The sequence below is a fragment of the Pinus tabuliformis genome, chromosome 3_1 (genome assembly GCF_031772625.1).
Source record: "Pinus tabuliformis cultivar Carrire ecotype Pingquan chromosome 3_1, CPIR1, whole genome shotgun sequence".
NCBI classification, from domain to species: Eukaryota; Viridiplantae; Streptophyta; class Pinopsida; order Pinales; family Pinaceae; genus Pinus; species Pinus tabuliformis.
This window is the reverse complement of record NC_142301.1, coordinates 185208252-185496609: the sequence shown is the minus strand read 5'-3', so window position 1 is coordinate 185496609 and position 288358 is coordinate 185208252. Positions and strand designations below refer to the sequence as shown.

The following is a 288358-nucleotide window of genomic DNA, read 5'->3' as shown; positions in this document are numbered from 1 at the left end:
GTGAAGTAACTCTGTAACTTTACTGACTATCTCTTCATCCCAATAATCTCCTATTGTTTTAAACTTGGGATCCTTCTCTGATCCTATGTTCACCTTCTTGGTCTTCAATGGCTTTGTTATATCTGGTATCTCTAACTCAGGCCCATTTACTTCACGGTATCCTTCTGATTTTTCTATGTCAATGTTGCAAGGATCTTCTTCTTCTTCTGCAGTAATATTATAGCATTCTAGTGTGTTTTCTATCTGCATACCCCAATTAGGTTGTTGCCACGTCAATGGGGTTACATTCTCAAATAGTTTCTTCTTAACTGTCTAAAGAACCAAATCTATGTACGGACAATCATTCTCAAAGCTACATGTCAATATAAAACCATCAACCATGTTTGTCCAATCCATAATACAATGTCGAAGCTTTGTTTCTAAGTACCAGTTCTTAGGGTTTGTCTCTAATGTATGAATGAATGTGTGTACCCATTCTTGTTGTGGAATCTCCTTCCATGTTATAATGCATAGCTGGATATGCTTCCTAGGGTTAGTTTCACCATCATATTTTATCTCTATTTCTATATTGATCTATCCAAACCTTATCCACATAAATTTTCGAAATTCCTACCAGCCTTATATATTCTTGTTGTGTGCACCCCACCATCTAGCAGGAGTATATTGCAAGGCTATATCCAAGGCTAACAATCTTTGACTTTCTGGAACGTGTTCCTCATATTCATCAAGAAAAATATTCACATTTCCTAAGCCATCATAAGAAGGTAGGTTACATACCTCAAATGTCATGTAACGAACTGATTTGGAAATTCTTGCACAACGCCTTGTAGATACTTCATGTAGCCCGTTATGCCAGTTCTCAAATTATTATTTTGAATCTGAGGTACAAGAACTATGATGCTCCCAACTCAATTTGTCTTCTGCAGTAGGGTTAACAAAATCTTGTTCCTGCGTTTTCATTTGATAGATATTATCTATATCAGCTACGCAGTACTCTTCTTTGACTGGTTCTATGTATCTTACTCCTTCTGATGGATCCAAGCGAACAATTATTCTCATATTGCTTCCTTCAAATATCATATGTCTTTTCTTCAGATTAATTATGGCCATATTATCAAATTCTCAGTCAAGTCCAAGCAATTGAGGATAAGGGTTACTATCATCAACAATCTCTATTTACTTAAAATTCAACAGTAGTGTGAACTCCTTCAATATTCACTGTTACACCTGGTAGTCTTCCTAAAGGGAAGATTATTTTGGTTATTTTCCATCCTTAACTGGATAGGTTACCACTGTAGCTTCAACTTACCCATTAATTCCTATGTCTCCTTTGTCAAAACATTAACATCAAATCCCAGATCTAGAATAACTTGATCCATCTCACATTCTCCTATCTACACACTAAGCCTCATTTCTCTCACAGTTCTCTTATGGCAATGCAAATTATTCACTGCACACATCTCACCTTGCGGTGTTTATTTTGATGCACAAGCATCTATCAACTCTAGAAGCCCTTCTACAACCTTTTGACGTCTTAATAATTTCATAAACGTTTGCAGAAAAGACTTTAAAGTACCTCCTTGATTTGTTGACCCCTGGTCCAGTGTCGAAGCTTGATCCCGTTCTGAAGTTTGATTCTGCGTCGAAACTTGATTCTGTGTCGAAGCTAATGACACGTCATAGCTAGTTTTTTTGTTTGGTTGCGCACTGGAGGTCGAAGCTCCAACACCCATAAAGCTTCGTTTTTCTTCCATAAACACTTATTTTTCCTTCTGAATATAAAAAAAAAAAGAGCTTTCTGAATAGTTTTTCTAACCCATGTACTTTCATATTCTTTCTTTCCATCCACTTTATCACTACCAACCGCAGCTCCACTTCTAGTAACAATATTAATTTGTAGCTCGTCTTTCCTATTAGCGTTCATCATTTGAATATTCTGTGTCAGTTGTTGATTCCTTTTTCTTGCATTTTTTCTATAAGTATATCACATTCTTCAATTACATGGTCAAAGTCTTTACAATACTTACATGTCATAGTAGGGTTCTAACAATCTCTCGAAAAATGACCTGCCTTGCCGTAGTTATAGAAAATAATATGTCCACGTCCTCGACCAACTCCAGCACCTTGACCTCTTCCTTGGTAGCCTCCTCGACCACCACGTTGTCCATTTCATTCATGTCCATATTGTTCTGCTTGCATTCTGTAAGTGTTAGCATTGTGTTCCATCATTAGTTCATAAGCTCAAAAATTGTTCTCATCATGTCTTATTGATTTACAAAATTTGCAATATAGGTTCCTTGGAGTCTGCACATATGTCTTTAACATGTAACAATCTTCTGAGCAATTTTTATCTTTTGTTTTACATATCTCGCACCACAGGCTGGATCCTGCATTTAAGGGATTTGGTGCCCCACTAGCCATGTAATCCCTAAAGATAGGACATTGTTCTTTAGAATGGCCCTCCGATCTACACTTTGTACACCATACTTCTTCTCTGAATTCTTTTCTTTTCTTGATATCTTATATCTGTAGGGTTAGGTTCACCAACTGACTCTGAATTTGTTGCATACCTGCATTAGTATCTCTTATAGGTGAAGCTTCCAACTTCATCGCAATATGCAGAGATTCAACTTGACTTGTTATCTTTTGTTGCATCAATGGTAATCTGATATGCAGTAACATCGCAACTATAAACCATTCTTGATGTTTTTGCGGAGCTATTTCGAACCTCACTTGATCTAACAATTCCTTAAATCTCTCATCACATTCCCAAATAGACTCGGTAGGTTTTTGTTTAATTTCTTTTAACACAATGATGCACTGCGACTCAGACTTCATCTTAAATTCTCTAATCAGCGCTTCTTTGATATATGCAAATGTTCTGATCTAGTTACTTGAATACTTCATATACCATTTCAGAGCTCTATCTCATAGTGTCGTAATGACCTGCGTTTTCTTTATATTTTCATCGTTGGTCTGCTTTGCGATCCATACAGCTTCACATAGAAATCAAAACTGCTTTGTATCTTCTAATCCAATTCCTTTGAAAATAGGAAACTTAATATCATTAGCCATATTTCTTCTCGGAAGGGGAGGGTGGGGGGAGGGGGAGAAGTAAGGGTAGGGGGATGGGGGGTAGGAGGGGTAGAAGGAGGGTAGGGGAGCGAGAGGGCGGGGGGGAGAGTAAAAAATACCCTGGATCTTGTTGGATTCTAGATTTTGCGAACTCTCAGGCTTGGAAGGTGAATACTATGAAGTTACCTTAGGGTTATCAAGGTGGCTATCTTTCCTTTCACATTCAAACTCACTCAAAAGAGGAATATATTCAGTCTCTACAAATGTCTTCAGATCTTGTCCATGAGCTCTCTTTGAGGTATCTATTCTATATCTTTTTCCACTTCGTGTTGTTCCAATCTCTTGCTCAAATTTATTTTCTTTTCTCCCAAACATAAGTAAACTGAAAATTTGACTACATCCATAAAACTCCTTTTTCACATAGAATCATCTTAATCCAGAGTTTCAAAGATTTCAAATACTTACCTTGCAATACTTTGAAGAATCGTCATTCTACTTCACTATAGGACACGGTCTAGTCTACTATGAACTCAGTAATAAATCCTCCCAATATGTTATTAATCCAGAAATCGGTATCCCTTGAAATCCTGTTGTCAGTGCTCTTGAGTGGCTATATCAATTTAGGAGTCCACGTCGTAGGTTCCCCACCTTTAAAACAGGTCTTTCTTTCAGACAACCTTGACATCCTATTGTACAGTTAAACAAGAAAAGATGCGAAGAAAATTTTGTATTTATCAGTGAAAAATATATCTTTGTAACCAAACGTCAGACATCAGACGAGGGTTTCTATTCTCTTGATTTGCAAATTCTCATTCATTTGATTCTACCTAATTTGGAATATCCTTCTTCGACGAATGCCACATAAACATGAATCTCCCGACAACGGAACCATTTTTTTCTTATGATTGGGCTGACATAGGTTCAACCTATATTACGCACCAACAAAACCCTTAATCACTGGCCCTTTCGGCAATTACCTGCAAGCAAATCAAAGTCTCACCCGAAGTGACTATGGGAGGATGTAGAACCAGGTTTCCTCATCCTTGAGGGATGATGCGACATGGTATTTTTATGTTCTTTTTATCTTTAACATGAATAGATTACTTCGTCGCATTCATTTAATCACATAAACATGTCCCTCAAATAGATCCTAGTCCCGACAATGGAACCATTTGTTGGTTATGATTGGGCTGACCCGGGTTCAACCTATACTGTGCACCAACAAAACCCTTAATCACTAGCCCTCTCGGTGATGACCTACAAGCAGATCGCAGTCTCACACGAAGTGACTATGGAAGGATGCAGAACCAGGTTTCTGTAGCCTTGAGAATGATGAAATGTGATATTTTTATGTTTTTTTTATCTTTAACATACATAGATTACTTCGCCGCATTCATTTAATCACATAAACATATCATATAAACCCATAATCATCATTGCGCTGTAATAAATGCTATGCTACAACAAATAATAAATAAATATACACATACACACGAAGACATAGATTTTACCATGGTTCATCTCAATGTGGGACTATGTCCACAAGAACTATCTTTTATAATAATAATTCTTATACAACAAACATTTCTTGACCTACACACTAAGTTGCAAGTCGTCTGCACACTTAGCTACAGACTCAAGCTTTTGTGCACTCAACTGAAGATCCTTTCCTTCACCACAAACTACAGATCACAATAATTCAACCATAAACACAAATCTGGACCATAAATATTATTCTCTTATTTATTATTGGTCCCTAAATATACTATTAAATCAAGGGATATATTTTCAAAATACCATGGTCCACATACCATGGACTCCCCTAGTACAAGCATATATGGTCGAAAAACCATTGATCTTTTACAACATTCCATTCTTTTACAAAAAGGAGGGACTTTCACCCACCCTGAATACCATATATCGCGCGGTATATCCACTACGTGGCCCACTTGGCGCTCCGCTACTCCACTTCCCGATCCACTTCAGTCTCTGCTGCATTCTTTACTTCGCACTCTGCTCCACAAAATGCAGAGTTTCAACAAAATCTAAGCCAAGTTGGGATGCGCCCAACATGCCCACTAACATAAGGGCCAACCTATTGTTCAACTGCCAGTGTAGGAGGAGGAGAAGGAGAAGGTTTAGCAGCACTCATAAGAGAAACGCCAGATGGAATTCCCGAATTTCTAGACATGGGGGATGTACATAAACTGGAAGATGCACCAAAGAAGGTACCATATAAGGATTGATAACCTGGTGGGATGGATGGGCCACCATACATATGGTGTCAAAAACATAGATGTGGAAGTTACATTTGGTGTCTCAACCATAGTGGTAGATGCAGGCAGGGAATCCATATCAGTTCAAGTCATGGTCAATAATCCCAATGTAGATTTCTGTGTGAAATTCGCGAATGAGTCAAAGAACCAGATAAATGAGTTTGTAGAGGAGGTGGAGGAGGAAGAAGAGGATGGGTTGGATAAAGGAAAAGTCCCTCCAAATGAGTAGAAGGATGAGCCTCTTCTTTTGGGATCTCCTCGATACTCACAAGTCCAAGTGTAAGCGGTTCACCATCGGGGTCGAGATATATGATAGGCGGATCTGTTTGAGACAAAGGAAGAGAAGATGAAATACCTGAAGTAACAGGTAAATATGACTGAGGCTCCTCAAGTTCGACGACCTCATGAAATAAAGTTTCTGACTCAGGAACATTAGATTGTATAACCTTAGGTAAAAAAGTTTTAGCTAATTCACTATCGATTGTGTCAGCTTCATCTACAAGAGTAGATGTGACCTTAGGTTCGGTACTCAAGGGGATAGATGATTATGGTTTATCAGATTCAAGAGGAGGACCAGAAGTAGCTCTCAAGTTTCCCAATTTGGTATTTTGTGTTCTTTTATGATTCTGACGATGGACAAGAGTAGCCTCTGGTGGAAGAGAAGGCATTTTTTTCATTCTACATGAATGACGGAGTGGGGGATCTTTTTGTTCTACGTTGGATAGTAAATTTTGTTACCACAAAAATAAATAAATAAAAAAGAGAGTAATCTAGGCATAAAGGGTTATCAAGCAACCATGAACTGCAATATACACCTTGGAAAATCAAGGACTTAACGTACGACAGCCAATCTCCCTGAATGTTGTGTTCAGTGTATCGTGGTATACAAGGTAGCAGACTCGATTACCTATGGATGGATAAACCTATTGGGGAATCCCAAAATATACTCAATGGTACATGGGAGTGAAGCCTATAGTAGTGTTGTCTAATGCATAACCATTCGATGAGAGTATTCCCATATACTTTATGTGCATGGAGTGCCACCAATATACCCAAAGGCACGTGGAATATGATCCTATAAACTCACATACTTGAAACATGATTTCACCCTCGGGATGCAACGTTGGCAAACAACGACAACTACATTTAACGACGCCGGAAAAAATCTCTAGCCTATACCTCTATGTGTTTGTGTTAATGTTACAAATGCTCCTTAGGTTGATTCAGTAAATTTTAAGTTGATATTGAATTAAGTTTCACTTTTATGGCTCACCACGAATTCACCAAAATTCCTTAAAATGAAAATCTTGCTGTGAGGAAATGGTATCTTTCTCTTCAATGAAAATCTAGTTAAGGAAGGGAAGAGACAAACAATATGCATCATAGAAAATGCAGCAAAGAAGATGCTCAATGAAATTCCATTTTCATGCAAGTCTTAATAAATCAATATAGATGCAAAAATCCTAAATTCCAATGCAAGATTTTTTCTTTTCACCAAGCTTAATTTTCGAAAATGAGGAAAACTAAGATGTAAATTTTAATCACTGTTTCAAATGCACTTTCATAAAGAGGACTAGAACAACAATTCATCCAAGCAATCAATGATCAAACAAAACAAGTTTGCAAGCGACCTAATGATAAGAACAAAGAAAAGGCGAAATCAATTCTTACCAAAGGAAATCAAACACAAATGCAAACCAAATGGAGGCTTCAGAGAGACCAGAAAACACTCAAGACTCGTGGAAGGTCAGTTGGAAGTAGATTGATCAAGGAGACATTGATAAAACAAGGAAAATTTTGTGCAAAAATAGAGATCAATGTAGGCGCGGAAGAGGCACTAGTGCTTTGCAGTGTAGGCACAGAGAGGGCCCAGGTGGGGTGCAACGCTCTGTCAGCAGACCAAAGGGTGTGTTGGTCCTGGGAAAGAGGATTCTAACACAAAAATTACAAACAAGACTCAATAAAATCACTTCCTATTTCTTTTCTTGGCTGATTAAAGCAGAAAAGTTATATGAAAGAGGTAAATCAAGCCAAATCGATAAAGAAACCACCAAGAGAATACACCAATCCCCAGCGGGATCGTCAATTTGTTATGCAGGATTTATGACTGCGAAAAGAAATATCTCCCCTCAGTCTAGTGGCTAACCTAGAAAAATAGAATGACAAAAAGCCCAATGTTTTCCTTAAAGTAAGTAAATGAGGGAATGAAACCTACTTGGAATCTATCATATGTTTCGCTCCTTCTTTGGCTTGAATGCTCCAATCCTAGCTCTAGCTGCCAAATTTATAACCTGCACAACCAGACAACACAAGCCAAGAAACTATGAAATCTATGTAGCATCATCTATCTACTTCATTCAACAGATAAACATGGTATTGAAATATATGAAATAACGACATCACATATAGGAAAACAAAGAACTCTTTGTATTGATATAAATGGAGTGAGTTACAACCATAAATAGGTGTTGATCTTGTAGAAAATCTCCTCAACTTATCCTTCCTTTGTCACAAAGTGCACCTCCAATCACCCTAAATGCATAAAAGGATAACTCTCACAACAATAGCATAAGGGTATAATCACTTTCCAAAAGCCAACCCCTTGCATATGGAAGGTTGTAAATATATAGAGGATTGAGGTAAGTTGGGAGTTATTATCCTTTTATTAATCTTGGGATTGAGATCCATTCTTGATGGGAGTATGAGATCTAAGGATATTGGATGTAAACTCCAAGCTAGGATAGGATAGGATTTGAAAGTTTTATCTTAGGTAAATGGTTACAACAGATCTTGGAAGCTTCTAGAAATGGAGGCTTTGAGATTCTCTCTCTTTTTCCCGAATTTATAGAACCAACGCAGGTGCAAAGGGGAGCAACTTGTAGGTGATAAACACATACCACAGTGGAGCAACCTATAGGTGAGCGTTTTCCAGCAAGATGCAAGGGTGTGTTGGTCCTAAAACTGTCTCAAATGATGCAGTTTAGGGCAGAAACTCTGGGGAATGAGAGAGTCATGCATAGGGCTTTGTGCAATGATGATGTAAAGGGGGAATAGGATGTGAATGATCCCATTAGGAGACTAATTGACCATATGTGATAGAATAACCTATAAAACCTTTGAATGAAGACCCTACAAGAATTAAGCTGCATTCCATGCATATGAAGACACTTTTGTATTAAGATAACCACAGTTTGGAGTTTACAATGATGGAGTTTTGGAGTATATATAGATATATATAATGAATTACATCAAGTATGAAATTTTCTTTGGAAAGCACAATAATTAACTCAAAATTTCAAAACGGGGCATTTTCCCATGAACTTCCCAAATACATCATCATTCCAATATTAATAGATATTCGAAACTCAAAAACCAATGGATGGTAGTTACATTTGAAAAAATGACGCTTCACAAATGTCTAGCAAGCGTGGAAATCACATACACTTAACTCCAAATTTAAACCTACGAATGAAATGTGATTCTATGCAGAACCGATTAGTCGAAGTGCAGAGCTTGTCTTATGCTTTTACTTTTGTCACTTCCGTCGTCAACATTTGATGTAGATAAATTTCAATTTTTTTTTTTTAAATGGGTACGAGGAAAACTATATCATGGTCTACATAGAACTTTTGAATTTGAAAACCCAACAAGGTAGGAGTGTCAATTTTGAAAATAAAATGAAAATTCAAATTTCCAGATAAGCATTGTGTTTATAAGGCTTTAATTGCATTCGGAAAGGAGTTGGTTAGAAGGTCCTTCGAAAAGTTTGAGAACGAAGGAGAAGGTACAGATACAGGCGGTGAAGTATAGTGAAAAGACACAAGGCGAAAAGAAGCTCCGGATTGATTTTCCAAGTTTGGAAGTGGGATGGATTTATATTTTTATGTAGACATGCGTCGACAAAGACGAAGAGGGGCACGTTGGCCACGTCGACAAGCCCAACAAATTTGCATTTGAAAAAAGCTCGAAGCCTTGAGACTGTAAAAGAGACAAAAGGACACTGGGAAACTAAATAGATGGAAAGACATGAGAAGTGGTTGCTATTTTAATATACTATTTCTTCTGCGACCGAACAGACCTGGGACTTTCACATACTTACAGGCTAAAGTACTATCAGTTGTTATACATATTGCATGAATATCAGTTATGTCAGACCTCACACACAACTGGCTTAACAATGAGAGTGTCTGCAAAAATATTTTTCTCTTCTGACGTTTTCGAGGAGCATCTTGAGAGTCAAAAAGAAAATTTTATTGTAGGCTTGTGCAATCGACAAAAATTATTCGAAACAACTTTGTTCCATCGAACATTTTCCCAACAGTCTATGTGTCATTATCTTCCTCAACTTCAACAATCCTGAGAATTGTGCGATAGCGACATGTTTTCAATATTTTCTAGGGGGGAAGGTCTGAAGTAGACAGTCTATGATGAAGTGGCTTATACTTCTTCTTTTTTGTATGTTTCCCGTGGTCTACAACTGCAATAAATGTTGAAGGCAATGCATCGATTGCACTCAAAATGGTGCGTTGTTTCAAATTCATATATGCAATGTCTCCATTCAAGCATTTGAAATCTGCATATGAGTTGAGCAATTTATGTTGATGTTCTCTTTGTTGCTTGCAATTCCGGTCGTTCTATTTAAATATATATTGTGGTGAATTGATGATGCGTTGAACTCCCAGAGGTCAGTTCCTATGCTTTGTATTATTTGCATGAGTTACATGGCTCAAACGCTGGTCAAAGGAATATAAAATTTGAACGGTGAATTTGAATGCGTTAATTCTTTGTGTGTTCATCAAAATCTGTCATATGCATGTGTTCATCAAATATGTCATATGCGTTGAGATTACATATATGTTGTTCATTCATTTTATTAAGAACCAGTCATTGTTGCTCGTTTGGTGTGTACGTTGGTTGGAGCATTGAGTTTGTGCCTTATATGTAGCGTTAAAGAATTTACATTTTTGTCATATGTTTTGGTTATTATACGTTGGTCTGACCTCAATGTTGGTTATTGAATTTGAAATCTATCAATATAATCAGTTATATGTTTATAGGACGAGGGTTGTTGTAAGAGAGTCCAAGATGAAAATTATCTCTTAATAGCCGGATTTTGTTATTAAATTTTGATGGTTTAGTGGTTCAGGCAGAAGAATTTGCTAAATATGGAAGGATCTATTTTTGGGTTTCTTGAATTCCCGATGTCATGTTTTTTGCTTGCAGTGCATTTTAGAAATAATTTGCTAAATGTGGATGAATTGTAGCCTTTATTAAAGACTCGGTGAACTTGGTTGTCACAAGTGTCTCTAGGATCTCCTTCCTTGGGCATCATTCCAGAACCATTTTTTAATATTTAAAAAGGCCCTTAAAAACATGTAATTAAAGAGTTAGCAACCATTCTTTGGAGGGTTGGCAAGCACATTAGTTATTTTTCAATGTTGATTATTGGTGCACATTATTTACTAGTTTGAGTACAATTTGTTTACCTCATATAAACAATTATATTATTGCATCTATTTAGTAGTGGAGGTGTTTATCATTTTATGTGTTTATAAGTGTATTTGTTGTGAAATGGATCATATGGATGATGTATTGGATTTGTTGAATACTCTAATACATTTCACTTTTGATAGGATTGTAAACATCAGTAAGGACACTTTCTCCGACATTAGCATTTGTCTGCAAAATGCACATGGAAAGATTGATTTTTTGTAACCAAAATCTCAGTTCCAACAAGATGAACTTTAGCAGAAGAGTTTTCGTTCTAAACTGGTTTTGTTCAGACAATCATTTCTTCGAGTTTGAAATAGACTCCCATCAGTACGCAAAAACTAATTAAATCAGTGAAGTCACGAGGGGAATTTTGAGGTCTAAAATGGGCCTCTTAAGAAAAATGTACAACCAAAATAAACGTTATAAGAACCAATAGGATTCAAGATGATGATGTCAACCATGGGGTTATTCAACATTTTTGAAGTAAAAAAGTAAAAAGATTAAAAAATAATAAAATTAATTTTTCAACTCGTATTTTCAACTTATCTCCCTAAGTTTTTACTCAAATTTCAAGTGGGAGTACTCGTTTGATGCAAAATTTGATTCCTCAACCAAGGGGTACCCATGTCACTTTCTATGGACCTTGCTGCATGAAAAATTAGAAATGCATGAAAAAATGTTATTGCAGTCACATTTTTCATGTATTTCTCATTTTTCATGTAGCAAGGTCCATCGAAAGTATGCAACATGGGTACTCCTTAGATGAGGAATCAAATTCTGCATCCAACGAGTGTTTCCGCTCGAAATTTGAGTAAACCCATAGGGAGATAAATTGAAAATATGAGTTGAAAAAAAAATTCCCTTTAAAATTTGATGATGTAATCTAATATTATTTTATTATTTCCACTATTAGTTTATTATTTCCTTAGGAGACCCATTTTAGACCTTAAAACTCCCCTAATGTAAGGTTGATTTAGTGCCCAGATCAAGAGCAAATTTGCATGCAGATGCAGAAGTTCATTCTGCACTTTCCAAATCCATCATTGGGGCTTGGGAAGAGCTTGTCAGCAATAAGCAAAAATTTGGTATTGGATATGATAAGGATGTGACCTTTCGTATTCCAAACTACTCCAAGTCCATTCAATTTTAGAGTGTTAGTAATTAATGTGACCTCTACTTGTCTATATTATTGATGGTTGGTAAGGTGGGACTTTATAACCTAGAGTTAGAGTCGACCATACCTAGATTTATATTTGTAGCCAGAGACAGAGAATCCAATGAGCATGCCTTTGGTTGGTGGCCTTCCTTAAACCACTGCAGGTTGATACCTTCCTTTTCAGGTTGAGGTTCTCCCTTTTTCTGTAGGTTGAGACCTCCCTTTTTCCAGGTTTACGATCTCCCTTTTCAGAACAATAGGGACACTTCCTCTAGCAGAAGACTAACAACTTCTTGCCATATTTGGAACTATTCTGGGAACTACACTAAGCATTCCAGGTTAAGACCTCAATGGTCTCCCTCTTCAAAGCATTAGGGACACTCCTCTAGTAGAAGACTAACAACTTCTTGCCAGATTTCTAAGGTTTCTAAGAACTACGCTAAGTGTTCCAGTGTTGGTCATCATTCTTAAACCACCGTCGATTGAGACCTCGAGTTCTCCCAACTATACCCTCATTTCAGAGAGAACATTCAGCGATTTGTTGCCATGCTTTTTTGTAGTTTTGTATTACAACTCTTTTTTTGGATTCATATATACCCTTTCGGATTAAGGGGAGGAATGTTGGACACCTAATCCGCTAAGGGTTGGTGTAGTGGAATGTGAATAGTCACTGGAGTCCAAGAGAGCTTAGAATATGAAACCAACAACCATAAGGATGTATTATATGTATTATCTTTGTGAACAAAAATGCACTAAATGATTTATCTTATCTTGTGTTCTTCATTCCATTTGTGCATTTAAAATAAGAAATAAGAAATCACAACCTTGCTTAAAATTGTATTGCATAATCTAATTTTTTTTTGTTGGAATTGGATAATACAATTTTGAGAAAAATTGTAATTTCTTATTATAAAGTTGATATGGAATGCGTGAGTGTTTTATCGCCATATTGATATCATGTGCACCTTCTAACTTATTTAGGTAAATAAGTCATTATAGTAGTTGCATGTGTAAAGGCATTTAGGTGAAAGGACACCATATGTGACATCTCCTCTTTTATCATATATCTACTTGCACGTGTTAAAGGTGGTCATATCCAAAATTATTTTTAAGTAGGGATGCTTGTCACTATTTTGTCATGAGAGATTATGAGAAATGAACAAGTAGTTAAAGAGATAAAGTTATAATGTTTCCTAATGTTGTATTGTATGTAGGATTAGAATATTAATATTATTATATTATTTGAGTAATACAAAGGTTACTTTGTCCTAAATTTCTTTTGTCTTACATTATTTGTCTATGTTCATATATGATTGTAATTTTTTCATTAGACGACATAAAATATGTGATCCTAGACTCTATTTTGATCATAACGCTTTCACTAGGGGGCACTGAACATATGATCCTACACTTCATTTTGAAAGATATATCAAATGCTAATTGTGTATGCGGAACTTATCAAATCTCTTCTTAAAAGTCTAAAATCCAATCACTGCTTCTCCTTAGATCCATGTTTGATGGTTCATACTAATTGTCTACACCTTGTTATTCTCGGGGGAAAAAAAGTTGTAGTGTTCCTAATTAGTCATTTCACTATATAAGGAAGATAAAGTTGCTATATAAACAATTGTTGAATTTATCTCCTCCCGGAGAGACTAATGAAAAAAAAAAAATCCATTGAATTTATCTAAGCATTCATTGTGATTCCTACAATGATCCTTGGTACCACCCATGCAAAGGATATCATGCTATATAAAACTTTGTCCATCTTGCAAGGTTATATGAATCTTAATTTGTTCACTCGTTCATATTATCGAGAATCTAAAAACATTTGTGTTATATACAATAGTTTATATATTTCATTGTTAGAACCATATCAGTTATTCTAATTTTAATTGATGCAATTTGTACATGTAGAAAAAGGATGTAAAGGATCTTTTCCATAGTAATGTGAAGAGTATATTTTTTAGCACAAAAACCTTGATATAACTAAGTAAATTATTTTGGGTATGTAATTATGTAGGCCAAGGAAATTTTAATAATTAAAATATTAAAGATAATAGAAGAAAGAAGGAAAATCCAGTGGTAGCCCATCCAGATATGTTGGCACATGTCCTCCAAAAAAATAGTAGCATACAAAAAATTACTTTTTTTTCCATTACAAATGGAAAATTTCATGCACTTTTCAACACAATTTTTGTGTGATTAGTTTCCTCCTCAATCTTTCACATTTCATTTAGATATGTCTTGTATCTTACAGTTTTTGTTATTTCATGCATTTTCTAGCATGTTTCAAGTTGTTTTAGCATTCACACCCTCTTTATGTATCATATCATGCCCCCTTATAATAAGTTAATACTTGATGTTGCCTTGCATATGTTATAGGTTAAGTAGCATAGTAATTTGTTATGCAAATAACTCACAAAATAGAAGAAAAGATAGATCAACGACTTCAAAATCAGCCTCTTCGAGGGGGCAACTTCCTTTACATTACATAAATGAACAATTCTTGGATGATACAAATGACAATACCTCCTTTCTATATCTAAGAGTCTAAGGGGTCACAATATAATCAGAGCCAACATAACAATAATAATGTAAGGGCACAATAATAACAATAGTGGGCTTCTATGGGGCACAATAATAACAATATGGGGACAACATGAGTACAACAATAACAATAAGGGGCGATAATGACAATAATAATAAGGGAATACACTAATATTATAGGGACCTAACATAATTGCCGACATAAACAAGTAATATTTTAGGAGCAATGATAATATTAGGAAAATATTGACATGAAAAAATAATCAGAGTTCTCATTCTATATTTCAAATCTATCATTTATCAATAGAGATGGAAAATTTCGTTTTCCCAAACTAGTGAAAATTGAAGTAGATAGATTTCTTCTAACTCACACATGTCTATATTGTGGACTAGGGAGTAACATGAACTTCAAATAATAAACATTTAAAGAAACAACATACACATCACATATATGGTAAATATAGATACTCATTTATGTTCCTTCAAAAATATTATCACTACTTATTTATTCTTAAGTATAATTAGCTGAATGTTGGATATCAATACCATCACGTACCCAAGGGCAGTTGAACAGTCGAGGTCTTCATTACTTGTCACGGCTGTCGCAAGCGTGACGTCTACATAAATCTCGTCCATATAACTACACGTTTTAGTGTCTAAATACATTATACATTATTGTTTGTATAACTGCACAAAACTTTTAAATCTTTCCAACGTAACACTATATTGACAAACATGTTATTACGAGGAATGCATAAGGTTGAATGAAAGGTCGAATCATGAAAGTTTGATTGTCGAGATTCATTAGGATTTGTTAAGGTTTTTACTCTAAGTCCCTCAACATACTATAATTTATTAATGATGTTATTTATTTTTAAATAAGTTCTACTAAATAGTGTTAATTAGAGTGCATATGTGAAAAATCATATTTATTAATAAAATCCCAATTATTTGTTATATTTGAATTTTATATATAAAATTTATAAAAATAATTAATTCATTATTAATAGTTAGTATTATTCAGCTATTAATGGTTGAATAGTTAATATTAATAAAAATTATTCATTAATAATTATTAATTTAAGATTAATTCTAAAACTTAAGGTATTTATTAATTTAAGATTAATTCTAAAACTTAAGGTATTGGAAATTTAAGGGAATAATATTAAACTCAAGTGATTAATATTATAAACTTAAGGTATATAAATCTTAAGATAAATGTTATAAATCCAAGGGAATAATAAACCTAATGGATCATTACTAAAAACCCAAGGGATAAATATTATAAACCCAAGATATATAAACCTTAAGATAAATATTATAAAACCTATAATAAACATGATTGACCATGGTTGATTTTTATATTGTTGTAATCTTTGTCACAATACGACGTTGGACTTTGGTTAACCATGATTGATTTTAATATTGAGACAACCTTTGGCACACTGCGACGTTGGAAAATGGGTGGCCATGGTTGATTTAGACAATCTTTGTCACAATGCAATGTTGGATCATGGTTGACCATGGTTGTCATAATGTGACATTGGACCAAGGGATTGATAAACCCAAGCGATATGAACCCTTAGATTGATAAACCCAAGGGTTTGATATTATAAACCGAAGGGATTAATTCTAAAACCCCAAAGTATTATAAACACAACGGAATAATATTAACCCTAGGAAAGACAACCCTTAGATTAATAAAACCAACATATTAATACTATAAAACTAAGGGAATAATAAACCCAAGGGAGTAATATTATACCTAAGGGATAAACCCAATGGATTAATATTATAAACCCTAGGTATATAAACCCTAAGATAAATAATATAAACACTAAAATAAACATGGTTGACTGTGTTCTACCATGGTTGATTTTCATGTTGAGACAATCTTTGTCACAATGCAACATTTGACCATGGTTGATTTTCATATCGAGACAATTTTTGTCACAATGTGACATTGAACCATGGTTGCACACAATTGACCATGATTATAAACCAAAGGAATTTATATTAAACCCTATGATTAATATTATAAACCTTATGAATAATATTCTACACTAAGAATATGAACTCTTAGATTCATAAACCCAAGAGATTGATATTATAAACCCAACGAAATAATATTAAACCCAAGGGATTAATATTATAAATCTAAGATACAGAAACCCTAAGATACATATTATAAACCCAAAGGAATAATAAACCCAAGGGATTATAAACCTAAGGGATGAAATCAACCATGGTCAACCATGGTCACATTGTGACAAAGGTTGTCTCTTGGTCGAACGTCACATTGTGACAACCATGGTCAACCATGTTCTAATGTCGCATTGTGACAAATATTGTCTCAATATGAAAATCAACCATGGTCCAACGTCATGTTGTGATAAATATTGTCTCAATATGAAAATCAACCATAGTCAACCATGGTCAATCATTGTCCAACGTCGCATTGTGAGAAAGATTGTCTCAATATGAAAATCAATCATGGCCAACCATAGTCCTATGTCGCATTGTGACAAAGATTTTGTCAATATGAAAATCGACCATGGTCAACCATTGTTAACCATGTTTATTTTAGGATTTATAATATTTATCTTAGGGTTTATATACCTTTGACTTATAATATGTAACCCTTGGGTTTATAATCCCTTGGGGTTTTAGTATTAATTCCTTAGGTTTATTATTCTCTCGGATTTATAATATTAATATTACTACTATTATTAATTAATATTATTGTTATTGTAAATTTTATTAATATTCATTAAGTAATTAATTAATTAATAATAATAAGTAACTAATTATTATTATTATTTATTAATAATAATTAGTATTAATTATTTTTTATTTATTAATAATTATTAACCCAAGGGATTAATTCTAAAACCCCAAGGTATTATAAAGCCAAGGGAATAATATTAAACCCAAGGAATTAATATTATAAACCCAAGGTATATAAACCCTAAGACAAAAATTATAAACCCAAAGGAATAATAAACCCAACGGACTAATACTAAAAACTCAAGGGATTATAAACCCCAAGGAGTAATATTAAACCCAATGATTGCCTCAATATGAAAATCAACCATAGTCAACCATCGTCAACCATTATCCAACATCGCATTGTGAGAAAGGTTGTCTCAATATGAAAATCAATCATGGTCAACCATAGTCCAATGTTACATTCTGATAAAGATTTTGTCAATATTAAAATCAATCGTGGTCAACCATGGTTAACCGTTTTTATTTTAGGGTTTATAATTTGTATCTTAGGGTTTATATACCTTGGGAATATAATATTTATCCCTTGGGATTATGATATTTATCCCTTGGGTTTAATATTATTCCCTTGTGTTTTTAGTATTAATCCATTGGGTTTATTATTCCCTTGGGTTTATAATATTTATCTTAGGGTTTATATACCTTGGCTTTATAATCTTAATCCCTTGGATTTATAATACCTTGGTGTTTTACCCTTGGGTTTATAATATGATGCAGGAGCATTCAGCTCAACATTATCATTGTATTTTAGTAGACATAGGGGGTCTTGTGTTTCAAGGAAGTTGGTTTCCTAAGTATTGGATTAATGTAATTATTTAATGTTTTGAGTGATTTTAATTAGAACAGGAATTAATTGAATATTGTGAGGCATAATTGTAAATGTTCTTGAATGTGGGAGAACATGAGAGATTTAGGATAGTTGAGTGATGAGAGGATTCAGAATTGATTGTAAATATTAGATTAGGAGTCAGTTCATGATTTTTTGGATTAAAGAGAATCCTTAGGAATGAGGAAGAAATTTAGGAATTTTGTTGAGGAGTTTATGGATCTAAACCAGAAATTAGATAATTAGATAGATAGAGGTGTTTGTAAGCCTACGGGAAGATAATGAACAGAGGCCATTAATTAGAAGATCAGGTTGAGGAGAGATAGAGAGTCTCATTATGTAATTTTTTGTTGATATATATATGCACAAAGAATCAAATTCCAATTTATATAAGTGCGTTATCGAATATTGAATGATGAATGAATGAATTAGCATATTCTGTGTAATAGAAAGTTGAAGGCAAAGTTCGGTGATTACACAGAGAAATACATGAAGAGGAGGATCATAATGGATTGTTGAATCCATTAGAAAGATCAAAGCCAAAGCTCAAGAGGAAGTGCGCAATGAAACAGTCAAGGGATCAGAACCTTGAAGAAACCCGAAACCACAGAAACATTGAAGAAACGGCGTAAAATCATAAGAAAACAGAATAGCGGAGGAGTAAAGTGTCAATGCATAGAAACCGTTAGATCTCACAAATCAACAGACAAGATCCAATCGCAAAGGAGACAGAGGAATATCGCATCGGTGGATTTATACACAAAAGTGGTATATCCGGTGGAGCAAAAGTGGTAAGTGGTATTTAGAGGAGTTCACCCGATCCCACTTATTGGTTGACATGTAGTATTCAGGTGGAGAGAGAAAACTACTTTTTTGGGCGGTTATTCTACGTGCTACTTGTCCACCTAAAATCATCGTAGACCGTCGGATCCACTAATTGCAGATCAACGGCGAAGGACTATCGAGCAAGTTGTATTTGTTCGGAGATTAATTCGCATCGCGAATGTTATATGGAGTTGGATTGGAGAATGAATGCGACATGCAATGAAGGCGGAACCAATAAGGGTATAGGCGCAGTTATATAGTGTTTGAAATCTGGAATATGATCGCATATCGGAGGCAAAAGGTAGAGTGTGTAGTGTGACCGCGGAGAACCCGATATTGCAATAGCGATAAAGGTAATCTTGAGAACTGTGCAGAGGCTTTGAAAAGTGTGGAAAAGGTATGTTACGTATGTTTATTAGTGTATTTCTATTATAAAGAATTATAATAGAAATAAAGCGCAATAAGAAGGTTTTATGAGTTAATCATATATAACCAATGTTAAAGAGTGGGAAGAGTTATATATGCGGCTAAGGAAAATGAAGGTTTAGAAGGGTGAATGAGTCCTAATAATAAGGTTAATGAAGGTTTATAAAGGAGAATGAATTCCAATAGAAAAAGAAAGGGATGGATTAAAGGTTAGACTTTGTTAGTCTATAAATAATTCCACGGAGTTTAAGAAAGGGGCCTTAAACCTTAAATATTGAAGATTTGACTCCTTAGAAGGTTAAAATTCCTAGGACAAATAGGATTTATGCATTTGACATGCATACTATGGGTAAAGCAGGGGTAACCCTGCGTCATTTGGTATCAGAGCCGAACAAAGAAATTATTTGTGAAAGTTTCTTTGAAAGAATTTAGAGCAGAAATATTTGGAAAGATGTGTATACAGGCAAGGGAGATCATATTCTAATCTGACAGTTAAGCGACCAGAGTAAAGCTGGGATATTGTTAAGTTCTTAGAGGCAGGTGAGTAAGAATTAAGAAGATACTGCAGAAACATAAAGAATCTACAACAATGTTTTGAAGAATTGAGATTCACTCGGATGTGAAGAGTGGGTGGCGAAACCATGCAAGTATTGTTTTATTTAACTCTGATTTGAGTTTTGTTGGATAAATAACTAGATTGAAGATTGATATTTGCAACTAATGAAGTACCTCAGCAAAAGAAGATCAAGTCGTAAGAAGCAGTAATGAAGGAAACTGTTAAGGATTTATGAGTGGGAAAAAAAACTCAGCAAAGGAGAAATTGTTGTTGATAGCTAAGCTTTTCCAATATAAAGCCGGAAGGTTGGAAGAAAGAATCAGACTCTAAATCTTATTGACAATGGTTGAATATTGATAATTTGTGCATTGGAAGCATGAAGATCTGCTGAAACAGATTTGCAGAAATGGTGAGATCCTTAAGGTAGGTGAAGGTATGCAAATTTGTCTAATGATTAGCAAATATTGAATGAATGAAATTTTAGAGCAGGATTACAGTAGTTAAACTATAAGAGAGACTTTGTAAGTTCTTGAAGTAACAGAGTTTGAAGATACAGCTGAAGGCTAGTGGAAAGGACAGTCCATTCAAAAGTGCAGGTGAATGGGAGGACAAGATCAGACAGAGATCTTGAAGGTAAGATGATATGGTTTTATTTTAATTGGATTTGAAGATTGGAAAGTTGTAGTCTTTGCATTGATGCAAAAGTATTGTTGCAACTCCCAAAGGCATTCCCACAAAGGATTTGGGTAGAATTGCTAAGAGGTAAAGGAAGTTGGTAATAGTTTCTAAGTGAAAGAAAAAATTTGGCAGAACCTTGAGGAATTCCAACAGAGATTGGATAAAGAGGACAGTTGTGTTCTTGGAAAGTACAGATGATTTGAAGCCTAGAAGGAGCAAAGAGAATTGCTCAAAGGAGGTTCTAGAGATAGAGAACCAATTGCTTGCCAAAAGACCAAGTATAGAGGAGAGCTTGGTGAGGTAGGTGGCAACAGGGCAGACTTGTTGTTGTAGAGGCTTTAGTGCAGCTCATAGTGAGTGAGTGAGGAACTCATAGAGATAAAGAGGATGATGACTAGTGACAGTCATAATAGAGGTTCTGAAAGAAACCACAGCCAAGGATAGAAGAAAAGAGATGCCAAGGCAAATGGCATATAGAGACAGTTAAGTAAAGAAGAATATGAGAGGGAGAAGGTTGAGATAGCAGTTCAGCTTGAAGTATTAATGGAAATGTTGCAAAGAAATGAGATGGACCATAAATATGGTTATGTCATGAGAAAGAAAGTGAAGTGACAGAGGCTACAAGAGAAGAGGAATCAGCAGGTGAATATGCAGTTAATAAAGGAGCTAAGGGAACTTAAATAGATTATAGATGCCAAATTGAAGATAGAGAAACTCGAAAGAGTTGAGCTACAGCAAAAGGAAGATGCTGAAGAAGATGTTGAAATTTCTATATGTGAACCAAAACTTCGACCATTACTTTTTGAAAGTGATGAAGAGACAGAGGAGTTGAATCATATGAATGATTCAAAGCAGATAGAAGACTTAATGATTGAAGCCTCAAGTGAGACCAGAAGGTCTTGTATTTTTAAAATTAATGATTTGTGTATGATTGCAAGTTTAGAAGAAGATAGGCAGTTTTTTAAAGCTGTCAAAAATGTAGAAGAAAATCTTCCAAAAGATGAAAGCTTTGAAGCAGAATATGACAAAGTGACTGGAAAAGAATCAGTTCGCTACAGTGGACAAGTGTTGAAAGACAACATTGAAATAGATGATGAGAAGGAGAGACTAGCTGACAGTCTCAAGAGTTCTTTGAGTTTGAAACAGCCTACTGATATGCTGACAGAAGAAGAGAGATCAGAGCAGCATACTGAAGTGTTGACAAAGGAAGAAGAGATACAGAATCGTTATATTTTTTATTATGATGATTGTCTTATAATTGAAGATTTTGTTGTAGAAACTAGAACATATTTGGCACAGGAGGATAGCCAAATGAAAGAAGAAGAGGAAGAACATCTATTGAAGGATGTTAAGAAAGATTTAGTAGAGGAAGGAGGACCATGTGATGATGGATCAATAAAAAATGAAGAAATGGGAGATTGTGTAAAATTTCCAAAGTTCACTCCAAGTAAAATCATTGAGCTATATAGAGAATTAGACTTTCAAAGGAGGAAGTTAGAATAGCATAGGATAAATTGTTGAAGAAGGATGACAAAGAAGTTGTCATAAATAATAATCAAGAAGAAGTTGACAGGTGCAGGAAACAAAAGAAGGAAATTATTCTGAAAGACAATATATCAACAACAGAAAGGTGCAAAATAACAGTAAAGAAGAAGGTAAGGATGAAAATGAGGCGATCAGGATAAGTGAAGAACAAGAAAAAAGGAGAGTTCATCAATCAAGAGATGGAAACAGTTAGCAAAATAAGGATAGACTGAACAGAGAAATTGAATTCATAAGAAGGTTAATGATGAAAGTGTCTTACAAAAAGACAATAGCAAGAAAGGAGAGGAGTGACAACAAAAGGAAGACAGTAGCAGACTATGAAAGCAGGGCAACTAGAGCATTGCAGTAGAAGGTATGGAAACCTGGAGAACAACAGTAGACAACAGCAGTAATAGAACAATGGACAAGCAAAGACAGGTTACAAAATAAAGTCTGGGATCCAGGAGGAATCAATTATCCAGACTTATGACCAGGACGTCATAAATTTTCTTACTTGGGAAGTCTGATGCAGGAGCATTCAGCTCAACATTATCATTGTATTTTAGTAGACATAGGGGGTCTTTTGTTTCAAGGAAATTGGTTTCCTAAGTATTGAATTAATATAATTATTTAATGTTTTGAGTGATTTTAATGAGAATAGGAATTAATTGAATATTGTGAGGCATAATTGTAAATGTTCTCGAATGTAGGAGAACATGAGAGGTTTAGGATAGTTGAGTGATGAGAAGATTGAGAATTGATTGTACTTAGATTAGGAGTCAGTTCATGATTTTGTGGATTAAAGAGAATCCTTAGGAATGAGGAAGAAATTTAGGAATTTTGTTGAGGAGTTTATGGATCTAAACCAGAAATTGGTTTTAGAATCCCTTTGTATAAATGTAAACCTAAATGGCATGATCAGGGGGGCAGAGAGGTTAGACAGAGAGAGAGAGTTAAATAATTAAATAGATAGATGTGTTTGTAAGCCTATAGGCAGATAATGAACAAAGGCCATTAATTGAAAGATTAGGCCGAGGAGAGACAGAGAGTCTCATTATGTAACTGTTTATTGATATATATATGCACAGAGATTCAAATTCCAATTTATATAAGTGTGTTATTGAATATTGAATGATGAATGAATGAATTAGCATATTCTGTGTAACAGAGAGTTGCAGGCGAAGTTTGTTGATTACACAGAGAAATACATGAAGAGGAGAATCATAATGGATCGTTGAATCCATTAGAAAGATCAAAGCCAAAGCTCATGATGAAGTGCACAGTGAAATAGCCAAGGGATCAGAACCTTGAAGAAACCCGGAACCACAGAAACGCTAAAGAAACGGCATAAAATCATAAGCAAACAGAATAGCGGAGGAGTAAAGTGTCAATGCATAGCAACCGTTAAATCTCATAGATCAATAGACAGGATCCAATCGCAAAGGAGACGGAGGAATATTGCATCGACGGATTTATACACAAAAGTGGTATATCGGGTGGAGCAAAAGTGGTAAGTGATATTTAGAGAAGTTCACCCGATCCCACTTATTGGTTGACACGTAGCATTCAGGTGGAGAGAGAAAACCACTTTTTCAGGCAGTTATTCTCCATGCTACTTGTCCACCTGAAATCATCGTGGACCGTTGGATCCACTAATTGCAAATCAACAATAGAGGACTATTGAGCAAGTTTTGTTTGTTTGGAGATTAATTCGCATCATAAATCTTATATGCAGTTGGATCGGAGAATGAATGCGACATGCGATGAAGGCAGAACCGATAAGGGTATAGGCGCAGTTATATAGTGTTTGAAATCTGGAATATGATCGCATATCGTAGGTAGGTAGAGTGGGTAGTGTGACTGCGGAGAACCTGATATTGCAATAGTTATAAAGGTAATCTTGAGAACTGTGCAGAGGCTTTGAAAAGTGTGGAAAAGGTATGTTACATATGTTTATTAGTGTATTTCTATTCTAAAGCATTATAATAAAAATAAGGCGCAATAAGAAGGCTTTATGAGTTAATCATATATAACCAATGTTAAAGAATGGGAAGAGTTATATATGCGGCTAAGTAAAATGAAGGTTTAGAAGGGTGAATGAGTCTCAATAATAAGGTTAATGAAGGTTTATAAAGGAGAATGAATTCCGATAGAAAAGGAAAGGGATGGATTAAAGGTTAGACTTTGTTAGTCTATAAATAATTCCGCAGAGTTTAAGAAAGGGGCCTTAAACCTTAAATATTGAGGATTTGACTCCTTAGAGGGTTAAAATTCCTAGGACAGATAGGATTTATGCATTTGACATGCATATTGTGGGTAATGCAGGGATAACCCTGCATCATAATACCTTGGGGTTTAGAATTAATCCATTGGGTTTATAATATCAATACATAGGGTTTGTCAATCTAAGGGTTCATGTTCCTATATGAACCCTATACTATAAACACTAAAATAAACTTAGTTTACCATGTTTTACCATGGTTGATTTTCATTTGAGACAATCTTTTTCACAATGCGACATTTAACCATGGTTGATTTTCATATCAAGAAAATGTTTGTCACAATGTGGCATTGAACCATGGTTGCACACAATTAACCATGATTATAAACCCAAGGGATTTATATTAAACCCTAGGATCAATATTATAAACCTTATTAATAATATTTTACCCTAGGAATATGAACCCTTAGATTGATAAACCCAAGAGATTGATATTATAAACCCAAGGGAATAGTATTAAACTCAAGGGATTAATATTATAAATCCAAGGTACATGAACCCTAAGATAAATATTATAAACGCAAGGGATAAAACTAAAAAGCCAAGAGATTAAAATCAACCATGGTCAGTAACCGTGGTTACATTGCAACAAATATTTTCTTTTGATGCAACGTCACATTGTGACAATCATGGTCAACCATATTCCAATGTCTCAATGCGACAAAAATTATCTCAATATGAAAAGCAACCATGGTCAATAACTATTACCACATTGTGACAGAGGTTGTCTCTTGGTCCAATGTCACATTGTGACAACATGGTGCACCATGGTCCAACGTCGCATTGTGATAAATATTGTCTCAATATGAAAATCAACAACAGTCAACCATGGTCAACCATTTTCCAACGTCACATTGTGAGAAATATTGTCTCAATATGAAAATCAATCATGGTTAACCATAGTCCAATGTCACATTGTGACAAATGTTTTATAAATATGAAAATCAACCGTGGTCATCCATGTTTATTTTAGGGTTTATAATATTTATCTTAGGGTTTATATACCTTGGGTTTATAATATTTATCCCCTGTGTTTACTTTTATTCCCTTGGGGTTTCAGTATTAATTCCTTGGGAATTTAGTATGAACCCTATACTATAAACACTAAAATAAACATGGTTGACCATGTTTTACCATGGTTGATTTTCATATTGAGACAATCTTTGTCACAATGTGACATTTGACCATGGCTGATTTTCATATTGAGGTCATTTTTTTCACAATGTGACATTGAACCATGGTTGCGCACAGTTTACAATGATTGTAAACCCAATGGATTTATATTAAACCCTAGGATTAATATTATAAACCTTATGAATAATATTTTACCCTGGGAATATGAACCCTTATAATGATAAACCGAAGTGATTGATATTATAAACCCAAGGGATTAATATTGTAAATCGAATATTAACCCTAAGATAAATATTATAAACCCATGGGATAAAAACTAAAAACCCAAGGGATGAAAACCAAATATGGTCAACCATGGTAAATCATTGTCAATAACCATTGTCACATTGTGACAAAGATTGTCTCTTAGTCCAATGTCACATTGTGACAACCATGGTCATCCATGGGCAACCATGTTCCAACGTCGCATTGTGACAAAGATTGTCTGAATATGAAAATCAACCATGGGCAATAACCATTGTCACATTGTGACAAAGGTTGTCTCTTGGTCCAATGTCACATTATGACAATGTGGCCATCCATGGTCGAACATCGCATTGTGATCAAGATTGTCTCAATATGAAAATCAACTATATTCAACCATGGTCAACCATTGTCCAATGTCGCATTGTGAGAAAGATTATCTCAATATGAAAATCAATCATGGTCAGCCATAGTCCAATGTCACATTATGACAAATATTTTGTCAATATGAAAATCAACCGTGGTCAACCATGTATATTTTAGGGTTTATAGTATTTATCATAAGGTTTATATACCTTGGCTTTATAATATTTATCCCTTTGGTTTAATTTTATTCCCTTTGGCTTATAATCCCTTGGGGTTTTAGTATTAATTCCCTAGGTTTATTATTCCCTTGGGTTTATAATATTAGTATTACTACTATTATTAAGTAATATTATTGTATTGTAAATTTTATTAATATTCATTAAATAATTAATTAATAAGTAATAATAATAAGTAACTAATTACTATTATTATTATTCATTAATAATAATTAGTATTAATTATTTTTTATTAATAATAATTATTAACCTAAGGAATTAATTCTAAAACCCCAATGTATTATAAACTCAAGGGAATAATATTAAACCTAATGATTGTCTCAATTTGAAAATCAACCACAGTCAACCATCGTCAACCATTATCCAATGTCGCATCATGAGAAAGGTTGTCTCAATATGAAAATAAATCATGGTTAACCATAGTCCAACGTCACAATCTGATAAATATTTTGTCAATATGAAAATCAACCGTGGTCAACCATGGTCAGCCATGTTTATTTTAGGGTTTATATTTTTTATCTTAGGGTTTATATACCTTTGCCTTATAATATTTATCCCTTGGGTTTGATTAATTATTCCCTTGGGTTTTTAGAATTAATCCATTGGGTTTATTATTCCCTTTGGTTTATAATATTTAACTTAGGGTTTATATAACTTGGTTTTATAATATTAATCCCTTGGGTTTAATATTATTCCCTTGGGTTTATAATACCTTGGGGTTTTAGAATTAATCCCTTGGGTTTATAAACCATATTCATTAATGTGATTTAATACCATGTTTTACCATGGTTGATTTTCATATTGAGACAACCTTTTTCATAGTGCGACATTTGACCATGGTTGATTTTCATATCGAGACATTTTTTGTCACAATGTGACATTGAACCATGGTTGCGCACAGTTGACCATGATTATATGCTCAAGGGATTTATATTAAACCCTAGTATTAATATTATAAACCTTATGAATAATATTTTACCCTAGGAATATGAACCCTTAGATTGATAAACCCAAGAAATTAATATTATAAACCGAAGGGAATAATATTAAACCCAAGGGATTAATATTATAAACCCAAGGTATATAAACCTTAAGTTAAATATTATAAACCCAAGGGATAAAAACTAAAACCCCAAGGGATTATAAACCCAAGGGATGAAAATCAACCATGGTCAACCATGGTCACATTGTGTCAAAGATTGTCTCTTGGTCCAACGTTGAACGTCGCATTGTCACAAAATTATGTTGATATGAAAATGATGGTTAACCATGGTTGAACGTTGCATTTTGACAAGGATTGTCTTAATATGAAAATAAATCATGGTCAACCATTGTCAACGATGTTTATTTTAATGTTTTTGATATTTATCTAAGGTTTATATACCTTAGGTTTATAATATTTATCCCTTAAGTTTAATATTATTCCCTTGGGTTCATAATCCCTTGGGGTTTTAATATTAATCCCTTGGGTTTATAAGATCAATCCCTTGGGTTTATTATTTTGTTGGGTTTATAATATCAATCATGGTCATGGTCAATCATAGCCAACCATGGTCAACTATGGTCAACCATGATCAAATGTCGCATTGTGACTAAGATTGTCTCAATATGAAAATCAACCATGGTCAACCATGGTCCAACATCACATTGTAACAAAAATTGTCTTGATATGAAAATCAATCATGGTGTAGCATGGTCAACCATGGTCCAACGTCGCATTGTGACAAGGATTGTCTCAACCATGGTCAACCATGTTTATTTTAGGGTTTATAATATTTATCTTAGGGTTTATATATCCTAGGTTTATAATTTTTATCCCTAGGGTTTATTATTCCCTTGGGTTTATAATATCATTCCCTTGGGTATATATTATTCATATGGTTTATAATATTAATATTTGGGTTTAATATAAATCCATTGGGTTTATAATCATGGTCAACCTCATTCCAATGTCACATTGTGATAAAGATTTTCTCAATATGAAAATCAACCATGGTTCAATGTCGCATTATTATAAAGATTTTCTGCATATTAAAATCAATCATGGTCCAAAGTCACATTGTGAAAAATATTGTCTCGATATGAAAATCAATCATGGTTAACCATGATTTTTTTAGGGTTTATAATATTTATCTTAGGTTTTTATAACTTGAGTTTATAATATTGATCCCTAAGGTTTAATATTATTTCCTCGAGCTTATAATCCCTTAGGTTTATTATTTCCTTGGGTTTATAATATCAATCCCTTAGGTTTATTAATATAAGGGTTCATATTTGTTGGGTATAATGTTATTTATAGGCTTTTTAATATTATTTCTTGGGTTATAAATCCTTGAGTTTAATTATATATATATATATATATATATATATATATATATATATATATATATATAGATATATAGATATATGTTAATTAGTTAATATAAAATAATAATAATAATAATAATAATTAGTTAATTATATTTATATTTATGTTAAGAATATATATATTTATATTAAATTTTTGTTTAATAAATTTTAATTAACATTTTTTTAAAATTTATTAATTATTAAATTAATTAATGATGATGATAATGATGACTAACGTCCACTAAGACCAATGTGGTCTATCGGACCTCAAGAAAAGAGAGGCTATCATTCTTCGAAATCTTGTTTCTGTTATCAAGGAGCACGGAAAGAAGCGTTCCAAGATCACTATAGTTGGGTTAGCTTAATAAGTCAAGAAGATTGGAGGTATCATTGATGATGGGGAATTGAGAGTGGATGTGGGCAAGAGATGGAAAATCTAAAAGGAAGTGCTTTTCATCTTCCACCTTATTAGTATCACAAATCTGACAGATTCTATCATCCAAGGGAGTCTTGGGAGTAGACCACCACCCGGTCTCACTTTGAAGCTCATGAGGGTTAGTTAGAATCTTAGCGATGTTCATTTTCTTCTTAGTGCTAGTCAATATAGAGAGATAATTTTGGTTATCAAGGGTGGGGTTGATCACCTCCTTATAGTACCTTAGCTTCCTTTTACCCCAGCTCCTTAGCTTCCCACATCTTGTCCTTAAAACTGGAGGTAATAGTATCGTTGATACTTTCCTTGCTTCCCATGATTATTTCCTCCTTAATCCCCCAAAGGTTGAGCCAAGACTAAGCATCCTGATTCCACCCACGCTTGAACCGCAAGTGGGGATTTTGACTAAAGTTAGAAGCAATTTTTGGGAGCCTCTTGGATTCCATATTGTGAATCTTCTTCTTATACATCAAATATCTAAACATAGCCGCACTTTCAATGGGTGACAAGCCAGCTTCGATCAAGACGATAGGATAGGAAGTATTTCCTTTGATCTTGAGGGTATAGGTTATGACTTGCTTTTGGATCATCTCAATCTTTCTCCATGGCTCCCTAGATATACTACACCCTCAAATTTTACATCCATATAAGGTAACAGGGGTGAAGAGAGTCTCAAAGAGGAACCTTTGTTTAATCCAAATGTAAAGATCGGTTGACTTACAATTGTTTTCAAGCTCATAATAACCTTTACAACCTCCAATAATTCTTTTCTCGATGTTATAATTCCAATTAAGTTGATGAGGAAAGTCAATAAACAAATATTTATAAGAAAAACATGCTCAAGACAATGGTTATCATAGATGACTACTATGGGTAATCTTTTTGGATTTAATGATCATGACTTTAGTCTTGTCGGTATTAACTGTCATACCCATCTTGGTACAACAGACATGAAGAATCGTAAGTTTCTTGTATAGGTCATCAAGTCTCCTTACAAGAAGAACAATATCATCATCATAAAGGAGAAGAGTAATTATAATACCAACGAGCTTAGTGCCGTTGCAGCCCATAGTTTCCAGACACTCCTCTAGTGTATCGATATTACATTTAATACCAAAAAGGGTAGGGGAAAGGGGACAACCTTTCTTAACCTCGATATTACATTTAATATATTTAGACCAGCCCTTGTTGGTCTTAAGCTTGGCAATGACTATCTCGTAGAGGTGAATCAAAGCAATCCTCAGTTCAAGAGGAACTGTGATCTCTTCAAGCCTCTCACAGAGCTTATCATGGGGGACAGTGTCGAAAGATTTTCTAATGTCCACAAAAAATAGAAGAGATCGGTTTTATTGTGACATTCCTCTAGGATGGTCCTAAGGGTGACAAGGTGGTCAATGGTTGAGTGATGTCTCCTAAAACCAACTTGCCCTTTAGCTCTTTTACCCTGGTTCTCAAGCCAAAGGCTAAGATTTGTTTCCAGAATGAGCCCATAAAGCTTGGCTAGGATGTGGCTAATCATAATGGTCTTGTAGTTAGAGGGAACGCTTTTGTCCCCATTTTTGAAGATAGGAACAATAAGGCTTTGTGTCCAAAGTGTAGGGAATCCATGCTTTACAGCCAATTTGAGAATCTTGTGGAGAATATGTGGTGCTATATTTTATTATATACGAAAAACATTCATTCAATGGGGATAATGTTTACATGTGTGTATAAAAATACATAGTGTCACCAGATGTTACCTCCAGTAGATGGAAGAATGTTTCTAGCTATTCCAAGGAACTTACTTTGGATGTTGGATAAAAACCCTTCCATATGGGCATTACATTGACAACGCAATTGTCAAATTCAGAGGAATTGAATAATCGACTGTTGCATCATTTTTCGAACCCGTCGTGTTACTTCCAATCCCATCCATCACTTGATTATAAATTTGATAATTATATTATATAATTTATAATTATAAGATTTTATAATTGTTAATTATATAATATAATATAATTTAAAATCTTAAGTTATATAATTACTGCTTTATAAAAAAATTATTATATAATCAATTTAATTCATATATATATATATATATATTTATATATTTATATTTATTTATTTATTTATTTAATTCAAAAAAAATTGAAAAGGAAATAAGATTAAAAAAAGAATTATTTAAACCCTAGTTTCAAGATAGAATTACTAGAAAATTACATGTGTTGAGGTACCAATGACGAATTACATATGTCGAGATGACAAACACAAGGTGAAGAAAATTTCCAGCAATAAAGCTTTGAGGACAAAGAGTTTGAAGAGAGGGGAAATGTTATGAATATAATTTATATAAAGAAATACAATAAATATAAATAATAAATAATCATAGTAATGGTTATTAAATAGTCATTAGTTAAATAGAAATGTGTGTCTAAATAGACATGACCATTCATGAAAGGGAACTTTCCTAGGTATATAAGCAGGCTCTCATTGTAACATTCAGCATCCTTGTACATTCATCTTATTAATAAAAAATATTACCTACAATACAATTGTGTATTTACATTTTAAAAGCACAACAACTCGGAGTTTTGTTGCTTCACTTGCACATCTCAGAGTGTAGAATGACTAGTTTCTAGTGCTAGAGATAGGATTTACAAGAAGCATCAGTCATTTGGTTTCCCTTTATTATATCATCATTCCACATGATCTTAGTAGTTTCAGAAGTCAATTCCCAAATGGTGCAGATATTTTATCTTATACCTCTATCATCCTAACTTCAACCATCTCGCAATTGTGATGGCACAATTCATGTTGTTAGACATCGGCAACAACTTCAGCTCTAGCGTGAAAGAATGTTGCAATGATGAGGGAATGAAAGACGTAACCCCAATGTCTCGTTTCATTATATATAGAATAAGGCATATATATTATGAAACTCATTAAATAGCTTCATAATTGGCATATGTTTTTTGTAAAAATAAATGATGAAGATGTCTAAATTAGATAGAGGTCATTTTGTAACACTGACTCCATATACATTTCGTGTCTAGACAACTTTCCTATACAACGGTTGGCATCCATGTATCTCGATAGATGGAAGTTCGTCCGTTGAATGGCTATTACTTCAGTTATTGCAAACAAGTAATTGATTGTGTCTAAAGAAACTATTTTAAGAGATCAAGTGGAAATAAAACTCAATATAGATGGTTGTCCATATAGTTTGTTAGTAATAGATCTAAGGAAGGATCCCTTATTGTTGAAGACGTGAGAACAATCTTCTAATGATTTTATGTGTGTTGTTCAGCAATTGACTTCAGGGGATTCGTGATTCGGGAATTTAAGAGTGGAACTCGAGAATCCATCTTTCCGACTACACCTTTACGAGGTTTATGATACAACTTGAAAAAGTTCACTCTATGCAATTTCAAAAACTTTTAAAGAAGCTAATGAAGACTTTGTAGACAAGAAGATCAAAGACTAGTATTCATTAAAGCAGGGACTTGGAGATTTAACTCCTACTTGTCTTGTGCATATTGAATGATGTTCATCATCATTAAATGTTATTGTTGTGTGAGTTGTTTGATTGTTAATTAGTTGGATTTGAGAGAGTGGTTGAGATATGTTCTCAACTAATTGATTGCAGTAAAGATAGTAATTAATATATCTAAAAATACTTTTTTGGTCATATCAATGAAAGTTTTCTCTCAATTTTATTTCTAAATATCCCTTCAATTTGAATTACCATAGTTACATAGATTGAAATGCAAGCGGCCAATTGAAAATATACCTTTCTTACAAAATGACTAACTTATAAATTTTTATTATATCTTTAAGATGCCCATTTTAGAACTCCAAATTTCCCTATTGATTAAAGTTAGGTATTATAAGAAGAATAGTAGATTTAAGAATGTTGATCAAAGTGAGGGATTTGATGATGCTCCTACAAAAATGAAAGCATCCACAAAAGGAAGAGATGATGTTTATTTGGCATCTATAAGTACACATTCAAATCATAATGTATGTTGATTAACTCAGGCACCGACTCCTCACAAACAGTGGTTTTGTGAATAATATAAAAGAGTACAATAGAAATGATGTTTTCCTAGGGAACACCTTAACTACAAAGATCATAAGATGTGGAAGGGTCAATTTGTTGCTCAATGATGGAAGGATTAGAACTCTCCTTGAGATTCTACACATTACAAATCTAAACAAGAACTTGATATTTGTAAGTAATATGAATGATGCACACATGCACATTGCATTTGAAATTGAAACATTCAAGCTAAGGAGAAATGGTGTCATTGAAGAGAGTTTAGATTGGAACTATGTGCAAGCTATTGGGAAGCATCATTAATGATGGGTGTAAAACTCTATTCCACATGAGGGTAGCAATGAAAAAGATGGAATATGTATTGTCCCTAGAGAGAAGAAAAAATCCATGGTATCAAAGACTAAGGGTATATTGGAGAGAATGGTCTTCAAGTACATTATAATGATATGGTTGAAGGTGTTGTAGCTTCCATTGTTATTTAAGTCTTATTTTCAGTTTTATCACAAAATGAAATAAAAATCAAAAGAAATGAAAAATAAAACCATTGTCTAAAGGTCATGTAGGTTCAAGAGGCGTGATCAAGCGATAGCTTGATGAGTATGATGAGGTGTGCTGTGGGGAAGCAACAAGCATGAAGATTAATTAAATCTCAACCCCCATAGTTGACCGTGGTGTTAGCATGGTTGACCACAATGTGTGGCCTGAAATTACTGCAGGGGTTCAACCTTAATGAAGCTCTCGTATATTCTTTACCCCCGCAAAGTTTAAAAGAAATAAATTATTTTGTTTGATTGACGGCTTTTGAATGTGAACCCGCAAGAAGATCTAGGTCGTCCGATCAACAGGCCACAAATCCGACGACAATCGGGTGGGTAACTAAAATGAAGTTTATTTCAGAAATCGAACGCGATGGCATATGAAATACAGTTTAATTTGCTGAAGTCCGGGCCAATCTCAGTCGTCCATCGAAAGAGATGAGATCCGACGGATTTCAGGTAGAAAAGTAATAGTGTTTTATCGTTAAAATCGGACCTGATAGATCGTTAACTGGCAGTTTTTATTTCCTATCAGGTCTATATGGGAGTCAACTGAGCGTTGAAAAGGCAGACTCGATAAGGTTTAGTTCAAACAAGTTTAAAGTCTCATGATTTTCGAAGGATCGGACCGTTTATTGAATGAGTCATCGGACGGTTCGCGTACAGCTAAGGTGGACTCGACAAGTTTATGAACCAAATTGTTAATCCTTTTCAGTTCCGTGGTAAACTATATTCCTTGTAAATTATGGAATTATGTTGTTTAAGCAAAATAACCAAATTTAGAGGTGAACGACTAAAACTCCAAAGAAAGGTGATTGGTTGGGTTTCCTTGTGTTTTGGCCAATCAAAACACTCCTGATACATACGTGGGCCCAAGTCCATGCACAAGGTTTTGTCAAATACAGTCTATTATGATTAAAACAGTTTAACCATTATTAAAGCATCTACAGAGAAACTTCATCAGCAACCAAGCAATAAATCTGAAAGCGAGCAATCATCATCATTTTTCTAAATTCTGTTACTTCTTGTTATTTTATTTACGGGGTGTCTTTTATCCTCTATGTAATATTTTGTAATAACTTTCACTTTAGACAGTTAGGAGAATATTTAAGTAGTTTGACAGTTTTGGTGATCACCAACTATCAAATAATATATAAAAAGAGGAAAATTGACAGAGAAGGGGTTCAGACTTTGGAGAACCTGAAGACTAGGCCACTGTATTCCTGATACAACTGTTGATTAATGAAAGAATTAGAATTTTTCCACACATTGTTGGGTATGATTTTGTGACTTCTTTGTTATGTGTCATCATATGTTTTTTTCCTTTAAGTATGATGATGAGCCCCGAATTGGGTAACTTATTGGGCTCATTTTGCCTAATTTTCCTTGTTCAATCCTCCATTTTTCATATATTATGCATGTTTTTTTAGTATGTTTATGTTATTTGAACAAATAAGGGTGGTCACTCTACCAAGGAGGCTAATACGTGGTTATTTCAGGTTTTTTGGACAAATTTTGGAGCAAAACCAGGCAATTATGGGCCAGGTGACAGCCAAGCTTGAGGGGAGGATTCGTAGGGAGGTTGTCTCCGGCATTAAATGGCCCTTCCTCGAAATCTCCACCCTCAACTCTGAGCTCAACATGCCACCAAAACGAATCCTAAAGGCAGCCGAGCAGCTTTGGGAAGAGTGATTGTTTACTAGCAGTTGGAACAGCTGAGTCCCTTGAATTTAGGGGGGCTGCTAGGCCCCTCGTAGTGTATAAATAGGAAGGCCTCAACCTTCATAGTTTACTTTTGGAACTGTTGGTATTTGCACTATAGTGTTGTACTTTTCTCAACTTGTTTTCTTGTAGCTACTGCTGTATAACTTTCTTGTGATGATTATTTTTGAGTAATGGGAAGCAGCTTTACTTGGCATCAGATCTAAGTCCTTTATAGGAGCCTGCAACTCTTGGGGTTGGGCCCAACCCGAGTGCCAAGGCCTCCTTTATGTATTGTTATTTCTTCTTTATGTATTTGCAAAATCATTTCTGTTAAGTAGATTAAATCTTGTTGATTAACTAAGTCACTGTTGATGATTAGAAAGACTTTTGATGTTCAAATTGAGTTGATAGGTTAATAACAGGGAAAAGGTTCAAAAAAGGGCCATCAAACACCTTTGATTTCACCTCTCCCTCAGTGGGATCAGGAGCTGGGATCAAGGTGACCTTGCTGCCCACAAAAACACTGACTTTGCCTTGCCATGCAATCATTAGTGTTTGATTTTCGTTTGCAGAAGTTGGTTATATGTTCAGATTCTTGAATGCTTCGTTGCATAGTTAATATACATGGTTTCCTTGCTAATAAAACTTATGTTCATTCTCTTTACTGTTAGCTAGATCAGAATAGGTCAACGTAACTAGGTCCCAGATTTTACAAGTCTTCATTGGTTCAATTGGAAAAAACAACTTGCATAGCACCCGTACCACTTCTCTATCTGCCCATACTCCACCAATCCCATCTTCTCCATCCCCTAACACAGACTCTTGCCTCACGTTTACCATTTTCTCACATAACCCTAATTTTTGTGCAACATTGCTTCAGTCCTCCTTGAACAAATCCAGCCATCTACATATGTCCTCAACTCCATCCACCAAGTCCTGGACCACCTCAAACCCTTATCCTACCTCCATACTCACTCCTTCACCTTTCTCTCTCCATCCATCCTCCAAAATCCCATTTTTGAACAACCTGTAGAAAATTACAGACATCTTGTAGAACCCCTGCATACTTCCTGTAGAAGCTCACGAATGAAGTTTCTTGATAGCCAAACTCTATGAAACTCTCTGGAAGAGTGTTAGGGACCCCTTAGGCCCTCTTTGAACCTTCCCAACCTCCTTCAAGCATCTCCTCTCACCAATCCACCTCTGCACAGTAAAAAACAGTCAAATTGCATGCATGATAATTCTGGCAACTTATTCAAAAATACAAAAAGATGTTTTTTTCAGATGTTACTGTAGAAGTAGCTTAGATACATGTATTTACCTTCCTAGAAGTCAATGGCATCTCTTTCAGTAGCTTGCATCCTCTTTCTTGCATCAGTAGGGCTAGCTGGTAAAATTAGGGTTTGCTAGGGTTTACGTTTCCTTTCAGCTTTCCAGCTTCCTTCTGCAAGTAGATCAGCCTTCTTTGAGTTATCTTTCATCCATCAGTTAAAAAGCTTCTTCTCAGAGCTCATATAAGTTGGCTTAAGCTCCTAGTAGACTTGTGCCAGCTGACCAAGTGACAGCTGCGGCAAGAGCTAGTACTTGTGCATACAACACCGACGCTTCCAAGTTTGTTACGAACTACCGGGTTGATAAAAGTAAAGAAGGGAGTCCCAGGAGCTGCAGCAGTACTGCTGCAATACTGTAAATCACCACTCTTTTTGGCGTTGTTGCCGAGGAAGCGTCAGAGTATTTGTGATTGCCGCTTTTCTTCTATTTTCCTACTCTAACCTTCTGCTAAATAGTTTATTTCAGTTCCATCCTGCAAGTTCATTTCTGCAAAAGTAAATTAGACATTTCCTACTTTCATAGATTAGCCTTTCAATTCCGCAATTTCAAATCTGCAAGCGTAGAATAGAATTTCAGTTCTGCAAGTGTAGTCTAGCATTTCATTCTCGCAATTTGATTTTAGTAAAATAGATTAGTCCTTTCCTGCTTTCATTTCAATTCCGCATTTTCATTTCCACAAGATAGATTTTAGTTAGTTGCAATTCCATCTGTTTCAGTTTTGCAGGTACAAGCAGAAAAAAGAAAAAGCAACCAAAAAAAATTTCATGCCTCGTAGGAACAGAGATAATACTAGAAAATTCCTACCCAACACCCCCACCACTTCACTGAGTCACCCTTCTCTCTTCTTTGGTGGCAGTGACCCAGAAGAACCTATAGGTGAACCTCCCGAGATATACGGAGATCCTATAATAGAAGAAGAGCAAGAAAACATTCCTTTTGAGACCATGGCTAAAAACAGAAACGGTAGAGACGATGATGAGAGAATAGAAGGTACCTTCCCCATCCGAGAGACCAATGGGGACATGAAGATGAAGAACATAAGTCCCTCAGCCTTACCTCATTTCCATGGATTGACCAGTGAAGACCCTGATACCTTCCTGTTTGAGTTTGTTGTCCTTTGTCGAACTTATGACTATGCAGAAGACGAGCAAAAGTTGAAACTCTTTCCCTCTACCCTCAAGGATGCAGCATTACGCTAGTTCATGGGGTTACCTGGAAACAGTATCACCACTTGGGCTCAGATGCAGCAAGCCTTTAACAACAAATATCGGGACTACTGTAGGTCAAAGGAAACAAAGGGAGAAATCTTTCATATGACCATGGGAAATGATGAGTCTTTAGAAGACTATGAGGAAAGGTTCCAACTTAGCTATAAACGGGCCAGGTGCACACTTGACCCTGAATCTCTAAAGTTGGTTCTGCTCTGACGAGTCCCTGAAGACCTTCTATGTACCCTTCACATGCTAGCTAGAGGAGACATCTACCAACTACCTTATGAGGACATAAAGACTGTGTTTAGAAACCACTCTAGGGCAGCCCGGAAAAGAGGTAGGGGGAATCCACTTTCAGCTAGCACTACCTTCTCCAAGCATGAGTTTGCTAATCAGATGGAAGACCTCAAAAGTGAGATGAGACAGACCATTGCCATGCAACTCAATACCTTCCGAATCCAATAAAAGAAAGAGGAAGCTGAGAGGGCTTTAGACATTTTTTGTCCTAGATGTATGAGGAAGCACCCTAAGAACGAGTGTCCATTGCACTCAATAGAGGTATGTTTCGTTTGTGAAGAAAACCACCCCACAAACCAATGCCCAACCTTACCCGGATTTAAAGCCATGTACCAAGGGACTGAGGCACCCACTGAACCTCTCTACTTCCTCAACCAAAGTAGGCCGCATGGGCCCAGACCTTACCAGCAGGGGATGCAAGGGACATCCCAAGCTTATTATAGCCCCAACCAATCTGCTCACATGCCTTCTTGGGGTCCCCTTGCTCATCCTTCCTAGTCTGCACCTCAATACCATACTCAACCCACTGCTCATTCGTTTCACTCACATGTCCAGTCGCAACCTCAGTGGAATGCACCTCAACCGAGGTGGAGGCCCCAATATAACTCTCCTCCTGCCACTCTACCTCCACCACCGGCTCAGACACAACCATTACCTCATGCTCCTCCAAGACCACCCCAGATGCCTGCTCAACCAAACCCGAACCCCAACAACCGACAGGCCCAGCAGGTATACACTAGGGAGACAACATGCCCTACCTATGTTGTGGAGATCCAGGAGATCAACCTGCGATCCGGGAAGACCCTTCCGGATCGCCAACCTCCTCCCCCAAAGGATGGGGAAGAGAAATAGGAAAGTGAACCCAAAACCATTCCACCCTTTCCTGAGCGACTAACAGTAACCACGCAACCAAACCTAGAGGAGACTGAACTTCTGGGAGAACATAAACAGTTGTGTGTGAAAATACCACTTCTCCAGGCCATCAATGATGTACCGATATACAACAAATTGATTAAGGAGAAGTGTTTCAAGCACCCAGGTAGGCGAAAGAGAGATGCCTCGACTATCAATGTCATAGGACAACTGCCCGATCTAATGTTGGGGCAAGTAACCTGTCCAAAGTATTTGGACCCTGGGAGTCCCGTAGTTGATGTCCACATCAATGGCACTATAATCCCCCATACCTTGATCGATCTAGGGTCTGCCATTAATGTGATGACCAGGGACACCATGCTTAAACTCAACCTTCAGAATTCCTTAAGGAAGACCTCGACAGTCCTACAGTTGGCAAATCGCTCCACCGTGACTCCCGAGTGGATTGTGGAAGATGTCTTGGTCTCTGTTGACTCTTGGGAGTACCCTGCGGACTTCTTGGTCCTTCATCCAAAGGCAAATCTCATTGGATACCCCCTCATTTTGGGAAGGCCTTGGTTAGCCACTGCGGATGCTTACATCAGTTGTCGAGCTGGAAGCATGACCATCAAGAACGGGCCCATGTCCAAGTAGCTAGTGTTATATCCTCCTGTCCAACCTCTGCTAGAACATGACTTACCACTCTGGTTTGAAGAAGGAGATGAGGATGAGGTCTACTCTGCACCATTGTGCACAGTAGAAACCACTAGGGGAGGCCCTCAAACTAAGGATGATCTGATTGAGACTTTGATTCAAAATCCACCTCCCAGTGCACTGTCCTTAGAGGAATTGGTGGAAGATACCCAATCCAGCACCTTAGTGGACCTCTGTGTGACTTATCCGACCTCTCCTAGAGTTAAGAATGTGGAGTTTGGTCCCGAAAGAACTTTAAAGATCAGCTCCTCCCTATCTCCTTCCCAGGAGAAGGAGCTGTGTAGCTTACTGAACAATCATTTTTTCGCTTGGAGCTATAAGGAAATGAAAGGAGTCCACCCTTCAGCCTATACCCATCACATTTACATTAAAGAAGATTGTAAACTAGTTAGGCAACCTCAAAGGAGAATGAATCAAGCCCTTAAAGACATTGTCAAAGAATAACTGCAAAAATTGTTGGATGCAGGATTCATCTACCCTATCTCTGATAGTGAGTGGGCCTCACCTCTAGTGCTTGTGCCCAAGAAGAACGGGAAGTGGAGAATCTGTGTAGATTACCAAGAACTTAACAAAGCCACCAAGAAAGACCATTTCCCTTTGCCTTTCATAGATCAAGTGTTGGATGGACTGGCAGGGAAGAAGTTCTTCTCTTTCCTAGATGGGTTCAACGGGTATAATCAAATCCAAATAAGCCCGGAGGACCAAGATAAAACCACCTTCACTTGTCCATGGGGTACCTTCACCTACCGAGTCCTTCCTTTGGGCTATGCAACGCTCCTGCCACTTTCCAGAGAGCAGTATTGAGCATCTTTTCTTAGTTGGTCCATGATTCGGTAGAAATCTATATGGATGACTTTATTCCTTATGGGTCCAACTTCCAAGAAGCATTGACTAATCTGGGAAAATTTCTAACCAAATGAATTGAGATGAACCTGTCCCTCAATCCCGAAAAATGTGAATTCCTGATGACTGAAGGGACCGTACTAGGTCATACCATTTCTCGGCAAGGGTTACAGGTGGATCCTTGTAGAAATTTATGGGGTAAGTTCCTCAGACAGAACACCAAAGGACACTGCTCACACACAGATCACAGATCAATACACCAGTATTTTGACGTGGTTAAAACCCTCAAAGAGGGAAACAGTCCACGGCCTGAGCCAACGCGGCCACTTCAGGCAATTTATTAATAAAAGAATGAAAATTTACATAAGCTTCTCTCATGAACGGGTTAACCTACAAATGACCCTCCATGCTCTTTAAATAGAGATCATGGACCAATCGGGTGTTAAGCCACGGATCAAGTGTCGGTAATACCGAGGAGAGAATGAACCGTTGGATCACTACATATCGTGACCGTCGGATTGTAAGTCACAAAATGTACATAGTAAAGAAACACACTTTACCTAACTCTATACTAGACCAAGTTATACTTAACTATTTCCTATGTGTCGGAATATCCTAACATCCCCCCTTAAGAACATCTTGGGATAGGATTGAAGGATTTACAATATGACACAATAGGAGAAGGAAGGAGGCACTAGAGCCTATCCCCCCTTAGTGACAACTTCCTGAACTCCAACCATAAATCGAAGTTTAGTGAACTTCGCCTCTATGAGAGCCTTTGTAAAGATGTCTGCAACTTGATCATTTGTTGAACAATATTGCACTTCAAGAACATGGTCATGAATGAGCTTTCTGATGAAGTGCATGTGCAGTTCAATGTGTTTGCTGCACTGATTTTGGACTGTATCTTTGCATAGTTGAATGGCACTTCGATTATCACACCAAAGTGTAGTCGGATGTTTCTGCTCAAAGCCAAACTCTGACAGGATCTGACGAAGCCACAAGGCTTCCTTACTAGCTTCTACGGCACCACGATACTCTGCTTCTGCTGAAGAAAGAGAAATGGCACCTTGTTTCTTGCAAGCCCATGTAATAGGTCCTGAACCAAGAGTGAACACATAACCTGCAATAGACTTCTGATCATCAGGGTCACCAGCCCAATCAGAATCAGTGAAACCAACTAATAGAGGAGCTGCTTCGGCACTTTAATGAATCCCAAACTGAACTGTACCTCGAACATAACGAAGTATTCTTTTAGCTGCTTTCCAATGACTTTCATGTGGGTTTTGCATAAACCGAGCAACAAGGCCAATAGCAAAGGAAAGGTCAGGACGAGTATGGGTTAGATACAAAAGTTTTCCTACAAGTTGACGGTATAAGGTAGCATCAACTTCAGGAGAAGTACAAGTGACTGAAAATTTGACTCCAGACTGAAAGGGAGAAGGGCCTGGCTTACAGTCTTCCATGTGAAAATGGCGTAGAATATCACAGGCATACTTGGACTGGGAAAGGGAAATACCTTCCTTAGATTGCAAGACTTGAAGACCAAGAAAATAATGTAAATGTCCTAAGTCTGTCATTTCAAACTTCCTTTTAAGGCTAGACTTCACATGGTTTATAAGGTTGGGATCACTACCATTCAGGATAAGATCATCAACATAAAGAACAAGAATGATAAGAGACTTGCCCACTTTCTTGGTGTAGACAGTATGGTCAGAATGACACCTAGAAAAGCCATTTTCTAAAAGAAAGTTATCCATTTTGGCATACCAAGCTCGACGAGCTTGCTTGAGACCATAAAGGGATTTCTTAAGCCAACATACAAGGATGGAGTCTGTTTGTATAAAGCCAATAGGTTGTTCCATATAGATTTCTTCATGCAAGTCCCCATGCAAGAAGGCAGATTTAACATCCATTTGATGGACTTCCCATTTGAAAGAGGCAACAAGGGAAAGAACAAGGCAGATAGAGTTCATTTTGGCAACAGTGGATAAGGTTTCAGTGCAGTCAATTCCTTCAACTTGTGAAAAACCCTTAGCAACAAGACAAGCTTTATGTTTATCAACTTTCCCATCTGGTCCATACTTGGTTTTGTAAACCCATTTGCATCTAACAAGTTTTCGTCCCTTTGGCAGAGGAACAAGATCCCATGTATCACTTGCCAATAATGAATGATATTCTTCAATCATATCTGCTTCCCAATCTAGATGGCCTTAAGCTTCTGCAAAGGTGTCAGGATCATAATTCATTAAAGCTTGAGCCAGTAAAGAAGAGTCTCTATCAAACTGACAACGTGTACATCACTGATCTGTAGGATCACCGGCAAGATCACCTGCTGCATCCCAAGTAGCACGGACCCATTTTAGAATCTGAGGAGCTGAAGGAGGATCCTAAGAAGGTGGGGGAGGATTTTCATCCTCGCTTTCATCATATGAAGAAGAAATATTTTCAAAAGTAGAAGGGATAGGGAGAGGTGGCACATCAGCCGAACTAGGCTCGTAGGCCGATACATTTTCAACAAACTTTAAATCTCTTCTAATGATAACATTTTTGGACTTAAGTGGAATAAGTCTATATCCTTTGACATCTTCAGAATATCCAACAAAAATACATTTTTCACTCTTAGGTTCTAAAGCTTTATGTTTCTCATCTGGAATATGGGCCCATGCTTCACTTCCAAAAACACGAAAGTGACTTACATCTGGTTTAATTGAGCTCCATGCTTCTTCTGGAGTGATATTATTTAAAACCTTAGTAGGAGTGTGATTTATTATGTAATTTGCACAGTTAATTGCTTCTTCCCAATAATTAATACTAAGTCCTTTAGATTGAAGCATACAATTAGCCATTTCCTTTAAGGTGCGATTCTTCCTTTCAGCTACACCATTTTGTTGTGGAGTATATGGAACAGTATGTTGCATTTGAATTCCATTCTCAGTGCAAAAGTTGATGAATTTGTTGTTAACATATTCTCCGCCATTATCAGATCTTAGCTTAAGAATTTGATGTCCAGATTGTTTTTCAACAAAGGCCTTAAAGGCCAAGAACATGTTAAATACTTCACTCTTGAGTTTTAAGAAGTATACCCAAGTGCTTCTAGAGAAATCACCAATGAAAGTTAAGAAATACTTGTAGCCAGAGAAGGAAACAACTGGAAGTGGACCACATAAATCACTATGCACGAGCTGTAAAGGGGCTGAGGCGTGCCAAGAGGCACGTTTTTCAAAACTGTCCTGATGATGTTTTCTGAGTACACATCTGGAACAAACACCATCTCTGCAAGATACCATTGGAAGACCTGTCACCATATTTTCTTTACATAGATTCTTAAGAGAGCGATAGTTTAAGTGACCAAATCGCTCATGCCAAAGTTTGCTCACTTCATCATTATGAGCAACAAATACCGAGGGAAGATTTGATGATCCAAAGTTGTGAAACTTATACAACCTTGTAGAATCATCAGCAATGCCAGTAGCTAAAATCTGTCTAGGATCTCTTAGGTCCTTAATTACAACATCGTGAGGTGAAAATTCAAAGATTTTACCTTCACCTGAATGAGTTATCTGATATACAGATAGAAGGTTGCAGGATAAGGTTGGAACACATAATACATCATTAAATTGACCATTGTCTATATGAACACTTCCAGTCCCTACAACACTAAGATATCTATCATCACCAACATATATATTTTTGGTGTTACAATCATTTAAAGAAGAAAACATGGCTTTGTTTTTGGCCATGTGATAAGAAGCTCCAGAATCAATGAGCCACTCATGAGAATGAGAAGAAGAAGATACATTTAGTGCATAACCAGACCGAGATGCTTGACAACCACATGCAGAAAGTGCCATTCCTGAAGATGAAGTTCAAGTTGAAGAGTGCTCCAAATGGATGTTATGCTTCTCCATTGCTACTTCCAAGGCTTCCATCTTCTTAAAGCATTTGGATTCTAAGTGGCCATCTCGATTACAAAAGTTGCAATGTATATCAGTCTTCTTCCCTTTGTTTTTATTTGTCTTATCATTTTGTTGAAATGATTTTTCATTTTGAGGCTAAAATTGCTTAGGACCCTTGTTTGGTTTAGGACCATTCTTTTTAGGATACAAATTCTTAGGATTCTTTGGATTTGGTTGTTGCTGAGCGGCTAACGCTTTCTTAGAAGAGTTTCCAAGATTAAGAAGACCAAGGTGTGAGAGTTTTTCTTGTTCTCTTATTAAAGAATCACAAAAAGAATCAAAGGAAGGGGACTTGTAGTCTTGTCCTTGAGAAATGAAGGCTTCTCTTGTAGAATGGAAGGTGGAAACAAACACAGAGTTGGCTGCTCCCAACTTAGTAAGAATGGAATAGATAAGGTTACTATCTTCTTTCTTAACCTTAACACCTTCCAAGAGAAGTCTAAGGGTCTTGAACTTGGACAAAAAATCTTCAATGCAAGCAAAATTATTGGGGTCCAATGTAAGCAACTCATTTTCAAGTTGATGGGCTCTAAGTTCATTTTTAATTCCAAAGACTTTAGTAATCTGTTTCATTGCTTCATTAGGAGCATCAATTTCTGCAATATGGAATCTAAGATCTGGAGAAATAGACATCCCTATCAACCCACGTGCTTGGTCTCTTGGCCTGAGGCTATTCTATAAAGACCTTTACTTCTAAGTAAATCCACAATGTAGGACCACCATTGGAAGTAGTTGGTGCTGTCAAGAATAACTTGGCATGGACTTTCCATTTTAACAGAAACTGAAGCTATAGATGTTGAAACTAAGTGTTCCAATGGAAAGATCTCGAAACATTAGGTTGTTTCAAAAAAACGGTTCTGAGAATGGCTTCCGGATGAAGAAGTTATGGCTTTTTGAAGAAAATTTGATGAAGATGCCGACGAAGTGAGGGAATGTGCGGAAATAAAAAATTCGCCCCCACAAAAAGGAGACTTGAACTCAAGACCTCTACTCTCATAAATTAGCTTTGGACCAAGTGAGCTGTACAAAAAGTTTGAGAGAGAGAGAGAGGGGGGGTTGAAGCTTTGGGTTGCGTGCTTGCTTTGAGAGAGCTCTTTTTCCCTACAAAACAAAAAACACAAAACCCAACATAGACATACAAAAAAAAACGAACCTTGCGGCTCGAAGTTAGCTTTAGCTAGAAACTAAATATTTTTCTCAATGTTTCTGATTTTCCGAGATCACACTAAGGCGTAGCGGAAAAGAGCATACACATGAGAAAAATCCTTCCTTTATGTTTCTGATTTGCCCAGATCGCACAGACTTGTGGGGAAAAGAGCATTCGCAGAAATAAAAGGTATAGATCCGGTAATAAAAAAGCTAAATAAACCAAAACCGAAATAAACAGAGAGAAAATAACTGTAAACTGCAAATAAACATTGTATACCTCCAGATCTTAAAAATGACGTAGCTAGGGCTACCGGAAACCTTTTCGTATGAAACGAAAGGGGTTCCTCACTGGAACAGATGCTCCCAACACAATAGAGCAGTCCTCTCGGACCGAAAGTAGTCAGAAACAGTAGATCTAGGAAACGGCAGTCGGATGCAGTTCTACCGGCTTCAGATTTGGATCACCAACGGACGCGGCCCTCAAATAGCTCTGATACCATGTAGGAATTTACAGGGTAAGTTCCTCAGACAGAACACCAAAGGACACCGCTCACACATAGATCACAGATCAATACACCAGTATTTTGACGTGGTTAAAACCCTCAAAGAGGGAAACAGTCCACAGCCTGAGCCAACGCGGCCACTTCAGGCAATTTATTAATAAAAGAATGAAAATTTACATAAGCTTCTCTCATGAACGGGTTAACCTACAAATGACCCTCCATACTCTTTAAATAGAGATCATGGACCAATCGGGTGTTAAGCCACGAATCAAGTGTCGGTAATACCGAGGAGAGAATGAACCGTCGGATCACTACATATCATGACCGTCGAATTATAAGTTACAAAATCTACATAGTAAAGAAACACACTTTACCTAACTCTATACTAGACCAAGTTATACTTAACTATTTCCTATGTGTCGGAATATCCTAACAATCCTAACAAGATTTCTATCATCCAAAAGGTCCCACCTCCTCAAAAGGTAAGAGATGTTCAGAGTTTCCTAGGCTTAGCAGGATATTATCGAAGATTCATTAAAGATTTCAGTAAGCTAGCCTCGCCATTGTTTGGCCTCTTAGGGAAGGATGTTGAGTTCGAAGGGACTGACAATTGTCAAGGGGCAGTGGAGGAGTTGAAAGATAAGCTAGTGTCTGCCCCGATCTTGAGAGGTCCAAACTGGGCCCTACCTTTCCACATCCACACTGATGCCTTGAACAAAGCCATAGGGGCAGCCTTAGGACAAGTTGAGGAGAAACTACCATATGCCATATACTTCGTCAGCAAAAACTTGTCCAAGGCAGAAATGAACAATACTGTAACCGAGAAAGAGTTCCTAGCTGTAGTCCATTCCCTAAACAAGTTCAGGCACTACATCACTGGTTATCAAACATTTGTACACATTGATCATGCTGCGATTAGATATTTAATGAATAATCCTAATGTAAATGCTCGTATCATTAGATGGTTACTTTTGTTCCAGCAATTTGATTTGACTATTTTCGATAAGCCAGGTAAGGAAAATGTTGTTGTTGACTCCTTGTCTAGATTGGATTTGCCTGCAGGTGAAGAAGGAACAGTCGATGACCAGATGCCACATGAACATCTGTTTGCTATCTCAGTACTCTCTCCATGGTTTGCTGATATAGCAAATTACTTGGTCTGAGCACAGTTCCCTCCGCATCTATCCTCAAAGGAAAAGAGCAGAATCGTAAGGAAGAGCGCCCCATTCACTTGGATCGGGGGAAACCTGTTTAAACTTGGCCCAGATCAAATCTTGAGGCGGTGTGTTAGGGAGGAGGAATTCTTTGACATCCTCCTCACCTGTCATGACGAACCTTGTGGAGGCCACTTTGCATCAAAAAGGACTGCCTTCAAAATTTACAGGCAGGCTACTATTGGCCTACTCTTCATCAAGATGTTAGAAGATACATCAGCCAGTGTGACCGATGTCAGAGGATGGGGAAACCGACTCCAAGGGATGAAATTCCTCTCCAACCCCAAGTGACCTTCGAACCATTTGAAAAGTGGGGCATGGATTTTGTGGGTCCTATCAACCTTCCTTCAAAGCAAAGGTCTTACATCATTGTGTGCACCGACTATCTGACCAAGTGGGTAGAAACAAAGGCAATCAAAGCAGCAACAGAAGAAAAGGTGGCTGAGTTTTTAAGGGAAAATATCTTCTACAAGTTTGGCTACCCAAGAGAGTTAGTCACTGATCAAGGAAGCCAGTTCACCTCCAACCTGATTGAAGACTTGCTCGCTCATCACAAGATCAAGCACGGGACTTCCACCCATATCATCCTCAAGCAAATGGGCAGGTGGAAGTCACTAATAGAGCATTGGAAGGGATTTTGCCTAAGGTGGTGAGCAGCAGCAGAAAGGATTAGGCAGATCACCTGGTTGAGGCCACTTGGGCCTACAACACCACTTGGAATACTACAACAGGTTTCACACCTTATGAGCTGGTCTACGAGAAGAAAGCTTTGTTGTCCATAGAGTTCGAGTACAACACATTGAGGGTGGCAGCTCAGCTGGACCTAGATCTCAGCCATGCTCAACGTGAAAGATTATTGTAGCTGAATGGATTAGATGAACACAGAATGCAGGCCCTCCTCCACTCAGAAGTAGTTCAAATCCAGAGGAAGATATGGCATGACCGGCACCTTAATGAAAAGCAATTCCAGCCGAGAGATTGGGCGCTGTTGTATGACTCAAGATACAAGGATTTCAAAGGAAAGCTGAGGACAAGATGGTTAGGACCATATACAGTGGAGAAATGCAACGATAATGGTTCAGTCCTTATTAGGACCATTGATGAAGAAGCCGTCCTCATGCTTGTCAATGGGCATCGATTTAAAATCTACAAGAAACCCCTTGCGAGGCAGGAGTTCATCGAAACTATGGAAAAAACAGTGCTAGTAGCAGAGCATGGTTTTGCCTCTATTCCGACCACACCTTGATCATCAGAAAAAAGAAAAAAAAAAGGGAATAAAAAGATCCCTGGGTGAAAACCTCTCTGAGGTGCCCAGGGCACAGTGAGGGTGAAAACCTCATGGAGGCGCCCCAGCTGTCTCTCAGAAAATAAAGAAATGGAACAAAAAAAAAAGATCCTTGGGTGAAAACCTCTCTGAGGCGCCCAGGGCTGATAATGGGGGTGAAAACCTCATGGAGGCGCCCCTGTTGTCTCCCAAAAAGAAAAAAAGAAAAAAGAGAAAAAGAAAAAGAAACAGGTCTAATCTCTGGAATTATTGTAGGTTGCAGGGAATACAGTGCAAATAAAGAATGTCACGGAAAACGAGGACGGGGGTCCGTACCAAGCTACCAGAAATCCTCACAGACACTCCCTCCATGGCCACTCACTTTTTCCAGGATTTGAACACATTTGGGTCGAGATTCAACCTCCTACAGGAAGTTCTGAGCTTTCTACAAGAAGTTTTGGGGCTTTCTACAAAATGTTTTGCATTTCTACAGGAAACATCCTGTAGAGCCTTCGGGTAGGCCAAAATCGATTCTAGAAAGGGATTTAAAGCTTGAAGTATATTGATGAGGCCTACAGCCACCCCTCTCTTCCATCCATCACCGGTTTCATCTCTTTCCACCGCCATTGCAACAATCTGGTTATGTATTCCTGCACAGTCATACAAAGAGTCATGTTTTCCTCAGATTGAATCTTTTTTTTCCCAAGTGACAAATCAAGCACACAAAGGCTCGCACACTCTACCTGTCAAAGCTCCATCAGGGCTCTTCATCCGCGAATACAGCGTTGCTCGTTTCAACATGAATCCCAGGAGGAGAAGCAGCTACAGGATGTCCTACAGGAACCCTGTAGCATCTGATCCGTCTGGAGCACATACTATGGAGTCAATAGCAGCTGAAATCAACACAGGGGACATGTAACAAGCTCCGCTTGGACGTGAACACCTCCTCAACAGCTGAAATCAAACGGAGCCTGTGCATGCAGCGTTTACAACCAGAGGATCGGGTCCCGAAGCCTTGCATACAGCATCAGCCAATGAAAGAAGGAGTTCCAGCGCCTGTGCACGAAGCAGCAGTGAGCAAAGCCATCATTCCACGTCCCAAAGCCTGCAGAACACGTCCACGGCCACACAGGTAAGTGTCTAACCTTATTCGTCAAATTGCATAGACTATACTCTGAAAAATGCATGTCTGTGAAATGGTGCAGATTGAACGAATCCAGTGGCCAGTCAACTGGCCACCCATAGTCAGTCGAATGGCCTCGTGGGATCCGAACGAGCTCGGTTATGCCAAAGAGACGTGCAACCGACACGTGGGAAGTGTCCAGTCGGGGAGAATCGGCGGATTGGCAGTAATGGCAGCGGTTAATGGCAGAGAAAGGAAATGGCGGTCAGAGACACGCTGAGGAAAGATGGTCGTGACGTTGGCTAACGGATCGGCCTAGACACATCACCCCCTCGCCATGAATTGCGTTGTAATTCAAATTGTTCGGCTGAAGAACTCACGATGAACCACTATCATTTACACTTGCAACCATTTTCAGCAAAGTATGCATCCTCCTCCTTTGCAGTTTGTTAGCCCGAGCTTCTCGGCCCGTTTCAAAATCCTCCTGCGTCCTAGGCTTGTTTAGAAGCGTCGTGACGCCCTCCAGAAGCTGGCAAAGCTCTCTACAGGAAGGAGCTCTACAGGAAACGTGGCATAGCCTCCCGGAGCGGAGAAACCTAGACTTTCTGCGTCGAAATTGGAGTTTTGAAGAAAGGTAGGCTCGAAAACACTATTCCCATGCATGATATTTCGAAAGGTGGTGAATTAAACTGTTTGGAGTAGGAGAATTAGAAGCAAGTTTGCCTGTGGGTCAAGAATAGTAGTTTGCCTGTCTGATACACGAAATTTTTTCTAGTTGGTTATGTGTCAAATTCTCCTCCACGGTTCCTGTTAACAAATTCCTCCTATAGAAATTATAAACCACTATAAGGGCTAACCTGTGCATAAAGAATGTGACTTTTATGTGGTTGGGGATGAAAATTAAGCTCTGCACTCTGTCTGTGGGAGCCTAATTCCCTTTTGACAGTCGAGTTGTGGGCAGCAACAGCATTATAACCAAGGAATTGGTGCAAAGTGAAATATAAACACCTGAGGGATATTGTCTTCAAAGTTCTGGGGAGGAAACCATACACAGAATTCCCCTTCTGATCAGAGCACAAGCCAAAACAAAGCATTCTCACCATGCCAGGAGGGTTTATCAGAAAGGAACCCTCGGATTCCAGGAAATTGCGAGAAACTCCCGAGGTGGTAGACCTATTTACCCGTGCCAATTGGATGACCTTCTGTGACAGAATTCAAGGTCATGACGATGAGGTAACAGAAGAGTTCTTAATGTCCCTGTAGCCTAAATCCAAGATACTGGCCACCGTAAATTTCAGAGGGTTGACCTTAAAGCTTACCCCACAACTCATTAGTCGAGTCACTGATCTGCCATTGGGGATACCCTGGAGCAAAGAGGAGAGGGCATTGGGCCAAAAAGCAAAAAAAGGAATTCTTCCTACCAGAGGAACAGTTTTCAGAGGATAAGAATGGGGTCCGGAGAGCCAGCCTACATCCATTTTGGAGCGAGGTCAGCCTTCAGATCATGAAATACATTACCTGTGAGGGGCGGTTCAGTATTGTATATGGTTATCACTTCCGGTTGCTAACTGAACTCAGACATAAGATGGATTTACCCACAGAACAAAAGTTAAGCATCCCCTATTTCCTCCTACAATCATTAATTGAGTGTGGCACAAAATTGAAGGAAGGGACACCGGACCAGCTGGCCCATCATGGGCTTATCAAGCTTCTAGTGGAAGATGCCCTCCATACCTATATTGTCCCTCTCTCCTGGGAGATTTTCCGCAATATGTCCAAGGATGATGATATCCGGATTCTGGCCGAGGAACTCACTTCATCCAGCAGTGAGGAAAGGGAGCATATTGAGGCAGAAGAGAAAGCTAAGGGTAAGGAAACCCAGGACAGACCACCACAGAAGGAACAAGAAGAGGAACGAGGGAAAGGCCAAGCTGCTGAGGCCAAAACTGTGGGTGGAATAAAGGCACAAACACCAAGGGAGAAACGATTGCAAATCAGGGCAGAGAGGACTGAAAAAGTCCAAGCAAGTGAGGGCACACCCAAGGAAACCATAGCAAAATTAAAAGAGAAGGCAACCCCAGCCAAGCAGGCCAAAATAGTGAAAACCATTTCTACAGGAAGCCAGAAGACCGTTTCTACAGGAAGCCAGAAAACCGTTTCTACAAGAAGCCAGAAAACAGTCAGCACAGGACTTTCTACAAGAAGTCTGGAAAAAGGGCAACAGAAAGAAAAATCACCTGAGATTTTAGCTAGGGAGGCAACAGCTATGTTGGCCACCCTAAGCACATCTCCAAAGCAGAAAGGGAAGCGGAAGAGGGAGCCTTCCATGTATTTTAAGGCAAGAAGGAGCGTGAGGATAAAGACTGGCAGACCCCAGCCACCGTCAAAAGAACCAATCACGATTGTGGACACCCCAGCTACACAAAAGGAGAGGTCTCCCTCCAAGGCATCCATCACTTATGAACGGGGAAGCCCGAAGACATCCACCTGGAGAGAAAGAATGAAAATGTTGGACACAAAGGCCTCTCTACAGGATGCTGAGACTATTCTACAGGAAACACTGGCTAGGCTAAAGGAGACCGAAGAAATGGAAGGTGAGGCAGCTAAATCACCACAGGAGGAAGAAGGTGGAGAACATTGTGGAACCTAGCCCCAACCTAGCTTGGGCTCCTACTATAACTTCTTAGAGGCCGGAAAGATCATTCCTCAAAAATTCACAGTGCCACTTTTCCTTGCACTAGAAGAAGAGAGAGTGAGGACCCACACTTGGATGAAGATTGCTAAGTCCAAGGGTGTGGCAGATATAGGTCCTCTGGAGGAACAACTCAAAGAGGCAGAAGGGAAGCCTTGGCAAGGGTACCTCTCTACAAACAGTTGATGCAAAATCTGCAGGCCAATTGGATTGACCTGAAATTCGATCCTCCTTTACTTTTGGGATTGCTAGAAGGAGTTAAGGAAGAGGAGGAAGGTAGACAATGGGAGGAAGTGGAAAGGAAAGCAAGATTCCACGACCGGGAAGAAGATATCACCACAGAGGCCTGGGACGTGAGGGAGGCGATCAAAGCCATAAAGGATGATGAGCTGGACTAGTTGCTCAGAGGATGAGCAACCCATTTAGCAGGGGGGTGATGATGAGCCCCGAATTGGGTAACTTATTGGGCTCATTTTGCCTAATTGTCCTTGTTCAATCCTCCATTTTTCATATATTATGCATGTTTTTTTAGTATGTTTATGTTATTTGAACGAATAAGGGTGGTCACTCTACCAAGGAGGCTAGTATGTGGTTATTTCAGGTTTTTTGGATAAATTTTGGAGCAAAACCAAGCAATTATGGGCCAGGTGACAGCCAAGCTTGAGGGGAGGATTCGTAGGGAGGTTGTCTCCGGCATTAAATGGCCCTTCCTCGAAATTTCCACCCTCAACTCCGAGCTCAACAGGCCACCAAAACGAATCCTAAAGGCAGCCGAGCAGCTTTGGGAAGAGTGACTGTTTACTAGCAGTTGGAATAGCCGAGTCCCTTGAATTTAGGGGGGCTGCTAGGCCCCTCGTAGTGTATAAATAGGAAGGCCTCAGCCTTCGTAGTTTACTTTTGGAACTGTTGGTATTTTCACTATAGTGTTGTCCTTTTCTCAGCTTGTTTTCTTGTAGCTACTACTGTATAACTTTCTTGTGATGATTATTTTTTAGTAATGAGAAGCAGCTTTACTAGCATCAGATCTGAGTCCTTTATAGGAGTCTGCAGCTCTTGGGGTTGGGCCCAACCCGAGTGCCAAGGCCTCCTTTATGTATTGTTATTTGTTCTTTATGTATTTGCAAAATCATTTCTGTTAAGTAGATTAAATCTTGCTGATTAACTAAGTCACTGTTGATGATTAGAAAGACTTTTGATGTTCAGATTGAGTTGATAGGTTATTAACAGGGAAAAGCTTCAGAAAAGGGCCATCAAACACCTCTGATTTCACCTCTCCCTTAGTGGGATCAAGAGCTGGGATCAAGGTGACCTTGCTGCCCACAAAAACACTGACTTTGTTTTGCCATGCAATCATTAGTGTTTGATTTTCGTTTGCAGAAGTTGGTTATATGTTCAAATTCTTGAATGCTTCGTTGCATAGTTAATATACATGGTTTCCTTGCGAATAAAACTTATGTTCATTCTCTTTATTGTTAGCTAGATCAGATTAGGTCAACGTAACTAGGTCTCAGATTTTACAAGTCTTCATTGGTTCAATTGGAAAAACAACTTGCAAAGCACCCGTACCACTTCTCTATCTGCCCATACTCCACCAATCCCATCTGCTCCATCCCCTAACACAGACTCTTGCCTCACGTTTTCCATTTGCTCACATAACCCTAATTTTTGTGCAACATTGCTTCAGTCCTCCTTGAACAAATCCAGCCATCTACATCTTTCCTCAACTCCATCCACCAAGTCCTGGACCACCTCAAACCCTTATCCTACCTCCATACTCACTCCTTCACCTTTCTCTCTCCATCCATCCTCCAAAATCCCATTTCTGAACAACCTGTAGAAAATTACAGACATCCTGTAGAACCCCTGCAGACTTCCTGTAGAAGCTCACGAATGAGGTTTCTTGATAGCCAAACTCTGTGAAACTCTCTGGAAGGGTGTTAGGGACCCCTTAGGCCCTCTCTGAACCTTCCCGACCTCCTCCAAGCATTTCCTCTCACCAATCCACCTCTGCACAGTCAAAAACAGTCAAATCGCATGCATGATAATTCTAGCAACTTATTCAAAAATACAAAAAGATGTTTTTTTCAGATGTTACTGTAGAAGTAGCTTAGATACATGTATTTACCTTCCTAGAAGTCAATGGCATCTCTTTCAGTAGCTTGCATCCTCTTTCTTGCATCAGTAGGGCTAGCTGGTAAAATTAGGGTTTGCTAGGGTTTACGTTTCCTTTCAGCTTTCTAGTTTCCTTCTGCAAGTAGATCAGCCTTCTTTGAGTTAGCTTTCATCCATCAGTTAAAAAGCTTCTTCTCAGAGCTCATAGAATTTGGCTTAGGCTCCTAGCAGAATTGTGCCAGCTGACCAAGTGACAGCTATAGCAAGAGCTAGTACTTGTGCATACAGCACCGACGCTTCCAAGTTTGTTACGAACTACCGGGTTGATAAAAGTAAAGAAGGGAGTCCTAGGAGTTGCAGCAGTACTTCTGCAATACTGGAACTCACCATATGGTAATGAAGTTGCAGGTCTTTATTTGCTTATGTAAATGAAGTTAAAATCCCTTAAAAGAGCGCTCATATAGTTGAAGTCCTTACCTCTGAAATTATTCTAAGTTACATATAGTAGTTTCTGTATAAGACAACATATTATCTATAAATTCTCCAAGTGTCACAGATAGTAGATTCTATGTAGAACAGCATATTGTCTCTGACCTCTTCAAGCGTTCTTATTTCATCATTTATATTCAGCAGTCAAATGGCATTCTGATATTTTCATAACACCCAAGTATTGAGGGTTAAAAACCAAGTCTCCTAGGTCCTTCATTTGAGAACACAACATACAATTAAGTGACAATAATTAAAATCATTAATGTCTTAAGCAAAATTTCTACACAGCCAGGAAATTGGTTTCTTAAGGTACAACATTAATTGGCACCGTTGCCGGGGAGAGAAGGCAAGAACACTTTTCCCTGGGTTTTCAATATTTTCCTCTATTTGTTCAATGAGGAGGAAATATTTGGCTGTTTTGAACAAAATCAATCACTTTGGCTCCAAGGAGACCCCATACAAGGTCAGATACCTCACAGCAGAAATTTCAAGCCCTTTCAGATCCTGAAAGGCTAGTTTCCAAGAGGGTTGGAAGGCCTAAAACGCCACTTACACCAAGTCCTACACTATCTGCACCAAGCAGCAGTTCATCACATCTTTCACATTCATCTTTTATTGACCAAGAGTCACCGTTTACATCCAATTCATTCCAAGATCCCAACTGTTAGGAACAGTCTTTAGAGTCTATTTCTTTTTCAGTATCTGCTATAGTTATTCAGCCTGAACCTATAACTACATTACCACCTTTGCACACTCCATTTACTCCTCAGTCAAGTTCCACATCTGCTAGTAATCAAGGTTCAGTAAATTCAGGAGAAAATATGGTAGCACCTGCATTTTTGATGAATAGGTATGCACCTATTCAATTGCCACAACAGTTGAATCAAATGCCATAAGAATACTTGAAGATTCTTCCTTGTTTCACAGGGGAAGATGAACAAACAGCAGAGAATCATGTATCAGTATTTTGTAATTTTGCAGAAAACCTAAATGTTGAACATCTGGATGTTGTTCTAAGACTTTTTGTTCAATCCTTGGATGGAGAAGCAAGAAAATGGTTTAAAGGGATTCCTAATAACTCTATTCCTTCTTGGGAAGAGATGGAGTGCCTGTTCACCCAGAGATGGGGAGAAAAAAGAGATCATGGGTATTCACTCACAGAGTTTAATGTTATCAAGAAGAAATCTAAAGAAGGTGTCGTTGAATTCGTTAGAAGATTTAATAAATTGTACAATAATCTTCTAGTGGAGATTAAGCCCCCTCCTGCTGGTGAAAAAATAACTTTTGCAGGGACTTTTGAGTCAGATTTTGGATTTACATTAAGGGAGAGGAGATCCCCAACCCTTGATCAGATTCAAACAGATGCATTAGAGATAGAAGCAAATATGGTGGCTGCAGGTAAAACACCAGATGCACAGCCTATCCAAGATAAGGGAAAGGCTAAAGTTGAATCCTCTCAAAGTCAAACATTAGAGGATATGAGTAATGTAATTAAAACTTTTTCAAATAAATTGATTAAATTAGTGATGGAAAGTAAGAATTCTCAAAAGAAAGCACAACAGAACAGGAACTTTAATCCTCAATATCGAAGACAACCTCTGTAAATTTTGCAGAAGGAGAGAAAATATCAAGATCAGATTCAAGCACCACTGTATATAGAAGTAGATCCTGATGAAATACCAGAACATTCCAGGGACCATGATGATCAAATTTCTACATTGTATGCAGTAGATGAAAATGAACTAGGTGTTGAGGGAGAAGAATATGAATATGCTTAAATAGAAGCCATTTGTGATGATAATGAGATTGATGAGTATTGGAAGCAATTTTCTGATTTTATGCAGGCAAAACTACATAAGAAATATGACTTGAGATCAAGGAAAAGATATAGAAGTCAAGAATATGAAGGTGAGCAACAAGTTCCATCTCCCTCACAGAAGGCGACTCCACAAGAACCACAGCTTGCAAAACAATTGAAGGAAGGAAATCAACAGTAGAATACAAGTAGCAAGACTCAAATGCTTCAAGGTGAGTCTTCTCAAGACAAAAGTGAAAAAATTCCTTTAGAAAAACTTGTTTCCATTCCACAAGAGATTTCAGTCATAAAGAGAAGTGAAGATGAAAATGAAAAGAACACTAAACAAGGTCAGGTGTTCAGTTTAACTAAAGAATTAGAAAAAATCAGAATTCAAGTGCCCCTCACAGAGTTAGTCAAAACACCAGTTTATCAGAGAGAGATTGTTGAGTTTATCAATCTAAGAGACAATGTAAATATAAATGATACTGTGAACCTACAGGAGGATAAACTAGTCGTGGTTTTTGTTCCACATGTGGAGGAAGTGGATTCTTCAACCCCTCCATTCTAAATTTCTATATTGATTCATGATTTACTCTTGCACAATTGTATGTTTGATTCAAGAGCTTCACATAATCTTATGCCATTAGCAGTGATGAAACAGCTAAACCTACAAGTTACTAGACCTTATAGGGACTTGTATTCTTTTTATTCAAATAAATTCAAGTGTCTGGGGTTCATCAAATATATGGTGGTGTCACTAGCCCAGATCCCAACTAGAAGCTTGGTAATGGATGTAGTGGTAGCAAATATCCCTGCTAGGTTTGGAATGCTGCTATCTAGGTCATGGGGAGCCAAAGTGGGTGGTGTTTTGAAGCTAGATTTTACTTATGTTGTTATACCAATTTTTGGTGGGGAAGAAAGGAGGTTGTACAGAGAAACTAGATTTGTAAAAACAATTACAAAAAACGGAGCAAGTAATTCTCCTATATATAGTCAGGAGAAAGATGAATTTGCTTGCTTCATGCTGCATGATAATGCAGAGTTGGTTGAAGATAATCATAAGCATCTTACTTCAGCCAACGTAATTACAGAGCTGCAAACTGAAGGGGTGTGGAAATGCTTCTTTGATGGAGCCTGTTCTAAGGAAGGAACAGGTGTTGGTTTCCTTATAATTGCACTTGGAGGTAATATGTTCCCTTTTTCTTTTAAATTAGAGTTAGAATCAACAAACAATGTGGCAGAATATGAGTCCTTGATCATTGCTCTACAAAAAGCAAAACAAATGGGAGTTAAGTCAATTTTTGCTTTTGGGGATTCGAATTTGATCATAAAACAAATAAAAAATCGTTGTTAGACGAAACATCCTAGGCTTAGGGCATACAGAAATGAAGTATGGGATTTGGTTGAGAACTTTTTTGAATATTTTAACATTCAATTTATTCCAAGGGATGGGAACAGATTAGCTAATTCATTGGTTGTCGTTGCTAGTACTTTCAAGCCTCCTATTAATCCAAGACTAAGATATGAGGTAGAAATGAGGCATAGACCTACTGTTCCTGATAATGTTAAATATTGGCATGTCTTTGAAGATGATCAGCAAATTAAGGATTTTTTTACTATGGTTGAAGAGTTTCAGGGCACACAAATTGATCAGGATGAAAATGAAACATCAGAAGTTGCAGAAGTTAGTGGTTTAAAAAATTCCATAGCTAATCAAAAAGTTTTTCAATTGAAAGATAATATTCTGCCAAAGGGACTTGTCCCTCTTGAAAGGCTTTTTAACTCTAATGATGTAGTTGTTGGTTCAGAGAAAATTTCACAGGATGAGCAGATTCAAGATCACAATATTGGAACTCAGGAGGAACCCAAGTTAGTCAAATTATTCAATGGAGTTCCATCTAATTATAAGGAGAGATATATTAAACTTTTCAAGGACTATGTTGATGTTTTTTCTTGGTCCTATGAGGATCTTAAAACATATGATGTAAGTATTATTCAGCACAAGATTCCCTTGAAAGAGGGGATTAAACCATTCACGCAGAAGTTCAGACAGATAAACCTTATGCTTTTACCATCGATCGAGAAAGAAGTCAAAAAGTTGCTTGATGCCAAGATTATAGTTCCACTCAGGTACTCTGACTGGGTGGCCAATTTAGTGCCTGTAAGGAAGAAGAATGGAGAGATAAGGCTATGTGTAGACTTTAGAAATCTCAACAGGGCTTCCTTGAAAGATAACTATCCGTTACCTAAAATGGATCATGTGTTGCAGAAGGTAACAGGATCATTCAGGATGTCAATGCTGGATGGGTTTTCTGGGTATAACTAGGTGGTTGTGGATAAAGAAGATCAGAAGAAGACTGCATTCACAACTCCTTGGGGAACCTTTATGTATGCTAGAATTCCTTTTGGGTTGATGAATGCAGGTGCTACATTTCAGAGGGCTATGGACATTACTTTTGTGGGGGATAAGTTTGTAGTGATATACTTAGATGACATCATTGTTTTCTCTAAGTCTGATGAGGAGCATCTGGATCATCTTCAAAAGACCTTTGAGAAATGTAGAAGATATGGGCTTTCCTTGAATCCTAAAAAGTCTATTTTTTCTTTGGAAGAGGGCAAACTGGTGGGGCACATTGTTTCTAGAGATGGAGTGAAGATAGATCCAACAAGTGTGCAAGTTGTGCAGAAAATACCTTCGCCCAGGAGTAAGAAAGACATTCAGAAATTTCTAGGTAAAATTAATTTTTTAAGGAGGTTTGTGTCCAATTATGCAAAAATTGTAAAAGAAATTACTAATATGTTGAAGAAAGAGAATGAAGTGCATTGGACCAAGGAAGCCAGAGAGTCATTCTCCAGGATTAAAGAAGCATTGCAAGCTTCTCCAGTCCTAATAAGCCCTGATTATCAAAAACCTTTCCAAGTTTTTTCATTTGCATCACCTAATTCAATAGTTGTTGTTTTGTTGCAGAAAAATAGTGAAGAAAAGGAGCAGCTAGTTGCTTTCTTTAGCAAGATTCTCAGAGATGTTGAACTAAAGTATAATATTCTTGAAAAACAGGTATATGCTTTGGTAAAAGCCCTGAAGGCCTTCAGGACTTATGTACTACAAACAAAGATCATTGCTTATGTGCCAAATGCTACAGTAAAAGATGCATTAGTACAAGGTGATGTAGAAGTCAAAAGAGGAAAATGGATAGCCAAGATCCAAGAGTATGACTTGGACATAAAGCCCACAAAGTGGGTGAAAGGGCAAGGATTGGCAAAAATGTTGACAGAGTCGAACTTTTAAGCATTGGGAATCAACTTGTTGGCACCTATGGATGAAGAAACAACTAAAGAAAGTGAGGAAAATCCAGATCCGGGTATGAAGATCGGGTATAAATTTTTATGTTCAGAATGGTACAAGCATATAATCCATTATTTGTGTTTTCTCTCCTGCCCTCAGTCTTTGGATAGAACAAAGTATAGAGCATTAAAGATCAAAGCCCAGCCATATGCGATTGTTGAGGGCAGATTGTATTGGAAGGATCCTATAGGAATTCTGTTGTTATGTTTAATAGAGGATGAATTTATAGAGACCATTAAAGATTATCATGAGAAGTTATGTGGAGGAAATTATAGTTGGAAGGCTACTACACACAAAATCCTCCAGGCAGGGTTTTATTGGCCTACTTTATTTGGTGATACATATAATTTTTTCAGAAGCTGTCAGAAGTGTCATATTTTCACTGAGAAGAAGAGGTTAGCTCCCTTGCCTTTGATCCCAGTCTTCATAGAGGAACCATTCAGACAATGGGGACTGGACTTTGTTGGAGAGATTAACCCACCTTCAAGTGGATAGCACAAGTGGGTTCTCACAGCTACTGATTACTTCACCAAGTGGGTAGAAGTTATACCCACTAAGAGGGAAAATGATCAGGTGGTGATGAAGTTCTTAGAGGAGAATATTTTCAGCAGATTTGGATTCCCTATCAAAATCATAACAGACAATGCTCAAGTCTTCAATTTAAGCAAGTTTATTTCTTTCTATCAAAATTATAATGTTATTTTGTCCCATTCAACAGCTTATCATCTGCAAGGAAATGGATTAGTTGAATCCTCTAACAAAACTTTGATGAAGATCCTTAAAAAAACTATTGCAGAGAACCAAAAAGACTGGGATTCTAAGTTAAAGTTTTCTCTATGGGCTGCTAGAGTGACTACAAGAAGATTCACAGGAAAATCACCTTTTGAGTTAGTGTATGGAACGCAAGCCCTGTTCCCAAGCCAATTGGTGAAGCCTGTGACTGCAATGATTCAGGAGGCAAAAGAAGAGCCCAATGCTCTGATAAGAAGAATGAATAAGGTAGTGGAGTTGAGTGAAAACAAGGATAAGGTAAGGGATAACTTGATCATGTATCAATCAAAGATGAAGAGTATTTTTGACAGAAAGGCCAGAGAGATTGATTTTAAAGTTGGAGACCTAGTATTAAGGTGGGATACTAGAAGAGAAGATAAGGGCAAACATGGAAAGTTTGATCCTCTCTGGTATGGCCCATTCAGAATTATAGAAGCAAGGACAAATAATGCATTCTTCCTATAGAATCTTGATAGTGAATCTTTGCAGCTGCCTGTTAATGGGCAGTACCTCAAGCATTACTTATAGTTCTGAAGCATAAGCATCCTATCATTGTAGATATCGGAGTGAATTCAGTGTACAAATTCCATAGAATTTGAATTGGTTAAGCAATATGTGACTCCATGCCCGAGGTGAAGGCACTAATCTATGGTTCTTAGTTCTTCTGTGGCAAAAGCAATATCCCCAGGTGGAGCCAAATGTTGTAGCTTCCATTGTTATTTAAGTCTTATTTTTAAATTTATCAGAAAATGAAATAAAAATCAAAAGAAATGAAAAATCAAACCATTGTTTAAAGGTCATGCAATTTCAAGAGGCGCGATCAAGCGATAGCTTGATGAGTACGATGACATGTGTTGCGAGGAAGCAATAAGCACGAAGATTAATTAAAGCTCAACCCCCACAGTTGACCGTGATGTTAGCATGGTTGACCACAATGTGTGACTTGAAATTACTATGGGGGTTCAACCTCAATGAAGCTCTCGTATATTCTTTACCCCCGCAAAGTTTAAAAGAAACAAATTATTTTGTTTGATTGACGGCTTTTGAATGTGAACCCATGAGAAGATCTGAGCCGTCCAATCAACAAGCCACAGATCCAACGGCAATCGGGTGGGTAACTAAAATGAAGTTTATTTCGGAAATCAGACACGATGGCATATGAAATACAATTTAATTCGCTGAAGTCTGGGCCAATCTTAGTTGTCCATCGAAAGAGACGGGATCTGACGGATATCAGGTGGAAAAGTAATCAGGTTTTATCGTTAAAATCAGACCCGATAGATCATTAACTAGCAGTTTTTATTTCCTATCGGGTCTGTATGGGAGTCAACGGAGCGTTGAAAAGGCGGACTCGATAAGGTTTAGTTCAAACAGGTTTAAAGTCTCGTGAGTTCTGAAGGATCAGACCGTTTATTGAATGAGTGATCAGACGGTTCGCGTATAGCTAAGGCGGACTCAACAGGTTTATGAACTAGATTGTTAATCCTTTTCAGTTCTGTGGTAAACTATATTCCGTGTAAATTAGTCAATTCCGTTGTTTAAGCAAAATAACCAAAGTTAGAGGTGGATGACTAAAACTCCAAAGAAAGGTGATTGGTCGGGTTTCCTTGTGTTTTGGCCAATCAAAACACTCCCGATACATACGTGGGCCCAAGTCCATGCACAGGGTTTTGTCAAATACAGTTTATTATGATTAAAACAATTTAACCATTATTAAAGCATCTACAGAGAAACTTCATCAGCAGCCAAGCAACAAATCTGAAAGCGAACAATCATCATCATTTTTCTAAATTTTTTTACTTCTTGTTATTTTATTTACGAGGTGTCTTTTATCCTCTATGTAATTTTCTTTAATAACTTTCACTTTAGACAGTTAGGAGAATAGTTAAGTATTTTGACAATTTTGGTGATCACCAATTGTCTTATAATGTATAAAAAGAGGAAAATTTATAGGGAATGGGTTCGAACTTTGGAGAACCTGAAGACTAGGCCATTGTATTCCTGATACAAATGTTGATTAATGAAAGAATAAGAAGTTTTCCACATTGTTGAGAATGATTTTGTGACTTCTCTATTATGTGTCATCATATGTTTTCTTCCTTTAAGTATGGTAATGAAGCTACAGGCCTTTATTTTCTTATGTAAATGAAGTTAAAATCCCTTAAAAGAGCACTCCTATACTTGAAGTTCTTACCTCTGCAATTCTTCTAAGTCACAGATAATAGTTTCCGTATAAGACAACATATTATCTTTAACTTCTCTAAGTGTCATAGATAGTAGATTCTATGTAAAACAACATATTGTCTCTGACCTCTTCAAGCTTTCTTCTTTCATCATTTATATTTAGCGATTAAATGGCATTTTGATATTTTCATGTCACCCAAGTATTGAGGATTAAAAACCAAGTCTCCTAGGTCCTTCATTTGAGAACACAACATACAATTAAGTGACAAAAAAGTGAAAATAATTAAAATCATTAATGCCATAAGCACAATTTCTACACAGCTAGGAAATTGGTTTCTTAAGGTACAACAGAAGGTACGCATTATTGCTCATATTTTGATTTTTTTGATATGTGTGTATGTGGATGGTAAATAAAACATGTAAAGGCCTATTTCGTGATACATAAGAAAAATAAATTTGGAAGTTGATATACAGCGATGTGTTTGTACTTGTACATATTCCATCACAAAGAAAATATGTGTACTACATTTCATAGATAGTTTATTTCTCGAGGAACACATGGATCTATTTCCTCTAAAAATAATCTAAGACCCTTAGTAATTTTAAAAAGTTTAAAGCTCTTGCAAAGAACTTGAGAGAGAAGAAATAAGTGTCGACGATAGATAATGGTGGAGAGGAGAGTCTTGCAGACATGAGCTCAAAGAATTATTTAAGTGCATAATACAAGGTAAAATACTAGACTGCATCCACACCTTGATGAATTTGAGCTACAAAAAGAACAAACATGCATTGATGGAAAATACAAGAAGTATGCTCAATGGTGCAAGGTTATTACAAGAATTATGGGCAAAGGCAATGGATACTTTAAGTGACTTGGTAAATAAAAAACCTACATAGGCATTAGTTGGAAAAACTCCAACATGAGGCATGGACTAGTATAAAATCCCTCTCTTAAACATCTTAGAGGACTTGGTTGTAATGCTCATGTACATGTTCCAAGAGAAAATAGATATCAATTGGATAATAAAGTTTAAAATTGTATCTTTATCAGTTATAAAGATTATATAAAAAATTATAAACTTTGGAACCTAGTAACAGAAAAGATAATTTGCAATCATGATGTAGGAATTAAAGAGGTTTAAATTGTTCCCAAACAAGAGTTCTGACCAATGGAATAAGAACCAAAGACAATACAGTTCTAAGTTAAAGGTTGAATAATCTAACTCAACAAGAAGATGAACCTCAAACTCTTGCCTTCAAGAGATTGGTTCAAGAAAGAAGGCAACCAAAATGGTATATCTCACCTTATTTTCATTTTATTTTTGGTCTATGTATTATTTATGATAATCCTAGAACTATTATGGAAGCATTGAATTCAGAAGATAGTAAATTCAAGAAGGTTATGGCTGAAGAAATAGTCATAGCTTGGGATCTAGTTAAGTTGTGGGCTGAAAGAAAATCTATTGCTAATAACAAATGGATTTTTAAGAAGAGTCGAATTCACAAGGTGAGGTAGAGAGGTACAAAGTTTGCCTAGTAGCAATGTGCTACTCCCAAGTGAAAGGAATGAAGGAATCGATTTTGGTGAGTATTTCTCCCATTGCTAAATTAACTTCTATCAATATTTATTGATTTTGATCTTAAAATAAATTAGATTTTTTTTATCTATAGTTATCAATTTTGATCTTGAAATAGAACATATGGATATAGTGAAGACATTTTTCTAACATGACAATCTTGAAGAAGAAATATATATGACACAACCAAAACATTTTGCAATGACAAGAAATGAGTTGGTTGAAAAGTTCAATGCATAGATTACAACAATCTCCAAGAACATAGAATCAAAAGATTGATATTTATATATTGGGACTTAGTTTTTCAAAAAGTAAAGTTGATATGTGTGTATATTACAAGCATGTTGGTCATTTTATTTTTGTGGTCTCATATGTTGATGATATAAAATTGAAAACAAGGAAATCATCAAGGATGTCAAAGCTTGATTATGTTTTAAATTTGATATGAAAACATTGTCACTATAAATTTTGTTTTGGGCATGGAAATTTAAAAACAAATCAAGAAAACAACTCCTATTGTATTAGAAGAAATTTGTTTAGACAATATTGCAAAGACTTAGTATGTAGGAATGTACAATAATAAAGGTAAATATACATATCTTGTTGGTGTAAGGTAATCCGTAGAGTAGCCACGTGATACACAAGAACAGGTACACATGTCTCTTATCTCTTAAGCAACCTATGTTGTTGGAAGTTTCATATATGCCATGATATATATTACCAATGCAATAAGATTTTTGAGTAGGTACATGTCAAAATCAAAGAACATTGGACCATTATGCAACATGTTACAAGGGAAGACATGGACTTCAAAAAGATAGATAATGTAGGGTTCTTTTTATTAAAGGTGGACTAGAGATATTAAAGATTTACAAGGTAGTTATGTATTTAACATATTTAGTAGAGCAATCAATTGGACGAACAAGAGATGGGTTATAGTTGCATTATCAATTACAAAAGCTAAGCACATGGAAACCACCTATGGATGTGAGAAAGTTGTATGGTTGCAAAGATTGTACTCTAAGATTGGTTTATTCAAAAGCAATGAAGATAGGTTGCAACAAATTAAGTGCATTTTTTCTGGCAAAGAATCATGCTTATCATTTGAAGATAAAAAATATAGATGTGCAATGCCATCTTGTTAAACATAATTTTTAACAAAACAAAGTATTTTCTAAGAAGGTTCATACCTTGAAAATGATGTAGGTCCATTGGCAAACTTTGTTAGCATTGAAAAGTCCTCTTGGTTTAGAGAATCAATGGATAACGCTACCCTTTCTCCATACCAGTGTTTTTCAAAGTATTCAATAACTACGAGAATGTTGGATATGTGTTGTATTTTGTTATGAAACCAACTCACAAAAAGATAGAAAAGATAGATCAACGACTTAGAAATAAGCCTCTTCGAGAAGGCAACCTCCTTTACATTACACAAATGAACAATTCTTGGATGATACAAATGACAAGTCCTCATTTCTATATATAGGAGTCTAAGGGGTCCCAATACAATCAGAGCCTACATAACAATAATATTGTAGGGGCACAACAATAACAATAGTGAGCTTCTATGGGGCATACTAATAATGACATGGGGACTATATGGGCACAATAATATAATAAGGGGGTTGCACTAATAACAATAAGGGGTTACACTAGTAGTATAGGGACCTAACATGTCCCTCTCTTTCAAAAATTGTTGTCCTCAACGCTTGATTAGTTCTAGATGCTTCTATATAAATTAGCATCCTCCCATGTGGAATCTTCAGCAAGTAAGTTCTTCCATTTAATGAGATAATCTAAAATTAATCGATTTCGTAGGAGTCGATTTCTTGTTTTTGTGACTGCTTCCCAATTCCAATATGATTTTTCTTTCCTCGTCAAGTTCTGGCAATATTGTTTGAACTGGGATCTTGTCACCTATAACCTTCTTTAAGCATGAAACATGGAACACTGGGTGCACTCGGGAAGATGCAGGTGCCTCCAATTTGTATGCCCTAGTACCAATCTTTTGTAACACCTTGTACAGACCATAATACTTTGGTGATCATTTATTATCCTTCTTAGTTTGCTTGAGGGACGTTTGTTTGTATGGTTGTAATCGTAGAAATACTCATTCACCTACATCAAAACTTATTTCACTGTGATGTTGATATGTCTGTTGTTTCATTTTATTCTTCACCAAAGTGGGGTTACCCTTTAAAAGTTGGAGAACTTGTTGTTTATGCTCGATGTAATTTTTCACTGCTTGAACTTTTTTCTTCTTGAAATGTCCTTCTATCTTGAGAGTTTGAGTGGTAATCCTACCAATGCATTACAAGATATGGTCAGATTCATTTCTTGATGCTCAATGTGATCTTTCAGTACTTGAACATTTTTCTTCTTGATATGTCCTTCTATCTTGAGAGTTTGAGAAGTGGTAATTCTTGCCAATGCTTTACTGATATGATCGAATTCATTTCTTCTTTCTCTAGGGTTGGTACCTGGTGTATATCCTCTTCTTTTGATGTTTCTTGATCATTTTCTTCCTCTTCTTCGCAATCTATGTAAAATAATTTCTTCTCAACACACTTATGACCTTTAGTGTATTTGTTATCACAAATGTAACAAAGCCCTCTCTTTTTTCTTCCAATTGGTGTGGTGTAAACCTTGCAGGTTGTGGAAGGCTATGAGAAAAAACACTGCCATATTTATAGTTGTGAGTGGTAAGATTCCTTGTTTCCATAATTCCACTTTCAATTTTTCTTGCCAACTTGAATGCCTTCTCCAATGAATCAGGCTCCCAAAGACGAACCTCATGTTGAATGTTATCTTTCAAAGTCCCTATGAAGACATCAATCCTTTGCTTCTCTGGAATATCATTTACCCTTATATTCAGTTTTTGGAAGTCCTCAATGTGCTCTGCCATTGAATCCTTTTGTTTGAGATTTATCAATTGGCTAAAGAAGGTGTTTCTCTTTGTATCTTCATAATGTGTTATCATTTCCTCCGTGAAAATTGACCAAGTGACAAGTGGTTTACGAGAACAATGCCCTTTATACCATAAAAATTGATTCGATTCTAAACATAAAAATGCAATATGTACATTTTGTAACCATTGTACATCATGTAGATCAAAATATTGTTCCATCTGTAGTATCCAATTTACCAGATCCTTGCCATCAAACATCATCGTATCATATTTTTTTGATTTTAGGAACTCAATCTTGAAATGATTGTAACTTTATAAATTCGGATCTCCAAGTTCTGAAATTGTGTCTTGTGGCATCTCTTTGAGTCCTCTTTCTAACCCATTAGTCTAATCAATATTGGATTCTTCAAAAAATAATTATGAAAAATCTCCTACAATGACCTGATTATAGACTGGTTCAGTAGAGCGAACTTGTACGACTTGCCACGTGTCACTGTTTCGACCTTCGGATCTGAAAAAGATACATATAAAACTACAACCCATCCTCTTTCTGTAACTTCTTACGAAATTTCAATATGATGCTCAGAAAGAAAGTTATGACAATTTTCCCAAGGTCACATGTTTGGAATGTAATTCGGGAGTCTGCAAAAACTCTAACTTCCTCATATCATATCTCCGAAAATATAGCGAGACAAGATTTGAAATTCGAATGCAAAGTTCAGAATGATTTCGGCTCAAATGGGTTGTGTTTTTAGCTTCTCAAACATCACCGAAAAAAAGTTATAGAAAAATGTCATAATGACCTGTTTGGAGCCGCAAAACCCTAGAATCCAAAGCTCTGATACCAAATGTTATGAAACCAGCTCACAAAAAGATAGAAAAGATAGATCAACGACTTAAAAATAAGCCTCTTCGAGGGGGCAACCTCCTTTACATTACACAAATGAACAATTCTTCGATGATACAAATGACAAGACCTTTCTATATACAGGAGTCTAAGGTGTCCCAATACAATCAGAGCCTACATAGCAATAATATTCTAAGGGCACAACAATAACAATAGTGGGCTTCTATGGGGCATACTAATAATGACATGGGGACCATATGGGCACATTAATACAATAAGAGGGTTGCACTAGTAACAATGAGTTACACTAGTAGTATAGGGACCTAACATATTCTTCACAAGTGGACACAGTAACATCTCAATAGGGATTAGAGCACTATCCCCCAAGTGAAAGAACTCTAAGAGGTACCCACACCCTAGTTGGGGGCAGAGTGGCAAGGAGGCCCTCCATGTGGGGTTTAAAGGCAAAGCTCTTAAGGAAAACGTTTTTGGTTCGCTCTGTATTATTGTGGTCAATGATTTAGAGTCATTATAAACTAATTTCAATTAAAATATAAAGGTTGTAATCTAATCCAATCCAAAATGATGGATTCAAGTTTTGGACACTACATAATACCTAAATATTGTATTGTAAACATTGAACTTAATACAATGAGATGGAGAGGCGTAGCTTTCATTTGCACTATGTTTCCTAATTAAGTTTTCTAGGATAAATCTTTGTACACTGCATATGTGTGTGTATCAATAGTATTCTTATGCTTTATACCCTAATTAGTATTTTTTTTTGGCACATGTTTTCCCAAATATTCAAGATGAACAATAAAACTCTAATCTTAAACCTAGTCATTCATTAATGAGAATCCATAAAATTAATGGGCATTATGGAAAACTAGGTGATTGACACTTATGGAAGTAAGTGTTTACACAAAGTCCACACATACCCACTATGCTACTAAAAAATCACAAACACATTTACAAGTCATGAGTTAGCAAAATTATGGTGATGACATTAAAACATCTAAAAATTTCTTTAATTCAAAATTCAATATATTCATATTAGTGTTATTACTTGGTAAATTTGATGATTTTTAGTTTAATCTTCACTATCCATTGGAAAATTCTCATTTGTAGCGTATGAGGGTAGCTTTAAATTTGATATCCCAAAGAGAATTTTTAAACAAATAAATTTTTCACTCTTTTTTTAAGCTAATGGTTACCTTTCAAAAATCCTTAAATCATTGAATAATTATATCCAATTACTTATATAAGTACAAATTAGTTTAATTATGGATAATTATTATCAAGTTAAGCCCTGGCACAACATTGATCTTTAATGTTGGAGACATTTGATGTAAGGAGTTTATCCAATTTGATAAGAAATTTATCATCTCTTTTGATAAATTCTCTCTTTATCTATTACAAAGTAGCTTATCTTTTTCACAATGCACACTTCTAATTTAAATATAATCTAATTTACCATGTATATCCATTTATAAGAAATGGGTGATCTAGCCACATTAACTTGTTCATTTTCAATTATATTGAAATTAACCCTAGTGATCTAATATATATTTTATAAACAATCAATATCAAAATTAATGTCTTTCTGGCTATGTTAGGGGCAGAAAGAACTAATAAGGAAAGGATGTAAAGAATCAATTTCCCTTGTTTTAATAAAAGTTTCTGAGATTTCATTTAAATTATTTATATCAACCTCATTATCTCACTTCAAAAAAAAAGCTGTTCCCCAAAAAGTTAAGTTCAAATTGATACTCCTTTCATAACCCTATTCTCAAAGACCTAAACTATCTACTCTCACAATATAGTCTTGTATACTTTCATTGTAGATCTTTTTTCATGAATTCCTTTTAAATCACTGAACTTAAATGCTTTCATTTCATATAAATAAAAGATATCAAGTGAGCAAAGCTTATAATTAATAAAAAATGAAATTAAACATATCAAATACCAATTAATCCATTATAACAAATTTACAAATATAAAATGATCATACTTAAGCAAAGTCTTTCAATAAAAATCACATAAGAGAAATGTTTAGCCACCAACAAAAGTGATTCTTCATCAACACCAGATTACAATAAATGATATCATACTTATTAAATATAATTAACAAACAAAAACATATTTGATGCCTTATATTTTTTAAAGAATAACAAACAAATATATTTGATATGCAGATAAAAACATAAAACATAAATTAAAAACATAAAACATAAATTAATTAATGAATAAAAACATGAATGCAGAAAATGAATCTTGCAATTAAATTAGAATTCCATTACTTTCCCTTTTTCTTTATAGTGTTATTAAAATTATCAATATTTTACTAATTTTAAAAGTTAAAATATAATTGGTATAAACGCTTGTAAGCATAACGACCTCTCCTATATGCTGATTGCAAACCATTTTTCCTAATTTATCAAATATACAAGTTATAAAAAGTACTTCTACACAGGATAGAATATCGTCCTAATATTTAGATTTCTCCTTTCTTAGAGTTCTTATTTAGGATGTTCTTGGAAAAAATAATTTATCTCAGATGTTATTCTGAGAGTTGACCCAAAAAAAACCAAAAAAAAAAAAAAAAAATTAGCATGTTCAACAAATGGATCGAAAATAATATATAACGTGATCAGGCGTTGATTTCCCTGCCTTTATTTTCTTTTTCATGCCAATTTGTGTCACCATTTTACAACAGCCAAGCATGTTCTTGCTGTTACAAGAAGCATGGCTTCTCATCTGGAAATGATTTTATTTTTTTTATGTCGGGCACAATATCATAAACCTCAACTCCCTGGACATTAAGCTTACAAGCCCGCATACACAATCTATGAAAAACTTTAGAGATGAGAAACAGTGATTGATAGCTAACACTAAAAGATACGGAAAATGGTGGTAGCCCATAATGGGATAGGTTGATTAAAACAAATCTCGCAAAACTAACTTCGGGATTTAGATACAATAGATACATCTAAAGACATGGTTGATTCCTAGCTTGAAAATGCAGAAGAATCCCATCTTAAACCAGGACAGGGGTACCCTCCTGTTCTGCAGATGGAGATGCTTCCTCCTCTGCATCTTCATTTTTATCCGGCTGCTGAAAACCTTTCTTAAAAATATCATAATTGGTGCGCTCTGAAGGAATAAAAGGTCGCTCGCCTAAAATCTGGGCCAAGTCCTCCTGATGCAAAACTTCTTTCTCAAGCAGTGATTTAGCTAGCTGCTCCACACCATCTCGATGTTTTTCTATTATTTCTATTGTGCGCTTGTAAGCCTTATCTACCCATTCACGGACTTCCCTATCAATGATCTCTGATGTCTGATTACTGTATGGTTTTGTAGCCTCAAAACCATCTTCTCTCTGAGGAAAAGAGACAAGACCCACTTTCTCACTAAATCCATACACTGCAACTTGAGCATAGGTCATCTTCGTAACCTTCTCTAGGTCATTTTGAGCACCGGTTGATATTTTTCCCAGCATAACCTGTTAAAACAGCGTTTTCAGAACCACTATTTTGCAAACTGAAAAAGGTAAAAATGTGCCCGTAAAAAAGCATAGTGAACAGACAACTGACTATAATGACAGATAATACTGAATTTCCCCATTTCAGTACCAAAAAAATGCCTTACTTGCTCTGCAGCTCTCCCTCCAAGAGTCATGCATGTCATATCAAACAGTTGTTCTTTTGTCATAAGTAAGCTTTCATTCGGTACATACTGTGCAAACCCTAAAGCCGCAGTGCCACGAGGAACAATTGTAACCTTCAAAAGGGGCTCCGCATGCTCTAGGAACCAACCAGCCACTGCGTGTCCAGATTCATGGTATGCAACAGTTCTCCTTTCTTCCTTGCTAATAACCTAGGAAAGAAAGCTGAACCGTTAGAGTAGGATAGAAGAAAAGCAGACAAATTTCATCAACAATTATTCCAACACAATAAATTCCACTATAAAGGGTTTACAGGTCCTATTTATGAAAAAGTCAACATGCATAATGGATAAACCAAGAATCACATTTAAGGTAAAGCAACTAATTTTCTGAAAAGTTCAGTAATTCGATGCAATACAAAATGTTACAATAACAAAACAAAACTCTGAAGAAAAAGAGAACAAAAATAATGGCATAAGATAACGTCTTGACCTACCTTTATATGCCTCAAAAAGGAGGGGAGAATACACTGCAGAGAGGAAGAATGAAACCTCCCAAATAAATGATTTCCACCTTCAGCAAGTACTCACCAATTTTCATATGCTTCACCTCAATTTTCTCTTCCATTATTGTTATACTAAGACATTGATGGATTGCAGGATCGGGACTAGAAGATCTTTTTTATGCTACTCTTCCATCAATGTTATAGTAAGTCATTGATTGATTACAGGGTCTGAACTCTAATATCTTTCTCTGAATTTGGTAGGGGACAGAGGGAAAACAGTCCTATTTGTACCTCTCTCTGTCATCTGTTTTGAGATTGAAATGCTTGTTGCATAAGTCATGAACCAATTTCATTAGGCGTTGATATATAGGAAAAATGGATAAAGATTGATGGAGGGAGATCCTTGTAAGGATCTACTTTTGATGTATACTACCAAAAGCCCAGGTCTATGCCTAGTAAAACTCCACATAACAAAGGACAAATTGATATGAAATAAGGTGAGGACTACCAAACTGTTCCAGTCTAGAGATGGTGGGAATTTTAATTGGAAGGGTCTACGTCTCTCTCTCTCTCTCTCCATTCAAGAAAAAACTCCTACAACCCTATATATCCCTCGGACCTATCATGCTTTTACTTTCACCATCATATTTTCTGCTTTTGTTTTCCTAATACAATAGTCAATGGGAGATTCTATTATTACATTGTTCTTGCCACATGGCTCATTTAGATTAACCATCAAGTATTTTGCTGGAACGATGTGAGAGCTCCATTAAAAACACAGCTGTTGTTTACAACAAACTGATTTGATGATGAATGAGTATCTCACGAATCCTAACTGTTGTTTAATTTTGATACGTAATATTGAACTCAACCTCTTCGTCTCACAATGTTACTTAATATTGAAGGCAACCTCTTAGTTTCTCATTATGACATAATAATGAAGTCAACCTTTTAGTTTATCAACGTAGCATAATTTTGAAATCAACCTCTTAGTTTCTCAATATGACATAATATTGAAGTCAACCTCTTAAAGTTGCAGTTTGACAGATAGTTGAAGTCAACCATATTGTCACAATGTTATATTGCAATCAACCTCATAATGTTGCATTGTAAAATAATCTTGAAGTTAACCATAATGTCACAGTGTTACATAAAATTTAAGTGAAACACTTAATGTTGCATGTGACGTAATCTTAGTAATTTTTTATGGTCCATGAATAACTAATAGAGGAGCTGTTAGAACAGGGTCCATGAATAACTAATTAAAAGAAGATTCTAGAGGGCTAAAGCATCAATGCATGTATGGTGGGAGGGTGTGATGGGAAAGGTTGTGACTCTAATCTAACATGCAAATAGAGAATCGAGGAAATAATGGAACTAGTGAAGGATCTAAAAAAGATTTAGACAAGAAACACAATCAACTCCACAAATGCATTTCCTAAGGATATCATTTAACCTCAAATGTAACGAAGCCACTCATTTTGTTAGCATTGTGTTGGTTAGACTAGAGTTGCATTTCTAACACACTATACTTTTCATATATACGAAGATTCATAATCCAATTTACTTAAAAATAATGAAATTGCTCCGTCTCTTACCACAAGGAAATGTTGGTTTGTCATTAACATTATGCCACCATATAAATCTAATCATTGAAAAATTACAGCATTGTATTAATCTAATCATCACGTTATTAATTATTTGGATTTGAAGGTAGGCGTAACCATGATGAAGATTTTAAAGGTCTGCATGGGATGGGCCCTGGTCATGGACATGCCTATGCAAACGTTAGAGAAACTACTAAGAAGTCCAAGGTAAGCATGAATTCCAAATCACATCTATTTATCCACTATCAATTTTATTTCATAACGTTTGTTATATTTAATTCATGATTAGGGGACTATAGCTTAATTTTTCGACATACAATTATTTTTCCATACCTATATATTACATTAATGGCTTCACTAAATGTTAGCAGGCATAGTCTGCTTCTCATGTTTCAACACAGATACAACAACTAAATACAGTGAAACGAAACTCAGTTTCTTATTCAAAGTAAATAGCATAAGCTATTTTGCAAAGTACATAGCAATAGTCTTTGTGCACACATGTTGAAGTTGATTTAATTGTTCTACTTCATTGGCTTCCTTTTCACACTTGATAAGGTTAGTCGGAGTTGGTTGAAGCTTTCTTGTGGTGCACCTTATTACAGCAAAATCTAACACCCTAGTGCAAAGCCTCACTAGATGACAGATAAAGTGCAACAATTGGACAATGGGAACGTCACCACTGTCACCTCCTCAACAACTCGCCTCATTTTAGTGATGGACACAATCCAACTCAAGAGAGGCTTCCCTGGTAGATTTTAGGGACAGTGGTGCCCCTGAAGGGTTTTACAATGATTTCCATCCAAAGATAACAATAGGAAGTCAGGTTTTAGGATAGACAAGAGTGTAACTTCCAAATTTGTGCTCAATGGTTACTATGGCTCAGTCTAGAGGTTTAAGTTGACCAATAGAGGCTCAAATAGGCTTCTCGAACACCCCAAACAAGAAATTACAACAAAATATCATAAACTAGCTAGATAATCACCAATATAGCACAGCTTATGATAGCAGCAAATTTAGCCTTGAAAACTAGCATAATAAAGTTCAAAAAAAGACTGAATTTATGAGTTAACAAAAGAATAAATTACAGCAAATCTCCACAAATAAAATTGCATGTAACAGCAATTAAACCCTAGATGTCAGCCCTAATTAGTGGCTGGAAATTATACATGAAATGTAAATTTTACTTATTTAATATCCTTAAAACAATTCCTAACCTAAGTTACCAGGATATGGATACGGATTTGGCTCCGGATCCGGATTCGGATACGGATCCGCTAGTTTTTTGAAAAGCCAGGATCCGGATACGGCAAGTACAAACAATATAAAATATTTTATAATTTTTAAAAATTAAATTTATATAAAAATAAAATAAAAACATATATTAATTTTTAAATATATAATTTTTATATAGAGTACTTATAAAAATAAATATTAGATATATTAGATAAATAGTATCAGAATTAACATATTATTTATAGATATTAATTAAATTTGTATAAAATAAAAAAATTATAATTTCCGTTTAAAATTTTGAATATAAAACTTCTATATAATATTTTTAAAATAATTATTAATTTCAGATGGAAAAAATAATTATTAATTTAATATATTAAAATTAATGTATCATAATATTGAAACATTTGTCATTAATTACTAGTTATTATATTTAAATTAAATAAACTTACTTTATGAAACTTTTAAAATAAACCTATAATTTAATAGTTATTATATTTAAATTAAATGAAGTTACTTTATAGAACTTCATCAAACTTTTAAAATAAACATACATATAATTTAATTAGAATATCCCAACATCCGTATCTTATAATCTTGAAATAAAGTTTATACAATGGTTAACCATAGGTTTATAATCTTGAAATTAATGAACTCCCTTGTTAATTATTCCCCGACTGATTTTTCCAATATAGCGTTATTCATCAGCTGACATTTTCTTTCTGGAATTCTGTGCTGAGATATAATTTGAAAATATGTGCTGACGTCAAACCATATTACACACAGATTAATGAACTCCCGCACGGCTGATTTTTCCAATATCGGGTTATTCATCCATTGATATTTTCTTTCTAGATTCTGCGCTGAGATATAATTTGGAAATATGTGCTGATGTCAAACCATATTATAGACAGACAAATGTTGGGCGGGGCGGATCTTCGTGGATCCGGATCCGAATCCGTCTCTGATCCGGGGATCCGCGGATCCAGCCGCTGGGCCTGAAGGATCCGGTAACATAGTTCCTAACCCTAGGTCACTCACATTTAGTTCAATAAATGCTGAAAAAAATATTTTGATGTAATGAATCCTAGTTTACCCTAAAACAAAAACAAAGCAAAACAAAAATTACGATAAAATATGAGTGCCACAAGAAAAATGACTACTGCCTTCTCAATCTAAAGCTAATAGAGTCTAGGAACAAACTATTCTAGGGTTTCCTTAGAGTAAGAACAAAATTTAAACAAACCAGAGCAAGTAAAACTACTTACCCTGGGGTTCAAGATCAAGGTTCTCAATTTTCAAGATGAGCTAAGGGAAGGAGCTAACATGCTACTTAAATTCTTGGAAGAAAGGTTAGTTTAATAAGAATCGTGAAACATATTCCATCCAAACTAGCTTGATAGATGATCTGATAATCACCCTATGAGTGATCTCAGTTAAGAATTATTAAATAGAGGTATTACAGACTCATGTGTCGGTGTGCGTGTCTAGGTTATTTAAGCAACGGATCGATCAGATTGCAAATACATAGACACTTGAAATGGAAGACAGCAGAGAAATACAATAAGCAAATATAAGAACACAAGAAATTAATAAGGAGTTCACCCTATCCTCTAGGGCTACATCTCTGGTCCAGCTTTCAATGGTGGCCTTCTTTTATTGTGTCTTAAAGCAAAGAATTACAAAGAAGGAGCTCAATAAGAGTCTCCTGTCACAAGATAGCTTGGCAAGGTGGTTCTTGGATTTCCCAAGCCACTAGAGTACACAGACTCTTGGCCTTACCAGCTTTCTGACCTCTCGGGTCTACAATGGAAGGAGCCCAAATACAATAAGCAAATATAAGAACACAAGAAATTAATAAGGAGTTCACCCTATCCTCTAGGGCTACATCTCTGGTCCAGCTTTCAATGGTGGCCTTCTTTTATTGTGTCTTAAAGCAAAGAATTACAAAGAAGGAGCTCAATATGAGTCTCCTGTCACAAGATAGCTTGGCAGGGTGGTTCTTGGATTTCCCAAGCCACTAGAGTACACAGACTCTTGGCCTTACCAGCTTTCTGACCTCTCGGGTCTACAATGGAAGGAGCCCAATGTGGTGCTCGGTCCTGACAGATCCCCTTCAGGGATGGCTCGAATTCCTCAAGCCCTCTGGTGCTCGATGCTGCCTTTGGTCAGCTCGGCCCTCTGTCTTCTCACTGCTTTTTTTTGCTCTCTCTGTCTGCTTTCTCTGTTCTTCCGTGTGTGTGTGGGTGTGTTTCCCTTTTGCTGGTCTGTGCATGGCTTTAAAGCCACTCGAGCTCATGGTTGTTCGATTCCTCTTCCAACTCCGTTGGATCACTTGCTACAGCTTCGCTTGGAGTTCCCTGTCTCAGCGTCATCATCAGACTCACAGGGAGCGGCCACTTGTCCTCCTACGAACTGCGCCAGCTTGCTTCATTGGTTCGTTTCTTCAATTACGTTATGGAATGAGTCATCCACCACCTTGGTAGTCAATTCAGACTTCAAATTCTTTCATATCGCGGCTTAATTCCCCTGTCAATTCCGTCTTCTCCATCGAGCATGATCTCAGCCGTTAGATCTGAAGCCCCCAGATCCCACGCCATTCGCTAGTTTCATGCGGTTGACTTGTTCGACCATTAGTGCGCGATGAGCGGCGGTTTTCTCTCTCATCCACTTGCCACGCGTCGAGCGCTGAGTGGAATCGCTCCGTTTTTGCCAAAACCGCTTACCGCCCAAGGGTGCCCCCGATCAATATCGTCGGTTTGGAGCAGGTCCCACCTTTGCCTTTAGCCTTTCTCCCCACGGTCTTCCCGGCTCTCATATGACCGAGCGCTCGGGGCCTCTCCATTTCGAGGGTTTTCGCCCAGCGATCTGGGCTTCCCAGGGGCTAATTTCGCCTCCTGCAAAGTCTCCATGAGCCTCGGTCAGCGCGCTTTGACCGAGGTCCTCGTTCCACGTTGGCTGCCAACTGCCACTGTTTTAGAGGTGTTTTTGATCACTGCTCTTAATTCTTTGAAGTCTGTCCTGACTTGGTACAGCCATGGTTTTGTTGATCATTCTTTATGGATCCAATTCGGATCAATAGATGCATCATCCATCCAATAAAACATGAAACCAGGATAAAACAAGTAAACCTACATACTTCACCATGCATTCATCCAAGATTCACCATAACTATCCATGAAAAGAGACCAATCCACATCACAAAGGTCTCTACGAGAAGTCACTCACAACTAGTGCTCCATGGTGAAGTAGAGAAAAGATAGCTAAAACAAGATATGAGAAACCTCCAAGTGTGACAATGATCCATATGAGTATGTCGCTCCCCTATTTATACTATGGCAACCAAGTGATTTTACTCAAGTTAGGGTAAAATCCCTCGAAAACACAAAATTCATGATAAAAGGTGGATAGGTCATCAAGCTAAACCCCAAAATTGGCTCCTCAATGATAAAACATGAAAATCATTCTCAAATTAACCCACACGTGTGAGTAAAAGCGCCTCCAAGGGTGACGCCATTTCCAAATAGGCTTAAAAATAACCCAAAATTCAATGTCCAACATTGAAAAGGTGCATCTCCTCATCAAAAAGATAGCCCAAAAGTTATCTTCAATCATCCAAAGGTTCCCTCTCAAACCCCAACGTCACCTCCACAAACCTACAACATCATCTTTACAAATCTTTACTCGAGCCTCAAGCTTTACAAATCTTGTTCTAAAATCAAGCCTCAAGCTTTATAAATCTTCTTCTGAACTCGCAGACTACTTGATGAAGCTAGGTTGTCTTTGATCTTCAAGATCACCTGATGGTGCAGGGAGAGAGCATACACGAACAAAGCTTTTACAAGCTCTAATATACTTGTAGGATGTTGGTGTGGTTCTGATCTACTATATCGCTCAAAGTAGGGCAGAAAGAGATCATAATACAGAACATAGAAAATACAAACTCTCGACTCTTAATGCAGACTCTCCAATATCCACTCTCAAATGATCAAATAAAAGGGATCGGTGTTTATTTATAAGATCTCAATCAGTTTCCCAAGATACCTTTATTGGCATTTATAAGTCAAAAAGCATATGATTTCAAAACATGCAAGACATTTGCATGCAAGGCTGCGAGGGAGTGCCCCTCGCCCTCCCCCTGCACACTCGCTCGCAAGGCGCACTCTGAACGAAAGCGCTTAGGGAGTAGCCCAAGGAGCGCGCCCCCGCCATAAAAAACTCACTCCCTCCCTAGTGCTTTCACACGTGGTTAAGATTCTCGACCCCAACAATGTTGGCAAGCAATGGTAATGTTAAATTCTTGAAGTAAAAGGATGAAAATGAAAGATAAACGTGACATTTCCTTTATCTTTCATTTTCATCCTCTTACTTAAATTTTTAACATTACCATGAAATGACTCGAGATGTTTGAGAGGGGTTTTGACCTCACGGGATTTCATATGGAGAAACTAGATTTTTAGATATCACTCAAAATCCAGTAGACTTAATGGTTTTCAGGATTTCAAGAGGGTATGAGATTGGCATTTGATCAAGAGCATAAAGCCCTTTAAGTGCCTTGATGTTGGTGTCATTGATTGTTGAACTTCGTTGATGTTGGTGGTATTGCTTTTTGAACTCCTCTACCATGGCCTTAACTAAAATGTACCCTTCACTCAAAGGAAAATAATTGGTTTGGCATGCTAAGCTTTTTCTACCATATTATAAGGTTGAGGAGATGAACCCTTCACTCAAACCAAAATCATTGATTAGTCATGTTAAACTTATTCAATTTCTAGCATATTATAAGGTCAAGAAATCCAATGGACTTTGAGCTAGATGATGTTTATGTAGCTCTTGTTGATGATCCCATTTCTAGTAGTGTTGAATAAATGATGAGTTTCATGAGTGATCATGTTAATCGGTGATTTGTAGTTTTGATGTCTAGTTTTGTTGCTACTACTACTGCTACTGAGGTTAAAGAGGAGTCTGAGGAGTCCCTAAACTCTAAGCCAGATGATGTTTATGTAGCTCATGTTGATAATCCCATGTAGTGGGATCCCATGTTGATGATCCCAAGTCTACTAGATGATTGATGTTATATGGTTTAATCCATGTTTTTATGCTTTTATAACTAATTCATCATTCTACATGCTTTTGTTGACATATATGCATCAAAATATATAAAAATATATATTAGATAAAATTCGCTCATGATTCGCTCCCGACCCAGAGGCTTTTGATAAAAGTCACTCCCCGCTCCCACTTCCGCTTCCCTCCCGCTTCAAAGCAGCCTTGTTTGCATGTGATCTGACAAATAGACTTAGTGCCAAGATTTGGGGCATGTGGGGGCAACTACATGTTATCTCCTCCCTTAAAGGTCTTTCAATATATGGGGACCTGAATCTTGGCAAAATTTTACAGACTAACTAATAGGCCTTTTGTGAGATGCCACTTTATAGATTCTTTACACTATGGAGTGATAAGCCACCCACAAATATTTCCATTGAATATATAGTTGATAGGCCTTCCAAAATATTAAAAGTAAAAGAGGAGATTTTTGGATATCAAGGCCCACAATGCTTTTGGTCTCAAAACTCCATTCGATTATCAAGGTTATGCAATTCTTCCTCGATTCAAAGATATGGTAAGTTGATTCCAATAAAATTATGGGATGGCCTTCTTTCATAGAAGGTTCAACTGGCAACCACAGTCTATTAGACAATCAATTTCATATGGCTTTGTTTCAGGAGGAAAAAACCAATGTTGCAAAAGTCGGACTCGAGAATAAATCGTAAGGGTCCGAAAATTGAAAAAGTTTTAAAAGTTGAGAGAAAATCGAAAAAAAGGGGCAAAAACTAAAAAGGTTGAAAAACTTGCGATTTGGGGGCTTTATCAGGTTTAATCCATATTTTGGTAACATTGGAAAAAGCATTACCATAATATAAAATTTGGTACATCCAAAAGCAAATAGTACAGGTTTTAGTTGTGGCCTCTCCAATGGACCAGAAATATCTTGATCATACTTTTTCGCAAAATCGAATGAATCTTCTAATTCTTTTTCATTTTTTTATCAAAGGTTTTCCCTCTATACACTTCTGGAGTTTGAAGTGCTTCTCCATGTTAAGAAATCTAGGGGGCAACAAGTGTAGGTGATTTCTCCTTCTTTGATAACTGCTTGTGATGTATTTTTACTTTACTTGATTAACTTCTTCTTTGCCTTATTATTATTAGTGTTCTCTATCATCAAACAGCTACCAAAACATAAAGAACAATGAGACAATAGGACACAAGATATGTGCGATTAGCCAGGGCCAAAACCTCTCCAACTGAGAGGAAAATCCACCAGAATCCTTCTCTTCTTATAGAACTTCAATTGACGAATTCCAATACCTATGACCCTTGACCAAGACCCTCCAGAGTGCAAGACCAAGTCATCCTTCCTTCTTGATGAGCTTTCCTTACACAGCTTCCAGCAACAAACTTCGACCTTCCAGCAACTTCAACCCTAGCAACAATTTCTGCAACTTTGACCTAGCAGCTTCAGCAACTTTAGGCTAGCAACTTCAGCAGCTTTGGCGTTGATGCAGCTTCAGCAGCTTCGACATAGCAGCTTCATGGCTTCAATCTAGAGGCAGCTTCGACCTTGCAGCGCAATGTTGCACGAAGCGGGAGCGAAGCGGAAGCGTTTTTTGGAAGCGGGGACACCGAAGCGTCATTTTCCAAAAATCTAGGAAGCGAAGCGTCCGCGGAAGCGTCTGCTATATATATATATATATTTTATATATTTTTTTGCATTTATACTCAAAACAAACATCCCAAATACCAAATTAATTGTAGAAGACATGAAAACATGCATATTTTTGCATAAATCAAGATAGATATAACATCCATTGTACATTAATGATCTAGAATCTAGATTCTTCTCCTCTTGTCTAGCCTTTGCCTCTACCTCGATTGTCTAGGGATATTAGTCAACATTGCCCAATTTTGATCAAACTACCTAATTCAAGACTTAAAATATGGTAGAAAAAGCTTAACATGTTTGATCGATGATTTTGACTTGATTGAAAGGTAATTTTTTGCTAAGGGCGTGCCGCGTGACAAAGGAGTTCAACAATTAACACCACCAACACCAGGGTACATATAGGGCTTGGTGCTCTTGATTAAATGCTAATCGCATACCTTCATACTTGATATAATCTAATGAAATGCCACAATCCCATTGATCCTGAATACCTGAAAACTGCTAAGTCTGCTGAATTTTGAATAGGATATGAAATTCTATTTTCTCCATATGAAGTCCAATGAGGCTGGAACCACTCTCAAACATTCTGAGTCATTTCATGGTAATGTTAAAAATTTAAGTAAAAGGATGAAAATGAAAAATAAAGGAAAATGTCACTTTTACTTTAAGAATTTAACATTACCATGAGGGAGCATCTGCTATATTTATATTTTTTTTTGCTTTCATTTGTCACCCTAACCCAAGGTGGACCCACCCCCAACAAGCAAACTCACCTAAAATTTAAAAAAAAATTGAAAAAAAAAACGATTTTCTAAATGCTTTTCCGGAAGCTTTTCTGGAAGCGTACGGAAGCGTCTGGGAAGCGCCTGGGAAGCGTCTGGGAAGCTTCTGGGAAGCGCCAGTGCTTCCAAATTTCCAGGAAGCATCTAAAAATTTCGGAAGCGCGCTTCCGGCCAAGCTTCCTAGGCGCTTCCGTACGGGACGCGCTTCGGGGCTTGGAACCGGGGGGGGGAGCGCTTCGTGCAACACTGTTGCAACGTCACAGCGTCGACCTTGCAGCTTCACAACTTCGACCTTGTAGCTTCACAACTTCGACCTTGCAGCTTCAGAATTTTGTCTAGCCCAGAAACTGTAAAAACCCTAACAAAAGAGGGAGAGAGAGAGAGAGGCCCTAAAACTTCGATCTTGATCTTCTTCTTCTTTTTTGTCCTTTTCCAGCTTCTACCTTGAGGAGATCGAACTTCCTTGAGTGAGTGTGGAAATGAGGTCAAATTACTTCTTATTTATAGGCTTGTGAGGGGTATGAATTGCTATCTTGAGGCCGACTTGTCCCTTCATGTAGGCCGACTTGATCTTTGTGCCATGACAAGGTCTTGGAGGGTCTTTTGACTCTATTTTGACACAATAAAATTTTCTTTACAATATGTAACATGCCCAAATGGGCCTTCAATACATGACAATGACTTAAATGACTTTATCGCAAACCTAGAAGCACTCAATGGGTGCTTAACCGAACCTTTTCTTTAAATACATAAAATCACAATTGCATATGCTATTATGAAGACCGAACCTAGTTACATATTTCAACACTCCCTCTTAACTAGGGAGGTATTCATAATCCATACAAGGTACTTGGACATTCCCAATCTAAAGAATTCTCATAAGAAGAGTCAGATTGGTAACCTATATGTATAGCATCATAATCCAGCATTGTCACATAGCAAGGCCTTGACTAACAACTCTATCTCTCCACAAGATCAGAGCACAATGTTGGCGAGACCAATGATTTATACACACCCTCATCACTGTCTCTCTCGAAACATACCCCACCTGGGTTCTCTTCGAGTATGTTCCACCAAGATTATTCTTATCTTAGATTCCCAGTCCTCAAAGAATACCGGTCCTCTATGACTACTCTTATCTTGGATGCCCAACCACATCCTCAAAGAGTATCTTCATATCTTTCCCATGGAGATATCCTTGTCAAACCTTCTAGTCCTTGGATGTTGATTTCCTTCTTCATAGTTGCATTTTTCATGATCTCTTCCTTTCTTTATTCACACATTTCCTCCAAATAACTTCCAATTATAGTTCCTTTGACTTTGTCAACCACCTCATATTTCATATGACATATTATGTTGATTTCATCTAGTCAATGTGTGAACCATGCCTTCCTGCATCCTTTCACAGGAGGAGATCCTTTCTTTTGATCATGCTCTTGAGGTAGATCACTTATTCATGATATCTACAACCATATGACATGACTCTGTTTTATCAAGTACAAGCATACATACCTCATCTCTTTCTTTTGGTCATGTAGACTTCTTTCAACAGCTTCCTTAATTGAAAGAACTTCAATCCCTTGACTTGCTTCACTTCTTTTGACATCATACCATCATCCCATGAATCCCATATAAGTTGGAATTCCTGGCGAGACGCTTCTTCCAGAAGGTGAACCTTCCAATGAATATTCCAACAGAGGATCTTGATCATCCTCATCCTGCAAATTCTCCTTTTGAATGATGTATAATGAGCTTTATACTAGATGACTTTCCTTTTCCCATAAGTACTACTTATGCTTCTAATGAGGTTACCAAGAACTACATCCTTCTATAGGTGACAACCATAGACTTTTATTTCAGCTATCTTTCATGCTTCTTTATGATGTCATGAGCTCTTGCTTTCAATCGTATGCTTCTATGATGCCATCTCCTATCATGATGCATCCTATCATGCTTCTAATGATTCATGCCATGATAGTTATACTTTACAACAGAAAACTTGAAACAGATACTTGAAAAGAACTAGGTGAGGAAGACTATCTCAATCATAATAGAGATCTTTTACTTCCTCCTTGGATTTCTTCTTTTCAGCTTCTTCCACTTCTTCAGTGATATGGGCTTCTTCCCTTCCTCTTTTGTTGTTGTCCTTCATGACCTTTGGACAATCTCTCTTGTAGTGCCCATATTCATGACAGCCATAACATTGAACATTCGGCATGTTCTTCTTCTTTTTCTGAGGGCCAAGCTTCCCAAACTTCCATTTTCTTCTAGCTATGGCAACAAATGCTTGAGCTTGCTCACTTGATCCTACATCGATTTTGCACAATGACCATAGTTCATTGAATGGAGTAGATTCCTTCTTCCCATAGATGCTTGATGTGAAGTTGCCCCGTTCTTCTAGTAGTGCATTGGGAATTATGGTAATCCTTTCCTTGTTAGACATTATTTCTCCCAACTCTTGGAGTTGGTCTCTTATTTCTGACACCCTCATAAAGTATGAGTCTATTCCTTCTTTTGATATCTTCATCTTGTAGAGCTTGAGCTTCTTCTTTTGGTGGTTTGACAATTAAACCCTTAACATGACCAACGACTTCATTTTCTATGAGGATCAAATCTATCATCTTCTTCCATGCAAGAATGTTTGAAAACCCAACCAATTTGTTGCTCTCCTTGCAATATGAAGTCATTTTGAAATATTCAACTATAGATATAAAAATACTTGCTCGTCAAGTGAAGATACTCCTACATGATGAACTCCTCAACTTGATGCCTTCTTGATTTTGATGATGATGTAGATAATAGAAGATGTCTTCTTGGTGAAGATGTCTTTCTTCAAAAGTGATCCTTGGCTCAAAGGGAGATCACATTGATTCCTTGATGACGATGACAATGCTTTTCCCCGCTTTTCTTCCTTCAAGACAATGTTAGTTAAACTTGTTTCACAACCTCAAATTTCAACCCTTCTTCGGAATTTTGGCTTGATGTAGCAGTTTTGCAATTTCGGCCTTTTCTGCAATAAACCTAGTTCACATGTGTGGCTAGAAAATGGACAAACTTTCCTCCTTTCTACTTTTCTTGACTTGACTTATTTTTCTTGTTATTTCGGCTTGCAAAGGAGACCTTTCTTAGCACAAAACTTGATCCTTGATGGTCGTTGCAATTCGATACTTGTTGCAACAGAAGGATGTCTTAATACTTTGCACATGTGGAGAATATAGCCCAGAAAAACAAACCCAAAAGTGCTTTGCTCTTCCTTCCTTGAGATAATGATTGTAGAATGTGTGAGATTCCCAATGGCGCTTCAAGTGTGCAACCCTTCTTTGGATGAGCTAGGGTTTTGAGGTCTTATTTGATGCTCTTAATTATTCCCTTTCAATATGATAAGAGAGTCCTTCTTGATGATTGATGCTCTTGATGTTTCCAAGATTATCTCTTTATACTTTGGCCCTAGAGTATCCTTCTTCGTGTTGCCCTTCCTTGATGAAGTCACCTTAGCTCTGAGTCCATGTTGAGAAATCTAGGGGGCAACAAGTGTAGGTGATTTCTATTTCTTTGATAATTGTTTGTGATGTATTTTTACTTTACTTAATTAACTTCTTCTTTCCTTTATTATTATTAGTGTTCTCTATCATCAAACAGCTACCAAATCATAAAGAACAATGAGACAATAGGACACAAGATATAGGGATTCCAAGGCTTCTTAAGACCTTCGCTTGAGTTCCTCCTCCTTCTAGGGCTTGAGGACGACCCAATGAGCCTTCCTTCAACCTTCTTTCAGCACTTTCTCCAAGTTCGATCTTACAGCAGCAAGACCCTAACCTAGTAACAAAAACCCTAGTTTCCTTCCTTCGCACGTGTGATGAGAGAGAAATAACCCAATCACTTGATCTTCATCCTTCTTCCTCCTTCGCTAGCATTTTTCTTCTTCCCTTCGCTTTCTTGATGAGAGAATGAATTGTGTCAATAGGAGATCGAATTCCCTCCTATATATAGGCTTGCAAGGTGGACGAAGTACCCCAACTTAGACCGACTTCTTAGCTGGCAAGCCGACTTCTTCGCTGGCAGGTCAACTTGGTCTTGGAGGTTATTTTAACACTTTTAAATACAAAAACAAATCTTTTTACAAGTTACAATGTGTCTGATGGGGTCTTCATTATATGACAATGACTCTTTTGACTTCTTGACCTAGGACAAACCCTAGAAGCACTCAATGGGTGCTTGACCTCTAACACAAAAGACCTTGAGCATGAAACCCATGCTTTAAAACAACAACAATAATTTTTCTTTCATTTTACAATATACAAGAATCAAAAATACATTTCATATTTATGAAGATCGAAACTAGTTACACGTTTTTCAACACTCCCTCTTAACTAGGGAGGTAAAAATAAATGGTACATGGACATTCTCAATCTAAAGATATCTCATACGAAGAGTCGTATTGGTAAGTCATTTGTTTAGCATCATACCATACAACATTGTCACATATCAAGGCCTTGACTAATAGCTCTATCTCTCCACAAGATCATAGCACAATGTTGGCAAGCCCCAAGACCAATGACTAATAGACACCATCATCATTGTCTCTCAAGGAACATACCCCACCTGGGTGTTCACAAGGTATGTTCTTCCAAGACTATTCTTATCTTGCATTCTCAATCCTCAAAGTGTCGAGAAATCTAGGGCATCGAGATTAAGTGATTTCTCGTCTATTGATAAATGCTTGTGAATGCTTTTTACTTCTTAGATTAGGATCTTCTTTTACTTATGTCAATATATTGTTATTCTTCATCAAACAGACACCAAAAAATAAACCATAAAGAGACGAGACACAGAATATAGTTTATTAGCCAGGGCCAAAACCTCTCCCACTTGAGAGGAAAACCCGAACAAATTCTTTTTCTTATAGAGACTTCAATTGATGAATACCAGGACCAAGACCCTTGACCTATTTGCCACTCCAAGACCAAGACACAAAGCTTCCTTGATGAGATCCTTAGTCAAAAATAGTCAACCTTCTGCTCCTTCCTCCTCAGTTATTCATCAACTTCGGCTTCCTTCTGCTTCAGACTTTCGCTTTATTTCGACCTCCTTGAATTAGGTATGCAATCTTTGACCCTAATTCAGAAACCCTAGATTCTCCTTCTAGAAAAATGTCCTTGATACCTTCGCTTAGGATAGGGTCTCCTTCTAGCTTGTCTCGGCTTCTCCTTTGACTTGCCCCTCTTCCAATTCGACTACCCAAGAGGACTGCAATTCCTCTCGGCTTCTTCTGCAGCAAATGACCTCTTTCTTCTTCGCACGTGTGACCCAAAACAGACCCAAAAACACTCCTAAAGACTTTGCTCTTCCTTTGCTTTACTTCACTGGCTATAGGACTATCTTCCTTGACTTTTTCGCACTTCTTGTTTCAAACTTGATGATGGCTGAAATTCTTGCTCTGAAATGAGGCCGAGCTGGCCTATTTATAGTTGTTTGCCAATCAATTACGCTGACTTAGGAGGTGTCTTTGCTTGGTCTTGGAGGGCCTTCTTATAATTTTAATGACATACAAAAATGTAACATGCCCAAGAAGGGTCCTTCATACATGACATTGACTCAATTTGACTTTTATGACTAGATGACAAAACCTAAAGGTTCATAATGGGAAATTTAACTAAAATAAAATTCTTTGATCATGAAACCCATGAATCAAGTGCTACAAAAATATTTTTATTTTTTTCTTTTCATCAATTACATAAAATCACAATTACATGTCATTATGATGACCGAACCTAGTTACACTTTTCAACGCTCCCTCTTAACGAGGGAGGTATTCATAATGGTACTTGGTCATTTTCAATCCGAGGAATTCTCATAAGAAGAGTCAGATTGTTAACCCATCTATATAGCATCATATCAACCAGCATTGTCACATAGCAAAGCCTTGACTAACAGCTCTATCTTCTCCACGAGATCTGAGTTCAATGCTGGAGAGACCAATGATGTATAGACACCCTCATCATTTTTTGTCTCAGAACATACCCCACTCGGATTCGCAAGGTGTGTTCCATCAAGACTATTCTTATCTTGGATCCCCAGTCCTCAAAGAATATCGGTGCTCTACGACTACTCTTATCTTGGATGCCTTAACTCATCCTAAAAGAGCATCGAATGCCAGATGTTTACCCAATCCTCCATTATGTCTTCCCAAGAGAAGAAAAGAATGATGTGTCTATCTCTCCCTCTTAATTAGGGAGGACATACCTATTCCAATAAAGGAATGTACTCATTCCTACGGAAGGAATGTACCTAAGCTCCCTCTTGGCTTAGGAATTTTGCTTCCAAGTTTCTACAAGTAAGAAGTTTCTAGACTCCCTCTTAATTAGGGACCTACAGCAGCTACTCAAGGGGAGATGATGGGACAACCAACTGCTTGAATTACTCTTTACGATGTCATGAACTTCTGTTCTTTATTCAAGAGTCTTCATGTTTTGGGACTTCTTTGTAGGGCATAGACCATCCATCACTTTCATCCATGAGTAAGTCGTCATTATCGGAGAGTGATCCATCAGTCCATATATGGCCTTCCTCCATGCCATGTTGCCTTCTTCATGCCATGTTTCCTTAAGGATCTTTCACCCTACTACATGGGTATCGGTGGTGGAAGATATCCATAGATCTTCCCTCAACAGCACTGCATAAGCCCATCCAAATATTTGTTCAAAAATAAAAAAATTACCTTTGTGATGGTCTTTCATCATGACATCTCTTAGTTTGCACCAGCATCCTACATACATATTGACACATCTCCCAAAGATATATATATTGTCAAGGGTCTCTTTCTTTTTCAGACTTCATCAAATCTACATATTTTTGTTGGAGATATCCTAGTCAGATCTCTTAGTTTCTCGGATGTTGATTGTATTTTCCATGGTTGCATATTCCATGATTTCTTCCTTCCTTTCTTTTACACATTTCATTCCCAGGAACTTCCAATCAGAGTTCCTCCAATTAATGTCAATGTGTGACCCATGGATTCATGCATCCCTTCAAAGGAGGAGATCCTTCCTTTTGATTATGCTCTCAAGATAAAGCATTGATCCATGTTACCTGCAACCATATTACATGACTCTACAATATCAAATGTAAGCACACATACCTCATTTTCCTTTATGTCATCCAGACTTCCTTCAGCAGAGAGCTTCAATCCCTTGATCCGCTTCACCTTTTATGCCCTCATACCATCATCCCATGAATTCCAAAATTTTGGAATTCTTTATGAAACACTTGCTTCCCCTCTTGATCAGTGAACCTGTCAATGAAGATTCCATCAGAGAATCATGAGGATCTAGAGTATCCCCATCCAACAGATGTTTCCTTTTGACAAATGTATGATGAGCCTCATACTAGAAGACCTTTATTTCTTTCTTTTCCATAAGTGCCACCTATGTTACAAATGAGGTTTTCAAGAGCTATATCCTCCATAGTTGACTGCCATAGATTTCAATTTCAACCATCTTTCATGCTTCTCTATGATGATGTCTCGAGCTCTTGCTTTCAATGCTTCTATGATGCCATGATGCATCCCATCATTTTTCTTAGTGAATCATAATAGCCATATCTTACAGCATAAGACTTAGGAACTTGAAAAGAACATAGGTGAGGAAGACTATCTCAATCCTAATATAGATCTCTTACTTCCTCATTCTTAGACTTCTTTTCAGCTTCCTCCACTTCTTCGATGGTATAGGCTTCTTCTCTTCCTCTTTTGTTATTGTCCTTCTTGACCTTAGGACAATCTCTTTTGTAGTGCCCATATTCTTGACACCCATAGCATTGAATCATGGTCATGTCCCTTTTCTTTTTCCGAGAACCAAACTTTTCAATTTTTCCCTTTCTTCTTGTCATTGTAGCATAAGCTTGATTTCACCTTCTCCCACATCAGATTTGGCTTTTAGTCTAGATTCTTCAATCTTGCACAGTGACCATAGGTCCTTAAATGGAGTCGCTTCTTTCTTCCCATAAATACTAGAAGTAAAGTTACCCCACTCCTCCAGTAATTCATTCAGTACAACTGCAGTCATTTCTCCGTTACACATGACTTCTCCCAGATCTTGAAGTTCATCCTTGATTTCAGATATCCTCATAAAGTATGAGGCTATTCCATCTTCCCTTGACATCTTCAGCTTGTAGAGTTCTTGCCTTAATGAGATGACTTCTCCAGCAGTGCTTACAGAATACAACTCTACCAGTTTTTCATAGATTTCTTTTGAAGTTTTGAGTTTAGATACATATGGGATGAGGGGATCCTTGATGGATTCTATGAAAATACTTTGAGCCCTAACTTCCCCTTTCATATACTTTGCAAGAGCTTGAGCATCTTCCTTTCCTAGTTTCATGATAGATCCTTTGACATGTTCCATAACCTCATTTTCAATGAGATTCAGATCTGTCCTTTTCTTCCATGCAAGATAGTTTGAAGCCCCCACTAATTTGTTGCTTTCCTTGCAAAAAGACATTTTGACAGATTCAAATGTGGACATAAATATACTTACTTGATAGGATGCTCCTCCTTGTTGCTTCCTTGATGTTGATGATTATATAGAGAATAGAAAACTTCTCCTTGATGAAGATAATTTTCTTCAATAATGATCCTTGATCCCACAGAGAGGGAGATCCCTTTGGATCCTTTGATGGTGGAGTCTTTGTTGATGAAGATCAATGATGACTTCTTGATGATGTCTTCAGTGGTAGGGATCTTGCTTCAACGAGAGAGATCATCTTAGAAACTTGATGACAACGTTCTTAGTCTTGCTTGATGTATAAGACCTTTAACTTGAATTAGGGTCTTTGAGATCTCTTGAGATGGCTTGAGGGTTCCAAGACTTCTTTGCAGACTTCTTCTTTGTTCTAGGGTTTTTGATACTTCTTTTGTAGATCTTGACTTCAAGATGATCTTCGCTTTGATGCCTTCCTCGAGATTTGATCCTTGAGTGTCCCTTGATAAGATGCCCTTCCTTGACTTAGTCACTTTAGCTCCGAAACCATGTTGAGAAATCGAGGGCATCGATATTAAGGGATTTCTCTTCTATTGATAACTGCTTGTGAATGTTTTTGACTTCTTAGATTAGGATCTTCTTTTACTTATGTTTTTATATTGTTATTCTTCATCAAACAACTACCAAATCATAAACCATAAAGAGATAAGAGACACAGAATATAGGCTATCAGCCAGGGCCAAAACCTCTCCCACTTTATAGGAAAACCCGAACAAATTCTTCTTCTTATAGAGACTTCAGTTGATGAATACCAAGACCAAGACCCTTGACCTATTTGCCACCCCAAGACCAAGACACAAAGCTTCCTTGATGAGATCCTTAGTCAACAATAATCAACCTTCTGCTTTAGACATTCGCTTTATTTCGGCCTCCTTGAATTAGGTTTGCAATCTTTCACCCTAATTCAGAAACCCTAGTTTCTCCTTCTAACAAAATGTCCTTGATACCTTCACTCAAGATAGGGTCTCCTTCTAGCTCGTCTCGACTTCTCCTTAGACTTGCCCCTCTTCCAATTCGGCTACCTAAGAGGACTACAATTCCTCTCAGATTCTTTTGTAGCAAACGACCTCTTTCTTCTTCGCATGTGTGACCCAAAAACACTCTAAAGACTCTGCTCTTCCTTTGCTTTACTTCGCTAGCTATAAGACTATCTTCCTTGACCTTTTCGCACTTCTTGTTTCAGACTTGATGGTGACCAAAATTCTTGGTCTGAAATGAGGCTGAGCTGCCCTATTTATAGTTGTTTCCTAGTCAATTAGGCCGACTTGAGTGAGAGTGAGCCGACATGGCTTTTGGAGGAGATCATTTATTCCATCTTGTAGCCGACTTGTAGGAGGTGTCTTTGTTTGGTCTTGGAGGGCCTTCTTATACTTTTAATGACTCATACAAAAATGTAACATGCCCAAGAAGGTTCCTTCATACATGACACTGACTCAATTTGACTTTTATGACTACATGATGAAACCTAAAGGTTCACAATGGGAACCTTAACTAAAATAAAATTCCTTGATCATCAAACCCATGAATCAAGTACTACAAAAATAAATTTATTTTCTTCCTTTCATCAATTACATATGTCATTATGAAGACCGAACCTAGTTACACTTTTCAACACAAAGAATATCGGTCCTTTATGATTACTCCTATCTTGGATGCCCTACCTCATCCTCAAAGAGTATCAGATGCCAAATGCTTACCCAATTCTCCATTCTTTCTTCCCAAAGTGAAGACAAGAATGATGTGTCTATCTCTCCACTAGGGAGGTTATGTCAACTAGTCCAAGCTTGTCTCTCAAATACACAAGCTTCTTGTTAGGAAGGGATTTTGTCAAGATGTCAGCCACCTGTTCATCAATGGAGATATACTATAGTTGTAATACACCATCTTGCACCAACTTTCAAATGTAGTGATACTTGTTATTTATGTGCTTTGTCTTTCCATGAAACATTGGGTCTTCAAACAACCTTATACAGCTAGTGTTGTCACAATGTTTCACCGTAGGGTCCACTAGTCCTTCAAACAGGTCTAATAGCAGCGTCCTCAACCAAACAACTTCTCTACTTACTTCACAGGTTGCAATATATTCAACCTCAGCACTACTCAAAGCAACTAATTCTTGCTTTTTGCTCATCCAGGAGACCATGGAGGATCCCAAACTAAAACATCCTCTAGTAGTGCTTCTTCCATCCTGCTCACTGCCTCCCCAATTGGAATTTGTATATCCAATCAAGTGGACATCATTCCTCTTATCATACTTCAAGCAATGGTGGATTCTTCCTTGCAAATATCTCAATATATGCTTCGTTGTTATCCAATGATCATGCTTGGGCTCTACCTGGAACAGACTAAGAACATTCACTGCAAAACAAATGTCTAGTCGAGTATTTACCAAGTACATCAGTGGGCCAATCAATTGTCTATACTTGGTCGGATCCACTGGCCTTGATTCGGAACTTCTTAGCTTCTTCAAGTTTGTGATCATGGGAGTTGTTGTAGGTTTGCAATCCATCATGTCAAACCTATTTAGCATCTCGATCACATACTTTCCTTGACCAAGATAAATCTCATCAAGTCCCTGCCAAACTTCAAGTCCCAAGTAGTAGTGCATCAGCCCTAGATCCTTCATGTCAAATTCAACTGCAAGTTGCTTCTTGCACTCTTGAATACGACCTTCCACACCTATCATGAGAAAATCATCCACATAGAGAAGAATGATTACGGGCTCATTCTTCACAATCTCAATAGAGAGATTCAAATTAGCAGAACTCTTTGAGAAGCCCAATCTTTGTAGGTATGCATCCATCTTTGCATACCACGCCCTTGGAGCTTGCTTAAGGCCATACAATGCCTTCTATAACCTGCAAACATAAGTCTCTCTATCTTTGACTTCAAATCCCAAGGGTTGCTCTATATAGACTTCTTCAAGGATGTGGTGATCTTCATCATGCCCCTAGTCAACCTTAGCTCTGATACCATGTTGAGAAAACTATAAGACAATAGTTAGGATGATTTCTCTTATACTTGATAACTGCTTGTGATGTCTTTTTACTTTTCTTACTTATTAGCTTCTTCTTGTATTATTATGTTATTATTATCATCAAACAGCTACCAAAACAAGAATATCAACAGTACGCAAGAACACAGGATATAGGCTACAAGCCAGGGCCAGAACCTCTCCACTTGAGAGGAAAACCCACAAATATCTTTTCTTATAGATTCTTCAAAACTGACGAATTCCAAGACCTTTAGAGTAAGACCAATACCCTTCCAAGACCAAGTATGACCTTCTTGATGATGTGCTTCCTTTATCCAAGTCAAACAGGTCAAATCTCTTCAAGCAGCACAACTTCAACCCCTAGCTACAGAATTTCAGCCTCCACTGCAGGTCTGAAATTTTCGACCCTTCCAACAACAGTGGCTTCCACACATGTGAGCTAATTTAGGGCTTTCAAGGCTTCTTGAGACCTTCACTTAAGTTCCTCCTTCTTCTAGGGCTTGAGGATGACCTAATGAACCTTCCTTCAACCTTCTTTATGCACTTTCTCCAAGTTTGATCCTGCAACAGCAAGACCCTAATCCAGTAGCGGAAACCCTGGTCTCCTTCCTTCACACATGTGATGAGAGAGAGAAATAACCCAATCACTTGATCTTGTCCTTCTTTTTCCTTTGCTAGTATTTTTCTTCTTCTCCTTCTCTTGCTTGATGAGAGAATGAATTGTGTCAATAGGAGGTCGAGTTCCCTCCTATATATAGGCTTCCAAGGTGGACGAACTACCCCAACTTAAGCCAACTTCTTAGCTGGCAGGCTGACTTGGTCTTGGAGGGTATTTTAACACTTTTAAATACAAAAATAATTATTTTTACAAGTTACAATGTGCCTGATGGAGTCTTCATTATATGACAATGACTCTTTTGACTTCTTTGTTGAAGAAAGTGTAACTAGGTTCGGTCTTCATAAATGTAATTTTGATCTTTGTACTTGCAAAAGAAAATAATTATTTTTTTGTCATTATCAAGAATGGATTTCTTGTCCATTCGATAGGTCAAGCACATGTTTAAGTGCTTCTAGGAAAGTCAAAGAGTCAATGTAATTATTGAAGACCCATGTGGGCATGTTACACTTTGTAAACATATGTATAAGAGTTAAAGGATTATGTTTAGGGTGATCCTCCAAAGCAAAGACAAGTCTCCTCTTCAAGTCAGCTCAAGAAATGTTTTTTTTTGCACAAATGACAAGTTGGCCTCACCAAGTGATCAAGTCGGCCTAAAAGGAGGGACAGAGTCCTATATATAGAGCAATACAACCTCTCCATTAGACCATAAAGTGATCTCTGAAATTAGCGAAGAGAAAAGGCAAGAAAGAGGCGCGAAAAAGAGCAAGAAGAGTGCTTCTAGGGCAGGGAAGAAGAGAAGAAAGAAATCCGAATTGTGGAGGATTGTTTTATGGCTCTTTTCTGTCACACATGCGAAGAAGGAAGAACATTTTTGTGGCCATATCAGATCTAGAAGTACAGCAACTTAAAGGGGTTCGATTGGGCTAAGGAGAGGCTCCAAATAGGCCTCCATCTCCAGCGAAGTAGGTGCCATCTCAAGCGAAGGAAGGGAGAAGCAAAAGGAGGTCAATTACATCCTTTATCTGCAGTAGGGCTTAGAGGATCTGCCTCTAAATCAAAAGTATACCTCAAGGAAGAGCCTCATTATCTAGCGTTAGTATCACATTGAAGGAAGACTATCAAGTGAGGAAGAGAAAGAAAAGAAGACACCAAAATAGAGGTCTCTAAGGGGACCTAGGGTTTCTGCAATAGTGCTACCAGTTGCCGAAAAAAATGCAAAAGAAGAAATCAAGGTGCAATGCCGAAGGAGGAATCAGTTGAAGGACAAGGGAAAAGAGATTGTGTCTTGTGCTTGAAGGATCTACTGGTCAGGCATTTAGGGTTTGGCATTTGTCAATTGAAGCTTCAATAAGAGAAATTTGTAGAAGGGTTTTCCTCTCTAGGTGAGAGAGGTTTTGCCCTGGCTGAGAGTCAACATCTTATGTTCTTGTTTCCTTTTGTTTCGGTAATTGTTTGATGAAGTAAGAGAACAAATACCAATAATAATAAGAGAAGATTATACTAATAAGAAGAGTAAAAGTACTTCACAAATTGTTATCATCGTCAGAAGAATCTCATTACAACCTAGATGCCCTAGATTCTTCAACATGGTATCAGAGCTAAGGTGACACATCAAGGAAGGGCATCTCAAGAACACATAGAAGATTGAAGCATCAAGATCAAGAAGCAAGGGCACACAAAGGTTGAAGCATCAAATCTACAAGCAAGGGTTCCAGATCCATCAAAGACAAGGAGGATTACCATCTCCTCTCCTAGATCCATCAAGAAGGACTACCATCCTGGGAACAAAGAAAGAAGAAAGCCTTCCATCTAAAGGCATCTACAAGAAGGTTCATCCAAGAAGAGTTTACATCAAAGACTCATCATCTTCAAAGAAAGGTACTCAGATCCAGGCCCTTCCTTGAAGATCTCTAGATCTACACATTGAAGAAGTTCTCATCACCAAGCAAGTCTCTCATAAGGCACCTTGAAGGAAGCATCTTGAAGATCTCCGAGATCTAAGAAGTCAAATCATCAAATCATCAAGGAAGCAGCAAGATCTCCTCATAACTAACACTCTCAAGTAAGTATTTTTACGTCCTCTTCTAAAAATATCAAAATGCCTTTTTGCAAGGAAAGCAACAAATTGGTTGGGACTGCTAATTTCCTTGCATGGAAAAAGAGTATTGACCTACTTCTCAAAGAAAATGAACTTCTAGACTACATCAAAAGGAATGTCATTGTTCCTACTAAGGAACAAACTCAAGCCCTAGCAAAATATAATAAGGATGAAAGAAGGGTTCCAAGGATTCTGATAGAATTCCATCAAGGACCCTCTCATTCCTTATGTTTTCAAACTTGAAACATCTAAAGAAATCTATGATAAGCTGGTGGAGCTATTCTCAGTTAGTTCAGTTGGAGAAGTGATATCGTTGCGTAATGAACTACACAGAATGAAGATATCCAAGGAAGAAGGAATAGTGTAGGAATTTACAGGGTAAGTTCCCCAGATAGAACACCAAAGGACAACGCTCACAAACAGATCACAGATCAATACACCAGTATTCTTGACGTGGTTAAAACCCTCAAAGAGGGAAACAGTCCACGACCTGAGCCAACGCAGCCACTTCAGGCAATTTATTAATAAAAGAAAGAAAATTTACATAAGCTTTTCTCATGAACAATCACCTTACAAATGATCCTCCATGCTCTTTAAATAGAGATCATGGACAAATCGGGTGCTAAGCCACGAATCAACTATCGGTAATACCGGGGAGAGAATGAACTGTCGGATCACTTCATGTCTAGAACATATCGTGACCGTCGGATTGTAAGCTACAAAAGTACATAGTAAAGAAACATATTTTACCTAACTCTACACTAGACCAAGTTATACTTAACTATTTCCTATGTGTCGGAATATCCTAACATCCCCCCTTAAGAACAACTTGGGATAGGATTAAAGGATGTACAAATATGACACAATAGGAGAAGGAAGGAGGCATTAAAGCCTATCCCCCCTTAGTGACAACTTCCTGAACTCCAACCATAAATTGAAGTTTAGTAAACTTCGCCTCTGTGAGAGCCTTTGTAAAGATGTCTACAACTTGATCATTGGTTGAACAATATTGCACTTCAAGAACATGGTCATGAATGAGCTTTCTGATGAAGTGCATGCGCAGTTCAATGTGTTTGTTGCGTTGATGTTGGACTGGATCTTTGCATAGTTGAATGGCACTTTGATTATCACACCAAAGTGTAGTTGGATGTTGCTACTAAAAGCCAAACTCTGACAAGATCTAACGAAGCCACAGGGCTTCCTTACTAGCTTCTACAGCACAATGATACTCTGCTTCTGCTGAAGAAAGAGAAATGGCACTTTGTTTCTTGCAAGCCCATGTAATAGGTCAAGAACCAAGAGTGAAGACATACCTTGCAGTAGACCTCTAATCATCAAGGTCACTAGCCCAATCGGAATCAATGAAACCAACCAATAAAGGAGATGCTTCTGCATTGTAATGAATCCCAAACTGAACTATACCTCGAATATAACAAAGTATTCTTTTAGCTGCTTTCCAATGATATTCATGTGGGTTTGCATAAACCGAGCAATAAGGCCAACAGCAAAGGAAAGGTCAGTACGGGTATGGGTCAAATACAAAAGTTTTCATACAAGCCAACAGTATAAGGTAGCATCAACTTCAGGGGAAGTACAAGTGACTAAAAGTTTGGCTCCAGATTGAAAGGGAGAAGGGGCTGCCTTACAGTCTTCCATGTAAAAGTGGCGTAGAAGATCACAAGCATACTTGGACTGGGAAAGGGAAATACCTTCCTTGGATTGCAAGACTTGAAGACCAAGAAAATAATGCAAGTGTCCTAAGTATGTCATTTCAAACTGCTTTTTAAGGCTGGACTTCACATGGTTTATAAGGTTGGGATCACTACCAGTAAGGATAAGATCATCAACATAAAGAACAAGAATGATAAAAGACTTGCCCACTTTCTTGGTGTAGACAGTATTGTCAGAATGACACCTAGAAAAGCCAGATCTAAAAGAAAGCTATCCATTTTGGCATACCAAGCCGAGGGGCTTGCTTGAGACCATAAAGAGATTTCTTAAGCCAACATACAAGGCTGGAGTCTGTTTGTATAAAGCCAGGAGGTTGTTCCATATAGATTTCTTCATGCACGTCCCCATGCAAGAACGCAGATTTAACATCCATTTGATGGACTTCCCATTTGAAAGAGGCAGCAAGGGAAAGAACAAGGCGGATAGAGTTCATTTTGGCAACATGGGAGAAGGTTTCAGTGTAGTCAATGCCTTCAACTTGTGAAAATCCCTTAGCAACAAGACGAGCTTTATGTTTATCAACTTTTCCATCTAGTCCAAACTTGGTTCTGTAAACCCATTTACATCTAATAAGTTTTCTTCCCTTTGGATGAGGAACAAGATCCCATGTATCATTTGCCAATAATGAATGATATTCTTCATTCATAGTTGCGTCCCAATCTGGATGGCCTGAAGCTTCTGCAAAGGTGTCAGGATCATAATTCACTGAAGCTTGAGCCAGTAAAGAAGAGGCTCTATTGAACTGAGAACGTGTACGTCGTTGATCTATAGGATCACATGCAAGAGACCCCGCTGCATCCCAAGTAGCACGGACCCATTTTGGAAGTTGGGGAGCTGAAGGAGGATCCTGAGAAGGTGGGGGAGGATTTTCATCCTCGTTGTCATCATCTGAAGAAGAAATATTTTTAGAAGTAGAAGGGATAGAGAGAGGTGGCACATTCGCCGAACTAAGCTCGTAGGCCGATATATTTTCAACAAACTTTACATCTCTTCTAATGATAACATTTTTGGATTTGGGTGAATGAAGTCTATATCCTTTGACATCTTTAGAATATCCAACAAAAATACATTTTGCACTCTTAGGTTCTAAGGCTTTATGTTTCTCATCTGGATTATGGGCCCATGCTTCACTTCCAAAAAACAAAAGTGACTTACATTTGGTTTAATTGAGCTCCATGCTTCTTCTGGAAGTGATATTCTTTAAAATCTTAGTAGGAGCGCGATTTACTATGTAATTTGCACAGTTAATTGCTTCTGCCCAAAAATTAAGACTAAGTTCTTTAGATTGAAGCATACAATTAGCCATTTCATTTAAGGTGCGATTCTTCCTTTCAACATATATGGAACAGTATCTTGCATTTGAATTCCATGCTCAGTGCAAAAGTTGATGAATTTGTTGATAACATATTCTCTGCCATTATCAGATCTTAGCTTAGGAATTTGATGTCCAAATTGTTTCTCAACAAAGGCCTTAAAGGCAAGAACATGTTATAGACTTCACTATTGAGTTTTAAGAAGTATACCCATGTGCATATGGAGAAATCATCAATGAAAGTTAAGAAATACCTGTAGCCAAAGAATGAAACAACTAGAAGTGGACCACATAAATCACTGTGCACAAGCTATAAAGGGGTTGAGGCATGCCAAGAGGCACGTTTCTCAAAACTATCCCGGTGATGTTTTCCGAGTACACATCCAGAACAAACACCATCTCTGCAAGATAATATTTTCCTTACATAGATTTTGAAGGTAGCGATAGTTAAATGACCAAATCCCTCATGCCAAAGTTTGCTCACTTCATCATTATGAGCAACAAAGACCGAGGGAAGAGTTGATGACCCAAAGTTGTTAAACTTATACAACCTATTAGAATCATTAGCAATGCCAGTAGCTAAAATTTGTCTAGGATCTCTTAGGTCCTTAATTACAACATCATGAGGTGAAAATTCAAAGGTTTTACCTTCACCTGAATGAGTTATCTGATATACAGATAGAAGGTTGCAGGATAAGGTTGGCACACATAATACATCATTAAATTGACCATTGTCTAGATGAATAGTTCCAGTCCCTACAACACTAAGAGATCTATCATCACCAACATATATATTTTTGGTGTTACGATCATTTAAAGAAGAAAACATGGCTTTGTTTTTGGCCATGTGATAAGAAGCTCCAGAATCAATGAGCCACTCATGAGAATGAGAAGAAGAAGATACATTTAGTGCATAACCAGACCGAGATGTTTGACAACCACATGCAGAAAGTGTTATTCTTGAAGATGAAGTTGAAGTTGAAGAGTGCTCCAAATGGATGTTATGCTTCTTCATTGCTGCTTCCAAGGCTTCCATCTTCTTAAAGCGTTTGGATTCTAAGTGGCCATCTCGATTACAAAAGTTGCAATGTCTATCAGTCTTCTTCCCTTTGTTTTTATTTGCCTTATCATTTTGTTGAATTGATTTTTCATTTTGAGACTAAAAATGCTTAGGACCCTTGGTTGGTTTAAGACCATTCTTTTTAGGATGTTGCTTCTTAGGATTCTTTGAACTTGGTTGTTGTTGGGTGGCTAAAGCTTTCTTAGAAGAGTTTCCATTATTGAGAAGTCCCAGATGTAAGAGTTTTTACTGTTCTCTTATTAAATAATCACAAAAGGCATCAAAACAGGGGGACTTGTAGTCTTGTCCTTAAGAAATAAAGGCTTCTCTATTAGAATGGAAGGTGGAAACAAATAGAGAGTAGGTTGCTCCCAACTTAGTAAGAATGGAATAGATAAGGCTACCATCTTCTTTCTTAATCTTAACACCTTCCAAGAGAAGTCTAACAATCTTGAACTTGGACAAAAAATCTTCAATGGATGAAAAAGTATTGGGGTCCAACGTAAGAAACTCATTTTCGAGTTGATGGGCTCTAATTTCATTTTTAATTCCAAAAATTTTATTGAGTTGTTTCATTGCTTCATCAGGGGTATCAAGTTCTATGATATGGAATCTAAGGTCTGCAGAAATAGACATCCCTATCAACCCACGTGCTTGATCTTGCCTATTTTCCCATTTGGATTGATTATCTTCATCTTTAAGTTTAGGCTCTTGGCCTGAGGCTATTCTATAAAGACCTTTACTTCTAAGTAAATCCTCCATGTAAGACACCCATTGGAAGTAGTTGGTGCTATCGAGAATAACTTGGCATGGACTTTCCATTTTAACAGAAACTGAAACTGTAGATGCTGAAACTAAGTGTTCCAATGGAAAGATCTCGAAAAATTACGCTGATTCAAAAAAAACGGCTTCCGGATGAAGAAGTTATGGCATTTTGAAGAAAATTTGTTGAAGATACCAGTGAAGTAAGTGAATGTGCGGAAGTGAATGATAATGTTCTATTAAAAAAAACCCCTTTCCAAACTTAATCTAATTAGCTCACTTTTAAAAAAAAAAATTATGTGACCCACTTTTATAAATAAGTGAAAGTCACTTTTACAATGGTACTTTATGAGCTACCCACTAAATTGTAACTTAAATAAAAAATAAAGACACTTCAGAATTATAAGTGACTCACTTTTATAATGGGTGAGAACATTTTTACATAAAGTAACTTTAAAACATAAGTTACATGTGCTTTTTGAAAAACTAACTCAACAAAAGAAAGACTTGAATCCAAGACGTCTATTCTCATAAAGTAACTTTGGACCAAGTGAGTTAGTTTAAAAGGTTAGTAATTTTTGGAAAAGAGAAAGGGCAGGTTGTTTTTTTTAGTCACTGAAGCTTTGGAGTCCGTGCTTACTTGAAAAAACTCTTTTTGTCTACAAAACAAAAAACCACACAACCCAACACAGACATGCAAGAAAACCAAACCTTGTGCCTTGAAGTTAGCTTTTGCCGGAAACTAAATATTTTACTCAATGTTTCTGATTTTCCGAGATCATACTAAGGCGTGACGGAAAAGAGCATATGCATGAGAAAAATCCTTCCTTTCTGTTTCTGATTTGCCCAGATTGCATAGAGTCGTGGGGCAAAGAGCATACGCAGAAATGAAAGGTATAGATCCGGTAATAAAAAACAGAGAGCTAAATAAACCGAAATAAACAGAGAGATAAATAACTAAAACTGCAAATAAAGATTGTCTACCTCCAGATCTTAAAAATGACATAACTAGGGCTACCGGAAACCTTTTCGTGTGAAACGAAAGGGATTCCTCACTGGAACAGATGCTCCTAACACCAAGAGTAGTCCTCTTGGCCCAAAAGCAATCAAAAACAGTAAATCTAGGAAACAACAGTCGGATGCAGTTGTATCAGCTTCGGATTTGGATCACCAATGGATGCGGCCTTCAAATAGCTCTGATACCATGTAAGAATTTACATTGTAAGTTCCTCAAATAGAACACCAAAGGACACCACTCACAAACAGATCACAGATCAATACACCAGTATTCTTGACGTGGTTAAAACTCTCAAAGAGGGAAACAGTCCACAGCCTGAGCCAACGCAGCCACTTCAGGTAATATATCAATAGAAGAAAGAAAATTTACATAAGCTTCTCTCATGAACGGTCACCTTACAAATGACCCTCGATGCCCTTTAAATACAGATCATGGATCAATCAGGTGTTAAGCCACAGATCAAGTGTCGGTAATACCGAGGAGAGAATCAACTGTCGGATCACTTCATGTTTAGAACATATCGTGACCGCCAGATTGTAAGTTACAAAAGTACATAGTAAAGAAACACACTTTACCTAACTCTACACTAGACCAAGTTATACTTAACTATTTCCTATATGTCGGAATATCCTGACAAATAGCTCCCTACTTCATGAAAGTCTCTAAGATGAGAGACTAGCGTCAAGAACTAGGAAAAGTTATGTTAGACAGAGAAATGACAATTGTGGTGTTCAATGCATTACCTGAGGAATGGGGCAACTTCACATCAAGTATATATGCCAAGATGGAAGTCACCCCGTTGAATGAACTTTGGTCTCTATGTGAAATTGAGGAGACTAGACTCAAAGCCAAAGATGATGTGGGATCAAAGGCGCAGGCATTTGCTTCTATGGCCAAGAGAAAAGGAAAATTTGGCAAGTTTGGTCCACAGAGAAAGGGTAAAAGAGATATTTCCAAAGTCCAATGCTTTCGCTTTCAAGAGTATGGACACTATAAGAGGGATTGTCCTAAGTTCAAGAAGGACAACAATAAGAGGAAACGAGAAGAAGCCCGCTTTACCCAAGAAGTGAAAGAAGAAGAGAAGAAGCAAAAGAAGGAGGACCCTCTGAATATCTACTATGACGGAGATCAACTTCTTCACACAAGTCTTCTTTAAAGTTTTGAGTATCATAGGAGTAGCAGTAGGATAGAATACATGAGAACGGCATCTTCAAGAATATAGGAGCATTATTTAGAGATATCTCAGATAAAGATATTCATGTAGGAAGGATGTAGCCATTGGATGACCTCATCAATGCATAAAGGAACAATCATGATCAGGAAGAATCATCATAGAAGGCCATTATCATCAGCAGAAAGGAGCATTTTTAGGATAAGGACTACAAGGATCCTCCAATGAAATCCTCAATAGAGGGTTCATGACTTTAAGGAAAAGCAAATGTCTCAATAAGAATTCCACTTATGGGGATTCAAGAAAGGATGATATGTAGGCAAGGAAAGATGTAGCAAAGCAAAGGAAATGAGTAATGTCAATCTAGGAAGCTAACATGGAAGCTAAGATGATAAAGGAAAGAATTAAGATGAGGTATGTATGCATCTATGTTTTCAGTTAAAGTCATGTCATCATTTGTATCAATGAGCATGGGGAATTGCTCTAGTAGCATGGTCAAAAACAGGGTAGATCTCTTTCACTGAAGAAATTGCATGAAGGCATGGTTCACACACTGATAAAAGGCAACATGAGAAATGACCTCATATAGAGTATGAGGTGGTTGACTAGGAAACCTATAAAGAAGCATATGAGATAAAGAGATTTGGGATGAAAGGACACCATGGCCACTAGGAATCAACATCCAACAGATTTGTTGAAGGCATCTTTCGGAAGAAGGTATGAGAATTCTAACAAAAGAAGAAAAGGATCAAAGGACCCTTGACACCTGGAAAGGCCTTGGAGATGTGAAAATACAGGATGTTGATGATTCAAGCCAACAAGATGTCATGATGGAAAGCCATCTCGTAAGGTACTATTTGATTTATTGCTAAAATTTCGTGAATAATATCTGGAGAGGTTCATGCAGGGCTACTAGTACAAGGGTTGTAAGTACAAGTACAACTAGCATCCATGTGGTGGATAGAAATTCCTGAAAGAAACATGATGAGGAAGAAGTAGCCATATGACGGAGGTTCCAGATATGTATCAAGAAGGCCACTTTCATGGAGAAAGGTATGACATGACGAACTAAGAAGAAAAGTGATCGATGTTTGATGCTCTACTAGGAAGAAGCTCGACTGAATTTCATGACATCAAGGAAACAAATTGATTAAGCAGTTGAAGGACCGACAAGAAGAAGTTGTTGATGAAAAAGGACAATCCCTAGTTGAGAGGGAGCTCTGACAAGTCCCTAATTAAGACGGAGCTTGGGCAAGTCCCTGGTCAGAGGGAGCTTGGATACATTCCTTTACAAGAATGGGAATATCTTCCCTAGTTGAGAGGGAGAGATAGACACAACATTCTTGTCTTCACTTGGGAAGAAAGAATGGAGAATTGGGTAAGCAAGAGGATTGATATTCTTTAAAGGTTGGGAACCCAAGATAAGAATAGTCCTAGAAGGTCATACTCAGTGAACACCCGGGTGGGTATGTACCTTGAGAGACAATGATGAAGGTGTCTATAGTCATTGGTCTCGCCAACATTGTGCTCTGATCTAATGACAGATAAAGTTGTCAGTCAAGCCCTTGATGTGGAAACAATCTTGGTTACTATGATGCTATAACATATGGATTGCCAATCCGATTTCTCTTATGTGAATTCTTTAGATTGAAAATGGCCAAACACCTTGTAATGATTTACGAATACCTCCCTAGTTAAGAGGGAGTGTTGAAGAAAGTCTTCATAAATGTAATTTTTATCTTTATACTTGTAAAAGAAAAGAATTATTATATTTGTCATTATCAAAAATGGATTTCTTGTCCATTCGATAAGTCAAACACCTATTTAAGTGTTTCTAGGCAAGTCAAAGAGTCAATGTAATTATTGAAGACCTATGTGGGCATGTTACACTTTGTAAACATATGTATTAGAGTCAAAGAAATATGTTTAGAGTGATCCTCCAAAGCAAAGACAAGTCTCCTCTTCAAGTCGGCTCAAGAAATGAATTTTTATGCACAAATGTCAAGTCAGCCTCACCAGGTGATCAAGTCAGCCTAAAAGGAGGGACAGACTCCTATATATAGAGCAATACGACCTCACCATTAGACCATCAAGTGATCTCTGAAATCAGCGAAGAGAAGAGGCAAGAAAGAGGTGCGAAAAAGAGCAAGAAGAGTGCTTCTAGGGCAGCGAAGAAGAGAAGAAAGAAATCTGAATTGTGGAGGACTGTTTTAGGGCTCTTTTCTGTCACACGTGTGAAGAAGGAAGGACATTTTTGCGGTCATATCAGATCTAGAAGTGCAACAACTTAAAGGGGTTCGATTGGGCTAAAGAGAGGCTCCAAATAGGCCTCCATCTCCAACGAAGTAGGTGCCATCTCAAGCGAAGGAAGGGAGAAGCAAAAGGAGGTCAATTACAAGCCTAAATCAGCCACACGTGCGAGAATCCAGATCTGCAGTAGGGTTTAGAGGATCTGCCTCTAAATCAGAAGTATACCTCAAGGAAGAGCCTCGTTATCTAGCCTTAGTATCACATTGAAGGAAGACTATCAAGCGAGGAAAAGAAAGAAAAGAAGACACCAGTTTAGAGGTCTCTAAGGGGACCAGTGTTTCTGCAATAGTGCTACCAGTTGCCGGAAGAAGTGCATCAGTTTAAGGACAAGGGAAAAAAGACTGTCTTGTGCTTGGAGGATCTACTGGTCAAGGGTCTAGGGTTTGGCATTTGTCAATTGAAGCTTCAATAAAAGAAATTTGCAGAAGGATTTTTCTATCTAGGTGAGAGAGGTTTTGCCCTGGCTGAGAGACAACATCTTGTGTTCTTGTTTCCTTTTGTTTTGGTAATTGTTTGATGAAGTAAGAGAACACATACTAATAATAATAAGATGTAATATTCCTAATTAGCTATGGCTAATTGGAATATTCAATTTTGTTCAATTTTTGCCTTCTGCAGTTATTTGTATATAAAAAGTGATGAAGGGGGAACATAACTCACTTTAGAATAAAAAGTCACTTCCTAGGTAGCACAACGTTGTAACTTAAAGGGGAGCCAAGGGGGCCAAAGGGGGACGCAGAAATGGAGCCCACACAGACACATGGAGGAACTGCGCAGGAGGAAAAGAACACGTTGCAAGAGGGGAATCACGCAGGAGGAGTTGAGCCTAGGGATTGTAAGAGGCAGAGGCTATAAAATAGATAGGAGCCCCCTCATTTTGGAGCATTCAGTTATGTGCATTTTGAGCTAGTCGTTTCGACTTCTAAGCACGCTGGCTGTTTAGCTAGTCTACAGCACTGTTTAGTGCATCGAGTATCTCCGTTCAGAGATCTCACCCTTAGCCCCGGGGGACTTCGAGTGCCTGCTCGGGCAAGGCATTTCCATCAGTATTTCGGCAGTATTTTTATCATCATTTAAACAACAGTTTTATCAGCTTTTTGGAAGACTATGCAGCACTTAAAGAGGGACGCAGTTCTTTTGGTTGCAGTGCTGGATTGGGGTTTGCAGGTGGATTTATGCTGGGAGATTGAGCAGGGGTCAAGCTCGTCTCATTGGAGGATTTTTGGCAGGGTTTCAGGCAGTGTTTCAGGCAAAGTTTAGAGGGGTTTTCTTCAGTGGCAGCGCAGGGCATTGAGAAACTGTGCAGAACCCCAAAAGGGTGTTTTTCGGGGGTCAGCCATTCCAAGAAAGCCTTCTGGGTTTTTCTGGGTTTCTTGAGTAGAGCCCGAATCCAGAGTTTCAGCTTTTTCTGAGGAGGGGAACAGCCCCAAATCATCATCTGTTTTCTAGCAGCAGCAGCAGCATCCATGCAGAGAGGCCATTCTTGTCATTCTAAGAGTATTTCTTCACTTGCCTTGTGCAAGTCGAGGTGTCATATGTCTGATCACCTCTTGTACTCATTTTATTGCTCAGTATAATAAAATGGCTTAGCATTTCTTGCTACATTTTTGTGTATCTGCTTATATTTCCGATTTACATTATCATATACTCTTCCACCGTTATTTTATCACTTCTGGGTTATTATATCATTTGCACATATTTGGTTGGAGTTTTTGTTGGGGTTTTAAGGAATATTCCGAGTTAGGAATATTACAGTGGTATCAGAGCATAGCTCTGGCTCAGCATGTGGAGCTAGCAATCTATGACACCAGGAAAAAAACCCTACATTTGGTACAAATACACTGGACGTAGGTTGGAGAATACCTAAGGGGAGGGAGACTGTGTTCCTGGGGTGGACGCAGAATAGGAGGAGCCTGTGGCAGACACAAAACAGAGAGAGCCAGTAGTGGACGCAGAACAGATGGCCGACGAGGATGGGAAGAGATTTGCGGATATGCTCCTCAAATCAGTGCACGATCTGTCGAGATAGATTGAGGTGATGGGGCAGAGATTCACGGCAGTAGAGGCCAAACAGCGTGAGAGCCCACGAGTTTTTCAAATTGGTGAGGGATCAGATGCATCCCATCACTTGCCAAAGCAGTGTGATACTGCGCAACAGGTGGCCTCACATGCCCCTACACGCTCTACCACGCCCACTTGCTTAGAAGCAGACACGAGGGCCGTAGCCCAGTAGGAGGCAGAGCCCGGAGATATAGGCGATTATTTTGCAAAATACCAGGCCTATGGGCAGGAGTTCAGGGAATCCCTCTCATTCAGAGATTTTGTTCAGCTCCAGCGGGATAGCAAACCCCGCGACGATCACAGGGGGTACCGGCATTACCATGATGGCGATACCCACCGTGCAGCGAGTAGATTCCACTGGCCTACGTTTGATGGCTCAACAAACAGTTCGGCAAAGTCTTGAGTGGAGAAGCTAGACATTTATTTTCAGCTTAACCAAATGTCGGAGGCAGAGGCCATCAAGGTGGCAACATTGCATTTGGATGGCGAGGCCCAGGATTGGTGGTTTCATGGGATGGTTACACTAGGGCACTCCACAGTGACGACATATGTCGAGTTTACCAAGAGACTGATGGAGCGATTTGATCAGAGAGATCCAAAGCAGCATTTTGTTGAGCTGACAAGGCTCAAGCAGACAGGGAGCCCAGAGACCTACATTGCAGATTTCTTGAGGGTCTCCATGATGGTGCCAGACCTATCCACGGCACGGAGGGTCTATATGTATGTTGAGGGGTTAGCAGAGCCACTTCTGGGTTTAGTCCGATCCACTAGACCATCCATGCTCCAGGACGCTATCAGCAGGACCCAGACAACTTACCCCCAGAGACAGACTTTTCAATCTAAGGGGAAGGATGTGAGGATTCCTCCTCCAAAGGGGAATCCAGGACGAGTACAGCTTGATGACGATGCCAGGTGGGAGCTGAAGAAGAAGCGATTGTGCACATTTTATTGAGGTCTTCTCCGAGAGCAGTGGAGAAGAGGATGACGATGAGGATGTGGAGGCAGGAGATATCCATACCATACAAGGACCTTTACCACCTCCACTACCACCAGCAGGTGGTGCATCTTTTGCACCCACTGAAGGGGCCCTTGCAGCATTGCGGGGAGTTCCCAAGTATCTGACGCTACGCATACGAAGGACATTACGTGGCCAGCGCGTATCAATTTTGGTTGACAATGGAGCAACCCACAACTTCATCGATGCACAGATGGTTGACCGAAGAGGTATTCAGACAAAGAGCTTCGATGGGTTTTCAGTATTGGTCCCAGGAGATCAGACCATGACGTGTACTAGTTATGTTCCGGAGCTTTCGGTGACGATGGGCACCTACATATTGACTGACCATTTTTTCATTGTCGATATTCCGGACACCAACATGATACTGGGTGTCCAGTGGCTTATTACTCTAGGGAAGGTCACGACGGATTGGAAGACCCTAGAGATGGAGTGGGATGATGAGAAGACCGGGAGGCATGAGAAGATACGGGGACAGCACACATATCTGCCTCAAACTGTGTCGGCTCATCGGATGGAGGCAGTCTTCCGGAAGGGAGACATAGAGTGGGCAGTGGAGCTGCATGCATCAGAGGCAGGGACTACAGGGCAGACGGTACATCTAGAGATCCAGTCCATCCTTGATTGGTATGCCATAGTGTTTGGAGAGATTCCACCAGGACAACCACCGGATCGGGGGTTTGAGCACACTATCGAGCTTGAGCAGGGCATCCAGGCAGTGATCACCACCCCCACAGGCACCCCAAGGCCTATCGGGACAAGATTGAGCAGGCTATCCAGGAGTTGCTGGCACTTGGGCACATTCGTCCAAGCACGAGTCCTTTTGCTTCTTCTGTGGTGTTGGTGAAGAAGAAGGACGGTACATTAAGGATGTGCATTGACTACAGGGCCCTGAACAAGAAGACCCTGAAGAACAGGTACCCCATACCCAGGATCGATGAGTTGATGGACGAGTTGAGGGGAGCATGATTCTTCTCAAAGATTGATTTGAGATCTGGGTACCATCAGATTCGCGTGAGGGAGCAGGATATTCCCAAGACCACCTTCAGGTGTCACTATGGGCACTTTGAGTTCTTCGTGATGCCTTATGGGCTAACCAACGCCCCAGCTACATTTCAGTCCTGCATGAATCACATCTTCCGTAGTCATCTGAGGAAGTTTGTGTTAGTATTCTTTGATGATATTCTCATTTACAGCAGGACTTGGGAGGGGCATCCCCAGCACATTGAGACAGTATTGCGTATCTTACAAGCGCAGCAGTTCTATGCCAAACTCTCCAAGTGTGAGTTTGGGTTGACGGAGATGTTGTATCTGGGACACATCATAGGGGTGGATGGAGTGAGGGTCCACGAGGAGAAGATCAGGGCCATCAGGGAGTGGCCAGAGCCGAGAAACGTGACGGAACTTTGAGGATTCATTGGCATTTTCACTTACTACCGGAAGTTCGTCAAAGGTTTCTCACAGCTTGCTCCACCCCTGACAGATTTGACAAAGAAGGGGGCATTCAGTTGGTCAGATATAGCGCAGCGAGCCTTTGACAGGCTCAAGGAGGTTATGAGTAGCTGCCCAGTGCTTGCGTTGCCAGATTTTACGTAGCCATTTGTCTTAGAGTGTGATGCGTCGGGAGAGGGGATCAGCGCAGTATTGATGCAGGGAGGTCACCCTATAGCATTTGAGAGCCAGAAACTCCTTTCACATGAGAGGTTGTATTCCATATACGACAAGGAGATGCTGGCCATCATGCATGCATTAGCTAAGTACCGGCAGAATTTGGTAGGCAACAGGTTCAGGGTGAGGACTGATCACAACAGCCTCAAGTTCTTTTTGGAGCAGAAGCAGCTACAAGAGAGGCAGCAGAAATTTCAGTCCTGCATGAATCACATCTTCCGTAGTCATCTGAGGAAGTTTGTGTTAGTATTCTTTGATGATATTCTCATTTACAGCAGGACTTGGGAGGGGCATCCCCAGCACATTGAGACAGTATTGCGTATCTTACAGGCGCAGCAGTTCTATGCCAAACTCTCCAAGTGTGAGTTTGGGTTGACGGAGATGTTGTATCTGGGACACATCATAGGGGTGGATGGAGTGAGGGTCCACGAGGAGAAGATCAGGGCCATCAGGGAGTGGCCAGAGCCGAGAAACGTGACGGAAATTTGAGGATTCATTGGCATTTTCACTTACTACCGGAAGTTCGTCAAAGGTTTCTCACAGCTTGCTCCACCCCTGACAGATTTCACAAAGAAGGGGGCACTCAGTTGGTCAGATATAGCGCAGCGAGCCTTTGACAGGCTCAAGGAGGTTATGAGTAGCTGCCCAGTGCTTGCGTTGCCAGATTTTACGTAGCCATTTGTCTTTAGAGTGTGATGCGTCGGGAGAGGGGATCAGCGCAGTATTGATGCAGGGAGGTCACCCTATAGCATTTGAGAGCCAGAAACTCCTTTCACATGAGAGGTTGTATTCCATATACGACAAGGAGATGCTGGCCATCATGCATGCATTAGCTAAGTACCGGCAGAATTTGGTAGGCAACAGGTTCAGGGTGAGGACTGATCACAACAGCCTCAAGTTCTTTTTGGAGCAGAAGCAGCTACAAGAGAGGCAGCAGAAATGGATCAGTAAGATCCAAGCATATGACTTTGACATTGAGTATGTCAAGGGTAAGAACAACGTGGTAGCAGATCCTCTTTCACATAGACCAGTCGCGTTGTCTCTTATGAGCTTGGATACAAATTGGAGGGCTCGACCCTTAGTAGAGTACTCCAAGGACAGGTTTGCATGTGAGGTTCTGGATGGGCAGCTGGCAGATGACAGGTACAAGGTGGTCGATGAGATCATCTATTACAGGGACCGGATCTTCTTGACTGAGGGATCAGAGCTCAAGAAGAAGGTACTCCAGGCATCACACGATTCACATTTGGCAGGACATCAGGGGTTTACCAAAACCTACAGGGCCATTAGAGAGAGGTTCTCATGGAAGGGCCTCAAGGAGGATGTGCTCCAGCACATCTGCGGGTGCGATGTTTGCCAGAGGAACAAGGGAGAGATGAGCCATCCTGCAGGTTTATTACAGCCTCTTCCCATTCCAGAGGGGAAATGGGAGAGCATTTTGATGGACTTCATCACAGGGTTGCCCACGGTACAGGGCAAGGATTGTATCTTTGTCGTCGTTGATCGACTGACAAAGTACGCACATTTCTTTGCCATATCTGCACACTATACAACAGCACAGGTGGCCAAGTTGTTCTTCAAGGAGATCTTCAGGCTACACGGTCTTCCTAAGACCATCGTCAGTGACAGGGATAGTCGTTTCATGGGCGGGTTTTGGCAGGAGCTTTTCCGATTGGTGGGAACGGAGTTGACACCAAGTACCAGCTATCACCCACAGACGGACGTGCAGACGGAGATAGTTAACAAGTGGCTGGAGGGCTACTTGCGTAACTATGTCAGTGGGCAGCAGTGAGCATGGCTAAAGTGGTTGCATCTGGGGGAGTACTGCTACAATACTTCACATCACATGTCCATTGGTATGTCACCATTCTATGCCTTATATGGGTATCATCCTTTATCTTTTGTCGACGTGATGTTTGGTGATAGCAGGGCTCCTAGAGCCAAGATTTGGATCCAAGAGAGTCAGGATATCCTCCGAGCTCTCAAAGATAACATGGCTATAGCACAGAACCAGCAGAAGTTGTATGCCAACAGGGGTCGGGTGGAGAGGCAGTTCGAGGTAGGGGACATGGTCTACCTACAATTACAGCCATACCGACAGTCATCACTGAAGCAGAAGGGGGCTGGGAAGCTCAAGCCCTGCTTTTATGGGCCATACAGGGTGATACGCAGGATTGGACAGGTTGCATATGAGTTGGAGCTGCCCCAAGGCAGCAAGATTCATAACATTTTTCATGTATCATGCCTGAAGATGGCATTGGGGCAGCAGGTGACCGTGATAGATGAGCTACCACCCATGGATGATGAAGGGCATTTGGTATTGCAGTCGGAGGTTATCATTGACACTAGGGAGAGGTAGCTACGGAGGAGGACAATCCGGGAATTCTTGGTGAGGTGAAAGAATTTGCCGGGATGAGGATGCCACTTGGGAGAGTTAGAAGATCTTACAGCATCCATCACTTCAGTTGCTTGAGGACAAGCAACATTTTGTCGGCGGACACTGTAATACAATGTTTTACAACTCGGACTCCGACTCCGACTCGGCCGAGGATCGACTCCGACTCCGACTCCGACTCGGTAATGACTCGGCCGGCTCGATTTCAATGACTCGGTCGTTGTAAAAAATACATTAAATATTTTTTTTTTTATAAAAAAACATTTAAATATTTTAAACATAATTTTAAAGATTTTCATTCAAGTTTCCAAACACACAACATTATAATATACATGGAAGACAACATATGATCAAAGTAGGCTCATGAACCAATCCATTATATGAAAATGGTACCCAATGGCAATAGTAAATAGTAAATACATAGTCAACTGTAGTCTGTCATACATGATCAAACTTACAAACTGAGGTTAATTAGTACATGATCAAGGATCTAACACTATGAATAGTACTTTTCTTGTTTCTGTTGCTCAATACATATTCAGTAATTATTTTAAACCGCTACTCACATTTTTATACAATTCAATAATTCAAATAAACAATGTGCATATCACCAATGTCCAGGTTTATCGATTCACATGCATATTATTTTCTCACAATTTATGGTCCATGTTATTGTGGCCAACAATGCTGTTTACAACATTGTCTGAGCTTCTCCCTCTGGCAGATTTCAGGTTCTAATAGGCTTTAAAAATCAGAAGTCATAATTAAAAGATCCAACATTTTTAATCTGAAAGTGGAAAACACTATTACAAGGAGAATTTTAATTCTTACAAGCATGTTTGCATCCCAAAATGTTATTAAGACAATTAACCCTGTTCAGCAATTGTGTGAATATACTACAGACTCAATCACAAGAAGAAAAAAAGGAAGTGGCAGTACCCGATACTCATTCCACACTGATATCTCATCAGAACTGGAAGAGGTGGTTGGATCAGTCAGATGGGATATCTGCATGGTGTCTTGTTTGTGAGGAAATGCTCTTGACTCCTGAGGTACTGGAAAAGCACTTGGAGAATCATCATGGCTTCCAAAGTATGTCTATGAAAAGGAAACATCATTGTCTAGATTCTGCACTTGAAGCAGGAGAAAAGTGTAACTGTTTTGAATGTGAAGTTTGTTCTGTCGTTTTCAAGAATGCATTTTCTCTGATAGTCCACAAAGCCCTTCGACAGCATCATATTCAACAAGCCCTTTTGTCAAATGATGGCATCTTATGTCGTTGTTTCGATTGTGGAATGCGAGGAAGTAGAGCCTCAGAGAACTCAGAAAACTAAGTTGCCAAAAATTGACTGTGCAAGTAGTGATCTGGAGGAGAATATGGCCAGTGTCAAAAATCATTGTAGTAAGGGGTGCATTTCAGAGGCCAACAAAGAAACTTCTGTCAAGAGTCCCAACAGTGGTGAATGGCAGAGTCATAAATCAAGGAAGCTAAACAATGACTCGGACCCGGCCGGGTTGACCGAGTCACACATGACTCGGCCGAGTCATTGGATGACTCGGCCGAGTCATGTGTGACTCGGTCAACCGGACCGGTTACTTGGCCGAGTCAGTCCTCCAGCTAATGAAACAGTTCGACTCGGCCGTTTCGGTTTCGAAACGGCCGGTTTGTAAAACACTGATGTAATATTCCTAATTAGCTATGGCTAATTGGAATATTCGATTTTGTTCAATTTTTGCCTTCTATAGTTATTTGTAAATAAAAAGTGAGGAAGGGGGAACATAACTCACTTTAGAATAAAAAGTCACTTCCTAGGTAGCACAACGTTGTGACTTAAAGGGGAGCCAAGGGGGCCAAAGGGGGACACAGAAATGGAGCCCACGCAAACACATGGAGGAACTGCGCAGGAGGAAAAGAACACGTGGCAAGAGGGGAATCACGCAGGAGGAGGTGAGCCTAGGGATTGTGAGAGGCAGAGGCTATAAAATAGATAGGAGCCCCCTCATTTTGGATCATTCAGTTATGTGCATTTTGAGCTAGTCGTTTCGACTTCTGAGCACATTGGCTGTTTAGCTAGTCTGCAACACTGTTTAGTGCATCGAGTGTCTCCGTTCGAAGATCTCACCCTTAGCCCCGGGGGACTTCGAGTGCCTGCTCGAGCAACGCATTTCCATCAATATCTCGGCAGTATTTTTATCATCATTTCAACAGCAGTTTTATCAACTTTTTGGAAGACTGCACAGCACTTAAAGAGGGACGCAGTTCTTTTGGTTGCAGTGCTGGATTGGGGTTTGCAAGTGGATTTATGCTGGGAGATTGAGCAAGGGTCTAGCTCTTGTCTCATTGGAGGATTTTTGGCAGGGTTTCAGGAAGTGTTTCAGGCAGAGTTTAGAGGGGTTTTCTTCAGTGGCAACGCAAGGCATTGAGAAACTGCGTAGAACCCCAAGAGGGTGTTTTTCGGGGGTCGGCCATTCAAGGAAAACTTTCTGGGTTTTTCTGGGTTTCTTGAGTACAGCCTGAATCTAGAGTTTCAGCTTTTTCCGAGGAGGGGAATGGCCCCAAATCATCATCTGTTTTCTAGCAGTAGTAACATCCACGCAGAGAGGCCATTCTTGTCATTCTGAGAGTATTTCTTCACTTGCTTTATGCAAGTCGAGGTGCCATATGTTTGATCACCTCTTGTACTCATTTTATTGCTCAGTATAATAAAATGCCTTAGCATTTCTCGCTGCATTTTTGTGTATCTGCTTATATTTCCGATTTACATTATCATATATTGTTCCACTATTATTTTATCATTTCTGGGTTATTATATCATTTGCACATATTTGGTTGGAGTTTTGCTGGGGTTTTGAGGAATATTCCGGGTTAGGAATATTACATAAGAGAAGATTATACTAATAAGAAGAGTAAAAGTACTTCACAAATTGTTATCATCGTTAGAAGAATCTCACTATAACCTAGATGCCCTAGATTCTTCAACATTCTTAACCTAGGACAAACCCTAGAAGCCCTTAATGGGTGCCTGATCTCTAAAATAAAAGACCTTATGCATGAAACCCGTGCTTCAAAACAACAATAATATTTTTTCTTTCATTTTACAATATACAAGAACCAAAAGTACATTTCATATTTATGAAGACCGAACCTACATACACATTCAAGTATATATAGGGCACTCGGTTCACCCAAAAGGCATTAATTTCACTCATCATTTATGTGCCATTCGATATGATATTTTCTGAGGCCAAGAGGAATCATGCAGATCTAAAGGAGGTCAAGTCTTCAAGGGTTTTTGAGCTTGACCGCGTTATCTTTTTGTGGTGTTTTTGCTTGACCAAAGCTGAGTTCCTGAGGCCTATCCGAAGGCCCTTCTCTAAGACAAAATCTGCCTATTTCTGAGGCAAAATTCGGGACTCTTGAGGCAAAATTCGCCCATGACTGAGACACTACTAGGCATATTTTTGGCCTATTCTGAGGCTGAGTTTGCTTTGTTGGGCCGTGGCCCGCAAGCATAAGGGTGAGTTTAAGGCCGGAAAGACCACAATGTAAGGGTCAATTTTGGACCTTAATCAGAAGTCGATTTGGACCACAGTAACCTCTGTAGAAAGGGGTGTCTTAACCACAGTCAAGGCAGAATCAAAACACAGTTTGAGGGGCTAATCAGAAGTATAACCCTAACTCAATGTGTAGCAAAAGTTAAGGGTTGATTAAAGGCACTTCCTAGGGCAGAATTCTGGTCATATCTGAAGCAAGACAGTGAGCAAAGGAGACAACCATAGAGTGTTCAAACTCATCTCCTAAGTAGCATGATGATATATGAGGTATGAGCTGGAATCCGTCTGTTGTTGTTGAATTGTATATCATTAAGGATCTTTGTGTATTGAAAGCCTACAGCAGCATTTAATTGGATCAGATACGTCATAATTCAAGGGGCAGACCTGAAGGTTGTTTGTTCATGTTTGAGCCCAGATCTAAGCACCATTGCATATAGTCCATGATCTGAGCATGTATCAACAGAGGCAGCAGTGAAGTTATCAGTTTTGTAAGTGCACCACTATCCATGGTATGGGAGCCCACAAGATTCTTCTTATTATCTTAAATTGTAAGGGTGTTAGGCTGGTGCTAGGCAAGTTGTAGCTTTCTTCAGGAGGTTGTCACCTTAAACCAGGGGGTTGTAAGCCTCCATCAAGTTGCAACTTGTAAACAATTGAAAATATCTAGATAAGTTTCGGTGGTTTTCTTCCCACATTGGGTTTCCACCTAAAATCCTTGTGTACTATTCTTGTGGTGTGATTTTGTTGTTGTTTTGTGATCTTTAAATTGTTTAAATTTTATAAAATACTGATTCACCCCCCCCCCCCCCCCCCAAAACAGTATTTCCAACACATGCTTGTTGAAGTCTTCTATGGATCTATTTTTATTGAGATTTGAGAAGGTTGAGAATTTTGAGTGAGGAGGAGACTTGGAGGATGCCGAGATTTCAAGCGGGGTGAGACTTGAAGGTAGAGACAGAGACTTCCAATTGGCCGCATAGAGCTAAGGAGCAGGCTGAGACTTCAGCTAGAGAGGTTGAGTTTCTTCCAGGGCACAGTCATACAAATAGAGGCAGAGTTATTTCAGGTGGAGGTTGAGACTTTGCCAGGGACCAAGTTACTCTCCATAGCAGTCAATTTCAAAGGCTGAATTTCCAAGTTCAAATTATTGTTGTAATTTTTGTGTATTTCTCTGCGGGTCAAGGCCCTAATTTTCTAGATTAATAAAAGTGAAAGAAGATTTGTTGGGCAAAAGAATTTTGTTTTCTTGTAGTTTATTTTCCTATTAATTTCCACTGCATCATTTTATTGTGAAGTTATAAATATCAGTGTATTTAATTTTAGCGACTTCAGAATTTATGAGCATAAATATATTTCTGGCTACAAAACAATTGTGGAGAGAAATAAATCAGACCTAGTATTTAAAATTTAACGCTTGCCAATCATCCTCATCTTCTAAGAATTCCGTGGGGTCGAGGAAAATGACATTTCCTTCAGGTTTGTCTGATGGGGCACAAAAAAAAATCCCACCATTCTAGCTCAAGTTCTTCTACAAATAGGGCAGATAACTTGAGCTTGTCTTCTCTTTGGGGGCATTGGTGTGCCTAATGTTGAAGTTCTTGGTAACCTCGGAAGGTCATCGACATGAACTTGGTGTCTTAGCATGTAGAGATGGTCGATTTCCTCTTTAGGTGCTTGCTTGATGGAGTAATTGATTTATGACTTCTTTCTTAAGAGTAACTTAGGAAAAGTGCAATAATTAAAGTCAATTAATTATTGTGGACTATTAAGCCAAAGTACTAAAGATAAATAAGAAAATTATTTAAGTGACTTAGATATGATCCCAACCGTTAATCTCAAGTGAGGCGAGATCTAATCTCGGTCGTCAATCACTTGAGAGATGTGATATCCTAATGCAGTTTTGCCCTTAGGATTTCTTAGGTAACTAGGGTTTCCAACAGAATTTTTTTACTCATTCAACAATGGGCACTCCTTCATGAAATAAACAATTCATTCAACAGTAACAATAACCAAATATGAGCAAACAATATGATTCTTGAATCCACAATAAATAGGATTGACCATCAACAACCAAAAATACAATAGTCCACAGAGTATAGTATTATATTCAATTGTCCATAATTTGACAAATAATTTCAACATTAAACCGAATTCTAACTGAGCTTTACTCACTAAGATTTACCCTAGCCTGCTAACAAATGACCTGGGTAATCTTGTGTTGATCTACAGACTAGAATAATTGCAAGAAGTTCAATTGTCGCTCTGAGATACCTACAACCAGAGATATAATGTCTGAGTCAACCCACAATGAACCTGGATGCCCGCAGCTAAAAATATCACCTTTGAGTCAACTCACGATGGACCAGGATGCCTACAGCCAAAGATATCACGACTAAGTCAACTCGAAATGGACCAAGATGCCCACAGCCAAAGATATCACGACTAAGTCAACTCGCGATGGACCAGGAGCTTCTACGAATATTTGAGTATCCTCCTGTAGCAATTCGTAGCCCTAGAAGGGTCGAATACTTGTTAATTGTGCCCAGGAAGAGATCAATCCTATGTAAATTCCTTGAACGTGAGCCTGCAACCCTAGAAATGCCGAAAACCCTCGAAGATTTAACTTTGTGTTAGTGCGCCCTTACAATTTTTTTCTCCTCATCCATAAATACCAATCTAATCACCAGTAATATCAACTTCAGCTGGATATGTCATTGAATATTTGCTTGATTAATTAATGACCCAAACCTGTGATTTTATCAACAGAAGATGTTGAACTATAGACAAAAACAAATCCATGATTTGCCAAACAAAAGAAAGGTAAGAAAAGAGACTAGACTAACTAGGGTGGAATCACCGCTGAAATCAGTCGAAGGAAAGGGGTCTTAAAACCCTCAGAGCCACAGCACAAGAAAATAGATGTAATTGATCCAAATTGATGATGATCGTTTGATTTCATATCCCCTCTATTTATAGATTTTTCCATGGGCTCCCAAATGTGAGGGGTTGTGAATGCAACCCCCAATTTTGGGTCTTTTACCTCAATCGACCCAACTTTTGCACAATGTTGCCCCAACATTGGAAAAATTTAAGTTTTTACCCCTTTATCAAGACTATAACCTACGGGGTCGGATAGGCTATTTTGTCCTCAATCAACGACCAATTTGGAGAGGACATTACAGGAGATTAGGGTTAGGGATTTGGCTTAATACAGTTATAAAATAAGCCTAAGGGAGAGGTGAAGATACACAAGAGGAGGAAGTGATTTTCTCTAGAGCAAGAGGTTTAACTAAACTGAAGAGAAGGAAGGAAGAGTGCATGAAAATTTCAGGAGTATTTCTAGGAGGCTGAATTCAGGAAATTGAGAGGTCAAGTAGTTGATGTGCAAAGGAGGACGAGTTGTGGACACTAGAGAGCTTGATTTAGCAAGTGGGTCGATTTTTCTTAAGTGTGCAGGGGTTGTATGAGGAGGAAAGGAGAGCATCGAATTGTTAGCGGTAGATACTGAGTTTCTCCAGAGCTGAACTCTTCAAGAGGCCAACTTTCCAATGGGTCGAGTTTTCCAGAGGGGGTCAAGTAACAAGTTCCAACAATGTATTTTTTGTGTATTTTTCTCTATTGGTATTTCTGAGAATTTTAATATAGGAAAATTGTTATAAGTGTATATTTGTTGTTGTGATGTGAATGGTCTCTCTAATTTTATTTTTTCTGCTACAAATATTTTTACTTCAAAAGTTAAATACCAGTGATTTTAATTTCACGGCAATTCAAAATTTTATTTAATAATTTTCTAGGAATAAAAATTGTTGGAGTATGTCCACGGGGTCTTGGATAGACGATGATCGGGTGCTCTATGAAGGCACTCCTTGATGAAGTCACCGGTTCAATTCTCCGCCCCGATCAGGTGATATATTGGACATGATGAAGATGTAGTCCTGCCAAGCTTACAAAAAAAATGTTGAGGTATAAATTAATCTGAGTTGGTATTACAAATTTAACACCCAGTGGCCTTAATTTTTACAGTTAAAACAAAATGTAGAGGAAGAGGCTTGTTGCCTTCTATTCAAATAGCGAACCTTTTGAAAGTTGAAACTTCTTGTTTCTCCTTCTTTGGGCTTGTGGATTTTATCTGATTTGTCTAGGTTAAACCTAGATCTAAAAGAATAAAACTTATGTTTACCACTTGATTTACATGAGCAAGTATTCTTAACACTCTGATGTGCACTATTGTGTGCTCCATATCTCCGTTTGGGCATTCTGCCTATATCTTTACAGAGTGAAGTGGAAAACGTATTACCAAACCTTTTGAAATCTTTTTTGACCCTGTTATGTTCTTGGATGATGGTCTGACATGACTAGTGACATCCCTTCAAACCTGATGTTCTTATCTCCTTAAGCATAAATCCCTCTACTAGCTTCGATATGTCTGTCAACTCTCGAATCACTCAACTTAAATCTATGGTCATTTTCCGGTTTGGTACTGGCACACTTCCCCACTACATAAACATGTCCAACCCACCCTGCACCTGCATATTGTGGTGGAGAAAGATAAAAACCAATAAGCATAGTTTGTAGCCTTTTAATGAATAAGTATTTCTTATCCTACATCATGGGAAAACAAGTATGATAATTTCAAAACACAAATGCTCTCCCATATAGCTGAAATCCAAAAAACCAGAAAAAGTTGATTCCTCTGCCTACTATTAACAGATCTCTCTCCTTAAAACTTCCAGAGTTGAATCCTTCAGTAACAATCATCAACCTAAGCAAGATTCGAATCGGAACTGGATAAAACCAGATTCAATGAACCAGATATGAAAAAAATACATAAAAAAATTAAGTTTAAAGAAAAAAAATATTTTTAAGATTTCAAATCATGATTTCAAACTTGTCGAGACAAAATATGCAAAGTTTGCTCATCTATATACAATATAAGGGTGAATATATCAAAATGGCACAAAGTGCAATATATATCAACAACAAAATACATAATCAATGAGGCTCTAAGAAGCCTCTAGAATCCAAAAACAATGCTACAAGTTATTTTGCCACTAGCCTACTACAAATCATTGATCAACATGATCACTCATCAAACTCATCATTGATTCACCACTACCAGTGTACCAAAAATGGGAACATCAACAAGAGCTACATAAACCAATGTTGCAAAAGTCAGACTCGGGAATAAATCAGCAAGGATCTGGAAATTGAAAAAGCCGCAAAAGTCAAGAGAAAATCGAAAAAATCGACAAAAACTCAGCAAAATTTAAAAAGTACAAAAATATCCATTTTTTTCAATTTCGAAAAGCTCCCAATTTTTTACAATTTAATCTTGATTTTTACGATTTGATCCCAATTTAATCCTGATTTTTATGATTTAATCTTGGGTTCACAAAACCCCCAACAATTTTTTCATTCAACTCGGGATAAAATCGCGATTTTATCGGGAGATTTTCAAATTTGAAAAAATCAGCCAATAAAATCAGCAAGCTGAAAAAATTGCAATTATCGTGATGTTGGTAATAGAGACATAAACATTATCTAGCTCAAAGTCTTTAGACTTGGATTGCTTAACCTTATAATATGGTAGAAGTTGAAAAAGTTTAACATGCCTAACCAATGATTTTGGTTTGAGCGAAGTGTTCATTTCCTCATCCTTATAATATAGAAGAAAAAGCTTGGCATGTCTAACCAATTATTTTGCTTTAAGTGAAGGGTACATTTTGTTAAGGCCGTGGTAGAGGAGTTCAACAATCAATACCACCAACACCAAGGTACATAAAGGGCTTCATGCTCTTGATCAAATGACAATTCCATACCCTCACACATGACAGAATCAAATGGAAACATTGCAATCCCCCAAATCTTGAAATCGTGAAAACTATTAACTCTGTTGAATTTTAAGAGAGATCTAAAATTCTAGTTTCTCCATATGAAATGCAATGAGGTCGAAACCACTCTCAAACATCCTGAGTCAATTCATGGTAATGTTAAAAATTTAAGTAGAAGGATGAAAATGAAAGATAAAGGAAATTACCATTGATTGCTAGCATTACTAGGGTTGAGTTAGGTTTTTTGTTTAGGTTTAAGGTTTAAGAGGGGGAGGGTTGGTTTTAAGGCCAAAGGAGGTTGTTTTCAGAAAACAACCCCAGGTTTCCTCCAAAACCACCTGAAAAACAGCAACTGGTGGTCTTGGACTCCCCCACAAATGTGAGATCTAATTGGGCCGATTTGTACCGGTTAGGTACCAAACCAGTTAGGGTTGATTTGTCAGCCCTCCAACCAGGTTTTTCTACCAGTTTGTTACCTGGGCCCAGTGTTGCGAAGGGGTGCCCCCCCTCGATCCCACTCCCAATCTGCGCTCTGGACAGGAGCGACTGGGGAGCGGGTCAGGAGCGCGCTCCCTAAAAAAATTACGCTCCTTGCCTTTTTTCGATTCGACTTAGGGAGTGTCACTCTGAGAGCGACTTTTACAACCCGAGAGCAGTCCGGGAGAAATCGCTCCTGACCGCTCCTCGGTTATAAAAATCGTTCCCGACGATGGTGAGCGATGCCCGAAATATTATTAAAAAACAAAAAAAAAGTGACAGGTAGGAAAATAAAGGGAAGGAAGGGAATATAAATGAACCCTCCCTCATATTCATTTCATTATTTGAGAGAGTGAGTGAGAGAGAGTGAGAGTGAGAGCAAGAGAGTGAGAGAGCAAGAGAGAGTAAGAAGCAAGATAGCAAGAGAGAGCAAGGAGCAAGAGAGCAAGAGAAAGAAAGGAGCAAGGGGAGATTGAAGAGCTTGCAAGAGCTTGCAAGGGGAGATTGGAGGCCAAAGAGGTAGGCTCTACACTCTATTCTAGAAATTTTTTAATGTTCATTCCTAGATAAATAAATAAATTTTTTTCTCTATTTCTCATTCCCATTCCATTTTTTTGCAGATTCAAAACTTCAAATTTCAAACATCATGGTTATATTTCTTGGGATTTACTTTTTCTTGGTTCCTTTTTTGGTTATTATGGTGTTGGAGAGTAGAAAAAGGAAGGTTGAAAATGAAGAAGGGGATGAAGAAGTGGGTCATAGTGGATTTGATGAAAACCCCGGAGAGAAGTACCTTGGTGAGGAGGAGTTGGAGGAGAGTGAACATGAGTCTGCTCAAAAAACTAAACAAGACCAAACCCCATTGTGGAAATATGTTAATAGGCCTGAAGCAGGGAAAGGGGGTAGAACCACTAAATTTCATTGCCCCCACTGCAACAATAATTACACAGGTTCATACACCAGTGCCAGAAAGCACCTCTACGGGAAAAGGCCATGGGATGGAAATAAACAAATAGGAATCAAAACTTGTACAGGTGTGTCAGCAGCAAATAGAGCCAAATACATAAGGGAAGAGGAGGAAGCCCAATACAAATCTAAAAAATCAAAGGGTTTCTTTGAACCACGCTCATAATCACATGCACAAAGAACTCCTTCAGCATCCTCCCATGGCAGTGGGTATGGAGGCACAGGGTCACCAAGTTTAAGGCGTAGAAGCATATCAGATTTCCTTGATCAAGGGTGTAGGAATGATGTGGATTCAAAATTTTACAGGTTTCTCTAAGCATGTGGGATACCATTCAATTTTCTTCACTCACCTTATTGGCATGAAATGGTTTCTGCCATAAATGATGTCCCTAAAGGATACAAGAGCCCTGGGTATGACAAGGCTAGAACCGTTGGACTTGATCATGAAAAAGCAAAAATATCACATTCTTTGAGTAGAATGACAAGTTCTTGGACTGACCATGGGGTGTCCATTGTATTTGATGGATGGACAAATCTAAAAGGCAAGCCATTGATAAGTGTTCTCGTTGTGTATGTTAGTGGTGCCATCTTTCTTTTAGCTTATGATTACTCAAACAAGTTCAAGACCAACATCAACATTGCAGAACCATTACGTGAAACAATTGACCGTATTGGGCCATACAATGTCATCCAAGTCATCACTGATAATGCTCCTAATTATAAGGCAGCGGGAGCAATTATTGAGGATAAATACCCCAACATATTTTGGTTTGGGTGTTTGGTTCACACAATGAACCTTTTGATGCATGATATTGTTAAGAACAAAAACCAACAATACAAATGGATTGGTGATTTGTACAAGAGAGGCAAAGAAATGATAAAATTTATTCCAAATCATAGCAATACCCATGGCCTTTTCCGCAGTCACCCAAGATTGGAGTTGTTGAAGATTGCGAGGACTAGATTTGGTAGCTATTACCTCACCTCCAGGCGCCTTTTGAAGGTAAGAGAGTCATTGGCAAGCATGGTATCAAGTCCACATTGGCAGGTATTAAAGGAAAGGACTACAAATGCAGCTGACAGGCAAGTTTTTGAATAGGTGGAGGAGACCGCTCTTGATGGTATGTTTTGGGCACGTGTGAGGCAAGTATTGGATTTCACCAAGCCCGTTTATCACATGATTCGGTTTGCAGATAGAGATAAACCAATGATTGGGGAGGTGTACGAGCAGATGGATACCATGTTGGGGCAAATAAAAGATATTGTTCATAAAAATGATCCCAACTTGTATACATTGATTCACAATTGTGTATGTACACCGTGGGATAAACTTAATGTTCCACTACATGCCTTGGCATATATCCTTACGCCAAAATACTACTCTGCATCTTGGTTGGGCCAGCCTGCACCAGGGAGTGGGGTTAGGGTCAAACCCCATATAGATGAAGAGATATTTACAGGATATTTGCAAGCATTGGACAAGTTTATACCTAACAGGGAGGAATGTGCTAGTCAGCGTCTTGAATTAGGCAAATACTTCAGTTGCACTGGTTTGTTTGGTATCTTCCATGCAATGGAAAATAGAGATAGATTTGATGCTCTCACATGGTGGGAAGCATATGGCGGCTAGGGACTTTTGCCAAAATTGGCAAAAAAAGTTCTCTCACATGTTGTAAATACTTCTTCTGCAAAGAGTTGTTGGAGCAACTAAAGCTTCATACATAATGTGAAAAGAAACAAACTCAATGAAAACTAGGCAAAAAGCTTGGTTTATGTGCACTACAACTTGAGGTTGTTGAGTCATTACTGTGATCGGGCTTATGAGAAACCAACATATAAAATTTGGGACAACCACCCAGAGGATGATAATTTGGAGGATGGCACTATACATCTTGAAGAACTGGAAGCAAAACTTATGAGAGAGGAAGATGAAGCAACAAACATGCCACCTCCACCATCCAGTAGTAGTGCTCGAGTTCCGAGTCTTGTTGCTTTGTTGTCACCACCTCCATCTACACCCTCACGTGGAGGGCATGAGCCTTCTAGTTCTGGTCGTCGATCTGTGCGGGAGGAGACTCCTAAAAGACCACCACGACTTGTTCATACATCAGACATTCTCGTGGCAAGGGCCACATGAAGTAGTAGATAATAGATTTACTTGTCTTTTCTAGTTTCTAGCAGTTTTCATAATCGTTGACTCTTTCATATTTATTATGATATTTTTTGTTGTAATGGTTAAACTTAGCTTACAAGTACAACTTTGGTGATCAATGATGATAAATGTTATATATTGAATTTTCAATTTTGAAAGCTTGAAGTTGAAACTTTAAGGTTGATGAATCACGATTCATGAGACTCAATATGTTGTATGTTACTAACTTGTGGACGTGGTTGATGAAGATTATAACTTCTAGATGATTGTTGTTATATGGTTCAATGAATGTTTTTTTATGTTTTTTATATCTAATTCATCATTCTACATGTTTTTGTTGACATATATGTATCAAAATATAAAAAATATAAAATTAAAAAAAAAAATATATATATATATATATATATATATATTATATAAAAAACGCTCCGGGATTCGCTTCCCAAACCAGGAGCTTTTGAAAATGTAGCTCCCACACCTGTTTTCACTCCCGCTCCCAAGTAACACTGCCTGGGCCTATCTAACCGACTGGTTTTTAGAACTATGGTTGGAACACACTTAGAGTGTCTTGCATGCCATGAAAAGTGGAACAATCTACAAGGCCAAAGAACCCTAAAATCTTCCCTTCCATCTGCTCAATTGTATATGGTTTCCCTTCCAAGAGAAGGCCTTGGAAATATTAAAAGATTTCCAAGTGGAAAAGAATTTTATTTACCAGGCAGAAATCTCCCTTTTGTCCCTCTCAGACAATATTCAGAATATCTAAAGACAAAACAGACACAGTCTCATATGAATGCAAATTGTTGAATTATTCAAACTTTCAAGCTCAGCTAACCAGTAATAGATGACCATCATAGGGATATGTTACAAGTCAAAAAATATGCAAAGTCACACAAGTCTGAATTAAAAGCAATGTCTGATAAAACTGAGAGCCTGACTCATGTTCTAACAGACAATGCTGAGCTTAGAGCTGCCATGTCTAAAGTTGATGCCTGGCCTGACCTTTCAGATGCACTGATAGCTAAGATAGACGGGCTTAGAAAAGGTTCACAAAGACCGATCAGAAAATCCATAATAATCCCAAAAGATATTTCCAGAGACACTAAAATCATATTGTTAATTTAAATATCTTTTAAATATAGCAACAAGATTAATATTCCTTTTATATATCTATATATATATATATATATATATATATCGTATTTAATATTAAATAAACCTAAATATAAACTGAACACAATTGATATTATGTAAATTTAACTAGATACATATATGAGGGAACGGTGTATATTTATAAGGTTTCAACTGTTTCCCAGGATATTTTTACTGGCACTAACAAGTTAAAAAGTAAATGCCTTCAAGAAAAGCAGGACATTTGCCTGTAATTTAACTGACATGCTTAGTAATGAGATTTGGGGCATGCGGGGAGAACCTCCACAAGACAACTTTATTCAACATGAAATATTGATAGCCAATTTTATGAGAGAAATTCACATAAAATTTCAGACTATCTGTGGGATTTCTCCCCCAAAACTCCATGAGAAAATGAGGTGGGAGCTCTCTCTATTTATAGGAGACAACCTCAATTTATTATTACAATAAAATAATAATTTTAAAACTAAAATCCCCTACTTCAGCCTATGGAGGGGCAAAAGGCCATCTCTACAATTAATTAATCTAAATTACATAAAATACGGGGCATTGATGCCACTTCTACAAATCTAAGGGACAAAAGGCCCTCAAACATGACCCTTCTCCATAAATGAAGGAAAAAGCAAGGGCTTTGGTGTAGCATCCAGCCTCCAAAGGCCCTTAAATCATGTGAACTGAGTCTATCAAGTGTGCCTTGAAAGTAGGCACATCAGCCCAAACGAGTGACTTTGCCTTGCATATAAGTTGGCCCAATGATCTTCAAGTACCCCAATAAGTGGGGCTTCAAGGTGGGCAACCAGCCTTCAAGGGTTAATTCTTTTAATAAAAGGCTAAAGAAAACCGCATCATCTTCTTTCATATGTGAGTTCATGGTTTGCAGCAATTGTTTTTCAGTACATCTCAAGGATGGATGAGTGGGCCTCTTAAGGTAGCACAAAAAGTCTTCAAAACCTTTCAATGGTAGCCAGCTATGTCATACAGGATTCATGTAAACAAAAATAACCCTACAGGTCAGCCCTCAGATACTTCAAATATTTATAAAAATAAAGGTTGACTCTGGATTGTATAGGTACAAGTTAGCTCCAGCAACAGGTTAGCCCCTCAATTGACTTCGACAAACAGTGTACATCTACACACACAACACCTCTTATCATTCTGCCCTGTGAATATGAGTGTACCTCAGGATTTAACTCTTCAAATCTGCAGCTTATGTTCATATATCAGGTCACATATATGGCAGATAGAGGACTGCAGTTTGGTGACCCTCAGAATCAGGTCGCACTTTATTTATTTAACAATCTGCAGGAATGATGTTTGCTCATCAACTTGCTGATCTTCTCCGAGAAGGTGCCATCCTGTTGGCCAATTGGAATGTAGATCCTCTGAAATTACTACTTCTGTGTAAGCTCATTTGCATACTATGGACAGAATGTAGCTTGTTGTCCCTTTTTCTTTGCTCATCTCCACTAAGCAAATATTGCAACCACTGCCACACTATAACTGTAGCATCTTTGTTGCAAAGGATTGTCCTTTCATGTGGGGGCATTGGTAAAGCCAAGGCTTTCAGCAGCCTACAGGATACTGTCAAAGCAGGATCAAGGGAGTTCAATAACATTGCAAATAAAAGTGTCTTTCTTGTCGAGGGATAAGCTGATAATGAACCCACCTGCTCTCCTAGTTCTCTAAGCTTCTCATCACAGGTTAAAACCCCTATATGTTGGATCAGTTGATTAGCATTTCAAACGGCAAGTTCGACTCAAGTATATTTTCCTTCAATTGGCCCCTCCAATGTCTTGCTTTTAGACTCACCAAGATCAGCTAAGACCTGGTCCAAGGATCTCAAGGCCTTACTACAATGGTAGTAACAGTTACCCCTGCACGTACACAGGCAACACCCTCCACTTCTTGAGCACAGTTTCCAAGGCATACCATATTTTGTTTTTTTCTTGGAGATGTTGGCAATGGGCATACATCTTTAGGGACACTCTCTTGCATTGATTGGACATCTTTATGACCTGACATATGGAGTATTCTATTGATGAGCTCCGACCACCATGGCACATTCTCCTAGTGCACACTTCATTGGAGAGTACATTTTTTATTTGTGGGTGGTTGAGGTAGCTGCATGGCACACTTTTCTAGGACGTGCCTCTCCAAGATATTCTATCATCTTTATTGCATTGATATTTCAGCCACACTTGGCATCATTCGGCCTTCTTCGAGAGTGCACTCACCTCTTTGACTTGGCACAGATATTATTTTATTTAAGGTGGTTATGGAGGGCATTTATTAAGAGACATGTGCCATACTTGGAGGGCCACACACATGGCTTTTGCAAGCATAGTACTTGGTCTTCCATTCTCAGATATTTTTCTTGAAGTGCGCACATGTTGAAAGTTTGTTCCTTTCTATTTTTGGACATTGTCTAGGAGGGTGCACTTGTAGAGACTTCTACTTTCTATTTTGGGGTTTTCCCACATGAGTTCTTGTGGAGAGCTCTAACTACTTGGCATCTTGCGCACATTTATCCACAAAGTTGACAGCCTTGGGATTCACATGTGGATTGGTTGCATGCATCTTGTGGACCTCTTGCTATTTTTGGAGGGGCTTGTTGAGTTGCATTCTCCTAGGAGAATTATTATACTGTTTACTCTCTAATGCATCTTGGAAGGCGCACTAGGTGAGTTCTCCTAGGTGGACCCTAGAGCACATCCTCCTATATGGAGAATTATTTTATTATATTTTGCATGCATGCTTTATTGGAGAACAAATTGCATGTGGACCTTTTGCATGTTGACCTAGTCCTCATGCCTACTTTTGGTTGCATAGCCTCTCTTGGATTGTTTTGATGTAACTTTACCACTATTTTTCAATAAGGGAAAGCTGTCCTAGAGAGGATTTTGTCCACATGATGTGACATAGTCAATCGTGGGTTGAGGAAAGATCTAACTACTCCAATATTGACATAGTCAATTGTGGGTTGAGGAAAGATCTAACTACTCCAATATTTTACTATTTGTTTAACTTGTCATGGAATAATTAGAAGAATAATGATTTTTTATTATATGAGAGAAGAGAGTCACTCTATAAAGAGGAGCTCTCTCTCCATTGTAATGGTAGTTGAGATTTTCATGATTGGGGAGCTCTCCGCTTGGGCTACATTGTACATCATTTATCAAGCTTAATGAAATATTTTAGGTATGGCGTCTATCTTATGTGAGGCTTTATCTTTTGCAATTATTTCACATGTTTATTGTTGTAGGAAACCCTTGTAACTAGTCATGAAAACCTTGTGATGGTGCATCTACCATTTGGATAATGTAAAGTGAGGATTTTGTCCCTCTTATATTCATTGTTGTTATATTAGGCTTGCATCTAAGTTCTAACAAAATAGGTTGCTGCTTGAACTAAAATAATGTTGATGTTTGTAGCTCAAGCAAGTACTTTTGCACAGGCTCAAGTGTCTAAGCGTGCAGTGGTCGCCCAAAAGTCTCTTTAGGATACTTGCTCAAGTATTGAGTCGGTTGCTTTTGTGATTTAGCCTAACTTAGGAAACACACATAATTAATTATGTTGACTATTGAGATAAAGAAACTAAGGAAAAGTAAAAGTATTTACTTTAGTGATTATGTTTTAATCTCAACTATCGATCTCAAGTGAGGAGAGATCTAATCTTAGTAGTCAATCACTTTGGAGATTAGGTTTAGGGAATTTAGCTCAATGAGAAGTTATAAAAGAAAACGCTAAGGAGAGGAGAAAGACATACCACACAATAAGAACAAGACTTGGCAAGATCTCAATGATTGAGTGGAGAAGGACTTCCATTCAAGTGTTGCCAGGCGCAAGGAAGTTGCAAGGGTGCAATAAGGAGATCCAAATCAACCAAGGCTAGTGGTTGATCAGCTGGATCAAATCCAAATTTGCTGTTTGTGAATTTCTCAATGGACCATTTTCCAAGAAGGGAGCCCAAGTAGGTTTTGATTTTGATTAATGACGAACTGATTTGACTGGACAAAAAAAAATTGTGCAAGTGATTGAGATTAGTTGTGCGTCCGCTGAATAATTTTCTTGCTTATGTTAAGAACCCAATTGTGCTTTTATTCAATAGATGAGATAATCTGCAAGGAATTAATGGCCAAGTTGTTAGGTTCAAAAATTAACATATAAAATCACCTTCATGGCTATGTTTTAAAGTAGCACTCCTTGTTCTACAAGGATAGTTTTCTACATCAATTTTCAGCAAGCTAAGGTTGATTTGTGCCATGCATAACAGCCCTTATTTGCCTTACATATTCATGCAACTGTCCTCTTAGATCCATGCCTTTTTAACTCCATTTTTCCCAACATTTGGTAGGAGTTGGTCTTGGGGTTTTTCTTCATCTTCCCTTCTCACATCACTCATTAACCCATTATACTACTACAACACATTTGGTTTAGGCTTGTTCTTCCTATATCACCTAAGAACCCCACTCCCCATAGCCTTAGCAATGTTACTTAGGGATACCACGAAGAGCCCAACTAAAGAGAGAAAAAGAGCTACTAAAGTGGCAGTGGCTAGCCTTCCTCAGTTACACAAAGCTAGTACTTGGTGCTTTGGATTTTACATCATTTTGAGGTGCTAGATTTAGTTGTAACATGCTAAGGATGTTAGATTTCTTTGTGACATGTCCCATGACCACCAATACTCCTGATTCTTTAGATATGCACCGTTAAATCCAAGGATGAGGTGTTTAGAAAGTTTGAGTTCAAATATCTTGTAGGAAACCAAAACGACAGGGATATCAAGTGTCTTGGGACCATAGTATTCAAAGCAAGCCAGGTCAGATAGGTAACCGATCAAACCGACTGGTTCATTAGCCTTTGTGACTAAACTGGCAAATAAACATGGTTCATCCCCTTGTAGGACTAGAGTTTGCATCAAATTGGTCATAAATTGGTCATTTTACGATAGAACCGGCCAAAAATTCCATAAATTGGCCGATTCATAACCATCGTGGTCACAGACCCCACATGGAGCATTTTTGGGCATGCGTGTGAGTGGTTTTGAGGGAAACTAAGGGTTGTTTCCCTCCAAAACAGCCCCTCCAAGCTTTTAAAAACATACCTCCCCTCTCATTTGCCTCACACCTCATTTGGAGTTTTTGGGAGCTTCATTGTGAGCTTGGAGAGTATTGAGTTTTTGCTAGAGTAGTGGAACTGCAAAGAGTTTGGGTTGTGTTTATCATCTTGGAGCTACTTTGGAGTTGTCTAGTGGAGTTGGCATCTTCAAGAGGAGGCTAAGGCAACTAGTTTGCATTTCCAAGTAAGGATTTTCACTAGAGAAAATCTATATTTCATTGTTGTCCATGCATTTAATTTTTTTTGTGTTCTTACAAATTTCAACTATTAGTTTTCAAGTCTTAAATTTCAACCTGCTTGTAGGCTAAATCTGCCCCTTTTTTTCCAAATTTATGTCAGTTTTTCCATTTTACTTAGTTGCAATTTCTTTTATTAATTTGCAAATTTCAAATATTTCATTAGCCATCATGCCTCCAAAATCCAAGGACAATGCATGGGCTCATTGTGATATGATTGATGGCAAAATGATCTATAAATATTGTCAAAAATCTGTTGGAGGAGGGTGTATTTATAGGTTGAAACAACACTTGGCTAGGATAAGAGGCCAAGTAAAGCCATGTAAAGCACTGAAGGAAGTGATAGGAAATATTAGGGTAGAATACATTGCGAATTTTGAGAACTTTGAGGAAAATAAGGCTAGGGATAAGGCTATCCAAGAAGAAATTGCAAGGAAAAAATAAATTTTACAAGCCATGAGAGCTAGTGGGTATGAAGATTTTGATATCCAAGACTCCACCTTTATCCCTTCCACCAATGTCCATGACCCCTTCCACTATGCTCCTCTTGCTCTTGGGTCTTATAATAAATCCAACAATCTAAAGGAAAAAAGAGGATTGTAATGACCAAAAGTCATATACGCAACGAAAATCTTTAAAATACTTCAAAGACGTAAATGCCCATTGTAAGACATGTAACTGTATATTGAATTGATATGAGACATGAGATATTTACAAATGAGAATGAGGGGCTGCTTATATACCATAGGCAGGTGCCCTTCATAAATGGGCATGTCTCTAAGACATGTCTCTTCATTACTAACTAACTAACCATTAGTTAATTAATTATTATTTATTATTATCATATTTAAATCTATATTTATTGTTTTTATATGACTTATATTCAGAACATTGTCTTTCTCTTTAAGAAGCTTTGTCCTCAACGCTTACTAAGAATATCTTCTCGTCTTTGAACTTTCATCTTCGTTGATACAAGATGATATGATGCTCTGAGTGATAGACAAAATTGTCGTACTGAGAATGGATCAGACTATCCTAGATTAATTTTTTGTGGAATCTTCTAATCTCTGGAAATTTGTGATGAATAGTTATCGTAGAACTAGATTCTGCAAACTTCAGTATTCTTGGGGACATAAATTTGTCATTTATGTTATGAGTGACACTGGTACATAGATTGATTGGAAAGTCTGCTCTTGTGATTTGGATGTCGATAAATAGTTCTTCTAGTTGGACTTTCCCTTATCATGTTAGTGGTTGTTTCCTGATTTCCTTCAAGTGTTGTTATTGTTGAGTTGGCTATTGAATCATCATTTGGAATGTCCATCGTTTGAACTGCAACTTCTGCATGTGTCTTCACTTCAGTAGGTTTATCCTCTACTTGAGTTACGATTTTCACTGGATCGATATTTGTTTCTTTATCTTCAACTTGGACTGAAACGACTGGAGACTTCGATACTACTTCTTGAAGTTGTTCTAACTTGTCATTTAGTGATTTCTTGTCACTTTTAAGCTTCTTTATTTGTGTAAGTAAGGCTTGGTTATGATTCCTTAGACATGAAAGTTCGTCATTTTCTAAATTGTTGACTTTGTCCTTAGTATCTTTCTCTTTATCTTTTAAATTTTTTATTTGCTCTAATAATTTTTTATTAAGGGTTTTTAGGCACAAATTTTCTTTTCTTTCTGATAGATTCTCCTTTAGTTCCTTACCAAAACTTTATTTTTCTTGTTTTAGTCTTTGTTTCTTAACCTTAGATTTTTTTATCTGTGAAAGTAATTTCTCATTGTGGTCCCTTAGACGCCAAATTTCTTCGTTGCTTTCTATTGATTTTTCATGAAACCGATCTTCGAGATTTTTATATTTCTTTTCTGATGCTTCATTCTTTTGTTGAAGTTTTGCGATTTCTTCTTTTAATCTTTTAATTTGTGTCTGGGTGTTATCTTGATATTCTTCTAAAGTAAACAATCTTCGACATTTTGGACAAGGTATTGTGCGATTTTTAAAAATCGATAAATATTGATCTTTTGTTCGACAAAATGGACATCTGGTCCAAAATGTAGAGTTATATATGGAATCCATAGTTTCTTTGTTCATCTTCGAATTAGACTCCATTCACTTTTTTCTTCAAAAATTGACTTCTTCTTTAAAATAAGTGTCATTTTATTTGATAAACTTGAACACCTTTATAAATTCCTTTAACTTTTATTTTCCTCAATTATATGTATTTTTTCCCACTTATAAAAAAAGTTAATATAGCTCCACTATTTAAATAAACTGCACCTTATATTTATTATAATACTTTTAAAAATTACTCTTCCTTTGTTATAACTTGTTATCCATATGTCTCTTTATAGTTCTAGATTTAACCATTTATAAACTTTAATATATGGATCTTTTAAGTAATCTTATATAATAATGCCCGCTTTGTACTTACATATATTTTCAATAATTTTATGACTTGAACTTTTCTTTAAAAATACCCTTTTATAATATAATACTTCTCTTTTATAATCTTCTTCTTTTTTTTCTTTTTGAAAAGTCACAACCCTAGTGAAACGTGGCTATTCACCTCTTTTGGGTATAATATAAAATATATGTCCACTTATGTGCCTTTGACTTGGTTAATTTTCTCCACGTAAAAAGTGAAACTTACCATTAGCATAAAGAGATTTTGTATTCCTTTTTTTTCTTTTACCTTGAAAATACCATGGGTTGCTAAAACCACGAGCTTGTAAACCACTTAATGAAGAATCAAGATAATCCTATCTACTCTTCCTTCTCTTACATATAGTTTTAAAGATATTTGGAAAGATTCCCTTTTAACTTTATCATGCACTTTTTATCAATAATGTATAACGTTTATATATATATGAATATTCTCCTTCAAAATTTACATCGGACCATATATATATATATATATATATATATATATATATATATATATATATATATATATATATCTGAAACCAGATTCATCCTAACAGGGCTACGTGTCTGAATCCATTGAATCAGACACAATTCGACCTAAATCGTGTCTGGAAATCGGGACACGACGTGTCCAATTGGGACACGATCGAATTTGGAACGTGTCCCGATCGGACACGAATCCGGCAAAATGGGACCCACGCGGCCATAAAAGGGCGGAAATCCCTTTCCTTTGCATCATTTTCACTCATTTCTTTTGCAATAGGTGGGTTGTGGGTTTGTTGTGAGGAGTTTGGAGCAAGGAGCAAAGGGTGTGGAGCGTTTTCAAGGAGATTCAAGCAACAGGTAAGTGCATTTCCTCTCTATTTTTTTGCATTTGTATTACAGCAATTTGTATATGCATTTCTTTTACAAATTTGTGCATGTTTTGTTTATTTTTTACAGTATTCATGGCTCAATCAAGGGCAGTAGGTAAGGGGCAAAAGAAGGGGAAGAATGTCCCCATTGGAGATGCCCCTCCCCCAATTTCATCAGAGTCTGCTGCAAGTATTCCCTCTATTGCAAGTAATGTTGAGGGAAGACTTCCTCCTAAAGGTAACATTGAGAAATATTCCTTGTGGAAATATGTCACAAGAGCGGATGGACCAAGCAGCAAGGTGAAGGGAGGAGGCAATGTGAATTGGAGATGCGACTTTTGCCACAGTACTTTGATAAACACATATTACCGTGTGAAAGGCCATTTGTTGGCTTTACTAGGTTGTGGAGTTGAAGCTTGTACAGAAGTTCCTTTACAAAAGAAGAAAGAAATGAAAAGAGAGTTGACTATTGGTATGAGAAATGTGGTTGCAAAATAAAAACCAAGAATGATGACCCCCTTCCATTTTTTAGGAAAGGCAACAACAAATTCTTGTTTGAGAGTTCTAGTGGAGGACAAGCAGTAAAAAGAAAGGCAATTTCACTTGGTCCAATGGACAAGATTTTTCAAAAGGAAAAAGGGGAAGAGCTTGATCTCACCATTGCCTTTTTTTCAATCAAAACTTCATATCCTTTAATGTTGCCCGCTCACCTCTATTTATTGAGATGTGTTGAGCTCTAACTCAAGGGGTTCCATCATGATATTTGCCTCCTGGTTCAGAGAAGTTTAGAACCACATTATTGTCGAAGGCAAAAAAAGAGGTGCAAAAAATGCTTGAGCCTATTAAAGCATCATGGCCAACATTTGGGGTTAACATTGTTTTTTATGGATGGACAGATCCAGCACGGCACCCACTCATCAACTTCATGGTGTCTTCTTTGAATGGTCCAGTTTTCTTGAAAGCAGTGGATACACTTGGAGAATACAAGAATGCACAATATATGGGTGTGTTGTTTATTAAAGTTATTGAAGATGTAGGTGTTGATTCTTGTGTGCAAATCATTACAAATAATACACATGTTTGCAAGGCTACTAGCATGGTTGTGGAAGCTAAATATCCACAAGTGTTTTGGACACCTTGCATTATCCATTCATTGAGCTTAGCAGTGAAATCCATTGCTTCTGATGTGCTTTGGATTGGTAACATTATTGAGGATGCACGGCATATCCATAACTTTGTACAAAACCATACAAATGCCCTCACTATCTACAAGGAGTACATCAATCTATCATTGTTGAAGGTTGTAGATACATGGTTTGCCTCTCCATTCATCATGTTGAAGAGGTTGAGGGAGGTCAAGACCACTCTTGGGACCATGGTTATTTCAGAGTTTTAGTCTTTTTCGAAAAAGACAGACCAAGTAGCCTCTAAAAGAGTGAAGGACACAGTGCTAGATGATGCTTGATGGGAGAGGGTAGATCTAATTATTCAGATCATGGACCTTATCATTTCTTTGCTTCAATTTGCAGATACAGACCAACCCATCTTAGGAGAGGTTTATGAGGGATGGGATTCCATGATTGAGTCTATGAGGAGCATTATTCTACAGAGTGAGTGCCCCAAGTATAAGACATCACCAGAGGCCTTATGTGGTACTATACAAGATATTCTTGTTAGCAGATGGGACAAGAATTGCACACCTTTACATTGTTTGGCTCACTCATTGAACCCAAAATACTACAGCCATTAGTGGTTGAATGGTGGACCTTCCTGCAGATTCCCTCCTCACATGGATGGTGGAATCTCACAGGGGAGGAAGATGCATTCAAGCGAGTTTTTTAGGATAGAGCATTGCTTGATGAGGTGGAGGATGCCTTTGCAAAGTTTTCCACTAGCACTGGTCGATTTGCAGGATATGATGTGATTAGAGACAGGGGGTTAAGAAGCCCTATTCTTGGTGGGAAAATCATGGGGCAACAAGCCCTCCTCTACAGCAGTTAGCCATGAGGCTCCTCTCTCACGTGACTTCATCCTCTTGTTGTGAGAGGAATTGGAGCACATATCGGAATTTGTATAGTGTTAAGAAGAGCAGGCTTGAGCAGTCCAGGGCAGAGACAATGGTGTATGTGCACATCAACCGTCATCTTATTTATAGGCAGAGGGAAGAGTGGTTGAAGGGAAAGACAAAGATGTTGGATGTCTTTCCTGATGATATGAGTTTGGACAGCAGCGTCGAGTTGGCATTGGCCAACATGGATCTCAATGATCCAGTGCTAAAGCCTATTAGATTTGATGATAATGATATTGTAGAGGGGTCATCCTCCACACCAATAGATGCAGAAGCGACTTTGGATACAGAGGAGGAGGATGCAGCAAAGGAGAGCAATGGTGACCATGATGATGAGGATAGTGATGTTGATTTTGATGATGACTATGAGGATTGATGACTCATGAGTCATGAGCTACCTACTGTCTTGAGGCTTGTATACTTGTAGTTGTTTTGTATTTTCTATTTCTATTTGCCATTGGCATTGCACTACCTATGTAACACACTTTGATTTTGATGACTTAATGAGAAAACTACAGTTGCCAGTGTCTTTATCTTACTATCTTGTCTTTCTCCTATTGGATCATTGATGAATTGAATATGTATTATCATTTATCATTTATGAATTTAGAATTTATGATTCATTGATTTATCATTTATGTGACATGTATTTGAATTTTGTATGTACTATGCATGCTATAATGTTACTAACTTATTTTGTAATCGGTAAAACTTACATCTAGATGAAGATTTATGTTTGAAATCAATGAATTTGTATCATTAATGAGAATTTGTGTAAGAAATATCTAATTTTTAATATTAATATATATAACGCATCCAAACCAGTGTTGCACGAAGCGCCCCCCCCTCCCACGGTTCCAAGCCCTGAAGCGCGTCCCGTACGGAAGCGCCTAGGAAGCTTGGCCGGAAGCGGCGCTTCCGAATTCGGAAGCGTCGCTTCAGCATTTTTAGACGCTTCCTGGAAATTTGGAAGCGTTGTACGGAAGCGCCACTTCCGAAGTGCCGAAGCGCGCTTCGTACGGCGCTTCGGGCATTAGAAGCATGGCGCTTCGGGCATTGGAAGCATGGCGCTTCGGAGGAGGAAGCGTACGCTTCCAGAAAAGTTTCCGAAAAAGCGTTTAGAAAATCGTTTTTTTTCCAATTTTTTTTTAATTTTAGGTGAGTTTGCTTGTTGGGGGTGGGTCCACCTTGGGTTAGGGTGACCAATGAAGGCAAAAAAAATATAAATATAGCAGATGCTCCCTCATGGTAATATTAAATTCTTAAAGTAAAAGTGACATTCTCCTTTATTTTTCATTTTCATCCTTTTACTTAAATTTTTAACATTACCATGAAATGACTCAGGATGTTTGAGAGTGGTTCCAACCTCATTGGACGTCATATGGAGAAAATAGAATTTCATATCCTATTCAAAATTCAGCAGACTTAAAAATTTTCAGGAATTCAGGATCAATGGGATTGTGGCATTTCATTAGATTATATCAAGTATGAAGGTATGTGATTAGCATTTAATCAAGAGCACCAAGCCTATATGTACCCTAGTGTTGGTGGTGTTATTGTTGAACTCCTTTGTCACGTGGCACGCCCTTAGCAAAAAATTACCTTTCAATCAAGTCAAAATCATCGATCAAGCATGTTAAGCTTTTTCTACCATATTTGAAGTCTTGAATTAGGTAGTTTGATCAAAATTGGGCAATGTTGACTAATATCCCTAGACAATCGAGGTAGAGGCAAAGGCTAGACAAGAGGAGAAGAATCTAGATTCTAGATGGTTAATGCATCTAAATGGTTGATGCTCAAATAATTAATCATTAATGTACAATGGATGTTATATCTATCTTGATTTATGCAAAAGTATGCATGTTTTCATGTCTTCTACAATTAATTTGGTATTTGGGATGTTTGTTTTGAGTATAAATGCAAAAAAATATAAATATATATATAGCAGACGCTTCCGCGGACGCTTCGCTTCCTAGATTTTTGGAAAATGACGGTTCGGCGTCCCCGCTTCCAAAAAACGCTTCCGCTTCGTGCAACATTGATCCAAACATGTCCTGTTCCGGGGGATCAACATGTCCGAACCCAACACTCGAATTCCTGTATCCGACGAATCCTGAACCCACGTGTCAGGTTACTTAGATATATATATATATATATATATATATATATATATATATATATATATATATATATATATGATTTTTTCTTTAAATCTTTTTTTCTTTGAATATCTTCTTTTTTTCCTTTTTGTTTAATGGCCAAAGCCATGAATGCCGAAACTAGCGAAACAGAGAAACTCCAACTTTTTGTAGTGAAACGCTTCAATTGTGACGACAACAAAGTTGACGAAGGATTTGGCCAAAGGTCAGATCAGACTAGTTCTCTTCAGCAATGAGCATCCAGAGGATCGAACAGCTCTGATACTAATGTAACGACCAAAAGTCGTATACATAGCAGAAATCTTTAAAATACTTCAAAGACGTAAATGTCCATTGTAAGACATGTAATTGTATATTGAATTGATATGAGATATGAGATAATTACAAATGAGAATGAGGGTCTGCTTATATACCATAGGCAGGTGCCCTTCATGAATGGGCATGTCTCTAAGACATGCCTCTTCATTACTAACTAACTAACCATTAGTTAATTTATTATTATTTATTATTATTTTTATATGAATTATATTCATAACAAGGATGAACATCTAGAGTTATTTTTCAACTTCCCCCACCACTACCTCTACTAATGCCACTTCCTCCCAACAAAGTCTAACTCAACCTACTTTGGATAACCATTAGAAAAAGTAATGCAAAGAAATTGTTTTACAATACATTGCTAGATGGTGGTAGGATGCAGATATCCCCTTTAATGTTCTCACTCACCTTATTACCAAGCTATGTGGAACTCTGTTATATCTGCAAGAAAGGGCTTAAAAGACCCTAGTGTGCATGACTTGAGGGGAACTCTTTTGCAAAAAGAGAATTTTTGCATTGATGAATATTTGACCTAGTATAGAGAGTCATGGACCAAAAAAAGTTGTTCCATCATGTTAGCTGGATGGAACAAGGATACTGCATGGGCTCATTGTGATATGATTGATGGCAAAATGATCAACAAATATTGCCAAAAAATCTATTGGAGGAAGGGGTATTTACAAGTTGAAAGAACACTTGGCTAGGATAAGAGGCCAAGTAAAGCCATGTAAAGCATCAAAGGAAGTGACAGGCAATATTAGGGCAAAGTACCTTGCAAAGTTTGAGGAGAATAAGGCTAGGGATAAGGATATCCAAGAAGAAATTGCAAGGAGGATGTAAATTTTACAAGCCATGAGAGCTGGTGGGTATGAAGATTTGGAGATTCAAGACTCCTCTTCTATCCCTTCCACCAATGTCCATGACCCCTTCCATTATGTTCCTCCTGCTCTTGGGTCTTATAATCAAGGCCAACAATCTAAAGGAAAAAAGAGGATGAACATCCAGAGTTATTTCTCAACTTCCCCTGCCATTACCTCTACTAATGCCAAATCCTCCCAACCAACTCTAACAAAACCCACTTTGGATAACCATTGGAAAAATGAATGCAAAGAAGTTACCTTTCAATATATTGCTAGATGTTGGTAGGATGCAGATATCCCCTTTAATGTTGCTCTTTCACCTTATTACCAAGCTATGTAGAACTCTGTTATACTTGCAAGAAAGGGCTTAAAAGGCTCTAGTGTACATGACTTGAAGGAAACTTTTTTGCAAAAAGAGAATTTTGGCAATAACAAATATTTGACTAAATATAGAGAGTCATGGACCAAAGCAAGTTGTTCCATCACGTTAGTTAGATGGATGGACTGATGAAAATAATTGCACTATCATTAATTTCCTTATTTCTTGCCCTCAAGGAACCATGTTTTTGAAATCAATGGATGCATCTAATAGGGTGAAGGATGCAAGCCTTCTATTTGAGCTTTTGGATGAGATGATTAAGGCAGTGGGGGAGGAGAACGTTGTGTAGCTCATCACAGATAATGCCTCAAACTATGTTCTTGCTGGAAAGATGCTAGAGTCCAAATATAAGACCATGTTTTAGACTCCATGTATTGCACATTGCATAGACCTCTTACTTGAGGACATAGGCAAAGTGGAGTGGCTAAAGAACATTGTATAGCATTCCAAGTGCATCACAAAATACATCTACAACCACTCATGGGTATTGAGCCTAATGAGGAAAAAAACTAAGGGCAAGGAGCTTGTCAAGCCTACAATTAAAAGATTTGCAACACACTTCCTTACGTTGTAATCTCTCAATTCTCAACAAAAAAACTTGCAAAAGATGTTTTCTTATGATGAATGGAATTCATCTCAGTGGGCTTGTAGACAAGATGGCAAAGACACCAAAAATAAAGTTTTTGACAATTCTTTTTGGAAAAAGTCTACAGAGGTTGTGAAAATTGGTGAGCCCCTTGTTAAGGTGTTACAAATGGTGGATGGGGAAAAATTGGCCATTGGCTACATCTATGAGGCTATGTATTAGACAAAGGAGAAGATACGAGCAATCTACAAGGATAAAGTAGCTAAATATGGGTCTATTTGGGAGATCATTGATAACCGCTCGAACAATCAACTCCATTGTCCTATACATGCAGCTGAGTATTTCCTGAACCCAAAGTATCATTATAAATCTCGGCTAGGAGAAGAGCACACGAGGGAGGTCAGAGATGGGTTCTAAGATTGCTTGGAGCGCATGGTCCCTAACCATTTCAACTAGTTGGAAATACATAAACAGCTTAGTCTTTTTAGTGAACCCGCAGGTACCTTTAGCAAAGATGGCAGAAAATGTGGATCAACCAGGTAAGTAATTCCAATTTGATTTTCTTTTAAAGTTCAATTGTTTATAATTCAGATTGTATATACTTGTTTTTTAGACAAACTTAGAATCTAAATTGTTGTACAATGAAGTAATGAAATGAACTAACTAATGTCTTTGTCTTTGCAGCACATTGGTGGGAGTCATTTGGCAGCCAATGTCCTCAATTGCAAAAGCTTGCAGTTAGAGTCCTCAGCCAAACTTGCAGTGTTTCTGGTTGTGAGCGCAATTGGTCTAGTTTTGAGTGGATACACACAAAGAAGAGAAACCATTTGGAACAAAAACGATTAAATGATCTTGTCTTCGTGCAATACAACCTTCGACTAGTGCGCAACCAGTTGATGAACGTAATACCTGATCTAGATCCCAATGTGTTGGACGATATTGATCCAACATTAGAATGGGTGGATGAGACTCAACCAGCTGATTTTGATGCTAATTTTGATAGTGATGTGATGGAGTTGGGGGGGTTGATCCCAATGCAAATTTGGTAGTGTCAATGGAACCAAAACCAATAGTTGAATCAAGCAAAGGCAAACAACCAATGGAAGGCACTAGTCGTGCAGCTCAACCAACTCATGCTTCCATTAGGTCAAGTTTTGTTGCTACCACTGAGGTTGCAGAGGAGTCTGAGGAGTCCTCAGACTCTAAGCCATATAATGTTTATGTAGCTCTTGTTGATGATCCCATGTCTAATAGTGGTGATGAGTTTGATCATGAGCAGGAGTGATCATGTTGATTACTGATATGAAGACTTGTAGTAGGTTAATGGACCATAGCTTGTAGCATTGTTTTTGGACTCTACAGGCCATTTAGAGCCTCATTGATTATGTATTTTGTTGCCGCTATGCATTGCACTCGGTGCCATTTTGATATATTCAACTTTTCATGGTATATAGATAAGCAAACTTTGCATATTTTGTCTCTATTGGTTTGGAATCATGGTTTTAAATCTTAAAAATAGTTTTTTTTCATTCAAGAATCAAAATTAGTTATTTCATGTATTTTTTTTAAAGACCAGTTCATTGAGATCTGACCAGTCCGGTTTTTCCCATTCCGGTTCAAAAAACGGATAGATAGGTGGACTGATCCAGTCACTGGTTCCGGTTTTCAATACTATGCTTGGACTGATGGTAGAGGTGAATATATTAGCGATGCTTCCATTTATTTCTCATATATCAGGGCATCTCTTGGCAAAAAACCATTAGCAAAATCGAGGAGAACATATAAAAAGAGCAGAGAACAGAGAACAGTTCATATTACTTTATTCCATCAATAGGAACCAAACCTCCTTTGCACCTGGGAATTCAGAAATACTTATCATTATCAAAAAAATCCCATCAAACAATGCCCATCCTTGCCCCATTTCAAACCTGCCATCCTAGTCCACCAATACTCAATGATCTGCTCAACATCAGTACTCCATTTTAACAATCTATTCTTCTTTCACTTAGTTTTTATAGTCTAAAATTTATATACTAAATCTCCTTGCCATTCCACAAACCCATATGGCTGCCTTCAAGTGGTTCCTGTTTTCAGATTAATTAGTCTAAATAAAGTAAAACTAAAGTTTATGATGTATGGGATTACTGTAAACTTTTCTAATTAAAATGAGCCTTATTTTGGATTTTCATGCACAGATGGAGTTCAACATTATGGTTTAATTGTTCATCAATATGTCAATATTTTAGCTAATTTTTGAATCGCAAAAGCCCCAAATTTGGTTGACGTTTGTCATCTAGACCCTCTTGATATTAGCTGATGACAAATACCATTAAAAATTAGTAATATTACCTCTAATACAGTGATATACTTCAAAAAATATTAGTGGATGGAAGGCTACTACACTGTAATGTGAAACATTCATGTGCACATTACTGTATTTCTACCTGTGTGTACATTTGAGAGAGAAAGCACTGTCAGTGTGAAGAGAATGAAGAGGAAGAAATAGAATTGATAATACCTTATTTTTCTTCTCTAATCCACCAATAATTCGATCAATGGCAGCCTCAAAATGATCCATTGTTATCTGCTTCTCATCATGCCTTGCAGCTATAAGAGCCGCTTCATTACAAACATTCTGAATGTCAGCACCGGCAAACCCAGGAGTTAATGCAGACAACCGCTGAGAATAAAATGGCGGTGCTTGATCAAGCTTTAGTTTTTGTAAGTATAACAGAAATATTTGTTCCCTGCCATTTATATCTGGTTTCTCAATGGAAATTTGGCGGTCAAATCGACCAGGTCTTAGAAGTGCTTTATCCAGTATATCAGGACGGTTGGTGCCTGCAAGAACTACCACTCCAGCTGTTGTTCCAAATCCATCCATCTCTACAAGTAACTGATTAAGTGTGCTCTCCCTTTCATCATTTCCTCCAAGCATGCCACGACCTCTTGCACGACCAATTGCATCTATTTCATCAATAAAGACAATACTAGGTGAAGATCGCCTTGCTTGAGCAAACAAATCTCTCACCCGAGAAGGCCCGACACCAACAAACATTTCCATAAAATCGGAACCACATATAGAAAGAAAGGGGACTGAAGATTCGCCAGCCACAGCCTTTGCAAGAAGTGTTTTACCGGTGCCAGGAGGACCGACTAAGAGTGCTCCTTTAGGAATCTTGGCACCTAAGTCTTGATACTTTTTTGGATTCTTCAGGAAGTGAACAAACTCCATAATTTCTTGTTTAGCTTCGTCACACCCAGCCACGTCTTTGAATAACACCTGGCATAAAAAATGAAAACCGTCAAACAGTGTAATTGTTTAGATGAAACAAACAAATTGCATACGATCCTATAGTTTATTTAGAGATCTGAAAAAATCGTGAGATGTTATAACACGAGAAAAGCATAACTTCAATGCAAAAAGATCATCTTCTGGGAATGAAGATTGGTCTAAATTAGAGTTAGAAAGCCATGTGACAGCACTATATTATTATGAAAATCATTGTGAGAAAGTCTAGTAGAAAAACGTGATAGACTTACATTGCACCAATTATGGCAAAGGATGTACCCAAAAAGATAGTGAAGGAAAAGGAAATGAAGGACCAATCAAATAAATTAAACAAACTGGTAGCCACATCTTGTTCGGATTTTGTCATGAACTACAGTCAATTAGACAGAAAATAAAAACAAAAATAAAGATCAAATCAAATATACCAGGGGTCAGCGGTATTGTTGAATGTTGAGGTCACTAACATTCTTCAGAAACCTCCACAAAACTGCCCTGGTTGCAAAGTCATACCTCCAATTGAAGATGACTTTTGAAATTATAGAAACACATGTACTTCAAATGCATTTAATATGCCCTGATATCAATGTCATACCTCATATTGAAAGATTGAAATCAATTAAATTGTCTGGTAGTGAAGGCACAAGGAAGGAAGATATAACCCAGTGGGTTAGCTCATTCGGTTTGAATTGACCAGTTTCAAGGCAGAGATCGCTTAGAGGTCATGGATTCAAGTCTTGTACTGTTCCTCGGCGATAGCAACTTATCAGTACATGTTGTATTCCAGCAGCATTTACTTCGGGTGTGATTCACAAAATGTAAGAAAGCATCTAGAGGGTTTCGCAAAGGACAATTTACATGGAAAAAAAAATATACAAGTAAAGAAGAGTTACTAATTTATTACATTCCATTTAAATGTTCTGGGAAGTAATTCCAAGGCCTAACAGTCTAAGGTTCAGGTACCAGAGAAATTTCATATCTGGATTAGTTTGCAAAAAAAATGTGGTCTAACTATTATTGTATATGTAAATGAAATTAAGAAGCATATTTCAAAAAATGACTTAATGACTAACCCAAGACTAACGGCATTGAGAAATAAAGGGAGATAAGCCAAACATAATTGCTGACTTTGTTCTATTCCAAAAGGGCATATAACCATAGTAGCAACAAAAATAGAAAAATCAACATATCTGTATTTAATTATTAATAGCTGTGAACAGGATTGTCTTTGGGTTCTTCTTGTGCAGCTTAGGTGGAGGGCGAAGAAAGCCCCCATCCAGGGGCAGCTGAGCCAGCTATGTGATACCACTCTGGAAGAGCTAGAATTCTGACCTTGCGTTGGGACCTACAGGCCAAGGTACAGTTTCTATGGGGTGTAGGCTTCCCAAAAGGTAACAGAGACATGCAAAGTTTTCTCAGGCTGGACAGAAGGTTGCCCTCAAGTGCAAAGGCAGAAGGGAGCTTGACCTGTGCTGGAAGGCATTGGTGAGCGATGGGTAAGAAATGACTAAACAGCCCAGCCGAGAAAGAATCGAGGTTCGAGAGATGCAACTCTGTAAGCCTTGGAGCCATGTGATCAGTTTGGCCAAGCTAACCATAATGAATGGGCCAAAACAATGCTGAGCACGCCAAGAATTCCTCTGCGGCGGTGGGATCTAAATGAACAAATATAGGTTGTTTGCTGACTAAACACATCTGGGGATATGCAGAATTTGTTTATAAAGAATACAATAAGTAATCAAGGTAACCCACCTTGCTTATTATACAATACCTTTGTACTTAACATGATGGACAAAGATACTTGTGCTGATGATAAGGTGATAAATGTTGCACCTAACATGATGAAAAAGGATACTTGTCATGATACATTGAAAAGAATTCAATGCACATTGTACATTGATTTAGGTATGACTCAAAAAATGTGAGACGTGTCTCATAAGAAGTTTAAGACGTGTAGCATATTGTCTCATAAGAAGCTTCAGACGTGTGACAACTTCAGGACTCCAAAGTCTGGAGATCAGTCCAAGAAATAATGACCCAGAAAGATAGACGATTAATTTCCACAAGAAAAATCACAGTTATCCTACACAATTTTTCCTTTACAGATTACGTCTAATTCATATTCATAATAGCATGCTATGACTTCTCTTGGAAATGAAGAAATTCAGGCATTGCAGACCATTGCAAAATCCTCAGGGGAAGAGTAAACTAATAACTGCATTTAATACATGGCAAACAAGTGTGGAGTTCAAGTGCCTGCCATAAAACGTCATTTGCCAAATAAGTGGAAATAGCATATAACCTATTTTTCAAAAGCTTGCACTCACATATGATAAGATAAATTTATTAATGTCCATATGTGACCAAAAGAGTAGGTTAAATTCTATTAATGTCCACAGGTGACCAAAAGAGTAGGTAAAAATTTTATTAATGTCCACAGGTGACCAAGAGAGTAGGTTAAAATTTTATTAATGTCCACAGGTGACCAAAAGAGTCTGTCAATGGGATTAGAAAATAAAAAAGTCCCATACAAAACGTGGTAACACCAAGGATAATCCTGAATGGCAAAAGGTCAAGGGATACAGCAAGAAAGAAAGAGTTGGGTGTAGGACAACAGATATGAATATCAGACACAAGGAAAGCACAAAACATCCAATCAAATCGTACCAACACCAGATCCTAATCCATATTGAAATTTTGGATACATACCTTATCCTTTGAATTCTTATCTAGTTTTGAAACATGAGCTTTCCCAACACTGAATATGCTACGTGATCCGCCACCTCCCCCTAGACCAGATCCCCCTAGAGCTTTGCGATTTAGGTAAACAAGTGTTCCAATAACAAGAGCTGTAGGTATCAAGGACAGTACTTCTTGTAGCCAGGACAATTCTGATATGTATGTAACTGGAACATAATCATGTGGATCTATTCCCAAGTCCTCCTGAGATTCTTCCAATTTGCGCTCGAAAGAATCAACACTCCCAATGTTGAAATAAAACTTGTACTGGCTACCATTGCTTCTGCTAGCATTAGGATGGATTTCAGTATCTACATCAATATTTTCATCTTGAGAAATAGGATGAGGCACATTCTTAACATAAACTTTTGCCACAGCTTTGTTAGAAACTTCAATGTGATCCACCAAACCAGGCTCTAGCAGCTTATTCTTAAACTCTTGAAAGCTGATCTGCACATCACATGGACAATATATCAGAACATTTCATGTAAATATGTGACAAACATTATTGATACTTGTATGATAAAATCCTTAACAACAAACTACCATTGACTTGAGTGAAAAACAGCTTCACAGGTGACACAGGTGCGAATTAGATCCCAGCACGAGGTTATTGTTCTAGTGATTGGAAAGCGCAGTAAACTACATAAATATTTCAGGTCACTCCAAGTTGGGTATTCAATTTGTAAGAATACATTATATGAGTTGAAAGGAACCACAATTGGCATAAGCTAATACAAGACAAATAATTCAGCAGACTAATAAACCATCTCAGTATCAGAACTTTAAAACGCACTGAATACAAGATCAGGCCCACCACTAAACAATCAACACAGTCACTTCAAGTTGGCATTCTCTTTGTCAAAAGACATTAGCTAAGGTGAAAGGAAGCACACTTGACATAAGTAAATACAAGACAAGTAATTCAGCAGACTAATAAACCATCCCAATATCAAATGTTTACAAAGCATTGAAAATGTGATCAGACCAACATGTAAACAATCAATCCTGTCGTGTTAATATTTGAACCAACTACAAAGTCATTGAGGGCCATACATTTAAATATGAGAGGACGTGTGTCAATATAGAACCCAATATATGCAGGCTGCAGCTATTTAAACTTAAGCAATGCATCTGTTGAGAAAGGACCATACAGCAAAGCAAGGAAGGCAATATGCTTGATCTCAATCACAGCAGTCAGATAAATAACATTGCCCCTTCCCAAAAATTTCCACGTCTATGTATAAGTTAATCACTACTTAATATATGGAGCTTTAAATAATGTCAACAATGACTTTTCTAGATGATACCAGATGGGGCAATCATAAGTTGACCAGATTACAGACCAGAGGCAGATATGACTAATTGACTGATATTTACCAAAGACAGGAAAAAAATTGTTAAAGTCATACGCCAATGCTGTGAAGCATTATTCTGTTTTGGACTCTTTGTATTATAGTAACAAAATCTCTTTGGACATTGATTTATTACACCTGTGCTCTACTATTCACATGTTTTGCCAAGAATCCACCTCTCTGTGTATCATACTGGAAGCACATAATCTCATTCGTGCTCTGTGATGATCACATTAACGTAGATCATATTTCCACTTTATGTACCAGTATTATTGCCAATGACCAATCATTCACCACCTTCAGTGACAGCTTTTATCAAAAGGAATAGAGATCTTTTAAGTACAGCTATTTCAAATGCATTGACTTTACCAGCATTTACAGAAGAATATGAGAAAATAAAGTATAAATGCCAAGCTAATTTTAAGAAATTCAGGCGAATTGGGGGGATGTCAGGGTGTGTGTGTGTGTTCATGTGTGAACATGATTAAAATTCAAATTCAATAATAAATGCAATGATTCATACATCATAAATGATTCAAGGAAATAGAAATAGTAAAATATTGTCACATAGATTTAAAAATTCTGTTAATTTGGCAGCTTAATGACAAATTCCAATCATTAGACTAGATTCCTCATTTCAAAAGGACCAAAATTGACCTTTGAACCACTGGATTTGGATAAGGGAAAGTGTATTTTTGAAGTGAAGCCCACATATGCACAAAAAGACAGGTCGGCACTAAAAAGAAATTGGACACCCTTGGAAGCCTATAAATACACCCTCATTTGGACATCATCATCAAGCGTCTACTTCTTCTCTCTTCTTTGGATTGGTTCGCACGGGTCTAAAGGTGGTTCGTGGAATTTGATTCGTACATGTCCGATGTTTGCATGTGTGGATTAGGGTATTTTAGCCTCCTGTCCCAAGAGGTTGCCACAGGGATTTTTAGGTTGAAAGTTTGTAACCGCATGCACATAGGTCTATCCGTGTGGCTGGAACATTTCAGCCACACGCATATCTCTCTCTAAGCGCGGCTGGGATCTAAGTTTTCATTTTTACAGGTGACCGCAATTGATAGCATGCTGAGAGAGTTAACTTTGATCTATATTGTTGTTGGGCATCGGGCTCATATCTTGGATATTGTTTGGTTGATTTTTGCTGGATAGTTTTGTATTGGCTCATTGTACTCTCTACTGAACATTTTATGACAATCTAATGGAATAAGAATTGCAAAGGGTTTTCCCCCTTGTGGAGTTTTTCCCTGGTCATTGACCAAACATTGTGTCTCTTGTCTCTTGGTCATCTTTCATTGTGCATTTGTATAATTATTCTATCTACTATTGCTCTACTATCATTGGTTAATTGAAGAAGAAAGAAAGAAAGAAATTATTTTAATGTCCACGAGGCTAAAGATAGCCTATGAGACAAATTGCTTCTTCATCTGCTTGATGTATTCGGCCCTCTTTCTGTGAAGGTTCACAATAAATGCTCCCAGCTTCTCGACAAACCCCTCGCTAAATAGATTATCCCAAGTTGTCAGCATATCTACATAACTTTCCATGTTGTCTTTGAAGGCCTCACATTCTAAAATGAAATGCTTTTCTGTTACCACTTTTCTGAAAGAAAAAAAAAATTGCATACTCTTTCCTCCCACGCTTCTTTTGGCATTTTCCAGCGCCATGTTTCACAACAGAGTTGATAAGAATTAGTCCTTAATTGAGCAATAAGAATTTTGGCTCTCCAAGAGATATTGGCCTCTATGTATGCTTTTGGTTGATGACTATGAGTGGGGTTAAACCAGTGTTACTTGGGAGCGGGAGCAAAAGCGGGAGCGGGAGTGACATTTTCAAAAGCTCCTGGTTTGGGAGCGAATCCCAGAACGTTTTTTATATAATATATATTTTTTATATTTTGATACATATATTTCAACAAAAACGTGTACAATAATGAATTAGATATAAAAAACATAAAAAAACATAGATTGAACCATTATAACAACAATCATCTAGAAGTTATAATCTTCATCAACCACGTCCACAAGTTAGTAACATAGTAACATACAACATATTGAGTCTCATGATTCATCGATCTTAAAGTTTCAAGCTTTCAAAATTCAATATATAACATTTATTATCATTGTCACCAAAGTTGTACTTGTAAGCTAAGTGTAACCATTACAACAAATAATATCTAACATGAAATGAAATTTTATTAAATGAAATGAAATGAAACAACTTTCAACTTTCATGAAGCATCATATTCATAATTCATTACTAATGAGTTATAATTGCCAACTTCAAACTTAAATTGTCATATATTGTTTAAAAAAATATCATAATAAATATGAAAGAGTCAATGGTTATAAAAGCTACTATAAACTAGAAAAGAGAAGTAAATCTATTATCTATTTCTTACGCTTGGGCCAATTGACACCACGAGAAATGTCTAATTTTTTAGTCTTGTTGGAAAAACAGGATCTTTGTCATTAATATCACCCTCTAAGCTTTAATATCCAAAGGTATCTTTGGCATTACCTCTGTATCTGTATAGGGATCTTTGTCATTAATATCACCCTCTAAGCATTAACATAAGATAGAAAAAGCATAGCATGTCAAGTCAAGATTTTGTTTGAGTGATGCATACATTTTTAGGAGGGCCATAAAAGAGGAGTTCGACAACCAATGTCACTAACATCAAGGTACATAGAGGGATTGGTTCTCTTGATTAAATACGAGTTCCATACCCTAATACATGACAAAATTCAATGGAAACATTGCAATCCCCCAATTCTGAAATCCTGAAAAACTGATAAGTCTGCTAGATTTTGAATGAAATCTAAAATTCTACTTTCTCCATATGAAATCCAACGAGACTGGAACCACTCTCAAACATCCTGAGTCATTTCATGGTAAAGTTAAAAATTTAAGTAAAAGGATGAAAATGAAGATCAAGGATAATGTCACTTTTACTTTAAGAATTTAACATTACCATGAATAGCATATCAATACTAGGGCCATAGACTTGATCATTAGGCTGCCCCACTCAAAAATTATTTGTTTCTTTCAAAAAAATTGCATTTCGAACATTACTACAAAAAAAAATTGCAAAAAAGGAAAAACGCTCCAGAGAAGGCAGTGAGCGAAAAAAAATTTAGGGAGCGCGCTCCCGAGTCACTCCAGCCCAGAGCACGGATTGGGAGTGGGAACGAGGGGGCGCTCCCCCGCAACACTGGGTTAAACACTTCAATATAGTACTCTTTCTTTCTTCCTAGATCCTTATCCCAAATATGCTTGTGGAACTTATCCATAACAAAAGCTTTTATCTTTTTGTTGTTTATGGGACACGTGTTCAAGCAAATACCCCATTTACTAAACAATGTGTTATTTTGCTGCATCCATTTTTTTTTTTTTGTTGCACAATCTGTCATTAAAGACAAACCTTAGGTCATTTACCCTCTTCCATTTATTCAATTTTTTTTACATACCTTATAACTCGCACCATAGCAATTGCTTCAATAGGAGCAGCCCCTGTTTCACTTAACAAGATAGCATAAGGAACTGCACTTTTAATCTTGAATTTGTTTGTAATCAAACACTTATGAATTTTCTCAATTTGTCTCCCCTACATGTCAGATGTATTGTTGTCCCATAGTTCACAACCATAGAGAATCACTGGAATCACTAGAAGCCTAAAAAGAGTTTGAATGGTTTTCCAGTCCCATAACTCTACCTCTCTACACCTATTTTGGAAAGCATAAAATACTTTCCAAACCCCCAAAGTTCTTTTCTTTCTACAACCATCCTAGCTTAGATTTTTGTTGAAGTCAATACCGAGGTATTTGTAATCCGCAACTTCTTCCAGAATGTTGCCTTCAAAGTAGAACTTATGCTGGTTATGTTTTCCTTTTTTAGAAAAAACCACTACTTTCGTTTTGTTGATATTGACTTGCATCCCCACTTCTACAAAAATGCTCAAGGGATAGTAAGTGCTCTTGCAAACCAAGAGTTGGTTTAGCAATCAAACTAAGATCATCTGCATACAAAAGAAGCCTTATAACAAACTTGCCCAAATAGATACATCATCCCCTTACAAATTTAACCACTCCTCAAGCTTGTCGATATAGAAACCAAAAAGGGTAGGAGACAGTGAGCAACCTTGCTTGACCCCGATATTGCTTCTAAAACTTTCAGAAATGTCTGTTGAAGTTCTAATTTTGACTTTCACTTCTTCATACAGCCTATGCACAGCTTCTCTCAAATGTTTAGGAACCCCAAGTTCCTCTATGTTGTGCCAAATCTTGTCCCTAGGAACTGTGTCAAACGCTTTTCTGAAATCAACAAAGCAACAAAGGGCTTCTTCCTTTTTCTCGCAAAATTTTTCAATGATGTGCCTTAAAGTTATACAATGATCAACTGTGAAATGTTTAGGTCTAAAACCAGCTTGCCCTTTAGCACGCTTATCTCTTTCTTCTACCCACTTGCTAATTTTATTTTCTAGTATGCTTCCAAATAGTTTTGCAAACAAAGGGTTTATCATGATGGTCCTATAATTGGAGGGATTATTGACGCCACCGCTCTTGAAAAGAGGTATTGCCAGACTAGTTGTCCAATCTGTGGGGAGCCCCTGTTGTATGATGTTGTTGAAAATTTTTGTAATGTGAGGTGCAAGGATCTTTGAGCCCCACTTCACATATTCTACCTGGAATTTAGCTAAGTCTTTTGCTCTTCCAACACCCAACTTCTTGATACCCATCTCTACCTCTTGCACCATGAAGAGTTCAGTACCAGTGTTGACCAAGGGGGCAGGGTCAACCTTGGGATCTTGCTCATAGAGTTGTCTTGCATAGTCAAACCATTTAGAAGTTGTAATACTATTTCCAGTTTGTACCTTTCTCAGTTGGAGCTCCTTCCAAAATAATTTGGGATTATTTTTCTCGAGGAAGATTAGCTCTTCCCTCTTTGAAACTATGAAATCGGCCTTTTTCTTCTTTAATAACTGTTTGTAAGCTTTGAGCTTTATGTTATCCTTGTTTGACTCTTTCCACATTCTCCTTGCCTTTTTGCATTCCTCGTCAAACCAAGCATTAACCGGAAAGCAATTTGTTTTAGACTTCTTAATTTTGGCTCTTTTGCACTCTAAAAGTGCCCATTGAATTAAATGTGTTAATTCATGACTATGAAGGCCGTGAATTGTGATTTTCTCCTTCTCGAAGAGCCTCTCTAGCGTAATTTGGATGCTATTGGAAATTGTTGAAGTAATAGTTGCAGCATAGAACAATTCTTGACAAAAAATTAACAAATTCAACATTCATCATTCTAGAATCTACATTGATTTAAATTCATCATTCATTATTCTATAATCTGATTAATACTAAGAAAAATAGTAGAAACCAAAAAGGGTAGGAGATAGTGGGCAACCTTGCTTGACCTCGATATCGCTTCTAAAACTTTCAGAAATGGTTGTTGAAGTTCTAATTTTGACTTTCACTTCTTCATACAGCCTATGCACAGCTTCTCTCAAATGTTTAGGAACCCCAAGTTCCTCTATTTTGTGCCAAATATTATCCCTAGGAACTGTGTCAAACGCTTTTCTGAAATCAACAAAGCAACAAAGGACTTCTTCCTTTTTCTCCCAAACTTTTTCAATGATGTACCTTAAAGTTATACAATGATCAACTGTGGAATTTTTAGGTCTAAAACCCGCTTGCCCTTTAGCACGCTTATCTCTTTCTTTTGCCCCTTGCTAATTTTATTTTCTAGCATGCTTCCAAATAGTTTTGCAAACAAAGGGTTTATCATGATGGTCCTATAATTGGAGGGATTATTGACGCCACCGCCCTTTAAAAGAGGTATTACCAGACTAGTTGTCCAATTTGTGGGGAGCCCCTGTTGTATGATGTTGAAAATTTTTGTAATGTGAGGTGCAAGGATCCTTGAACCCCACTTCAGATATTCTACTTGGAATTCAGCTAAGTCTTTTGCTTTTCCAACACCCAACTTCTTGATACCCATATCTACCTCTTGCACCATGAAGAGTTCAGTATCAGTGTTGACCAAGGGGGGAGGGTCAACCTTGGGATCCTGCTCATAGAGTTGTCTTGCATAGTCAAACCATTTAGAAGTTGTAATACTATTTCCAGTTTGTATCTTTCTCGGTTGGAGCTCCTTCCAAAATAATTTGGGATTATTTTTCCCAAGGAAGATTAGTTCTTCCCTCCTTGAAACCATGAAATCGGCCTTTTTCTTGCTTAATAACTGCTTGTAAGCTTTGAGCTTTATGTTATCCTTGTTTGACTCTTTCCACATTCTCCTTTCCTTTTTGCATTCCTCGTCAAACCAAGCATTAACCAGAAAGCAATTTGTTTCAGACTTCTTAATTTTTGCTCTTTTGCACTCTGCAAGTGCGCATTGAATTAAATGTGTTAATTCATGACTATGAAGGCCGTGAATTGTGATTTTCTCCCTCTTGAAGAGCCTTTCTAGCATAATTTGGATGCTATTGGAAATTGTTGAAGTAATAGTTGCAGCATAGAACAATTCTTGATGAAAAATTAACAAATTCAACATTCCTCATTCTAGAATCTACATTGATTTAAATTCATCATTCATTATTCTATAATCTGATTAATACTAAGAAAAATAGTAGATACTAAAGTCTGAAGAGTGGAATTGTAAATTGAAATTACTCAAAATCAAAAATAGTAAAAAGTAACGAGTTAGACTCGGTCTAAGATCATCATTATCTAGAGTCAAGGCTCAAAAATTAAAACTGAAAATGAATAATGCACAAGGAACCAACGTTATTAGAACCGAACTGGTCATTGAACCAGTTGATGCCAAAACCACGAACCAAAAAAAAAAAGACAAAAAAACCGGTCAACCAAAAATTACAGAAATATTCAAATTTTGAAAACAATACGTAAATATGCATGTGCATCCATATAAATCAAAACAATTATATACAAATATGCAAAGTTTATTTTATATATATATATATATAGCAAGGGTGCATATAACCAAAATAGCACCGAGTGGAAACCATCATTGAACCAAAAATACATCAAAGAGGCTCTAGATGGACTCTATAGTCCAAAAAAAATTATGCTACAACAGATACTTACATATCATCAAAATCATTGCCTATACTAGGATCACCGTCATCAATATCATCCTCTAAGCATTAAAATAAGATAGAAAAAGCTTAACATGTCAAATCAAAATATTGTTTGATTGATGGGAGGATTTTTACTAGGGTCATGACAGAGAAGTTCAACAATGAATGCCACTACCATCGTGGTACATAGAGGGTTTAGTACTCTTGATTAGATGCTAGTTCCATACCCTCATACATGTAGAATCCAATCAAAACGTTGCAATCCCCCCAATCCCGAAAACTGTAAAGTCTGCTGGAATTTGAGTGGGATCTAAAATTCTACTTTCTCCATATGAAATCCAAAGAGATTGGAACCACTCACAAACATCCTCAAACAATTGATGTTAATGTTAAAAATTTAGGTACTTTAAGTACCATTAATTACATATCATTAGTACTTCAAGAATTTAACATTGTCATTAATTACATATCATTAGTAAGGCCCTAGGGTTGAATATTAGGCTTCCCCACTCATAAATTATTATTTTTAGGCAAAATTCAGAGTGGACACCCAGCGCTTTTTGAGGGGGGACACTTACAAATACCCATTTTGGAGAAACACATCCCTAAATTGAGGAAATGTTCCCCGAGTTTCACCAAAAGGGGGGCATAGGGAAACCTTTCCCCAAGAATCCCCCCATCCCAAAAGCGTGGGAACATGGGGAGCGTGCCCCCCAACCTAGGAGATGCTTCCCCGTGGAAGAGTGCAAAATATGGCAAAAGGCATGAAATGTACTTGAGCACTTGCACCATATGCTTTCAAGAAATGAACAAAATTCCAGTTCAATAATAGCCAGAGTCCATCCCCTGTGGCTATATTACCTTCATATAATTGATAGCCAGAAGCATAAATTCTCACGTGTTCCTCAGTATAAACGTATAAAATAAAACAAAAAGCCAAAGCGGCACATGTAATAGTTGTATACATTATCTGATTTGTGCATCTGAAATTTGTTTGTTGATGATAACAATCACCTTGATCTGGAATGGTAACATACTGACTTTGACCATGTGATTGATACGTTTCTACCTTGTTCATTTAAGCAGCAAAGAAGGCTGTGAAGAGCCCCACTTTGTTCCATTGCATTAATTTGTCCTTTGATATGATTTAGCAGGATGTAAATAGTAGAATTCCACACATTGAAAGTGATATTTGAATCACTGATTTCCTTCATGTAAATTACCAATGTGTTATCTCATCGGAAGATGGAAGAAAAAATTGGTTGGGTGGCCCACCATACTCCATTTATGTCATAACTGCAGCCCATTCAAACTCCACCCTCTAGTGATTTTCTTTTGCATATAAACAATGGCATGGTTTGTTAACTCATCAATGGACCTTCAGAAAGTAGCATTATTATTGAGTAGAACACATCAAGACAGTATAGAATGATGAATACGCAGGGTGACGATAAAGAAGAAAAAAAAACATAATAAGAAACATTGGAGCACACCTTCAAAGACCAGAAAATGGCATATCAACCTGAAGTATCTAGGGATAACTAACCTGCTAAGAACAGAATTTCATCAAGAGAAAAGCCATCTTGCCACAAGACTGAAGTCTAATTTGTTTTTCATTCTCATATGTATAGTATGCAAGCTTCCGTTGCAAAATAGGAGTAACAAAAGCACAGACCTAGGAGTCTAAGATTGTTGTTGAAGTTAGAAATACAATACCATAAGGAAAGTAGAGTCTAATGAACACGTGAACAACCCAAAACAAGATATCTGGTCGGTATCCTTGATCCCAATGTAAATCAATGAATAGCATTAAGAGAAGCTCTCATGATAATTTTAAAATGAGACAGTATCCAATACATAGGAGCGGGGTTAAAAATAGCTGCCCCCACTCATTAAGTGTTGGATGTGGGCTATAAACGCCCAGTCCCACCATGGGTGAATCATAAATGACTTTAAAATTTTAATGGCCACTCAGACCACAATTTGAGATCACAAGTGCAATGGTGGTGCATTAAATACACTAACAATTTTTGTGTTGGAAACAACAAGATGTACGTGCCCAGACAACCACAGCTGCACAAAAGATGATTACACATGTAGGAACCACCCCAAAAGCAGTTAGACCTCTAGAGTAGAAGAAAAAACACATCCAAAGTTCAAGATTTGATAAAGTATGTCCAGGAGTGGAAATGATAGTTTTAAACTGTCACATCAAGAGATTGTAATATGTATACACTGCTCAAGTTGCTATCCTCCCAAACCATTGAAAATGAACATAAACCAAATGATCTACAAGCAATTTTCCCTTGTTCATACAAACAGCAAATAAGGATCAGAAAATTCTCCATACCATCGAAAGTATAAAGCTGCCCTTCAGAATAGAAAGCAGTTAACCATTGCTGCAGGCGACCATCGTATTCATATATCTTAGCATGAATGTACTTGTGTCATTATCAGTGTTACCAAAATATAGATTAAATCCCAATGAAATCCCCAAATCACGAGCTTTCAACCAGACAAGATTTTCAGCCAGGTTTTTTTAATTTTGCCAAGTTTTTGCTGATTTTTTTCGATTTTCTCCTAATTTTTATGACTTTTTCAATTTTCAGACCCTTGCTGATTTATTCCTGAGTCCGACTTTTGCAACATTGGTCATTATTAATCAGTCTGTATTGTGCTTGTCCTCATGGGCAGGAACGACATTATTTTACCCAGGGCAGATGACTTACAAGTTGCACTAATGGCTGTTCCAAGTAAGCAAGTTCTACATACTTAAGAAGACTAAAACACAGAATTATATCTGCATACAAACGAGGGCAAAAACAGCAGGACGGTTTGTTACCCCTAACCAAGTTACCACTCATCCATCCCATGAATCAACAGTTTGGGGTTTGTTGACCACTGGGATGGCACCTGATGATTATATGAAAGACTCCATGCCCAAAGATGATCCAGAGGACACTTGTACCATCAGATATCATCAATCAACAGAGTTTTTTAACTCTACTATCTTCTCGTCATCTTTCTTGTACTCAGATTCCACACCCTACGGGCAATTGTAATAAGTGATACAAGTAATGATGAGTTTTGAGTTTGTAACAGGCCTAGGATGTTGGGACTCGATCAGCAAACGAGTAAACCTCGGAGTGTTTTTTTTTATCTAGTTAATTATCCCTTCCTTTTCAGAGGCGGATAATTTTATGGGTTTTTTCACTCACTTTTTACCCCAAATCCGGGGTGACGGTTTGAAGGTTGATCCCCTAACACATCTTAGTGTCTAGAGTCGATATATATTACCATAGTAGATCACACAAAATTTTGTGAAATTTGGTTAGATCTAGGTAGTCATTTTTTAAATTTTTAGATTTCTCGCAGGTCAAAAATTGCAAATAAAATTGTATTTAAAACCCACATTTTCTAAGTTTAGTGGAAATTGTGGCTTTTGATTAGGCTAGAATTAAATAAAATAGAAAGAATAAATTATTCCATGTGATAGAATGACGTGGAAATTATCCTAAGTCAAAGAGTTGAGTCAACGAACATGTGGAAGATGACTAAGCACACTACATCATAAATATACCATTATTTCAAAAAATCGAATTTCCTAGATATAAATGCAGCAGTTGCACATGTGGAAAATCGAATTTATTAGAGAAACTCATGTACTTAAGGAATATTCTACAAAATATTTAAACTGAGGATTTCGTGGGGCCTTATCTCACTGCTAGCTCGAGTTGCTTCTACACTTAGCACTTCACATGGAGGATTGCGAGTTTCACTTGAGGAAATCACGCAGTTCCTAGGGATCTGCGCAGAGCATCTTTGGGATCATCATCTGAAGTGGCGACACCTGGTTCGAGTTTGATTTGGTTTGACTGGAGTTATCTCATGCTTTGGTTCACTCATGGATATGTTTACTATGCCACATATGGAATTCGATTTTGCTCTAATGTCTCTATCTTCACATCGAACTTGACTTATCTTTCTTTGGGATTTGCTCCAAGTTCAGTTCTCACATGCATTATTCCTTTGGATTTGCTCCCAACTCTCTATATAATGGGGCCATATGCTCTCATATTGTATCATGTAATATGAGCTACTGTGCTTGAGGAGACTCTGGGATTGTATTCACTACTTGCAATATAATACAACAGTCTTTGGGGTAAACCCTGATGGTGTTCTTCTCCTTGCATGTGTGGTAAAATATTGACTTGTTTTTATGCTTCTATTTATTTACTCATGTCATTGTTTCTTTCATGCTTGTTTCAAGTTATGTTAGTATGCAGCTATCTCATATTAGCATAAGAATTAATTATTTGCTTTAGGAAAAGAAATCTTCTAGTGGATAATAGATGTATCTCTAGGAATTCTTTCCACTGCACTTATTTAATTTCATGTCGATTTAATGATTTGTGGTGAAGTTTTGTAGATGAATCATTATTTGGTCAAGTTTTTCAAGCGTGAGGGGAAATTCTCTAAGGAATCAACCCATTCTTGAAAAATATTCAAGGAGAACCCACATGTGTTGAACTCCAAAGTCTCATATATAATCAATGAATGAATTGAATTGATTTACATGGGCAAATGAAGCTCAATAAGTAATACAGAGATATTTACATAAATAGAAACATCAAGTTTCTATTAGGAAATAGAAACAACCAGTTTCTTCTAAGAAACTGCTAAAAAGATAAAAATAGAAACAACTAATAAGAATGAGCATTAATCACTAAATAGCATTATTCTAATACTCTCCCTTAATGCTCAATCTATTTACAACACCGATAGACCCTCTGAATTTTACAAACTTATCAGGACCAAGAGGCTTAGTGAAGATGTCGGCGGGCTGCTCCGTTGGGGGAACATATCGCAACTGAACGGATCCGTCTTCAACAAGCTGGCTAATGTAGTGACAATGGGTTTCTACATGCTTTGTTCGTTCATGAAAGACTGGATTCTTGGCAAGTTTGAGCACTCTTTGATTATCACAGAACAAGGAAGTAGGACCTGTCTGGAAAACATGCATATCCGCAAGCACACATCGAAGCCAAAACTGCCTCACAAGATGCCTTAACTGCTCCCCGATACTCTACTTCTGTTGAGGAGATAGCTACTGCCTGCTGCTTCTTACCAGTCCAGGTGATAGCACCAGATCCTAGACTAAACACATACCCAGCTGTAGATTTACAGTCATCAACCGAACCGGCCCAGTCAGAATCTGTGTAACCACTGAGTATAGGATCGGAACTTCGAGTGTACAGAAGTCCATAATCAGGAGTGCCACGCACATAACGCAGCACACGCTTCGTTGTTATCCAATGATTAGCCTTAGGAGCTGACATGAAGCAGGAAATGTAGCTCACTGCAACACTGATGCCAGGTCTAGTGGCAGTAAGGTAGATGACGTTGCCCACTAATTGCCTGAATAAAGTTTCATCCACAAGGGGTGAGGATGACCGAGCTGAAAGTTTGAGCCCTGGTTCCATAGGAGTCATGGCAGGTTTGCAATCCTGCATTCTAAATCTGTCCACAAGATTTCTGGCATACTTGGACTGAGAGAGAAAGATGCTGTTCTCAGTCTACTAGACTTCAACCCCCAAACAGTAATGAAGAAGTCCTAAATCTATCATATCAAAAGTGTTGCACAAGTCCTGTTTGATCCCATGGATCAAATGTGTTGAGCTGCCAGTAATGATAAGGTCATCCACATAGACAACCACAAACAAAATGTCATCACCAGTATGCTTGATATACAGGTTTGCATCAAATGGACTCCGCTAAAAACCATGTTCTGTGAGGCACTGATCAATTTTCATGTACTAAGCCCGAGGAGCTTGTTTTAGACCATAGAGTGCTTTGACTAATCTACAGACTTTCTATTCTTGATCGACAACCTTGAATCCTGGAGGCTGCGTCATGTAGACTTCTTCATGTAAGTCACCATTCAGAAAATCACTCTTTACATCCATCTGATGGACTTTCCAATTGAACTAAGCTGCTAAGGCAAGGACAAGCCGTATGGTACTCATCTTGGTTGTAGGAGCAAAGGTCTCCTCATATTCAATGCCTTCTTTCTGTGAGAACCCTCGAGCAACAAGTCGATCTTTATACTTGTCTAGGGTTCCGTTTGCTTTGTATTTCACTTTATACACCCATTTGCAGCTAATGGGCTTTTTCCCTACAGGAAGATCAAAAAGGGTCCAAGTGTGATTCTTCTGAAGACTCTGGAATTCAGCTTCCATAGCCTGTTCCCACTCAGGTGTACCCTTAGCCTCTGAATAGGTTTGAGGCATCAGAAATACTGTGCAGGTTAGCCATAAGAGCAAAATTTATTGTACAATGTTGTTTGCTATTATGTCTAGAAGTTCTACCTTCAAGGAGCTCATTATCTTGGAGCTCACCAATGGTTTTAGCCCACCATTTAGGTCGGAGAGTAGAGGAACCAATATCAGGAGGAGATGGAGAAGGCTGAAGAACAATAGGAGCAGCAAGAGGAGGGTTATTTTCTGGAGGAAGCTCAGGTAGTGCATCATCAAACACTGATGCTGTATCATCCCTCCCATCAGGTGGACCTAGCAGAAGAAGAACACTGTGAGGTTGATCCTCAGAAAACTGCTCAGAAGGAGGAGACTGAAAAAATCCTCTGTCTTCATCAAATACTACATCATGATTGAAGCTAAGACGACCAGTGACTATATCTATCAAACTATAGGCCTTGTGATGATCACTATACCCTGTCATCATGAGTTTCTGGCTTTTTAGAATCCAACTTAGAGCGCTTAGTTGCTAGAATCCAAACATATGCAATTGAGCCAAATACTTTGAGGTGACTGATCTTAGGCTTACGGCCAGACCAAACCTCTTCGGGAGTCTTCCCCTTAACAGCCTAAGTAGGTGATTGGTTAAGAAGATAGACAGCAGTAAATACTGCTTCAGCCCAGAATTTGTTCGGAACATTCCTGTGTTGTAACATGGAACGAGCCATTTCAACAACCATACGGTTGCGGCGTTCGACAACATTGTTCTGTTGAGGGATGTAGGGTGTAGTTAACTGACGTTTGATGTCATGAGTATCACAAAAGTTGGAGAAAGCAGAAGAACAAAATCCCCCCCCCCGTTATCTGTCCTAAGAGTTATGATATTACAACCAGACTCTTTTTCAACTAAGGATTTAAACTTCTGAAAGATACATAATACATCAGGTTTATATTTTAGAAAATACACCCACATCTTTCTACTGAAGTCATCTACAATAAGCAAAAAATATTTGCAACCAGTAATAGAAGATGTATGCATAGGACCACAAATATCAATATGAATTAACTGGAGTACCTTAGATGCGTGCCAAGATTCTCCATCATTGAATGAAGACCGATGTTGCTTGCCAGCTTGACAGGCACCGCATACTCCCAACTACTGAGTCTGAATATCAGGTAACCCTGACACAAGTCCCTCCTAAGAGAGCTGAGAGAGATGTTGCATGTTTAGATGCCCATATCGTTGATGCCATAGAGTGCTAATGGGAGAAACACGAGCTGCTAGAGCTACTTCTGGAGAATCTCCAGTGTTAAGAAGCATATATAGACCATGATCATCTAGGCCAACTGTAACCGTAAGACTAGTGTCCCTGTCGATAATGGAGCACTTGTGCGAACTGAACACTACATCAAGTTGAGGAGAGTTCCTCATAATCTGGTTGACAGACAGTAGATTAATTTCCATACCAGGAACATAGTACACATTCAGGAAGATGAGCGTGCGCCCACCAGACTGGATCTGAATTGTACCTTTGCCAACCACTGTGTACTCTTCACCTCTGTCGAATACTACTGAATCACTGAAAGGTGAGAAGTCAATAAACAGTCACGCCTGTGAGAGAAATGGCGTGATGCACCAGAGTCAATGTACCAAGCCAAAGACGGGACATGATCTGAAGACCTTTTATAGCCATAAAGGTGTAAAAGGCAAATTCAGCCTGCTTGGATTGTTCTGCAACATTCATTGTCTGATGCGGCCCTCCCCGTTTCTTCTGTTCAGAAGCAATCCTCTATCGGCAATCTTTCTTCATGTGGTTGAATTTGTGACAGTAATTACACTGCACATTTTTCTTCCTAGCAGAATCAAAAAACTGAGAAGAACCTTTCTGATGAAAGGACCGAGAGCACTGATATTTGGCAGCAAAAGCATTTTCTGAGGAGCTGATGAAGCACCACTACCAAACTGTTGTTTCCAACGATCCTGGTACATGAGTTTGGTGCATAACTCCAAAAACTTCAGATCAACATTAGTGGAGGTAATGTTGAGTGTTTCTTGAAGTGCTCATAAGGTTTTGGTAGACTTTTCAGAGTGATGACTACCATATCTTCTTCCTCCATGGTCCGACCAATGGCTTCAAGCTGATCTCAAATGTCTTTAATCTTGTTAAGATGTCCGTGCAAAGACATATGTTCATCCATCATGATGGAGAACAACTGATTTTTTATAAAGAAAGCTCTGCTCTTGTCGGATGTCTCGTGCAATTCCTTCAAATGTTGCCAGATTTCGGCAGCTGTCTTGCCGGAAGGAATTTGTGGTAATTGATCATCAGCTACAGAGAGTTTGAGAAGCATAACAGCCTCTCAATTTCGATCATCAAACTTATCTTGATCGGTACCAGGACGGAGCTCTTTATTCAGAACGATCTGGTCAAGAAGCCTATATTCAAAAATGGTCAACATTCTCTGTTTCCAGATGTTATAATTGTTGCCATTAAAACGTTGATTGCCTTCCAACATCAGATTGGTTAGTGAGGCCATCTGCACGTTTCCAAGACACAAAAAACACAAAAAAAATCCGGCACAGATATCAATGTAAATGTCGGCTGATCCGGTCAAACTCTGACAGATGCTGGTGTAAATATGAAATATAATTAGAAATCGTTCTGAGAGGCTTAGGCAGGAAGAAATGCCAAATGCTGATTTCTCCACAAAGAATCGAACCCTGAGAAGCACGTAAATAATCACTGACCAGGAACAACTTTAATTTTAAATACAACAACAAATTGAGCCGCAGAACAACGTGCAATCTAGCTCCTGACAGAGTTGTACTGGCCCCAGATTACCACGTCCAACACCCTTAAAAGAGTGATTTCCCTGTCCCTTAATTTCAAATCATGTAACTATTGAACACTTCTCATTTGAATCAGACGGAACCTTGGTACAGTGAAAACACTTGTATTTCTAAAAGCATATGCAAATAAAATTTCATGTACCCAGCACCCTTGCCGCTGCATAAAAAAACAGGTACGCTGGAAACACCGGTTCACAAGAACACACCTCTGAGAAAAAAAAATTCCAAATTACAACGTTGTTGTGATTTCGAGATGTAGGTATGACCCACAATTGAGAGCTGGCGAGAACGGTATGCAATTTCGATTAAACTGGCAGAGGTCGTATATAAGGCGACAGTCTGATATATATATATATATATAGCCGGCCCTACAGTCCCGTGCCACAAAAAACAAAAACGTCAGCGTTCACGCCGAAATTCCAACAAACACGCGTTGTTCCAGAATGCTGCACCTGCGATTCAGATGTCGTCGTTATGGAAATGCTTACTGTGCTTTACTTCTTTGTGTTTGGCCAAAACACTGCTGCAGAAAGTGACACATGTGGCAACCATGTACTGGATGTAACCGTGGATGACACAAACCAATATGCTCGCAAACACAAACGCAGGAACTGAGGCTCCACCACTTCCCCGTCGACATCACGGATTCGAATCACCACGAAAGCCAAAAAAAAATATTGACCGATCTTTATGTTTTCTGAAGCGTATGCAGCCTCTTTGAAATATGGTCCCGAGGGTTTCAAAAACCCGAATTTGAACTTGAATCCATGCAATGGCGACGGAAGGGGCTTCTAACCAGTAAAAAAAAATTCTCCCAAAGGCGGCGAGTTGTTGTTTTGTGGTGCAACGCAATGGGATTTGATCAGCCGGAGGATCAACTCAGCTTGGGTCTGGTGCCAAGAAAAAACGTGCTCCAAAGTATATTCCAACAATCAAGAAACCCTCGGAGTAGTCAAAACCCGCAAGCGCAAAATAAACAACAATGTCCAAAGAAAAACGTGATGCCCAAAAAAAATTTCAGATTCCAAGAGAGCAATTTCGAAATGAAGCACAGAATTTTTCAAGCAATGAAAAATTATTTCGAAAAAATACCCGAGCTCTGATACCATAATCAATGAATGAATTGAATTGATTTACATGAGCAAATGAAGCTCAATAAGTAATACAAAGATATTTACAGAAATAGAAACATCAAGTTTCTATTAGGAAATAGAAACAACCAGTTTCTTCTAAGAAACTGCTAAAAAGGTAAAAATAGAAACAGCTAATAAGAATGAGCATTAATCACTAAATAACATTATTCTAATAATATATATCTTATTTATTTCTTGCAGGGATTCTTTCAAGTTTCTTAAAGCTTTTATTCTTGCATCAAAATATCAAACTTGGAAATTTTATTTTTTATGTATTGTACTTCATTTATCAATAGCTGGCTATTTCAAAGAGCTAAGTCATGGCTAGTCAAAGAGGAGAGCTTGCTCATACTCTTTGGCCTAGGCTCTTGTAGAGTATTTTTGTAACATACTTTGTAGTTATCTTGAGCTAACATTTGTTGTTGTAGATTGTTTCTAGCATGTTCTCTTGCAGCTATTTGCGAGATTCATCATCAGAAAATTGCTTACAAGTTTGCATGCAGGACCTTGGGGCTCAAATTTAGTGATTACTTCCACCTTTAGGCCGAATTCATCTTGGATAAGGTCGTGTTTTTCTTGAGGGAGGCCGAGTTCATTTTGGCTCTCTTGCTCTCTCTTGGTCATAGCCATAGAGGAGGCTTATCTTCTCTTCAAAAAAAAAAAAAACTGCATTTTGTTGAGTCTTTGTGGGGGCCTCAAATTGCAAAAATTTTTAGCAAGGAAAGGTCTATGGTTTGATGTCAATTTGTTAAGACTTTCTTTGTATTTTAGAGAAGACATCATTGTCTTTTCCTTCTTGTAACAACTAATAAAATTTATGATTTTGGGACCATGGGTTTTACCCATTTGTATCCGTATCTCTCCACCTTTTGGAGATGCTTGGTGGTTTGGCTTTGTTGGTTTATTTCATTTTGCATGCATATTATCTAATTGAGAAATTAACACAACATGCATCACACTCATTTTGCATGCACTTTAATTTAATTTACTACATATTTTAAATCCATAACAAGTTCAGATCTTTTGCATGCAAACACTTTTTACTTTATCTTGATTGGTTTGAACATAGTTCCAAGTTTACTTATGCTTCACCATTAAACACATTTTACATGCATCAGGTATTTGGACAAATTTTCTCCATAAAATAACATTTTATTTCTTGTCAAGCAAGTACACTTCAAGTAGAAGTTAATTCTCGTTGTTTGGTTAATTTATTTACATGCCCCCAGCATCACTAAAACTTCCCTTCAACTTAAGTTGGTTGAATAAAAAATTTAGGGACCCTCTACCTCTATTGACTCCTCATTGTGAGATCCAAATATTTGGGCAAGGATGAGGTCAGAGGACTAGAGTTCAATTGTAACTTTGTCTTTAGCATTAATTAATAAAATAAACCAAGAACAACATTCTATCACATTTGCTTTGTTTGCAAAGTTCTTAAATTTCTTGCTATTTTGATGGTTTAAAGTCTCACATGCAAATCTTATTTCAAGAGGCACTTTGGATGCAAACATTGTAATCTCTTTTAATTTTGCAACAAGTTTAATTTTCTTGTACTTGGAAATTGGCTTATCTTTTGGCTTAATTGCATATTGTCATGAATGGTTGATTTCATTTTCAAGTACTATTATTTTGGGCTTGCAAACTTAATTGCATGTTGTCATCTTGGTCTAATATTTGAGTTCTTTTTATCATCTCATTCTCACAAGTAGATTTCTAATTGTATCTTTTTGAGCAAGAGAGTTTCCATGCTTTGATTTGTAGACTTATTCATCTCAAAAGCATTTATAATATCTTGTGCTAACAATTTATTGTTTCACTTTTCAGGATTACTTTGGCTTTACATTTGAAAGCATTTCACTTCATTTTAAGCAAATATATTTTCATTTCTTAAAGAGCAATACTTTGAAGGCACTGGTTGTTTATGTATTTCATGTATCTTATGATGGTTATTGTCATATCAGTATTTTGCTTATAAATCCTAAAGAGTATTTATTTAAATCTAACGATTCTCCTAGAAACTCACATCTTTTAACTTAACTTTTCATTAGGGACCACCCCCCTTCGCTAACCTAGGAGATGGCTCAAACGGGAGAGTCGGGATTAGTTTGATAGCCCCTTCTCTAAGTTCCCTGCCACCAACCACACCTTGTGGGGTTGAAGGTTTTTCTCCCTGACTTGTAGGTAGGTGGAGGCAGCAAGGTCAACAAGGTTTATGCTATAATGCAACTCCTGCACATGATTGACGCTGAAGAGATTATTTTTACTGCAGAAATATCCACAGTTCCTCCAAGTTCAACTATTGCAGCCTTCCCTTGTTGGAAGAGAGCTTTGACAGGTGGAGGCAGCAAGGTCAACAAGGTTTATGCTATAATACAACTACTGCACATGATTGACGCTGAAGAGATTATTTTTACTGCAGAAACATCCACAGTTCCTCCAAGTTCAACTATTGCAGCCTTCCCTTGTTGGAAGAGAGCTTTGACAGGTTCTCTTATTGAAAAGTTTGACATGAAGGGTGGGGAGGGCTGTGGATCTTGCTATAGCAAGATTTTCTTGCATGTAGTATCTCATTTAATATGGCCCATTCCCTAGTATTTGAACAAATGATCAATGCCATTAAAGAAGTTGCTACACAATTAAGGCACCTAGCTATAAGAGTCTTCATATAGTGCAATTGATTGTTCAGGTCAAGAGAAAAACACTATTTTTAAATGACAAGTCATATTACACAATTGACGTATGGTTGGCCATCTAATGTTGTGCAAATTATGACAGATGCAGTCCCCATTTGCAATGCAAAAGGATTGATGGTCAAAAAACAGGATAGGCTTATTTTTATGAATGCCATGTTGTATCATTCCAATTTTTTTGAATGCCATGTTGTATGCATTCATTGAATAATGCACTAAAGGGCAATGGCAAGACAACTGGAATTGCCAAGTTAATAGAAGATAGGTAGGACATCTAAATATCTATAAGTAACTATCACCAATCAAAGGTTATTCTACATAAGTTTTATAAGGTGGAGTTGATTAAACCACCTCGTACTAAATTCACTACACGCTCGATTCTTCTTTGGTGCCTATGGGAAGGTAAACTGTAAAGCTACTTTATTTGCCACTGTGGTTAGGGACATATGATTATCATGAAGGCAATCATAATCATACAGAATTATAGAGGTGACACGTAAAATTCTTAATGATTGATTTAGATGGGCATAGACCCTTTATTTGTATGTTTCATATAACTGGACTGAGACCTCATGGTGAAAGGAGTTTTGGCTTAAGCCAGCCCTGATTTTTGAGATTTTGGATCTGCAAATGTAGGTTGCAGTGGCGTCCTACCATTTTATTCTATTAAATAATGTAGATATTTTTGCCAATTAATGGAGTTTGAAGTTAGTTTTAATTCAAAAGATCAACTTAGGAATGATATTTGATTTTTCGTCTTGATTTTATTGAACCAATATTTGATATGATTCACTAAGCGGATACAAATAGCCCATGTCTAGATGAAGTATATGAAATCATTGAATCTATATCCGAGAGAATTAACATCATCGCATATAAGAGTGATCCTAGATCATACCCACAACTAGAGCAACTTAAACATAGGTAGTGGAACAAATTAAATATGCCTCTTCATGCAGCATCTTATGCCTTGAATACAAAATAGTATGATACTAGACAAACAAAGAAGAGTCCTCCTTCCAATGATAGAAATGTCATGAGGTGACTCAACACTAAATTTAACAAAGATTTTACTTCAAAAGATGAGGCATTCCAATTCTAAAATCAGTTTGCCCCATTTTCAAAATGGTGAGATGAGTGTAGCACAATTGAGGCTTGTGTTATACACTTCTTCACAAGGATCGAAACTCAAATAGCTAGAAAAGAAAAGAAAAGCAAGAGAGCTACATGGAATGTTGAGGGCCAAAAATCAAAGTGCCCTAGAGGGATGCCTCCAAAGAAGGTACAAGTAGAAAGGAATAACCTCAATCCATGCTAGAGTTGTCACATAAAGAGAAGGGGGAACAATCTCCTCCTATAGGTCATCACCTTTGTAAATGCATCTATCTTGCCATCAAAGCTGAAAAGAAAAAAATTCACAATAGAGGATTGTTCCAAAGTGTTGAGAGAAGAGTCAATCAGCAATGTATCTTGCCATCTCAAGGGACTGGGATGTTGTTCTTGTTTGGATGCGAAGGGTTGTTTGTTGGAAGGGAAAAACTTGTCCTGAGATTTAAGTTGAAAACTCTATGAGGGTCTCATTAGAGGGGGGCAAAAGGGCCATCAAAATATCAAGGGTATAGACCCAACTAAATGGTGTGGGTAGCTATTCCCTATCTACAAGTGGTACCAAAAAAGGATGTAATCATCTATGTTGTGTTTGGCCTAGGGGTGATCTCAACATGGAAAACAGAGACTCAGAGCCCTAAACAAGGCTAAGCATCATTGGTCCACATCCAAAAAAAACTGAGAGAGAATTTTGAGATTCCCTGAAGAGGAAATAGAGCCATCTTCGCAGCATGTATTGGATAGGGCACCAAAAAAAAAAGTGATCCTCCATCTAGATCTCTAATAAATGACATAGTTAGCATATCCTATCCTCCTGCTCAGCCTCAACCCTAAGTTTATGTGAAACCATTAAAAGTAGGCTCATAAAGATCCCAAGTGCATGTATCTAGTGTCATAATATATATAGGAAATGAAAAATAAGACCATCTCTCAGCAAGAAACTTTTTGTGTAGAATGCCATCTTGGGCTTCAAGCCCCTAATGTGTCAGGCATAGTGACCTAGATGTGCTACGGATAAAGGTCACCTCTAATAAACATGTTCAACTCCTTGTTTCACAGGTGATACCTAGGTGCATCTACAAAAAAATCGAAACAAGGAAGGCAGTTCATCGAGATACCAACTAACTAGAGAAGGTTGGAGACCTCTGAAAACTAGCAAATATGAACCTACCCACTAAGTATGCTTGAGATACTAGCCTCTAGTGAGCATTAAGCAAGACAGGGATATCAATCCCTAACAATTTATGAGTTAAAAAATCATTGGATATGATGTAAAAATGAGACTAGTCTAAAATTGATCTCAAGCCAAAATTGTTAGGCTACAAACTCTACCCAAATAATGGCATGGGGAACCATTTTCTTACTCTTGATGACATGTCAGAGCATGAGGATCTATACACTCTGCCTTGGCCCAGTTTGACTAAACCAAACCACAAAGGACCATGGGCCAAATGATAGGTTCCATTAGTTCGTTGGACAATATGTCCCAAAAGTCATTATGGAAACACTGTCACTCATGGAGACTGTTGCCCTTCAGGCAAATTTCACAGAGGCACACTCAGTTGAGTGTGATTTGTTGTTGCCTAGACTTATTTCTCCATCCCATCAAATATGTTCCTGTGAATGTAAATCTTCATGGATTCAGTGGGATATCACTACTCATGCCCAATTCTCTCAAGATCAGTTGTAACCTATGAAACCGGATTCGTCCAAAACCCTGGACGAATCCCGAATCGGACACGATTCTGTCCTGACACGTGTCATTCTGGAAGGACTCGTCGTGTCCTCTTGTGGCACGTCGTGTCCAGGGGCGTGTTCAAAAAATGGAAAACGTGTCACGATTTTCAGATCGAGTCCTGGTTTCGGATTCGTTTTTCGGGTCTGCTGCTAGGTTTAAATGCGCTGTCTCTCCCATTTGACGGCAATTGCAAAGGAGTCGGGTCGTAAAACAGCGATTTGGCAAAGCCGCAAAGGATTCATTCACCAGTTGCAGCGAGGAGCGGACCGCATTTAGGTTTATATTCGCATTCAATCAGCGATTCACTGTTCAGCAATCTTGCAGGTTAGTTTTGGCAGTGACTTGTCTTCGTTGTTCTCCTTTCACGCTGCCGCGGACATCCTCCTCTTTACCCTCACGCTGCTGTTTAACAGTTTAAGGCTTAATGCAGCCATTGTTTGGCTGGCTCTTGCTGCCTGTAGCAGCCCTTGAGGCTTAACGCAGCACCCTCCTTATGGCCTCACGGCCCTCACCTATTTGCCTAACGCTATCCTTTAAACTTACAATCTGCCATTCTATATTAATATTGAATCCCATAAGTCCTGCAGTAACTCCAATATCTAAAGGTAGAAGGGACTGATTCTATATTCATATTCTATCCAATTAGTCCTCCAATCCGATATCTAAAGGTAGAAGAAGGGACCCTTAACTTCTGAGAGAACAAACCTGTGCAGAAGATATCGCATAAGCATTGAGTTGGCAATCTATATAATAGCAGCTCAGTGTCAATGTTATATTGATTTCTGTATTCAATTAAGAAAAACAGGGCTACCGCCAGGTCTGTCTTGCGTTGAGAACAAAAAAATTGTTATTGCCGGTCTAGAGTGCAGGTGCCGAGAGTAATAAAGTAGTTATTTTTTTTTGTTTAAGAAGCTCATTTTTTAGTTTGTAACGAGGGCTGGTTAGATTTCGGTTGATAGGTTTTTGGCAGCTCACAGACAAATCTTCACTGTTAAAGCCTTTGCTGCAACCTTCCTTTCCTTCCAGCCCAGATCTGCCTCATTGAGCCACTTTTCTCTGCTTTGCGGGATTCGTTTTAGCCCGAGCTTATCACTGTGGACTGGAGAGATTAATTTCTGGGTTGATAAATTGTCAATTTTTGCAGAGAAGTATAGATAAACAGTATATGTGATCAGTATCACTGAGTTAAAATCTTACTTTTATACGGTTTTGTCTGTTGAATCTTCTATTACTTTCTTTAACAAGAAGTCTATAATATCCAAGCGTTTGCAATACAACTGGATTGCTTCCATTCCTCAATTATTTTATCATTTCAGTCCCACCTGTAATGTCCCTTCTCACCTGTACAGTCCCTAATAAAAACTTGTGTTTCAACTTCTGTTGCATCCTCCTCGTTCTGATGACACTCAAGAACTTCAACTGAATCATCAGCCACATCAACTGAATCATGAATCTCTACAACGGTGGATGGATAATCTGAGCCAGTGAGCCACTGATATATACTCTAAAATGAACTTGATTCTTGTTCATTTCTTTTGCTGTTTGCATTTTTAAATTTTTACAGCAGTTTGACTGTTTGTTCATTTTTTTTACAGGTTGAGGTAACATGGCTCAATCAAAGGCAGCAAGGAAGGGCAAGAATGTCATGGGTAGAGATGCTCTTCCTCCCCCAATATCATCAGAGTCTGCTGCAAGTAATGTTGAGGGAAGAGGACTTAAAGACAATGAAAAATATCCATTGTGGAAATATGTCACAAGAGAGGATGGGCCAAACAACAAGGGAAAGGGAGGAGGCAATGTGCAATGGAAATGCAACTTTTGTAACATTTCTTTCAAAAGCACATATTACCGTGTGAAATCACATTTGTTGGCTATACCTGGTTGTGGGATTGGATCTTGTAAAGTTAATACTTCACAAAAGAGAAAAGAATTGGAAAAGGAGGCTAATGTTGGTATGGAACATGTGGCACTAGCTTCAAAATCAAAAGCACCCAAGGGCAAGAATGAAGACCCCCATCCATTTTTGAGGAAAGCCACCACCAAATTTCCATTTGAGAGTTCTACTTCTATTGGGGGACAAGCATTAAAAAGAAGATCACTTGGTCCAATGGACAGGATTTTCCAAAAAGAGAGACGGGAATAGCTTGATCTCACCATTGCCTTCTTCTTCTATCAAAACTTCATATCATTTAATGTTGCACGTTCACCTTTATTTGTTGAGATGTGCCGAGCTCTAACTCAAGGGGCTCCAGCAAGGTATGTGCCTCCTGGGTCAGAGAAGCTGAGAACCACATTGTTGACGAAGGCAAAAAAAGAGGTGCAAAAAATGCTCGAGCCTATTAAGGCATCATGGCCAACATCTGGGGTTAGCATTGTTTCTGATGGATGGACAGATCCAGCACGACACCCAATCATCAACTTCATGGTGTCTTCCTTGAATGGTCCAGTTTTCCTGAAAGCAGTGGATACACTTGGCGAATACAAGGATGCACAATTTATGGGTGAGTTATTTATTAGAGTTGTTGAAGAGGTAGGTGTTGATTCTTGTGTGCAAATCATTACAGATAATGCACCTGTTTGCAAGGCGGCTGGCATGATTGTGGAAGCTAAATATCCACAAGTGTTTTGGACACCTTGCATTGTCCATTCATTGAACTTAGCACTAAAATCCATTGCTTCTGATGTGCTTTGGATTGGAAGCATTATTGAGGATTCAAGACATATCCGTAACTTTGTGCAAAATCATACAAATGCCCTCACTATCTACAAGGAGTACAGCAATCTATCATTGTTGAAGATTGCTGATACACGGTTTGCATCTTCATTCATGATGTTGAAGAGGTTGAGGGAGGTCAAGACTGCTCTTGGGTCCATGGTTATTTATGAGTTTTGGTCTTTTTGGAGAAAGACAGATCAGGCAGCCTCTAAAAGAGTGAAGGACACGGTACTAGATGATGCTTGGTGGGAGAGGGTAGATCTAATTATTCGGATCATGGACCCTATCATCTCTTTGCTTCGAGTTACAGATACAGACAAACCCATCCTAGGAGAGGTTTATGAGGGATGGGATTCCATGATTGAGTCTGTGAGGAGCATTATTCTACAGAGTGAGTGCCCCCAGTATGAGACATCACCAGAGGCCTTCTGCGATACCATACATGATATTCTTGTCCGCAGATGGGACAAGAATTGTACACCTTTACATTGTTTGGCTTACTCATTGAACCCCAAATACTACAGCCATGAGTGGTTGAATGGTGGACCTTCCCGCAGATTCCCTCCTCACATGGATGGTGAAATCTCACAGGGGAGGAAAGAGGCATTGAAGCGGATTTACAGGATAGTGCATTGCTTGCTGAGGTGGAGGATGCCTTTGCAGAGTTTTCCACTGGCACTGGTCGATTTGGAGGTTATGATGTGATTAGAGACAGGGGGCTTAAGAAGCCCTACTCTTGGTGGGCAAATCATGGGGCAACAAGCCCTCCTCTTCAGCAGCTAGCCATGAGGCTCCTCTCTCAGGTGACTTCATCCTCTTGTTGCGAGAGGAATTGGAGCACATATGGGAATTTGCATACTGTGAAGAAGAACAGGCTTGAGCAGTCCAGGGCAGAGACAATGGTGTATGTGCACACCAACCTTCGTCTTATTTACAGGCAGAGGGAAGAGTGGTTGAGGGGAAAGACAAAGATGTGGGATGTCTTTCCTGAAGATATGGGTCTAGACACCATTGTTGAGTTGGCATTGGCCAACATGGATCTCAGTGATCCAGTGCTAGACCCTATTAGTTTTGATGACTTAGAGGGGTCAACCTCCATACCAGCAGATGCAGAGGCGACTATGGATACAGGGGAGGAGGAGGATGCAGAGGAGAGCAGTGGGGACCATGATGATGGGGACAGTGACGCTGATTCTGATGTTGATTGATGCCTTGAGGCTTGTATACCTATAGTTGTTTTATATTTTCTATTTCTATTTGCCATTGGCATTGCACCAACACTACCTATGTAACAGATTTTGATTTGATGACTTAATGAGAAAACTACAGTTGTCAGTGTGTTTATCTTACTATCTTGTAGTTGTAAGTTGTCTTTCAGTTATGAATTATGAATCATGATTTAAATTTTTAATAGATTTATCATTTATGTGACCAGTACCACTGACATTTATTTGAATTTTGTATGTACTATGCATGCTAATAGCTATAGATGAAGATCTATGTTTGAAATCAATAAATTTGTATCATTAATTAAAATTTGTGTAAGAAATATGCTAATAACTAATTTTTAATATATATATATATATATATATATATATATATATATATATATATATAGATATATATATATTTTTAATAAAATAATATATAACGTGTCCTGTTCCGGGGGTCAGCGTGTCCCGAATCCGACACCACGAATCCTGAATCCTACGTGTCCCGAATCCCCGTGTCAGGTGACTTAGGTTGTAACTTGTGCCAGATGATGTTGCATGATACTTCAGGCTATAGTTGGTATGGTTTCACTGTGTGAATTCCCTTACTAGAAGTGATGCTTGAATTTTGAGTTGCTTGTGAAGTGTACCTAGCATTAGATGGAAACATTATCACATACAGCTATGTAAAAATTTACCTTGTTTCCTAACATAATTGCCTTTCGATAAGCATCTTTTAACCCAAAATTAAGTATGACTAAGAATTCAAGGCAAGCAGTGTATCCACAGTATCTTGATACATAAACACTTTTTGTTTAAGAAACTGGATTCGTCCTCCCCCCTCCTGTCCTAAATCCCACTAATTGGACACGTGTCTGATTCTAGTATCCAGTGTTGCCTAGCACGTGGGATTCGATGGGCAGATGGGTCGAATTCCAAGGACACACAAGTCCCGATTTCGGGACACTTTTCCCTCTAAAAAGTGAGTCATGCGGACTTTAAAGCCCGATTTGGGCCGAATTCTCACCCATTCTTAAGTGTCTCTCTTGTTGTGGATGTGTAGGAACGACTAGCACGGGGTTTAAGAGCATTTTGGAGGTGATTCAAGCAACAGGTAAGTACATTTTGCTTCTATTTTTTTGCATCTTTGCTATAATAGTTTGCATGTCCATTTTGTTTACAAGTTTGTGCATCTTTTCTATATTTTTTTACAGCATTCATGGCTCAAACAAGGGCAGCAAGGAAGGAACAAAGGAAGGGGAGGAATGTCCCCATTGGTGATGCCCCTCTTGTTCCAATTTCATCAAGGTCTGCAAGTGTTCCCTCTATACGAAGTGAGGTTGCAACAACAACTTCAAATGTTGAGGGAAAAATGAATTTAGAAAGACAAGAAGCTCAAGAAAACAAATATCCCTTGTGCAAGTATGTCACAAGAGATCAACGGTCGGGCAACAAGTTGAAGGGAGGAGCCAATGTTGCTTGGAAATGAAACTATTGTAACAATCATTTCAAGAGCACTTATTATCGTGTGAAAGCTCATTTGTTGGTCTTGCCAAGTTGTGGAATTGGAGCATGTACACAAGTGTCTTTAGCTAAGAGGAAAGAAAAGGAAAAAGAAGCCAATATTTGTGTGGCAAGGGTGGCTGCATCATCTAAAAAAAACAAGAATGATGATCCCCATGCATTCTTGAGGAAAAGCAACAGCAAATTTCCTTTTGAGAGTTTTGCTGAGGGTGTGGGTCAAGCAACAAAAAGGCAGTGGCACTTGGTCTAATGGGCAAGATTTTTTAGAAAGAGAGACGAGAAGAGCTTGATCTCACCATTGCATCTTTTTTCTATCAAAACTTCATATCCTTTAATGTTGCATGCTCACCTTTATTTCTTGAGATGTGTCGCACTATAACTCAAGGGGCTCCATCACAGTATGTGCCTCCTAAGTCAGAGAAGCTTAGAACTACATTGTTGACTAAGGCAAAGAAAGAGGTGGACAAAATGCTTGAGCTTATTAAATCAGCATGGCCAACATCCGGGGTTCGTATTGTTTCTGATGGATGGATAGATCCAGCACGCCACCCACTCATCAACTTCATGGCGTCTTCCTCGAATGGACCAGTTTCCTTGAAATCGGTGGATGCACTTGGACAATACAAGGATGCACAATATATTGGTGAGTTCGTCATTAAAGTTATTGAAGATGTAGGTGTTGATTCTTGTGTGCAAATCATTACAGACAATGCACCTGTTTGCAAGGTTGCTAGCATGATTGTGGAAGCTAAATATCCACAAGTATTTTGGACACCTTACATTGTCCATTCCTTGAATTTAGCACTTAAATCTATTGCTTCTGATGTGCCTTGGATTGAAAGTATTATTGAGGATGCACAACATATCCACAACTTTGTACAAAATAACAAATACCCTCATAATCTACAAGGAGTACACCCATCTATCATTGTTGAAGATTGCAAAAACACGATTTGCCTCTTATTCATCATGTTGAAGAGGTTGAGAGAGGTCAAGACCATAGTTTTAAAAACCGGAACCGATGAGCGAACCAATCCACCTAATAAAGCGGGTTTCAAACAAGAACCGGTCAAACTGGGACTGGTCAAGTCTAAATGAATCAGTTTTTAAAAAAATACATTAAATAGATATTTTTTAATGAAAAAAAACTATTTTTAAGATTTAAAACCATGATTCCAAGCCAATAGAGACAAAATATGCAAAGTTTGCTCATTTATATACCAAGTAAAGTTGAATATATCAAAATGGCACCGAGTGCAATACATATCATCAAAAAAATACATAAGCAATGAGGCTCTAAATGGCCTATAACGTCCAAAAACAATGTTATAAGCTATGAGGCCATTGGCCTACTACAAGACTACAAGTCTAGACTCTAGAGTCTACACATGATCAATCATCAAATTCATCACCACTAATAGACACATGATCATCATCATCAACAGGAGCTACATAGACATCATCTAGTTCAAAGTCTGAGGATGCCTCAGCCTCATCTGCAACCTCAATAGCACTGCCACCAATAATAATAGAAGTGGACCTAATAGAAGCACGAGTTGGTCGAGTTGCACTACTAGTGCCTTCCATTGGTTGTTTGCTTTCCTAGATGTGGCTGCTAATTCTGGTTCTAATGGCGCCACCAAATCTGCTTCAACCCCCGCTAATTCCATGTCAGTATCAAAATCAACATCAAACACATGATCTTCGTGTGTATGCGCTCAAAAATAGACCAATTGCACTCACAACCTGAAGCACTGCAAGTTTGGCTAAGTACTCTAATTGCAAACTTTTGCAATTGAGGACATTGGCCGCCAAATGACTCCCACCAATGTGCTACAAAGAAAAAGACATTAATTTGTAACTTAGTTCATTTCGTTACATATTTACAAATTACTAAGAATTGCTTACCTAGTTGATCCACATCTCTTGCCATCTTTGCCAAGTTTTTGCCAAAGGTACCATGCGCTCCAAGCAATCAATCAATTCAACCCTGACCTCCCCATCCTGCAGATCTCTTAGATGAGCTTTATAATGATACTTTGGGTTCAATAAATATCCAGCTGCATGTATAGGACGATGGAGTTGATTGTTCCATCTATTATCAATGATCTCCCATATACGGCCATATTTAGCTAACCTGTCCTTGTAAGTTGCCCGTATCTGCTCCTTTGCCTGATCCATAGCCTCATAAATGTAGCCCATGGCCAATTTTTCCCCATCCACCATCCTTAGCACCTTAATAAGGGGCTCGGTAATTTTCACAAGCTCTACAGACCTTTTCCAAAAATAATTTTCAAACACTTTCTTTTTGGTGTCTTTGCCATCTTGTCTACGAGCCCACCGAGATTCAGTCCAATCATCAGAAGAAAACATTTTCTGTAGGTTTTTCTGTTGAGCATTGAGACATTGCAACGTGAGGAAGTGAGTTGCAAATCTCGTAATTGCAGGCCTAACAAGCTCTTTGCCCCCAATGTTTTTCCTCATTAGGCTCAATACCCATGAGTGGTTGTAAATGTATTTTGTAATGCACTTGGCATGCTCTACAATGTTTTTTACCCACTCCACTTTGCCTATGTCCTCAAGCATGAGGTCTATGCAATGTGCGGCACATGGAGTCAAAAATATGGTCCTATATTTGGACTCAAGCATCTTTCCAGCAAGAACATAGTTTGACTGCTCCCCCTCTTCCTGAATAATGTCATCCAAAAGCTCAAATAGAAGGTTTGCATCCTTCACCTTATCAGATGCATCAACTGATCTCAAAAACATGGTTCCTTGAGGGTAAAAAATAAGGAAATTAATGATAGTGCGGTTCTTTCCATCGATCCATCCATTTGACATGATGGAACGACCTATTTTGAGCCATGAATCTCTATACTCAGCCAAATACTCATCAATGGAAGAAATCTCTTTTTGCAAAAGAGCTCCCCTCAAGTCATGCATACTAGGGCCTTTGAAGCCCTTTCCTATAGCTATAACAGAGTCCCACATAGCTTGGTAATAAGGTGAGCGAGCAGCATTGAATGGGATATCTTCATCATACCACCATCTAACAATGTATTGATAAGAAGTTTATTTGCATTGTTTTTTCTAATGTTGATCCAAAGTGGGTTGACGACTTGGCTGGGAGGAAGTGGGATTAGAAGAGGCAATGTTGGCAGAGGATGAGAAATAACTATGGATGTTTGTTCTCTTTGTTCCTTTTGATTGTTGGCCAAAAGAAGGAGGAACATAGTGAAAGGGGTCATTGGTGGAAGGGATAGAAGAGGAGTCTTGAATCTCATAATCATCATACCCACTCTCTTTCATGGCTTCTAATAATTCCCTCTTCCTTGCAATGTCATCTTGGATGGCCTTCTCCCTAGCCTTATTCTCCTCAAACTTTTCAAACTTGGAAAGGTATTCTGCCCTAATAGGACCTAACACTTCATTTGGTGCTTCACATGGCTTTACTTGGCCTCTTATCCCAGCCAAGTGTTGTTTCAATCTGAGACTACGCCCACCTCTAATAGGTTTATGGAAAAATTTGCTTGTCATTTTTCCATCAATCAAATCACAATGAGCCCTTGCACTGCCCTTGGCTTTTGGAGCCATGTTGGCTTGAAATAATTAAAATTTGCAAAGAACACTGCCATTTAAAAAAAAAATTGCATCTAAGAAACATGGAAAACCAAAGCTAAATTTAGGAAAAAAAAAATTGCATGTGCAGCCGACAAAATTTGATGGCATAGAACTAGAGATTTGATACCATAGATGATAGAACACCTAAAAAAATTTAATACATGGATAGCAGTCAAATGAGGAATTTTTCCAGTAAAAATCCTTACTTAGAAATGCAAACTAGCTTCCTTAGCCTCCTCTTGAAGATGCCAACTCCACTGACAGCTCCAAACTATCCCCAAAATAGCTCCAACTCCAAGCCTCCAAGATGACTACTCCTGCAAAAACTCAACACTCTCCAAGCTCTCAATCAAACTCACAAAAACTCCAAATGAGATGTGTGAGACAAATGAGAGGGACAAGCTCCTTTTAAAGGCTTGGAAAGGGTGTTTTTGGACGAAAACAACACTTATTTCCCTCCAAAACACCCTAGAAGCTTCCTAAATTGCATTGTGTGGGTCCTTCGCGATCTTGGCAGGGAACCAGCCAGATTAGGATGGAAACGATCGGTTCCGCCCTAAACTGGTCGGTTCCACACTAAATTGGTCAGTTAGCACCGGTTTTTGTGGTTTTTGGGCGAAGGGAGGGATCGAACCCAGTTTTCTGTCAATTTGACCCGGTCGGCTAGTGAATTGGCCGTTCAAGCAGGCCTCAAAAAGAGTCAAGGACACAGTGTTAGATGATGCTTGGTGGGAGAGGGTATATCTCACTATTAAGATCATGGACCCTATCATTGCTTTCCTACGATATGCAGATACAGACCAACCCATCCTAGGAGAGTTTTATGAGGGATGGGATTCCATGATGGAGTCTGTGAGGACCATTATTTTACAGGATGAGTGCCCTGAGTATGAGACATCATCAGAGGCCTTCTTCACAACCATATAAGATATTCTTGTTAGCAGATGGGACAAGAATTGCACACCTTTGCATTGTTTGGCTCACTCATTGAACCCAAAATAATACAGCCAAAAGTCGCTGAATGGTGGACCTTCCGGCAGATTCCCTCCTCACATGAATGGTGAAATTTCACAACGAAGGATGCATTGAGGCAGATATTTCACAATATAGCATCCCTTGATGAGGTCGAGGATGCCTTTGCAAAGTTTTCCACTGGCATTGGGTGATTTGCAGGCTATGATGTGATTAGAGACAGGGCAGCTAAGAAGCCCTATTCTTGGTGGGCAACTCATGGGGAAACAATCCCTCCTCTACAACAGTTAGCCATGAGGCTCCTCTCTCAGGTGACTTCATCCTCTTGTTGCAAGAGGAATTGGATCACATATGGGAATTTGTATAGTGTTAAGAAGAGCAGGCTTGAGAAGTCCAGGGCAAAGACAATGGTGTATGTGCACACCAACCTTCGTCTTATTTACACGGAAGGGGATGAGTGGTTAAAGGGAAAGACAAAGATGTGGGATATTTTTCTTGATGATATGGGTTTGGACAACAGTGTTGAGTTGGCATTGGCCAACTTGGATCTTAATGACCCAATGCTAGAGTCAGTCACTTTTGATGATGGTGATACTCTTGAGGAGTCATCCTCCACACCAGTAGATGCAATGATTACATTGGATACAGAGGAGGAGGATGCAACATAGGAGAGCAGTGGCGACCATGACAGCAATGTTGACTTTGATGATGATGAAGATTGATGAGCTACCTACTACCTTGTAGTTGTTTTGTATTTGCTATCTCTATTTGCCATTGGCATTGCTACTACCTATGTAACACATTTTGATTTTGATGACAATGAGAAAACTGCAGTTTCTTGTCTCTCTTATTGGATCATTGATGAATCTGTCACGATTGTATTTGTATGCATAATGTTACATTGTACATCTTATGAGTTTTAAATTTACAATGTAGAATCTAAATCTATGTCTGAATTTGTATCATGAATGAAAATTTGTGTATGAAATATCTTTTTAGTATCAATTTTTAATCTCTCTCTCTCTCTCTCTCTCTATATATATATATATATATATATATAATGTGTCCTGTTCTGGGGGGTCTATGTTCCCGTGTCAGACACTCGAATTTGCATGTCATGTGTGTCTTGTGTCCCTGTGTCAAGTGATTTAGCTTTCTGTTAATTTCCCTTTATTTCATCCATAAATCAACACCCCCAAGTTACGGGAAACTCATGAAATGTCATCAAAAGGATCAAAAAATGAACAAAAAGAAGACAAGAAAAGTGTGAACCTTAGATAAATCAAGCCTGAAAAAAAGCTAAAGAGGTCGTCAACAAATCAAGCAAAGTACAACTACTTCACTATGGCAACCTCCCTTCGAAGTCCCTAAGAGAAAAATGCATATCCAAATAACAAAGAATAGAAAAAATAATAACAAAAGAAAAGAGAGGGGAAGTGTGTGCAAATAAAAGTAGTAAAGACTCTCAAGAAAAAAAGGTTTTTCCAAAAAAATGAAGACCCCTAGCCATAGCGTAATCAGCTATTTGGACTAGATTAAAAAAAAACTCCTAGCCACAATCTAATCAGCAAGTTGAGTAAGGATGTTCTAAAAGAACATAAACACATGTAAAAGGTGGAAGGTTGTCCCCCATGGTTTATTTCGTGTAAAGTGGTAACATTGGCTAAAGTTATTTGTACTAAATTATTTTACCTATGATGGTAACTAACAACTGGTCAAGGCTTTATGTGTCATCATTGGTTTGGGGCTATGCATTGGAAATTGCATCAGCTGACATGGATGATTACATGGCACATAATCATCTCCAAATAGTCTACATCAGTATTCATGTTCATACAATATTATTTGGAGGATTATTTCTCAATGTATAAGATATTTTCTAGCACACCTATGAGGGGTATCCCCTTTTCTTTATATCCATGTTCATATACGAGAGAATATTTGATGTAAAATTGAACTATTCAATCATATGAACACAACTAATCTCAATTATTAGGTTTCTAGAAGTTTCTAAAAAGTGCTTTGACAACTTTATTATGATATAATATTTCAATAGATCTTCTAGAATAAAGAGCACAACTTCTTTTTTTCCACTTATTATTTATTTATTAATGCCTTCATCTACTTCTCATATGTGGACAAAGGTCTTTAAGAGCAAATTTATTTTTATTCATTCTTAACATTGTATAAATTTTAACTGTAAATCCCTCCCCGATTTCAAGTTTGGTTTTCACATCAAGTTTAATGCCCTTCCCATAATTATTAGAAACCAATATAAACTTGAATTTAAATCTCAAAACAAGAAACACTTGAGATCTACTCTACGTTTCACTTTTGCTGAGAAATCCCACAAGCATGCATGAAATTTGAACACAAGAAATTTTTGGTCAAATTGACCCTCGAAAAACCTCAAAGGGAAAACTAGTGAAGAAGGGAGATTTATTTTTCCTTAAGAGAATTTGGTACAGCAGTACAATCAGCAATTAATACAACAAAAACTTATCTGAAATTTGCCACATGCTACCTTGAAAATAGTGTTGTAGCTGTCCTTGATTTATTTATGTGCTACCACTATCTCGAGTCTGTGCCTTAATGGCCTCTATTTGCATGCGACTCAGCTCAAAAATCAATGCTCTGTAACAGATTAAATGTTGTACAGTACCCTCGATTTTTGTTCCCAACACTCAGCCCAAAATATCGCTCATCCTGTCTCGATTTCCATGCCCTAATAGCAGCTCTAACAGGCTTTGATTTCAGTGTTGTTGTTTCTTGATAATCATGCTACTCAGACAGCAATAATTCGTGCCCTCTCAGTTGTACAATCTTCCTGGGAAATCATGCCCTCTCAACCATACGATCTGCCTTGGAATTCGTGCTCTCCACAAGCTGTACAATTTGCCCTCTTAGCCACTCAATTTGCCTTCAGCCTCCTTCTCCTTCAACTTCTCCTTCTCCTTCAACTTCTCCTTCTCCTTCTCTTCTCCAAACTCACACACGAAGAATGAACGCATGCAAAGTGCCTTTTCCCCCCTTTTATTCTCTTAATGAAGAGAAAGACCTATCCCTAAGATCAAGGGCTGAGATTAGATCTTAGCCTCTCTTGATTAAGGGTGGAGATCTAATCTCACATTGACCCCCTCAAGTCCCCCTTTTCATTAATTGACCCTCCTAGTCACTTATAAGTGTACCACGTACTTTATAACAAATAAAGCAACTTTTCTTATAAAGTCACTTTAATAATAAAAAGTACAATGTACTTCTGTAATCTCATAAAGTAACTAATAAATCACATGACTTTAATAAACTCATAAAGTCACTTTTTCTCAAGGGGTTCACTTTACCACATTTTCTAGGTCAGGCACAAAGCATTATGAAACGCCTCTTTAGTACCATTTCTCAACAAACATGCAATATTTTGACATGAAGGGAGTCGCCAAAGGGTTGAAGAGATTCTTGAACTCCTAAACAAATATCCTAATGATTTGGATTAAGCAAAAGATTCTAGCATTGGTGTCATTCATTTATAAATTATGAGAAACATGTTCTATATATAAGATGAATTTAAGTTTAAAAACTTTGATTTTGCAACTTGAAACTAAAAATATTTTGACAAGTGACTCTTATAAGTATTGAAGGTTAAATCATCAATAAATTGTGATTTCTGAGATTTATAATATAATTAACCATACTATTTCACATTTCAAAGGATCGTTTGCATTAAATTTAGTTGTGCTTTCCATCCTAGCAGCCGCATTTACCCTTCCTCATACTTGCACTCACAAACCTTTGCTACTTGAATCGATGGGCACCTAATGAGTGCACATATGCATTTCAATTTCACCATACTAATTTTAAAGGAAAAAATAAGTCAGGAAGTGCATTTCACAAGTAACCATACTAGCATCTAGATCCATTGCTTGAAGAATGCCCAACCAATTAGTCTACAATTCTTGACTGGAAATGATAATTCGATTGCAAGAAACTGTGTTGTCTACTTCTTGCAATGCAGCCATCTAAAAGTTTCATTTTATTATAACCTCCTAAAGAATACATTCCACCGGATTCCGCTAGAATCAATTTATGATTGGAAAATGATCATTAGCTTTAGATGATGAATGGTTGTTTCTTCAAAAAGAAAGGAAAATAAATTATGCATATTCCTTAAACTCTACAAGACTAAGTTTTATTCCTTTTACAAATGATGTCACATCTTTTAAAGTATGGGCACAATTCAAAAGGGCTATGTGTGATACAAATGCAGTAGACTCCGAGCAAATGGGATTACCCCAACAAGTACACTTGCAAACCTTCGCATCTCAACTCTTGGGATGAATCATCTAGAATGATCATTATCCAAGAGCATAGCACATGGGCGAAGTATATTGAAACAAGTCATCCGCATCTTTTTCTCCATTTACATCTGGATGACATTATCTAAAGTGGATCTGTTTGAAGATTTTCATCTAGGCAAAAGATAAAGACCCAAAAGGTACCAATCCTAGCCTAGCATCACCTCCCTCCACATCCCTGTCCCCAAATAGCAAGGCCCATTTAGGAAGAAGGTTCATCCAAGGAAAGCTATCTAGAAGAGTTTGTCAATCATGCTCCACCTCTTGAATGAGGTCACCCACAAGATGTGACATCCGACAAGGAAGTCAACCTATGAGTAGAAAATAGAAAGAAAACCAACCGTGATGGAACCCATAAGTCAACCACCACAATGCCAAACCAGAAAGCAAACCACTCCTAAGAATATAAAATCACATATAAATATATGAGAATAAGACAAAAAATGATCCACCCTTCATTATTATCAAAACCCTTAAGGTAGGGCAACACCTTACAATTGATCCTTTTATGGAAGAAATCCATTTTTGTTCACTTACCTCTTTGAGGGGGTAACTTCCCAATGAAAAAAGCTCCACATACAATATTATTCGACGATGCCCATTACATTCCTTCTTTATTTAAAATATTATCTACCTTTTAAGAACATTCTAGAGAAGGAAACTTCTATAGTAAGTCTTCTCATAATATTTGTGTTCACACTACTACATAGTTATTTATTAATGATGGCCTTTATTACATAGCAATACCTAAGCACCTACTAGTATTCCCCTTGGATCCCTCCCTAGGTACCCCATATTACCCACTAAGTAAACTAAATTCCAACACCCTTAGAAAAGTGTTGTGTGAAAGTACAACCATCATATGTTAAGGCCCCATGGATAAGTGTTGACCACAATGTTGAAGTAAGCCAAAGTACCAGTACTAGCCATCATGTCAAAGTAGTCCAAGCTCCACCTAAAACCTGAGCCTCATGTACTAGTGTTGAAGTCGACACCCAATTGATGAGTCCCAAGGTCCATGAATGGCCAAGAAATATGCTCCCAATGTTGATCAATGTTATGGGGATTCAAATAAATAGAATCCTCAAAAAGATCATCAACATAGTCATTAATGGTTGGGATGAGATCTACAAGGAACACTATTGTTGTAGAATATGCAAGTTGAACACTAGTAGTCATAACAGGCTATTGATTTCCCTCTATTATATTCTCTACATAAGGTGGAGTAGAACAATCATATAGAAGACAAAAGTGATTGTCATTCCAAAAATGACAACCATTCATATACTAATCATCACAAGCATTCTCGAAATCATAGCAAGCATATCTTTACTAATTATATTCTTCCTTGATGCAAGGATATGTGGTACCAATAACATAGGTCTCTTGATAATTAGTGATTATTGCTTTCATGCCTTTGATAAACTAGGACCAGTTGTGGAGATATTTTTCAAACAACGTTCTCACATTGCCATTTTTCTCATCCATGAGGATTAGAGAACAAAAACTTGCAATGGTTGTAGTGCACTGAATATTGATTAGAAGAACAACACATAATATACCCAATCAACGCCCTAAAATTCCTCTATGCAATAACGTTGGTCTAGGGACAATCAAAGGTCCTTCTCAAAAGATATGAGCTCTACAATCCACATGGCTGCGAGGGGAAAAAAAAAACCTAATATAGCTTATTTTAAATCAACAATATCTCAACTTGCCAAACTCTGATTTGGGCAATTTCTTTTCGAAACTGAGTGATTTCCAATGAGAAATCAAATCTGCAACTTTTTCCTTCAAATTCAGCATAGAAAGCTACAAGAATCCAGGTGTCACAACCCTTCTTTTTTTTGTATTTTTTTTTTAACTTGCAAAATAAGAAAAAAACTCTTCCCTTTTGTTGACCTAAGAAAGCACTCTAACACCAATTGCTATGTACCTTAGATATGAAAATATAAGAACACATACAAATATCTATAATTAAGATGAAAATGATCCACTCCATATTACTATCAAAACCCTTGAAGTAGGTCAACACCTTACAATTGATCCTTTTATGGAAGGAGTCCTCTCTTATTCACTAGCCTCTTCGAGGGGGAAACCTCATAATGAGCAAAGCTCCACATATAATATTCTTCCACCATGCCCATTACATTGCTTATTGTAGGAATTTACAAGGTAAGTTCCTTAGATAGAACACCAAAGGACACTTCTCACAAACAAATCACAAATCGATACACCAGTATTCTTGACGTGGTTAAAACCCTCAAAGAGGGAAACAGTCCATGGCCTAAGCCAACACGACCACGCCACGGAATTTATTAATGTAAAAGAAAGAAAATTTACATAAGCTTCTCTCATGAACGGTCACCTTACAAATGACCCTCCATGCTCTTTAAATAGAGATCATGGACCAATCGAGCGTTAAGCCATGGATCATGTGTCGGTAATACCAAGGAGTGAATGAACCGTTGAATCACTTCATGTCTAGAACATATCGTGGCCATCGAATTGTAGGTTACAAAAAGTACACAGTAAAGAAACACACTTTACCTAACTATACAATAGACCAAGTTATACTTAACTATTTCCTATGTGTCGGAATATCCTAACATCCCCCCTTAAGGACAACTTGGGATAGGATTGAAGGATGTACAAAGATGACACAATAGGAGAAGGAAGGAGGCATTAGAGCATATCCCTACTTAGTGACAACTTCCTGAACTCCAACCATAAATCGAAGTTTAGTAAACTTCGCCTCTGTGAGAGCCTTTGTAAAGATGTCTACAACTTGATCATTGGTTGAACAATATTGCACTCCAAGAACATGGTCATGAATGAGCTTTCTGATGAAGTGCAGGTGTAGTTCAATGTGTTTGTTGCGCTGATGTTGGATTGGATCTTTGCATAGTTGAATGGCACTTTGATTATCACACCAAAGTGTAGTCAGATGTTGCTGAAAACCAAACTCTGATAGGATCTGAAGAAGCCACAGGGCTTCCTTACTAGCTTCTACAGCGCCACGATACTCTGCGTCTATTGAAGAAAGAGAAATGGCACTTTGTTTCTTGCAAGCCGATGTAATAGTCCAGAACCAAGAGTGAAGACATAACTTGCAGTAGACTTCCGATCATCAGGGTCACCAGCCCAATCGGAATCAGTGAAACCAACCAATACAAGAGATGCTTTTGCACTGTAATGAATCCTAAACTGAATTGTACCTCGAACAAAACGAAGTATTCTTTTAGTTCCTTTCCAATGACTTTCATGTGGGCTTTGCATAAACCGCGCAATAAGGCCAACAACAAAGGAAAGGTCAAGACGGGTATGGGTCAGATACAAAAGTTTTCCAACAAGCTGATGATATAAGGTAGCATCAACTGCAAGGGAAGTACGAGTGACTGAAAATTCGGCTCCAGACTGAAAGGGAGAAGGGGCTGGCTTACAGTCTTCCATGTGAAAGTGGCGTAGAAGATCACAAGCATACTTGGACTGGGAAAGGGAAATACCTTCTTTGGATTGCAAGACTTGAAGACCAAGAAAATAATGCAAGTGTCTTAAGTCTATCATTTCAAACTGATTTTTAAGGCTAGACTTCACATGGTTTATAAGGTTGGGATCACTACAAGTAAGGATAAGATCATCAACATAAAGAACAATAATGATAAGAGACTTACCCACTTTCTTGGTGTACACAGTATTGTCAGAATAACACCTAGAAAAGCCAGTATCTAAAAGAAAGCTATCCATTTTGGCATACCAAGCCCGCGGGGCTTGCCTGAGACGATAAAGGGAATTCTTAAGCCAACATACAACGCTGGAGTCTGTTTGTATAAAGCTAGGAGGTTGTTCCATATAGATTTCTTCATGCAAGTCCCCATGCAAGAAGGCAGATTTAGCATCCATCTGATGGACTTCCCATTTGAAAGAGGAAGCAAGGGAAAGAACAAGGCGGAAAGAGTTCATTTTGGCAACAAGGGAGAAGGTTTCAGTACAGTCAATGCCTTCAACTTGTGAAAAACCCTTAGCAACGAGACGAGCTTTATGTTTATCAACTTTTCCATTTGTTCCAAACTTGGTTTTGTAAACCCATTTGCATCTAACAAGTTTTTGACCCTTTGGAAGAGGAACAAGGTCCCATGTATCATTTACCAATAGTGAACGATATTCTTCGTTCATAGTTGTGTCCCAATCTGGATGGCCTGAAGCTTTTGCAAAGGTGTCAGGATCATAATTCGCTGAAGCTTGAGCCAGTAAAGAAGAGGCTCTATCGAACTGAGAACGTGTATGATGTTGATCTACAAGATCACCTGTAAGAGCATCTGCTACATCCCGAGTAGCACAAACCCATTTTGGAAGCTGAGGAGCTGAAGGAGGATCCCAAGAAGGTGGGGGAGGATTGTCATCCTCGCTGTCATCATCTGAAGAAGAAATATTTTCAGAAGTAGAAGGGATAGAGAGAGGTGGCACATTCGCCGAACTACACTCGTAGGCCGATATATTTTCAGCAAACTTTACATATCTTCTAATGATAACATTTTTGGATTTAGGTTGAAGAAGTCTATATCCTTTGACATCTTCCGAATCCAACAAAAATACAATTTTCACTCTTCGGTTCTAACTTCTAAGGCTTTATGCTTCACTTCCAAAAACACGAAAGTGACTTACATCTGGTTTAATTGAGCTCCATGCTTCTTCTGCAGTGATATTCTTTAAAACCTTAGTAGGAGTGTGATTTACTATGTAATTTGCACAGTGAATTGCTTCTGCCCAAAATTTAAGATTAAGTCCTTTAGATTGAAGCATACAATTAGCCATTTCTTTTAAGGTGGGATTCTTCCTTTCAGCTATACCATTTTGCTGTGGAGTATATGGAACAGTATGTTGCAATTGAATTCCATGCTCAGTGCAAAAGTTGATGAATTTGTTGTTAACATATTCTCCACCATTATCAGATCTTAGCTTAAGAATTTGATGTCCAAATTGTTTCTCAACAAAAGCCTTAAAGGCCAAGAACATGCTATAGACTTCACTCTTGAGTTTTAAGAAGTATACCCAAGTGCGTCTGGAGAAATCATCAATGAAAGTTAAGAAATACTTGTAGCCAGAGAATGAAACAACTAGAATGGACCCCATAAATCACTATGTACAAGCTGTAAAGGGGTTGAGGCAACAAACACTGAGGGAAGATTTGATGACCCAAAGTTGTTAAATTTATACAACCTTGTAGAATCATCAACAATGTCAATAGCTAAAATCTGTCTAGGATCTCTTAGGTCCTTAATTACAACATCATGAGGTGAAAATTCAACGATTTTACCTTCAACTGAATGAGTTATTTGATATACAGATAGAAGGTTGCAAGCTAAGGTAGGAACACATAATACATCATTAAATTGACCATTGTCTAGATGAATAGTTCCAGTCCCTACAACAGTAAGAGATCTATCATCACTAACATATATATTTTTGGTATTACAATCATTTAAAGAAGAAAACATGGCTTTGATTTTGGCCATGTGATAAGAAGCTCCAGAATCAACGAGCCACTCATGAGAATGAGAAGAAGATACATTTAGTGCATAACCAGACCAAGATGCTTGACAACCACATGCAGAAAGTGTTATTCCCAATGTTGCAGGAATCGCCCCCCCCCCCCGGATCCAAAGGCAGAATCGTGGATCGGAGCGAATCGATCCGGAATCCCCAGTGGAAGCGCGGATCCGTTTTGGAGGTGGCGCGATTCCGGTCAAAAAATGCGATTCCTGCCAATCCATGTTGCGGCCACCCGGAAGCGCGATTCGGCAGACGGTTCGGGCACGGGGTGGCGCCACACAACCTGCCCGGAAGCGCACGCCACCCAGGCGCAACCCGGACGCAACCCCGCGGGCAGCGAATTAGACACATTTTTTTTTTAATTTCTTTTAAAGTTAAACTTAACTAGCATGAGGGGGTGGGTTAGGGGGTGGGTTAGGTGAGTTTAGGGTGACTTTAGGGTGACTTTAGAAAAGAATAAAGCCCCCATTCTCTTCTCATTTTCTCACTTTGAGTTTATGAGAGTTGGAGAAGAGAAGAGAGGAGAGGAGAAGAGAAGAGAGGAAAGGAGAGGAGAAGAGAGGAGAGCTTGGAGTGAAGAAGGAGGAGCTAGGAGAAGGAGGAGGAGCTTGGAGCAAGAGCTTGGAGGAATTCATCTACAAGAGCTAAAGAGGTAAGTTCAAACCCCAAACTCCCTTGTTTTTTTGAAAAAAAAATTGTATTTTTCTCCTCCCTCTCCTACTCTTTCCCATTGTTTCTACTTGCTCCTTTATTTACAGGTTGTCCACCACCTATATCCATATTCCAAGATGGTGTTCTTTTGGCTTCTATGTATCATTCCACTCTTGGTTTTAATGATGGCAAGGGTGAGGAATAGAGGGGAAGAGGAAGGGGATGAACTTGGTCCTAATAGTAGTGACCCAATGTATGATGAGGAGGAAGGGTTTGAAGAGGAAGGGGATGAACTTGAAGAGGACACTGAAGCACAAGATGGGAAAGGTACATCAAATCCCTTGTGGAACTATGTGACCAAACTTGAAGGGGGAAAGGGTGGTGGATCTTACAAATGGATGTGCCCTCATGGTTGTCATGGAGGAAAACCATATACGGGTTCATATACCCGTCTGAGGAGGCATCTTTGTGGGGTGCTAGACAGTGATGAAAAAAAGGGTTCTGTGGGGGTAACCATTTGCCCAAACATTGCAAGTGAACAAAGACAAAAATACATCAAAATAGAGATGGCTGCACAACGAAAAAACAAGAAACAAAAAACTCATTCTGAATCAAGTGCAACCTCTAAATTTGGTAGTTGCCCATCTCCTCATGGTACTTTTGCAACCTCTGGAGGTAGAAAAACAATAGGGGATTTCCTTAATGTCGCTGGGAGGGATGATGTGGATGGAAAGATAGTCCGTTTTCTTTGTGCTTGCGGTGTACCATTCAATGTGCTTCGCTCTCCCTATTGGCATGAAATGGTAAAGGCCATCAATGAAGCCCCAAAAGGATACAAGGCCCCCAACTATGAGAAAGCTAGAACAGTGTTATTAGAAAGAGAAAAAGCTAAGGTTCAAAGAGCTTTGACACGTTTTACACATGAGTGGGTGGATTTTGGGGTATCCATTGTATCAGATGGGTGGACAAATATTAGAAACCAACATTTGATAAATGTTCTTGGTGTTTCTTCTAGTGGTGCAGTATTTATTGCATCTCATGACTCCTCCTCCATCAGTGCAACTGCACCAAACATTGCAGATCTCCTATTGAAATCAATCAAAGATGTTGGTCCGAATAATGTGGTTCAAGTGATCACAGATAATGCAGCAAATTGTAAGTTAGCAGGAAAAATTATTGAGCGTACTCATCCACACATCTTTTGGTCTGGGTGCCTGGTTCACACATTGAACCTTTTGATGCATGATATTGTGAAACACAAAGATTGTGGGTGGATTGCTGAGGTTTACAGGAAAGGGAAGCAGCTCATTAAATTCATCACAGGGCATACAAGGGTAAACTACTTCTATGGCACTTACTCCAAGTTGCAATTGCTTAAAATTGCAAAGACAAGATTTGCTAGTTATTACCTCACCTTTAGGCGGCTAGTGAGGGTGAGACAAGCTTTAACTAATCTGGTGTGTGCTGAAACATGGGATGAAATTAACGTCAGTACAGATGGTGCTAATGAAGTCAAGGACACTGTTCTTGACAGTTACTTTTGGTCACAGGTTAAATATGTTTTGCAATTCACCAAACCAATTTATTACATGATCAAGTTTGCAGATTCAGATCGACCAGTAATTGGGGAGGTGTATGAGCAAATGGATAGCATGTTGGGGCAGATTAAAGACATTGTTGAGCCTAGAGATACCACCTTGTACAATTATATTCGTGAAGAGGTGGAAAAACGATGGGATATGCTAAATGTTCCATTGCATGCATTAGCATATGTTTTGACACCTAAATACTATCATCCATCATGGCTTTCAAAACCAGCACCTGGGGGGGGAGTCAGGAGAAAACCACACCAAGATAAAGAGGTTCACGAAAAATATATGGCTGCATTGAGTAGATTAATCCCTGATGAGGAGGAGGCTGCATTGGTACGGAGACAGGTGAGCAACTATACGAGCAACACTGGTCCATTTTCGAGCATGCATGCAATTCAAGATCGAGAGCATTTTCTGCTCTTGAGTGGTGGAACATGCATGGAGGGCCTACTCCACTTCTACAGAGTTTGGCATTGCGGGTGCTATCACAGGTGGTAAACACTTCTTCTGCAGAGAGGTGTTGGAGCTCTTATTCTTTCATCCACAGTGTTAAAAGGAAAAGGTTGAATTTAGACCGGGCAGAGAGCTTGGTTTATGTTCATTACAACTTGCGATTGTTGTCCCATTACTGTGAAGATGCAAAGTCTAATAAAGACTTGTTGACTTGGGACAAGAATCCAGAGGAGCCCAATTTGGAGGATGGAGTGTTGCGACTAGAGCAATTAGAGGATTCTCTTATCCAGGTATGTCCATTGTGGTATGAATTTTCCAATTTTCCCTTATAAAGCATTTCTCTAATTCATGTTTTTAATTTTTTTGTTAACTAGTGTTTTTTTTTTTGCATGAATTTTTTGAGCGATTCTAGGATGATGACACGGGTGTTGATATGCCACCACCCCCACCCCAATCTGGTCCCTTGGTTTCTAGGTTCCATGGTTCAACACCAACGGCAGGGGGTTCTTCTTCATCAGTTCCAGTGCCACGACTTACACAGGGACCATCTTCTTCATTGCCACCACGTGGAGGCCCGCCATCACGTTCTATTCGTGGTGGAAGGAGGAGAGATTAGTAGATATATTCACAATCTACTTCTTTTTGTCATAGATTACTCATTAGACTTGTAGACTTGTGAATTTGAATTTTGAACCTTTTTGGCTTGGCGGTGACCAAGTGACATATTTTGTAAACATTATTATTTGAATTTTGGACATGACAAATGTTGACAGTTGCTCACTTGCTAGATAAATCATAATATGCTCTATGTTTTATGTTTTATAATATGCTTAAATGTTTTATGTTTTATAATATGCTTAAAAATTTGATGTATGTTTGTAATAGCTAGAATATAGATGATTGTTGTACATACTAGTAACTACAATGGAATCATGGATGCCATATCTATCTTGATTTATGCAAAAATATGCATGTTTTCATGTCTTCTACAATTAATTTGGTATTTGGGATGTTTGTTTTGAGTATAAATGCAAAAAAATATATAAAAATATATATATATAGCAGACGCTTCCGCGGACACTTCGCTCCCTAGATTTTTGGAAAATGACGCTTCCGCGCTCCGCGCTTCCGCTTCGCTCCCGCTTCGTGCAACATTGGTTATTCCTAAAGATGAAGTTGAAGTTGAAGAGTGTTCCAAATGGATGTTATGCTTCTTCATTGTTGCTTCCAAGGCTTCCATCTTCTTAAAGCATTTGGATTCTAAGTGGCCATCACGATTACAAAAGTTGCAATGTTTATCAATCTTCTTCCCTTCATTTTTATTTGCCTTGTCATTTTATTGAATTGATTTTTCATTTTGAGACTAAAATTACTTAAGACCAAGATGTAAGAGTTTTTCTTGTTCTCTTATTAAAGAATCGCAAAAGACATCAAAAGAGGGTTACTTGTAGGCTTTTCCTTGAGAAATATAGGCTTCTCTAGTAGAATGGAAGGTGGAAACAAACACAGAGTAGGTTGGTCCTAATTTAGTAAGAATGGAATAGATAAGGCTACCATCTTCTTTCTTAACCATAACACCTTCCAAGAGAAGTCTAAGGGTCTTGAACTTGGACAAAAAAATCTTCAATGGAAGAAAAATTATTGGGGTCCAACGTAAACAACTCATTTTCGAGTTGATGAGCTCTAATTTCATTTTTAATTCCAAAACCTTTATTGAGTTATTTCCTTGCTTCATCACGGGTATCAAGTTCTGCGATATGAATCTACGTTCTGGAGAAATAGACATTCCTATCAACCCATGTACTTGATCTTGCTTATTTTCCCATTTGGCTAGTTTATCTTCATCTTTAGGTTTAGATTCTTGGCTTGAGACTATTCTGTAAAGACCTTTGCTTATAAGTAAATCCACAATGTAGGACAGCCATTGGAAGTAGTTGGTGTTGTCAAGAATAACTAGGCATGGACTTTCCATTTTAAAAGAAACTAAAGTTGAAGATGCTGAAACTAAGTGTTCCAATGGAAAGATCTCGAAAAATTAGGCCGATTCAAAAAAAACGGCTCTGAAAACGGATTCTAGAAGAAGTTATGGCTACGTGAATGTTGGGAAGTGAATAATAATGTTATATTTAAAAAATAACCCCCCCCCCCCCCCCCCCCCCAGCCACCCCTCCAAACTTAATCTAATTAGCTCACTTTAAAAAAAAAAGATTACTTTATGTGACCCACTTTTATAAATAAGTGAAAGTCACTTTTACAATGGTACTTTATGAACTACCCAATAAATTATAACTTAAATAAAAGATAAAATGACTTTGGAATTATAAATGACTCACTTTTTATAATGGGCGAGAATATTTTTACATAAAGTTTAAAACATAAGTTACATGTGCTTTTTTGAAAAAGTAATTGAACAAAAAGAAAGACTTGAATCCAAGACCTCTATTCTCATAAAGTAACTTTGGACCAAGTGAACTAGTTTAAAAGGTTAGTAAGTTTTGGAAAGGAGGAAGGGGTTTTTTTTTGCTCACTAAAGCTTTGGAGTGTGTGCTTACTTGAAACACCTTTTTTCCCTACAAAACAAAAAAAAAAACCACACAACCCAAAACAAACATGCAAAAGAAATCCAAGCCTTACGGCTTAAAGTTAGATTTCACCGGAAACTAAATATTTTCCTTAATGTTTTTGATTTTTTGAGATCACACTAAGGCGCAATGGAAAAGAGCATACGCATGAGAAAAATCCTTTCCTTTTGTTTATGGTTTGCACAGATCGCACAGAGTCACAGGGCAAAGAGCACACACAGAAATGAAAGGTATAGATCCGGTAATAAAAAAAAAAAATTATAGAGGACTATAAACCGAAATAAACAGAGATAAATAACTGTAACTGCAAATAAAGATTATATACCTCCAAATCTTAAAAATGACGTAGCTAGGGCTACTAAAAACCTTTTCACGTGAAACGGAAAGGGTTTCTCACTAGAACAAATACTCCTAACACAATAGAGCAGTTCTCTCGGCCTGAAAGCAGTCAGAAACAGTAGAACTAGGAAACGACAGTCAAATGCAGTTGTACCGACTTTGGATTTGGATCACCAACGGATGTGGCCCTCGAATAGCTCTGATACCATGTAGGCATTTACAGGGTAAGTTCCTTAGATAGAACACCAAAGGACATCACTCACAAACATATCACAGATCGATACACCAGTATTCTTGACATGGTTAAAACCCTCAAAGAGGGAAACAGTCCACGACCTGAGCCAACATGACCACTTCAGGCAATTTATTAATGTAAAAGAAAGAAAATTTACGTATGCTTCTCTCATCAACGGTCACCTTACAAATGACCCTTCATGCTCTTTAAATAGAGATCATGGACGAATCGGGTGTTAAGCCACGGATCAAGTGTCGGTAATACCGAGGAGAGAATGAACCATCAGATCACTTCATGTCTAGAACATATCATGACCGTCGGATTGTATGTTACAAAAAGTACATAGTAAAGAAACACACTTTACCTAACTATACACTAGATCAAGTTATACTTAACTATTTCCTATGTGTCATAATATCCTAACACTTATACTTCTATTTAGAATAATATCTAACTCCTAATTGTAAGTTTTAACACTATACTATGGAAAACATACAAATTTACATAGAGATTTTATCCTGGAAACCAAACTCAAAAAAACCAGCAAGACTTTTTTCATTATATTTTATGTATAGTATTACAATACAATATATATCTTGCAACATACATGAACCTCCAATCCAACCGTAGTGCCTTAATTAAAACTATAAAACCATGGGAAAAACCACCATGCACCACAAAACTACATTTAGCAAAACAGTGGGCCGAAAAACCACCCAAAAAAAATTCAAGGCCCTGAGAACCCCATGCAAGGGTGCAACCCCCAAACCAGGGGAGGCTAGCAGCCCCCCCAAATGTTCGTGGTGGATATAAGTCGTGCAAAGAATATAACACATACTCAACATTGGTAACATTTTAGAGAAGGAACCTTCTAGTAAGTTGTCTTAAAATATTTGTGATAGTCAAATTTGGCTCACAATTAAATAATCCAGAAGACTTGGACTATAAAGTAATCCATTGAGGATAAAGTATAATATATTGAATAAATGTACGAATGAATGATGTGTTTCGGGTACGAATACTAGGCAAGATCAAGGCTGCTTGGGAGCGGGAGCAAAAGCAGAAACAGGGTGCGACATTTTCAAAAGCTCCTAGGTCGGGGGCGATTTTGAGAGCGAATTTTATATATAATATTTTTATATATTTTGATGTATATATCTCAACAAAAGCATGTAGATTGATGAATTAGTGATAAAAAACATAAAAACATGGATTAAACCATATAACATCATTCATCTAGTAGTTATAATCTTCATCAACCACAAGTCCACAAATTACAAGTTCTCATTTATATAGCATGTAAGGGTGCACATAACCAAAATAGCATCGAGTGCAATCCATCTCTAAACCGAAAATACATCAACAAATAGGTTCTAGATGACCTCTAGCATCCAAAAACATAATGTTACAACAAATACCTACATATCATCAAAATCATTCTCTATCTTGGGATCTTTGTCATTAATATCACCCTCTAAGCATTAACAAAAGATAGAAAAAATGTAGCATGTCAAGTCAAGATTTTGTTTGAGTGATGGGTACATTTTTAGTAGGGTCATGACAGAGAAGTTCGACAACGAATGTCACTAACATCAAGGTACATAGAGGGCTTGGTGCTCTTGATTAAATACGAGTCCATACCCTAGTACATGACAAAATCTAATGGAAACATTGTAATCCCCCCAATCCTAAAAAAATTATAAGTTTCCTGGATTTTGAATGAGATCTAAAATTCTATTTTCTCCATATGAAATCCAATGAGGTCGGAACCACTCTCAAACATCCTGAGTCATTTCATGGTAATGTCAAAAATTTAAGTAAAAGGATGAAAATGAAAGATAAAGGAGAATGTCACTTTTACTGGATGAAAGATAAAGGAGAATGTCCCCTCAGGATGAACGACATTTTCTCTATGACTGGAATTACATTTGAATCTCTAGCTTGTCTTTCTTCTTCTCAATCCATTTCCGTTGTTTTTTCTTCTAAATCTTCAGTGCCTTGTTTGACCTCCACCATAGCTGCAGCATCTTCGACCTTACCTCCTAAAATTTCAGCTTGAGAATCTTCTGCAACATTCTCATCTTCAACATTATAATCATCTTGATCTATATCAGCTTCATCGGAATCATTATCTTGATTTAGGTCATCATCATTCACATCAAGATCAACTTTATTTGAATCCTCATCTTGATCTATATAAGCTTCATCGTAATCATCATCTAGATCATTTTCCTTTCGAGCTTCTTTAACTTCTGCAAATGATTTTTCTAAACACTGAAATGCTTCTTGAATTTTACTAAAATTCTCCATTGATTCAAGATGTGAACGTAATGGCACATTGTGTTGCGAACAACGTTCAAAGACTGGGCAAACACTGGGCCAGAAAAGGCTGACGTTGTCCCTAGAGGCTGACGTTGGGGTTTCGTGGGGTAGTTTGGAGCTGTGAAGCTGTCGGAGTGATTATCCGGGGTTTCAGCCGGAACATTTGTCTTCGACTGAGAGGTACTACTACCGATATTATTCTCTGTTGGGTGAGCCGGTTTTGGCACCCAAATTGTATTCAGAAACTGCATAATAATAAAACCCTCAGATAGTTGCACCGGTTTTCCTGCATTGGGTTTTTCCAAGGACATTGGTCCAAAAACAATCGTGTCACTTGTGTGCTTGTTTTGTTTCCTTCAGTTGATGATCTGTAATGTGTTGAGCATGTACTTGTATTTATTACCAGTATTTACATGGTAAATAACTTGTTAATTAACAGAACAAGTAGGTAGGAATAAATCAGTAAAGTACATGAAGGGTTTCTAACAGCTAGACTCAAAAATTCCAACATGGTATTAGAGCGTGGTTGTAGATCACAGGAGAACCACGGACACCAGTCGAGCAGAGTAGCAACAGCAGCAAAAAGCAGTGGTCCCGAGTGACAGAAGTTGTTCCTAGCAGAGTAGCAGTAATGAAGGGGTGCCGCAGTGCCTGCATCATCAAGATTGAGCCAGGAAAAGGCCAGAGCAGAGACTAAGGACGACAGAAAAGGCTCACGCAGAGACCGGGAGGGTTGATGCAATTGGCTAGGGGAGCATTTTAGCCAGTGTCTGATTGCACAGAGCCTAGGAACTCTAACCTTCAATTTGCTCGAGTTTAGGAGGCTGGGGGTAAGTTGCAGAGTGCAGTCGGTGGGGTACTATAGTTAGAACAGTACCTCACAAGGCAAGGCCAGGGAGGAAGGAGTTGCTATTGAGGATTTATAGCCGAGAAATCTAGATTAGTGACGCAGCTGCACTAATGATCACAATGGCGGCATCTTGACATTGGCATAAGGGTTTTCAGGAGGGAAATTGAGGCTCAGAGGGAGTCACACCAAAAGCTTCTAGGAGGGAAGAAGAGGAGCAGCGAGATGGCAGTGAACGAGGTAAAAGACCAGGACAGACTGGACGGAACCTCAAACTTCGTAGTCCGGAAGGCCAGAATCTTATTCGTTCTAGCCAGGAATCGTGTCAAGCACTTCGCCTTGAGGACGACAGCGATCCCAGTTGACCCAATTGATAACGACAAGTACGAGGAGGCAATGGCGATGGCCAAGAGCATCATTCTTGACGGGGTCAAGGACCATGTAGTACCACATATTGCTGAAAAGGGCACAGCAAATGAGATGTGGGAGGCCCTAAATAAGTAGTACCAGCATACTTTTGCGCAAAGAAGGATGTTACTAGAAAATCAACGGCAGTCATACCAGATGCAGAAGGGAGAACAGATCAACCCCTTCCTTGGTCGATTGAAGGAGATCTGGGATCAGCTGACTTCCATAGGAGCCATGCCCGATCAAGAATTGATGGTGAGAACAACCCTAAACGTAGTCTCAGAAGACTGGGAGGTGTTTGTCGAGAGCATACTGGGCAGGGCAACCCTTCCAGATTAGGAGGAAATGTGGACGGCTCTTCACCAAGAAGAGATCAGAACGTTGAGCAAGGTAGGAAGCATCAACAAGGGGATCAGAATCAAGGAGGAGGTGGATGTTGCCCTAGCATCTGAGGGAAAGCAGGAGAAATGGAAGAAGAAGGACCTCTCCAAGGTCAAATGCTTCCACTGTGGGGAGTTGGGTCATTATGTGACCCAGTGTCCAAGGAAGAAGAGCAAGGGAGAGGCCTCTGGGACCAAGGCTGCACCAGCAAGGGCAGAGAAAGAATTGGAGACAGACGGTAACTGTGCCATGAGTGCAAACACACCACTTGAGCGGAAGTGGGGATACATCGAGCTGTAGTCAGACGGACTACAGGCGATGAGGGGCAGGGTCCTCGAGGTACCTAGCCTCTTGGATTAGACCTTGCTATGAGAGCCCCGAAGAGGAGTAGCAGTACTAGCAAATGTCAGTAGAGACGAATGCGGATGGAGCGACAGAGGGAGCTACAGTGCAGGATTCCCAGGACAGCGTGAGGCAACAGTGCAAGAAGCACGGGAGTGTTGCACCAGTGCAAGATGGCACAAAGAAGTGTGCAATGGTGCGAAATGCATGGAATAGTTGCAGTAGCACAGAGGTCAGAGAGGGAGCACTTATCAACGACATAGGCAGCTTCAGCATCATGGGTGTCTCTAGCCTGACAAAGATGTCAAAGTTGGGAGATCAGTTACTTACTTCTTCGTAGCTAGGTTGCAGCGCAGCAGTTAGCAGTGACAGTGTTGTGGGCAGCACGATGCAACAGGATGAGAGGGAGTTGCAGTACAGATGCAGCAGTGGCAATGGCAGGGCCATGGGTAGCAGTACAGGATGCAGCAGTGCAGACGATGGGCAGCAGGCCCAACATCAGCACAGGGACCGATGCCGGATGATCAGGGTGATACTCAGTGAGGAGTATTGCTAGAGCACAATCCTCAACAAGAGGGAGTGTTGATTTCGGGTAGCATCGAATGTGCTCTAGCTACAAAAATTGGTGGAGAGGCTAAGGCACATGAGATCTCCAATACCCATAAAGGGTTTGGCCAGATTCTAAACAAATTGGGAGATATTAAAATAATTAATATTTTTAATGGAGTCCCTAAGTCTAAACTTAGTGAAAATAAAATATTAATGTGAATTAATATAAAAATTGTGTTAGAATGGTCCAAAAGTCATGGATCAAGCCAGATCTAATCTTAGTCGTTGATTAGGGACTTAATCTCCGCCGTTGATTTGTCAATGAGAAAATTATAATAGGAGGCTTGAGGGTTACTTGGAGAACACACTGAGTTGATCAAGATTTTGACTTTCTGGGGCTGGGTTTGCTGAGGAAGTCGAGAGAGTGATCAGAGTTGCAGCTGAGGGGCAGTGAATACAAAAGCAGACAGGCATAGATAGCACCAGGAGGATCAGCGCAGTAGCCGAGAGTGAAGGACGCAGAATCAGCCAGGGGTTCACGCAAAGCCAGCCAAGGCGCACGCAGAGGCAGCCAAGAGCTGCGCAATGCCTCAGAGGGCCAATGTGGGTGATGCAAAGGGCCAGAGGGCTGATGCAGTGCCTTCAGAGGCTGACGCGGGCCAAGCCAGAGTGACGTTGGGCAAACGTTGGGCTAGAAAGGGCTGACGTTGTCCCTAGAGGCTGAAGCTAGGGTTTTGTGGGGCAGATTGGAGCTATGAAGCTGCCGAAGTGATTATCTGGGGTTTCAGCCGGAACATCTGTCTTCGACTAAGAGGTACTACTACTAATATTCTTCTCTGTTAGGTGAGCCGGTTTTGGCACCCAGATTGTATTCAAAAACTGCATAATAATAAAACCCTCAGATAGCTGCACCGTTTTTCCCGCATTGGGATTTTCTGGGGGCATTGGTCCAAAAACAACGGTGTCACTTGTGTGCTTGTTTTGTTTCCTTCAGTTGATGATCTGTAATGTGTTGAGCATATACCTGTATTTATTACCAGTATTTACATGGTAAATAACTTGTTAATTAACAGAACAAGTAGGTAGGAATAAATCAGTAAAGTACATTAAGGGTTTCTAACAGCTAGACTTAGAAATTCCAACACTTTTCTAATATTAAAGTGAGTTGAAAAATCACTTTATTAGAAAAAAAAGAAAAAGGTACTAGGAGGCTTTTAAGTAATGGGGCCAATGTGTGGGGGTGGGCAGGGGCCCAATTGTGAGATTTAATCTCAACCACAAATCTTGAGATTTGGAGATTAAATCTCATCCATTGGATCCTAAATTTAGGGATTCAATCTTTTCTAAGAGACAAAAAGAGAAAAGGGAGGCTCATTCTTCACTACGCACTTGAGAGAGCATGAAGAGAAGAGGAGAGAAAGAGAGTATGCTAAGGAGAATTTGCAATTGAGATCAGGGGCTCAAATTCCTAGGAGGAGCAGCACCTTCAGAACGATTTTCAAGGAGTGGGGCTCAAAAATCAAGAAGTTAGGCCGCACGAATTTTGAGGGACAGCAGCACAGAAATTGAGGAGCTGGGCACATTTTTCAAGGGTCTGAGCACAAAAATCGAGGAAGGAGTTCATATCTTGCCCAAAATTCGAGGCACAGAATTCAAGACAGTCACTCACTGACAGCGCATTTTTCGAGGCTGCAGATAAGCACAAAAATCGAGGCAGGCTGCCTCATCTTCAGCGCAGATTTTAAAGCTGCTTCAGCATGAATTTTGAGGCTGATTTCTGGGCACAGAAATCGGGGAACTGAGCTCTGGGAAAGTGCAGAAAATTTCTGGGCATAAAAAATTCATAAATCTGAAGTTTATCAGTGAGCACAAATTTCCAGAAATTGCATTTTAAGATTCAGCTGAAGGGAGATAAGTATTGTGTTTATTTTTATGTACATAGACTAATTTCTCAAGCAATAAAATACTTCTTTGAAGACCGGTTTTCCCCAAGAGGTTGTCAGGTTTTTCCGGGGTCACCTTGACCTTGAATGTTTGCCTAAATTTTGTATTAATTTCAGCTGATAGGAAAAGTGAAAAAATAGTAGAAGTACTCTTTGAATGTTTACAATTAATGCAATCTGAAATGTATATCAGCATGACAAAACATGTAGGTTGGGTCAAATAAACACATGCAAACTTGTAAACCAACGTAAAGGTGTAGATCATCAATTTTCTACATGGTATTAGAGCCAAGTTGAGGCCTAAATCTTCATTTTCAGTCCGCTGATAAAGAGGGCAGCAAGCTACCAAAGTCTTCAAACAGTGAACCATACCTTTGAAACTTTGCCAAAAAACCAAAGACTTCAGCGGTTCAGAGAGAGAGAGGTTCTAGCTTCCAGATTTGCTTCATTTTGTTGGTTGTGGGGTCATGGCTACTGGGTTGAGAGTAGAGGATAGATTGATGGGGGCTGAAAACTTTGGCCCATGGAAGGAGAGGATTATGCTTTTACTGGAGGAGGTGGAAGTGTGGGATGTTGTTGAAGCAGTTGTGCAAGCACCCACTGATCCAGCTCAGTTGGTAGAGTTCAACAAGAAGAATGTGAAGGCAAAGAGGATCCTTCTAGATGTCAGCAAGGACCATTTATTACCTCATGTTACAAGGATGAGATATGCATATCAGATGTGGGAGTCTTTGATCTCCTTGCACTAAATTTCTAATGAGAACAGGAAGATGGTGTTTAGACAAAAACAACGAAACACTAAGATGACCAAGACCAACAATGTGACATCTTTCCTCACCAAAGTCTCACAGGTGAAAGATAAATTAGCTGCTATTGGAGAGACTGTTCCAGAGGAGCAGTTGGTTCGTATTGCTTTAGAGGGGTTCCCCAAGAAGTGGGATAGTTTTATCCACAGATTGGTGGCCAGAGAGCACTTTCCTGACTAGAGGAGGATGTGGGACGATTTCCTCCAGTAGGAGATCAGGAGTATGAGAAGTCGCAGCAAGAGTGGTGGGGCGGGTGAAGAGGAGAATGTTGCCCTTGCTTGTGGGAAGATGGGTCACTATGTTGTTCAGTGTCCCAACAAGGATAAGAAGAAACAAGCAGTTGCAACTTCAACAGATGTGGATGAGTTTGCGGCTATGTTTGATTCAGAGTGTACTTTGGTGGTGAGTTTAGCCACTCATGTCACATCTTCCCATGCATGGTTCATAGACAATGGAGCATCCTGCCATATGACCAGAGTTAGAAAGCACTTCACAAGCCTTTTAAAGAATGACATTGACTTGGAGGTTGTGCTTGGCGACAACTCCAAAGTCAAGGCAGCAAGTATGGGGACAATTTCATTTTAGAGGGAGTCATCGCCTCCTCTGAAGGTGACTAATGTTCTTTATGTCCTAGGGTTGAAGAAGAGTTTTATGTCAGTTTCCAGCTTGGAGGACAGGGGGTATGAGGTATTGCTCCAGAAGGGACAAGTATTGATATATCCTAGAGGATCCAATATCGAGTCTGCTCGTGTGATTGGAGCTCGTAGTGGGAGACTATACAACCTCTTCAAGCTATGGCAATGCAAACCAATAGCAGTGACTTCTATGAGCTATGGCACGGGAAGATGGCCCACTTGCACCATGGAGCTTTCAGGATGTTGAGGGAGATGGTTATCGGGTTGCCAGATTTCAGCACTGAGCATCATGATATGTGCAAGGGGTGTGCTTTGGGAAAGTACACCAAGACACCTTTCCAAAGCAGTGACAGCAGAGCTACAAGTATCCTTGATTTGATTCATTCTTATGTGTGTGGTCCTATGTCCCATGTCTCATTGAGTGGATATGAGTACCATGTGACATTCATTGATGACCACTCCAGGAGGACCTGGATTTACTTCCTGAAGACCAAGGATGAGGTCTTTCGGTGATTCCAAGAGTTTAAGGCTCTTGTGGAGAACCAAACAAGGATGAAGATCAGGGTGTTGAGATCGGACAATGGTGGTGAGTACACTTCAGTAGAAATGAGAAATTTTTGTGCGAGTGTTGGCATCAAGAGGGAGCTCAATGTACTTTATAACACTCAGCAGAATGGGGTGGTGGAGAGGAAGAACAAGACCATTGTAGGTGTAGCTAGAGCGATGTTTCATGATCAAAGTTTAACATTCTTCTTGTGGGCAGAGACATGTAACATTATTGTATATTTGTAGAATAGGAGCCCACACAAAGTCTTGGGGAGCAAGACTCCTAAGGAAATATATACTGACAAGTAGCTGAAAGTTGGGCACATCGGGATATTTGGGTGCCTTACATATTCACACATCCTTGAGGAGAAGAGGATGAAACTGGAACCCACAGCAAAGAGGGGCATCCTCATGGGTTACAGCGAGACCAGCAGAGCCTACCGTATATATCTTCCTGCACAGACGAAGACTGTCTTGAGGAGGGATGTGACATTTGAGGAGGAGAGAGCTTTGAGGAGGTCTCAGGAGGTTGATCAGGAAGAGCAGCAAGGGGCCACACCACAAGTTTTAGGTGCATCATATGGTACATCCAAATCAGAAGGTTCACCTTCTTCAGGGGTGACAGGTTCACAGGGTACAATTTCGCTTGGCACAGGCTCACCTAGTGCAGGTTCATCAAGCACAGTATCTCAGAGTTCATGATCTCCTTTGGTTATTTTAGAGACTTCCTCGTCAAGAAGAGGCACCAATTGAGGATTTTCCCATACCACCATAGGAGGATAATGCAGGGAAGAGGAAGCCAAGTGACTTCGGGAGACCCTAAGGAGGCTTAGGAGGTAGTGGGGATACCCAAGTGGTCAATTAGGGAGAGTAGAATGTGTAGGAATTTACAGGGTAAATTCCTCAGAAAGAACACCAAAAGGACACCGCTCACAACCAGATCTCAAATCAATACACCATTATTTTTGACGTGGTTAAAACCCTCAAAGAGGGAAACAGTCCACGGCCTGAGCCAACGTGGCCACTTCAGGCAATTTATTAATCAAAGAATGAAAATTTACATAAGCTTTCTCTCATAGACGGATTACCCGAACAATGACCCTCCATGCGCTTTAAATAGAACTCATGGACCAATCGGGTGTCAAGCCACGGATCAAGTGTCGGTAATACCAAGGAGAGAGTGAACCGTCGGATCACTACATATCGTGACCGTCAGATTGTAAGTTACAAAATGTACAACGGTAAAGAAACACACTTTACCTAACTCTATACTAGACCAAGTTGAACTTAACTATTTCCTATGTGTCGGAATATCCTAACAGAATGCCAGAGAGGTTGGGTGGCTTCGTGGCAAGATGTTATGGAGACAAAGCCGGCGAGTTTTGAGGAGGTCGCTAGACAACAGATCTAGAGGGATTCCATGGTGGAGGAGTATGCCTCCATCATGAAGAATGATGTTTGGGAGGTAGTGCCACGACCTGATGGGAAGTCAGTTGTGACTTCCAAGTGGTTCTACAAGGTCAAACATGCTACAAATGGTAGTGTTGAGAAGTTCAAAGCTCGATTTGTGGTGCAGGGGTTCTCACAGGTAGAGGAAGTTGACTATGAGGAGACCTTTGCACTGGTTGCTCTTTATACTTCCATTAGAGAAGTGATATCTATAGCTATTGAGATGGGCTGGAGGACTCACCAAATGGATGTGAAGACTACCTTTCTCAATGGTGTTATACAAGAGGAGGTGTACATTGAGAAGCCTGAGGGCTTTGAGTTGCATGGGAGGGAGTCTCATGTCTGTAGGTTGAAAAAAGCCTTCTATGGACTGAAGCAGGCACCGAGGACATGGTACGAGAGGATAGATGCCTACTTGCAGTAGATGAGATTTCAGAAGAGTGATGTTGATCTGAACCTATGCTTTATCCTTGTAGGTGACGATCCACTCATTTTGGTATTGTATGTGGATGACTTGTTTATCATAGGGCAGGACAGTCTCATCCAGCACTGCAAGAGAGATCTTGCTTCAGAGTTTGACATGCCTAATATGGGTGTGACGCATTATTTTTTGGGGTTGGAGGTTTGGCAGGAGGATGGGCACATCTTTGTGGGCCAAGGAAGGTATGCAAGAGATATCTTGACGAGATTCCTGTATGGATGGTTGCAAGCCTATGGCTACTCCTATGATCACCAACTGGAAGAAGCTTCATGATGCTGATTCCAAGTTGGTGGATCCGACTTTGTATCGTCCGCTGATCGAGTCATTGAAGTATTTGGTACACACTAGACTAGATATTTGTTATGCAGTGAACTCATTGAGTCAGTTTATGAGGGAGCTTAGGAGAGTACATTAGGTGGCTGCAAAACATGTGTTGAGGTACTTACAGGGCATAGTGGATTACGAGTTGGACTATGTCAGATGTGATGGACCTAGATTAATTGGTTGCACAGACTCAGATTGCATTGTAGTGTCAATGGAAAAGCACTTCCAGATGTTGTTTCTCATTGGGCTCGATAGTTGTGTCATGGTTCAGTAGGAAACAGAAGTCAGTGGCATTGAGCACATGGGAGCTAGTCAGGCAAGGTGCGAGGCATTATGGCTTCGCAAGGACCAACTACGATTTACTGTAACAATCAGAGCTGTATTAAACTCTCTCGGAATCTAGTATTTCACGATCGGTCAAAGCATATAGAGATCAGATACCACTTCATCAGAGACTGGGTTCAGCGAGGAGCAGTTAAACTTGAGTATATATCCACTGATGAGCATGTAGCAGACATTCTCACCAAGTCTTTGCCAAGAGGCAAGCATGTTTTCTTCAAAGACAAGATGGGAGTGGTGAGCAACACCTTCATTGATAAGAGGGAGTGTTGGAAATAGTGCCAAGGAGAGGTGTTGCTAGGCATTTATCCCTTTTAGCCCAGTGGACACATTAATTACTTTTGTCTTGGTGACATTTATGAGTTATATTAAGGTCATGGGTGGAAAAGGTATTGTTGTACCATGTACTTTTCTAATATTAAAGTCACGTGTACTTTATAAATTGACTTTGTGTAAAGTACTAAGTGTACTTTTCTAATATTAAAGTGAGTTCAAAAATCACTTTATGAGAAAAATAGAAAAAGGTACTAGGAGGCTTTTAAGTAATGGGGCCAATGTGTGAGGGGGGTCAACTGTGAGATTTAATCTCAACCACGCATCTTGAGATTTGGAGATTAAATCTCATCCATTGGATCCTAGGTTTAGGGATTCAGTCTTTTCTAAGACACAAAAGGAGAAAAGGGAGGTTGGTTCTTCACTACACACTTGAGAATGCATGAGGAGAAGAGAGGAGAAACTTCCAGGAGAAAAGGAGAGTTCGCTAAGGAGAATTTGCAGCTGAGATTGGAGACTCGAATTCCTAGGAGAGGAGCAGCGTCTTTGAATGTTTACAATTAATGCATTCTGAAATTTATATCAGCGTGACAAAACATGTGGGTTGGGCCAAATAAACACATGGAAACTTGTAAACCGGTAACGGTGCAGATCAATATTTTTTTACACAACTTGCCCCAAATAGTAATATTGGACACAAACAGCCTTTCTAAGAGGCAGATATATCCCCGATGATGTTTTTGGGCTAGATCTAGGGGCATGACACTATTAATCAAAAATTGATTTCGTTAGTGCTTATGACAAAGCGGAATGCCCTTCTAGTCTAACCATCTTAAAATCTATTATATTCCATCACTAAACACCCTTTGCAAATGCATCTGCTTCTGTCACGATCAATGGATACTAATCTAAAGGTTTTCAATTGTTCACATAGGTTCACCAAGGTCACCTTCCTACCTTCGTTTCTTTTACTCTGTGATGATGCTTTGGGATTCAAAGAAGTTTTAGGAGAATAGCAATATTATCCTTCCAACATAAGCCAACCAGCAATTAGCTAACAGTTACTCCATTGATGCCTTCTTAACAATAACAAAGGAAAAGGACATTCTTAAAAATGAAACTAGGGACTACATCAAAAAAATAGCCTTCAAGGCATCAGGCTCCAAAATTAATTGGAAAAGGAGGCAATGCCACAAAAACCCAAAATAGTGTGTTAATTAAGCAAAACTAGTTGGCTTTTAAATGGACTTGGATTGGGCCAAGTTGGGTAACTAAAGCCATTTCTCTGGTAGTCAAGTTCAATATTTGCACCAAAGTATTAGCAGCAAAGCATATTTATTATTGGTCTTAGTGGGTGCCCTCCAACTAAACCTACCATCAGTTGATCCATCTTCTCAAAAAAAATTGACTAATGCAAAAGGCAAGACGGTATTTCTCAATGCCATGTGAAATATTTGACATATTCCTAAGGATCTCACTGGCCTAAAAAATTTAAATGCCATGTGTCTGCTCACATTGATTCATAATAGACTGTAGAAAGCGCCTTCTGTCACAATAAAAGAGATAGCACAACTGTTTTTTGCATAAGCTTTAAATGTACAGATAACACATTAAATTTTAAAATACTGCTATGCGATATTATTTTAAAATGATGAACCAAAGAATAACAAGTTCAAAAATATGTAAAAAGTCCATAAACTGGTATTTGTTTTACAATTGTAGATATCAGGTAATCTAGCCACAGAAAAGATGCAGGAAAGTCTAATATTTCATATTATGACCTGTTGTTTATCATGACGGCCAAAACTCAGTGTTGTGAGGATTGCAGCAACACCCACTGTTAGCAAGAAATAATGCTGAAATTGCTTGATAGATACTTCATAAAAGCTCTTTGGGTCTTCAGGCTTTGAGTCTTCCGCAGCATCCACATTTTCACCATGCCAAGAAAAAAAACAGTTTAGCATGTGCATTTCTTAAAGATCGCACACAGAGAAAATATGCACATTATGTTATGATTCCAATTCACAGATTCAAGGCTAAGCATTAATCTTTGTATCCTCCATATCTATTGAGCACTAGATTGTATTAAGAGTTTAGAAAACATTCCTTATGGAAGCATTATCAAGATACTTGTAAAATGGTGTTTCCTATTCTCATTCATAAGTTACTGGATCCACCTGGGTTGAATCCAGGATCCATGTTTCTGCAGATCGTAAATGGATTCAGATCCAGATCAGACAAGGATCCATTTCCAAATTGGAAATGCCAAGGATCTACCATGTGATTCATCTGATATGTTTCCAGCCTGCTAGAAACAGACCACTAGTGGATCCTCCAAACCAACTCATTTTCTTTAATGAAAGAACATATTAAGAATACTTATAATAAAAAGAATTAAAGAAACAAAAGTATATGGCCCAAAAATATGCTATTGCTTATAAAATAACCCCCCCACCCCCCACCAGTGTAAAACACGCAAATTTTTGAGTTTCTGATGTGTGCAATGTATACATATCCTGGACGTGTCCAATGCTTGCATGTCATGTCAATGTTTACATATCATGTCTCAAATCTTATGGCTAATATAAATCATATCATACATTAACGAGAACTCCCCTTTTGGTTGTTTTTTCAAAGTAATGGATGGTTTTGAATTTTGACATTTTTATTTTTATTTTTCTGGTTCATGTTTTTACAATACATATGCCATTTCCCTGAATTTTCATGACTTTTCAAAAAAATCGGCTGATCTGAATCCAAACCCTTGTAATTTAAGTTCATCATTTACAATGTCAGGACTCAGACAAACAACACCTATAATATTAAATATGTCCAAAACCCCCAATGCAAGCACCAAAGGGAGGTAGGCAATTCCCCATAATAAAAAGAAATATAGAAGTTGTATCTGGTGTTCCATCCACAAATCTTAAATAAAGAAAACACACCGAAGATGTTTCGTAGAGCATATTTTTGGGCATAGAGGCAAAACTGACACGATTAGAAACTAATATCTCAAAGTATAACGACCCACTGGATGTAGTAGGATCACAGACCAACAACAACTATATATATATATATATATATATATATATATATATATATATATATATCTGTGTGTGTTCAAAACCACCAAAGCATGCACAATGGGGAGAAAGCAAATTTCCACATAATATAGAGAGCAGAAGTTGCATCTGGTGTTGCATGCACAAATCTTAAATGAAGGAAATACACAGAAAATGTTTCCTAGGAACATCACTTTGGGCCTACAGATAAATCTGCCAAGATTAGAAATTAATAGCTCAAAGTATAACAATGACAATAAAGATAAGATTGTGTGATAAGAATGGGATATCTCAGAGTTACAAATCAACTGTATTGTCAAATCATAGTGCACACAAGGATCTTAATCTATGTTGCAGGAAATGACTGCCCAGGCCACATACCAGTCCCCAAAATGCCCAGAAATGCGGAAACCAACACGAAACAGCCTGAAAATGCGTCCAGTTGTACCATACGGTGTTTCCCGATTTGGAAACATCGGATGGTATGCCCAGCAGTGTTTCCAGGTTGTTTCCACAAAAAACTCAGGCATTTCTGTGATTTGGTTTTGCCTTGTGGGGCCATCCAAGTGCCCATGAAGGGCACGGGACTGTTAGCATAAAAACACTTAAAACATCTAATCACTCCACAAACTTAATTAAATGATTTTTACATCCATTTAAAAAAACACAATTTATAATTCTCTGGAAACTCTAATCAAGGTTACTTGGGAGGGGAAGCGAGGAGCAGGAGCGGGAGCAGGGAGCAACATTTTCAAATGCTCCCGGTTTGGGAGCGAATCAGGGGCGAATTTTTATATAATATATATTTTGATGCACATATGTCAACAAAAGCATGTAGAATGATGAATTAGATATAACAAACAAACAAACAAACATAAAAACATGTATTGAAGCATATAACATCAATCATCTAGAAGTTATAATCCTCATCAACTACGTCCACAAGTTAGTAACATACAACATATCGAGTCGCATCATTCATCAATCTTAAAGTTTCAAGCTTTCAAAATTAAATATATAACATTTATCATCATTGATCACTAAAGTTGTACTTTTAACCATTGCAACAAAGAATATCTAACATGAAATGAAATATATGCAATGATAATTACAAGGCATTTTCTTCAACTTTCAACATTCATGAAGCATCATATAATATATTCATAATTCATTACTAATGAGTTATAATTGCCAACTTCAAACTCAAAATTCAAACTTAAATTGTCATGTATTGTTTACAAAAAATATCATAATAAATATGAAAGAGTGAACAATTATAAAAACTACTAGAAACTAGAAAAGATGAGTAAATCCAATATCTACTGCTAATGCTTGGGCCTCTTGCCATGACAAATCTCTAATTTCTGAGAAGGCCATGGTGGTCTACTGGGAGTCTCCTCCTGCATAGTCAAGCGACCAAAACCAAAAGCCACATGCGGATGTAGATGGAGGTGGCAGCAGCAAAGGCAAAGATATTGGAACTCGACCACTGCTACTAGATAGTAGGGGTGACATGGCTAGTGTGGCTTCGTCATCATCTTTCAAAAGCTTTGTTTGCAATTCTTCTAGATGTAGAGCACCATCCTCCAAAATATCTTCCTTTGGGTTGTTGTCCCAAGTTTTATATGATGTATCCTCACGAGCCCGATCACAATAATGACTCAACAACCTCAAGTTGTAGTGCACATAAACCAAACTTTTTGCCCAGTTTTCATTGAGTTTGTTTCTTCTCACATTATGGATGAAGTTGTAGGTGCTCCAACACCTCTATGCAAAAGAAGTATTTACAACCTATCAAAGCATTTTTTTCCAATTTTGGCAAAAGTCCCTACCCACCATGTGATAGCATCAAATTTGTCCCTATCTTCCACTACATGCAAAGAACCAAACACTCCAGTGCTAATGAAGTATCTGCCTAATTCAAGACGCAGATTCGCACACTCATCCTTGTTAGGGACCAACTTGTCTAATGCTTTCATATATCCCTCTCATACCTCTAGATCTATATGAGGTTTGGCCCTAACCCCACCCCCAGGTGCAGGTTTGCCCAACCAAGTTGGAGAGTAGTATTTTGGCATAAGAATATACGCCAAGGCATGTAATGGAACATTAAGTTTATTCCACCGTGCAGACACACATTTGTGAATAATATCATACAAGTTGGGATCTTTTTCCTGAATAATATCTTTTATTTTTCCCAACATGTTATCCATCTGTTCATACACCTCCCCGATCACTGGTGCATTTGTATCTGCAAAACAAATCATGTTATAAATGGACTTGGTGAATTGCAAAAATTCCCTCACGTGTGCCCAAAACAAACCATCAAGAGCAGTGTTGTCCACCTATTCAAAACCTTGCTTGTCAACTGCGGTTGGAGCCTAGTGCTTTAATACCTGCCAGTGTTGACTTGATACCATGCTAACCAATGACTCTCTTACCTTCAAAAGGTGCATGAAGGTGAGGTAATAGCTAGCAAATCTAGTCTTCACAATCTTCAACAGCTCCAAACTTGAGTGACTACAGAAAAGCCCATGGATATTACTATGGTTCATAATAAATTTTATCATTCTCTTGCCTCTCTTGTACAAATCACCAATCCATTTGTATTGAGGGTGTTTGTTCTCAATAATATCATGCATCAAAAGGTTCATTGTGTGAACCAAACACCCAGACCAAAATGTGTTGGGGTATTTATCCTCAATAATTGCTCCCGTTGCCTTACAATTAGAAGCATTAGCAATGATGACTTGGATGACATTGTATGGGCCAATATGTTCAATTATTTGAAGTAATGGTTCTGCAATGTTTATAGGGGTGTTGAACTTTTCTGAGTAATCATATGTTAAAAGGAAGATTGCACCACCAGTAGACACAGCAAGAACACTTATCAATGGCTTGCCTTTTACATTTGTCCATCCATCAGATACAATAGATACCCCATGCTCATTCCAAAAATTTGTCAATTACGAAACTCTCTGTGGCAATTATCTAACCAGAACAAATTGGTAGGTCTAGACGTGAAGTTGATTCCTGAACAGATCAAAATTCTGAGGCTCAAACTCTTAAAAAGACATTTTGTGACAGAGGGTTAAACTCTTTAAAGAGGGTCGAAAATATTCCTGAGGTCAACAACTGAAATTGTGGAACAGAGCCATCCTAAACTAGGCACAATAGTCTGAAGGTCTTCTCATACCAGTTGGACATCATATCTTTGAGAACTAAAACAAAGGCAATCTGTCAAATAATTCTAAGTCTGGTCAAACCTTCTGAGGCAGCAAGGACTTCTTCAGAAGCTTTTTGTGGTATACTCTTGATCAGATCGAAGTGTTTGAAGTCTAAACCCATGTGAAGATACCTTATGGTAGAGAAGAAACCTTTCTGAAGTGGGACGAAATCCCTTTGGACAACTTATGTGGTTGAAGACTTGTGGATAGATCTGTGACATTTTCCTATGATCCAACAAAATTTATCAGTAAGAAGAGAGGCCCTTGAAGCCAAGATTGAACCCTCACAAAGTGTTGAAGTTTCTAAAGTAAATCGGTACCTGAAGCTAGATCTTGTGGAGAAATTCTAAGCAGAGGTATATCGCATCCTCTCCCTGAGATTAGGATAGTGTTGCAGACGGTTACCTATAGTAGGTCGAGGATTTCATCCTGTAGCAATTCTGGTTTGAATCGCATTAAACAGAATAGAGTAATTGGGTCCAGTAAAGTCGGATTAGAGTTTATCCTGAAGATTGTATTGGCAGTCTCCCTTGGTTAGAATCAAATAATATAGCTCAGAAAGTTGATAGAAGTTAGTGAATAGTTACCTCGTTGTTGAATCTTGAATTAATTTTGAATTGTTTGTAATTGCATTGGAGCTGGTTGGATTTTACCGAACAATTGAATTTGGATCATATCATTACTGTTGCATTATTGGAGAATCAATTTGTAGCCTTTTTCTATATGGTTGACATATTGTTTACTAGAAGTTCGAATAATTAGTTCTTGAACAGTAAAGGAAAATTTTGTTATAAATCCTAGTTGCCTACAAAAAACCTAGGGCAAAATTCCACAAGTACACTACATTGGTATCAAAGCTAGCTCTCCTGCCAAGCCTGGAGAGTGTTTGAAGATGGGGCAGCTGGAAGCATTTTTTGGCAAGGAGCATGAAAAGTCTCGAAGGAAGTTGGAAGAGCAACAAGCAGAAACTATGAAAAAATTGCAATATTGGAACAGAGTGGCTCTTACAATATTAGAGGAGTTGGACAAGGAAAATGAAGAACCTGATGCTAAGAGCACACAACAGAAAGCAAGTATATGGAAATGGAACGACCTTTGGGCTAGTTGCAAGAAAAACAAATCGAGTGATATTAATGGTAAGCCAAAGACAGAAAAACAAAGTGCAAAAGAAGTTGAAGCAAGGATAAAAGCATACCTAGAAAACTGGTCATGGCTATACAAGAAGCAGACAAGTGCCTGCGAAAATCTAGTAAAAGAAGAGAACATGCACGAAGATTATTCAAATCATTTAGCAGTTACAAACATTGAATATCGAAAAGATACAAGACAGCAAGTCTGGACTAGTCAATCTTATGTAGTAGAATAAGAAAAGATTGACACCATTAGGCAAGAAGAAGAAGATCAGGGTGATATCATCTCTCTAGGGCAGCAAGAGAAGGAGCTACGACCCGAATCATTGTCCCCAGGGGTTTCCATTTGCAGATATAAAGGCTGTGGAAAGACCTTTACAAATGCTTTGAGGAAGCATTCACATGTGCACGAGGAGGGACTACATGTTTGTCATTATGAAGGTTGTGGCAGGAAATTTCTAGATAGCTCCAAGTTGAAGAGACATTTTCTCATCCATATGAGAGAAAAACATTTTACATGTTCACATGAAGTTTGTGGTAAGGCAATTTCTCTGGATTTTAACTTGCGTGCAAATATGCGAACACATTCACCAGGGAACTATCATATTTGTCCATTTCAAGAATGTGGAAAAAGATATGCAGGTGAATATAAGTTAAAAGCTCACATTAAGTCCACACATGAGAGGAATTTGGCCAATGCGGTGAAGCTACCCCCTCAGACAAACAGATTTGTAAACTTCTTCAAGGTGTCAAACCTTCTGATCACCGAGTATTCACTGCTTAAGGAAACGCTTGGCTTTTGTTTCAAAATGATGAGTAGTGGCAGTATCATGAACGTGCAGGAAGAATGGGCTATTGTCAATAGAGCCAGGAAAGACAAAATCCTTGATATGGAAAAAAAATGGGCTATTATTTAAAAAGCTATCCTACATCTAAGAAGTCGGTTGGAAGAAGATATCAACTGTCAGGTGACTACGGACGAGAGAGTGGTTATTGGCACCATCGCCTCCTATATGTGCAATTACACAATTCACAATGAACCATCCTACCCCATCTACCTCTATAGTAGTTACCAGGATTCTCGAGCCATATGCCCTTCCAAAACCTATTTCGTATTATGTTATTTGCCCGAGCTACTTTCTGCATTTTTCTCAGCAGTTGAGTACCGTATACGAGGCATGTAAACTTGGGACACATAATTCTATGAATACTCGGGGGCAATCAAGCTTCAATTCAAGGGGACGGGCTTCATCTGGTGTTATACCTATAGAATGCCCAACACGGCTTCGAAAGACAGGCCACAATTTATCTTTCATTGGTTTGGTAAATGATTACTTAATGACACATGAAAATAGTTGGGAATCGAGATGTCAACAGCTACCGCAAATCTCTTTGAAGGGTGTTTAAGAACCTTCAAATTAGTATAAATACACCAGGAAATCAAAAAGACACTGAGAGTGACCCTTGCATGGTGCTTTATGTGATATGCCCCTTTGTTGAACCATCTGTAGTACTTCAGATTGTTGTGGGAGTTTGCAGCTCTCTTGGAGCAATAGTTAACAGTCTAAATAGAGAGAGGAGGTTGTTAAATTATAGTCAAGTTGGGAAGGCTCTAGACTATGCTACTGTCTGGATCAAACAGTGAATTTAAGTGCTCCTACTCTATTTGGGTTCAGTGTTCCTAAGCTTGTTTTACAAGTCCTCACGACAAATGATTCTCAAAGCTAGCAGACCTCCAGTGACTGAGTTAATTACTCGTAAAGAAACAGATTTTACTGTGTATAACGAGGCTTAGTGAATTCCTCACTTGACTCTTGTTTATGATGCATCGCAACAACCCACGATGTCGCATAGAGCCCGACCAGGAGATGTGCATGTGAGCTCAGTTGTTCAAGGACATTGGAATGATTGTGGTATATCTTGCACTACTGGGGGAACACCATCTTTATCAAGAAACAATTTACTTGATATAGGATGCATACAACCCAGTGCTTGGGATAATTCTTGGCAAACAAGGCAGGGAGAGTCAACTACATGTGATTCCAGCAGTTTTGGAGAGTTTTCATCCCAAGATGATGTGCACTACCTGTTTGAGCCACTGTTTCTTTTGGCACAACCTAGTTCCTTAGATAACATTGTTTCTAACCCTGTAGTGTTGCTACTCCAGATTCAGTGAGAACCATGTCTAATGATGCAAGTGAGAGTAATCATCCTTCAAATTCAATTGGACCAAGAGATATTGGTTCAAGCACTGCTGCAAAAGGACTGGAATCTGACAGTTTAGGGCATGGGAACCAAAAGACACCAAATCTCCATTGTTGTTTTGGTTGCATTGAAGATTGGAAATGGCTTGTTTGTGTGTGTACAGATGCTCATGGAGAACTATTAGATGTCCATATAGTTCCATTTGGTGGGGTCAGTGTTGTGAATAAAATATATATAAAAATAGTAAAAATAATATAAATAATAATAGACATAAACAATGATTAATTAACTAATAATTAGTAGGGAAGAGACATGTCTCTACAGACATGACTGTTCGTGAAAGGGTACTTACCTGGCTATATATATAGGACCCTCACTATCAATTGTATCATATTTTTATTCATACATTTTAATATATATATTCTTATATCTCAATCGGAGGTCTGTATCAGAGTTGTTCGATCCTTTGGCTGCTTAACCACTACATAGAGCCAGGTTCTCCGATCCAGGTCTTTGACCGTCAAATTCGTCAACTTCATTGTTGTTGAAGCATTTTGCTATCAGTTTTGGAGTTTCTCCAGTCTACTGTTAGGCCTTTGGCCATTTGAAATATATATATAACCAATTTTAAATTTGCTTCTTCTTCTTTTTTAAATACGAAAATAATTGAAAATATAAAAATAAAAATAAAAACGAAACAAAAAAAAAAGATGAAGTAATTCAAATTTATCTAGCCGAACAACGCACATCCACCAATGTTGGACTAGCACACCATAGTCGCCACTACTCGAGCCACTGCAGCTCGAACCTGCAAGTCCATCCTGTCAATTCTCCAACACAACTGATCGACCAACCTCACTACACGCGACTCGTAACCCTCAACCAAGACCTGTTCCATGCACACTGCAGTGTCTACAGACTTGCGGCTATACTTCATTCCAAACAACCCGGTTAGGCAACCCTCAATCCTACTCCACAGTCACTTCACGACTCAACCATCCAACGCCATCCACTTTCGTCGTCTTAGCAGTTGCTCGCCATAGCTCACAACAATCCCTGTTGTCACTCTGCTCATCCACACCTGAACAACTCGTCCCGTAAGCCCTACTTTCCACGCTCCTCCCTGCTCCACTGTAAGCGCTTTGACCACCCTTCGTTTTTGTTGATACCAACGTGTTGCCTGGTTATTTTCGTCAGATCATCGAACTATATGCCCTGCCACCCATCGAGCCCCAAACCTACCAGCCTATTCCCAAAACTTGTCCGAATATTCCCATTCGTTGTCTTGTTTTCCAGCCTTGATCGCATATTATCCACTGGTGCCTGATTCGTATGGACACGACTATTTGGTGGTTATTCTGTACAAAAAGTTTTATGGTTTTGTTTAAAACAGAATTTATGATAAACTATATTGAAAAGGATTACATAACGTTTTAAGAAAAAATTCTAAAATAAGGTAAGTATTATATTAAAGTGTGAAGGAAGCAAGTAATTAAAGTAATTATAAGTGGAAAAGTATTTATAAGAAAAAATATAGAGGTAAAGTGAATTATTAAAGTAATTATAAAAGGTCATTTAAGATTTTTATTAAAAGGAGTATATATATATATATATATATGCTTTTGCTTAAATAATTTATGATAAACTATATTGAAAAGGATTACAAAACGTTTTAAGAAAAAAATCTAAAATAAGGTAAGTACTATATTAAAGTGTGAAGGAAGCAAGTAATTAAGGTAATTATAAGGGGAAAAGTATTTATAAGAAGAATAGAGGTAAAGTGAATTATTAAAGTAATTATAAAAGGTCATTTAAGATTTTTATTAAGAGTATATATATATATATATATAAGTCTAAAAGGCTATAAAAAGTATATCAATTAAAAGAAAATTAAAAATAAAAAAAGGGATTACTTTTAAAAACCCCAAGTTCATCTTAACAAAGCAAAAATGGAATCAATCGCTGACGAGAAAGAAATTGAGTGTAATTCAGAAATGAAAGAGGGAAGATTTCCTAAAACTTTTAGTATATGTGTCGATGCATTATTTAAAATCAAAGGATCACTTGCGGGAAATGATGTTATCATCTCTATTGATCCTACTCAAAATAATAACTATGTTAGTACTAAATGTGCTAACCAATTAGTGATTCCTGAATCAAATATAGTTGAAACAAATTTTGTTGACACAGGTGACAAACAATATGACATAAGCAATCTATAACTAAGTATTGGAGACTATACTTTTGTCTCGCAATTCGTCGTTAAAACCTTATTTTGCAACAATAGTGATATAGTTTTGGGTTCGCCCTGGATCGAATCACTAGGATCTTTTATCCTAAATATGAAAAAGAATTTTTTGACATTTTCATACAAAAAGAAAAAGACAACATTACAAGATGTTACAGTGAAGCCAGATTCTGTAATACTAGAAGACATACTCGATATCTCAAAAGTAATTTTTCAAGAAGGTAAAAAAGTATTACAAAATATGCAAAAAGAAGTTGACAAGATCGTTGCTGAAAAAAATGAAGTTTCTCAGCTTAAATACCATGGTGAAAAACTACTGACGCCTATGTTGCCAGGAAACGTGGGTGCGGGGACGGCATTTTTGGAAACAAGGTGCGTGGGTTCGTCGGGTAATATAATAATATTAAATTTTAATAATTATATTTTATAAATTATAAATTTATAATTAATAATATATATGAAATTTGAATTTGTATATTTTTTCAACTTTAAACAAGAAAACTTCAAAACTTTAATGATAATCATTTAAACATGTTTAGTCTCTCCCATATAAAAACACAATTTTTCATAGGAGATTCTTCTCAACCTGATAATGGTCTAGACTTCTCTTGATGTCTAATCATCCACCTGCCCCATGCATGGTGTGCTCTGTGGTAAAGCAATCCCAAAAAGTTAAAACAGTGGCAGCCTTACCCTTCCACAAAACACGCTTATTCATTTAGGCATATTTTCCTAGTTTTAATCTTAACATGATGTTATCAGAATGCTGTGAGAAATTGGCAGATTTTGATACTTAATTTAGCGATTTTCCAAAATAGCCCTTCGCCATTTAACACCATCCGCTGATTACAGCTTATGGTTGGTCTCAATCCTACTTTCTATTTGACCGAAAATTTCTGAACCTATATGTGTGCATTTGCAGTTTATAACTTGATGGTTATTAACTTATTTGGCTCGGGAATGAATGTTTCATAAATTCATTCCAAATTGATTTACAAGAATCTGCAGGCTCAAATTACAGAGTAAGAGGTCTCTTTTCCAGTTCTGGTTTCGATGCCATATAATATTAAAGGCATTGAAGATCCACAAATACAGGAGATTCATAATTTACATTGAGACTCTAACAAACCTTGGGCATAAGTTTTGAAATTGTTTTTATAAATTTATAGCATAAGACTAATGGAGAGACTGATCATAAGAGTCTCCTGCGGTAGGAAGGGACTCATGAATGTGCAAACAGCTACCCTTTTTTTTCCAACTATGGTCATCACCTTATTAAATATTTCCACAAAGCTACAGCCAATATGATATGATATTCTGCTTGTGGGATTGTACACCCATAATGTTCCTTTTATAATATTGAGATATCATAATCATATATGATTTCAAAATATTGTGTCGCTCATAAGTTTTGAAAAACTTATCACTGTTGATAAATTTTTACAATGATTCATTACCCTTGAGCAGCACGTCATGCCCACAGAGCAACGCTAAGGCATGTGAACAAAAGACAGTCTTTGGAAACTGTAATCTTTGGAAATGATGGCAGAAAATTTCCTTGAGAAACATTCAAAAGACCTTACAACCATCTCTGAAGGACAATCCAGACCAATGACCATCAATGACTCCAAAAATGATATCATTCGTTTATGGCATATATTCTATATTCTATGGCATATCATTTTTTAAATTTCAATAAAAATTATTATTTGAAAATTAAATTTTTAATATAGTTTTTTTATGAAGAACCCAAAGAACCCGAAGAACCCAACACGAAGAACCCGAAGAACCCAACCCGAAGAACCCGAAGAACCCAAGCACACGAAGAACCCGAAGAACCCAAGAACCCAAGCACCCGAAGAACCCAAGCACAGGAAGAACCCGAAGAACCCGAAGAACCCAAGAACCCAAGCACCCGAAGAACCCAAGAACCCAAGCACCCGAAGAACCCAAGAACCCAAGAACCCGTTAAAGGAAAAGAAGCCAAAATTTTTTTTGAAGAACCCGGTTCTTCTAGGTTCGTCTGGGAAGAACCCGCACCCGAATCCGATACTTGGGTGCGGGAACCCGAGACAGGTTCGAGAACCCCACCCCCGGGTGCGGGTACCCGTGCAACACAGACTGACACAAATTAAGAAGCTTAAAAAGGACAAGAAGTCATTGGAAAACAAGGTACAACAGCTTATTGAGAAGGAAGCATTGACTGTAGAAGTCCAAGTTCAAGAGAAAGGAATAATACTTATATCATAACTCAAGAAGAAGGCAAATCAGTTGAAGAAAAGACGCAATTAGATGTCGCAGTTCAAATGATAAACATCCCAAGTCAAGGTTTTGTAACCAACTCAACAACGTCGTCACCTGAAGAAAATCAAGACACCGCCACACGCATGATAGGGGAAAAACAAACCAAAAGAACTTTTTATCTACATCTAAATCACAGTAACGGACATCTCAATCAAGCTACGAATCTGTATCACTCTGAACATAAACAACAAACTTATGCTCCAAAGACTACTAATGTCAGTACAATTGAGTGTTGTGATAACAATTCTCAGGAAGTATCCAATAACCACAAGATTTCACAGAAGATTAATTTAGGATGGTCAAATCCATTCTCAGTGCGACAATTTTGTTTATCACTTAGAGGATTATATCGTCTTGTTTCGACGAAGATGATAGTCCTGAGACAAAAAGACATTCGAAACAAAAAAAGAGATCAAGTCTTTCATCAGTAAGCTTTAAGGCAATGTTTTTAAAACCAAAACCTGTGACCAGACCGGTCCACCTAATGAACCGGTTTACCGACCAGAACTCGTCTAACCGGGACTAGTTTGGTCTAAACGAACCGGTTTTGGAAAAATACATTAAATAATTAATTTTTAATGAAACAAAACTATTTTTAAGATTTAAAACCATGATTCCAATCCAATAGAGACAAAATATGCAAAGTTTGCTCATTTTATACCATGTAAAGGTGAATATATCAAAATGGCACTGAGTGCAATACATATCAACGACAAAATAGCAAAATACATAAGCAATGAGGCTCTAAATGGCCTATAAAGTCCAAAAACAATGCTGCAAGCTATGAGGCCATTGGCCTACTACAAGTCTACAGTGTACACATGATCAATCATCAAGTTCATCACCACTACTAGCCATGGGATCATCATCAAGAGCTACATAGACATCATTTGGTTCAGAGTCTAAGGATGCCTCAGCCTGATATGCAACGTCAGTATCAATGCCACCAATAACAATAGAATTGGACCTAATGGAAGCACGAGTTTGTCGACCTGCACGACTAGTGCCTTCCATTGGTTCTTTGCCTTTCCTTGATGCTGCTACTGATCTTGGTTCTGGTGCCGCCACATAATCTGCTTCATCCCCCACTAAAGCCATGTCGATATCAAAATCAGCCTCAGACACAAGATCTTCAATCTCCTCCACCCATTCTGATGTTGGATCAATATCGTCCAACACAATGGGATCTAGATCAGGTGTTTTGTTCATCATTTGGTTCCTCCTCAGTCGAAAGTTATATTGCACGAAAGCAAGATCATTTAACCGTTTTTGTTCCAAACGGTTTCTCTTCTTCATGTGTATGCACTCAAAAATAGACCAATTGCGCTCACAACCTGAAGCACTACAAGTTTCACTGAGGACTCTAATTGCAAACCTTTGCAATTGAGGACACTGGCCACCAAATGACTCCCACCAATGTGTTGCAAAGAAAAAGACATTAATTAGTAACTTGGTTTATAATTTGAATTGTAAAGAACGTAAACAATTTTAACTTGAAAAGAAAAACAAATTGGAATTGCTTCCTTGATTGGTCCACATCTCTTGCCATCTTTCCAAAGTTTTTGCCAAAGGTACCACCTGCCATAGTGAAAACAGTAAGTTGTCTATGTATTTCCAACTGGTCTGCATGGGTAGGGACCATGCGCTCCAAGCAATCAATCAATCCAGCTTTGACCTCCCCATCATGCAGATCTCCTAGCCGATTTTTATAATGATACTTTGGGTTCAAAAAATACCCAACTGCATGTATAGGACAATGGAGTTAATTGTTCCATCTATTATCAATGATCTCCAATATACGGCCATATTTAGCTAAATTGTCCTTGTAAGTTGCCCGTATCTACTCCTTTGCCTGATCCATAGCCTCATAAATGTATCCCATGGCAAATTTTTCCCCATCCACCATCCTTAGCACCTTAACAAGGGACTCGGTAATTTTCACAAGCTCTACAGACCTTTCCAAAAATAATTGTCTAACACTTTCTTTTTGGTGTCTTTTCCATCTTGTCTACGAGCCCACCGAGATTCAGACCATTCTTCAGAAGAAAACATTTTCTACAAGTTTTTATGTTGACCATTAAGACATTGCAATGTGAGGAAGTGAGTTGCAAATCTCGTAATTGCAGGCCTAGCAAGCTCTTTGCCCCCAGTGTTTTTCCTCATTAGGCTCAATACCCATGAGTGGTTGTAAATTTATTTTGTAATGCACTTGGCATGCTCTACAGTGTTTTTTACCCACTCCACTTTGCCTATGTCCTCAAGCATGAGGTCTATGCAATGTGCGGCACATAGAGTCCAAAATATGGTCTTATATTTGGACTCAAGCATCTTTCCAACAAGAATATAGTTTGAGGCATTATCGGTGATGACCTGCACAACATGCTGCTCCCCAACGTCCTGAATAATGTCATCCAAAAGCTCAAATAGAAGGGTTGCATCCTTCACCTTATCAGATGCATTAACTGATCTCAAAAAGATGGTTCCTTGAGGGCAAGAAACAAGGAAATTAATGATAGTGTGGTTCTTTCCATTGGTCCATCCATCTGAATCATACCACCATTAAATGGGATATCTGAATCATACCACCATCTAGCAATGTATTGATGAGAAGTTTCTTTGCATTGTTTTTTCCAATGTTGATCCAAAGTGGGTTGACGACTTGGCTGGGAAGAAGTGGGATTAGAAGAGGCAATGTTGGCAGAAGATGAGAAAAAACTTTGGATGTTTGTTCTCTTTGTTCCTTTTGATGGTTGGCCACAAGAAGGATGAAGATAGTGAAAGGGGTCATTGGTGGAAGGGATAGAAGTTGAGTCTTGAATCTCATAATCATCATACCCACTCTCTTTCATGGCTTCTAATAATTCCCTCTTCCTTGCAATGTCATCTTAGATGGCCTTCTCCCTAGCCTTATCCTCATAAAACTTTTCAAGCTTGGAAACGTATTCTGCCCTAATAGGACCTAACACTGCATTTGGTGCATCACATGGCTTTACTTGGCCTCTTACCCCAGCCAAGTGTTGTTTCAATCTAAGAATCCCTCCACCTCCAATAGATTTATGGCATAATTTGCATATCATTTTTCCATCAATTACATCACAATGAGCCCATGCACTGTCCTTTCCTTTTGGAGCCATGTTTGCTTGAAACAATTACAATTTGCAAAGAAATCTGCCATTTAAAAAAAAAAAAAAAAATTGCGGCTAAGCAACATGGAAATCCAAAGTTAAATTTAGGAAAACAAATGCACATGCAAGCTACAAAATTGATAGCATAGAACTAGAGATTTGATAGCATAGATGATAGAAGTGAGAAGTTTATAAATTTATAACACATAATAATAAAAAAAATCATGGACAGCAGTCAAATGAGGAATTTTCAAGTGAAAATCCTTACCTGGAAATGCAAACTAGCTTCCTTAGCCTCCTCTTGAAGATGCCAACTCCACTGACAGCTACAAACTATCTCCAAAATAGCTCCAACTCCAACTGCAAGATGACTACTCCAGCAAAAACTCAACACTCTCCAAGCTCCCAAACAAACTCACAAACATTCATAAACACTCCAAATTAGATGTGTGAGACAAATGAGAGGGAGAGGGGCCTCTTAAAGGCTTGGAGAGGATGTTTTTGGAGGGAAGGCACCCTTAGTTTCCCTCCAAAACCCCAAACCTCATTGAGAAAGTCGTTGTGTGGGGCCACAGTGAGCATGGCCGGTAATCGGCCGGTTAGGACCGGTGAGGGCCCATTTTTCACCATCTAGCCTCCTAAACCGGGTTTTTGCTCCGGTTCCAACCAGTGGGCTTGCTAACCGATAACCGGTTAGCTAGGCCGGTTTTTAAAACTATGCTTTGAGGACAAAGCTTTTTGAGGAGGAAGGCAATGTTATGAATAAAATATATATAAAAATAGTAAAAATAATATAAATAATAATAGACATAAACAATGATTAATTAACTAATAATTAGTAGGGAAGAGGCATGTCTCTACAGACATGACCGTTCATGAAAGGGTACTTACCTGGCTATATATATAGGACCCTCGCTATCAATTGTAGCTTTAAAGGTGGACCACAGGTGAAAGTCTTGTCTACCTCAAAAGCATGCAAAGCTTCTCAACAAACCTACTAGAGCTATACATAGAGGGAAAATCGTGAACAAACAAATCAAACATGATTTCCCATGATGATCACCTAGGTTGCAAAAGGAGGATCACAAAACTTGAGGCTCCTTCGTGGCTCTAATACCATTGTTAGAAGACACAAAAAATGATAAGAGATAGAAAAGCATGTGATACTTTATTCATTTGTATGATACACATAAATACAATGTTTATGACCATTGTTTTCATCTTCCAAGAGGTCTATTGGACTCACGATGGTTGTTCAAGTTCACTTGCAGCTTTTTGCCTTCTTCTCAAGTGAATAATCCAAATTTATATAATCCCTAAAGATTATGTTTCCAACATGCTGCAATAAAATTTAAAAAAAAAAATAGACCTTTTATTGTTTTCTCCACCTCTTTGTTCATTGTATGTGTATCTATACACCAAACTTTGCTACAATTTATACCCCTCCAACAAAATGTAAGATCACAAAATTAAATGTATAATCAAGTCTTCTTTGTTCACATATCGTTGATATATATATATATAAAACAACAATGGTCTTCTTTGTTCATATGTCGTTGACATATATATAGTCTTCTTTGCTCATATATTGTTGACATATTGCAGACCCACAAGATTTATTAAACTCACCCATTTATGTTGAACAATGAAAGCAGACCAATGCACTGTAGCAGCAATGTTAACAGCAGTTTAAATATTTCTAATATTTTGTTGGTTGTTTCTCATGGACAAGAAACCTATGACAATCAGCCGTCTAATCCAGAAATGGGAGACATATGTCTATACTGCAAAATCATATGTGTGTGAGAGACATGTATACGCTGCAACAAAATTAAAAAAATTATACCTTTTATTGTTTTCTCCACCTTATACATTGTATGTGTTACACCAAAATTCTACAATTTATACCTCTCCAACAAAATGTAAGATCACAAAATTAAAAGGCTTATTCAATATGAACTGACCACAAAAGCAATCGCGATCAGGAATAAATCAGCGAGGGTCCGGAAAAAGAAAAAATCGTAACAAATGGGATAAACGGTAAAAATCGGCAAAATTAAAAAAAAAAAAACAAAAATTACGATTTAATCGGCCAATTTAATCGTTTCAGGGAAAAGCTCGCAATTTATTCAAAAAAACACGATTTTCACAACACTGCACAAAAGTAACCTGGTCAACTTTTACATCAAAGACCACGATATTTACCAAAGGCAGAAGATAATCATGAATTTAGGTGGAAAAATATGAAGTATAGCCATGTTCCAACCATATTTTCCAAAGCAGAACACATCTACACATGGAGAGTAACAATCACTTTACCTAAGGAGATGCAATACACATTCCAAAGACAACTTTCTTTTGCATAACATGCAAGATATAACATACTGAATTCTGTACTCTTGACAGGCTTGTTTCTTTTTTCACTCTTCCAATTTTGGCTATCAAGTTGGATTGATTAAAAAGTTAAAATTCAACTCCATATGCTCTTCCAACAGTGACATCCACCAAATGAATTTATACTTGTCCCTAATGTAAGTGCCTCTAATTTTATTTTGTTCAACATGAATTAACCAAGGATATTGCCTATCTGACTTTTATATAGTCAAAGAGAATACTTTACTATAAGCATTAAGCAATTACAGAAGTGTTTGACAAGCATGAAATGGAAAAGGAATAGATGGAAGACAAGCAGACGAAGATCTTGAGAGAACACAAGAATTGAAGAATCATCAGCCAACATATGCAACAAAGAGATGAAAGCAGATAGAAAGACTAATAAAACATAGACTGCTTGATCCATTTTCTGCTTAAAATGTGGACTGTTTATCTACCTCTGTGATCCTCTATAATTGCCGAACTTAAAAAGAAAGGGGTGTGTATAAATTGTAATGGTACATAGCAGCCATCCATAGAGTGAAAAGAAGCAACTACCACTAAGCTTGCCCCAGATCAGTGTACCACTACATACCAGTTCTAGACTCTGGCTTTTGTCCCTCTCGCCCCTTTGGAACCTCCTTCTTGCCTTTTGGATAAAAATTTTCATATTCTGCAACACAAGATACCATTAAAGTAAATACAATGGAAAATAAAAACACCATAATAAAGGGTGAAGAACCTATTCTGAATGTTTTAAGAAGATATATATTACAGGGAAAAAAACAATACTTTTCCCTGAAGGCTTGCTTGAGAATAATCTGCGAAGGACCATATTTTGTAATGGATGTTTAGGCAAAATTGCATTGCTCATTGTGCCCTTGCAAGAACCAATGCCAAGGGAAATATTTCTCGAGTAGCTCGAGCTATTTGTAGCCAAAGCACCATTACGGCAGCCCAGATCCAACAAGCCCACTTCCTGTAAGAAAGTTCTCAACAAGCTAAGCTTTGAAACATCACCATAAGAGCTAGACTTTCTTGTGGCTTGACTGGCCAGCTTGGTGTTTCGCCCTAGTGGTGACATATTAAATGTGTGAAATGCGTATGCCTGCACAAAGTCGTCAGATTCCAAAAAGTCAAGTAACTAAAAATTGCCATGAAACTAAAGGAATCAAAAACCTCAAATAGGTTCAATAATTGAGACTTTTCGAAAGCTATCAGTCACCAATACTAATCATAATAAGGGAAAATTAACAACTAAAATCAAAAGCTTTACTCCCATGAAGTAAATGCCATTACAAAGCACTTGAGTAATTAATTCAGATAGCAGTAAATACCAGATGCACAATGATTGACGGAATCAATGTATTGAATAAAAGCAACCAACCTAAGTATTTTGCTCATTAGTAACTAAAGTGCAATATGCCATATACTTCCAAACTTCTAAAAACGAACCCTAAATGACATTAAAATGGAGAAATCCTTGTGATAAAATATCTTGATGTTGTCAAGTAAAAAGATTCTTCCAATTTATTTTCAAGGTCTTGCAATCACAATAGCAAATCTCCTTTTGTTGATTTAATCTATCCTTCTCCAGATAAGTAACAATAGAGAAATACAGTGCAATGAAATCTGACCAGCAATAGCAACTCTTCCTTCCAATTATTCTTTCAAAGTGACACATACTTGAATAACACACACTAGTTGACTGCCAGCACAATGATATAAGCACCAGAATCACCCAGCAGGCTTCTATGTTTTAAGTTGAAAATCATTATTTCATGTAGATTACAGCTGCATTAAATCGGTCATTAATTTATCTTTAAACTTGAAAGTAAATCAAACACGGAAATGGGAAAAAGAAGCATTATCACAACCTAATTTTTATTATGACCTGGTTACTTCCAAAAGCAGATGCGCTGTCAAGGAACTTAAGTTTGGAAATGAATTCAAAGCACAAAAGATTTAACCAAAAGAAAAATGTTATCACCAGGGCAGCTGAAATGTTACTCTTGCTTGATGAAATTAAGGTTGTAATTCCACATTTGGCCATGCCTAATATTATTTGTAATTTTATACAGTGTTGATAACATCTCTGATTTTTTGGCGGTGCCGAAAAAATGTGCTTTTTCATCCAGCCAATTTTTCAGCCTGAAAAAACCACAACTTTTCCCGTAAAATAAAAATTGTATGGTTTAATAAAAATTGCAATTTTTTCCAGTTTTTTGCACGGTTTACTAAAAAGTTACAGGCTTGAGTCATAATGCTTTATTTTTTGTCATTTCACTCAACAAGTTGGAGCTATGAGGCAAAATTTGGAATGTAGCTGAGTGTTGTTGCGCAGTGTTAGAAGGGATTCCACATGTTGGGCAAGTGGATTTGTCTAGGCCCAACTAATACTATGTCATTAATGTTAATGTTAAATTTTTAAAGTAAACCAAATGACTCTCATTCTGCAAAGTAAGGATTTATGGACTAATGAACAACACATATATATTAACAACATATATCAATATATTTCAATGGACCTCAATGGATTTCATGTGGAGAAAGTAGAATTTTAGATCCCACTAGAAAACCAACAGACAACAGTTTTCAGGGTTTCAGGATTTGGGGGATTGCAACATTTCCATTCAATTTTGTCATGTATCACAGGATGGAATTAGCATTTAGTCAAGAGCATCAAGCCCTCTATATACCTGGATGTTGGTGGCAGTGATTGTTGAACTCCTCTGTCATGACCCTAGTAAAAATGTACCCATCACTCAAACAAAATCTTGATTTGACATGTTAAGCGTTTTCTATCTTATTTTAATGGTCAGAGGATAATATTGATGGTGAGGATTCAAGATTCAGTATCAACTTTGATGTATCATTTTTATTTGGCATCCACTACATCATATATATTTGTGCTTTCTCCATATTTATGTGCCAATGTGTTTATCTAAGGTTGTTGTTGCTTTATATGTTTAAAATTTTGAAAAAATGAATATATTTTATACTTTTTAATGTTTGGCCAATGTCGATGTTTTCAACACTGATTTTATGTAATGCTTCTAGGTTTTGCTAAAGCCAGCCTATTAACTCAATATAGGCCCTATTGACCACTGGAGTAGCACTTGATGATTATATGAAAGACTCCATTCCCAACGATGATCCAAAGGACACTTGTACAATTAGATATCATTAACCAACAGAGTTTTTTAAACTCTACTTTTATTTTCTCATCATCTTTCTTGTACCTAGATTCCACGCCCTGCGGGGAATTGTAATAAGTGATACAAGTAATGATGAGTTTTGAGTCAGTAACAGGCCTAGGATGTTGGACTCGATCAACAAACGAGTAAGCCTTTGAGTGTTTTTTTTATCTGGTTAATTATCATTTCTCTTTCAGAGGCGGATAATTTTCTGGGTTTTTTCACTCATGTTTTACCCCAAACTCGGGGTGACAGTTTGAAAGTTGAGCCCCTAACACATCTTAGTGTCTAAAGTCGAAGTCGATGTATATTACCATACTAGATCACACAAAAAAATTCATGGAATTTGGTTAGGTCTAAGTAGTCATTTTTTAAATTTTTAGATTTTCCGCAATGCGGAAATTGCTAATAAAATTGTATTTGTAATGTAATAAGTGATGTCTAGAGAGGTTGTATGGGGTATGAGTAATGAAATTTGCACCTCTCACCCTCAACTTTCTACTATGACACACTGAGGGGTTAAAAATGTGTTTTGAACCCTCAAAACCCACTTTTCCTAAGTTTAGCAGGAAATCTGACAATTAAGTAAGCCATAAATTAAATAAATTGAGAAAAATAAATATCCACACATGCTAAATGTTGTGAAAATGAGGTGGAAAATTATGGGGGAGTTAAAGTGAAATCCAAAGGTGATGTGGACTCCTAAAGTCAAGGAAAAGACATGTGCTCAAATAAAATTGAATTTTTGGCATTAAAGGTGATTTGATAATCACCCTATGAGTGATCTCAGTTAAGAATTATTAAATGGACGTATTACAGACTCGTGTTGGTATGTGTCTAGGTTATTCAAGCAACGGAACGATCAGATTTCAAATACATAGACACTTGAAAATGGAAGACGACAGAGGAACACAGTAAGCAAATATAAGAACACAAGAAATTAATAAGGAGTTCACCCTATCCTCCAGGGCTACATCTCCGATCCAGCTTTCAGTGGTGGCCTTCTTTTATTGTGTCTTAAAGCAGAGAATTACAAAGAAGGAGCTCAATATGAGTCTCCTGTCACAGGATAGCTTGGCAGGGTGGTTCTTGGATTTCCCAAGCCACTAGAGTACACAGACTCTTGGCCTTACCAACTTTTTGACCTCTCGGGTCTACAATGGAAGGAGCCCAATGTGGTGCTCAGTCCTGACAGATCCCCTTTAGGGATGGCTCGAATTTCTCAAGCCCTCTGGTGCTCGATGCTGCCTTTGGTCAGCTCGGCCCTCTATCTTCTGGTTGCTTTTTGCTCTCTTTGTCTGCTCTTTCGTGTGTGTGTGTGTTGCTTCTGCTAGTTTGTGCATGGCTTTAAAGCCACTCGAGCTTATGGCGGTTCGATTCCTCTTCCAACTCCATCGGATCACCTGCTACAGCTTCGCTTGGAGTTCCATGTCTCGGCATCATCATCAGACTCACAGGGAGTGGCCACTTGTCCTCCTGTGAACTGCGCCAGCTTGCTTTAGTGGTTTCGTTCTTCAGTTACGTCGTGGAATGAGTCATCCGCCACCTTGGCGGTCAAAGCAGACCTCAAATTCTTTTAAATCGCAGCTTAATCCCTCGTTACATACGGTCTTACCGTCGGGCGCGATAACAACCGTTAGATCTGGATTCCCCAGCTCCAACGCCATCTGCTCATTTCGCGCGATTGACTTGCTCGATCGTTAGCGCGCGATGAGCGGCAATTTTCTCTCTCCTCTACTTGCCACGCGTCGAGCGCTGAGTGGAACCGCTCTGTTTTCACCAAATCTGCTTACCGCCCAAGGATGCCCCCCATGAGTCGATTTTTAGAGCACGGGTCCCGCCTTAGCCTTTAGCCTTTTTCCCCATGGTTTTCCCGGCTCCCATGCGACCGAGCGCTCAGGGCGCCTCCTTTTCGACGCTAATCGCACATCAAAAACTCCCTCTGTTTCCCGATCCGGGCTTCCCAGGGGCTAGTTTCGCCTCCTGCGCAGTCTCCATGGGCCTCGGTCAGCGCGCTTTGACCAAGGTCCTCGTCGTTCCACGTTGGCTGCCAACAGCCACTATTTTAGAGGTGTTTTTGATCGCTGCTCTCAATTCTTTGAAGTTTGTCCCGACCTAGTACAGCCATGGTTCTTTTGATTATTCTTTATGGATCCAATTCGAATCACGGCCTTCCCACTGAAAAGCTTTTGAACCACCAAAAGTTGGTTTTTCAAGCATTGACTAAGTGAGGGTACTGTTGTCTCACTTTTCCAATCTCAATCCAATTTGCACTACTCGGCTTTGAATCCTTGAGTCCAATTCTGAGGTACTCAACATTTCCTCTGCGCATTGTCCTCACCCACCTGTCCAAGACTGTGTCTTCATGCAATTCATTCAAATATTAAGGTAGCAGGTCATCAATAGCAGGCAATTGACTTTGCTCTTCAGGATCCTCAATCATTGAAGGTTCAAACAATCTCAAGCAATCTACATTTACGACTGAGTAGATGTGCATGTAAGCTGGTAGATCAAGGCGAAAAGCATTTTCATCGATCCTCTCAAGTATCTTGAAGGGTCCATACCTGATAGGCTTTAGCTTTTTACCTTCACCTTGCATCCTGTCCTTGCTGATATACAGCCAGACCTGGTCACCAACTTGGAAACTATGCTCCACCCGATGCTTGTCATGCCTTGCCTTGTATTTGGCTTGGCTCCTTTCCAGTTGTTCTTGTACTGCCTGGTGGATCTCCTGGATCTGTTCAATGAACCTAGTTGCCTTGTACACATCACTGTGTCCATCAACAGTGGTATCTTTACCAAAGACAAAATCCAAAGGAGACCTTGGTGTGAAACCAAAACAGGTTTCAAAAGGAGATCTCTGTGTAGAAGAATGTTTTGCTCTGTTGTAAGCATGTTGCACATAACACAAGTGTTCATCCCAAAGCTTAGGATGTTTGCTGCAATATCCTCTGAGTAGCTGGATCATTGTCCTATTAACTACTTCTGTCTAGCCATCGGTTTGTGGATGAAAAGTTGTGCTTTTCTTCAGTTGGGTGTCCATCAGCTCCCACAAACTTGACCAAAACTTCCCCACAAATCGGGTGTCTCGATCAGATACAATAGAAGTGGGTAACCCAAAATGAACCCATACATGTTCAAAGAATAGTTTTGCAGTTTGTTCAATTGTAATCTGTTTATTACAAGGTATCAAAATGCACATTTTGCTGAACCTATCCACAACCACATACAGATAATCATGACCTTTTCTAGACTTAGGTAGTCCCCCAACAAAATCCATGGAAACACTTTCCCAAGGGTGAGAAGGAACTGGTAATGGAGTGTACAGGCCTAGTTTTCTATTGTTGGGCTTGCTTTTGGCACACATAGTACACCCTCTCACATATCTAGAAACTATCTCATTCATTTTTGGCCAATAACAAAATCTTTGCAGCTGTGCAACTGTTTTACTTACCCCAAAGTGACCTAATATCAGAGAAGTGTGTGCCTCTCTGATTATCTTTACTCTCTCTATTTGTGGAATGCAGAGTTTCCCACAATGATATAAGAGTCGGTCCTTCACATGATAATCCAATTCTTCTACCCTTTTGCCTTGACTCAAAGTTGCATATACATCTTTAAAGTCTATATCTTGAGCATATTGTTCAATGTAGCTTTCATGTAGTATAGAATTATGCTTCAGTATTGTAAATGCATTTATAATGGGTTTAGATAACATGTCTGCAACTTTGTTATGTATGCCCTTTTTATATCTGATGACTAAATGAAACTATTGTAGAAAACCCATACATCTGTAGTGCCTTGATTGCTGCAATTTAGTCTAGGAGTGTAGATATTGAAGTGGTTGATGATCAGTATGTATTACTGTCTCTTTGCCCATTAAGTAATGTTTCCACTTTTTCACACTCTGAACTAATGCATACAATTCTTTATCATATGTAGGATAGTTGACTACTCCAGGATTAAAAGTCTCAAAATGATAACATATGGGTTTACCGTGTTGTGTCAACACTGCTCCCATGGCATAGTCACTGGCATCTATTTGGATCTCAAATGGTCTTTGTAGATCAGGCAATGCTAGTACAGGTGTTGTACTGATTTTTTCTTTCAAGGTGTCGAAAGCTTTCTGATGTTTGCCTCCCCACTGAAACACCTTGTTCAATCCTGTCAAAGCATGTAAGGGAGCTGCAATTGAGGAAAAGTTAGAGATGAACTTCCTCCAATATTGTGTTGCTCCTAAGAAGCTTCTCACTTCTGTAGCAGACTTGGGTTTAGGCCAGTTTACAATGACTGCGTCTTTAGAGGGATCTATTTTCAATTCACCACCCCCTACTATATGACCCAAATAATTTAGAGATTTTTTGCCAAATTCACATTTGGAGAGTTTAACATAAAGTTTTTCTCTTTTCAAAACATCTAAAGTCTGTTTAACATGCTTTAAGTGTTCCTCCCACGTTTTACTAAAAATCAGAATGTCATCCAGATATACAATAACAAAATCATCAAGAAAAGGTCTGAGTACATCATTCATTAATCTCATGAAAGTAGCAGGGGCATTGGTTAAGCCAAAAGGCATAACAAGCTACTCATACAATCCCTGTTTTGTTTTCAAAGCAGTCTTCCATGCATCTTGCTCTGCAACTCTGACCTGATGGTATCCACTAAGCAAGTCCAGCTTGGTGAAATAAACAGCTTCATTCAATTGATCTAAAAGATCATCTATGCGAAGAAAGGGATAACGATTTTTTATTATTATCTTATTTAGTGCTCGGTAGTCAATGCACATTCTCCACGAGCCATCTTTCTTTCTCACCAAAACGATTGGTGACCCACATGGTGATGTGCTAGGCCTGATAAACCCCTTCTCGAGCAACTCGTACACCTGCTTCTTGATTTCAGCATTGTCTAAAGCAAACAACCTGTACATTCCAATGTTAGGCAATGGAACATATTGCTGCAAAATAATATCATGTACTATTTCCTTTTTGGGGGGAGACCTTTAGGTTCTTGAAACAAGACATCATACTCTGAAACAATCTTTTCTATATCAGCTTGCTGCTTAGCATTACAGCCCTCAAATGTATTGATTTTATCAGGTTATCTTTCTTTTACAACCATTAGTAAGAATTGTTTGCACAAATTTATCATTCTTTTCATCTGCCCTAAGTTTATGAGAGTATAATTATTCTTGAGCTTATGAGCTCTTACAAAGTATTCGATTTCATCTTTAACAAATAGATATTTGTTCTCAGCTCTATAGAAAATGGCTTTTCTATCATACAAGTAAAGACTCCCTAAAACAATTCCACATATATCCAAAGGAATTATGTCTAAATCAACTTCATCTACAAATGTTGATCCAAAAGAAAACTTGAGTTTACACTATCTAGTCACTTGCAGTTGTGCTTTATCATTCAACCATCCTAATGGGTATGGTTTCTTGTGAGGTGTAGTTGCTAATCCCAATTTCTTTACAATTGTTTCAGAAATCAAATTTACTTGTGAACCACTATCAAACAAAGTATCAATCTTTTGATGTTTGGAAACAACTCGAATATGGAAAAGCTCATGTCTTTTTCTCTCATGTTCTTCATCAATAATAGATTGAGCAGAATTACTAGTAGATGCTTTAGAACTCTTACCTTTTATACCTATGGCTGCAATGGTTGTTTCATCTCCCGAGTCTGACCCCAAATCTTTCTGAATAGCTACAGCAGTCTTCTTCTTCTTGCCCTCGGACTTCTTAAGTCTCAGCTCTAGATGCAGAATCCAACAGTGCTCATCATCATGCCCATCCTTTTTACAGTGAGTGCATGAAGCTTTGCTTTTCTGTGCCATGTTAGCCTTCCTTGCTTTCACTTCTGCTTTCTTTTCTCCTTGCTCTTACTTGCAGTGGGTTGGGATGGTCCCCCAACTTCTGGATTTCCATTCTTTCCTCTAGCCTCTAGATGAGTAGCTTGTACAGATACCTCATCTATACTAGTGGGATTAAACATGAGGATGGTATACCTCATGTAGCTGCGTAGACCACCAATGTACTTCAAAAAAATCTCTAGTGAGTCTAATGAGATCCCTAGAATCAATGCTCTCTTTCTAAACTCTTGAGTGTACCCTTGCACACTTTGCCCTTTCAACTGCCGAAGAGTTTTCCAACTCATCCTGGCTTGTTGCATGTAGGCCAATGGATAGAATTGCTTCTTGATGGCAGAAACAAATTCACTCCAAACAGAGATAGTCTTACCATGTCTTTTCATGTCAGCTTGGGTCCTGCCTTCCCACCAAACCAAGGCAATGCCTCCTAGGCGTAGGCTTGCCAGCTGAATTTTACTCTTGTCCAAGTCGATGTTCTGCACTCTGCAATACACATCAATTTGTCTAATCCAATTGTCCAACTTTTCAGCATTTACCTCTCCATCATATATAGGCAAGTCGAATTCAACATCTAGCTTGATCAAAGATGCTTTCTTATTATGCACAGGGCTATTAGGAGATATGAGAAAGTTTTCCTCTTTCCCTTTTCCTTTTGAGTGGTCATGGGAATGAGATTCATCTTCTTCTTTATCCTGTTTAGAACCTGATGAATCTTCATCCTTATGTTTTCTAAAGTCCTTATACATTTCTTCTACCATAGACTTTATAGCTAAGAAACTTTCTATGAATTGAGGGTCTGGCCCCACAGAACCTTCCTCTGACATGGTCTTCCAAGGATAGACGCTCCCAATCTCAGGATTAGTTTCGACCAACTCTCCTTCTCTTAATTTGAGCTTTGATCTAGTGAGCATTCAACAGCTAAACCAACACAAGCTTGTCTAACCTTACAGCCTAGAGCTCTAATACCACTTGATCTGATAATCACCCTATGAATGATCTCAGTTAAGAATTATTAAATGGAGGTATTACAGACTCATGTGTTGGTGTGTGTCTAGGTTATTTAAGCAACGGATCGATCAGATTGCAAATACATAGACACTTGAAAATGGAAGACAACAGAGGAACACAGTGAGCAAATATAAGAACACAAGAAATTAATAAGGAGTTCACCCTATCCTCCAGGGCTACATCTCCGGTCCAGCTTTCAATGGTGGCCTTCTTTTATTGTGTCTTAAAACAGAGAATTACAAAGAAGGAGCTCAATATGAGTTTCCTATCACACGATAGCTTAGCAAGGTGGTTCTTGGATTTTCTAAGCCACTAGAGTACACAAACTCTTGGCTTACCAGTTTTTTGACCTCTCGGGTCTACAATGGAAGGAGCCCAATGTGGTGCTCGGTCCTGATAGATCCCCTTTAGGGATGGCTCGAATTTCTCAAGCCCTCTGATACTCGATGCTGCATTTGGTCAGCTCGGCCCTCTGTCTTCTCGCTGCTTTTTTCTCTCTCTGTCTGCTTTCTCTGTTCTTCCGTGTGTGTGCGTGTGTCCCTTCTGCTGGTCTGTGCATAGCTTTAAAGCCACTCGAGCTCATGGGCGTTCGGTTCCTCTTCCAACTCCGTTGGATCGCTTGCTACAGCTTTGCTTGGAGTTCCCTATCCCGGCATCATTATCAGACTCACAGGGAGTGGCCACTTGTCCTCCTGTGAACTGCGCCAGCTTGCTTCGTCAGTTCGGTTCTTCAGTTACGTCATGGAATGAGTCATCCGCCACCTTGGCGATCAAAGCAAACCTCAAATTCTTTTAAATCGCGGCTTAATCCCTCATTACATCCGGTCTTACCGTCGGGCGCGATAACAACCGTTAGATCTGGATCCCCCAGATCCAACGCCATCCGCTCATTTCGCGCGATTGACTTGCTCGACCGTTAGCGCGCGATGAGCAGCGGTTTTCTCTCTCCTCCGCTTGCCACGCGTCGGGCGCCGAGTGGAATCGCTTCGTTTTCACCAAATCTGCTTACCGCCCAAGGATGCCCCCAATGAATACCGTCGGTTTTTAGAGCGTGGGTCCCGCCTTAGCCTTTAGCCTTTTTCCCCACGGTTTTCCCGGCTCCCATGCGACCAAGCGCTTGGGGCCCCTCCTTTTCGATGCTAATCGCACATCAAAAACTCCCTCCATTTCCCGATCCGGGCTTCCCAGGGGTTAGTTTCACCTCCTGCGCAATCTCCATGGGCCTCGATCAGCGCACTTTGACCGAGGTCCTCGTCGTTCCACGCTAGCTGCCAACTGCCACTGTTTTAAAAGTGTTTTTGATCGTTGCTCTCAATTCCTTGAAGTCTGTCCCGACCTGGTACAGCCATGGTTTTTTTTTATTCTTTATGGATCTAATTCGGATCAAAAAGAGAAAGTTGCTTACTTGGAAATTCGAATTTGTGAAGTTAATACACATTTGGGAGGATTTGGGAGAATATTTGGTGAAGATTTTTGTGCAAAATTGTCCCCAAATGGGTTACTAGCCATATACACTTGTCATTCTATCATAAAATTCGAATTTGGCACATAAGTGAAAAAAAAATGATGTCCACTTGCCAGAATTTGATTTTTACATTTGGCATTGGAGCTCTATTCAACAAATTCGAATTTCTCTTTGCAATTGTCACCTCATGCCACTTGTTTAATAACTTCTGAATTGTGATTGGCTCCAATGCCATTTGTCAGTCATTCTTCATTGAAATTTCCTTCGAACTCTCTATATAATAGAGTCATGGGCTTTCATATTGTATCATGTAATAATAATCTATTGGGCTTGAAGAAACTCTGTCATTTTGTACCTGCATACTTTCTTAATACAATCAAGACTTTGGGGCTATTTGGCTAGTGTTCTCTTAGCATTATGAGGTGATATCCGTTCATGCTACTGCTATTGGGTTTAATTCCTTTTGCACATTAAATTAACATTAGTTTATACTTGTCATCTTGCTTGGATTGATATGTGCAAGTTATCTTGCACATATCACTGATTTAGAGTGGTATTCTAGGGATAAGCTTGCCAATTCATTTTAAGAGAAATGTTTGGTTTATCTTATTCATTATATTGCTCTAATCTTGTGCAAACTAATACGTGTTCAAGTGTGTAGGAAAAATCTTTTATATTGTGTGCAGGAATCCATCTGGAAGTGGGAGAAGTCTCAATTAGATCAACTCACTCCTAAAGTCACAACGATCCAAGACTTGGCCATTTTTTCGCTCCAACTTTTCCATCCAACGAAGAGCAAAAGAGAGTTTTCTTAGTCTATAGCTACTTGATCATCCATTTAAAATTAAAAATACTTCTTTGGTTCTAGTTCTTTCAAAGTTATATCTCCTATTCAAAAGTCATTTCTAAAGCTAGGCAAGTATGGGGGTTCACTCCCATTACTTGAGCTAGTACTTTGTAAATTAAATTCAAATTTTAGTTTTGGTTTCTTTTTCCTAATTTCACACTAACAATTGGTATTTTTTTTGTGTTTTGCAGCCCATAGGTTTGAGCATTGGGCAGCAAAGAGATTGAGGAGAAGCTTTGGAAAACTACTCACTGGTGTGTATGCAGGACCCCCTCACGTTGTCCAAAGACTGATTTCTAGGGAGGCCATAAGCACTTGGGAGAGAATTGCAAACTCATCTAGGCCGTGGGCCTTTTGAGCCTTGTGAATCTCTTTTGGAGAGTTTTTTCCATCTTCAAGTTTGTTGTTGTTATATTTTTGGGGAGAGTCTAACTTTGTTAGAGTCCCATCTTTGTAAAGATCTCTTTCGTATTGTGGGCTGCCCTCTTAGAGGCATTTTTACCCGGTTTAAGCGATAATAAAAGATAATAATAAAAATGTTGGAGGGAGCTTGGGATTTTTTCCCATGGCATACCCCTTCCTCATTTAGAAGAGGGATTCTTGTGGGTGCCCTAATTTTGCTTTTAGTTTTTTCTTATATTTCTAGCTTTTAAATTTCATATTGTGCATGCTTAAAATCAATACATTTCACTCCACATGCAAATTTTTACTAATCTTGTATTTAAATTCCATAATACATATGCTCTCAAGTTTTGTAAACTATTTCTCTTTGAAGCATTAGTTTAATTTGGGGAATTGACACAATTTGCACTTCATCTAGGCATTTTAGTATAGGAACGCCCCAAGTCTCATTAAAACTTACCTCCAACTTAAGTTGGTTGAATACACTGTTAGGGACCCTCTACCTCTATTGACTCCTCATTTTTGAGATACAAACATTTGGGCGAGGATCAGGTCTGGGGCCTAGAGTTCAATTGTAACTTTGTCTTAGCACTAATTAATAAAATAAACCAAGAACTCATTCCATCATATTTGTTTTGTTTGCAAAGTTCTTAAATTTCTTGTTATCTTGATGGTTTAAAGTCTCACATGCAAATCTTATTTCAAGAAGCACTTTGGATGCAAGCATTGTAATTACTTTTAATTTTGCAACAAGTTTAATTTTTCTTGTACTTGGAAATTGACTCATCTTATGGCTTAATTATTGTCATAAATGGTTGATTTCACTTTCAAGTACTATTATTTTGGGTTGCAAACTTAATTGCATGTTGTCATCTTGGTCTAACATTTGAGTTATTTTCGTAGCCTTTTGATCAAGATAGTTTCCATGCTTTGATTTGTAGACTTATTCATCTTGAAAGCATTTATAATATCTTGTGCTAACAATTTATTGTTTCACTTTTCAGAATTATTTTGCCTTTCCATTTGAAAGTGTTTCACTTCATTCTAGGCAAATACAATTTCATTTCCTAGAGAGCAATACTTTAAAGGCACTGGTTGTTTATGTATTTCATGTTTATCTTATGTATTCATGGTTATTGCTCATATCAATTTTGCTTATAAATCTTAAAGAAATAATCTATTTAACTCTAACAATTCTCCTAGAAACTCACATATTTTAACTTAACTTTTCATTAGGGACCACCCCCCTAGCTATCCTACAAGATAGCTCAAACATAGAGAGTCGGGATTAGTGTGACAACCCCTTCTCTTAATTCCTTGCCACCAACCACACTTTGTGGGGTAGGCTTTTCTCACTGACTTGTAGATAGGTGTACGCTGCAGGGTCAACATTTTTGGTGTCGTTGTCGGAGACAAGTCTTGTTGTACCTGGGAAATACAACTAACTTTTGTTTTTTGGATGTTGGAATTTAGAGTTAGATTCTTGTTCAAGTGGCGACTCCACTTATTTCATTTTCTGCAAGGATTTCTGCTTGAAGCTTGCTTCTTGTATATTTCTTGCTAATCTTGGACAGGAGTCTCTCTCCGGTATCCATTTTCTCTTTCAAGGTCAAGTGAGCATGACATCATGAATGATTTGTTTGCCCCTTGTAATTTTACTAACATTTCAAGCTATCTGAATTTCATTCTGGATGAAGCCATTGAGGCTATTGAAGAGTTGCCTAGTTTTCTAGGTGACAATTCCATCAGTACTGAAACTCATCTTAGGAATTTCCACCTTTGAGTGAGAAAATGGTGCCATGATATTAACCATGAGGATGTTAAAATGAGACTTTTCATCTTTTCATTAGATGGAAATGCAATGGATTGGTTCATAGAATTACCTGCTAACAATTTTGATTCTCTAGAATCAATCATTGATGCCTTTGAAGAAAAATATGGAGATAAAAGAAAGCTCAAAGTGAAAGCAAATGAGAATGATAAGGATCTCATCAAGGGGTTGACTCAAATGATTAAGGATATGCAACTCAACCAAGTTCAACTCATTAAGACCATGGAGGTAAATCATGCACAAGCAATAAAGTCCATGGAAGTCAATCATTCTAATCAAATGACCTCTATTCAAAATAGGTTGTTCGCCATGGAAGAAAAACAAGTGCAATTAATCAATGCCATGGAAATGAATCATGCCAAGGAAATAAGTGTTATGAAGGCTAGTCAGGTCACTTTTCAGAATAGGTTGGATGAAATGGAAAGATTACAAGTACAAAATTTCCAACTTAGGTTAAATGACTAATGGAAAAAGAACAAAGAACAAATCATAAACCTCTTGATCCACTAAAGCAATCTTCATCTCATTATGAGGAGGTCATTTACTCCATTGAAAAATGGCTAATTGATGGAGACTTGGATAGCAAGGAAACTGAGGAGAATCAGGTTTACACTTATGAGATTGATCCATCAACCATGTCAGAGCATACGCAGAATGGACAAAGGCAAGTCAAAGAAGTATTGGATACTTCGAATTTTCCATCAAAGCATCTTCAAGATCGAGCAAAAAGGTCTACTTTGACCATATCTACATCAACATCACAATCTGTTAAGAAGAAAAGAAAAAAGTGGAAAGGATTTGGTAGATTGGATGACCATGTACAACACAGTGTTGGGACAGATCAAAGTCCTACGATATTCAGATTGGACAGGGCACATCAAAAAAACCACACATGGATCTGCCCAAAAGTAAGTAGGTTCTCAGCACAAACTTCATTGAAGACATCTGATGTCATGGGACATCTTTCTGTATCATATTTCTAACCTTATCCCTTGTCATTTTTGTTTAATTAGTTTTATTTCAAGCATAAATTGTCATTTATGCTGTTAGAATAAATTTCCTTTTTTTCATTTCTGTACCTGATTTCATTTGATTATATTTGGAATGGATACTGTTGATATATGTCTTTTGTCGATGGATGCAGATTTCAAGTTTTTGCACACTATCACATTGTATCTAGCATGCATCCCCATATGGAGCCAAATGTTGACCACTTGAGTGGCACTTGATGATTATATGAAAGACTCCATGCCCAAGGATGATCCAAGGGACACTTGTACCATCAGATATCATTAGCCAACAAAGTTTTTTAAACTCTAGTTCTATTTTCTCATCATCTTTCTTATACCAAGATTCCACACCCTATGGGGGATTGTAATAAGTGATACAAGTAATGATGAGTTTTGAGTCTGTAACAGGCCTAGGATGTTGGACTCGATCAACAAACAAGTACACCTTGAAGTGTTTTTTTTAATCTGGATAATTATCCCTTCTTTTTCAGAGGCGAATAATTTTCTAGGTTTTTTCACTCACGTTTTACCCCAAAGTCGGGGTGACGGTATGAAGGTTGAGCCCCTAACACATCTTAGTGTCTAAAATCTATGTATATTACCATACTAAATCACACAAAAAATTTCGTGGAATTTGGTTAGGTCTAAGTAGTCATTTTTAAAATTTTTAGATTTTCTGCACTAAGAAAATTGCTAATAAAATTGTATTTGTAATGTAATAAATTATGTCTAGAGAAGTTGTATGGAGTATGAGTAATGAAATTTGCACCTCTCACCCTCAACTTTCTCCTATGACACACTTTGAGGGGTTAAAAATGTGTTTTGAACCCTCAAACACCACTTTTCCTAAGTTTAGCAGGAAATCTGACAATTAATTAAGCCATAAATTAAATAAATAGAGAAAAATAAATATCCACACATGCTAAATGTTGTGGAAATAAGGTGAAAAATTATGGGGGAGTTAAAGTGAAGTCCCAAGGTGATGTGGACTCCTAAAGTCAAGGAAAAGACGTGCTCAAATAAAATCAAATTTCAGGCATTAAAGAAGAAAATTGCTTACTTGGAAATTCAAATTTGTGAAGTTAATGCACATTTGGGAGGATTCGGGAGAATATTTGGTGGAGATTTTTGTGGGAAATTGTCTCCACATAGGTTACTACCCATATACACTTGTCATTCTATCATAAAATTCAAATTTGGCACATAAGAGAAGAAGAAAATGATATCCACTTGCCAGAATTCGATTTTTACACTTGGCATTGGAGCTCCATTCAACAAATTCAAATTTCTCTTTGGGATTGTCACCTCATGCCACTTGTTTAATTACTTCTAAATTGGGATTGGCTCCAATGCCATTTGTCAGTCATTCTTCACTGGGATTTGCTCTGAACTCTCTATATAATAGAGCCATGAGCTCTCATATTGTACCATGTAATAAGCTATTGGGCTTGAGGAAACGCTGTCATTTTGTACTTGCATACTTTCTTAATACAATCAAGACTTTGGAGCTATCTGACTAGTGTTCTTTTAGCATTATGAGGTGATGTCATTTCATGCTACTGCTGTTGTGTTTAATTTTTTGGCACATTAAATTAATATTAGTTTATAATTGTCATCTTGCTTGGATTGATGTGTACAAGCTATCTTGCACATATCACTGATTTAGAGTAGTATTTTACAGATAAGGTTGCCAATTCATTTTAGAAGAAATGTTTGGTTTATCTTATTCATTATATTGCTCTAATCTTGTGCAAACTAATACGTGTTCAAGTGTGTCAGGGAGATATTTTGTATTGTGTGCAGGAATCTATTTGGAAGTGGGAGAAGTCTCAATTAGATCAACTCACTCCTAGAGTCACAATGACCCAAGACTCGGCCATTTTTTCGCTCCAAGTTTTCCATCCAACGAAGAGCAAAAGGGAGTTTTCTTAGTCTATAGCTACTTGATCATCCATTTAAAATTCAAAATACTTCTTTGGTTCTAGTTCTTTCAAAGTTATATCTTCTATTTAAGAGTCATTTCTAAAGCTAAGCAAGTATGGGGGTCCACTCCCATTACTTGAGCTAGTACTTTGTAGAGTAAATTCTAAATTTAGTTTTGGTTTCTTTTTCTTAATTTTTCACTGACAATTGGTATTTTTTTGTGTTTTGCAGCCCATAAGTTTGAGCATTGGGCAGCAAGGAGATTGAGAAGCTTTGGAAAACTACTCACTGGTGTGTATGCAAGACCCCCTCACGTTGTCCAAAGACTGATTTCTAAGGAGGCCATAAGCACTTGGGAGAGAATTGCAAACTCATCTAGGCTGTGGGCCTTTTGAGCCTTGTGAATCTCTTTTGGAGAGTTTTTTCCATCTTCAAGTTTGTTGTTGTTATATTTTTGGGGAGAGAGTCTAACTTTGTTAGAGTCCCATCTTTGTAAAGATCTTTCTCGTATTGTGGGCTGCCCTCTTAGAGGCATTTTTACCCGCTTTAAGCGCTAATAAAAGATAATAATAAAAATGTTGGAGGGAGCTTGGGATTTTTCCCATGGCATCCCCCTTCCTCATTTAGAAAAGGGATTCTTGCGGGTGGCCTAATTTTGCTTTTAATTTTTTTCTTAAATTTCTAGCTTTTAAATTTCATATTGTGCATTCTTAAAATCAATACATTTCACTCCACATGCAAATTTTTACTAATCTTGTATTTAAATTTTATAATGCATATGCTCTCAAGTTTTGCAAACTATTTCTCTTTGAAGCATTAGTTAAATTTGGGGAATTAACACAATTTGCACTTCATCTAGGCATTTTAGTATAGGAATGCCCCAAGCCTCATTAAAACTTACCTCCAACTTAAGTTGGTTGAATAGACTTTTAGGGACCCTCTACCTCTATTGACTCCTCAATTTGAGATCCAAACATTTGGGCAAAGACGAGGTCTGAGGGCCTAGAGTTCAATTGTAACTTTGTCTTAGCACTAATTAATAAAATAAACCAAGAACTCATTCCATCATATTTGTTTTGTTTGCAAATTTCTTAAATTTCTTGCTATCTTGATGGCTTAAAGTCTCACATGCAAATCTTATTTCAAGAGGCATTTTGGATGCAAGCATTGTAATTCCTTTTAATTTTGCAGTTAGTTTTATTTTTCTTGTACTTGGAAATTGACTCATCTTGTGGTTTAATAATTGTCATAAATGGTTGATTTCACTTTCAAGTACTATTATTTTGGGTTGCACACTTAATTGCATGTTGTCATCTTGGTCTAACATTTGAGTTATTTTTGTATCCTTCTGAGGCAAGATAGTTTCCATGCTTTGAGTTGTAGACTTATTCATCTTGAAAGCATTTATAATATCTTGTGCTGACAAATTATTGTTTCACTTTTCAGGATTATTTTGGTTTTCCATTTGAAAGCATTTCACTTCATTCTAAGCAACTACAATTTCATTTCTTACAGAGCAATATTGTTAAATTTTAGGTATGTTCTATGCTTAGAGCATTTTATTTCAATTTTCACAGTTAGCTCAATATCTTTTCCAGATTAGCAATCACATCAGCGTTACAGTAAATTGCAGATAGAACATAAACATAAATCACAGAAGACAAACCAAGACAAGAGGACACAAGATGTGGCGCTAACCAGGGACAAACCCCAATGTGGGGAAATCCTTGATCAATTCTTCTTATATGTTCTTCAATAGTTCAGCAAAGAGAGAGAGAGAGAGTACGATTACAAAGGAAGTCAACACTTTGACTTATCTAGATAAGAGCATAGATCATCTTTAAGAAGATGATACATGAGATCAGTTGAAGACATGCTACTTCAACTGATTCTCCAAGGTGACTCCTTCACCTATTGTTGTGTTGCATTTCATCATCATGTTGCACCTCACCGCGCTGCGCCATGCTACACCCATCATCACTATGTTGCATCTCATCACGCTTCATTAATCATGATTGTACCCATCATTGTACAGCATTATGTGCCATCGCTGCACCATGTTGCCATACTAACCTATGTGTTGGTTGCATCTTGCTTGCTTGTTGTCCCTAGCTTGCTTGTTGTCCTTTGCATGCTTGTTGTTGCATGCTAGTTGTCCCTTGCATGCTAGCTGTAACATTGCATGCTTGGTGTATTTGTTGCTAAGTACCATACAACTGTCCCAATGTTAGTTAGTTGTCCCTTGCATGCTGCTCTCCTTCGGAGACAGATGCTTTGGCTGTTCCGGCAGTTCCTAGCAATTCCAGCAGTTCCGGTTGTTCTCGGCAGTTCGGGCAGTTCCAGCAATTCCAGTGGTTCCCGGCAATTCCGGCTTCTACCCTTTGCATCAGCTTTCCTGCCTGTTCTGGCAGTTCCGGTAGTTTCGGCAATTCCGACTATTCCCGGCAGTTCTGGCTATTCCCGGCAATTCCGGCTATTCCCAGCAATTCCGACAGTTCAGGCTTTTCCCAGCAGTTCTCGGCAGTTCCGGCAATTCCGGCAATTCACGGCTATTCCCGGCAATTCCCGGCAATTCCAGCAATTCCGACTATTCCCGGCAGTTCCGGCTATTCCCGGCAGTTCTGGATTTTCCCAACAGTTCCGGCAATTACGGCTATTCCCGGCAGTTCCCGATAGTTCCGGCTTCTGCCCTCTAGATTAGGGCAGTGTTATCCCTTAGGATCTCTCCTCCTACTAAAACCCAAAGATAAGTAGAGAGGAAGAAATCCCAAGTGTGTTGAAATGACTTGAAGGCCACCTCTAGTTATACTAAAACGTTGAGCACAAGTGGGGTTTATTTGGTTACTCGCTGACCTTTACGAATTGTTCCATAACAAAAATAAATTCATATCTCCATGAATGCTTATCGGAATCGGATGATCTTTAGATCAATCCTATGCCTCTCAATGAGAGGGATCCAAGAAAAATATCAGCTTCCATTAATAAGATGACCCACATGGAGTTTGGCCCTAGTTTCCAATTTTAACACTCCCTCTCAACTAGGGAGAACTCCATCCGCTGATCCATATGTCCGACTGTACTATCTCTACCATCAGTGCCCTGCACTACTCTGCTCTGTTGAGCTCTGCTTTGCTCTGCTCTGCTGAACCATGAAGAAGAAGAATTGATCGAGAATGTCTCATACCATTCTCTACTGACCTGAAGTCAGTTTCATCTGAAGAGAGTGTGTCACATCACTCTTACTGGCCCGAAGTCAGTTTTATTGATCCCAGATCAATATCACAAGAGAGTGTCTCAAACCACTCATACTGATCCCAGATCAGTTTCATTGATCCTAGATCAATGGAGGTCATCCTAGCATAGGGAGTACGGTAGATACATTGATGCGTCCATCGATAGTACTACTATGGTCCCTAACCCCATTTCCCTGCTCATTGATCAGATGAGAGGTACTTCCCATGAGTCCCAAACTGCATGGGTAGGATGCCTCGACAGGAGAACTAATCATCTTGTCCACAGGAGAACGAATCATCCTACCCCACAGTCGCCACAGGAGAACTAATCATCCCAGCCCACAGGAGAACTAATCATCTTATTTCACAGTTGCCACGGGAGAACTAATCATCCTGGCCCACAAGAAAACTAATCATCCTATTCCACAGTCGCCATGGAGTATCACAGGAGAAGGTTGAACCTGTCATCCTATACATAGCGCACCACCAGGGGAGGGTGAGTCTCCCTGTGGTCGTATGTTGCTCCAATAAGTACCCCAAGCCCCCCAGAGCTCCCAAAGCTCAATGCATGCAACATGCAGGAGCCTTATAAGAAGGTCTCTCAATGACTCCAAGTCGTTCGGGAAAGTCACAGATTTGACCTTTCCTCGGGGCTTTGATAAAATGTTTGCGACCTGTACATCAGTCTCAATGCGATGGAGCCTCCTTGCTCATTGACTTACCATATCCAGATAAGGCAATATCTGATGTCTATCTACTGGAGTAATCATCGAATACGGGATTCCTCAATAATCGAATCCCCCCTTTGGTTGTCACAGAGAATCACAGTGGTATTCATCATGTGGACAAACAACTCACTTAAGAAATTCTGCAACCATGCAGCTTCACACGAGATCATACTCGTAGCTATGTATTCGGTCTCGGCGGTGCTTATAGCAACCGACTTCTGCTTCCTGCTCATCCATGATATCAAAGCAGAATCCAAAGAGAACCAGCACTGAGAAGTGCTCTAGTGATCCTCCACACTACCTGCCCAGTCAACATTCGAATAATCATGTAGTTTCATATTTCCAGCAGTGTATCTCAATCCATAAGAGATTGTGCCCCGAAGATATCTCAGAAGATTATTGGCACCAATCCAGTGAGGCTCAACCAAATATGAGCTCACCATACTAACTGCAAAACATATAACTTCTTAAAGTTAAGATTCTCGAGGTAGTCACGAGCTTGCAGTTTACCATTCCACATTCGGAATCCAACTCCCTCTTACTTCTGCAAGTGAGAGGGTCTGCACCTGTTTGAAATAGGTCGTCCTCATAAGGTGCTGGTATGAGAGGTCTATCATCCACAACCTTCAAACAATGGTTTGGATTGGCTTCACTCTTAGTGAATCTCAACTTCATCTGACAACTATCAATCCTCTCATACTACGCCCGGGGAATTTTGCTTCAAGCCATAGAGGGCTTTCTTCCACTTGCATAGGTGAGATTCCTAATCATGAATCTCAAACCCCTCGGGTCGTTCCAAACTTGTGGACCTGCTACATGAGGGGAATGGTCCCCTTGTAAGATTTTCCTTCGGTACATCTCAAACACGTACTTTCATGCTCTTTTTGAATTCAAGCATCCCTGTCACCATCTAACTCACAGGCCTCCGGTGCTATGTGTCAATGGACATGGTCCTAGTGAACTTCCTGCAACTTGATACAACCCTGAACTCAAAAACATCTTTGAAAATTCTATTTTCAAACACGTACCTTTCCATCGATGAGTGCCACCCTGTAACCTTTGACTTCCATTGCCGAAATGGACACCAGGTTCTTCTTGCGATCAAGTACATAAAGGAGATTCTGTAAATGAATAGAGTTACCCTCATTCCTTCCAGGATAGGTGGCATTGGCTCCAAGTATAATCCCATGATTGTTTCCATCTCTACCAGATTAGAGAGTGTACCCTACTATCCGATGAAGTGCCTTGAAGCACTACAATTGATAAGCCAGATTCCCAAAGACTCTAACGGAGAGGGCCAATACAAGATAACGCTTCTTTATCTTATCAAAAAAAACATTTTATTCTTCATACCTGGGGTTCCTTGCTTTTTTTGAAGAGTCGGCCATTTCCTTGATGACCTGCATTACCTGTCATTCCTTTGATCATTGAAGATGTCCCTAGAATGATTGTTATCTTCATCAACAGATGTGTCTCTGCCATTCAAACACTCCTTCACATAATGGCCGAACTTATTGCAACCAAGGCATCTGCCTTTCCTTCCACCCTTAGATCCGGACTTCCCAATGAAGTGATCTTTAGGTAGGCCATCAAAAACTTCCGTTGCGCCATTCTGATAATATTCTCTACTTCGACTTCACCCTCGGTGAATTTGAAGAGGGATGAGGAATCCAATAATCCTTTTGTCCTTTCCCAACTGTCTTCGATGATTGCTCTTTCACTCTTGCTTGGGCATTGTCTTCACCTCAGCTCTAACACCATGTTAAATTTTAGGCATGTTCTATGCTTAGAGCAATTTATTTCAATTTTCACAGTTAGCTCAATATATTTTCCAAATTAACAATCACATCAGCATTAAAGTAAATTGCAGATAGAACATAAACATAAATCACAAAAGACAAGCCAAGACAAGAGGACACAAGATGTGGCGCTAGCCAGGGACAAACCCCAATGTGGAGAAACCCTTGATCAATTCTTCTTATATGTTCTTCAATAGTTCAACACAGAGAGAGAGAGAGATAGTACGTTTACAAAGGAAGTCAACACTTTGACTTATCTAGATAAGAGCATAGATCATCTCTAAGAAGATGATACATGAGATCAATTGAAGACATGCTGCTTCAACTGATTCTCCAAGGTGACTCCTTCACCTATCATTGTGCTGCATTTCATCATCATGCTGCACCCAGTGTTTTAAAACTCCAACTCGGCTGAAGGTCGACTCCGACTCCGACTCCGACTCGGTATCGACTCGGTCAGCTCGATTTCAATGACTCAGTCGTTGTAAAAAATACATTAAATATTTATTTTTTTGTAAAAAAACATAATTTTAAAGATTTTCATTCATGTTTCCAAACACAGCATTAGAATATAGATAGAAGACAACATATGATCAAAGTAGGCTCATGAATACATCCATTATATCAAAATGGCACTCAGTGCACTATCCAATACATATATGATCATGAATCATGATATAGAGATCAAAACAAAAACACATAACCAAGGAGGCTAGAAATATCCTCTACAACAAAAGGAAATTGTGACTAGTACTACTGGCTACTGCCAGAGGAGCCAAGATCATGTGGATCAATCTCTAGATCATCATCAGAGTCAGACAGGGGGCCCCATGGCTCCTCATCGTCATCATCTCCAACTGCAACTATAGAAGTGGTAGCACTAGTAGGCTGTGCAGCAGATGCAAGCTGAGATAGACGAGACATGCGCTTCTATCGTGGTTGAGCAAAGGAAGCGCCTGAAACTAGAGGACTTGCTCGCTGTGAGGCCGAGGCTAGTACAAGTGGATCAGGATCTACATTCAATTGAACATTATGTTCGAGTGATGCTATCGTTTGTAATTCATAATCCATATCCTCATCAGAAGCAAACTCTGTTGGATGACTCTCCACTACCCGATCTGATGTTGGATCAATGTCTTCCAACACAATGGGATCTGAATCAGGTCTTTTGTTCAGCAATTGGTTACGTCTGAGCCAGAGGTTGTATTTGACATAGACTAGATCATTTAACTGTTTTTATCCAAACAGTTTCTCTTCTTTGTGTGAATCCTCTCAAAGACAGACCAATTGCACTCACACCCAGTAGCACTGCAAGTTTGACTCAAAATACGAATTGCAAATTTCTGCAATTTAGTCAATTCAGGACAATGGCTACCAAAAGCCTCCGACCATTGTGCTGCAAAAAAACATAGAAGTGTAATGAGTTAGCTCAACAAAATTACAAATTATATCCAACTTTCAAATTATAAACGATTTAACAAAAAAAGTATTAAGAATTTGAAAATTGAAATTTTTGTTTCCCTGGCTCATATGCTTCCCTTGCAATCTTTGCTAGGTCCTTCCCAAAGGTACCTGAGGCATTAGTGAAGGTTGTGACCTATCGGTGTATCTCCAGCTGATCACACTCCAATGGGATCATGCTATCAATGCAGTCAATCAGTGCATCTCTAACCTCCCCCCTCAAAACTCCTATCGCCTTAGCTTTATAATGATACCGTGGGTTCAAAAAATACCCAACTGCATGTATAGAGCGATGGAGTTGATTGTTCCATATTTTATCAATGATTGCCCAAATGAGCCCATACTTAGCCACTTTATCCTTGTATGCCCTCTTTATTTGCTCCTTTGCTTGATCCATAGCTTCATAGTTAAAGCCCATAGCCAATCTTTCCCCATCCACCAACCACAACACCTTAACCAATGGCCCAACAAACTTCACAATCTCTGCTGCGTTTCTCCAAAATATTTCTTCATTAACTTTCTTTTTCAATTCTTTGCCTTCCAGTTTGTGAGATCACTGGCTTAGATTCCATTCTTCACTAGAAAACATCTTTTGCAAGTTTCTATGTTGTGAAAGCATAGATTGCAATGTCAAAAAATGAGTAGCAAATCTAGTGATGGCAGGCCTAATAATATCCCTGCCCCCTGTGTGTTTCCTCATGAGGCTCAAAATCCATGAATGATTGTAGATAAATTTTGTTATGCTTTTGGCATGATCTACAACGTTTTTGACCCAATCTAATTTTCCAATATCCTCAAGCATGAGGTCTATGCAATGTGCAGCACATGGGGTCCAAAAGATGGTCTTGTGTTTTTCCTCTAACAGTTTACCAGCGAGAACATAGTTAGCGGCATTATCTGTGATGACTTGAATAACATTAGCCAACCCCACCTCCACAACAACCTCATCCAATAGCTGAAACAGCAATTGTCCATGTTTTACCTTATCAGATGCATCAACTGATTTTAGAAACATGGTTCCCTGTGGACAGAAGATAAGAAAGTTTATGATGGTGTGGTTTCTTTGATCAGTCCATCCATATGACATGATGGGTCATCCTGTTCTTGCCCATGACTCCTTGAAATCTTTCAAATAGTCATTAATGGATAAAATTTCTTTCTGCAAATGATACCCCCTTAGCTCATGCATAGTAGGGCCTTTGAAGCCTTTTCCAACAGCATGTATGGCATCAAACATAGGCTCATAATATGGTGAACAGGAAGCATTGAAGGGGATATCAACATCATACCACCATCTAGCTATGTAATCACACGCAGTCTCCCTCAATTCTTTCTTCCAATGGTCATCTAAAGTGGGCTGCATTTGACTTCTACTAGCTTGAGGACCATGTGCATCTGATGGAGAGGAGGGAGTGAAATAACTTTTGATATTCATATCACCCTTTTTCATCCTACCCTCTCTTTTCTTGAATAGACTCAAAAGAGAGAGGAACATATCGGAAGGGGTTGGATGCATCAGTACAAGGGATAGAGGAAGAACCCTCAAAATCAAAATGGGGGTTGGTAGCCATCATTTTTTGTATATTCCTCTTCCTCCCAATTTCAACCTCTAACTCTTTTTGCCTAGCCTTATCTTCTTTAAACTTCTCAAAGTTGGCTAACAAATCCTTCCTAATCTCCCCAATTTCTGGTGAGGTACATGGAGTAATTTGGCCTCTAATCCCCGCCAAGTGTTGTTTCAGCCTATTAACGCCCCCAGGACCTTCCTTAATTTTCCTATGGCAAAATTTGCAATGCAATTTGACTATCAACCATTTCAACATATGCCCAAGCAGCATCTTTCACTCTAGGTGCCATTTTTTTACTTGGAAATGAAAGCAAACAATCTGAAAATGAAAAAAATGAAAAAAAAAACATTGATTCAATGTTCATTTCTTTCACAAAAATACATTTGCACATAAAATTTAATAAGCAAAAACAGATTTCTACTAGTGAAAAAAAATACCTCCAGGCACAAACTACCTCCTCAAGCTTGCTCTAAGAAACCAACTCCTCAATGCTGCTCCAAATGGTTGCCCAAGAAACTCTTCACTCCAGCTACAATGCTTGCCCAAGACTCCTCACTGCTGCTCCAAAAACAAACTCAACAACTCCTCACAAACTCTCACTGAAATTCTCACTCAAATGCATGAGATGGTTGTGAGGAAATGAGAGGGGTTGGGTGAGTTAAATAGGGTTTAGGAGAGGGGAATGGACCCCAAAGACCAACTAAACAAAAACTAAAGTGCTTTGGAGTCCCCCACACTAAACAACGTTGTACGTAACCTGACCAGGTTAATACGGACACGGCCGAGCCGGCTCGGTATTAACCCGGTCAGTTGAACCGTTTCCTAGGCCGGGTCGACATTTGGAGGCTTGGCTCGAACCAACTCGGCCGAGTCGATTCCGAGCCGGTCGTTTTTAAAAACAATGGAGCCTGCACCTCACCATGCTGCACCATGTTGCACCCATCATCACTATGTTGCATCTCATCACGCTTCATTAATCATGACTGTACCCATCACTGTACTGCGTTATGTGTCATTGCTACAACATGTTGCCATATTAACCTATGTGCGGGCTGCATCTTGCTTGTTGTCCCTAGCATGCTTGTTGTCCTTTGCATGCTTGTTGTTGCATGCTAGTTGTCCCTTGCATGCTAGCTGTAACATTGCATGCTTGGTGTATTTGCTATTAAGTACCATACATCTGTCCCAATGTTAGTTAGTTGTCCCTTGCATGCTCCTCTCCTTCAGAGACAGATGCTCTGGCTGTTCCAGCAGTTCCGATTGTTCCCGGCAGCTCCGACAATTCCAGTTGTTCCCAATAGTTCCGGCAATTCCAGCTGTTCTCGACAGTTCCAGCTTCTGCCCTCTGCATTAGCTTTCCTGCCTGTTCCGACAGTGCCAGTAGTTCCGGCAATTCCGGCTATTCCCAGCAATTCCGGCTATTCCCAGCAGTTCGGACAATTCCAGCTATTCCCGGCAATTTGGACAATTTCGGCTATTCCCGGCTATTCCAAGCAATTCCGGCAGTTCCAGCAGTTCCAACTTTTCCCAACAGTTCTGGCTATTCCCGACAATTCTGGCAATTCCAACAGTTCCAGACAGTTCCGGCTTTTGCCCTCTGGATTAGGGCAGCGTTATCCCTTAGGATCTCTCCTCCTACTAAAACCCAAAAACAAGTAGAGAGGAAGTGACCCCAAGTGTGTTGAAATGACTTGAAGGCCACTGTTGACACCTAATCCTTGTGATTGGGTGAATTTATGTGAATAAATAAATTAGAAATATGAACAGTCATCGGGAGATGAACTGAACAGTCTCTCTCTCATGTATATAATAAAGACCTACCTGATGGAATAAAATAGTCGAATCATTTTTGCCTCATGGAGTTACTGCCTGGCCTGACATGGTATGAGAGCCAGCTCCCAAAATAGTTGTAACTCCCATTGCCCAGTGCTCTCTGTCCACTGCCAACTGCTCTCTATCCCCTCACAGTTCTTTGTTGTACGCTGTACGCTGCTGCCAAAATTCTTTTGAACCATACGCTGCCTGTTATAAACGTTGGTAGCCTGCGCCTGACATTCACTTGAACGATGCAAACGTTCCTCTGCCATATTCTCTGCTGAAATGTTCCCAACCATATCAACATTTGGACAGACCCTGTATTGAATGCATTGTTACACTGCTCTCTGGTGTGGCTGTTCTCTGGTGTCAAAGCGTTGCATATTGCGCTGCTCCTCCATCCTCAAATCCGGTATTGCATGACATCCTGCGAGTACACCCCGTCCTGGTTTGCTCACATGTCCTTAGCCAGCTTGATGCCTTCCACTGTAATTACATTTCCAGCATAATCCACTGTCTCTACCAGCGGCCGAGCGCGTCAATCACGTAGTTGTCAAATATAAAGGAGATGAGCATATGAACAAGGCAAGAAACGTGAGAACCACCAGGAATTTGTTGCAGAACTGTGTAAAGACCAGCAATGATGTTAAGGCATGGCTGCTCAGCGTGGTGTTAAAGTGTGGCTTCTCAGCGTGGAGTGGTTTTTGTGCCGGCTTCAATACAAAACGTCCATTCTCTGTGTAAGGACAATTGTTGTTCAACTCGCCTTTTACCAACATATACAAAATTTCGTTTAGCATCCACGCGTTGTTTCTATGTGGTTATAGCGTTGTTTATGGGATTCATTTATGTCATTTCGAGCTACGGTTGCTGATGGTTATTGTTTGGCTGCGATATTCTTTTTTCTGTTTCATACAGAGTGGATAAACCCCATATTCGTTGGGCATTCCTTATTCTATAATTTCTGACATGGTATTCTCCTTTTGTCTTGAAGTCCAACACAGCTTTGCCCTGCTGTACTTAATCTCTTCACATAAATGGCCGCTCATTAATTGGCAACGTGATTTTCATGGTAACGCTTGGTGATCTGAGATCAGTCTCAGTCTTGTACTTCTCAATTCCTATAGCTGGGAGATGAGCATACTTGTCAGGTTTTTAGTTCTAAGAGGCTGGTATTGTGGTATATTAAAGTTGATGTCTTTGTATGCATTGAAGTTCTTGGCATTATATTAACAATAGTCTTATTGAATGCTGAAGTTTTTGACATAAAACGTTGGTAACATTGGTATTGAACGCTGAAATTTTTTGGCCATACGTTGAAGTTTTTTTGGCCAAACGTGGTATACAAGTTGACTTTGTTGTCCCATCATATCAGATGTATATTGTTTCCCATTAAGAGTAAAATTTTGCAGCAAAAGTTTTTGTTAAAGAATGCATTCAATCATACCCATGGTGGGAATAGTTCTCACTGACAAAGAGAACTATCCTGAATGGTTCCGGATGATAAAACACACCCTCATTTTCAATGAGTTGTGGAAAGGAGTGTGTGTCGGAGACGGAGACAATGAACCAGTACAGCCTACTTCAGACAAAGAGCTAGTCATTTGAGAAAACAAGAACAACAAAGCTTATGCACTAATCGCAGCATCTATAAATGAAGAGATGAGTCGTCGTATTTCGTCATATTCAACTGCAATTTGAAGCCTTACAAAAGCTGAAAGAACTCTATGACTCACATTCTGCACTTGAAGTTGTTCAACTCATGATTAAACTCTTCACTCTTGAACTGCAAAATAATGATCCTCTTTCTCTTGCATCTGAAGTAAAGTCTATAATGCATGATATCAAATCCACTAAAGTTGAATTGAATATTCCTCTTATTGCTTTTTTCAAGGCACTTTATCCTACTTACTCCAATTATCTTGAGTCATTGCAAGCAAATGGAAATCTCAAAGATATAACCTTTGACTCTCTTGTGAAAAAGTTTGTTGAAAGAGAGAAAGCTTTTGGAAGAAGATAGCCCCTGAATCTTCTGAAGAGGTTGTGTGCCTTGCTCATAAAGAAAAGCATCATGCTCAAGATTCTACAAGAGGAAGAGGTGGTCGAAGAGGAAGAGGAAGATATTTCAGAGGCAGGGGGGCAGACATTCTCAAGGAATAAAAGGTAGATTTGCACTACATACGCTGCAAAAGAAATGGATCACATGATGCCTCTACATGCAAGCTACCATGGGACAAAATTGAGCAGAAAAGAAACCAACAAAAAGGTAAAACTGATGATACAGACAAGGTAAAGCACCTGAATCCGCTCACTATGTTGTGGCACGATGTAACACTGGAGTAAATGAAGATTTATTTAATGCTTCACTTGCTTCTTGGAAAAATGATTGGTTGCTTGATTCAGGAGCAACCTGCCACATGACTCATAGAAAAGATTTTTTTGAAGATTTCACTGAAAATGTTGATGGAGCAATATACTTTGCAGATCAATCAAAAATCAAGCCATCAGGGCTTGGCACAATTAGGCTTACACTGCCTGGTCTTCCAGACTTTCGTCTGCATCATGTTCTATATCTCCCACAGCTCAAAAGAAATTTGTTGTCCTTGGTCCACATCCGCTAGCAAGGTCACTCCATTCATATGTTTGATGGCAAGCTTGAGGTAAGAAAAGCATCTGACCACTCACTTGTCATGAGGGGAATAGAAGAAGAAAGGCTTATCAAGTCGCAAGGAACCTCTGCTCATGCACAACATTTCTCATACAATTCTCATCATGAAGAAGGTACACTTCCATCAAGTTTATTGTGGCATGCTAGATTTGAACATTTGAACTATGACAGTCTCCGCATGTTGAAGAAAAATGGTGTTGCTGGTTTGCCTACAATTCCTAAGAAACTTAAGCAATGTGATGCTTGCATTCTAGGAAAGCATAGCAAACAGTCTTTTCATGATTCACATTCAAGAGCACATAGAAAACTTGAACTCATTCATTCAGATTTATGTGGTCCAATGCCTGTTCCTTCTGCAAATGGAAATAAATATATCATGACATTTATTGATGACTACACCAGAATGTGTTGGGTTTATTTATTGAAGAACAAATATGATGTTTTTCAAACATTCAAGAAGTTTCATAAATGGATTGAAAATGATGCACAATCTTATATTGGGTCTATTCGCACTGATAATGGAAAAGAATACACATCAAATGAATTTGAAAACTATCTTCGCCAACATGGGATCAAAAATCAAACAACTATGCCTTATAATCCCCAACAGAATGGTGTAGCTGAAAGGATGAATAGGACAATCTTAAATATGGTACGATCTATGCTCTTCTTCAAGAATGTAAAGATAATGTTTTGGGTTGATGTTGTTCTATGTGCTGCATATATAAAGAATAGGTGTCCATCTAATGCTATTAGAAACAAGACTCCTTATGAAATGTGGTATGGACAAGTTCCTTTGGTAAAGCATCTCAGGGTCTTTGGTTCCACCTATTATGCTTTGATACCAAAGGTACATAGAAACAAACTTGGTGCTGGAAGTCGTAAGTGTATCTTTCTGGGATATTCAAACACCTCCAAAGCATACCGCCTCTATGATAAGGTAAATAAGAAGTTTGTTGTATCTAGAGATGTAATTTTTCTTGAATCATCCAAAACTGACAATGTTGTTGAGCGGCAACTTGATCGCTTGGATAGATTTGCAAAAGCAAAATCATTTCAAGAATTTGATAATCAGATTCCACATCTTGAAGGGGGGATTCCTATACTAGATCAACATGTAGAATCTTCTTCTGAAGAACACTCTCCCCCGCATGAAACTCCAACAATGGATGATGCTTTAAGTGATGTAATTGATAGAATTGGGAGACTCAATCTTGATTCAGTCCCAACTCAATCAACAGAGCAGCCTGGACCATCTAAAAAAGGTCCCCCAAAGTGCGTGACAAAGACACTTGAAAGTGTTCATCCTGATGAAGTTGGAAAGGCAGGAACCAGAAATTCAAACCGGCAAAATGGAGGTGATGTAGATGACTCTAATTCACCTGTTGATATGGATGTTTCTTATGATTGTGAATTGAACTTGCCTACAAATTTTGAACCAACTTCCTTCAAAGAAGCTGCTTCTCATGATGAATGGAAAGAAGCGATGCAAAAGGAGTATGATGTCCTCATAAAGAACGACACTTGGAAGCTGGTTGATCCTCCATTAGGAACCAAACCAATTGGTTGCAAGTGGGTCTACAAGAACAAGTATAAAGCTCATGGCTCACTTGACAAGCACAAAGCTAGGGTTGTGGCAAAAGGTTTTGCATAGAAGGAAGGGATCGATTATGAGGAGACTTTTTCCCCCACAGCAAAATGGGCTACCATACAGACACTCTTTGCACTAGCAGCTCAGAACGGTTGGAAAGTCCATCAAATGGATGTAAAAACTGCTTTCTTGAATGGAGATCTAAAAGAGAATGTTTTTATGTCCCAGCTTGAAGGATTTGTTGTGAAAGGACATGAACATAAAGTATGCAAACTTGTGAAGTCCTTGTAGGGCCTCAAACAAGCACCATGAGTCTGGTATGAAAAACTAACTGAACATCTTCTGAAACTCAATTTCAAACATTTTGATGTTGATGATGCAACTTTATTTGTCAAGAAAGATGGCAAAACAATTGTATATCTTGTGGTATATGTAGATGATCTTTTGATGACAGGGAACAATGAAAGCTACATTACATCCATAAAGAAGGAATTGGGGAAAAGTTTTGAAATGACTGATTTGGGCTATGTTCATTACTATCTTGGCATTGAAGTAACCCAACATCCAACGTCCATATTTCTTTCTCAAAAGAAATACATTGGAGATCTGTTGAACAGGCTTGGCATGACAGAGTGCAATCCTCTTACTACTCCAATGGAATAAAATTTAAAGCTCACATCTATTGAAGGAAAAGAATTTGAGGATGCAACAAACTATAGACAACTTGTAGGAAGTCTCAACTACCTAACTACCACCAGACCAAACATTTCGTTTGCTGTTGAAATCCTCTCCAGGTTTATGCAAAAGCCTTGTGAGGGACATTGGTCTGCTGCAAAAAGAGTTCTAAGGTACTTGAAGGGAACTCAAGACTTTGGAATCAAGTATACACAAGTGGACGACTTCAGCTTGATTCGATACTCTAATTCAAACTTCGATGGAGACAAAGAAACCGGGGTATCAACTTCAGGATATGCTATGAGTCTTGGATCAGGAGTTGTCTCCTGGAGATCACGCAAACAATCAGTTCCAGCAGATTCCACAACAAAAGCAGAATACGTGGCAGCAGCTGAAGCAACAAAAGAAATTGTGTGGCTCAGGAAAATTCTTGAAGATTTGCAAGTAAAACAATTACAATCAACTCCACTCATGATTGACAATACCTCTACACAAAGTTGGCCAAAAACCCAAAGTTCCATGATCGAACGAAGCACATCAATACTAAATATCATCTAATTCGACATCATGTTGAGGCCAAAACAATCCATCTCCGTCATTGTTCCACAAATGAGCAAATTGCAGACATCTTCACCAAAGCGCTTGGAAGAGAAAAGCTTGAACGATTCAGAATGATGCTTGGACTCACCAACATCCCTTCAGATTAAGGGGGGGAATGTTGACACATAATCCTTGTGATTAGGTGAATTTATGTAAATAAATAAATTAGAAATATGAACAGTCATCGGGAGATGAACTGAACAGTCTCTCTCATGTATATAATAAAGACTTACCTGATGGAATAAAACAGTCAAATCATTTTTGCCTTATGGAGTTACTGCCTGGCCTGACAGCCACCTCTATTTATACTAAAACATTGAGCACAAGTGGGGTTTATTTGGTTGCTCGCCAACCTTTACGAATTGTCCCATAACATAAATAAATTCATATCTCCATGAATACTTATCGGAATCGGATGATCTTTAGATCAATCCTACACCTCTCAATGAGAGGGACCCGAGGAAAATATCAACTTCCATTAATAAGATGACCCACATGGAGTTTGGCACTTGCCAATTTTAACAAATACTTTGAAGGCACTAGTTGTTTATGTATTTCATGCTTATCTTGTGTATTTATGGTTATTGTTCATATCAGTTTTGCTTATAAATCTTAAAGAAATAATCTATTTAACTCTAACAATTCTCCTAGATATTCACATATTTTAACTTAACTTTTCATTAGGGACCACCCCCCTTAGCTAACCTACGAGATAGCTCAAACGGAGAGAGTCGAGATTAGCGTGACAGCCCCTTCTCTTAGTTCCCTGCCACCAACCACACCTTGTGGGGTTGAAGGCTTTTCCCACTGACTTGTAGGTAGGTATAGGCAACAGGAGTCAACATTTTTGGCACTGTTGTCAGGGACAAGTCTTCTTGTACCTGGGAAATACAACTAACTTTTGTTTTTTGCATGTTGAATTTTAGAGTTAGATTCTTGTTCAAGTGACGACTCCACTTATTTCATTTTCTGCAAGAATTTCTGCTTGAAGCTTGCTTCTTGTAGATTTCTTGCTAATCTTGGACAAGAGCCTCTCTCTGGTATCTATTTGCTCTTCAAGGGCCAAGTGAGCATGACATCATGAATGATTTGTTCGCCCCTTAAAATTTTACTAACATTTCAAGCTATTCGAATTTCATTCCGGATGAGGCCATTGAGGCTATTGAAGAGTTGCCTAGTTTTCTAGGTGACAATGCCATCAATACTAAAACTCACCTTAGGAATTTGCACCTTTGTGTGATAAAATGGTGCCATATGGGAGACCGTAGTTCAAATCTCATTGAGTACACTGGCCTGCTGTGGTGATAGCTAAAGGGGCAGATTCCCCAATCCCGTCTTGGCGACACGTGAGTCTGCTCTTGCTAAAATCATAAGATCTTAGTATATCAACTTGCAGGTAGTTGGATGTACTCCTGGTGTTATAGAGGCAACTACGAGGATTGATCCTAGGTCTCCCATAGATTAGGACTGGCAGTTACCGATTCACCATGCGATTAAAAAAAATAATGGTGCCATGATATTAACCATGAGGATTTTAAAATGAGACTTTTCATCTTTTCATTAGATGGAAATGCAATGGATTGGTTCATAGAATCACCTGCTAACGGTTTTGATTCTCTAGAATCAATCATTGACGCCTTTGAAGAAAAATATGGAGATAAAAGAAAGATTAAATCGAAATCAAATGAGAATGATAAGGATCTCATCAAGGGGTTGACTCAAATGATTAAGGATATGCAACTCAACCAAGTTCAACTCATTAAGACCATGGAAGTAAATCATGCACAACTAATAAAGTCCATGGAAGTCAATCATTCTAATCAAATGACCTCTATTCAAAACAGGTTGTTCGCCATGGGAGAAAAACAAGTGAAATTAATCAACGCCATGGAAACGACTCATGCCAAGTAAATAAGTGTTATGAAAGATTACAGGTACAAATTTTCCAACTTAGGTTAAATGACGAATGGGAAAAGAACAAAGAAACAAATCATAAACCTCCTGATCCACTGAAGCAGTCTTCATCTCATTATGAGGAAGTCATTTACTCCATTGAAGAATGGCTAATTGATGGAGACTTGGATAGCAAGGAAACTGAGGAGAATTAGGCTTATACTTAAGAAACGATCCATCACCTATGTCAGAGCATAAGTAGAATGGACAAAGGCAAGTCACAGAAGTATTGGATACTTCGAATTTTCCATCAGAGCATCTTCAAGATCGGGTAGAAAGGTCTACCTTGATCACATCAACAGCAACATCACAATCTGTTAAGAAGAAAAGAAAAAAGCGGAAAGGATTTGGTAAATCAGATGACCATGTACAACACAGTGTTGGGACAGATCAAAGTCCTAAGATATTCAGAATTGGACAGGGCACATCAAAAAAACCACCCATGGATCTGCCCAAAAGTAAGCAGGTTCTCAGCACAAACTTCATTGAAGACATCTGATGTCATGGGACATCTTTTTGTATCATATTTTTAACCTTATCCCTTGTCATTTTTGTTTAATTAGTTTGATTTCAAGAAAGAATTATCATTTATGCTCTTAGAATAAATTTCCATTTTTTCATTTATGTACTTGATTTCATTTGATGATATTTGGAATGGATATTGTTGATATATGTCTTGTTGATGGATGCAGATTCCAAATTCTTGCACACTATCACATTGTATTTAGCATGCATCCTCATATGGAGCCAAATGTTGACCACTTGAGTGGCACCTAATGATTATATGAAAGAGTCCATGCCCAAGGATGATCCAGACGACACTTGTACCATCAGATATCATTAGCCAACAGAGTTTTTTAAACTCTACTTCTATTTTCTCATCATATTTCTTGTACCCAAATTCCACACCCCGCTGGAAATTATAATAAGTGATACAAGTAATGATGAGTTTTGAGTCTGTAATAGGCCTAGAATGTTGGACTCGATCAGCAAACAAGTACATCTTGGAGTGTTTTTTTATCTGGTTAATTATCCCTTCTGTTTCAGAGGCGAATAATTTTCTAGGTTTTTTCACTCACGTTTTACCCCAAAGCCAGGGTGACGGTTTGAAAGTTGAGCCCCTAACACATCTTACTATCTAAAGTCGATGTATATTACCATACTAGATCACACAAAAAATTTCGTGGAATTTGGTTAGGTCTAGGTAATCATCTTTTAAATTTTTAGATTTTCCGCACTACGAAAATTGCTAATAAAATTGTATTTGCAATGTAATAAGTGATGTCTAGATAAATTGTATGGGGTATGAATAATGAAATTTCCACCTATCACCCTCAACTTTCTACTATGACACACTTTGAGGAGTTAAAAATGTGTTTTGAACCCTCAAAACCCATTTTTTCTAAGTTTAGTGGGAAATCTGACAATTAATTAAACCATAAAATCCACACATGCTGAATGTTGTGGAAATGAGGTGGAAAATTATGGGGGAACTAAAATGAAGTCCCAAGATAATGTGGACTTCTAAAATCAAGGAAAGGACATGTGCTCAAATAAAATCAAATTTCTGGCATTAAAGGAGAAAACTGCTTACTTGGAAATTCGAATTTGTGAAGTTAATGCACATATGGGAGGATTCAGGAGAATATTTGGTGGAGATTTTGTGGGAAATTGTCCCCACATGGGTTACCGCCCATATACACTTGTCATTCTATCTTAAAATTCGAATTTGGCACATAAGGGAAGAAGAAAATGATGTCCATTTGCCAGAATTCGATTTTTACACTTGACACTGGAGCTTCATTCAACAAATTCGAATTTCTCTTTGGGATTGTCACCTCATGCCACTTGTTTAATTACTTCTAAATTGGGATTGGCTCCAATGCCATTTGTCAGTCATTCTTCACTGGAATTTGCTCTGAACTCTCTATATAATAGAGCCATGGTCTCTCATATTGTACCATGTAATACGTTATTGGGTTTGAGGAAACGTTGTCATTTTGTACTTGTATACTTTCTTAATACAATCAAGACTTTGGGGCTATGTGGTTGGTGTTCTCTTGGTGTTATGAGGTGATGTCCTTTCTATTACTACTATTGTGTTTAATTTATTTTGCACATTGAATTAATATTATTTTATAGTTTCCCGGATGCGGGTGACATCACCGCCTATGCCGCGTGTTGAGGCAGTTAAGAGGCATGTGGCTTGTCACATGGGCCTCTGGCAGCCCGGACAAGCCACGCCATGCCAAACTGCTCGAACCTTAAATTCGCCGGAAGGCGATGCAATTGGTATTTTCGCAATGTCTCGGGGGGATGGGAATGTCGTTTGGCTGTCTCGTCTGGAGCAGAGGAGCGTTGGAGGAATGTACAGGGAGTTGCAGGCGCCATTCAATGCGCTGCAACATACGAGGAGCAAGGCGGTTAATAAGGAGGCCATCCTTACCGCTCAGATGAATCACAAACCAGTCGAGTGGGTAATTGCTTGGGATTCTGACAATCCAGAGGAGTGGGTAATTGCTTGGGATTCTGGAGGTATTGCTGGAGAGGCAGGCCATAGCCATATGCCGAGGGAGCGACTTAGGATGTGCAGTCGCAGAGGCATGTCTCGAGGGCGCTTAGGCTCCCAGAGGCCTGAAATCTCTCCTCCGTCTTCACTTGAAATCACCTCTGAGCAAAACAGGTCTCCAGGCCGTAATGCCAGAGGCAATTGTTGGGGTATGCCGGAGTGTGGCCATGCGGAACATCCAGCCATTCGCTACAGAATTCCCTGTGCCTTTGCTAACAATACTCTCATAGTGTCTGTTACTGTGGAGCATTGCAGCAGTGTTCGGGGGCGCATGGACACGGTGACAGTTCCGCGGGTCGAAATGGAGACTCCCACTGTGGATTTCACGCGCCCGGTCCAGAAGGATGAAGCTGGCCCCAGCGAACCTGATCGCAGAAGCTCGAGTCCGGGTAGGGAGCCTGTGCAACGAAGCTCAGACAAGGGCAAGGGAGCTGCGGAAAATCTCAAGGGACCTGCTTCTGATGAGCCGCATTCCACGGATGAAGATTAGCGCTGCACTCGCCAAGTCTGGGAAGCAAGGGATGAATTCCTCTGACCTTTTCATTTTCAGTTCTTTGCATTTCTGTCATCTAGCTCAGGACGGTAATCTCTGTCCATATCGCCATAGTTTCAGTCCACGCGTCGTCCATCATGTTCACCATGTTGTCCATCATCCACCGTGTCATCTCTGGAACTCTTCGTGTCGGTCACAGCATGTTACGTGTCGGTCTCAGTTTGTTATGTGTCGCTCCTCTCAGCATGGAAGTAATGTATATGATCTTCGTTGAAGAAACAGGGCTTTGGCCTAGCTGTAATTTTTGTAACATTTTTGACTTTTTTGTAATATAAATAGATCAGTTTTACGGAGAAAAAAAAAATATTATTTTATAGTTGTCATCTTGCTTGGATTGATGTGTGTAAGTTATTTTGTGCATATCATTGATTTAGGGTAGTATTCTAAGGATAAGTTTGTCAATTCATTTTAGGAGAAATGATTGGTTTATCTTATTCATTATATTGCTCTAATCTTGTGCAAACTAATTCGTGTTCAAGTGTGTAGGAAAGATCTTTTGTATTGTGCAGAAATCTATCTGGAAGTGGGAGAAGTCTTAATTAGATCAACTCACTCCTAGAGTCACAGCGATCCAAGACTCGATCATTTTTCGCTCCAAGTTTTCCATCCAACGAAGAGCAAAAGGGAGTTTTCTTAGTCTATAGCTACTTAATCATCCATTTAAAATTCAAAATACTTCTTTGGTTCTAGTTCTTTCAAAGTTATATCTCCTATTCAAGAGTCATTTCTAAAGCTAGGCAAGTATTGGGATTCACTCCCATTACTTAAGCTAGTACTTTGTAAATTAAATTATAAGTTTAGTTTTGGTTCATTTTCCTAATTTCACACTGAAAATTGGTATTTTTTGTGTTTTGTAGCGCATAGGCTTGAGCATTGGGCAACAAGGAGCTTGAGGAGAAGCTTTGGAAAACTACTCACTCGTGTGTATGTAAGACCCCCTCACTTTGTCCACTGACTGATTTCTAGGGAGGCCATAAGCACTTGGAAGAGTATTGTAAATTCATCTAGGTTGTGGGCCTTTTGAGCCATATGAATCTCTTTTGGAGAGTTTTTTCCATCTTCAAGTCTGTTGTTGTTATATTTTTGGTGAAAGAGTTTAGCTTTGTTAGAGTCCCATCTTTGTAAAGATCTCTCTCGTATTGTGGACTGCCTTCTTAGAGGCATTTTTATCCGGTTTAAGCGCTAATAAAAAATTAAAAAAATTGTTGGAGAGAGCTTGGGATTTTTCCCATGGAATCTCCCTTCCTCATTTAGAGGAGGAATTCTTATGGGTGGCCTAATCTTGCTTTTAGTTTTTTTTTAGTTTTCCAACTTTTAAATTTCATATTGTGCATGCTTAAAATAATACATTTCACTCCACATGCAAATTTTTACTAATCTTGTATTTAAATTCCCACATGCATACGCTCTCAAGTTTTGCAAACTATTTATCTTTGAAGCATTTGCATGAATCATTAGTTTAATTTGGGGAATTAACACAATTTACACTTTATCTAGGCATTTTAGTATATGAAGGTCCAAGCCTCATTAAAACTTACCTCCAACTTAAGTTGGTTGAATAGACTTTTAGGGACCCTCTACCTCTATTGACTCCTCATTGTGAGATCCAAACATTTGGGCGAGGATGAGGTCTGAGGACTAGAGTCATCTTTACCCCATTTAAGTGCTAATAAAAGATTAAAAAAATTGTTGGAGAGAGTTTGGGATTTTTCCCATGGCATCTCCCTTCCTCATTTAGAGAAGGAATTCTTGTGGGTGGCCTAATCTTGCTTCTTCTTTTTTTAGCTTTCCAGCTTTTAAATTTCATATTGTGCACGCTTAAAGTTAATACATTTCACTCCACATGCAAATTTTTACTAATCTTGTATTTAAATTCCCACATGCATAAGCTCTCAAGTTTTGCAAACTATTTCTCTTTGAAGCATTAGTTTAATTTGCGGAATTAACACAATTTGCACTTCATCTAGGCATTTTAGTATAGGAAGGCCCAAGTCTCATTAAAACTTACCTCCAACTTAAGTTGGTTGAATAGACTTTTAGGGACCCTCTACCTCTATTGACTCCTCATTGTGAGATCCAAACATTTGGGCGAGGATGAGGTCTAAAAACTAGAGTTCAATTGTAACTTTGCCTTAGCACTAATTAATAAAATAAACCAAGAATGCATTCCATCATATTTGCTTTGTTTGCAAAGTTCTTAAATTTCTTTCTATCTTGATGGCTTAAAGTCTCACATGCAAATCTTATTTCAAGAGGCACTTTGGATGCAAGAATTGAAAATTCCTTTTAATTTTGCAACAAGTTTAATTTTTCATGTACTTGGAAATTGACTCATCTTGTGGTTTAATTATTGTCATAAAGGGTTGATTTCACTTTCAAGTACTATTATTTTGGGTTGCAAACTTAATTGCATGTTGTCATCTTGGTCTAACATTTGAGTTATTTTTCTATCCTTTTGGGCAAAATAGTTTCCATGCTTTGATTTGTAGACTTATTCATCTTGAAAGCATTTATAATATCTTGTGTTAACAATTTATTGTTTATTTTTCAAGATTATTTTGGCTTTCCATTTGAAAGCATTTCACTTCATTCTAAGCAAATACAGTTTCATTACTTAAAGAGCAATACTTTTAAGGCACTGGTTGTTTATGTATTTCATGCTTATCTCATGTATTTAAGGTTATTTCTCATATCAGTTTTGCTTATAAATCTTAAAGAAATAATCTATTTAACTCTAACAATTCTCCTATAAACTCACATATTTTAACTTAACTTTTCAGTAGGGACCACCCCCTTAACTAACCTAGGAGATAGCTCAAACAAAGAGGAGTCGGGATTAGTGTGACAGCCCCTTCTCTTAGTTCTCTGCCACCAAGCACACCTTGTGGAGTTGAAGGCTTTTCTCACTGACCTATAGGTAGGTGTAAGCGGCAAGGTAAACAGGCCCATAACCCATCGTTGGAGAAAGCACCCCATACACAACTCTCACATAATGTGTTCATTTATTTATTCTTAAACAACTATTTTATCCTAATGTCACCATAAATCATTGCATTTTCTTGTTCTCAGTTTGGTCTATCATGTAATCTAGTTATTTCTTTGTCTAGCATACTTGTGCTAGGGTTTATTTCTCTCTGTAAAGCTGTCCATCTCTTGGCTGCCCTGGACATTTTATCTCTTTCTTCAATGCAGAATTTGGGTTGGTTTTGGTTTTGTTAGATTCTCTTGCTAACATTGTGACTCTCAACATGGTACCAAAGCAAGTGTAAACCAATTCAGTAGTTGTTTTTAACACCAGCGCATCTTTCTAGAGTTTCTTAGGGTTTAAAGTGCTCTTTTCAGTCAGTGCGCTCTCCTCTTTTTGCTGCAGATTTGTTTTCCTAAAATTGCTCGTACTTCTTCTTTCTTGGATCTATTAAGCCAATTTTTTGACAACTTGGACAGGGCTTCTTTGTTTGTTATTTTTTTAAACCTAATGGAATTAAAATGGCCTATCGGCCGATTGAATGGGACTAATTATCGTGTTTGGGCAAACCAAATGACTCCCATTCTTCGAAGTAAGGATTTATGGATGTATCTAGCAAAACCTCTTCCTTTGGCCAACAATAAACAATGACCTCATAAGACTAAAAAATGTTAAATCCCTCAAGCTAATCACCCAAAATATTGAGCCAAATATGATTCATCATACAAAGAACAATAAAAGTGCAAAGGAAATATGGGATGCCTTCAAGAATTTCTTTGGAGTTGTGAATACTCAGATAAACGCAATCTTTCCAATCTCAAGATGGGTGACTTTGAAAGCATTGAGATTATTCGGATGTATAAAAACTTGAAGGCTGGCATCCTTATAGCATCCTTATATTAGAGGAAAGGCAAAAACAAATTCAGAATATGCAAGTATTGTTTTGAGTAACATCTCTTCATCATTCAAATCCTTTGTTATAATATATAGTATCCCACTTCTTTTGAAGGGATATATAACTCCTTCTCTTGAGGTAATTTTAGCTAAGCTTATTCAACATAAAGTCACATAGAGGAATATGGGAGAATTCCTCCTCCCAACCACCCTCTCCCAAAGTCTTCTTGTCATTCAATGCATCATTGTCAGATCTACAGTTTCAGCTTCAATGCCCTTTTCAACACTCGCATGTTTCTTTCTTTTGGGGAGGGGTTTTTACCTAAGGGTTTTTCTCCTTTTCTCTACTTATGAGAGTTTGTACTTGGGTACCTAATAAGCTGTAATGTTTCCGGGAAATTAATTTCCTAAGGGACAAAATAGCCTATCAATTCCTGTAGGCTATAGTCCTCAATAAAAGGGGGAAAACAACAAAATACTCTATGTTGGGCAAGTTTTGGGTCAGCTGGGCAAAGAAACCCAAAATTGGGGTTTGGATTAAAAATTACTCAATCAGTTTAAGAAAAAGGGACCCCTCTAGGAAATCTATAAATATGAGAGGGATAAATTCATTTTAGATCATCAATTGTGAATCATCTCATTTTTTTCAGCATTAGCTCTGAGGGTTTTAAGACCCCTTTCTCTTTGTCAATTTCGATGGTGAAAGATTCCACCCTAGTTGACACCTTCCTCTCTTTTCTCTCTGTTTTCGAACAGAAGTACTGTCTGAAGAAGAGCGAAATTCTTGGTGGATTGTTCTTTGTTTGGGCACAGGAATACTATTGGGGAACAGTGAATTCTGGTCTTGGCACAAGCATTTCCTGTTATTCTGTTTGACACGGAGATATCTTTGAAGATACAGCGAAGCTCTGTTTTGCCACAAAAAATCTACTGAAGGGGCAATGAGGTCTTGATCTTCTCTTGATCTTGGGCACAAGGATTCGTCTGAGGTACCGCAAGGCCCGCTATTATGTTCTGGGAGTTGATCTGTGGCAGAAATCAAAAGGAACAGCTGAAAGGACCCAATTTGAGTAGTCTCCAAGGAAGTCTTTCCTGTAGGAAGAAATTCAACTCGCTGAGGGTAACCAAGGTTTCTTGCAGGACCAAACCCTTGTTCTGTAACAAGGATTGTCTGTTCAACAAAAGTTTACAGTGATATGAACCTGAGTTTGAAGATCTGAAGTGAGCAGCCAAGTCGAGACCCATAAGCATGAAGGAGGAAGTCTATTACAGCAGCCACACTCAAGGAAAGGGTTTACGAAGGTCAGTGAGGGTTTCTGTCTGTAGTCCAGTGTGTTCAGCCCTCACCAATGCAGTTAGACTTACAAAGAACTTGTTTAAAGTCTGTGGAATTTTGTATTTGGGTTTCTTGGACTCTCTGCGGTAGCAAATACGTGTGTTTGTTGTGAACTATATCTATGCAACTGTTAACAATTATATTTCTGAAGTTGTGAATATCGGAACACTGCAACAGATTGGATGTGGTACTGTTGAATTACATAGTGGAAAAATCGTACAGTACTGTTATCACAGTAGTATCATTGCAATCATATTTGGTGAATTGAAGATTTAGATTGTGTATTACAATCTACATTGAATTATCTGGTTGCATTTTTATGAGAACCCTAGGTGAAATTAGGGCAAAATTACCCTTGTACCTTACATAAGCCTTTGTTGACGGGACTCAATTTTTTCTTATGTTACTACCTACATTTTGCTTAAAGGGAGGGAAGGGAGTGTTAGTGTTCTTTTCCAAGCATTGGTATTGTATTAGTTGTAAGGTCACACCCTTATCTGCCCAGTTGTCAAAGCTATCATTTGCTAACACTGGACCTCTTCCCATTTATATATAGTAGGTATCATCTTGTATTGAACAACAATAAGATATAGATCTATTTTCTGTTTTCTTTTATGGAATCTAGGATTGCCCAGTGGTCAAAGCTATCCTTTGCTAACACTGGACCTCTTCCCGTTATTATATATAGCAGGTATCATCTTGTATTGAACAACAATAAGATGTAGATCTGTTTTCTGTTTTCTTTTATAGAATCTAGGATTATCCACTATCTGGGTTAAACTCGGATTCCTACACTTCTGAGATATTCAAAGAAGCCTGGGTCTAAATATTTTTTGCCAAATTTTGGATTATATACAAATAAGAAGAAAACACATTGGCAGATGAGCATCGCCGTCGTTTTAGAATCAAATTCTTCCCTCATTTCTTGATTTTTGGATTGCTGATTTCTGTGCAATAAATGCATTTTTTGCCCTAGTTTGACTACTGATTATTTGCAAATACATGAGATTTGTGATTTGTTTTATTGCTCGGCAATTTTTTACGATTCTCATTTTTCAGACCGTTAAGAAGTTTATTGCAAAGTCCAATTTTTGCAACACTGGTTTAAACTGCATGGCGACCCTGAACCACATGTTAAAGAGCCTGGAGGAACGAATGGAAAGGTAGACCGGATCATGCTCTGTATCGAGTTGAAAAGAAACCCAACCCCCTTAATCTAAAAAATTCAATAACAGAAAGTCCACTCTGCAACAAAAATTCCATGCGACCGGTGGGCGTAGGGTTAAACATCCGCGAAAATCTGGATATCGAGTTCATGACCATGTTGAGGCCAGACCTCGTGGGGAATGTATAATAAACCTACATTTCCTAGGCCAAGGTACAGGATATAAGTTATGGGCAAATCATTGAAAATTTGATAGAAATCTTCTATGACCTGTAAATGGGTTGAAGACAAAAAAAATAAAGATTTAAAAAAGAGAAGATAAAACAAACTTACCAGGCCACGCCATGCTGGTTTAGCCAGAACTGCAGATTGCCTCCGAGACATTAACACCGATCGATCAACCCGCCCTGGTCAATTCCAACTCCAATTCCTCTTCCAAATGTTGCCACCATATAAGAAGTGAAGACAGAGTTGTAGCCTTGTCCTGCAAGTAAAGTTTGTTGACAAGCGAGTCCTCCGCTTAACTTGTGATGTTTTTATAAGAACGGGACAAAACCCGAAAACGAGGAGAGTTTTTTACTATAACTTCAATATTATCCATCGACGCCCATAGCAAATCACAACGAAAATACTATGAGCGGCCTTAAAAGGGAAAGGTAGCTCCTTAGAAAATGTAGGGCAGCCTTGAAAGGGAAATGTAGCTACTTAGAAAATGTATAAGAGGATGAGCGACCGCCACCGATCCTCGGTCTTTAGCCACACACATACATCGTTCGAGACCAATGGAGGTGTTGTAGTGGTAAATTGAGCCCACACGCCTGTAAATTGAAGCTACACACTTCCATGGTTTAAGGTCAACTACGGTGTGCTCTAGTGGCAGAGTGTGATTAGAAGACTCTAATTTGCGTTGAGTACCCTTTTTTATGGTGAATGGATAACTTGTAAGATTAATTTGGGTGAGAATCAAAATCAAATCTGAGAATTGTTTAATGCTATATCTAATATATCTTATTAGCCTCTTTGCTGGACTGGTTATAATACAGCATTCTGTTTGTATTTAGATCATTATATTTCTTTAATATAATCTATCTCGTATTTTCTTCTGGAAAAAAAAAGTTAGATAAACTGAAAAATTATAACTGTACTATGAGTATAAGGGAGAGCATATTTTTTGAGAGTTATCTTAAGAGTTATCTTAATAGGCCAAAAGTGTCTGTGAAATTTGAAATCTAGTGAAAAAAATAATATTTCAGTGAAACCACCTCGTTATCTACAAAGTATGATTCTTAAACAACATTATAATAATTAGTTTAGATGTTATGTAGTGTTGCGAAATTGTTTTTAAAATTATAAAATTTATTTTTATTTGTTTTATTTTATATGAATTATAAATATGGTTTGAAAATGATATATAAGTTTTAATATATTGTGTTTAACATGTTAATGGGAGATAGGAGTAGTAATAAGAGAATTGTGTCTTTTATTATAATGATGATTGATTAGTTGTGTATTTATTATAATGATGATTGATTAGTTGTGTATTGAGTGTGTTTACTTGTGGTGTTGTGAAATTGTTTTTAAAATTATAAAATTCATCTTCATTTATATTATTTTATATGAATTATAAATATTGTTCCAAAATGATATATAAGTTTTAATATATTGTGATTACTATGTCATTGGGAGTGGTAATAAGAGAATTGTGTGATGATTGGTTAGTTGTGTATTGAGTGTGTTTATTTGTTTTAATATATTGTGATTAATATGTTAATGGGAGTGGTAATAAGAGAATTGTGTCTTTTATTACAATGATGATTGGTTAGTTGTGTACTGAGTGTGTTTACTTGTGGCATTGTGAAATTGTTTTTAAAATTATAAAATTTATTTTTATTTATGTTATTTTATATCAATTATAAATATGGTTTGAAAATTATATATAAGTTTTAATATATTGTGACTAATATGTCAATGGGAGTACCCCAGATGCGGGTGATCGCTAGACATGTGGCACACAAGGCTCGTCCAAAGGGCAGGTGTCCGCCCGGACGAGCCAAGCATGACGGAAGGACACGCATTCATTCCACCACCCTGCAGCATTTAAGGAGGGGAGTAAAGAAGGTTGACAGAGGAGTCCTGTCGACATTCAAAGCGAGTCTTGAGAAGCGCATCATGGCGCTTCATAACAGCATTCTCCCAGACATTCTTCCGCCATTCCTTCCTGCAACTGTTTCATTCTCGCCGGAGGTGACGGAGGTTCTGAACTTTGATTGTGAATGTGGGTGTGTTGCTGCGGAAGATTGGGGCAATTGGCAAGCTCACAAGCATGCCAATTGCGCCTCTGAGAATTTGGTAACGCCTCTCTGTATGCGTCTTTCGTTAGCTCCTGCTCTGGCTTCGTTAGAAGGTGAGGGGACTCAGAGCTTCAGCTCGTATCCGCGTCCATTGTTAGGTCCTGTTCTGGCTTCGTTAGAAGGTGTGGAGGCACAGAGTCTCAGCTCTCAATCAAACATTAAGAAAGAGGGTCAAGGCTCTGCTGCCACTGCTCTCGGCAATTGGGAAACTCAGACCTGGTCTGGCAGTATTTCTAGGCCGACAACTCTGTTTCACTGTGGAGTTGAGCGCTCTGCTCATAAGACCAGCATGCATCGCACTCGGGGAAGAGGCAGCGGCGGCAGGGGTGGTTATAGTGGCAGAGCCCCTCGACTTCTTCCTCAATTGAGGAAACCTCTGAATGCAGAAGGCCGAGGGGTAGGCCCCCGGGCAGAGGCAGATTGGGGGAACCTCCTGCGCGCATGGATTGTGGGCACACGGAACACCCAATGGTGAGATACCGCCTCCCCTGCACCTTAGCCAATTCTACTTTCTTTGTGACTGTCTCTGTTGAGCATTGTAGCAATCCCTGGGAAGATGAGGACGACAACCCTCGGGCCAACCCTCCGCGTGTTCCTGGGATCGTTCCCATGGTGGATATGGAATTCCCTGCTGTTGAGATGATGCGGCCCTTACATGACCCGGGAGCGAGCCTGAGAGAGCCTGTTGGTGACTCAGGCGCTGGCCCAAGCGACCGTGGAGCGCGCAACCTTGGCAAGGCTATCCTACAGCCTCCACGCTGCAAGGCAGAAGATGAGCCGCAGACCACTGACGAAGATTGACATGCCCAGCTCGCACTCCAGGTTCTACAGCAAGAATTTTTCTCAGCCTGCTTCCTATGCGGTTATATATGAGTCTGTCACTCTGTCTCTATGTAATTGTGTCGGTTTTATGTTATCTCTGTTCTGTGTCGATGTTCTGCAAGTGTTTATGTCCATGTGTCAGCTGCATGAATGTGGCCCTAAGTCTTTATCCATGTGTCCTCTGTCCATGTGTCCTATGCAATTCTGGCAAGAATTCTCAAGTGTCTACTGTCTGTCCACGGACAAATTTTACAGGGCCGCGGCCCCGTTGTAATTTTCACAATGTAACTCTGCTCTTGCTGTAATATAATAGTTTAGTATTACTTAGAAAAAAAAAATATGTCAATGGGAGTAGTAATAAGAGAATTGTGTCTTTTATTACAATGATGATTGGTTAGTTGTGTATTGAGTGTGTTTACTTGTGGTGTTGTGAAATTGTTTTTAAAATTACAAAATTTATTTTCGTTTATGTTATTTTATATGAATTATAAATATTGTTCGAAAATGATATATAAGTTTTAATATATTGTGATTAATATGTCAATGGGAGTGGTAATAAGAGAATTGTGTGATGATTGGTTAGTTGTGTATTGAGTGTGTTTACTTGTTCAATATTGTTTATATATATATATATATATATATATATATATATAAAGGTTGTGTATTTTGTAAAAAGGGTTGTGTGAAATTAGTGGTTGTAAATTGAATAGTTGGAAAAATGGTTCAAAGAGTGTATCCCTTTTCTCCGACTATGTTTAGATTCTTGCTAGGTCATAAGTCATTAATATATCTAACTTGCTAGCAATTAGATATACTTTTTCTCCGACTATGTTTAGATTCTTGCTAGGTCATAAGTCATTAATATATCTGACTTCCTAGCAATTAGATATACTCTTAGTATTAAGTGTAATACTTAAGATTTAATAGTTGTTAGATATGCTCTTGGTATTATAATGACATATATAAATACATTGTTCAAATTACTCAAAACATCAAATACATTCATTTTGTCCAATTTTAATTTTTTTCTTAACTAATAAATATTCACCAATATAATATTGAAATATGATATCTTATGTTATCTACAAAATTCATGATTTTTATTTTTAGTGTCAATTTTAAATTATATATATATATATATATATAATTATAATTATAATTATAATTTTTTTTGAAATAAAATAAATATCAATCATTATAAATAAAATATATTGTTTTAATTGTGGTTATGACTTTAAAGAAGAATGATATTTTTTAAATAAATATGGATAAGGAATACATATATAATTCAATAGAATAATGGTTGACATTAATTTAGATTAATGTTTATAAAATCAATATGAATAAGGTTAGATTTAAAATATGGTTAGTTCGATGAATAATATATTTGAATTATAATTAAGGAGCAATATAATATTATAATATAGGCGTTGTCTAATGATGTCATAATTTTGCGTGGGTGGTGAAATTTTAACTGGAATTTGGTGAAAAAAAATCAAAAAATTCATTTCTGGGAGTGCTTGAATCAATTTTTTATGCTGGAAATGGATTCAACACCATCAAGAACCCCTGGGCCACCCAAAATCCTGAAAGTTTGGCAGTTGTAACCCAATTTCCAAAACATTATGCCGAATTTTATCAAAATCATGTCGGAATTTCCATTGTTTTATGGGCAAATTTGTGGCCTCGTTAGACTACGGCTTATAATATACATTTAATTGGTAAAGGAGAGTGAAATATTTCACATGCAAATTTTGAATCTAAGCGGAGAGGATCGTATTTTTCCTTCCCTAATCACTCAAACCAGATCCAACTAATTATTTCAACATTGTATGTATCTCAAGTCTAAATCTATTTTACATCCACAAAGATTTAAAAAAAGACAAAAGACATACAAATTTATTGGTGGTCAATGATCTAATATTAAGGATTTTATTTTTTCATTTCCAAAATTTTAAGAAACTATTATTAATAATAAAAAATCATAGACATTTACTTTTTATTTTTATTGAAACCTTGTATGAGTGTATTTTTGTTGATAAACTAGAGCAACCATACAAATTAAATAATTGGTAAATGTTTATAAGCATCAATTCATAATAAGCATCAAAACATTTACTTTATTATACATTTTAAGTTGCTAAACTTAAAAAAAATATCATAAGAATTAACTAAATTATAACTTTATTTAAAATAATAATAAATATGATTAATGATTTAAAAAAAACTAATATATAAATTAAATATATGTCCATTTAAAATAAACATGTAACATGATTCTTAACCATGGAGATTAGGGGTTAAATTTGATGAGTATTTACCTGTATTTTCCTTATTTAACTATCAAATACTAGCCATTTTTAAATATTTAATTTGATAGGTAATATATATAATTTCAAATAAAAGTATAGAAAACAAAAAAAGTTAGTGGGTTCGGTTCGCTGAGACTCGAAGATAAGTATCCCACATTGCAACACCCACAATATTAAGACTTTAAGATGAGACTTCAAGATAAGCATAGACACATCCATAGTGGATCTTTGGACTTATTAGAAAAGGCTTGTCTCTATCTTCAATTACATCATGTGATCCTACATTGTACCCACTTAAACATAAATCATGAAACACTAACTGAGTTTTTTGTTTATATAGGTGAAATAGTTATTTTTCATTCGATTTTAAGAGTTTTATGTAGTTTCTTTAGTGTTGGCACATTGGTGATAGATCTGGGTTTTTTTAAATGGGTTTATTTATTAGTTTGATTAAAAAACAAATCAATTTTGTGGTTGGATATGGAAATCTCAAATGTGTGGTTACCAAGGCTATGATGATTTTGATACGCTCACACTTGAATCTAAACATAATTGGGTTTGTGCTTTTTAGGTGTTAACCTGTCTATTTGAAAGTTATGTTCTTCTTCCTTGTCAAAAGATTATGAATTTCTTCAAAATCCATGTCTACATATTATTATTGCTTGAAATGTTAAAATCCTCACAAATTCTTATTTAAAAGTGGCTTCAAACTTGTTTTTATTGTTTATAAGGTCCTCCTTAAGTCAAATTAATCAAATTGTTCCACTTCAAAATATATTATAGTTAATGGGTTTGACCAAGCTACTTGAAAACTTTTCAATAAGGGTTTAGCATAATATGTGAAATCTTTAAAATTACATAAATTGGGTATGTATAATTGCACCAAATGATTGGCTAGTTTGGCATTAGGAATGAATATGGTTGAATATGTTTGATATTTTAACAGTAATATAAAACATATACATCTATGGTATTGCTTGATTGAATTTTATTTTATGGTCATTCTAGAATTAAAAAAATTACTAACACAAAAAATATTTTTACATTCACAACAAAAAATTAGCAAAAGCACATAATACATGTTATTTAAATGATGGGTAAAAATAAAAATCAAATGCCATGTGAAAGGAGTTTTAAAAGGAAACCCGTCATAAACAAATTATTTGACAGGTAGGAGTGTCTGTCAAATTTATACCTTGAAGGAGATTCACCTCCACTTTATCATGGAGATTCTTAATTTGTAAATACGCTTTGTTACAATACCGCGACTCATGAATACCACATGCCCAAAAAATCATAACTCATTTCATATGATACTTGTTCATATGACATTTTTTAATTAATAAATTTTATTAAAAGGGTAAAAAGGACATAACTACTTTGGAAATAAATCTCAACCTTTGATTTGTGTATGCTACTAAGAATATTCTATAATATTCTATGGAGGGTAAATCCTTGTCATCCACCTAATAATTATCAATAATTAAATTAAAATTGTGGAAACCTATTCCAAAATAGACATGCAGCATAATTATACACACTTTCTTAATTAGTGTCTTTAAATTTGCATGTGGCAATTTAAAACAATAAGATTCACCCTTGAAATCGAAGCAATATTTTTCCACTTAATCCTCAATTATAAGATTTAGCTAATCCTTTCTATCTAATGTTTTGAAAATAAATTAAATTTGATTTTAAGTGTTTGAAAATAATTGGGGTGACAAGTGCGAGTGAGGTTCTCACTAACCCTAAAGGAATCATTAAATTTACCTATTTTAGGCCTAACTTCCAACAATCAAGGAGAGGCATATGCTCTTTTTCAAGGAGTCAATTTAATTAATTTCCTAAACATCCAAATACTAATCATTGAGTGGTGACTCGAAAAATACTATAAGATACCACGAGGTGGGTACCAATCTTCAAGACTATCAATTGAGTTATATTTTCCACTGAATCTACTTGGTCTCGTGATCTATAGAAATCGTGGATTATTATCATGCATTTAGAATAACTATTGTTCAAGTAACTCTTATGCCAACAAGGCAATACAAGGCAAATAGGTGAAATTGTAGTTAACTCTAAACCTTGTTTCCAATCAATCCCATAATGTCCAATGTATCGATCAAAGTGCATTCAATTGCTAAAAAAGTGGTGGGCATTCAAATCCGTGGAATCAAGTGGTTAACATGGCCATTCCATCAACACGTTAATATGGCACGCTTTGACCATTTGCTTATATCGCTCCCATGCATTTTGTAGGTTCATGGTGGGATTTCTCTTAAGGTGAAGTTTTAGTTCATCCAACATTTTCATCATAGCATGGTGAGGGCAAGGACACTATCATATGGTTGGGACTCAGTCCAAATTTGGATTTGAAGAAACCTATAAGGCTTTTATGTAGGTTTGCTCCCTAGGTTCTACGTTGATCCCTTGTTTGTTATCCCTACCACCTTGCAACTGACATTAGCTCTCTCATGAAAGCATGTGGTTCCCTCCTCACACTTGATTTCATGTCAAATCATGACATTTTGGAGATGTGATTGGTTCTTCATCAACATGAGGATGTTATTGAGGAACTACAAGATTCAATTATATTTCGATAAACAAGGTATTCCATGTATGAAGAACACCTTCAATAACCAATCACACAACCAAATCAAAGATTACAACGCTAGTATTTTACGTGGTTAAAACCCTCTAAGAGGGAAACAATGCATAACCCCAACCAATGCAACCACTTGAGGCAATTTTATTAATGCAAAAGATTTTTTTTACATAAGATGGTTCTCACAATCAATTATCAACCATGACCCTCCATGCTCTTTAACTAGAGATCATGGACCATCCAGGTGTTATTCCACGGATCAATAGTCATTAGTATCAATGAGAATATGATATGTCGAATCACTCTATGTCTATAACATATCATGACCATGGAATTATAATCCAATTAATGCATACTAAAGAAAAACGATTTTACATAATGGATACATAAGACCAAGTTGAACTTGACTAACTCCTCCTAAGTGTTTAAACATCCTAACACCCCCCCTTGAGAAGAACTTGGGATAGGATTGAAGGATTTATGAAGGTGACATAATAGTCGAAGGAAGGAGGCATTAGAGCTTATCTCCCTTTGATGACTACTTCTTGAACTCTTAACATAGATCGAAGTTTAAAAAACTTCGCTTTTACAGGAGACTTTGTGAAAAATGTTTGCAAATCGATCATCTGTAGGGCAAAATAGCATTTCAATAACTCAATCATGAATGAGTTTTCCGATGAAATGCATTTGTAGCTTAATGTGTTTCCTACACTGATGTTGAATTGTATCTTTGGCAAGCTTAATGACACTTTGATTATTGCACCAGAGGGTGGTCAAATGTTGTTGTTGGAATCCAAACTCTAAAAAGGATTAGTTGAAGCCACAAGTCTTCTTCGCTTGCATTAACCACTACTCGATACTCTGCTTCTACTAAAGAAAGTGCAATAGCCTATTAATTTTTACATGCCCAAGTGACAGGTCTGAAACTAAGACCAAAAACATAATCGACAATTAGACTTCCAATCATTAGGGTCGTCAGCCCAATCTAAATCAATGAATCAACCAATAAAGAAACTCCCTCTGAACTAAAATGTATACCAAACTGAATTGTACCCTGAATATAGCAAAGTATTATTTTTGTTGCTTTCCAATGACTTTCATAGGGCATTTGTATATACTAGACAACAATACCAATAGCTAAGGAAATAGTAGGAGGGATATGAGTCAAATATAAGAGGCTACCAATTAACCGACGGTACAAAGTGGGTGTAGTATAGGTGGCAATAAGTTTGAATCCGCATTGAAAGGGAGAAGGAATTGGTTTATAATATTCCATGTGAAAATAGTGAAGGTGGTCACATGCATACTTAGATTGGGAAAGAGAAATTTGTTCCTTGGTTTGCAATACTCGAAGGCCAAGGAAATAATGTAAATATCCTAAGTTTGTCATTTCAAACTTCTTCTTAAGGCTTGACTTCACATGGGTTAAAAGTTTAGGGTCACTACTAGTGAGGATAATGTCATAGACATAAAGAACAAGGATTATGAGATGGATTCCAAAATTATTGGTGTAGACATTGGGGTAGGAATGGCATCTAGAGAAGAAAATGTCAAGAAAAAAGCTATCCATTTTTGCATACTAGGCTCAAGGAGCTTGTTTACGATCATAGAGAGATTTCTGAAGGTGGAAAACAAGGCTATAGTCACTTTAAACATAGCAAGGAGGTTGTTCCATGTTGATTTTTTCTTGTAGACCCCCATGTAAGAAGGAAAATTTGACATCCATCTAATGTATCTCCCATCCATGTGAAGCAATTAGGGCTAGAGCAAGGTGGATGGTATTCATTTTGGTGACATGAGCAAAGGTTTCATTCTAGTCAATTCCTTCAACTTGGGAGAATCCTTTAACAACTAATCGAGCCTTATGTCTTTCAACACTTCCATCTAATGCATGCTTATTTATGTATACCCATTTACATTTGACATATTTTTTTCCTTTTTGGAAGAAGTAGAATTTCCCAAGTATCGTTCGCTATCAAAGAATTATATTCTTCATTCATTGTCCTTCCCCTATTTTGATGGCCCAAAGCTTCTGCACATGTTTCTGCATCATGAGTCTCTAAAACTCAAGCCAAAAGAGAGGAGGTTTGTTGAAACTGTGAATGAGTACGATGTTGATATGTAGGATCACCGATAAGGTCAACAATTGTTTCACGTGTTGGACAAACCCATTTGGGAAGCTATGGTGCTGGTGCAAGTTCATGTTCAATGGACTCATCTAGAGGAATGTGAGTAGGAAAAGGTGGATTTTCATCTTCAGTGTCATCATTTGACGAAGAAACCAGAATAGGAAGAGAAGGTGGCAAACGTCGAATTAGGCTCACATGCCAAGAGATTGTCATCAAATTAAACATCTATTTTAATGATTACTTCATTGGAGTGAAGTTTAGGAGTTATGTAACCTTTTACCTCTTCTAAATATCCAACAAAAATACACTTCTCACTTTTAGGTTGTAAAGATTTGAATGTGAGCTTGCGATACACTACAAAAGATAAGGATAATCCATGCTTCTTATGGTATTACATTGCTTAAATCCTTTGTGGAAGTGCAATTTACTATGTAATTTTCATAGTTGATTGCTTTCCCAATAATGAAGTCTTAATCCTTTAAATTGAATCACAAAATTAGCCATTTCCTTTAATGTACAATTATTTCTTTCAACAACACCATTTTGATGTGTTCGATATGGAGCAGTATGTTGCATTTGAATGCCCTGTGTAGTGCAGTATGTTGTGAATTTATTGTTGATATATTCACCTCCATTATATGTTCTTAACCTTTGCAGTTTATATCCAAATTATTTTTCTAGAAGGGCTTTGTAGGCCAACAACAAGTCAAAAACTTCACTCTTAAGTTTTAAGAAATAAAAGCAAGTGCGTTTGGAGAAGTCATCAATGAAGGTTAAGTACTTGAACCCAGAGAAAGAAGGAGAAGAAAGTGAACCACACAAATCATTGTGAACAAGCTGCAAAGAGGTTGAGGCATACCAAGAGGTTCATTTGTCAAAATTATCCCGATGATGTCGGTCGAGAACATAATCCACACAAACACCATCTCTATAAGAAATGAGAGGAAGACCAGTCTTCATATCTTGATTACATCATTGTTGCAATAAGCCATAGTTTAGATGACCAAATCGTTCATACTAAAGTTTACTCAAGTTATCACTATGAACAATAAAAATTGAGGAAAAAAGTGATGACCCAAAGTTGTCAAACTTGTACAACTGTGTAATGTCATCAATTATTCCAATGACAAGGACATGCTTAGGATTTTTTATATCCTTAATTACAACTTGGTGTAGAGTCTCATGAATGTTTTGTTTTTGACACCATTTCCATCCATTTTTCCTCTTTTCATCACTGCTATCAACTCAAATAAACAGTAAAATTATAGATTTTGACATGGTAAGGTACTCAGATGTCTTATTTTTCATATTTATTAATGTGCCTTATTATTAAGTTAAAGATTGTAATAGCTATGGAATTAACACGAATCTGCAGTTGTTTTATGATTCTGCAACTATCTCCATGGTTTGCCAGATTCCAGTACGCCAACCAAGCAAAGAAGCACATGGGAAGATAGGGATTGATCTCCTCATGGATCTCCTCCTATTCGCCCAAGCCAAATCATCAAGGAAATCACCCAGTGGCACAGTCAAGGAAGCAGGTCAACGCATGGATGAACAGAGCAGCGAGAGTTCAAATCAATCATGACTCTCTGATTTGCTTTCCAAATAGAAAATCATCGAGAAACGTTAAAATCTCCATTATCATATTAGCATTTAGATTAGGATTGTTTTTAAGTTTTTAAGGCATGAAAGTCTCAAAACCGTTGAGCGTGAATGTTGTATATATATATATATATCTGTAAACATAAAACAGTACGCAAACATATATGTAATTTGTAATTGACATATTGAAGTTCCATGACTTTGTTCTTTTTTAATTGAAGAAGCATTCTCATGAATATCATGTGCAGTTAGCTTTTGAGGTAAAGTTATAAAACATGTTGTTTTGTGGAGGGCCCCTACAGACAGTCGAGGTTCATTTACTTATTATCCAGTTTAGTTCATTTCATTTTTGATTTCCAGAATTGCATTATCATAGTTTCATTTCTTTGTAATTACTTGTTTACAATTTTTCATTTGTTGTTTGTTGATTTCAAATCATTTGTATGCTTTCTAAAATAGGACTATGTACATAATCTCCTTCCTTTCATAAGTAATTATGTTTGTTTAGATCACATTCTTTCTGCTTTTGTTTTTATTATTTCAAGTAAGATTGTTAATTGCAGTGCGTAGATCTTAATATAGATTGCTTTATAAATTTTATCCTTGAATAGAAGTAATTCTTTTTAGAGTAGAAGTAATTATCTTTCTAGAACATTAGTTTAGGTAGCTCTGTTTTTATCATTTTACATAGTAACTAACAATAGTCAGTTAAAGAGGATCATGATAGCTTGTCTTACTTTCCTTTTCAAGAGTTGATTGTATTGTAAATATTTAGTTTTCATTAGGAACATAGGAACAAAGAAAATCCTTAAAACCATCCACAATCATTATCTTAATAAACTCAAAAAGGCTTCTAGCATATATAGTGCACTTGCACTTCACAAGTTTACCAACTCCGGTCGATAATTTATGTAAGCAATTTAAGAACATTGA

The 288358-nt window shown here is 38.1% G+C and overlaps 1 protein-coding gene across 1 annotated transcript; it reads right to left on the bottom strand.

Annotated features, from left to right (window-relative positions):
* Positions 1–71313: 71313 nt before the first annotated feature.
* Positions 71314–276376, bottom strand: LOC149186417 (ATP-dependent zinc metalloprotease FTSH 8, mitochondrial-like). The gene is made up of 8 exons (XM_089411000.1): positions 275935–276376; positions 231267–231582; positions 231070–231147; positions 212582–212712; positions 149086–149565; positions 145606–146370; positions 72327–72554; positions 71314–72180 (listed from the first exon to the last, which is right to left on the bottom strand). The coding sequence occupies exons 1-8, from the start codon at positions 275983–275985 to the stop codon at positions 71716–71718; spliced, it is 2514 nt and encodes an 837-aa protein (XP_089267126.1). The 5' UTR covers positions 275986–276376; the 3' UTR covers positions 71314–71715.
* Positions 276377–288358: the final 11982 nt, after the last annotated feature.

Excerpts from the sequence above, each read along its gene's own strand:
- LOC149186417 (XM_089411000.1), bottom strand. The coding sequence starts at position 275,985 with ATGTCTCGGAGGCAATCTGCAGTTCTGGCTAAACCAGCATGGCGTGGC. Across the intron at positions 231,148-231,266 it reads AAGCAAGCCTTCAGGGAAAA|AATATGAAAATTTTTATCCA; the intron begins GTATTGTTTTTT and ends CTTGTGTTGCAG. Across the intron at positions 72,555-145,605 it reads GATTAGAGAAGAAAAATAAG|GTTATTAGCAAGGAAGAAAG; the intron begins GTATTATCAATT and ends TTTCTTTCCTAG.